The sequence below is a fragment of the Populus trichocarpa genome, chromosome 14, assembly GCF_000002775.5.
Source record: "Populus trichocarpa isolate Nisqually-1 chromosome 14, P.trichocarpa_v4.1, whole genome shotgun sequence".
In the NCBI taxonomy this organism is placed as follows: Eukaryota; Viridiplantae; Streptophyta; class Magnoliopsida; order Malpighiales; family Salicaceae; genus Populus; species Populus trichocarpa.
The window spans coordinates 5,298,094-5,534,728 of record NC_037298.2 but is presented as its reverse complement, the minus strand read 5'-3'; the positions used below and the strand labels follow the sequence as shown (position 1 = coordinate 5,534,728).

General features: G+C 34.4%; 27 protein-coding genes, 3 long non-coding RNA genes, 1 other non-coding gene and 3 pseudogenes across 55 annotated transcripts; 20 read left to right on the top strand and 14 right to left on the bottom strand.

The window, feature by feature from the left end:
* The first annotated feature begins 3,975 nt into the window (after window positions 1-3,975).
* Window positions 3,976-6,949, top strand: LOC7496976 (cytochrome P450 86A8). The gene is made up of 2 exons (XM_002320766.4): window positions 3,976-4,700; window positions 4,783-6,949. The coding sequence occupies exon 2, from the start codon at window positions 4,785-4,787 to the stop codon at window positions 6,480-6,482; it is 1,698 nt and encodes a 565-aa protein (XP_002320802.1). The 5' UTR covers window positions 3,976-4,700; window positions 4,783-4,784; the 3' UTR covers window positions 6,483-6,949.
* A 1,260-nt stretch (window positions 6,950-8,209) lies between these two features.
* On the bottom strand, window positions 8,210-14,997 carry LOC7496975 (ascorbate transporter, chloroplastic). The gene is made up of 11 exons (XM_024585685.2): window positions 14,740-14,997; window positions 13,054-13,562; window positions 12,645-12,752; window positions 12,287-12,442; window positions 11,717-11,932; window positions 11,055-11,264; window positions 10,685-10,822; window positions 10,024-10,125; window positions 9,115-9,180; window positions 8,786-8,870; window positions 8,210-8,669 (listed from the first exon to the last, which is right to left on the bottom strand). The coding sequence occupies exons 1-11, from the start codon at window positions 14,792-14,794 to the stop codon at window positions 8,572-8,574; spliced, it is 1,743 nt and encodes a 580-aa protein (XP_024441453.1). The 5' UTR covers window positions 14,795-14,997; the 3' UTR covers window positions 8,210-8,571.
* A 1,193-nt stretch (window positions 14,998-16,190) lies between these two features.
* On the bottom strand, window positions 16,191-19,766 carry LOC7494089 (probable glycerol-3-phosphate acyltransferase 8). The gene is made up of 3 exons (XM_002320102.4): window positions 19,343-19,766; window positions 18,592-18,904; window positions 16,191-17,309 (listed from the first exon to the last, which is right to left on the bottom strand). The coding sequence occupies exons 1-3, from the start codon at window positions 19,651-19,653 to the stop codon at window positions 16,431-16,433; spliced, it is 1,503 nt and encodes a 500-aa protein (XP_002320138.1). The 5' UTR covers window positions 19,654-19,766; the 3' UTR covers window positions 16,191-16,430.
* A 15,181-nt stretch (window positions 19,767-34,947) lies between these two features.
* On the top strand, window positions 34,948-40,229 carry LOC7496974 (SKP1-like protein 21). 2 transcript variants are annotated; one of them, XM_024584715.2, is made up of 10 exons: window positions 34,948-35,256; window positions 35,401-35,580; window positions 36,141-36,365; window positions 36,585-36,776; window positions 36,858-36,968; window positions 37,084-37,162; window positions 38,027-38,130; window positions 38,216-38,397; window positions 39,037-39,170; window positions 39,817-40,229. In XM_024584715.2, exons 2-10 carry the CDS (start codon window positions 35,545-35,547, stop codon window positions 39,837-39,839), a joined length of 1,086 nt encoding a protein of 361 aa, XP_024440483.1. In that variant the 5' UTR covers window positions 34,948-35,256; window positions 35,401-35,544; the 3' UTR covers window positions 39,840-40,229. The 2 variants fall into 2 exon arrangements, with proteins under 2 accessions (XP_024440483.1, XP_024440484.1); XM_024584716.2 differs by having other exon boundaries at window positions 34,950-35,256; window positions 39,823-40,229.
* A 565-nt stretch (window positions 40,230-40,794) lies between these two features.
* Window positions 40,795-48,920, bottom strand: LOC18105227 (signal peptide peptidase-like 4). 4 transcript variants are annotated; one of them, XM_006375283.3, is made up of 14 exons: window positions 48,654-48,917; window positions 47,839-47,997; window positions 47,608-47,719; window positions 46,970-47,089; window positions 46,632-46,783; window positions 46,336-46,518; window positions 45,430-45,464; window positions 44,279-44,441; window positions 43,666-43,719; window positions 43,305-43,397; window positions 43,070-43,212; window positions 42,542-42,612; window positions 41,751-41,834; window positions 40,795-41,149 (listed from the first exon to the last, which is right to left on the bottom strand). In XM_006375283.3, exons 1-14 carry the CDS (start codon window positions 48,786-48,788, stop codon window positions 41,034-41,036), a joined length of 1,620 nt encoding a protein of 539 aa, XP_006375345.1. In that variant the 5' UTR covers window positions 48,789-48,917; the 3' UTR covers window positions 40,795-41,033. The 4 variants fall into 4 exon arrangements, with proteins under 4 accessions (XP_006375345.1, XP_024440480.1, XP_024440481.1 ...); XM_024584712.2 differs by having other exon boundaries at window positions 46,632-46,788; window positions 46,978-47,089; window positions 48,654-48,916; XM_024584713.2 differs by lacking the exon at window positions 42,542-42,612 and having other exon boundaries at window positions 48,654-48,919.
* A 6,330-nt stretch (window positions 48,921-55,250) lies between these two features.
* On the bottom strand, window positions 55,251-57,972 carry LOC7496970 (uncharacterized). 3 transcript variants are annotated; one of them, XR_002977759.2, is made up of 4 exons: window positions 57,545-57,972; window positions 57,158-57,337; window positions 56,235-56,674; window positions 55,251-56,144 (listed from the first exon to the last, which is right to left on the bottom strand). It is a non-coding gene; the product is annotated as an uncharacterized LOC7496970 (long non-coding RNA). The 3 variants fall into 3 exon arrangements; XR_002977760.2 differs by having other exon boundaries at window positions 55,251-56,664; window positions 57,545-57,969; XR_002977758.2 differs by having other exon boundaries at window positions 55,251-56,674; window positions 57,545-57,968.
* A 1,292-nt stretch (window positions 57,973-59,264) lies between these two features.
* LOC7494088 (U-box domain-containing protein 33) lies at window positions 59,265-66,890 on the bottom strand. Of its 3 annotated transcripts, none has more exons than XM_024585016.2 (9): window positions 66,222-66,890; window positions 65,992-66,113; window positions 65,594-65,715; window positions 65,374-65,478; window positions 64,589-65,048; window positions 64,284-64,421; window positions 63,400-63,948; window positions 60,119-60,880; window positions 59,265-59,657 (listed from the first exon to the last, which is right to left on the bottom strand). In XM_024585016.2, exons 1-9 carry the CDS (start codon window positions 66,496-66,498, stop codon window positions 59,646-59,648), a joined length of 2,547 nt encoding a protein of 848 aa, XP_024440784.1. In that variant the 5' UTR covers window positions 66,499-66,890; the 3' UTR covers window positions 59,265-59,645. The 3 variants fall into 3 exon arrangements, with proteins under 3 accessions (XP_024440784.1, XP_024440783.1, XP_024440782.1); XM_024585015.2 differs by having other exon boundaries at window positions 59,265-59,652; window positions 64,625-65,048; window positions 66,222-66,889; XM_024585014.2 differs by having other exon boundaries at window positions 59,265-59,652; window positions 66,222-66,888.
* Window positions 66,891-80,251: 13,361 nt separating this feature from the next.
* Window positions 80,252-84,890, top strand: LOC7494087 (putative recombination initiation defects 3). Its single transcript, XM_024584998.2, has 11 exons — window positions 80,252-80,454; window positions 81,114-81,267; window positions 82,128-82,281; window positions 82,435-82,569; window positions 82,959-83,011; window positions 83,122-83,316; window positions 83,538-83,606; window positions 83,701-83,750; window positions 84,077-84,230; window positions 84,496-84,577; window positions 84,660-84,890. The coding sequence occupies exons 1-11, from the start codon at window positions 80,390-80,392 to the stop codon at window positions 84,764-84,766; spliced, it is 1,218 nt and encodes a 405-aa protein (XP_024440766.1). The 5' UTR covers window positions 80,252-80,389; the 3' UTR covers window positions 84,767-84,890.
* A 1,857-nt stretch (window positions 84,891-86,747) lies between these two features.
* On the top strand, window positions 86,748-87,974 carry LOC127904299 (uncharacterized). The gene is made up of 2 exons (XR_008057318.1): window positions 86,748-86,968; window positions 87,188-87,974. It is a non-coding gene; the product is annotated as an uncharacterized LOC127904299 (long non-coding RNA).
* Window positions 87,975-93,892: 5,918 nt separating this feature from the next.
* Window positions 93,893-100,193, top strand: LOC7494086 (uncharacterized). 2 transcript variants are annotated; one of them, XM_024584918.2, is made up of 8 exons: window positions 93,893-94,231; window positions 94,538-95,074; window positions 95,926-96,148; window positions 96,502-96,560; window positions 96,692-98,318; window positions 98,407-98,561; window positions 98,644-98,830; window positions 98,932-100,193. In XM_024584918.2, exons 3-8 carry the CDS (start codon window positions 95,998-96,000, stop codon window positions 99,510-99,512), a joined length of 2,760 nt encoding a protein of 919 aa, XP_024440686.1. In that variant the 5' UTR covers window positions 93,893-94,231; window positions 94,538-95,074; window positions 95,926-95,997; the 3' UTR covers window positions 99,513-100,193. The 2 variants fall into 2 exon arrangements, with proteins under 2 accessions (XP_024440686.1, XP_002320799.1); XM_002320763.4 differs by having other exon boundaries at window positions 93,893-95,074.
* Window positions 100,194-109,994: 9,801 nt separating this feature from the next.
* Window positions 109,995-125,030, top strand: LOC18105225 (mediator of RNA polymerase II transcription subunit 12). Its single transcript, XM_024585266.2, has 13 exons — window positions 109,995-110,188; window positions 111,511-111,695; window positions 112,338-112,397; window positions 112,642-112,750; window positions 113,095-113,163; window positions 113,311-113,364; window positions 113,516-113,623; window positions 114,727-114,876; window positions 114,965-115,312; window positions 115,442-117,846; window positions 119,213-121,801; window positions 122,491-122,818; window positions 124,159-125,030. The coding sequence occupies exons 2-13, from the start codon at window positions 111,568-111,570 to the stop codon at window positions 124,606-124,608; spliced, it is 6,798 nt and encodes a 2,265-aa protein (XP_024441034.1). The 5' UTR covers window positions 109,995-110,188; window positions 111,511-111,567; the 3' UTR covers window positions 124,609-125,030.
* Window positions 125,031-130,974: 5,944 nt separating this feature from the next.
* On the bottom strand, window positions 130,975-134,199 carry LOC7496968 (rop guanine nucleotide exchange factor 3). Of its 3 annotated transcripts, XM_024585271.2 has the most exons (9): window positions 133,839-134,199; window positions 133,474-133,617; window positions 133,020-133,387; window positions 132,809-132,925; window positions 132,546-132,700; window positions 132,389-132,463; window positions 131,998-132,291; window positions 131,465-131,809; window positions 130,975-131,377 (listed from the first exon to the last, which is right to left on the bottom strand). In XM_024585271.2, exons 3-9 carry the CDS (start codon window positions 133,348-133,350, stop codon window positions 131,264-131,266), a joined length of 1,431 nt encoding a protein of 476 aa, XP_024441039.1. In that variant the 5' UTR covers window positions 133,351-133,387; window positions 133,474-133,617; window positions 133,839-134,199; the 3' UTR covers window positions 130,975-131,263. The 3 variants fall into 3 exon arrangements, with proteins under 3 accessions (XP_024441039.1, XP_024441040.1, XP_024441038.1); XM_024585272.2 differs by lacking the exon at window positions 133,474-133,617; XM_024585270.2 differs by lacking the exon at window positions 133,839-134,199 and having other exon boundaries at window positions 133,474-133,779.
* Window positions 134,200-137,440: 3,241 nt separating this feature from the next.
* On the bottom strand, window positions 137,441-139,374 carry LOC18105223 (elicitor-responsive protein 3). The gene is made up of 5 exons (XM_024584385.1): window positions 139,127-139,374; window positions 138,903-138,968; window positions 138,670-138,808; window positions 138,077-138,212; window positions 137,441-137,981 (listed from the first exon to the last, which is right to left on the bottom strand). Exons 1-5 carry the CDS (start codon window positions 139,278-139,280, stop codon window positions 137,826-137,828), a joined length of 651 nt encoding a protein of 216 aa, XP_024440153.1. The 5' UTR covers window positions 139,281-139,374; the 3' UTR covers window positions 137,441-137,825.
* A 128-nt stretch (window positions 139,375-139,502) lies between these two features.
* On the top strand, window positions 139,503-140,819 carry LOC18105222 (gibberellin 20-oxidase-like protein; annotated as a pseudogene).
* Window positions 140,820-142,331: 1,512 nt separating this feature from the next.
* LOC7494081 (transcription factor EGL1) lies at window positions 142,332-146,874 on the bottom strand. The gene is made up of 8 exons (XM_002320095.4): window positions 146,537-146,874; window positions 145,839-146,090; window positions 145,636-145,732; window positions 145,474-145,488; window positions 144,925-144,981; window positions 143,890-144,795; window positions 142,946-143,368; window positions 142,332-142,678 (listed from the first exon to the last, which is right to left on the bottom strand). Exons 1-8 carry the CDS (start codon window positions 146,659-146,661, stop codon window positions 142,604-142,606), a joined length of 1,950 nt encoding a protein of 649 aa, XP_002320131.1. The 5' UTR covers window positions 146,662-146,874; the 3' UTR covers window positions 142,332-142,603.
* A 13,488-nt stretch (window positions 146,875-160,362) lies between these two features.
* LOC7494080 (beta-amylase 2, chloroplastic) lies at window positions 160,363-165,310 on the top strand. The gene is made up of 9 exons (XM_002320758.4): window positions 160,363-160,968; window positions 161,174-161,251; window positions 161,361-161,564; window positions 162,052-162,246; window positions 162,692-162,856; window positions 163,140-163,400; window positions 163,518-163,736; window positions 164,045-164,264; window positions 164,870-165,310. The coding sequence occupies exons 1-9, from the start codon at window positions 160,723-160,725 to the stop codon at window positions 164,899-164,901; spliced, it is 1,620 nt and encodes a 539-aa protein (XP_002320794.2). The 5' UTR covers window positions 160,363-160,722; the 3' UTR covers window positions 164,902-165,310.
* A 300-nt stretch (window positions 165,311-165,610) lies between these two features.
* Window positions 165,611-172,788, top strand: LOC7496966 (beta-amylase 7-like). Its single transcript, XM_052446715.1, is given in 12 exon segments — window positions 165,611-166,087; window positions 166,559-166,777; window positions 166,780-167,183; window positions 167,403-167,690; window positions 168,051-168,134; window positions 168,354-168,557; window positions 169,375-169,569; window positions 169,953-170,117; window positions 170,732-170,992; window positions 171,230-171,448; window positions 171,640-171,859; window positions 172,472-172,788. Coding segments are annotated over 11 exon segments (2,097 nt in total). The 5' UTR covers window positions 165,611-166,087; window positions 166,559-166,749; the 3' UTR covers window positions 172,501-172,788.
* A 251-nt stretch (window positions 172,789-173,039) lies between these two features.
* LOC7494079 (uncharacterized) lies at window positions 173,040-177,058 on the bottom strand. 4 transcript variants are annotated; one of them, XM_024585542.2, is made up of 6 exons: window positions 176,731-177,050; window positions 175,648-176,297; window positions 175,047-175,115; window positions 174,588-174,716; window positions 173,883-174,018; window positions 173,040-173,454 (listed from the first exon to the last, which is right to left on the bottom strand). In XM_024585542.2, exons 2-6 carry the CDS (start codon window positions 176,289-176,291, stop codon window positions 173,131-173,133), a joined length of 1,302 nt encoding a protein of 433 aa, XP_024441310.1. In that variant the 5' UTR covers window positions 176,292-176,297; window positions 176,731-177,050; the 3' UTR covers window positions 173,040-173,130. The 4 variants fall into 4 exon arrangements, with proteins under 4 accessions (XP_024441310.1, XP_024441309.1, XP_002320130.1 ...); XM_024585541.2 differs by having other exon boundaries at window positions 175,057-175,115; window positions 175,587-176,297; window positions 176,731-177,043; XM_024585543.2 differs by having other exon boundaries at window positions 173,311-173,775; window positions 175,057-175,115; window positions 175,587-176,297; window positions 176,731-177,058.
* On the top strand, window positions 174,017-174,832 carry LOC112324148 (uncharacterized). The gene is made up of 2 exons (XR_002977850.2): window positions 174,017-174,367; window positions 174,463-174,832. It is a non-coding gene; the product is annotated as an uncharacterized LOC112324148 (long non-coding RNA).
* A 78-nt stretch (window positions 177,059-177,136) lies between the features above and the next one.
* On the top strand, window positions 177,137-179,558 carry LOC7494078 (uncharacterized). 2 transcript variants are annotated; one of them, XM_024585544.2, is made up of 3 exons: window positions 177,148-177,301; window positions 177,632-177,690; window positions 179,006-179,558. In XM_024585544.2, exon 3 carries the CDS (start codon window positions 179,030-179,032, stop codon window positions 179,462-179,464), a length of 435 nt encoding a protein of 144 aa, XP_024441312.1. In that variant the 5' UTR covers window positions 177,148-177,301; window positions 177,632-177,690; window positions 179,006-179,029; the 3' UTR covers window positions 179,465-179,558. The 2 variants fall into 2 exon arrangements, with proteins under 2 accessions (XP_002320792.2, XP_024441312.1); XM_002320756.4 differs by lacking the exon at window positions 177,632-177,690 and having other exon boundaries at window positions 177,137-177,301.
* A 3,435-nt stretch (window positions 179,559-182,993) lies between these two features.
* Window positions 182,994-187,183, top strand: LOC18105221 (tRNA-splicing endonuclease subunit Sen2-1-like; annotated as a pseudogene).
* A 1,589-nt stretch (window positions 187,184-188,772) lies between these two features.
* LOC7464929 (acyl-CoA hydrolase 2) lies at window positions 188,773-196,171 on the top strand. The gene is made up of 17 exons (XM_002320755.4): window positions 188,773-189,306; window positions 189,393-189,485; window positions 189,594-189,661; window positions 189,773-189,854; window positions 190,011-190,057; window positions 190,206-190,331; window positions 190,717-190,794; window positions 191,110-191,197; window positions 192,089-192,201; window positions 193,864-193,926; window positions 193,998-194,053; window positions 194,236-194,340; window positions 194,487-194,543; window positions 194,795-194,896; window positions 195,449-195,497; window positions 195,565-195,633; window positions 195,805-196,171. The coding sequence occupies exons 1-17, from the start codon at window positions 189,291-189,293 to the stop codon at window positions 195,892-195,894; spliced, it is 1,302 nt and encodes a 433-aa protein (XP_002320791.2). The 5' UTR covers window positions 188,773-189,290; the 3' UTR covers window positions 195,895-196,171.
* A 716-nt stretch (window positions 196,172-196,887) lies between these two features.
* On the top strand, window positions 196,888-199,151 carry LOC7496965 (F-box/kelch-repeat protein SKIP4). Of its 2 annotated transcripts, none has more exons than XM_024585858.2 (3): window positions 196,888-197,080; window positions 197,681-198,153; window positions 198,450-199,151. In XM_024585858.2, exons 2-3 carry the CDS (start codon window positions 197,714-197,716, stop codon window positions 199,051-199,053), a joined length of 1,044 nt encoding a protein of 347 aa, XP_024441626.1. In that variant the 5' UTR covers window positions 196,888-197,080; window positions 197,681-197,713; the 3' UTR covers window positions 199,054-199,151. The 2 variants fall into 2 exon arrangements, with proteins under 2 accessions (XP_024441626.1, XP_002320790.1); XM_002320754.4 differs by having other exon boundaries at window positions 196,888-197,183.
* A 179-nt stretch (window positions 199,152-199,330) lies between these two features.
* Window positions 199,331-201,342, bottom strand: LOC7464928 (uncharacterized). 2 transcript variants are annotated; one of them, XM_024585859.2, is made up of 2 exons: window positions 200,881-201,342; window positions 199,331-199,872 (listed from the first exon to the last, which is right to left on the bottom strand). In XM_024585859.2, the coding sequence occupies exons 1-2, from the start codon at window positions 201,140-201,142 to the stop codon at window positions 199,856-199,858; spliced, it is 279 nt and encodes a 92-aa protein (XP_024441627.1). In that variant the 5' UTR covers window positions 201,143-201,342; the 3' UTR covers window positions 199,331-199,855. The 2 variants fall into 2 exon arrangements, with proteins under 2 accessions (XP_024441627.1, XP_002320129.1); XM_002320093.4 differs by having other exon boundaries at window positions 199,331-199,845.
* Window positions 201,343-203,803: 2,461 nt separating this feature from the next.
* LOC112324044 (uncharacterized) lies at window positions 203,804-205,353 on the bottom strand. Its single transcript, XM_024584583.1, has 3 exons — window positions 205,025-205,353; window positions 204,762-204,839; window positions 203,804-204,219 (listed from the first exon to the last, which is right to left on the bottom strand). Exons 1-3 carry the CDS (start codon window positions 205,193-205,195, stop codon window positions 204,148-204,150), a joined length of 321 nt encoding a protein of 106 aa, XP_024440351.1. The 5' UTR covers window positions 205,196-205,353; the 3' UTR covers window positions 203,804-204,147.
* A 1,187-nt stretch (window positions 205,354-206,540) lies between these two features.
* On the top strand, window positions 206,541-206,614 carry TRNAV-CAC (transfer RNA valine (anticodon CAC)). Its single transcript has one exon. It is a non-coding gene; the product is annotated as a tRNA-Val (tRNA).
* Window positions 206,615-206,835: 221 nt separating this feature from the next.
* LOC7496964 (riboflavin biosynthesis protein PYRD, chloroplastic) lies at window positions 206,836-208,741 on the top strand. The gene is made up of 3 exons (XM_002320753.4): window positions 206,836-207,321; window positions 207,956-208,254; window positions 208,459-208,741. The coding sequence occupies exons 1-3, from the start codon at window positions 207,118-207,120 to the stop codon at window positions 208,553-208,555; spliced, it is 600 nt and encodes a 199-aa protein (XP_002320789.1). The 5' UTR covers window positions 206,836-207,117; the 3' UTR covers window positions 208,556-208,741.
* A 231-nt stretch (window positions 208,742-208,972) lies between these two features.
* On the bottom strand, window positions 208,973-211,942 carry LOC7496963 (UPF0187 protein At3g61320, chloroplastic). Its single transcript, XM_002320092.4, has 4 exons — window positions 211,138-211,942; window positions 210,708-210,875; window positions 210,198-210,404; window positions 208,973-209,458 (listed from the first exon to the last, which is right to left on the bottom strand). The coding sequence occupies exons 1-4, from the start codon at window positions 211,834-211,836 to the stop codon at window positions 209,270-209,272; spliced, it is 1,263 nt and encodes a 420-aa protein (XP_002320128.2). The 5' UTR covers window positions 211,837-211,942; the 3' UTR covers window positions 208,973-209,269.
* Window positions 211,943-213,909: 1,967 nt separating this feature from the next.
* On the bottom strand, window positions 213,910-216,416 carry LOC7464927 (uncharacterized). Its single transcript, XM_002320091.4, has 2 exons — window positions 216,165-216,416; window positions 213,910-214,246 (listed from the first exon to the last, which is right to left on the bottom strand). Exons 1-2 carry the CDS (start codon window positions 216,291-216,293, stop codon window positions 214,175-214,177), a joined length of 201 nt encoding a protein of 66 aa, XP_002320127.2. The 5' UTR covers window positions 216,294-216,416; the 3' UTR covers window positions 213,910-214,174.
* A 937-nt stretch (window positions 216,417-217,353) lies between these two features.
* LOC7464926 (kiwellin-1) lies at window positions 217,354-218,129 on the top strand. Its single transcript, XM_002320752.4, has one exon. The coding sequence runs from the start codon at window positions 217,433-217,435 to the stop codon at window positions 217,997-217,999; it is 567 nt and encodes a 188-aa protein (XP_002320788.2). The 5' UTR covers window positions 217,354-217,432; the 3' UTR covers window positions 218,000-218,129.
* A 2,074-nt stretch (window positions 218,130-220,203) lies between these two features.
* LOC18105220 (vegetative cell wall protein gp1) lies at window positions 220,204-222,385 on the top strand. 8 transcript variants are annotated; one of them, XM_052446753.1, is made up of 4 exons: window positions 220,204-220,366; window positions 220,433-220,830; window positions 221,349-221,403; window positions 221,783-222,385. In XM_052446753.1, exons 1-4 carry the CDS (start codon window positions 220,204-220,206, stop codon window positions 222,187-222,189), a joined length of 1,023 nt encoding a protein of 340 aa, XP_052302713.1. In that variant the 3' UTR covers window positions 222,190-222,385. The 8 variants fall into 8 exon arrangements, with proteins under 8 accessions (XP_052302713.1, XP_052302714.1, XP_052302712.1 ...); XM_052446754.1 differs by having other exon boundaries at window positions 220,204-220,378; window positions 220,457-220,830; XM_052446752.1 differs by having other exon boundaries at window positions 220,204-220,390.
* A 1,085-nt stretch (window positions 222,386-223,470) lies between these two features.
* On the top strand, window positions 223,471-225,197 carry LOC18105219 (scopoletin glucosyltransferase-like; annotated as a pseudogene).
* A 50-nt stretch (window positions 225,198-225,247) lies between these two features.
* LOC7464924 (serine/threonine-protein kinase BSK3) lies at window positions 225,248-230,653 on the bottom strand. The gene is made up of 10 exons (XM_002320090.4): window positions 229,840-230,653; window positions 229,530-229,750; window positions 228,839-228,974; window positions 228,496-228,629; window positions 228,302-228,407; window positions 227,540-227,625; window positions 227,103-227,291; window positions 226,564-226,716; window positions 226,197-226,310; window positions 225,248-225,996 (listed from the first exon to the last, which is right to left on the bottom strand). Exons 1-10 carry the CDS (start codon window positions 229,919-229,921, stop codon window positions 225,742-225,744), a joined length of 1,476 nt encoding a protein of 491 aa, XP_002320126.1. The 5' UTR covers window positions 229,922-230,653; the 3' UTR covers window positions 225,248-225,741.
* Window positions 230,654-231,010: 357 nt separating this feature from the next.
* Window positions 231,011-232,051, top strand: LOC7464923 (SMY2 homolog 2). The gene is made up of 3 exons (XM_002320750.4): window positions 231,011-231,452; window positions 231,537-231,598; window positions 231,706-232,051. The coding sequence occupies exons 1-3, from the start codon at window positions 231,395-231,397 to the stop codon at window positions 231,832-231,834; spliced, it is 249 nt and encodes an 82-aa protein (XP_002320786.1). The 5' UTR covers window positions 231,011-231,394; the 3' UTR covers window positions 231,835-232,051.
* Window positions 232,052-236,635: the final 4,584 nt, after the last annotated feature.

The window sequence follows — 236,635 nt, the reverse complement described above, 5'->3', positions numbered from 1 at the left end:
TTAATGCCGATGTAGATCACCTAATTCTCCACCATATGCTTAATTCAACCCGGCATCGGTCTACAGCTCTGAAGACTTGACCCAGGTCCTGAAATTACTCTTTCTGCCAAATTTACAAAATTTTGTTCTAGGTTTAAGACTTTGAAGGGTTTTCTTTTACGTTAAGCAATTTCATCTGCTCGCTCATATTTTCTTTGAAATGTGTTGCATGTAGCTTTTCATTTTCAGCTCAACAACTCGATTTATAATCTATCAAAAAAAAAAAAAACATAATTTATAAGCATATTGGCCAATCAATTTCGTAAGGTGTGGGTGAATGCAGTCAACAATTGAAAGGGACAAATGTACTACTACTACATTTGTCTGAAATATGGGAAAACATTTGGATAGTAATTACAGTAATTTGACATAAGATGAATGATCATGCGCATACAACATCGATTAAGATCTGCTTCCTGCTTCTAAATATTCATCCATGAATGTTCTCTTATCTCATTCACCATTGCGATATCGGTAACTGATATTCAGAGATTTTAAAACGAACTAGGGCAATTACTTCTGGGAGTTCATTTACCAAGGTTATGGTCTAGCCAGCCAGGCCGGTGTTGATAGTAAGAATATAGTAGTTAGACAAAGCCTGACGACGGCTTCCTTAATTTGAAGAACCGAGTTATTTTCTGCGCAGCTAGCAAACGAAGAGACCTTCTAGTTTGGTTGTGGACAAGGTACTAAGGTAGGTCAGCTACTTAATTATCATCAACTATTTATGTCTTTCACCTGTAAGAATACGGTATATGCATGCTTGGTCTTTATTGTTGCGCAAATCATTAATGCGAGCGACTGAGCGGGGACGATTTCGAGCCTAGCGAAATGATATAAACCCTAAAGGTGTCGAAGGATGTACAGAAGCGAAGTTCCGGCGGGGTCCGGGGAAAGGAAATAATTAGATAGCATTAACCCAAAATATCTACCAGAATTGAACTGAAGTTTAGTGATTTAGCTAGCACACTCGCGCGAAAAGGGAGCACCAAGTTCCAATTTACACGTTTAGGCACAAGACACTAATCAATATCAATAGTAAAATATTATTTAATCCTAGAATTAGCTTGAGAATCTATAAACTAGCCTGTTGACTGTTGCTGGCCATAGTCTTAGAAAAAACCAATATACAGTGAGGGTTTAGAGGAAAAGAAAACACAGTTGGTGTTTTGTAAAGAAACAACGATCAGCACGAGTCAGGAGACTAATTCATAGGTGTTTGAGCATGAAAGATCAAGTTATAACTTCATTAAAAACCCAGTAACTAAAAAACAATTCACGAAGAGATTAAAGAATGGACTAACTTGCGTACAGGAATCAAGAATGACCCCAGAATTCAACCTTTGCACCTAAGTTAGCAACCTATATATCTATGCATCTCCCATGCAGTCTCTATCAAACAACAACGATATTAAATCAGTATGCGTCTGAATGCTTTTATATTCTTGGTAACCTACTGCATTTCCACGATGGACACTGGAACAAGAACTTGCTTGTGTTTTGGCTAGTTGGAGAATATCTAGGGAATGGCTTAAAACAGGTGGAGCATTTTATGACACGTGCACCTAACTCTCATATTTTAAGGTTCAGCAGATGCATCGTCTGCAGTGCGAAAAAAATGTCAAGCCACCCGGATGATCCAATTCCAACATCAAGTCATATTTATTGATCAAAAGTCAACTTCCATCCGATCGATCACCTTATCTGTGGGCTCTGTGAGTTGTGTTCTTTCATAACGGTATAATCTCCCAGCTACAAGAAATTAATCACAAAATCTAATTAAGAAGAGTAAGGCTAAATATATATGCAAAACGTGGCGTGTTTCAGTTGAATATTTAATTAGTGCTCGAAAACACTTGGGATTGAGTGGTGCTCCTGTATGCAATTCTTTAATATGGTAAGTATTATAATTATCTAGCTCTTGAATTCTTCTTCGAAATTAATTTCCTTTTGGTGCTGAATCACAGGAGACATTAAATATTTTCATTAATATTCACAAGGGACACCTCCTATCAACCAGCAGTAAGGCGTGAACCAACATTTGGTACCCTTCCCACACATTCATGCCCATCTATCTATTCTCGAGCTTCTATATATAGTTTTTGTAACAGGTGAATTATCAGAACACCAGAGGATAGGTCAACTTTTTTCTTCTTTTTTATAGTATATTGATCTTGATGACTTCAGCCCCTTCTTCATGGTGTATAATTAAGCAAAACTGGGACAATATTTCTTTTAAAACCTTCATTTAATTAATTTCCAATCAATAAAAAAGAAATTTAAGGAATTGAACCACTCAAGACAATCAGGAAATTATTTCAATCATTTTATAATTAAAGGAGATGGCCAATTATTTGCAAGTTGATAAGTTCTTACATAAAAGAATAATGTGGTACAAAAAAGACCACCTATTAAAAAGAAAGAAAAAAAAATAGTTCTCCCTAGAGAAGGAGATGTAAAATGACCAAGGAGCCATAATAAGAAAAATACATCAATTTGATGAAAAATGAGCCAAAATAGAATGACCATTTAAAAATTCAAATCTTGAAGAGATATGTTTGGCTAGAGAAATGTGACCGCAAGCATGAGAAGAAAAATGATTAAGAATCATTATGTTTGGAAAAAAAATTGTTGAAAATAAGCATATGGAAACGATAAAGGTAGATATTCATCATTTTTTTCTAAAAAGATTAAGGATTAAACAACGCAAGTAATCAAGAAATTATTTTGATAATCTAATCAAATGAGACTTATCATCATACTCTATTCTAAGTTTTTTCTCATTTGACATGGAATTAGAATTTAAATATAACCATTCTTCATTATTTAATTTAAAACATGGGACGCTCAACCTCACATATTATCTAATAACAAAATTAATGACATTTATTTGAACTTGAACTATCATCAGATTATAAGGTCGAGACAACTTAATAGAAAGTAAACTAAAATAAATCATGAAATTTAATTTATAATCAATTCAATATTAAATGATGAAATCAAGGGAGTCAATTAAGAAAAAGAAAAAAAAACTCAATTCAACCAGATTAACCAATCAAACTCGTGACCCATGTCATAAGAGTGGAATAATCCAATAGAAAATAAATATAATCCTATATGATAAAACTAGAAAAAAAGGCATTGATTGAAAAAATTCAAAGAAAAAAATACTACATTTCACTAAATAATGCTTTATAAGAATATTGTTTTTCATTTCAAAAGCGCTTTCGAAAAAAATAAAAAAATTTATTTTTTTTTGTTTCAAAATATTTTTTTTGTTTTTTCAGTACTAATATAAAAATAATTTTTTTTTAAAAAATATATATTATTTTAATTTATTTCTAAATAAAAAATATTTTTAAAATCAACCGCTACCACACCACACCTAATAATACCACTTAATAAAGTCATATCAAAATCCCTTAATTTTTTTTTTAATTTTTCATTTTCAAAAACCATTTGCATTGAACTCATAGAAGAACAAAGCACACTGGTAATGCCACCTGCCTAGTTCAGGTGATCAGTAGATTTGACTTTTATCGATGCTTTTGCAGTTGCAAGGATATCCACCACAAAGGCAGGCACTTCGGGGCACACCTTTTTTTATCATAAGAAGCATTAATATACCGGCAGTAGGGTCAAAACCGTGTGAAGAATCACATAATATATATATATATTTTTTATCGGCTCATATACCGACAGAAAGAAAGAAAAAGAAACAATAGACGAGGATTAGGAAGGGAAAGAAAAGAAAATTCATCAAGAAAAAAAGAAAGTATCGAAGCTATAAATTAAGTACAATATTCAATATCACGTTATAAATTGTTGGCCGGGGTTGCTCACCGAACCCTAACCAGAAGCCCACATGACAAACCCATTTTCATTTAAGACTCCTTATAAAGATAGCAGGAATTATTATTGTAAAACCACCGAAGTAGTTTTCCGATGATCGTCTTATCAAAATATACAACAAGCCATGCATGCTTCTTTTAAGGACCGAGACTAATATTTGCTACACATATTTCGTGTGATCCCCTTTATTTTATTTTTATACATGATTTCACTCATCACTGTTCCTGCGTCTCTTCTTTTAGTTCCTCAACCAATCTCATTAACTTCTCTTCATTCAATGCTTGAATTATTGACGACCCGGGCGCCCCTCCCCTTGCCTGCAAAATTAGGTGGCGTGTAGAGAGTTTATTTGACATAGATGGAGAAGTCATCTTGATCAGGGAATGCTAGAGTGGTTTCCTCATTCCTGTGGGAAATTAAGTGATCATCGTGGCTTAATTTCTTTTTATCTTTCAAAGCCTCAACGACCTCTCGGGGCATTTATGGCTCTGCATACGCATTAGATTGTTCAAGAGAGAGATGGTGCAATATTCCAAGAAACCAGTCTGGCCTTAATAATTGCTTTCAATTCATTTCACCTATAAATCCCCTCTCTGTCTCTCTCCACTCTGTACCACCCTCACTTCCTTCTCTTGTTTATAACTCTCCCGACCCCTCCTCTCCTTCTCTTCCTAATTATACAATCGCCCATTTCTTTCACCGGCCCATACTTAAGTTTGCTTTCATCATGCACAATATTGCTATGTAATCTTGGTTTTTCTTTGTATCAAGATTTCTCACATTTCAACTCCAGTCTTGTTATTCTTAAGGTAAGTTTCTTCTTAGTAATACCCTAGCTTGAACAGTAACAGGTTCTTGCCTGAGCTTGTTCTTTTATCTTTCAATATACAGTCATGGATATGTCTACAGCTCTACTTCTTTTTGCTGCTGTAACTACTTATCTACTGTGGTTAACATTCATCTCGCGGTCACTAAAGGGCCCACGTGTGTATCCCTTACTGGGCAGTCTTCCTGGCTTGATCGAGAATTGTGACCGCTTGCATGACTGGATCTACGACAACCTCCGCGCGTGTGGTGGTACGTACCAGACCTGCATCTGTGCAATTCCCTTTTTAGCCAAGAAGCAAGGCCTCGTGACTGTCACGTGCGACCCGAGAAATATAGAGCACCTCTTGAAGACCCGGTTCGACAATTACCCAAAGGGACCCACATGGCAAGCTGTGTTCCATGACCTTCTTGGTGAAGGGATCTTCAACTCTGACGGTGACACGTGGCTGTTCCAGCGTAAGACTGCCGCACTGGAGTTCACCACCAGGACTCTTCGCCAAGCCATGGCTCGGTGGGTGAGTAGAGCCATCAAGTTGAGGTTCTGCCCAGTCCTTGAAACAGCTCAGCTCAAAGGCGAGCAGGTTGATCTCCAAGACTTGTTACTTCGGCTCACGTTTGACAACATTTGTGGTTTGGCTTTTGGCAAGGACCCGCAGACGTGCGCACCAGGGCTTCCTGAAAACAGCTTTGCTTCAGCTTTCGACCGAGCCACTGAAGCATCACTTCAGAGATTCATTTTGCCAGAAGTTTTGTGGAAGCTGAAAAAATGGCTTCGACTTGGCTTGGAAGTCAGCTTGAACAGAAGCTTAACCCAGCTTGACGATTACCTGACCAACGTTATTGATGCACGTAAGAAAGAGTTATTGAATCAACAAAAAGATCGTAACATTCCACATGATGATTTGCTGTCAAGATTCATGAAGAAGAAGGAATCCTACTCAGACACTTTCCTTCAACACGTAGCACTCAATTTTATCCTTGCTGGACGTGACACGTCATCAGTGGCGTTGAGCTGGTTCTTTTGGCTCCTCACCCAAAATCCATCGGTGGAGGAGAAAATCTTGCATGAAATTTGCACGGTCCTGATCAAGACACGTGGTGATGACGTGACAAAATGGGTTGACGAGCCGTTAGGGTTCGAAGAAGTAGACAGTTTGATATATCTAAAAGCAGCTTTATCAGAAACCCTAAGGCTTTACCCTTCGGTGCCTCAGGACTCAAAGCATGTAGTTGCCGACGATGTGTTGCCGGATGGTACATTTGTGCCGGCGGGATCTTCGGTCACCTATTCTATATATGCATCTGGGAGGATGAAGACCACATGGGGCGAAGATTGCTTGGAATTCAAGCCAGAGCGGTGGTTGTCTTCTGATGGGGAAAAATTCATCATGCATGATTCATACAAGTTTGTGGCATTCAATGCAGGCCCTAGAATCTGTTTAGGGAAAGACCTGGCTTATCTTCAGATGAAATCGGTGGCGGCGGCGGTGCTGTTACGCCACCGTCTCTCAGTTGTTCAGGGTCACAAGGTGGAGCAAAAGATGTCACTAACATTGTTCATGAAACACGGGCTTAAAGTTAATGTGCATAAGAGGGATCTGGAGGGTACCGCGGCAAGAATAATAAAGAAGGGTAAAGAAGGAGAGTCACGCCAGTTGCTGCATGGGAATAATGAGGCAATTGCCGTTAGATATAACGGTGGTGGGTGTAACGGCGCTAGTGAGAGTGCTGCTGGGAAGGGAGCGGTGGTTGGGGTTGTTTAAAGGATTTGGTGGATTTGGAGATGTGTATTTAAGAAGGTGAAGGTACTCCATGTGAAGCAAGAGAGACAAATTAAAGGGCATATATATATTGCTTTCATTTTCATCAGGTGGGCCATTTCTGAGTAATGTTTCTCACAGGACGCAAGAGGGTAGAGCTTCTCCTAGCTATCTATATATACAATATTGTTAATGGCATGATCATCATCGACTTTATTATTTATAGCTTCAAATTAATTTAGCTTTCATAAAAGAGAGAGAATAGGGAGTGGGTATTTTTAACCCATCCGTACGTACTTGAATTTTTACAAGTAGTTAGAGCAAACCTTTGATTTGCAAATTTTTATAATTAAGATTCTTTATGTTCTTGTTTGTAATTCATGTGTATTTCTACTTCATTTTATTTATTTATTTTAATGGTCTTTTTGTAAGTGCTAAAGGTTATGAAAATGATTACTTAGTTGTGCTCATAGTGATGGAAATGCTTCATTATTAATTAGCTCAATTAATGAGCTGCCTGCTTGTTCATTCTCTTTTTCAATATTATTACGTGATCGATATATACCAGCTGGTGCGTGATAATTGATGTTAAATTAATTTATTTGTATTAATTCTGCGATTAGTAGCTTTCATGGTGCTCGTGCTTTGCATCCCTTCACTATTCTGAAGTGGCTGCATCTTTAACCCCACATTTGATCATGCCTTTTCAATTCTGAACTTATATTAAGACAGCAATTTTTGGATTACTGGCTGAATAATATATATTATGGCAATATTTATGAATCTTGAGGGTGGGTGTAGTATAACTGGTTAAATTTTGAATTTGTTTTTAAAAAATTATTAATTTAAATATTATAAATTTAAAAATCATAAAAAAAAACTTTGATAGTTATTAACTCGTAATATTAAAAAAGGATTAGTATAAGTTAGCAAAAATATTTACAATTAATAATAATAAAAAAAAAGAGCTAAGCAGTCTCGGGTGCCAAACTTTTATCCACCGCTTCGTAATCAGCACCCAAAACACTAATTAATTATATATTTTGTCCATAAAGAAAATAGAGACCGGAATCAATCAATCAAACCAGTCAGTGTAAGGTGCTCAGAAGCTATCAATTGGAAAGATTCTGCAAAACATGGAAGAGAATGTATGGGAGTATGATTCTCTAGCTAATATTCCATGGATCATAATATATGTAACAGGGAAACTTTCTATCTTCCCTTCTTTCAGAAAATCTTACGTCCTACTTCAGGAGTTTGTTAACGGTCCAAGCTGAGCCAATTCCCAAGGAATTGAAAGGTTCCTTCAACTGGGATCCTGTGTAACAAGAAGCACGCCTGACAATACCAAATAGCAAATACACATCATAAGCGCTTTACTCTGTCAGTAGCGGTAAGCAACCCAGACATGGAAATTAGGCGCATTGGACGCAAATAGCACGGCGTACAGGCTACTGCTACACCATTAGCTCCATATTATTAGCTCGGCTTCGGCTCTACAAGTCTCTTTTTGGAGAAATTGCTGGTGGACTATTAGCCATATATAGGCCCGGCTACAATTAATAACAACGAAGAACCTCATCAATATGTTAGTTTTGGCATTAATTACTCGAAATTATTTCACAGTTCGTATTGTCAATTTTGTTCGGGACTTGGGAGTACTGCTCTCTGATTCTCTTACAAATTAAGTTGAGATTTATATTGAATTTTCTTAAGCGGATGACAAGCGATTGGAGCATGGTATAGGTAGGTATATGAGCAAAAATTGCCCATCCTCTACATCAGAACCTTGTAAACATGTATTAATTCGAAGGAAAGGAGAGGAGAGGAGAGGACATTTTTCTTGACAAGGAAAGAAAAGGAAATCAACCTATGAAAAGGTTTATAAACCAACCCCAAAACATGTCTGCAGCATATTAAGGGCCTCAGAGATGGTAGGAAAACTTCGATGCGGCATCCTAGCCTTTAATTATTCATCAGGACTTTTATCCTCGCACGTGTGCTACATATGTCCTTTTTCGGTGCTCCCGTCGCTTTATACTTTGGCCTCCTTAGTCATGTAGATGGCATCTTTCCCCATTCTTATATTATTCTAGTCAAGAATTTTCTCTCCAGTTGAAAAAAGGTTCCAGACTACTGTGCCTATGATATAAAGCGCGACGGCCACCTTAAACACATCATCCCAAGATCCTGCAGAAACAGAGATTGAGAAGTAAGCAACAAAATTTGAAACAAAATTAAGGAAATGAAAATCCCCACAACAGATGAAAAGTTAAAGAGTTAACTTGCTTGTAGTAGTGTTTTACCTCTTTGGAGTATGTATCCAGTTGCAGCAGTACCAAAGACACCTGCAAGCACTCCTGCAGTATTTGATAGTCCTAACAGAACTCCCTGTAATTGAAATTTTATTAGCTTACTTTTTACTGCTTTCTTTAAGTTTGTAGACAACTTCTACATAGATTAAGACAGTGATTTTCTGGTTACTGAAGTGTGAAAAAAGAAAAAACAGAATAGGCCATCAGAAAACAAGTTCAATCCTTTCGTCAATGAACAAATACCAATGGGGCCAAAGCATTTAGAAAATCACAATTAAAGGCATTAACATCTACTCATACAAAAGATTGCAATGACTCACAGCATAACGGGGGCCAATATCTTGGTGATTGGAATAGAGACCAGACTGTGAGAAAGCGTCAGACCCCTGTCATCAACAAAGTATACCAAGGTGAGTTTATCCAAGATTTCTACAAAATAAGAGATCATCCTAATTTTATAATTTCCACCTGCTTGCAGACACATATGGACCAATGAATTCTATTTTCTGCCCTTAATTCGTTTATTTTCTGCATTTTCATCTCATTTCAAAAAAAATAAAATGCAGGGGTGTTTGTCCTCCCTCATGGTGGTATTTCTTGGCCTATGAAGTTCGTTTGTGCTCATGCATACAGATTAATTTTTCTCTCTTTTGATTTTCCCACTTAATTTGGTGTCTGTGGAGATGCTTATGGGTTTGCCTTTCAGAAATGAAAAGGAAAGAACAAATGGAAGAGGAAGAAGACCAGAAAGCGGGAAGAGAAGAGTGAAGATATCTATAATGGCAAGAAACCCATATCCAGCTTTAAAACACCGCATAAAAGGAGGTGAACTAGTCTTTCCTTTAGGTGTTCAGACTTCTTGTAACACATCCTCATTCTACATTAAACTTAATGCTCAATTAGAACCTATATCCTTCCATTAAATCAGAGGAAAGGCCACGTGAAAAACCAGTTCAGGACAGTATCAAGTCATGCAAGCAGGGTGAATCTTCAAATTCAATTAGTTGGAATTGGATTCAACTTAACATAGCACTTCAAATTCAAATACTTCGATAGCACATGATAGGATTCACAGACAATTCTTCATTAATTCTTTAAAAACAGTTAGTAGAAACCACCTTTTTTACGCTATATTGGATTGGAAGGTCTTAATATCCATGTTATAGTCAGCAAAACAAATATTAGAAGATGAATGAAACTGGTGAAGGTGGCATTGCTCTAGAACAAACCTGACTGCATGCCATGCAGAGAACAGCCATAGCAGGAGTCCTGACGTGGCTGAGCTGTGTAAGGAAGAAGGCTGGGCCTAAAAACCCAATTGATTGCATGATCTGTAATGTTGAAAAATTTTGGAGCAACCATAACTTGACTTAATGAAAACCTGGTAGCAGAAATTATTGCAAAAAAAGAGGAGTGCAGCACTACCGCTTTGAGCTTATTAAATCTAATCAAATTATTTACTTCATCTGATGAGAAATACAGAAGAATCCCATATAGATACTTCTAGTTCAGTTGTGTGCCTAAAGATCCAATTCTAATTGCATGCTCTTATATTTAATCCATATAGTAAGTAAATTTATTTGTCAATGAGAACCATCCATATGGTTAAAGCCGTGGCATTAGTATGGCCTCTCCGTACTACCATTAAGGCAAAATGGCAAAAGCCACTTGGACAACACTAATGCAGTTTGGATGTATGTGACATATCAGTGCATAGACCTACTGCTCCTTTTCTCATCGGAAAACACACAGAACACCAATGTTCTTAGAAATTAGAATCATCCTCACCATAATAGGATTATTAGTCACTGCCAATAGCAAATATCTAAGTGATTACAGCCTGATAGTACCTAAACACAATTAAGAATAAGAGCAATATTTAGTCCTTGCCTTCCGAACTGTTGTGATAGATAGACCTCTGCTCACAAGTGTGTCGGCAATCCATCCTCCTATATTTGCAAAAACAGCCATGGTCAACCATGGCAAGACACATAATAGGCCTGATTCAGTGAGATTAAACTTCAAAACCTGACAAAACAATCATAAATGGAAAGAAGATATAAAAAAGTTTATTCATGATTCTAAATAATACATATCAACAGAAGGAAAAGGGTACTGATATCTAACTGTAGGAAACGGATTTTTTTCCTGTTGGGATGCAGGTGACTTGGTTATTACAAATTTATACTGTTCAGATAGTGGATTAGCTGAAATCACACATCTATAAATTAGTTCAGCAATCTTGCAGTGGATCAATTACCTGATTGTAGTATGTAGGCATCCACGTTAAGAGAATAAAGGTCCCCCAATTATGACAGAAGTGAGAAATGATGAGAGCCCAAACAGGCGCTTTTGATAATATTAACTTCCAAGGAATGACTGAAACAGGTTCCTTTGCTACATTGCCACCCAAGATAAGCTTCTTTTCCTGCGGACTAAGCTCTGGATCTTCCTTCGGTGAGCTATATGCCTGGAGAAAAATTAATAAAAGCAGCTTAAAGTTTTCAAAGTTCAGTTCCATGCAGTGCCACTGCTATAAGAAGTTCTACATACAACCATTGTTTTCATATTTCAATATGTGCTATCACCAGTCAAGCCCCCTCTCATAAAGTTTCAGGTTGCATACTATCACCAGTGAAATGATTATAAATATGGGGTAGCAGAAATAGATGGTTTCTTATTCCATTTCATAGAATCAACATCACATCATAAGGCGGTAATGGGTTATTTTGGCCTAATGTGAAAGACCATTCAGTCAAGTCAGACAAAATTGTTCTACTGGATATTGCACCACCATAAAGTGTAAGCATATAATTGTCAGTTAGTGTCGTTAATTCTTCATATTTTGTCTAGTGACTTCTATGAACCATACATAGAATTAGAATTTACTGAAAAAAACAGCTTAAAGAAGCATATACTTGCCTTTTTTATCCATAATGCAAACCAGATACTTCCAAGGGAGCCAAATGAGTAGAAGACAGATGCCCACCCAAATTTATGGATTAGCATGGGAGAGACAGCCAATCCTGTGACAGAGCCAAGATACATCCCACTATATACTAGGGCAAGTGATCTGCTTCTCTCAGACACCGGAATCCACTTGGAAAGAATGTTATTCATGGCAGGCATAGCGACACCCTGTACAACAAAGCAAATGATAAGATGAAAATCCTGTATCTGCTTGCCAAAAAGCTAACATCACCCTTTTGAATGCAAATGAGTTGATTCAAAGCAAATCAAATTAAGAGATAAAATTCCCATTTCCTTTTCTTTTTTAAGAACCAAAAAATAATTAACAGATAAAGTATCACACGATATTAGCTTAAGACAATATAGCAATCACAGAGAAGGAAAGCGGTGAAAACATGATTGAAATTTCATAATGGATACCGAGATTAAAATCATTCATCTAATTGAGTTTTTCTTCTTTTTGCAGTATCAAAATGCTTATAAATATTAGAATTATGTCGAAAAAAATACAAATAAACCAACCTCTCCAATCCCCATGAAAGCACGCGTGATCAGCAAAAAAGGAAGCCCAATTCTTGCCGCAATAGGCGTCAGTATTGTAGCTATCGACCACCAAACCACTCCAAAACCCAAAACTACCTTTCCACCAATTCTATCTGCCCATATGCCTCCAACAATCTATGTGCCACAAAAATGAAGTGTTAAGGTTAGATAATGAACTGGGAGAATTTTTTTCCAGTTTCTGGTTCTTGAGATGGGAAAACATAAGTATACTTTGAAACAAGTGCAGATCAATTATAACCACGAGTGCATGCTAATGCAATAAAAACATAGTCATTTTTCATGTATCTCTTACATAGTCTTGTTCTCCAGAGCATACCTGAGTCAGTAGATAGCCCCAGAAAAATGAGGACTGAATTAAACCAACCGTGGCACTGTTCCAGTTGAACTCTTGTGACATGGGAAGTATGGCAATGCTCATGTTAACCTACAATTAGCATTTTAATAAAGTAGCACGTTCAGATGACAGGTTCAAAGTACAATAAATAACTTGTATAGCTCAACTAAGTGTCAATTCAAAAGTAGTTCAGTAATACTGTGAATTGCTCAGGGCAGCTTGAGGCACCTTGCTACTAAAATGAATGTTAAGCTACTTGAAAATTAAAGTACCTAACTTCCTGAAGGTTTTATCTCTGACACACGGAATATGAAACATGTTTACTTGATCAAGAAACTTTAGACCTCTGTGACATGAAAAAAAGAAAGGAAAACCTAAAAGAAGTGCTCACTCGGTCCATGTTGCATAGGAGAAATGCCGTAAAACAGAGTAGTACAATCACCCATCTCTTTGGAACCTGTTCCCACCAAGAAGATGCTAAAACAACCTCACTTGACCCCTCTGCTGCCTTCATGGAGTCCACAGCTGCCGGTTCTGTTATGTCATACTCCTCGGATTTATAATAAGTACGGGTTCTAATCGCCTTGACATGATTGAAATGCTGGCATTTCCCCTTGTTTGGTCGAAGCCAACTGCCTAGTGAGGGATCCGCAGAGAGACAACACTTGCATCTTCCTCTTCTTTGCTGGGGATAAGTGGCTAATGGTTTCAAAATTTTTTCATCTAAATGACCAGCAACTTGAAGAAATGAGGAGCATGAGGATCCAGAAGTGAAACCATTAGCCATTTGGCAATGTAAGCTTTCGTAGAAGATGCTGCCCTGTGCATACCGTGCAGAAGCAATGCCTGATCGCTCTCCCCTATGACGTGAAATGGCTCTTCCTGTTGGGCAAACTTTGCCTGACAATATCAGAAACTCAATGAAACTGGTTCCCCTTGAAAACCATATCGATGCAGATAGAATTTAAAAGAATTTTGATCAAGCAGCATTTAACATAAAGTTTCAGCTATATGCACAGTTTAACGTTGAAGAAAACAAAAGCAGCAGATGGGGCCATAAGGTAAAGGAAAAATGGGCAACTAACCAACTCAGCAAGCACTAAATAGTTTGAATCAATTGTTTATCTAAGCATATGAGTTATAATTCAATTGGCATGCTATATTCTCAATTCCTTGCTAGACTCAAGTTCAAGTATTCCTCAAAAGAAAATGAAAAAAACAAATAAAAATCTAAAATTGTTCTTCTAAAACAATGAGGCCCCGCAAGAATCCATCACACAGCGCATATCATATTGGACCCGCCATTATAGTTGATGTGTCACAATCTGATCGGTCCTGTCAGGGTACCGGACCTAATCTGATGCGGCGAGTTTTCCAAAGCTACTAATGAATAAATAAACAGAATCAATTTAAACTTGACCAATAAATGCTGCTTTAATTATAAAATAATTCAGAAAATATGTTTCGAAAGCTGTTAGATAGAAGTCACTACACAAAGCCAAGACAATCTTTAATTTCTAATTTTCATTATCTTAAATAAACTAAACAAGCTTGTAACCAAAAACAAATCGATTAAACTAGCTGAGACAGAGTTGCATGCACAAAAAATTCTGAAAAAAGGAAATGTTGCATTGATAAGTATTCTAAAAACTTCACATAATTTAGTTGTAAATCCAAACATATAGACAAAATTCATCACTGATCAATAATAAATATGCAGAAAAAAATCAATAACTAATTGCATGCAACTGGATTTCAAGCTGATTACACATGCACACATGTAAATATATTACGTAGAGATTTCTTTCAATAATTTTACACAGCCTTCTCCGCTTCAAATTAGAATTCAAATCCCCAAAAAAAAATTCAGTTACATAATTCTAAATCAGTAAAATAAAGGCATCACATTTCATAGCAGGAAATTAAAGCTTGCAAAAATATACTAAAAAAATGCAGTTCCAAACTCCTCACGCGACAAACACAAAAAAAATTGAACAGATAAAAGTGAAGATAAGTTCAAAAAATGAAAAATAAACTGACAGAGGTTTAAGTTAAGAAAGAAAGAAAGAAAGCCCACCTGAGCCTATAAAAGAACCGAAATTGCGGTTCGAAATGAAGCCACCGATAGCCATTGCTCAAAAACCTTTAACTAACTGGCAGGAGCTAGCAGAGAACTATAGCATTCGAGAGCACAAAGATGGAAGATGGAAGGTTGAATTTCGAAATAAGACACCGTATTTTAGTTTCTTCTTGCCAAGCTCTGGTCTTTTAGTCCAGAGAGGATAACGAGATTGAAGATTTTCTCGACGGTTATTTATTTATTTATTTTTCAAAAGCGGGAAAAATCTCAGTGGTGTATATGCACGGAAATGAGGGTGGAGAGATTGACACGTGTCATGTCATCCTCGTGAAGGAGAGGTTCCCAATAGAAACTGCCAGAATTATTTAGATACCCCTCCACGCAAGTGGAAATGGATGCGGATTTTTCTGGCTAGAGTTTGTAAATAAGGGATGGTAGTATGGTGATTTTGGAATGTTAAATGGAAAAATATGAACTACTTTAAAATATATTAAATGATATTTTTTATTTTTTAAATTTTATTTTTAATATTAACATATTAAATCAATATAAAACATTTAAAAATAATTTTTTATAAAAAAATCAATTTTTAATAAAAATAATTTCCAACTGAAAAAAAATCAAGAAATGCGTGTGGGCCGCTATTTCTCCATCGCAAAAGTTCCTCTCGGATCACCGGAAAAGTTACCAAAAAATGGAGAAGATGGTGTTTTTATTATTGGAAATTAGGGAATGGAAATGATTTACAAGGACGTGGTATTTTATAATTTTGACACGTGGAAAATATTTAAATTATGGTGATGTGACGAGGGGAATCTTCGCTAAGGCATCAGATTTAACAAATTCTCAACCACACTATATATTATAAAAGAACTATTTCTTCCAAATTATTTTCATATTTTATAGGCTGCCTTTTTTTAACATCTTTTTCTTGCATTAGAAAATGAATTCCCAAGGGCCAGCTGTCCTCCGGCGCGATCATCTTTTTGGAACGGTGCTCGACTAGTTGTGGTTGACGGAGCTCCAGTGGACTCTGTTTGAATTGTGGCCCATATATCATTCAGGTTTCATTCTCTTTTGGGCTCCTTCAAAACTGACCTTAGTGTTTTTGTTCCGTGACAAAATCATTATAACTAATTATTATGAGTGAAGTAATGTAGATTTTTTATTAACAGTTTTTTAAGTGACCATAAGTAATTTACCAATATATTTATATTATGTATTTTGTTTTTATTATTTATTTCAAAAACATGTGTTGATTTATCAACGATTTATTTGGAAAATAATTACTTGCTTAAATAACCAGGTGTTATGTATGAGAGAGCTATGAGATTCATCGATAATAAATATTTTAAGTATATTATTTTATATATTATAACTTTCTGAAATAGAACACCGAAATGAGACGATGCATGTCAAAGATTTTCGTACCAGTAAAAAACCCGGAATAACATTCAAAACGATAATAATATTAATATCAGTATTTGACCAATAAGCAATTCTTGACAACCTAAATTCTTCAATTTTAAACTTCGAAATAGATACACGTTCAAAACAACTTTATATCGCATGACACAACAACCTAAATTCTTCCTCAAACAATGACTTGAAAACACCAGATCACTAAGAGCCCTCCAATCAACTCCTCCATTAACCAGAGTTCCCTTGTTAAATCACGAACCAGCCTTTTATTTTTTGGCATTGTGCATTGACTCGACCTTACCATCATTCCCACCAAGCAACAGGTACTTGTCCTTCCTGGTCAACCCAGTGTTCTCGAATCCTAACACTTCACCCAACACTTTCTGCACATAGTTTGCCACCTCGATCGAAGATTTGCCACCAGCCTTGACCGTCATTTCCTCTGGCAAGCGATCAAGGAATGTCACTTCGTAAGTTGGCCTCGGGTTCATGAAGAAAAAATAAGGATCCCAGAACTTGACACCACGCACGGTCGTGCCATAAAACATGTTTTGTTTACAATTGACTGCCACGGGCACAATCCTATCACTCAACTCTGCAAACAATGCACTAAATCGCAGCAAGAACTCCTCACGACAAGTGGTTCCCTCCGGACACACCACTAGATCACCCTTTTGAAGTATGGATGATATTCTTGCAGCATCAGCCGCGCGATCACGAGTCAAAGCGATGGCTGGGATTGGTGAAAGAAACCTCGAGAGACGGCTTACGCTGTACGTAACACACGAGACTTTGCGTCCAAGTGCTATGGCTATGACAATTGGATCCAGGGCTGTACGGTGATTGCAAACATAGAGATTTCCTGGGGTCCCAGGTGATGGGGCAGGAGGTGGGGTCCCACGAATGACCAGGTGAATGCCAAGCATTTCGTATGTGTACCGTACGATGCGTTCTGGGAGTGGGAGGTTGAAGTAGACGCGAATGATGGAGAGGATGAATCCAAACGGCAACCAAATGTAAGTGATCAAGGCATTGAGTGGGTCTGGACGTTGAACAAGACGGCCATCATGGAAGATGATACGATTTTTGAGGCGATCCCGCGGTAGTGGAGTCGCTGATTTGCTGCGATGCACCATGTAGCCCTCCTGTTTATCACAAGTTAGGAAGCACCAGATGGAAACACTCATTTCCTGAATATATATATATCACTTGTGTGTGTTTCGTAAATATGTGTTAGAAACCAAATAGCAGCAATAACGATAATATATATTGAGATATCATTACTATTAAAAACATATTTTAGTTATAGTTCGATGTAAATTTCATATCGCTATATTTACATGAACGGATTGAAATTATAGCCGATAGCTTAAAATTTATCTATTTCCCAGGTAGTTTGTACTTATTCATTGCTTCTGGCTCTCCCTGCACTCTCCTATGAGACAAGAAAGAGTGAGGCTTTAAATTTCAATTCTACTCGTAATTGAAAGAGAAAAAAATTATCACCGATACCCTTTAAAAAAAATACCATATCGGATTTTATACGAACTTTAAGATTGGGCCAGCAGCAAAGAGCAAGAACAAACTGCTCAGAAAACAGAACCAATTGTAGGGTCTAGAGGCGATTGAAGATGGGCCCACTAAATATCAAGCCCAAATACTCTTCAACTATATCAGCGGCTGTTGGCCCGATTTTAATAAGAAAGCTAAATGCTTGTAGTGGACCACCTAATCGTTTAGCTGGCTGCCGTACGTCGGCAGGTAGGTGGATTGTTAAGATTGCGGGTCCCGTGAATTTAAGACTTCAGCCAGCCCTTGGCAAATCTTATCACTTGTTTTTATTTATTTTTAAGACCACCTTTACCTTTTTACTCCCGACATTTAGCTCAAGGAGACAATTGACTTTGCCATTGTTTCCTGATTTACCTAGCCATTTACCACTTACATCTTTATCAAAGAAACAAGATTCTAAAATGGCAGCAAAAGAAATTACAAATAACACAAACATGTATGAATGATTTTAATACAGCAAATAGCAAGCCATGCTTTAATAAAAATGAAAAAGATTGTAACATCATCTCATTAGAAACACCTACAGGCACACCAATCTACTCTGTCATGCTTCGCACAAGTGCGATACCATCATGAGAGAGATGCTTAATGATAATTAGGCCTTGCTTGCATAGTTTGGTTACTTGCCAGATAAATACTAGGATGATTATGACAATTGACCTTCTTCTATATCATGTGATTAGTTTATTGGCAAAAAGGTCAACATGTTTTTTACTTTTTTATACGACGAATGCAGAAATGTTTTAGTGATTACATATGAACAATTAAGTGGATAAAGTTCCCTGCGCCATGTATTCGACTTGCAAAATTATGGTATTATTAAATTTGGAGAGGTAAGATAATTAAAGCACAAACCTTGCAAAGGGACATGAAATCATGATCAGTCTTGCGGTCACCAATACCAAGATCCGGTGCTTCCTCTCCAAACTCCTTTAAAACAGCCAATTCTTTCCACTTGCCCACCAGAACACCAGGCTTCTTAACAAATCCTGTAGCCCTCTTGGTCTTCGGGTTCACTTCAATCTCCGTGCCCAAAACCTTATCTCCACCGAGAAAATCCTTCACAAAAGGCTCAACCATTATAGTTGGATTTGCTGTCACCACCACCTTTCTCTTGCACCTATCAAACACCTCAAAACTCTCCGATCTAACATCTGCAGCATAAAACCTACCACGACAATAAACTCAGTTAATTAGCATTAATGATAAAACTACTCCCAAAACCCAAATATTGTTAATCTAAACATAATTTCATTAAAAGCTGACTCGACCCGCAAGAAAATGCGAAGTCTATTCAGATGAATAGCAAGGGAAGGTTATTAAGCCAGGATCAAAGGGAGTTATTATTGTACGGGAACACCACTGACCACAGAATTTATATAGCCGTTGACTAGTTTGTTGACCTTTGTATTTTTCTTCACCAAAAAGGCTTCAAAATCCATGTCAAGCTCACTTGATTTTTTTTTATCAGTAAAATTGTTAAAAAAAAGTATGAATAAAGTATATATTGAGATTAAGTGACTCCAGAAGCAGTAAAAAGAAGTATTGAACAGCAATTAGCTAATTCAATTAAAGCCAGATATTAAGCAATTTAAATTTCAATTACCTAGGCAATACAGCGCGTGAAACAAGTTCAATATCACGGATCTTGAGCCCAGACATAGAAATGAAGATTAACATTTGTATCCCCAAGGCTTCAGATATGAAGAGGTAAGACACGATGACGATAGGCAGTGAAAGAAGTAAAACAAGACCACGAAAGAGGCTTCCAGCTTCAACAGCAACAATCATAAAGTATGGAAACGAGCTACTCGACACAAGGAGTGTGCCATCAAGATCCGCTGCTATAGATTGGTGCGTCGTGCCGTTACAGGCCGTTATCGGCGGAAATTTTTTTGCGGGTTTCGTTGGCGACATGGTAACTGTTCGCTCTAAACTCAAGTGTTTTCAAGCACCTCGCTCTCTCTCTCAGCGTAACTTCTCCTCTCCTTTCCTCTCTTTTTGCAGAGTCATGAAGCTGCAGTAGGAGAGGGAAGTCCCGTTTTAAATGGGAGCGTTGGCGTGTGAAATTACAAAACTAGGCCTGGAGGAGTTTTTCCTTTATAACGTGTTTTCTGGTACAGCTGCATTTATTCGTTGTGCTTGTGAAAAATTAAAAAACTGTGTGGTGATATGATAGTACCGCTACGTGTTTTTAAAATATCTCTATATTACATCACTAGCATGTCTAAAATAGTAAAATGTCTAAAATTTTCATTCCACATCCTTTAATTTTTAAATTTTTTTAATTATTATTAATATAAATATCCGGATTAGTATACGTACATTCTAACTAATTTTATAATTTTAAAATTAATAATTATATAAGTTTTTAATGACTATCATATTAGCAACCACAATTAATTTTTAACTTTTAATCTACGCTCTTTGATGTTTTTTTTTTCTTAGAATATAATGTTGAAGGATATATTTCAATAAAAAAATTAAATTATATTTTATTAATGTCTCAAAATATAAGAGATAAATTTATTTTATTAAAAAAAAAAAATATAAAATAAATTTATTTTTATAATAGTCTTGAAATAAATTTTTACATTTTCAGATGTAGTATAAGTCCCTACCATCTTCATTTTTTCTTTATCAAAACAGTGACCAAGTGTTACGTTATTAAATTTATGAAAAGGATCGCTTTTAAGGACACGAAAAAAATAAATTGATGGATATTTTCGTGTACAGCTCCCCGGATTCTTTTTTAAAACCCCGATTTGAATATTTTCGTTTATTGACAGGGCAGTTGCAGCTACCAGCGGCCGTGGAAAATAGCTTCAAGTGGCAGAGAAGTTTCACCTTGACTTTAAGGAGGTGTGATTTACTTCTCCATTGTTTCAAAAATAAATAAACAAATAGTAGTGCTATTTTTTTACTTTCCATTCTGCTCTCTTTTTTTAATTCAAGTCTGACAGAAGCGAGAAAGATGTTTTTTTGGCAAATGTTGGTGGCCTATTTTTCTCTTTCAAGGTTTTTTATAGTGAAGTTTATTGGATCATGAATATATTGAACCAATTATTGAAAAAAAAGTATACAAGAAGAGTAATTTTCTTGTTTGATTTTGTTTTGCTCAGGTGTCTGACTTTTTATTTTATTTACTTGAGTTATTTATTTTTTATTTTATTTTATTTTTTATTAATATGGGTGTCCGGCTCATTTTGCACGTACCTCGACTAATTTTACGGGTTCTGAAGTTAACGGCCATATAAACCTCCAGTAACTATCATATTAGTAACTATAAAACTCGAACTGAAAGAATAAGAAAAACAAAACTTTTAGTCTTAAATTCTTGATACTGTACTAACTACTAATAGATGGTTATTAATCTTTTATTTTATATTATTTATAACAGGGCATTCCATCATCCAAGACTGTTAAATGCCTCTAGATCATGAAAAAACGTGTGGGCGTGTGTATATATAACGATGAAAATTTCAAAAAGAAAACAAAGCAAGAAAACAATGGAAACATTAAAATTTCAATGAATTCTCAAAAATTTCTCGTTTCGAAAACATTTTTCATCCCTCGTCTAATTTTATGATAAACAATTAAAAAATTATAATATTTCCTTAGCACGAGGTTTAGTGGCATTCTTGAACCACTTTGAGTTAACATACAATTCACCAACTTCTGACCCATTATTTTATACTCAGCCTCGAATGACCTGAGAACGCATGTGTCTTGTAATACTAGTTAATTTTAAGGATCGAATTGAACATTATTTTTAAATGAGAAAAATAAATAAAACGCAAGCAATGTCACTTACTCGTTTTTAGCATGAAGAAAATTTTTAATTTATTATATTTTAGCGGCCAGTTCTTATTGCTAATAACAAATTATATATATTTTATAAGAGATTCTTACAAATACAGTTAATTCATCTAGAATATAAGAGGAGAAAAATTAAAGACATGTAAAACTATTTTTTTTTTCAAACTACTATACAACTAAAAAGCAACGTAAAATGATCAAGTCACTGTCTAAAAAAAAATTGATTCAATTTTAAAAAAAAATGATAGAAATCAATATTTAAATAAAAACACTTAATAAAATGAATAGAAAAAAAAACAAAAATAAAGAAATCAGGCCAAACTCTTGTTTTAATAAAAAAAGCTTAAGCCAACCCGGGCCACACTCCTAGTCTTAATATACACTCCTAGTCTTAATATAAAAGCTTAGGCCAACTTTGAGAAATGTAACTCAATTGGTTAGATTCTAGATTTGCTTTCTATAGGTCATCAATTCGAGTCTCATGGATCTTAGGGTCACTGAAGGCTTATATGGTCGTTAACTTCAGGGCTCGTGGGACTAGTCGAGGTGCGCGCAAACAAGCTTGAACACTCACGTTAATAAAATAAAATAAAAAGCTTAAGCCCACACTTGTTTTTTTTTTTTCGGAGCAAATGAAGTGGTCACTGGCTGGTCTTTTTTCTATTATTTTAAGTGGTTGAAAAATCAAGATCCATGTTTTTTAGATTTTAAAACCTAATTTTCAGTTTTTTTTTATCTTAAAACACCCCTAAAATATAATATAAACCTGAAAAAAACATAACAACCCTTACACCCTAAAATCACTCTATAAAATAAAAGATCAACTAAATAAAAAAAACCTCGATTTATTTTTCCCTCCATGTCTAAAAAAGAAAAACATTTCCACCACCTTCTCTCGGAAAAAGAAACCCATGATATAAAGATCCTTGTTTTACTGACCATAAGGGTAACCAAACAACAACTTTTTTTTTTCATTAAGTTTTTCTATCTGTTCTCAAATCTAGAAACAGAAACAAAAACTTATGAACTAAAACCAAAATTCTAAAATTTTAGAGATTAACCATTCATTTTTTTATGTTTTTGTAGATTTAGAATTTTATCTCATAGGATTGGTCATTACAAACCAGTTGAGCTAAAAATAACACAGTTTGACTATGTGACATATTTATAACCCGACATGATTAAACTATGTTATTTCATCGCAAAAAAAAACTTGCTTTTAAATCAATTCGTTAATTTTTTAAATTTTGTTTCCTAATTACCCAATTTATCCCAAAACATGTTAGATTTATGTATAGCACTTATCTCCATTACCCCGTGCATCAATGCAAACACTATCTTATGATCATATGCCTCCAATCACGGATAACCTTTTTTTCAACAGTACAGAATGGCAAACAGCAAAAGTAAGCACTATTAATTATTTCTTCAATAACAGGGCGGGCCTGGCGGCGCTATGCAAACAAAACTTGCACGCCATCGCCATATCTTGTTTTTGATTACCAGCAGCAGAAGAAAAAACTCCCTTCTGTTGCGCAAATTGACTTTCGAGTCCAAACGCGATTTTATGCACCCATAAAAAAATAAAACAAAAACGTAAAACTGGGTTTGCTTCAAATTACCCCATGAATGATCCACAGCAGCTAGAATTAGTGAAAAAATGTGCTCGATGACGATGAGGGAGGGTCCAAACTCCCAAGTGCATGTGTCGATTTGTTGAATATACAGTAGGAAATCCGTGGTACGTGGAATTTTGGATTCGCATAGAGCTGTACTGTTAACGATTGAATAATGTTTGCAATGTTTTTCAGAGAAGAGTGAGGCTGTGACATGCTGCATCCGTGCTTAGGCACATGAAGCATTTATATTTCTTCTATTTTCTACTCATTTAAGACGTCCAAGTTGTTTGCCTATCTCGTGCGTTCCACTACCATGCACATGGTTTGATAAAAAAGCTTGATTGCTTCTAGCTATAACTTCCCTGGCATGCATAAAAAATGGAAGAGAAGAGGCTACCACAAAAACTAAAGGCTTTGACTTAATAACACAGCTACAAAAAGTATTGATAAAATAGAATAGTCTGTACTTTTCACAATCTCAAAACACAGTATATATAAAGAAGCTAAGAATGGAAAATATGATATTAGTTAAAAATTGTCCAGCTAACAAAATAAATAAAATAATATATAGATTGATGTAAGCTTTTTTTTAGGGTAAATTTCTCTTTGAGAATTTTTAAAGACCCGTTCCTCAAATAAACTAAATGTTGATTTTAAATTTAAAATAATTGTTTTATACATTAAAAAAAAAACAAACATTTTTATCTATCAAATTAACAGCTTGAAATTTTCTCTCTTCTATTCTTACGAGAATTGAATCCCATGCTAGAAAACTACTGAACTAGTCAACTCCCCTCCCCTCGCCACTCCTCAACCCCGGTGGCTCGACAATTATTCTAGTGGTAAAAACTAAAAAGTACATGTTTCGACCCATTCAACTGCACGCCGGTTTTTAAATGCCACATGGGAGAAGTTAATTCGTGACATTGACCTTTTAATTCATGACATGTCGATGAACATTACATTCAGTAACTGACTGCCATGGAAAAACTCTGTCAATCAAACACGAAACATTGTGGACCTCAAGTGGTCCACGGTGTTTTTTTATTATTATTATTCATTGGGATTTGTTTAATTTATCCTTCTTCTTCTTCTCTTCTTTTAACTAAGCATTTATCTGGGATGCATTTTGTGGTTTGTTGCGGTTTAGTATTTGGAGATGCGAATAAATTCGTGTTTTAAAAAATTTAATTATTTTTTATTAAAAATTAATATTTTTTATATTTTAAATTATTTTAATATGTTAATCTCAAAAATAATTTTAAAAAAATAAAAAAATATTATTTTAATGTATTTCAGCATGAAAAACAACCACAACCACACTCTCAAACAATCAATTACTATGTTGGAAAAAAGAGTTGTCAGCTCAGTTTTTACTTGGTTTGGAAAATCAGCTAGGAAAAAAAACTGTTTTTTTAGTTATTTAAAAGTGATCAAGGGTAAAATCTTTTTTTATAAATTATAAGGCCAAAATAGGAAGAAAAAAACTATTATTGTAGAAGTAGAAAAGGACTCCTTTTCTACTTGAAACCATGTCTCGTCACACCATTCCATCGATTGTTAGTTTCTTACTGGTGGCCTAACTTCAACTAAGTTTGGTGATATTGTTTAGATTAAATATAATCAAGAAAGATGGCTTTAAAACTCAGCTTTGAGTTGTAAAGTCCAATCAGTTAAACCTCTTAAGTAATACGAAAACAACCATATCAGAAAAAATAGTTTTGCCATATTTCTTTTTTTATTATGACAAATGAGCCCATATTCTCTCCAATTCATAAAGATTTTTTCTCTCACGTTACCGTATGATGGTTTGGTTTTTCAACTCAGTCTTGTTGAGTTGACAAGCCGAGATTAATGTTCCAACTCAATCATGTTCAATTAACAGGCCAGGATTAATGTTAAAAACTCGTCTAATAATATTCGCCAGAATTCACATGTGACCAGGATTAACGGTTAGATATTCCCAAAGCAAGTTTCATAGCTACAGTTACCTAGCTATATCTAAAGCCAGTGCATTCATGACTCTCTTTTTTCAACGGCCCCTCTCATATTCAAAACATTTATGATCTCTCATAAGAGCAAACTCAGCAGCACATTTGCTTCTGCTGATGCCCAGTTTGAGCAAACTCAGCAGCACATTTGCATCTGCTGATGCCCAGTTTATTTTTACGGGTGGAAAACGTTTTTGTAAAAAAAAAATTCAAGTGTTTTTTTCTGTGTTTTTGTTGAAGAAAGAGAGGCTTTCAGAGTTGAAGCAGCATTCGAGAGAGGTCTAGCATGCAGTACACTGGCTGTCTCAGTATTAATTACTGCAACTGAAAAATAAATGCGGGGCGTAATTAAAACTAAGGTCGTTGAGTGTTGTCATAAGCAAGACAAGTTGCCTACTAGCAATTTTTTCCCATTAATTATAGATGGAGTGGTTGGAGTCTTGAAGGTTTTAACAGTATCATGTGTTTTTATTGGCCGACACGCTTCAATGGTGTGGACAAATGTCGCCTCCATGGACTCAGGGCCTTAATTTTTGAGATTTGTTTGTCTACTAGCTAGAAATCCTTGCTGTTACTATTTCAATCACTTGGATGCCCTGCGTTATCGAGATAAAATAATTTTGACAGTTTAATTATTCATACATGATCAGTTATTTAATAATTTTATATAAATTAAAAATGATTAACTCAGATTTTATATAATGTTTATAGCATTTTTTTCAACTTGGTGTTGGTGTTTGAATTTTTTTTATTGATTGAAATTAAATTTAGAAAAAAATTATCCTGAAATTAAAATAAAAAAGTAATAGAGAATTTAAAGGATATATTATATATTTATTTTTTCAATCCATATATATCGAGTTTAAATTCTTAATTAATAACATTTTTTAAAGAAATACTATTACTTAATTTATGATTTTATTAGGATCGATAAACGCCTTAATTGAAAAGTAACAGGGGTTCAAATAATATATAATTCAACTTCTCTACTATCTTAAATTAAAAAAAAAAACTTGAAGGTTCTTTATGTAAATTAATATACTTTAAGAGATTTTTTTTCCCTCACTAAAAAGTATTCAACATTCATCTTAAATTGAAGTTAATTTATGGTATTAATTTACAACTAGTTTGATAACAAAATGATTTATAATAAACTTACGTTAAAAAATCATAATTCAAAATTCTTCGTCATTAAACTTTGTTTATTTTTTTTCCAACTTGATATCAATATTTTTATTTCTTTTGCATTTTATCTGTATTTGGTAATAATTAATTAATGACACGTTTTATGTTACAATATTGGAATACATGACAAAACATTACTGATTAAAATTTATATAGAAGTAAGATGCGTGTCTTAACTGTAAAAAATAATTAGAGATGTTTATGTTTTACTAGCTACTTGATATGTTTTATATATAGATGATATTGATTAAGTGGTGGAACTAAGGTTTGACATGGAGTGTTTTGCTTCTTTTGTAATTCCAGGAAAAGAAAATGCCTGGTGAACACGGTGTGATGGGATGGATACCTTCGGCATGCTTAGGTACCGTAATGCACCGAATTCTGTTTTTAGATGTTTTTTAAGAGGTTTTTTCCTTTGAAAAATATTACATTGATAAAAAAATTTAGTGTGTATAAAAAAATAAAAAATTATTTTAATACACTTTCAAGCAAAACACAATTTTAAAAAACATCATGAACCACAAAAGCATCATTCAAAATTCTTTTGCATATCAAACACACACTTATAACTTTGATTTTTTTACACTCATAAGGTTGGTTTGTTTTGTATAAAATATTTTACAAATAAAAAATAGTTTACATGTAAAAAAATTTTTCATAAAATATTTTACATGCAAAATGTTTTTTAGTTGTGAAGGTGGTCAGATAGTGGTGATGGTAGCGGTGATGATGGCGAAATGACAGTGGTGACGAGGTGGTCATGATGATGGTGAAAAACGAGGCGTGAAAGGAGGAGGAGGTGGTGGTGGTCATGACGGTGGTGGAGAAGGAGGTGGTGATAATAGTGGTGAGGTAACAATAGTAAAAGAAGTGATGGTAGTGAAGTGACCATGGTGACGGTGAAAAGATAAGTGATGAAGGAGAAAAAAGGAGTGAAGATGAGATGGTTGTGGCAGTAATGAATGTGGGGGCAATGAAAGAAGAAATTGTTGATGTTGGTTAAAATAGTTGGACAATATTGTAAATAGATTATTATTTGTAAAATATTTTATGAAACTTTACGAGTTGAAAATATTTTTTTAGTAAATCAACTAAGTTTAAAGGTTGATAATAAAATATTTTACAAAAAAACAAACATGAAAAAATAATTTTTAAAAATATATATTAGAAAATATGAAAAATATTTTTTTATAAAATATTTTACACAAAATAAGCAATTTCTCAGTAGGATTATATAGGGACATATAGTCCTCTTAATAGAAGACTTAAAAGTCACAAGTAAAAATCCCAAAGTATTTTCTGCTTAAAATATCAATACGAATGGTAATTACACAGATTTAATGGGTATTTTGCATTACCCAACCTAATTGGATCAGATTTTTATCTGATTTGATTATAATTAATGTGGATCATCATTATTATTTTTGTATTTTTTTTTGTTAATATAATGATTACTATAAACCCTACAAAACATTAATTATTCCATATTTACTTTTTTTCTAACTAAATTTTAATATTTCTTCATATGTATAATTATTACCAGTATTGTAAGAATCATAGCAAAATCAATCTAAATTTTTAACTTTACTTTATAATTAAAGTTTACTCTATAACTGTAGAGACATAGTAATGATTATTATTAATTGAAAATATGTAGAGGTAGAAGTGTATTAATGTCCCTCGAGATTCCACGTAATAAATGGCATATTAGGTTAGTTGATGTGTGTGTGTATCGAGATAAGCGGTCCAGGTCATTTAAAAAATAATAAGCATACTAGTCAATGTCATTATAATGATTTCTAAACATGAAAGAGATATCAAAAGATTCATATACAATACCTTACCGATCACCAATAATTTCCTAATCAGTACATATTACTAAATTACATTTATATTAATTTATCAAAAATTGATTTTGTGAGGCATTATAAGAAAAAAGATTAAATAGATAATGAAAAAATAAAAAACATTGGGTAAAGTCAAGTACTAAATAAGTATACGAAGACTCTAGTTTTTTTTGCGTTTGAAAATTGCTTTCTGAAAATGTTTATTTTTAATTTTTAATTTTTTTTAATGATTTTTTATTATTTTTAAGTCAAGGATAAATTTTTAAAAATAAAAAATATTATTTTAATATATTAAAAAAAAACATTTTTTAAAAAAATAATTATCATAATCTCAAACATTTTCAATAAAAGACCCTTTACAATTTACCCTATCCAACCTAAACTAGACACGGGTTGAATACAAAAAATAATTATAGATATATCGAATCGGGTGCGGGTATGTGAAAAAACCAGCCCTGACCCGACACCACCCATCATCATCCCTAACTTAGCCAAGTAACTAACAGCTCTCTCATATAAAGTTGAGCATGAAGTGAGATTTAGGAGTTCAGCTTACCCCTTGCTTCTTAGAAAAGAGCAAGGTTGAGCAATATAATGCATTTCTGATGACGACAGAGGTTAACTTGGAACTTACAAACAAGGTTCTTGAAAACATTTCCTAGTTAAAGCTTTACCAGTTAAGGCATATCTCAAGAAAAAAAAATAAAAAAAAATACAGAGTGTAGTGACGATTAATGCATGCAATGTGTATTAGCTTGTGAATTCCACAGCTAGCATGGTTTGATTTTGACAGTCACGATTATACCAGCAGCTATCATCGGCGCCGTTTCTCTTAATTAATAGTAGCCTTTTTGGATAGGAATTTATTACGGCAGATAGAAATTCAGGACGGAAACTTGTAGACGTTGACTTCGAATTACATCAGAACATCATTTTCACCTATCAAAATACAGAATATATATATTGATACCAGATCCTCATCTAGCGGCTCCACCTCTTACCCAGTTTTATTGCGGAAGCTAAAATTCTAGGCCCAGAAAATGTAATCAACTACTCCCAGACCGTTTCTTGTACAATGCTATATGTGCTAAGAATTTGATCCAACATGGCCTAGTTCAAAAAACAACCATAAACAATCCAAACGAGAAGGGAAAGGTATATGCTTTTCAAACGATGAATGAATCTGCTATCTATATATGCTATCATTTTGGGTACCAATTCAATTACAAGAAAGAAATTTTATCATGATACACTTGTGGGTACGATTACGGATGGTTTACTTATACGCAGAACTTTTTCTCTCGATTAACTCAATTAAAAATACCATGGTAGTTTTAAAAAAATGGCGGAAAGGATACAATGAAGAGTCCAACTAGCTTTAGGAGAACAAATCTCCTTGTAGGTGGGTTGTGCAACAAGCTTGAGACCTTGACACGTAGTTTTCTACAATATTAAATGGAGAAATTAAGAGCTGTAAATGCAAAGGAAATCTTATTAGTTAGGCAGATGCAACGCCCACCAACCTCGCCAGTGATGCTCGTATTGATCATGTTTGCTGGGGCTGGTGTTCAAACAACGACTGCTTGTAACATGAGGATTTGACGATTATGTATCAACTGTTTTAATCAATACTTGAAGATTTCTGTACTCTTTGGGATTGCATGTTGAGAATTCTGTGTTATTGCTGCTGAGAATCTAGTGTTTCCAAAATGACCACTGATTATCCCTGTTCTATAAAGGGATCTTTCCTTAAAAAAAAAACAAAGAATGGGACGAATTAGCAGAGGGGGACTCGATAAAGCAAAGGAGATTGGAAGGGACAAAAAAAAAAAAAAAATTGGATGAGGAAAGCTTCATGGATTAGAAGAAATTATGTTCTTATTCTCCCATTTTCCGATGATGGTAAAGGAGACCAATTCAAAAGTATCTATTTTGTCGTCCAGAACGTTTGCTTTTAAAGTCTTTTGTTAAGAGGATTGTTCCAAGGATAATATGATAAAATTATAGAGTTTGGTCATCTGGAACAGGAGGGAGGTAGAAGACTCTAGTTTTTCTCCTTTGAAAGTGGAAGTGCTTGCTCTACTAGTGAGGTGAATGCATTGAGGAAAACGAAGGGCTAGAAGAATCAACAAGAAGATAAGAAGTGAGTGAATGAACCACGAATAATAGGCTTCGGGAAAGATGACATGTGTTGGCGACTGAGGTTGCTCTTTTCTTCATTGGCTGACGCGTGTACGATGATATTTCTCCTCAACAAAACGACACAGTACAGATAAGTGAAGAAATCAAGAGAAGATCGAGAAAACGACCACGTTTTAAATTGAAAATTAGGTCAAAGATCATAACAGTCCATGAATCACAACCAACGCCTAGCGTATCTCTAATTTAAATTCAAAGCCCTAGCTATGTGAATAAATAAGGAAGGAGAATTGGTTGAGGAGGTGGGAAAATGCTCCTAAGCAAATCACGTGATCCAGGAAGCCCGGGTTACCTCGAATCTACCTAGGAATTTAGTTTAGAAAATTATTCTTTCATTTGGCTCTAAGTTTCTTTAATTTTTTTTTTAATTTAAACTTTGAGAATTCAGTAAAAGTGAGTCATTTATTGTTAGGACTTTCATCATTTCACTTATGGTTCTAGTTGGTTTCATTATAACTTGGTATCGAAGTGGCATTCCTTGGAAAAAAAAATATGGTGAAGGCACTCTAGTTTACGTGGATGAGTAAAAAAACTAAAAAATTAATTAAATTAAGAAAATAAAAAAAAATAACTAAAAAAACCAAACCGTGAAAAAAAATCGATTAAACCGATTAAAATTTTAAAAAAAATCGATCGGTTTGGTTTCGGTTTTATAAGCCTGAAACCAAAAAAACTGAACCGAATCCAAACCGAAAAAACCCCGGAAAAAAACCGAGTTAAACTGAAAAAATCGAGCCAAACCGGAGAAAACCGAGCCAAACTGGTTTGAACCGGTTTTTGTTCTAAAAAACCGAACCGAACCAAAACCGTTTGGTTTAAACTGATTTCGGTTTCGGTTTTTTTTAGAAAAAAAAATTCGGTTTAATTACTTATTTTTTGATAAAAATTGAACCGAACAAAAAATGATCACCCCTGTAATTTCACAAATGATAAAAACAACAATAATAAAAAAAGCAATAACAAGACACACAACAGCATGATCAACAATATATTTTGGGAGATATAGACCAACAATTGAGAATCATGTTAACAAGGATAAACCAATTATTTAAGGCTTGGGAAAGAAGGCCAGTGAATTTACCAGCTACTTCCTCTACAGAGTCGGTCAATAGTAACCAGGGGCAGAAGATGGTCCCACGGGAGGAACACCAGCTTGTTCAACTCAAATACACTCGACTGGAATTTCCACGATTCAATGGTGATAGCCTAATTGGCTGGGTTTACAAGGCAAATCAATTTTTTATTTTCCATAATACCGAACAACAATATAAGAGACGAGATTAAATTTGGGGTTAGAATGCTGAATCCCTAGAATTTAGTGGTTGCCTATGGACTGGCCGTAATGTAAGAGGATAAATTGGATATTATAGAGAGATTATGGAGATCTCGCCCGACAAGAACTCAGGTGAGAAATCTATCTCAATCTTTGCCTAGGATTTATACTAAATCTTTTTATACCCATACAGAAACTTACCGAGACCTAAATTAAGAAGAAAAAAGATAAAGGGCTTCGTTTTAAGTATAATGAAAAGTGGACCCCAGACCACAAATGTTGTGGACCGAGGATATATTTGATCAAATAAGTTGAAGATTAGACCGAGGAAAGAATTTCTAATATTGCCGGAGATCTTATTGACTCGGGAGACCATAAAACCCTAAAACTATGAAGGTGAAAATATATGGTCAAGTAGAAGGGTTACTTGATGAGATCCATGGTTCTTAACTATTTTCTAAGCTAAATGTATGGTCGGGTTTTTATAGATAAGGATGAAGGAGAGTCCAACTAGCTATTTTTTAATTGAAAAGAAATTCAATTAAAAAAATAAAAAAGCCCCAACGCGGGTTTAGGGCAGCCCACCTACTTGGATCTACTTTTTTATAAGAAAACGTTTTGACGAAGGTGGCCGCTCCTTCAGTTAAAAAAATAGGCGACGGGTCACCAAAGATTTAACAAAAGAGGACCTTGACAAAGTCCTTGGACTCCTCCCGGCCTGAAGTTGACACCATTGGGCCTAGAAAAGAATAAGGAACGGATTAGACTTGGCCCATAACGTTAACGGAAAAGGACCTTGAAATAGAAATGGACCCAATTATCATACTGCCCATTTTTTAATATATGTGTGTGTGATCCTGGTGACCTTGAACCAGTAGTGGCTAAGAAATTGTTTCAAGCTTATCGAGTTCCGTCACCAAATTTAAGCCCATGCATATAATCGCTGTGATATCATAGTCGTTTTATTTTAAAATTTAATTTTTTTTTATTTTAAATTAATTTTTTTATGTTTTTTTTTTAATGTGTGATATTAAGAATAATTTTTTTTTAAAAAAAAATTTATTTTAATATATTTTTAAATGAAAAACTCTTTAAATCGCAACCATTACTATATTCTCAAACATAACCTTAAAGGAGCTAAAAAATTAAGCTTGTTTGGTATATTTTTTAAGTATTTTTTATTTAAAAATGTATTAAAATAATATTTTTATTTTTAAAAATTTATTTTTAATATTAACATATCAAAACAATTTACAAATAAAAAAAATCTAAAATAAAAAAATTATTATTTTTTGTTAAAATCACTTTCAAACCTCAGAAACAGTCCTGGAGCAAGTAAATAGTAGAGGCCCGTTCATCCAGCAGGTGTTTAATTATCATCTTCTATTTATTTTCGATTTTTTACCTAGCTTGTTATTTCGAATTACATAAATATTTCGTCAGCTGTTAATTTTATAATCAATCCCATTTATCATCAAATTCAAAATCAATGCAGTACAAGTTTATATATCCTTATATATATATTTTTTAGAATACCAGGATTTCTTTTTAGCTTATACTATATTTTTTTTTGCCAACTCTATGCAGCAAAACGAGTCAATTTTTTTTAATATAAAAAAGTATTCAGACAATGATAACCCGAATGAATTCGAGTTAACTTGACTAATTTATAATCTGGGATTGAGAAAATTTTAACTGACTTGATATGAATTTAAAAAAGTGGAAAGAGAAGATAAGGGCAGGAGAAAAAAAAAATCAATTACTGCTAAACCACCATGACTTGAGCAATATGTGCTGCCTAGAGGGTGTTTGGCTTGGAGGTGTGATGATTTTTTTTCAAATGTACAATACATTTTAAGCACAAACCACACCTTCAAAAGCTATAAAAACATGTTTTTTTACTTAAAAAAAGCACAAGCTACCTCTCATCTCTGTCTCCACTTGACGTTTCTAGTGACACGATAATTGAGAAATTTTGGTCACCGAACAACATTGCACATATTGTTTGAAGGGCACAAAAGATGTCTATTCATTGGCGCATGCTTCGTCCATGTCAACAACTTTATCTTTTTTTATTTTATCTATAAAAATACTAATTTTCTCTAATTTCAAATAAAATATAACAAAAAAGCATGAGAAAAAAAATAGTAAAATACCCTTTGACTCAACCTTTAATTTTTTTGATTTTAAAGACAGTGAAGTAATTATACTACATGTAAAAAATGAAATTACACAAGAGCCATCTTAGCCTTTAATTCTTTTTTGCCTTGAAATAGTATCCATGTAATTCAGCTGTGTAAAATATATATATATATATATATATAAAACTGTCCTTAATCAATATGCAAATAACCTACGAGTCCTATGAAAAATACCATTATATCCCTGCAAGCAGGCCAAAAACTTTGTACATAGAAAAGCAGAGATAAAAACAAACTATGCAAGTACACCATGAACTGTCTTACGATCTGTATTAAATAATTGAGTTTCTTTAATTTTTTTTATAATTATATAAAATGCTAGGACGATCTAATTTTATAATTCAATTAGTTATAGATTAATAAATATTTTAATATATTATTACTTTGCATGGTGATCTTGTCAAAAATGCCATGTTAATTATATAATTATTTTTAATCATATAACTCTTGTCGAAGTTAAATTGTAATCATAACGAAATCAAATATTCATGAAATATGATTATTAACCTAAATTCTAAAACTCATATAAAAAAATAAAAATCACAATATAAGCTTTTTAACTGATTTAAATGAAAAAAAATATACTGTGAGAAATTTAATAATCTGAGAGTTTCACCGATATTCTATTTTATTTATTTTTTATGCAAACACATAATACGAAGTGACCTATCCTATTTCATAACCCTCACAATAACACAACCTTCGCAGTTAATAATTAAATCTTTTATTTACATAACTATATATACGTGTCAAAAATAAATCTCTCATCCCATAATTCTTAATAAATTGCGATTGTTTTACTATATATATATATATATATAGATATATATATATATATATATATATATAGAGAGAGAGAGAGAGAGAGAGAGAGAGAGAGAGAGAGATTTTATTTCAAAGTAAATCATGCCCGTGACTTCAATTTTCAATAATCATAGTATTTTTTTTTTGTGAAAGAATAAATGTTTTTTTCAATTTCAAGCAAAATCAGCTATCCTCACCATCTCCCGAGCTCAACTGCATTACTTGTATGATTTATTTATTTTTTAAAATTTACCCAAAAATTATTTATTTTTTCATAAAATACCAATCCTAAAAACGGGTTAACGTGTGTGCGGCGACGTTTTACCGGACACGAACGCTTAGACGGCGACGCGGCGCGCAACTTTCACTCAGATAAATCGCAAAGTTTCGCAGTCACAATCTTAATTTTCTCTTAACTAATCTCTCTCTCTCCATCTCTCTGTCTCAAAACCTAAAAATTAAAATTCATTCACTCTCCCTCCCTCCCTCCCTCCCTCCCTCCCTCCCGCACGCACTATTATCATTTCCGATTTCGCCGCCAACTGCCAAATCTCTCCTCCCCCTCTCCCATCCCCCTCTCAGGTACATTAATTTACATGCACATGCATATAAACTAACCGTTAGCTTATTATTCTTTAATTTAGGGTTTGGTTTTATGTTGCTGCATTTTATTTTAACTGTCTTTGGAGATTGAGAACTGATAGGTTAAATTTTTTCTCTTTGAAGCTTTCTTTCTCCCTCTCCAATTTGATGGAGGACCTGGAGTCTTGGATGTTTTTATAGATTTTTAGAAACTCTTAAACGCAGCGTTTTATAGTCGTCCCCGCACTGCGAGCCAAGGAGATACGTCTTTTGGATATTGTTTGTCAAATGTCAGAAGTTGATATGGCTGTTATTAAACCTGAGGTTTGTTTCCTTTTGCTTTTCTTATTATTTTTAATTTCTTAAAAGAATTTCAACATTCTAATTAAATCTCTGCTTTTATTAGTTTTATCTGCACTTGTTTTCTGCCATTTTATGGAGAAAATATCTGTTTTTTTATGTGCAATTATCTCTTCCCGCTAGGACGGCATATGGTTTGCTTTGAGTTGATTGGTTAGCAGTCGTGGAATGTAGGCCTTAACTGTCCATGTAGATGTAAATTGTATGTTCTCTTTTGGCAGCAACATATTCTTGGAATGATGGTAGTAAATTTTGCATGATCAATGCTGAATTGGTGAATACCGACTCATTTCATTGATTTTTTAAGCTTTTGCAACTAATATTATTCAAGTTAGAAACAAGAGAGTTAAAGCATTGTGTATTTTCTAACCCCTTTCTATAACAGAAGATTTTATATTGTTGATCCGTGATCTCTTGTTTATTTGAGCTTCTTCTTGAAGTCCCTGTTTTATTGTGGGGCTCTATTCTGTGTTATAATGAGGAATTATTCAAAAGACTCAAACCATGCTGCTATCTGTTGTCAGATGATGAAATCATATATCTGGATACAGACCACGGATGGTGCAATTCAGCAAGTGGAACAAGAAGTTGCCATGTTTTGCCCTATGATATGTCAGGAAGTAATACAAAAGGGAATGGGATCCTCTAAGAATTGTGCTATATCTCTACCTCAACGTGTCACTCCTGCCATGCTTAGCCTAATTCTTGATTACTGTAGATTTCATCAAGTTGCTGGCCGCTCTAACAAGGTTTCTTCACATTTCTGGCATCTCATATGCTGTTTGTTGGCTTTACATTTGTTTCTTGCTCTCAGTAGTTGATGTCAGAAGTACATGTTAAATGGGAAAACTTTAACCGATCATTTACATGTCCAGGGAGCTGCTAGTTCATAAAAAGTTGTAGAAGATGAAATAGCATAGGTGTAGCACAACTTACCCTAGTCTTTTGTGTTTTTTTTGTGTGTGTAGGAACGCAAGTCTTTTGATGAGAAGTTTGTTCGAATGGACACAAAGAGGCTTTGTGAGTTGACTTCTGCTGCTGACAGCCTCCAATTAAAGCCTTTGGTTGATCTTACTAGTCGCGCCCTTGCTCGAATCATTGAAGGGAAAACCCCTGAGGAGATACGTGAGATATTTCATTTGCCTGATGATCTAACAGAGGTGTCTGGTACTTGTGAGAACTGTGTGTAGCATGACTTTTTCATACACGCTGTGATTTTAACTTTGGTCCCACTGATTTAGGAAGAGAAGCTAGAGCCTTTGAAGAACACAACTGATGATCCACGGATCCGACTTTTAAATCGGTTGTATGCAAAGAAGAGGAAAGAACTAAAAGAGAGAGAGAAACTAAAGGTTTTCTTTTCTGTCCAAACTTTGTCCTTCGAGTATTGATACTTTCATCAGTCTTAATCCTAATCAAACTGCTAGTTGTGGATTGTGATTGGGTTGGGCCTTCCATTTGTTGCAGGATGTTGATGCTGAAGAGGAGCATGTGGATGACCGCTCAGTTGATGACCTCTTGTCTTTTATCAATGGAGGAGATGGAGGTATGCTCAAGTGTTGTTCAACTGTAACTTGTCATTCTCCTGATTCCTAAACCATTTTCTATCTTCATGATGTAAATGCTGAGGTTTGATAATATAATCCCAAACCTGCCAGTGAATATGACAATGCCATATCATAGAGTATAAAAACTAGGAAATATCTGTTTGTAGTTTGTACAGCATTACTTGAAAAGAAAATAAGTAGAATGGATGTTTCAATCTAGAAATTTGTTCTTTCAACTCCTATTTGGAATAGAATGAGTAGAGACTTCTAGGTTCAAGAGAATCAGGGCAAGAAATTTTATGTTCTCTAATGATTGTTTCATTTTTGTTAGTGGTGTCTGATTTGGATGATAACAAATGCGAAGAGGAGTGTGAGAGCTTGGCAGGACTTAAGTAATAAAGATATATGTATTGGTACACCTTGATAGAAATGCACGCGGCTCCTTATTGAACATTTGAGTTTTATGGGATTGGCATTGCTGTAATTTTCATGGTTGATCATATTCTTAAAGGGACCTGGACTTGATTCTTCATCTGTGTTATTCATATAATTTCTAGTTATTTCTGGATTTTTTGTTGCACAGTATTGGTGTATGAAATTGTACTTTTGTTAAAGATTCAGTATAATCTACCTGATAGTGCAAATAATTTAGTGTCTACCAAGCATATATAAAAGCATTTCAAGTTTCAAACGACGAATTGCTGTTGTAAATTTCTTGGTGTGCTTAGATGATCAGAACAATACCTTTGACGCAGTATTGTATGTCTGTTTTTAGTGACTTTTAGTCTTTATATATATATATATATATATCTATTTCATATGCTCTTGAAGGCCTAACCGGGGGCAAGAAATTTTCTTCTCAGATTCTAAAGGGATTAAGACTTCCAAGAATAAAAAGAAGCACAGAAAAAGAAAAGATCTGCAAAAGTGTGCCCCTTCAAATGAAGCCATTGAAACGCCTAAAAAGGTTGGGCCACCTTGTTCCCATCCCTTATCTTTTAAAGTATGGGGTTCAGCAATAGTCAAGCTTCTTTTTTGTCACAATTTCTCAGGAGTCAAACGCTGCTAGTTCTCTATGCCATAATGCTGAGGTGGATCACGAATTACAGTCCAGTCTTAGTGAGAAATTAAAGTTACAAGATGCGGCAGGTGAAATTTTTGCACCTACAGTGGAGTTTGATGATGTTGATATTGATGATGAGATAGATCCAGCTTTAAAAGAAGAAATTGATAGGTGAGCATGGACATGGATTATTAATGTATTCTATAAACTGTATGCTCACACACACACACACACGTGATGTGATATATATATTTAATAAACTGGATTATTAAAAGAAGAAATTGTGTGTGGATATATATATTTAATCTTGAAACAGGGTACCCTTTTCCTATTTTGGTAAATAATGTTTGCTAGTTTTTCCTTTTTTCCACATTTTCTACACTTGACCAATTGTGATGTGAAGTTAAAAGATTACCTACTTGTTTGTGTGGTCTGCGCACTGACCATTTCCAGCAGTATTTGTTCGTGCCTTCAATAGCATTGTTTAAAAGTAAGATGGTGTGATTCATATTTGGTCAATGAGAACTTACCATGGCAATTATTTGGGCATTCAAATTATTTGTATGTATTATATTTTGAAGCTTCTGGATTGCATATTGCAGCCTTTAAGTCTTTTGAATATTCCACATGATGTTACTGGTTGAGCTTTCACATATGGTCATTTCCTGTTGATAATACTGTGGATTGGAAAGAATATTACACCCTTCTTTGCACTCTCCTCCATACCATGGTCTTGACCTAATTTTGTTGCATTCGACATGAATATTAGTACTTTCTGGTTTGGTATTCCATAATATCTTTTTTCCCCAGGGAGGTTGAAGATTTTGCTCGAATACTAAATTCAGATTGGCCTGAAAGGATGCAGGAGCTTCTATCTTTGGGTCAAGAGAGGAGACTGACACATTTATCTGTTAATGGCAATGGTGCCTTGAAAGGACATGCAAGTATGCCCTCTTTTCCCTTGTGACTTAAAGTTTCTCTTGCATGTGGTGATTTTGTTCTCTGGAATGTCCTATTCTTTGTGTGTTGGTAGTTGCCTACTTTAATGCTAGCATTTGGTTTCATCCTCTTCCTGTAATTTGATTTGCGGGATCGGAGATTCAATTGTTAATCAATGGTATTCCCCAAACTGTATTCCATGTGAATTTCCACTCCCACCCACTACATGCATGATTTGGACCATTTTGTGTTTGCTATATTCCTTAAGAATCTTGTCATTTTAGTCTGCATGATTGGAAAATTGGAAATTCTTGTCTTGACTTGGTTGTTTTATCCAGTGACATTTTTCAAGTCTTGCAACAATGTGATTCTTGAAATCTTAATTCACTTGACTTTGTACTTTTAGTGGGCACCATGAGTTTGTCATGTGAAATCAGAAAAACCAATATGTTTGAGCAGATGTCTGGAACCTAAGGTTTCAGTTGAATAATGATCTCCCATAGTTTGTGAATGGATAGATAGGATAAAGCATTATCTGTTAAAATGTTTATTAAACAATGGCAGCAGCATTACTTGAAACTTAATCCATTATAGCCACCATGATCATCATGTTCCTCGGTGACTAATTAAATGATTTGTTTGGATGGGGAGGACCAGATCCTGGGCAGAAATGAATATTCCAGTATGGATTCTCTCTCGGACGGCCGATGGCTGGAACAATTTTGACCAGATCCTAATGCAGGTAGCATTGACGGCAACAAAAAGAGGATTGCATTGTCATTGATGTGAATTCACATGTAAGTTTTTTTCTATTTATTTTTTTATTCTTTTTCTCATAAAAGGAAAAATAGAAAGAATTGCCTGTGCTTTTTAGGAGGCAATTTGATTGTAGGGGCAACATTTGTACTTTAAGAGAAGGAATAAAAATGCAAAAGCTGTTCCATGAGCCAGCTCTGCTCAATTGTTATTATCTGGTGTGGGGTGGTTGTGCTGTCTGTTAATGGAAAGAAACTGCCTGTGATGTTATTTGTCAAGGAATATTGATCATCTTTCCCAGCTGAGAATCGTCTTCTCTCTCTCTCACTCCTGAACTTGAAGAGATATTTATACCTGTTCAATGATTTGGCAGAAATTCCTCTGCTCAGAATGACATTTTTGATGGTTGTAATTGCCTTGGGCTTTTTCGTGGTGTGCATAGATGATAGACCATAGAGCACAGGTTGATGTGCGCTATGGAGCCTTCGGAAAGTTTTTTTAGCATATTTGTAGAAATAGCAACCACAACGTGGGATAGGGGAAAGGAATGGAAGATACAGATGATAGCAATTTCTGGTCATGACTTGCATCTTTGAACTTTTTAATTCTGGAACACTCATATTAACCGGTAAATGCTGAATCGAGTGTCCTAGTGGAAATCATGCTGAAATAAAAAGGAATGATTCTGGATGCTGTTCAAATCGCAAGACTTGCATGTTCTTACGCCGGGGGTGAGTTTACGCCTCACCAAGTTGTGCTACTCAGGGGGGATAGAGTCCATGCTCGAATAATCGACTCCCAGAGCGGCTTCTTGTGATGAAATTAAGACTATACGATAACATAAATAAGAAGACATGTTGGACTAAGCAGAAGTTTAAGAGCGTTGGGAACTAAAGTAGTTCGATTATGCAATATTGGCACGAGATCAGCTGCTAATCCGAGCGAAGATAAAGATCCTTCGCAATCAGTCAAGCTAATTTTACTCTCACTTCGGTTCCCAGGCGGTTAATGGCTAAAAACATTACAAGCTCTCCTAAAACTTGTACAGGTAACATTTACGAGCTCCTTGTGTATACTATACTAAAACCAGAACAGCTAGACATGGTTGTATTTTATTGTTGAGAGCCAGGGGGTTGAAATTGGATGTGCGGGCAGTGCCTTTCAGGTTCTCCCATTGTCCATAATGTTTTGAGATCACCTCGTCGCCTTCCCAGCGTCAGAAACGTACCTGCATCCATGATTAAAGAATTAATCTCATGCGAATTATGTAGACAAACAAGAATGACCACTCAAGGAGGCCATTTCTGTAATTCTCCTATACGAAACAGGCCAATGCTTGATTTGTTCTTCTTATTTTTTTTGGTGATCTAGACCATTTAAGCATTTTGCTCCATGTTATCCCTTGAACTTCAAATACTCATTCTTGATTGATAAATGTCAATGCTTGATTTAGTCAAGGAGGGGATGAGTTTTGAGCAAATGCTTTGATGGTCTCAAGCACCCTGTACCATGGAGATGGTATTTGGGCTGCTCAGAGTCCTCCAGTTTCAGCTGGCAATTGCCTAGGGTCCTTCAACTTCAGCTGGCCTAAATACATTTTCAAACCAGGGTGGTGCACTTTTGCATGCAAAGGAAATGCTTACGTGGCCCAAGTGAAAGCTTGCAAGCAATTGCCACTATTGTTTGCCAAGAGTAATATGGGTAATTTCTGGACCTCCACTTGGAGCGGGGTGCTGTAGAAACTTATTTTAAACTATAAACCTCTCCACTAAAGGGGAATTACCCATGGGCTTCACCCAATGGTTGTGTTGCTGCTGCTTAGTACTTACCAAGGGTGAATGGAACAATGTAAAGCAAAGCTGGCTGGCCATGCCCATCCATCATGTTCAAAGCCAAGTATGTTATTAGGAGACCTGCACATTAACAAATTGTGGATAGTGATGATGGCGGTCATTAATTACAAAAACATAAAACACCCACAAAGTCAGTCACAAAGCAACATTCATTTTTTATATACTGCTTCAGAGAAACTTGTTTCCTATAAACCATGCTTAGTTTCAAACTATATGATCCATCCTAGGAGAATTTACTCCAACAAATTCTTAACAGGATATTGACCTTGATCTCTTGCTGTAGCCTTAAATCTCTGGTAGTATATAGTGCAGAAATATATGAACATCTTGTCCTTTTTATTTAAGGTTGCCAAACTATATCACACTTCTTGAAACCCCTTTGAAACATGAAAACTGTTTGCAACTGCCTCTATATGTTTCATCATCGCATGATGCAGCTCTTATTAAGCAGCGGTGATGATCCAAGTTTAATGTGTGCAACACATGAATGAGTGTGTATCAGCTATGTAAATTTTATGTTGTCTTTCTTTATCTCCTCCTCACAAGGAGAGTTCAACGCATGCTATAATTTCCTAAAATCCTTTTGCACAGGTGGTCAAATATACTTGTATATGGCTCATATATGCATCCCATTGATAATTTCTATCAGTTGCTTTTAACTACCAGCTTTCCATGCTTGAATAACACATAATGAACTAAAATGTTAAAAGTTATCTTATGAACCACAGTGATGTGTCCAGGTCCATCCACTTTAGCTTTTGGCATACCTAAACCATAAGCAGTCATTGCCCACAAGAAGTATCCGGCTCGAAGATTCTTCTTTGCAAGCCAATCATATCTGCAAAATGACCAGCACTACTCAACTTACAAGCAGTTAAAACATCATATCAAATCCCAGTCTGTCAAAACATATCAAAGTAAAAACATCCATAAGTATTATGACGAGAATAGGCCTTATATAGTTCATGGGCCAAGCATCATAGCCCATTCCACTTTCATCTGGTCAAAATATGGTTTGTTTGACAATAATTTCATGGCCTTACAACTTAAGAGGGAAAAAGAGAGAGAGAAAGGGGCAATTTCCAATTAAAGAATGAGTGTTTCTACATAATCATGGCTATACCATTCTGAAATCTTATCAATTTCAGGCCTGCTACAGGTAACCACAAAGGCAGGACAAGAAGGAAGCTGACAGCAATGATAGTCACTTCTGGAGAAATGGAATACTTGCATTTTCAAGGGAATTAAGGGACATTGTCATCAGCTGAGTTAGTTATATGGATTAAGATTCAAACCTCAATGAAAAAGCTACAAGCAATCCTGGTAAGATGATGTCACCAAACCCAATTATGCTATAGCCACCCCAAGGATCAAACATCCGTGGGATTTTCAGTAGCATTGGTATACCATCCTCTCCACTCTTATCACCACGAGCTACCTGTAAGAAGAGGAAAGACGTGAAGATTTGCATTTTCTATTAATATATACATTCATTACCAGGATCATTCAGCAGGCCTCAACACAACTTACCACTATCATCACACTCTCCTTGAACCACCATTTGGAAACAAAAACCCAGAAGATGTCATACAAAAAGGCACAACTTAGAAGAACTGTTCCCACCTGACCATTATTATTATTTTTTAAACCAAAAGAAAAGAAACTGCATCAGCATATTGAATAATGAATCATAGTAGTTAAAATGCATTTGTTCACCACTATTTATCAAGTACATCAAAAGCATGTTTCTGGAGATGAGAACAACAAATAACAATATGACAGGAAAAGACCCAAACCTAGATGACATTAAAAGGCTATCAATGAAAACAAATAAGGTAGCACTAGAACTGTGCAGTGGGAAAACAAACTAATAGAATGACTTTTTGATCACCTTGAGATTGGGCACACGAACAATCTGAAGAACAGTAATGATCAGAACAATACCCTGATGATGCAAGAAAAAAGGAGAAATATCAGTTGGCCTGTTCCAATCAATTTGCAATGATATGGAGAAGGTGAAAAGGAAAAGATAAAACAAATTAGAACCTTAGACATTTGAAGGTACAAAGACAAATAAACTAATTCTATTGCAAATACTTCCATAATAATGGAAGCGTTACATCTTTAACTAACTCATGTTAGTGCTTCACTAGTAAAATTTGATATTCAGTTACAAATTCTATACATGCTTCCGAATGTTACCATTAAACCATATTATTGCTAGTACTGTAATCAAGTTTGTACAATTTAGACATGAAATTAAAGATATTGCCCATTCACCTTTTCACTTATTTGTGCTCGCTATTAGTAGAGAGATTATTGGCTTGATGATGGTGGTATCTATTTAAGGGAGGGGAAACAAACATTATGCTTTCCATATAGGATAGCAATTTAAAACCATAGGCAGCCTAGTGGTTGTGTTCTATGGCATGGAACTTCACAAACTATGTATGCATGAAGAGAACTGCAGCAAGATGAATGGGAGTGAAAAAAAATTGTCTTACAAGGATATCTTGACCAATCCAAGCAAAGGAGACACGGCGGAAAACTGCCCAAACAACAGCAAATGCTATGCAGAAAGGAGAGACTGCCAAAGTCAGATATGAGACAGCTCCAAAGAAGGGAACTTTAATAAATGATTCTCCAGCAGGTTGAAACCATCTGAAACTATAATTGTTAGCTGTCAGTTATATGTTCCACGGGAACTTTGAAAAAACAAAGGAATTTAACAAATGTAGTAAAAGACAAGAATGGAAGAGTCAAGTTAAAAAAGACAAGAATGGAAGAGTAACTAACAAAAAAATACAAGTAATGTTGCTGAAAGAGGATAACATAATTCTTATACTGTAGGTACTGGAAAAAAAAAATCCCAAAGTCATTTGTTTGGCCACATTTAGTGTTGCATAAAGCAATTGCCACATTTTTTTAAAAAATAAATCCATGATTATAGATGGTCCTCAGACTAAATTTATCAAGAAACAGTAAACACCGTGGCAAGTTAAAAAAGACAAGAATGGAAGAGTAACTAACAAAAAAATACAAGTAATGTTGCTGAAAGAGGATAACATAATTCTTATACTGTACGTACTGGAAAAAAAAATCCCAAAGTCATTTGTTTGGCCACATTTAGTGTTGCATAAAGCAATTGCCACATTTTTTAAAAAAATAAATCCATGATTATAGATGGTCCTCAGACTAAATTTATCAAGAAACAGTAAACACCGTGGCAAGTTAAAAAAGACAAGAATCAAGTTAACACTGAAGGGCTGTCACACAGATAATCATTTTTCTAGAACCAACATGCATAACTATTAGGGGCACAGTAAAATAAGCTCTTAAGAAAATAGTCCAAGATCTGGAAAGATCAAGACTGGCTGAGTTCTTTTAATTTTTCTTTTCATATACAGTTCCAATAGTAAATAATTAAGAGACAAGCCCATAGTAATGAATGATAAGAATACTAGGGTGCGGGTGCTCAGCTAACAAGACAAAATCCCAATAGAGTGCCAACATAATCAGGTAGTAGAGGAAAATAAAAAAATGTTTGAAGAAGTCATGCTTCTTGTCCTTTTATTCTTATCACACGGATAAAAATTCCAACACAAAACAATTACGTTGAGAATTAAAATGCAGAAAGGGAAAAGAATACACATACCATGATAATAAAGCAACCAAGCAAGTTTGCAAGCCCTATAAGCATGAAGAGATTTCAAGGTTCAACATTCACAGTAAAAAAAACTTCAGAATGATGCAATCTGAATCAACAAATTCAAGCAAAGCTTGAAAGATTTATGGAAACTTAGGCACTGAGACTTGCCCCACGTTTCACCAATAAATTGTCTATTTGATGATTGAGAAAGAAATAAGACAAACATCATGGAAAATAATTTTTCATGGCATATCAGGCAAGGTTCCCCTTTGATAAAAATTGAATTGCTTTCCATCAGTTTGAAATAACTGAACCATATAGATTGGTTTCATTAACACAATTGGACATTTTCAACTAATTAATTCCTACAATTTGATGCCTCACAAATCAGAAATCCTAGAGACCTTTGATCAAATTTGCTTCTCTGACAACACTATACATCATCCGACAACGCAAGTTCCAAAGAACTAATGCCTTTAAAAATGTATAGTGTAGAATATAGTACATTACAGGCTTGAACAATGAAAAAACAAAATAAAGAATGAAAAGAGACCTTTGCAACCAGTTTACACCTATCTTTCAGTGACAATCATAAACTGAAATGTGAAACCAGTAAAAAAATAATCATGATAGCAAGCTAGTGTAATGACAAAATTTGATTAGACCTCAATAAGATCTCAGAATAAAATGCAGATTTAAAAAGGAGAGTAGATAGATCTAGAAAAGGGTGATTGGAACTTCTAGAAAAACCTGAAACTTTTAAGCAAGTTAGAAATAGGGGATAACACCAAGTAAAATCAAGAATCCTTGCATACAAGTTTACATATGGATGCCTATGTGTCTAAAAAAATAAATAAAGATGGCAGGTACATCGATAAAAAAGAATTAAGAATCAAAATGTAGCTGACCCACCTCCACTCCCCCAATGCAGAACAGAACCACCAGAACCTCAATAAACCAGTATGACATAAGCTTGTAAAGCATAATCAAGAAACATGAAGCAATCACGACAAAGAGAACTGCAGATGCTGTGTTGATGTTAACAATACCACTAGAGCGAACACCATCCATATCTATAAATTCATCCGAACCATCCTGCAAGCACAATGTCAATTGCTTATCACTTGAAAAAACCAGGGATCTAAACCACCAAGGATTATGCTTGACAGGAATTGCAAAAATTTATCTGTCTAGATGCCCAAAATGACCTTTAATAGCTTATCCTGCTCTATAGCAGCTTCTCTAGCACTCCACGCGGACCAGTAGGAAGCACATAAAATGGTGCCAACAGCCATGAGCCATAAGAACACTTCTGCAACATCTACCACTGGACGTCGTGGAGAGTATAACTGCACTTTAACTGAGGAAGGGAACATATGGAAGTGCAAACAAATGAATGCCCCATTCAAACAAAAGCCAAGTTTGCATATTAAGGTTTAATAACGATGCAACTGATTTCATGTACAATTGCATCTGAAGAAATGAAAAGGCATATCCAACTGTCCTACTGATACAAGGGAATGAATGAATATTGAGAAATGCAAACCTGTGGAGCTGCTCGTCAAATATTTTTCCAAGCTTGCACCAGCATCTTGTGGGAGCATGACAGCAGCAATGCCAATCTTTACATCAGTTTCATTGACTTCACAAACCATCTTGAAGAGTTCTACAGAAGAAAGTTCCAAGAGTAAATCATGAAACCAAAAATGCAAGCATGACCAGTATTGACTTTTGTTCGTAAAGAAGCCATAACTATTTTAAGTTCAACAATTTACTTAGGTGGCACTCGCATGTTCTAAAAATATTTGTTTTACGTTTTTGAATAAAAAAAGGATTTTGTTGTAGAGACATTTTCGATTGAATAAGAATACAAGTGGTTTTTCTCCTGAGAGTTTTAGTTTTACAGAGTCAAAGCAGCAGAAAATAAATGCATTTTGGAAGTAGCACAAATGAACAAATAACACGAATAACAGCAATTATGAGATTATAGATGCCTGTTGAGAGAGAGAGATCAGTGACACTTGTATACATCAACATAAACAGAACATGAAGAGCTAGACAGATCAGTTATTTTAGTGTTGAGCTCCAAGAGATCTAATGCATGGCAGCATGTGGGCACGCAAGTCAATCGAGAGGGTTTTGAATTGATACAAACAAGACGGACAAAATGTCACAAGCAAATACCTGTCCGGTTGTTTATGATAAGAATAGCTGAAGCACCAGCATCTTCAGCAACATTTGCCTTCGCTGTGAAGCTACAGTTACCTCGGTAAGCCAAGATCACCTCCCCTGAAAGCTACCCGGCAGCGAGAAAGTCCAAATTATAAGAAAATGAATAAATGAACACTATTTTGAACAACTAATTAAAATTTGAGCAAGATAAACTCTACAAATAGATCAGAAGTTAAAAAAAACCTTATTTCTGGGTTTGCTGCAACAATCAGGAGGGTCAGCCAGAGCAAGTGTAGATAAATTCGCATGTTTTTCCTTAGATTCCAAAGTGAGGCCAAAACGAGCACCAACACCAACATACTCAATGTCTTCTACGTCATTAATATAAGTTGGTACTTTGACCTATAAAATAAAATTCAATAACAGGTAAAATCAAACGACATTTACAAATGCAAGTAATCATTTTTAATTTCTCATTCACTATTGAATGAGTAAAAGAAAAACTGAATGGAAATTAATTCTTTTTAGATAACAAACGATTCCATCAATTAAAAGAAAAGATTATACAGAAGCGGTTAGGAGCATAAGCCATCCTCAAACGAGCAGAACAAAACTCTGATAAATGTAAAATTAATTTTTTATTTTCAAATTATTTTTGGAACAATTATTTCGTAATATTCAAACAGAAAAAAATGGGAATCATATAAAGCGAATATCCTCTCAAAGTCTACAACTACTATTCATTTTTTGAAAAATCAATTGAACGATCAACTGCGCACAACTTTCCCTCCTTTGCTAAGCAACCAAACATAAATCATCATAACAATAAAAAATATAAATTATAAACACTTCAGTCAATCCAAACGAAACTAATGCAGTTACCACCACTTCGCATCAAAATTGAACTAACAATTCATCGCAAAAATCAGCTGCCTAAAAGTTAACAATTTGCTTCATTTTCCTCTCCTCCAATTTTCTCACCATCCAAACAGAATCAACAGAGAGGATTTGAAGATAAAAATTAAAGTGAAGTAAGGAATTTTTCCTCAAAGCTTTACCAGAACGAAATTATTTTCACAGCCAGGCCGCTTTGGAGCGACGTCGTCCTGGTGCACTATATCACTAGCTGATCCAAAACAAAAGCTTGAAGCTAAAACAACTATAAATACATACTTATTTTTACAAATATTCATTTCAAACTAAATAATTTGAAGCTTCTTTTTAGGGTTTCAGCAGAAAGAGAGAGAGAGGAGGAGGAAATGTGAAAATGGAGAGAAAGCATGTGTTGTACTTGTCGTTTTAGGAGGGAGACATGATAAAAACGCCGTGTGGCAACCGTTATCGAACTGGTTTACCTATTGTTTTTTCTTTTTGTTGGTAGGTCAGATTAAACGCGTTGCCTAGACCGTGTCAATCACTGCCCTGAAATTTCATAATAACAGGTTTCATTTTTATTTTTTTTATTTTTTCTGTCAAAAACACATTTAAGTGTTTGTTTAGTTCGGGAGGGAGCCTATTGTAAGCAAATTTATTAAACCCGGCATGTAAACCGGTATGAATGATTTAACATGAGTTAATTAAATATAATTTTATTTTATTTTTTAAGAAATTTAAATAATTTTTCTTCTTATTTTTTTTAAATTAAATTATATTTTAATCAAGTTGATCATGTAACATATTAATTTACCATGTAGTTAAATTCTAATAAGTCAATTCTTATCCTAGTTTTTTTTAATCAGGTCAACTCGCTAAATTATAGTTAAAAAAATAATTAATATATGTGATTGAAAATGAATTTATATTAAAAATAAGTATGTTGTGTGTGTGTGTGTGTATATATGAAATAATAAAGATTAATTGGCTATGAAATATATATTTTACTTGTTAAAATATATATTAAATAATTTTAACAAAAAAATTAAAATTAAAAATTAAAAATAGAGATATTTAACTATTGTTTTCACTTCACTCGAATCTATTTATTATCACTAACAAATTCATCCTATAATGATCGTGGTATCAAACAATGATTATCCTCTTAACCTTTGTTCACTATTATTAAATTCACACTCCTGATTGGATGAAAGGATGCACAAATAAGATTTAATCCCAGAAATAAGCTTACAGGAGCTTGATGTGAACTCATGACTTATAAGGAAGAAATGGAAGGCTTTTTGTTTTTGTTTTTGTTTTTTTCTCTAAAATTAATAGCTTTTGTTAAAAACGTCACAACAAGACATTGACCTAACACACTGGTGGTTTTGCCAACTTACCGAAAGTCGTTGATAAAGCAAAGCGCGTGGGACTGTATTTAATCTTCAATCAAAGATTACCGGCGACTGTCTACAGAGGTTAAAACGTACGTATATGCCGTACATATAGGACGGCGGGATTAAATTATTGCCTTCCTTTTATTCTTCTGTGACCGAGTCCATCTAAGCCGGTAAACGTGGCAAATAAATATTGCATTGTAAATATGAAGAAAATGTTTTTTCTTTGTATCATTTGAAGTGTACCAATATTATCTGGACACGTATTATGGTCACCGGATCTGAAAGTACTGTCAGTACAAAGACTTTTCGTTAGGCATACGGCACTAGAACTAAGAAAGTGGGTCCCTCACATGAATAACATGTCTGGTCGCTGGTCAGCTCTTCGTTCACACGTGCACCATCGGTGTTGGTGGAATCACACGTGGGCTTTATTAATTTTTGTGGACCCAGCAGGGCGGGCCTGTATTTTGGAGAATTTATTAGGTGATAATGGAATGGGCTTTAAGCCCACTTAGCTTGCATGGATAAAATAATGGTATCTTTACCCCCACCATTTTCCCCTAAGGAACCACCAAAAGGCAAAATACATCAAAGTTTAAACCAACAGTCTCACTCAAACAAACACAAACTGATGCAATAGTTGCACTCTCCGTCCTCAATCAATCATGTATACTCATGTGAGGTTTTTGTATGATTTTTTTCATTCATCATAGTTTTAAAAACTTCATGTTAGAGAAAACAAATTTTATGAGTTATTTTTGCTTTAATAGGTGTAGAGAAGATGAGTGAAGCCGAGTTACCTTGAATGATTGAAGTTTGATTATATTTTCTTGAGTTAAGAAATATGAATCCTTTTTATTTAGAAAGATTCTGAATTGATTAAGGTTTTTTTTTAATGAAAAATATATAAAATTAAGAAGGGTATAATATAAAAATTAAAAGTTATTAGTTTAGGTATTTGATAGAGACTTATGATCAACCAAAGAACTATATTTAATATAAGTAGTTTTTAACCCAGATTTTATAGGTAAAAAAAGCATATTTGGTGTAGTTTATAATAGTAAAGCATGTACAACAACATCGCTTAACAATGATTTTAAGGTTTACATAAAAAAAGAATTAATGGGTTAAAACAATATAATTGAATATATTTTACAACCCAAAAAGCAAAATGAAATTCCAAATTTTCTAGAAAGAGTTATGATCATTTTAGTAGACAATTTGCGATTGACAGATTATTGTAATTATTTACTAAATGTATAGGTTTTAAGTTGAGATTTTGGATTTTGGTTGTTTAAACATGAGATGATCTTCATACACTATTATTTTTTAAACAAAATAAATATTATATGAATTATATTTTTTAGAAGCAGATAAAAAACTTAATATGTTTAATTTGATTTGCTTATATGTAATGTCTTTAAATGAAATTTTTGTAAGAATATATTATAAAGTGATTTACAAAAGAAAGTGTTTTGAAATTGATATGCAAATGGTTCTGTAATGACTCTTAGGTGGCTATATACAAATCAAATAATGATCTCTCATGAGTGGATTGTCGACATTATAACTACCTCCAATATCCCGCCAATGGTTTATAATAATTACTGGCGAGGCTCCTTGGCAACAGGCTACAATAATTGATTAGGAATAGTCGATTAGTGTGGATTTCTAAGGTCACTCTATCACAAGACGTTCATTGTTCTTCAGTCGTACATGCTAAGCATTTCCTACTGGGCATGGCAAAGATGGGTGGGCAGGGGAAACATATAAAACAAGTTGCACAAATGGTTCCACCCAGCAATCAAACTAAAGCTCCAGATCTCCTACTCTATGTTCGAGATGGAGAAATCTCATAGCACCAGGTGCTAAGCCATGAGAGAGCAGAGACTTAACATAAGTAGAGGATTACTGATGGGAGCCAGAAATATAAGTGGATTATCATTTGTCTTGCAATTCTATGTGAATTTATCCACTTAGACGCAGAACTTATTTTTCTTTCAGCATCAAAAGGCATGCCAAGTCATGATTGTGAAACAGCATGATGAATATTTTTGTTAAAAAACAAAAGAAAAGGCACAAAGGAAATTTAATTAATCTTTACTTCCAGAAAACAAGCCAACTGGAATCCAAGGACTATTGCTTACAATACATGAGCAGTCCCAAACAGCATTACAGGAACAAATTGCAAAACTTAATAGCAGTCTAAAACCAACAAATCGAAGACCAGTGCTGGAAAAAGAAAGCAGCAAAAGCAATGCCGATTAGAATTTCAAAAACAGAATTACAGAAGAGAATAGCAATTTCAAAGAAAGCTGCGGTTACATAGTTTCAGGTAGAATTGCATCATAACTAACACAAGTATCAGCATTATAGAATGATAGAATGCATCAATGTCAACATTAGCAGCAGCAACAACATTGTAATAAAAGAGAGACCAACGAGACGACACTTCGAAGATGTGGGCACCCCAACTCAAAACAGAGGGCAGTGCAACCTCAGAGATAGACAAAACTATAAATTTATAACAGCAAGAATCTAGAACTTAAAACTGACCAATGAATCCCCACAATCACCCTAGTATCACAGGTGCATCAGCAACGAACAGTTTGCCCTGATAACTCGGGCCAGAAGAAACACAAGGAGCTTAAACTACATGATGATTTTTCTAAACTTTTAGAGTGACATGCTCCTGATTTTAATAAACTACCACATCAGTAATGTAAGAGTAGCCGTATTATGAATGCCGATGATATGATTAACTAATTATCAAACCAGGAAAAAATCGAGCTAAGTTCTATATTTATCTTTCTGAGAAAGAACATCTAATAACATTTTGTTCTGTAATTACAGGTTCACGCTGCATTAGGAGATGATAATTCAAGAAGTTCTTCGTTTTTCTCCCAATTCTTAAACATTCTATCCCCCCCTTCTTAAAATCCCACTTAACCTTCTTTCGACGTTTCCTTTTCATTCCCACAAGCAGTTCTTGAGTAAAATTACTTTTCTTGAGCTCAAGGCAATCTGAAAGCCGATTTTTCTTAGATGATTTTAACCGAAACCTATCAGAAAACCTTTCGTTTTGAAATGCCTTTTCGATGTCATTCTCTACTGAGTTTTCTTGTAGATAATATGGAGAGCTTTTCCAAAATTCTGTAAATCTGACATCTTTGCGAACCAGAAATTTTTGTTGTACTACCTCTTGTTTCTTGGAATCTATTTCAAAAAGAATATTTGGCAGGTCTGATAAGACGATATCATCATCTGGGTAAAGAATGAAGGGCTTTTGGTTCTGGGGTAACCTGCCTAAATGGAAAGGCCCGCCGTAACCACGGCCACGCCAGGACATTGAGCGGTGGAGTTTTGGGAAACTCTTGAGTAAGGGGATGGAAAGCGTGGATGCTAAGGAATTAGGGTTTTAGGGTTTCTTTTCTTTTATGGGGATTTCAGAAAATTTTTCGTCGCCTTTTTTTTTTCTTATATAAGGTCAATGAAAGGTTAAAAAGGCTGTAAATATCAGTTAGGCCCAATATCAACGTCAAAAGGCCTGAAGAGATAAAAAAAATCAAAATATGGAATTTCTTGCATTTAAAAAAGAGAGTAAATTATGATTTAGACTACTATGAAATATGAATATGATTTTTATATATTAATTTAAGTTGTTTTTTTTAATCAAATAAAACTTATAAGTATGTTTAATTAGAAATAATTTTTGACATTGATTATAACATCGAGCCAAGATTCTAATTTAATTAACTTTTTATTATTTTTTAACTTTTATGAATTATAATTAATTTATTCCACATTCCAAGTTAAAAAAATGATTTGATTCATTACCTTATTCTAAAAAACTCGGGGTGTCATCTCTAACAGTGAAGGAGGTGGCGGCTGCTTCTTCCTTTTCTTTTGCATTTTGTACTCTCTTTTTTTAAAAAAAAATTTATGGTTTTTTTTTTATCATTTTGAATTTTTTTATAAGTTTTTTTTTTGTTTTTTTAGTTTTGAATAAGCATTCTTAAAATTTATTTTGTACTAAATTTTACAAATATATATTTATATTATTGTATAATTAAGTAAGAAATAGTTAAAAAAACAAAGTTATTAAATCTAATAGAATCCATTACCCGAGTCGTGGATTTAACAGATTAAGTTGTAAAGCCCGAGTAAATTCAATATGTTGTCATTTTAATATTAATAAAGGGATTATCTTGAATATTTTCTTAAGAAATTAAACCATGTTTTTTACTAGTCGTCTGGGTTATGTTTGGACTCGCCAGGTTGAATGGAACATGTTAGAGCAACTCACACATGATTTAATTTTAAATTTTGGTTAGCCAAGGAATTGAGTTAGAAGATTTCAGGGTTGACATGTTAGGTTGAGTTTAATAATAATATCAAATAGTTCTATGTGACTTATATATTTTTTTTATGTTAAAAAAATGATTTGAGCTGATGTGTATTGTAAACTAGTTTTTTTTATAAAATATATTTTTTAACCTAAAGTAAAAATTAACTTTTGAATTATAATTCAAAATCAAAAGTGATAATTAAAAGCTTTTAAATAAATTATGAAATCCAGTTAAATCAATTTATATGTTTGAAATTCTTTTTCGGTTATTGATTTGAATTCCAAATGAAATTCATATCTTAAAAAATAGATAAAAATAAAATAAAATAAGGAGACCCTCTGATTTATTATAGTAATTCCAAATAAAAAATACTCTTCCAAAAATACCTATATTTCTTTAATTCCTCTCAAAAACTCTACAACTTCTTTTTACTGTCTCTTTCTTTTCTTCAACAAAAACTTTGATTTTTTTGGTCAAGAAAATTGTATTCATCATATTATTGTCCCGTGGGGTCTTCCCAGTTTGTCTGTTAAGTGATGGTGAAGATGATGGGAAAAAAAAAAAGACAGAGAAGTGAAGCCGTGGAAATAAAAGACAATTTCTTTAATGGTGTTGCTTTGGTGTCAAGATAACAAAGATATATATATATATATATATGAAAATGGTGAATAGCTTATTTAAAAGTAGATGAAATAGTTTTATTGTTTGAAAACTATATGAAAATTGGTATGAGAATATCTTTATTACTAAAAATAATAATATAATGTTGTCATTAATAATAATTATTTGTTTATAATGTTTTCTATGTCATGCATGCTAATATTGTCTATTGTATTTATCATATCATGCATCATAATTTATCATAAAATAATTTATGTGGATTCTATTTTTACATTAACAAAAAAAATTGTAACAAAAAAATAATTTTTGAATTAAAAGCAAAACATTAAGATAACTAATTCAATTCAATTCAACAAGTTATAATTAAATTCAATTTCATGATTTAATTAGTATTTTATTCAAAACATAAAAATTGATAATATTAATTGAATTTAATTTAATATGTGATTTAATTTTAAATAGACACTAAAAATTACATGCTAGTCCCTTGCAACTAAGAATTGACAGTCTAGCATGGAAAAGACTCTCTCAAGAGATGAAACTATATTCAATGCCGCTATGGTCTTAGCTGAATAAAATAATGAAAAACGCTGCTGCAGCCACTCTTGAATTGCAGAACGAAGAGAACGATTAGGGATGAGATCAAGATTTTCAAGCTCTATCTCTAGCCATCCTATCGAAGTCTCTGCTTCATAGGTAAATCCATCTGCTGCAACCTGAGTATCTTGCATGACTTCCTGCAAACACTAGCAGATAAAATTGTTACTGCAAACATTGTGGGATTTAATCAGGAGAACAACATAGTATATGAGAACAAAATACACTTCAGAAAAAAACAACTGTTGACAATTGAAAAGAGATGAGAATAGCATTCAATTTAAGAAAGCAATGGAATTACCTGCAAATGGGACAATTGAAATGCAGCGGAGGCTGTTGGGGTTCTCAGGAATCAAATCTTTACATTTCTTTTGGATATTTCTTTTAATTGCTTTCAATTTTTATGCAATAAACTACAGTTTCTTGTTGTGAATGCTGGGAGATTGACAGTCAGCATTTCGACACTTGAAAAGACAGTTAAGTTGTTTGGGTGTCAGTAACTTGGAAGTACATTCACTCTGATAAATTAGCACCCAGGACTGCATTACATCCATGCACTCCCGGTGCTATTAGAACAGGTTAACATGATACTTGTAAAACATACCCTGTGTTTACGAGGTGCCCCTTGCAGACAAGCAAAAATTTGACAGGAAAGAGGTGCACACTGTTGGCATATTTGTCCTTTCTGAACTAGAGATTCATCATTCCCCTGCAATTTTGAGGTAGCTTTGTGAGCGATTTCAGATCACTGCATAATAGAATTTGGAAAAAACAAGAACTGGAATCTCTGGTGAAAGACCTAACAAGCCCAGACCAAATGTGAATTATGGCCCCTTTTCAGCCTCTAAACCAATTCTTCTGTGAACTTCTTATCTCTAATAGTGTGACCATTCTGATTCTCTGCGTAGTCTCCCAATGGTTTCATCAATGGTCTACTCAGCTTAAAAATACATGGCATAGTTCATATGACGGAACCCATTGAGGCAGCATGCCTGAAAATAAAAACTTAGCTCTACAAAGAGCAGCAGCCAAAATCCATAGTCATTCGGATATCACAAAATTTTATCCATTGACATCTGAGTTTGATGAAGTACGATAGTGTAGTTATGGATTGTACTCTGAATAATATCTGTCAGCATCTGCACCCATAACAAGCTTCTTGATAGCGTGCTGGGACAAGAGTTCCACGATCCCCTTTCCAATATCCTCCTCCTCAATGTATAGCTTTTCTGCATGAACCTTCAAAATAAAGTCACGAATGCCTCTATGCATCAGGTTTGAAAGATCATTCTTAATGTGAACAGTTCTTGTTTGCAGTTTTTAGGAAACATTGACAGCATTTTGAAAGATACACTTGGAAGGGAATTTTAGGGAAGAAATTTTTGAATTCAGGCTGTCTTAGGGAGATACTAAAATTTAGTTTTATGTACTTCAACGAGTAAGGTCAAACAAAGATCTCATAATGTCACAAGCAAAGAAAAATTATGTCATTTCTGACAATGCAATAGGCATTGGTGAGCAGTGACAATCAGTATCTACAATGAAATTACATGGAAAATGAATAGTTTTTCACTACTAGAGACAAAAGCAAATGATCCAAAACCAAGCCCAATTCAGAAAATGACCATCCTAAATGGTAGCATCCACAAAATATTCGAATAGGAATTCAAATTCAACAGCCTGGAAACTTAAAAAGGAAGAGTTATTAAAGAACACACATACCGCTGCATGGTGACAAATGAGAAGGTAATCGTCCAGGATCCTGTGCATAATCTTCCTTTCAAGTTCTTGGAACTCCCTCAGTTCATGCTGTTCAAGTCTGTTAGCTGGAAAATTCCCACCAAATGCATCCCAGACACATAATAAATAAACAAGTGGCAAAGGGGTTGATTTTATCCAAGTCTGCAAGCGAAAGCCATGCTTTAAAATCCAACAAAATTTAAATCCTCAAACACATTATCAAAAACCCTAAACCAAAATCAGAATGATCAAAATCCGATGGTTAGCATCAAAATAATCACTCTTCACCAGAAAAATGTTCTGAACATATTAATATATTGGGTGTATGTACTAATTCATGCACAAAACAATACTAATATATGTACTTACTCAAGGGTATCACTTCAGCAGGCTGGTGAACACGAAGAAGGCAAATTCTCTTGCTAGAAAAATTCTGTGATGCCCTGCCCATTTCAAAGCCAACCTGCTTTCTCCAACATCCTTTCCAACCGCAACATGAACTGTATCATCAATCACGAGTGATATTGATTCCTCTGTAGTCTCAGCATCGCTTGTTGTCATTAAACTCTCACCCAAATAATCACTATAGTCTGAAATTGCAGGAACAGAGTTATTCTAGCTGATATTCAAGTCAGGGCAGCTCCGAGTAATATTAGTTATTTACAAAGAGACAATTTCAAAGCAATTTCCTAGCCAATCTAAAGTAAACTGCAACTTCTTATAAAAGGAATTGCCTGTCTTCAACCATACAATTACCAAGTAATGATACAGAAATAAATCATTATCTTCAAACTTCATTAGGCGACAACGCCAGCCCTTCGTGCGTCCTGTCAAACAATCCATTATTAACTTTCAATATTATGCAATATCAGAAATAAAGTCATTTTCGTCTCAAACTTTTTTTCAATTAATCTTTAATGATTAATTTCTTATAATTTTTTAGAGAATGATTTCAATAAAAGATAACTAATGTGTAAAACAAGAAGTTGCATGGCCAATTTCAAATTCACACAAAAAATTTATTTTTATCCACCTCCTTTCCTTTTCTTTTTTTTCTCTATAGTTTCTTTTTATTTTATTTTTTTAATTTTAGTTTAGAAGTTCATTTTGTTCATCTTGAGTCCATGTATTTAAAAAAAAAGGGCAAACTCGCCAGAAAACGACAAAGAAAAGATAAAGTCATTAATTGATCATATTTAGTTGGTTATATTTAAATAACAAAGAATATCGATTTTAGTGTCAACAAGTTCTATTATACAAGAAAAGTTCTACCCACATGGTTTTATTTGCTTTTAAAACCAAGATGGATTCTTGTTTAAAAAACCATGTTTGCAATTTAAAGGCATGTTTTTGTTAAAACCATTAAGAGAAGTATTAATAAGAAAATAGAGTTTAGATTGGAAAAATATATTTTTTCTTCGTTAAAATTTTATTTTGATAAAATATTAATTATTATTTGAGCTAAAAAATATAAACATCTAATTAAATAAGAAGAATTAAATAGTTGCAAGATAAAATATGTTAATTTAAATATAATTATTGATTTATTTTATTGAGCACATGCATTGAATTATTTATTTATTTTATTAAATACAAGCATTAAATTTTCATTTCATACTTCAAATACTTTCTTAATGTTAAAAAAAATAACATTGCCCGCAAGCATTGAATTATCATTTCACACTTCAAATACTTCTTGATGTTAAAAAAAATTAACATTGCCTAATCCGACTCCCGGCGAATGGCGGTGAGGTGACTAATTGTTGATTACTAATCTTCTATATGTAACAGTTTTGCAGAGCAAAAGCTTTCAAAAGTTGCATGCAAGACATTGATTGTTTACGCCGTTGGAAGATCAAGACAACTTTTTTCTTATTCTTCTGCTTGAAGAATTAAAGTTCAGCAATTTATCTGCTAATGATAAATGTCTGGAGACTGCCTCAGATTAAAGGAAGTCGAGGTTTCTGATTGAGATCCAGGCAGGTATCCCTAGTCATTTGATTGTAAACAAAGAATGTAACCTGGGATTATTTCATAATGAGCGGTCATCGGGTTCAACTTAGCAATTCATCCAAGCTGAGCAAACAAATAAAAGCAATAATAAAATATATAAAAGTACAAAATCAATAACATAATGTGACGTAAGCATTCGGTTGTCTTCTATACACCAGGATGACTGTAGTATGCCCAAGTCGAACAAAAACAAGATTCGAAAGAAAGGTAAAAAGAAATGTAATGAAATTTCTATTACCTCTCAAGAAACAACTATACAATCTATTGTGCTAAGAACTTGTTTACTGCTGCTACAGCTGCCCCTGAATTGCCGAGCGAAGTGCACGGTTAGGGATAAGATCACAGTGTGCCAGCTTAAAGTTGGTCATGGGTGAAGTATCATGTCCGCTGTCTAGCCATCCTTTCAAGGCCTCTGCTTCATAAGTAAAACCATCGGCTGCTACATGTGGATCTCGCATTACTTCCTGCACTTTAAGAAAGCCATCATTTTACTACATGGCAATGACAAGCCACAGAAATAGGTTTGCAGCACACAGAGGTCTATAGATGAAAATAGATTGCACAGGTGGCCTACAACATACATACATGATACAATGGCGCCTGTGCGTAAACACAGAAATGAGAGCTATTTAAACCAGAAAAATTACTCTATGATGGAGTTGAAAATAATCACAAACTTAAATATTGAATTCCTTTTCCTTTTGCAAGCTGCTGGTGAAGCAAAGGAAACTGAGAGCAAATCATGGAAGAATACAAGGCTAGAATAATATATGTATCAGAAGGTTGCATCTAATTATTGTATTGTAGGAGATGAAAAGTGGACTGGGATGCTTAAGAAGTCCTAATATAAACGACAAACTAATACAAATCCAGTTAGTATAGATAAGTCACTCTAAGACATGAGAAAGTATGAGAAATAGATGTACTTACTTGGAAAATGGGGCATGTAAAATATGAAGGAGGTTGGAAATGCTCTTCCGAACCAAGCTGGGAAAAAGATGACGTTCCACATGAAGCCTTCATTGGCTCGAGTACCCTCCATACCTCTGATGCAAGATCTGGCCGGTTCTTTCGGTTCATCTCACAACACCTTAGTGCCATGTGAGCCAACATTTCAGCTTGCACAAACGGCCAATCTCCCGCCAAAGGATCCAAGAGGGTTTTCAAGGTTCCTTTATCTAATGCATACCGCACCTCCTTTGTTATACCCAAGGCCTGCCTTGCAGTCAACAATCTCAACAAAATAATTCCAAATGAATAAACATCTGACTTTGGAGAAAGCTCTCCAGTGGAAACAAATTCAGGATCCATATACACAAAAGTTCCTTTGGGATCAGTTCTGCATATTGTTGTGTTGTTGCTAGAACCTTCCTTGTGATCCAGTAAACGACAGATTCCAAAGTCACTTAGTTTAGTGACAAAATTTTCATCAAGGAGGATGTTAGCAGGCTTAAGGTCCCCGTGCACTATGCTGTGTGGTTTACTAGAGTGAAGAAAGATGAGGACAGAGCATAATTCAGTGGCGATGCGTATTCTAGTTTGCCAAGACAAAGGCGGAGAGTTGTCCTTGCAGCTCAGTCGGTCTTCGAGGCTTCCATTGGGAAGATACTCGTAAATAAGAGTCCACGCTTCTGGACATGCTCCAACAAGAGTGATAAGATTTGGATGTCTCATCTTGCTCAAAACATTAACCTGATATAAAACCACAGAGGTCATGCAGTGCAGAAAGTTATAAATAAAAGCACAGCTGCAGAAACTTTGTAGATTTACCAAAAAAATATAGGGCGTGGGATATCGACGGCAGCACAAGGGAGAATTTACTGTAGATTATAATAAAAAAATGATATTTTTGCCCTTCCTCACATTAAGTCAGAAAACTAAGTTCAGGTGTAAAATAATCTTATTCATGTGTTCCATTTGTAATTCTCATTTTTAGTGGGGATACAAACATATTTTTATCTTTTTTCTGAAGAGTTAAAAACATTCACTACCCTTAAAAGAAAACACTCAGATATTTGGTTGTCGGGGCTTTTTCGAGATTTCATGTTTTTTTACACAATTTAATTACTACCTTACCCTTTATATCAGAACTAATTAAGCCTTGCTTTAAGGGCATTTGCGTATTTTCATCATTCTTAATTTTTACCCTTGGCTCTTTTGTAAGTCTTTATTTTTTTTTACAATTGCATCATTCAATCTAGAATTTTTATTTTTGAATTTTTTAAATTTGGTCTTGTTTTTTTTCTTGCCTTTTTTGTAGACTTTCGATTGTTTTCAATTTTATCCTTCAATCAAGATTTTCAATTTGTTGATTTTTTTATCGATTTAGTTCTTATTTTTTTGCTTGTTTTTCCTTTTAATTGTTTTGTGAAATTTATTTTTATTTTCAATTTAGCCCTTCAATCCAAAACTATCCACCCTTATTTTTTTTTCTTTCAAATTTTATCCTTATTCTTTTATTTTTTATTTTCTTGTGATTGTTTTTTTTTCAATCTCGTCCTTTAACATTTAATTTTTTAAAATTTTGGAATTATAGTTTTTCTAGATTTGGTGCCTCCAATCAAACGATTTGGGTCACAGGTTTTATAAGCTAACATAGGTTACCATATTTTTTTAGGCTTTTTTCTTTATCAGTCTCATTACTCAATGTTGGTTTTTTAAAAAATAGGCCTCATGGTTTTCTTCGTTTTTCCTTTTATAAAGTTATGTCGATCTCATGACCTAACTTGTGGGTTTGACAGGTTAACCTAGATAGTTCGCCCCTTTTTTTTTGCCTTTTAATAACTAATTTTTTCTTTTGAACCCTTTTGTGTTATTGATTTTTTTTTTATTTTATCTTTCAATATCTAATTTATTGAGAATTGATCTTCATTGTTTTTTCATATCTAGTGCTTCCGATCAAATGGCCCGAGGCACAGGTTTTATAAGCTAACAAGGGTTGGCATCGTTTTTTTTACTTATTTTTGTCCCATATCATAATTCGATATTGGTTTTTAAAAAAATTGGGTTTTGTTATTTTCTTTGTTTTCCTTTCGTTGTAGGATTATCCTGATCTCATGACTTGACTCGTGACTTTGGCGACCTAACTCGGGTGGGCTCAAGTCTCTTTTTTTCTTATAATTGCTATTTTTCTAATCCTTTCCATCTCATGATTCAACATTCAACATTGGTTTTTTTTATAAAACAAAATAGATTTCATTATTTTCTTCATTTTACTTTTTGTTAGGTTATCCCGATCTCATAACCTAACCCGTAGGTTAGACGGGTTGGCCCGAGCAACCTAAAGTTTATAATTGCTATTACTTTTCCTTTTGTATGTTTTGAGTTTTTTTTTTCAATTTAATCCTTCAACATTTGGTTAGTTAAAAATCAAGCTTCAAGGTTTTTCCAAGTTTATTGCTTCTAGTCAAATGACTCGAGTCACAGGCTTAATGGGTTAACACAGGTTAACATCCTCTCTTTTTTTGCTTATTTTCTTTTTCATTTTCATCGTTCAACATTGTTTTTTTTTCTCTTCTTTAAAACACTCTTTTCTCGGCTGAACATTTTTTTCTTTGATTTATTTTTTAATCCAACCCAGGGCAGAGGCTTACATAGCTAATAATTATACTAGAGATGTGAGAAGTATAACAAAAATCCTTGAAATCATTTTTTATCTAGTAAAACCAAATCTGTTGAACTATATATAACTGCTCAGCAGCAGATGGCCCAACTAATATTGACTGAAGTTATCCACATGGCAAAATGAACCGAAGCAATTGACCAATTATACAAATACAATGGGTAGATCAGTTACACTAGCATACTTGTTAACAAGATACTAACTAGTTTAGAAATTGCTAGCACAGCAGAACTATTTCCAACAAAAGTGACAATTGCATTGTGGTCCTAATATCGATGGCAATTGCATTGTGGTCCTACTATCGATGGCAATTGCATTGTGGTCATGCATGATCACAATGCCAGATGCACTCTAAATCTATTACCAAACCCAACAGAGCATAGCAGCTGGGTTGGAGAGGGGGGGGCACAGGGAGTGAGAGGAGCCATCTACAATTCCACTCCAAGTCCCCAGCACCAGAAAACCATACTAAATAACAGTACTATTGTTGATAAATTAGCATAAAATCAACGCCACATCATGCCCTGTGGCTATAAGATATACAGAGACTAACAGTTTGGAAAAAAATAAATTAAAACATGAATCTTACCTCCTGTTGAAATTCAGCAGGACCTTGCATGCTATTAGAGTCCAGCATCTTGACAGCCACCTGGGTTTGGCGCAAGACGCCTTTATAAATGTTACCATACCCCCCTTCCCCAATCTTACGGGATGGATCAAAGTGGTGAGTTGCCTCCTCAATTTCTGAGAAAGAGAAGTCAGAGAAGAACCGAGGCATGTGCGTGCTTGAGGCCTCTGTTTGATTTCTCCTCAGCTCCTCGGCTTCTTTCAGTGCATAGTCACGGCCCTTATGCAAATGATCCCGTTCTTTCTTGTAATTTTGCAAAAGTCCCACAGCAGAGATGATTTTCTGCTCCAACTCCTTTACCATCTCATCAGACTCTTCAATTTGCTTCTCCAGCAGTGATTTGTGATCCTGGGCAATGCAAAGTTCTCCCATGACTTCATCCTGTTCTTTATTTATCTTTTCAAGTTCTTTATTTATCTTTTCAAGTTCTTCCTTTTCTTTTGCTAATTCTTCCTCAACTACTGTTCTTCGTTTTGACTCCTCTGTATACAAGCTTTCTGATGCTTTGGCCTGTGAATAAGAATCATGATTGGTTATTCACATGTGTTCATACAAAACATGCTTGAAACTTTTATTTCAAGCAGCCCGGTGACGAATTACAGAGAAACTAATGGGAAATGGTGTCATGAAACGGTGCAGTTTATCCTGTCCGCTTATCATCAAAATATTGGTAAACATTTTGGACTATACAGCACAAACCATAAAGTTTATTAACTTTTCTACTACAGTTTATTCAACTTGGAGGAATTAACATCCATGTATTTTCATGATAATTCACATATAAAATGAAATCATCTTCCTTTAAGAGGATGGGGCGAAAAGGTAGTTTGTGAACGAAAGTATACCTTGCGTATGGCCTCAACAACATCCCTTTCTTCTTTTGCACACCTGACCGCCTCTTCAGATGCTTCAAACCTTGAATTTTCGGCCTCAGCCATTGCTTGTTCAAGTTGATCATACAGAGGATCCTCTATACTTCCATCCTGCAGGAATCCATCAATCACTGAGTATTCAAAAAATTGAAGAAAAAGAAGAAAAACATGGAAACTCTTTCAGACATTGCATCAACTTAGGTGGCTAGTGCTACACTTGGAATTTGGACATCTTGCATGATTTAAAATGTGCATTTTCATTAAATGAATGCAAGTACCAGTACACTGGGAGGAGATGACTGGAAAAGATCCACCTTCTGATGAGGCACTGTGCTTAACTCTGACCCAATCTCACTCCCTTCAATTCCTAAAAGTGGAATCAAAGCAACATTGGCCATTCCACTGGAAGAACGTGATGAGAGAACTGAATTTTGGGAAGTACTCCTTGATAACGCATCATATTGATCAGAACTCCCGTCTGCATCTGACCTCGATGGAGTTGAAGGCCCTCCATCTGGTGAAGTCGGAGTTGTTAATCTCCCCCCAGGTCCATTAACATTCAGAGATCTTACCTTTCGGAATAAATCTTGAGCTGGATTGGTGAGTTTTACATGATGGTGCTGTCCAAACAAAATAGACTGTGATCTCATAATATTTGATTGTCCAGCTTCAGTATTTGGACTTTTTTGCTGTGATGAAGGTCTAACATCTGTATCAGTTCCATCCAGAGCACCTTTCCTGTCTTTGACAAGAACATGCATTATGGCCAAGATCATCACAACTAAGAAATTGTTCCAATCTATTAACACTTTTTACAAGAATGCTTCAGCTGTTAGAACTTAGAAGAGTCCAAACAAACAAAAAACATCAGTATTAGTTTGTGGCCATGAATATGTGGTCAATGGTCCAAAGAGCCAAGAAGAAATTTAAGAAGGTTCTCTGTTTGTTTTTCACTAAATAGAAGCTTCTTCATTTAAAATTATTGTATTCCATTTTCACATCCCAATTACTAGATACAGAACAAATTACTTAGGAACCAAGATTGCAAGCAATTGAACAATACCGTGTTTGGATAAGGTGCCCCTTGCAAATAAACCATATGTGACAAGAAGCAGGTGCTTGAAGGCAAACAGAGACGGCCTTCTTAGACTTGATGTCCATCATATTCCTGCAACAGTGAAGCATCAAGTTAAGCAATCCCACAAGTTCTACACATACAACCGGAACAGATAATCACTCTCTTTAGGAACTGAGTGATTTGTAATGGTTCTTGAGGGCTTTACTTGGAATAGCGCTTGTCTGCTGCTGCTCCCATAACAAGCTTCCTGATCCCATGCTGAGAAATGAGTTCTAAAATTCCCTTCTCAATAGACTCCATTTCAACATATAGTTTCTCAGCCCGCACCTAAAAAATGCATGTAGAAAAAAAATTATGAATTCGAAAAAGAAATCATGCCAAACTCAATATTGTGTGAGTATGTGCCACAAAGTCTTTAGTTTTTCACCAAAGAGGACATGAGCTAAAATATTTCCAAGTTTATTAAATAAAACTCTTCAAAACTCTCCTTCTTCTTCTTCTTCTTCGTATTTAGAACATAGATTTCCGCAGTTTAGATACACGCTTTAAAAGTAATCCAATAACATAACATATGTAAAAGAAGAAACAGAAAAGAAGTTTTACCCCCATTTTTCGACAGAGAAAAAGGTACTCGCCTAACATCTTAAGCATCTCTTGCCTTTCAATTTCCCAGTATGCCCTCACTTCCTGTTCTTTCAGCTTACTGGCCGGAAATTTGGTACCCACTGCAATAAAAAAAAACAAATATTATCCAATAATTAATGAAAAACAAAAACCAAATTCACAAAAGTTAACACACCAAATTCTTTTTCTTTTCATCTTTGTGAACTTACTGAAAGGAATCATTTGCGCCGGTTGGTGAACATGAATAATACAAATTCTTTTGCCTCCTGATTTCTGTAAAGCCCAAAATAACATCGATTTACATTCTTTCACAGATTTTCCTACAGCAACAAAGATCTTCTCTTCAATCACTTCAATCACTCTTGCTACCGTTTCTTCCACAACCTCTCTACCACTTGCCATCTTTCCTGGCATTCTAAATTCAACCAACCTCAATGGACTCGCTTGTTGCGTTTTCGCAACAGGCACATGACCCACCATAGCCATATTTACAAATTAATCGTCAAGAAACAGAAAAAAATCAAATCATTTCTCCTTTCTCTCTCTAAAACTTACTCCAATATCTTCTCTCTCTGAAACTGAAACAAAGAGCTCTCTTTCTCTCTCTAAGAAAACAAAACAAACTGAATTCAACTCCAAGACTCTCTCTCTCTAAGACTCCAATTCTCTCCCTTTTCGCGCTTAAAATGGCAGAATTTGACCAAAAAATTCGAAGTTGAGTTGAAACCTAACTTTGAGCAAGGAAATAGAGAGGGGAAACAACAGTGAGTTGGTTTCGAGGAGTCATTGCTAGCTCTGATTAGGCTTGAAAAGGAAATGCTTGTCTCCAGTGATGATGATTTTATTAAAAAGGCAAAAAACAAATAGAGACTCCAAATTTTCACTCCAAATAAAATTATTTTAAGCAAAGTTGTAGTAACCGTAATATAATGCGCGCCGCTGTCCCGTGGATATGCGTACCCGTTTATTTTAGCGGTGAAAACCACGTTTTATTTTTTTAATTTTTTTTGTTATTAATTATTTTATGTTTTGAAATTATTTTGATGTGATAATATTAATAATAAATTTTTAAAAAATAAAAAATATATATTATTTAAAAAAATACTCTTAAAACCAACGTTACCGTAATATCAAACCGTAACTAATTGCTTGCTTCGAGAGGAAGGCTCTGAATTAGCTGGCGGGGTCCATTGCAATATGAGAATGGGGTCCATTACATGAGAGAGGATGCGGTGAGGAGACACACACGTGATTAGCGTGGGTCCTTTCCCTTGGTAGCTTGTCTACGGTAGTATCGTTTATATAATTTGACTGCTTGAGCTACTCTTTTACGGTGTTTTTTTTTTAAATGCAGTTTAGAAAGTGTGGTTGTGATTTATTTTAAAATATTTTTTATTTTAAAATATATTAAAATAATATTTTTTATTTTTAAAAAATTATTTATGATATTAGCGTATTAAAATAATTTAAAAACACCATAAATATATTAATTTAAAAAAATAAAATAAAATATTTTTAAAATTTTAAAATACAAAAAGCCTTCAAATTCTTACTTTGTCAGTTGACCTGGCTAAATATCTTGCTTTCGATGATGGAATCAAATTCCTTTTTGCATTTCAACTTATTTTGTATTCATTTACGTGGATTGGATAAAGGAAAGAAACGAGGAGTCATTTTTAACGTGTACAAAAAAAATTATGATCATTTTGAATTTAATAATTAATATATAACTATTAGAACATAAATTGAAGAATTTTAAAAGGATTTGAATCCGATGATGTTCCCATCAAAATAAAGAACTTCCATTTGTGCTAGTAATTATATATAATTGATTATATTTTTTTATATATAAAAAAAAAAAAACAGCTCTAAGATATGTCTAGTGAGTATCTAGGTATAAATTTTAAAATTTGAGATATGAGATTTTCGATGTGAAAGATAAATTAATAATAATGACCATTCCAAGTTACAAATATGCGTACTTCTTTTGTGTATTTGAGATGAAAAATACGGGATGTGTTTGGATACAGAAGATATCTTCGTTTTTTTAGAAATTACATACGTTATTGTGAGTTGAATCAAATTTTTATTAAACCTAAAAAATATATTTAGGGGATGAAATTTTTTTTGATATTATTAGTAAATTTAAAATAACGAATCATTTTTAAAAACTCTCAACTTAACCTCTTGTTCAGCCCAGATTTCAAGTTAAATTATATAAAAGTTATCTTGAAGTGACTCAATCGACTTGATAAATTCAAAAACAACCCGGATGATCGTTAAAAAACTTGGTTTGGCTTTAAAAATATTAAAGATAATATATCTTTCTTTTAATATTAAAGCAATGCCATATTAGATTGACATGAGTTTTTTTACTAAAACCAGCAAACCTATAACTTGAATCATGGACTACAATGGATTTAACAACTTTTTTTAACTATTTTTTCCTTAATGATATGATAACAAAAACATATGTGTGCAAAATTAAGCACCAATAAAATATCGGAATGTTTATTTAAGACTACAATGATTATATAAAAAGTAAACCGAAATAAATTGCGATTATCAATTCAAAATCAACTGAATATTAAAAGTCAAAATTGATATAAGAAAGGCAAAGGGGATTAAATTGAAGAAAAAATGAATCAGTTACTTTTAAAAGCAAACTTTTTTGAACAAGCACTTGGGGGATTTTTTTTGTATTTTCATTATGGTTTTTTAGTTACATTTAAGTCGAGTGATGGATAATTTAATATTTTAATAAATATAAAAATATTATTTAAAAATTAAAAGTGACTGGAGCTTGCAACACTCGTGCAAGCACGAGAGGGGTAATGTGGCATCCAAATAGTGGCTTTCGAAACAACATTTGAGCTATCTCAGCTGCCTCACCATACCTAAGTGGCACGTGTGGCCAACAGATGTATGGTTTGGTATCAGCGGTCTTTTTTCTCTGTCTTTTTTATTATCCTCGATTTATGTGCCTCTCTCTAATTTTTCAAAATAACTATTCAATTTGTTTTCCATTCATATCTGATATACTTTTTTTATTGTTATTTTTTTAAAATGAAATAATATATATTTATTTTTAATTTCATCATCCTTCAAGTTTTTTATTTGTCAAAATTAGTCTTTTTTTTTAATTGTTATTTGTTTTATTTGAGGTAGTTCTTAAAATTGAATTCTTCTTACATTTTATCCTCCTTCAATTTTTTTTTCTTTTAGATTTGATACTTGTTCTTTTAATTGTTATTATTTTTACTATGACAATTTTTTAAATTAATATTTTTTTATTTCATCCTTTAACATTAAATTTGTTAAGAATTAAGTTTTTTTTATTGAGCTCAAATTTAAAATTTTACTGGTTACAAGTGTAAAAGATCATTTAAGGTTTAAGAGATTATCTAAGGTTTGCCAGGCAAAATTTTTTAAATTTATATTTTTTTCATTTTATTGTTTAACATTGAATTGACTGAGATTTTAACTTCTTAATTAAGCATTGGTTTAGGATTTAATGGGTTACAAGTTTAGGAGATTAACTTAGGTTTGAGAGACTAGCCTGAGTTTGGTTATTGTTTTTTCTTTTTCTTTTTTTAACATTGTATTTTTTTAAATTTTATTCTTTAACATTTATTTAATTGTAGATGAGGCTCAATTATTTTTTAAAATTTTTCTATAGGGTTTTTCACTACTTTTGAAAATGACCTAGGTTATTCCAGTTCTTTTTTATTTGTCATTATTTGTTAGATTTAGCCTTTCAACTAAATTTTATTTTTCAATTCAATTAAATTATTTGATTAAACATACACATAAGATGCTTATTTCATGATTTTTTTGTTTTGTTTTCCTAATTACTGCTTTGACGTTGTATACAACCTCTTTTGGTGTCGTCAAGTAGTGTTTCTCAGTGGCGTTAAAACCTTCTTGATGAATTCTTTATGATGGTGGGCTAGTGCACACGATAGAATGATGATGAGTTTTCAACAAACTTTTATTTCCTCTTCTCCCGGTGATGATATTAACATCTTATTTTTTATAGTTAATTATTGCTATTTTTTATTCACTCTATTTACTATCATTGTCTTTTTTAAAATCATACAATTAAGTTAACCGAGATATTAATGACCATGGGTACAAAATTGGGATAATCCCACAAAAAGAAAAGTAAGAAAAAAAAACATGAAAATCAATTCCTAATAAATTAAATATAAAACGATGAGATTGAATTTTTTTTTAATAAAAAACCTAACAAATAGTTAGATGAGTGATACATGTGAATAAAAAAAACAATTCAATAAAAACCTAACAAATAGTTAGATAACATTAAGAAGTAAGGTTTTCAATAACAAAACACTGTGGAATGAGATTTGGAGAGAAAAAAAAGGAGTAATCCAAAAAGGAAGCAAAACAAAACGAGGAGTAATAGTAAAAAGTAGATAAAATTTAATATAAAAACGAGATTACTTGTCCGTGCGTTGCCGCGGACTTATAAAACAAATGCACTTGATAGTGTTATAATTGTGAACTAGCGCTAGATAAGTAATAGAAATTAAAGGTATGATGGAGCAAATATTTCATGACGGAAAAAAAAGTTGTGTTGATGATCAAAAACTTAAAGACTAAACAAAATGATTTGTAGCAATCTACAGTGTTTTGTGAGGAAAGATACAGTGCTTTCACCACATGATTTAACTTTTCAGTTAATAAAAAGCAAAAAAAAAACAAAGCTAAATTCTCTACCAACTTAATATTAAAAAAAAACCAACAAAGATAATTTTGGAAGGAAAAAAACCCATGAGAAAAAATATTGCAACAATTGACAATGTTTTGTGAGGAAAACTATAGCGCTTTTCCCAATAAAATAAACTAAAAAACTATTTAGAGAAATATTGTAGCAATCCACAGTGTTTTGTGAGAAAAACTACAACGCTTTCCTCATATGATTTAGCTTTATTGTAATTATAATTCTTAACCAACTCAATATTAAAAAAAAATCGACAAAGATAATTTTGGAAAAAATCATAAAAAAATCACATGGGAAAACACTGCAACAATTCACAGTGTTTTAAAGAAAAAAAATAACAAAGCTAAATTCTTAATCAGCTCAATATTAAAAAAAAATCAACATAGATAATTTTAGAAAAAAAATAACAAAACAAACACCAAAAAAGGGGAAAAAATCATGTTGGAAACACTGTAGCAATTCACAGTGTTTTGTGATGAAAGCTACAGTGCTTCCCCACATGATTTAGCCTTATTTGTAATGACTTGTAATTGTAATTCACAAACAACTCAATATTAAAAAAATAAAAATAAAAAAAATTATTTGAAAAAAATTATAACAAAAAAAACTATGCGGAGAGACACTGTAGCAATCCACAATGTTTTATGAGCAAAGCTACAATACTTTCCCCACATGATTAAACTTTATTACAAAGTTAAATTTTAACCAACTCAATATTTAAAAAAATAAAATCGACGAAAATGATTTTGGGAAAAAATATTACAAAAAAAGAAAACACAAAAGAAACTGGAAAAAAACCATGTGAGGAAAAACTGTATCAATCCATAGTGTTTTTTGAGGAAAAACTTGTATTTACTTGTAATTACAATTTTTAACCAGCTTAATATTTAAAAAATAAAATTGACAAAGATAATTTTAGGGAAAAACATAACGAAAACAGAAAAAAACCATGTGGGAAAAAACAATGTAGCAACCAACAGTAATTTTCGAGGAAAGTTAAAGTGTTTTCCTCACATATTGTAACTGTAATTTTTAACCAGCTCAATATTAAAAAATAAAATAAAATAAGATAATTTCGGAGAAAATCATAAAAAAAAACCATGCAGAGAAACATTGTAGCAATAAACAATGTTTTAAAGAAAAAAATTACAAAACTAAATTCTCAATCAGCTCCATATTAAAAAAAATCAAAAAATATAATTTTGAAAAATAAAGAAATAAAATAGAAAAACTATATGGAAAAATATCGCAGCAATCCACAGTATTTTCAAGAAAAAAATTACAAAGCAAAAATTTTAACCAGGTCAATATTTAAAAAGTAAAATCAACAAAAATAATTTTGAAAAAAACAAAAGAAAAAATAAATGAAAAAAAAATCAGGAAAGTTGAAAAAAAAAATTTTGAAAAAATTTTGAAAAAAAAAAGGAAAAGTAAGCAAAAAAAAAAAAGAAGAGAAGAATCACTGTGGATTACTGTTGTAATCCACAGTGAAATGTGTGTGGGGGAACAGTGATTCCCCCACACCATTTAGAGTATGTTTTAATAAATTAAAGTCAAGCGTTGAGTATGGATGATAATAATTTCACACGTGTCAGATTTTTCCATGTCTATATTCTACCCGTTACTCATCGGTTAAGTTTAGATGCCCATAAATTATTAATTGGATTTTAAGTATCCATATAAATATTAATCATCCAATTATTATTTATTATTTAATAAATATATATATATAAATACCGATCGGGTCAATTATTTATTTATTATTATTATTATTATTATTTTCACATGATTAAAATAAAACTAAGTTGTTTAATCAATCGGAGCTATTATCTAAGTTATAGAATTTTTTTAAAGAAAAACATGTCCGCAACATCTATATATCAATTTTTTTTAAAATAAAAATAGACGTGATCCCGAATATAGCGTGAGCCACGTCTGGTTTAGTTCTAACCTGGATAAAATTTACACTCTAATTATCATACCGGAGTATCATATGTACAAATTGCTATGCATTGATATACTATCTCTTTATTTCAAGTTGTGCATAATTTTCACATCTTTTAAGAAACAGCCAAATAAATAACAACAAGACTCGGTTTTCACATTCTAAAATATAATAAAAAATATACTTTCTCATTTCATTGCTGTGCATGATGTGAAATAAACGTACACGTTTCATTTTCTTTTGTTTTTTTTTTCTTTTTACAAGGATCTAATTTACTCGAAAGTCAAGAATTAGTGTGTTGGAGCATCTTTGCATGTGGTTTTTTTTTCCACGGTCAACATTTTGAGTGGAAGGTTTAAACCTGGGACATTTTCGTTGACGTGCCACATAGGATAAAACCAACAGAGTTATGATAAGCATGTGAGGGCGTCCTCATCGTAACATTTATAAAAAAAATATTTTTAAAAAAAATTAATATTTTTTATTTTAAATTAATATTTTTTTGTATTTTAATTTATTTTAATGGGTTAATATTAAAAATAATTTTTTTTAAATAAAAAAAATATTAATTTAATATATTTTTAAATAAAAAATAACTCCAACTTCCTTTTCAATACCACATGTATGGATTGTAGGGGGCCACTTTTCTCGGAAGAATATTCTGTCAGCCAGCTTCAGATCCTTCTCTGGAGAACAGCGACAGATGCCATTGTCAAACAACGTCGCATCACAGAAGCTACCGCGAAGTTCATCCGCGTGGCTTGGGCGTTTGGCTACGCGGCAGCTGCTGTTTTTTTTTTTCAAACTCAGTAATATAGTGTTTAGTTATAAATAATGGTTGTGTTTTGACGTATGGGACCGCAAAAATTGAGGTATAACCGTAGTTTCAGCTGAAGCACATGCTTCTTCCTGCTGTGCTGTGTCTTTATACAGTGGAAAGCAAACTCTTCACTGTTCACGTGAACAGTGGAGTCATTCTCCACTGTTCTGGCCGGTCCGGATCCAGTTTAAAGCTAAATATATTAAACCGAGTCCAACCCAGTAAAAAAAATTAATTTTTATTTTTTAATTGTGTTTTATTCAAAAAATTAGAAGGCAATCCCAATTTTATTCTTGCCGGGTCTGACCTAGTTAAAAAAAAATTAAATTTAAATTTAATTTTTAATTGTGTTTTATTAAAAAAATTAGAAGTAGATCGCTTAATGACGTAGCATTTGCAGAATTTGATCCCAACCTCAATTTTGTTCTTGATGATATATTATCTGATGTTGTTGCGCGCTTAAGAAATCATGAAAAATATAGTCCTTGTTGGATAGATTTCGTACGTTATGAAATTGCACATAGTTTAATGGAACAATAAAAAATATTTGATATCAATATTATTTATTTCATGATGTAATAACAGTAGTTAAATGTACAATATTTAAATTAAAAACCATCAATATTAATAAATATTTTTTAATTATTTTATAACCTCAATTTAAAAGGCATTTTTTAACCAAACACATTAAACTACTTTTTGTTTAACCTCAATTTCAACCACAATTTTAAAACATATATTTTTCCAAACCAATTTCAACTAAAAATACTTTTATAAAACAACTTTTATATTATCGGTGAAGCTTTTATAAAAGTGTATCTTATTGTATAATTTTTTAAAAAAAAAATATTAAAAAAATAATTTTTAATATTAATATATTAAAATATCCAAAATCATTAAAAAAATAAATTTTAAACAAAAAAATTATTTTTTTTTGGGCAAACACGCTATCATCTGTATTGCCAAATAAGTTCTTAATATGTATTATGGTACAATGTATTTTTTTGAATATTTTTTTATATTATCAATGAAAATCATAACCATTATATTTAATAACTTCTCAATATAAATATATTATTAAAAAAAATCTAAAGTAAGAAGATGCCACACTCCGTGTTCTAGATTATAAGAACATGTTTGGAAGTGTGGTTGTACTTGCTTTTCAAAGTGTTTTTTATTAAAAAATATTTCAAAATAATTTTTGATATCAATGCGTCAAAATGATCTAAAAATATTAATTTGAAGTCAAAAAAAATTTAAACTTTTTTAATATTTTTCAAAAATATTTTTAAAATACAAAAATAAACCATACTTTTTTTTTTTTACTGTATCTTCTTATTGGACGAGACTCTTACAAGTTAAAACTCCCGAACGCATATGGTTTTTTTTCTCTCTCTAAAAAATAAGACGGACACCCGTGATTTGCTGTTAATATAAGAATGCAAGAGAAGCAGGGCTTAATAACTTGAAACTTAGTTAGAGTCAGACTTCGAGTCATAAGTTTTTCAAATTTTAACAACTATACAGATTATAGCTGATGAATAATCAGATTATCACCATAACAGGTAAAGGAACTATTGAACATCGTGTGTTTATATGTAATCTCAATTCAACACTGAAATGTTCTCCATTAATTACACGTACGAAATCGCAATTAAAAGCTGGGTCGGGTTACAAGTATAATTCCACGGGCTAATGTCCGTTACACCCCCTCCATCCCTCTCTCGCCACTTTCTTTTATAATAATAAAGGATATTTGAAAATATGGTGTAAATTGTATTTTTTGAAATTTATTTTTTTTTTAAATAATTTTTTATATTTTTATATTGTTTTGATGTGTTAATATTAAAAATAATTTTTTTAAAATATTTTTAAACAAAAAGATATTATAAATTATCACCATTCCTACAATCCTAACCACACTCAAAAGATTTGCACGGTTGCACAGCTATAAGATGTTCAGCTACCAAGCCAATAAAAATCAAGGCACGCCCACCTTGCCAGCCGCGTTAATTTAATTTCACGCCAATCATCCCATCACTGTCCTTGATTTGTCGTGCTTTAAAGAAGAATAATTCAATTAAATACAGCGGGTCCGTAATAAATTCTTCTGACAATCTATCGTGGACCTCGTAATACTGTAATGTTAGGGGGTGTCTTTTGTTTTTTGGTTAGAATAGTTTCTTTTTTAAAAAAATATTAAAATAAATGTTTTTTTATTTTAATATATCAAAACTATAAAAAAATATTAATTTAATATTTTTTAAATAAAAAATCTTCTACAAACAAAAGGAAAAGATATTCCAAGTATCCAATAATGACTAAGGTTTCATTGTTAGTCAATATGGTTTTTCGTAAGAAAACCTGCAGGTCTGACTACTATTTCTTACTCGCTCTTGGGCAAACGATAAGCTAGATTGTTTCTTAAGCCAAATCAACTGCGTTATCAACAACAGGGCCTAAAATTCGCATGCATGTGAAAAATAACTTTGAAATTGTCAAAGAAACACTCCGATCTTGAATATTATGCTTTATGTGAGATACAATGATATTTTTATAATATTAACGCCAGCTTTCAAAAGACTCCGATCCTCTCAAGGTGTATATGCTGACATTTATTTGGTTAGTAGAAAGAAAAAAGTAATGCCACTCAAATTCTTACTCGGATACCATGTTAATTAATTTGCTGTAAAGATTTAAATTGATAATTAGGTGAAATTTCAATAATTATTTTATTCCAACTCTTTATAACATAATTCCTGAGTTTCTCAAAACATGAAGTATCATGCACGTGTTGGTAAAGGAAAAGTGGAGAAAGAATAGAAACAAAATGAAAGGAATAGAGGGTGTTTGGCAGTGTGGTTGCGGGTGCTTTTCAAATAACTTTTCTTGCCAAAATGCATGCCAATAATGTTTTTTCATTTTTAAAAAATCATTTTTGACATCAGCACATCAAAACGATCCAAAACGTACAAATCATATTAAATTTTAATTAAAAAAAATTCAAATTTTTTGGGAACGCGGGTTGAACCGCGTTCCCAAACGCTTCCATTAGAAAACATGAGGCGTGTTATAGACGTTGTAATTGAGAATATTTCTTCAATAAAAAACTATCCCTCTGGGATTCAATAGTTTCCTCCTCTAAAATAGAAGGAAGAAGAAACAACAAGGCAAAACAGAAATAGAAATTCCAGCAACCTAAAATGAATTATATTATCTTCTTCAAAAAGTGCATGTGTTATATATAGGTCTAAAATCTGTAACATCCATGAAGAAATTAAAGAGTGCAACTAGCTTTTAAATTATAGTTGTTAGGAAAATAGGTGTTAGAGAAAATAAATAGTTGTTGGAAAAAAAATATAGCTGTTAGGAAAATAAATTGTAGGAGCTTCAAAAACTATGGTTTCAGCTTAACGGCCAAAAAATAAATTATTATCGAAAATAAAAAGCTCAGAAAATATAGGTTTTGCCTTGCGCGCAGGGGAGGAACGAAGGTTTTCCTCTTGCTTAGCTCAACCTAGTGCGCGCGAGCCTACCACCCTTTATAATTGGTTACCAACACATATCATAGTTCACTATATAAACACTAAAAAAAAATCTTGTTTTTTCAACATGAGATTGAAAACTTATTAGGTTTAAATACTTCAATTTAAGAAAATGTTGTCTTTCCACTGTGGGATAGAAATCTTTGGGATAACTTCTTAAATAATATTAATTATATTATTTACAACCATCCCCCACATATTTCAAAAGATTTTTGGTGTAAGAATATACTTACTGGATTTCTATCTATTGAGTGTAATGTATCTAACCTGATATCTTTTGGACTATGAACTATATCATAGAAAGAATGAGATTTAACTTACAGAATTATTGGTGAAGCTTTTAATTCCTATAAACCAAAAATTCTTATTGTAAGTTATGCATCTCACTAATCACATTATAATTCCATAATTTCTTGTTGTTTGACTCGGTTTCATCTTTAAGATTGTTGGTAAAGAAACAATGGAGGAAGAATATAAACAAAATGAAGGGAACAAATAGAAAACCTTAGGTGTGTTACATACACTGTTTTTAAGAATATTTCTTCAACAAAAGACTATCTCTTAGGATTCAACGGATTCCTTCTCTAGAACTGAGGGAAAAAGAAACAACAAGGCAAGGTAGAATAAGAAAGTACTGCAACCTAAAATGAATTATATTATCTTCTTCAAGAAGTGCAGGTGTTTGTATATAGACCTACAATCTATAACATCTATCGAGAAATTAAATGGAGAATTAAAGAGCGCATCCGGCCTTTAAAATATATATAGTTGTTAAAGAAAAAAAATAGTTGTTAGAGAAAATAAATAACTGTTAGGAAAATAAATTGCAGTAGCTTCAAAAAATATGATTTCAGTTTAAAGGCAAAAAAAACAAATTATTATTGGAGAAAAAAAGCACAGAAAATATAGGTGTAGAAAATAAAGATTTTTCTCTAACTTAACACAACCTTACGTGTGCAAGCCTACCATCCTTTCTAGTTGGTTGGTAACTTATATAATTGTTCACTATATAAACACTAAAAAAAATATAATTTTTCAAATATGAAATTGAAAGTCTATTAATTTTAAATACTTCAACTTAGAAAGAAGAAAATATAGTCTTTTCAATGTAAAATAGAAATGTTTTGGAATAATTTCTTAAATAATATTAAATTATATTATTTGCAACAGAATGTATGACCAACCCAATCTATGGTTTAAAGTCAATTATTATATCTTTTTTTTTTTAGTTTAACGTGGGTGTCCGGGCCAGTTTGCACGCACCTCGACTAATCCCACGGGCCCTGAAGTTAATGACCATGCAAGTTTCCAGTGGTCATCATATGAGCATCCACATGGCTCGAACCTGAGACCACAGAGAAAGCAAACCTCTTGATCCCAATTATTATATCTTTTAACTTTGAGATGATAGTATATGTTTACATGTCTTTTTCATGTGTGATAATTTATTTAAAGCAAAAGAAATTCGAACCGCCGATTTTAAATCAATGGTTTCATGTGTACCAAACATACGAATACATCATTTTCCAAAGAATATATATAGACTATACGGAAAAGAAAATGTTAAGAGGCATGGAGTCCCATTGGGCTGCATCACAAGAAATTAATATCATGTTAACGTTGCATAGAAAATGTGTGCCTGGCTTTTATTTATTAATGCAGCGATATCAGATTGTTTCTTCTACGTACGACCTTATGTACTGATCATAGAACATTTTATCAACATGCCAGTAAAATAAGTGTTAGATTAGGAATATATCTTACTAGAGCACTGATGTTCATCATGTGATCCCACAAATGTTAGTTAGGAACACAACCAAGTCAACGCAGGGTATAATTCTTTAAAAATAGTCTGAGCAAAAACTTTGGTTTTAGGTAACAAATAAGTTGAAAATATTTGTTGTGAATAATAAAAAAAAAGAATATTATATGATCCCGTGCTGATACTGCAAGAGTCGAATTCCGGTTAGGTTAGGGAATATTATTTTAATTACTGACTGCTAGATAGATGGAAGAAGTTTTAGCATAAATAATTATTTTAATTATTGACTGCTAAGATTTTCTTCATTTTGTTCCACGGTCTAATTTTCATCAAGTTTTAGGTCAAATCTCCAAAAACGACGATGTGCCCCTGAAAATAATCTTTGGTCCAACTTTCATCAAATCTTTCAAACTGAAAGCTTTGATTCCAACCTTTGGTCTTGAATCCTGAGATCCTTCCTTCCTTTTTCTGTTTCTTTTTTAATTTAATAGATGAAGCAAATTCACTAGTTAAACACCCTCGAAATCTAGGGAACCCTTCATTTGAAGGGGAGCACACCACTAAAAAATCCTGCGCTGCATTTAATTCCTAATTATTATGATTGAGAAAAGAACCCAGAAATTCATTAAAAAAAAAAGAGGAATGAATCTTTGAATAGTTTTGCTTTATATACGTGGGGATCTTGAGGAATCTTTTTGTTCTTTTTTTCCAGTTCATGAGCTAAAGAGATAAGAAAAAAGTTGCTTGAATTCAAAGGAAGAGAGAAAGTCATCAATTCACGTGATTTTCAACCAATAAAAATATTAGTTTTGGTATTTATAGGTTTTATTCGATAATAAATATTTAATGATTGTTTTTTTAAGTCTCAATATTTTTTTAAAAAAATATATCAAGATCGATAAAGAAAAATCATAGCCGATTTAATCTTGTGTTTTCAAATGTTTTTTGATTTTTTTTATGTTGATAGATTTTTTTTTTTTAATGTTTTAGAAATGTTATATTTAGATGGTTTTATGCTAAAAAAATGATTTGACTCGTAATGTAACATTGTGTTAAGAGGGGGTTAGGTGCTCTAATTAAATGGTAGTTTATAAATTTTTTATTTTAAATTAATTTTTTTAATTTTTAAATTTTTTTATTATGTTGATGTAAAATATAAATTTTTATAAAAAATATTATTTAATATATTATTTTAAAAAAATACTTTAAAAAATAAAATGTATTACTATATCAAACACAAGAGGCTTAGTGACAGGGTTGAAAGGAAAAGAAAGTTCGAAGCCTTGCTTTATCCATGGCCCACGATTGAGGAACTTCAAGCCCGACCCAACTAGTAATACAGGGGCAAAGACGCAAGCCTCTTTCCCGCCATGCCTAACATATAAACCTTGTCAATTCACATTTCAAAAATCTCTCCACTCAGAACCGATCTCTGTCTCTCTCGATTGTTCATTTGAATTTAAAAATCAATTTCTCGCTTAACCGCCAAACCTGGTTTCAATCAATCAAATTGGGGTCCCATTTCTCCTCATTGAGATCTCAAAATCACTAACACGATCAAATGAAGTTGAAGATCAACAAAGCTTGCGATCTCAGCTCCATTTCGGTACTTCCTCCGCAATCAAGGTTCGATTTTACTATTACGACTCGCTTCTGTTTGGATTCTAAGAAAATTCACTAAGACTAAAGAAATTGAGTTTCTGTTTTTGTTTAGCTTAGCTTTCGAGATTTCAAAAATTGAACAACAAAAACAACGGTGTGACTTTTTTTTTTTCTCACATAGATTTTCCTCTGTTTTCTCAGTCGCCAAGCAGAATGAATCGCGTGTTTAATTTCGTTTTCCAATCCAATATTTCCTCTCATTTAAAATGATCTGAAGGAGATGAACTGATTTTGATTTCTTTGTGAGATTTGCTTGGATGCTGAGAATTGTTTTTTTTTTAAAACGAGAGAGATGAAATAACTAAATAAATAAAAAACAGCCGCTTACTTTAGCTTTGTCTGTTCATTTTATTTTTTTCGGAGAGTGAAACTAAAATATTCACTATTTTGCTTCTTCGCTCATGTGTTTAGCCTTTTGTCTGATCTTAAAGACTTAAATTAACTGTTTCTAAGAAAAACTGGAGAATATGAGAATATATGTTTATGTCATGTTAAGATTTTCGTTGTCAGTTAATTAGGCGATTTTTTAATAAGATATGAGAGAAGGTATTTAAAGATGTCTTCATTGTTTTGAGAATTCTGTCCTGCTTAATTGTCCTGATTGTTCTTTTTATGATATGAAGGAGATCGAGCTCTATACCAGCTGGACCACAACAAGCATCACAGCTTCGATCACAACAATCACAACAGTCATTTTCACAGGGATTTTCATCTCAGCATGGCATATTTTCTCAGATCTCTCAGACTTCTCTTGATGAAGCTCTGACAATTGATCAGGTTGATTCTCATTTTGATTCGACTTTATTTGTGTTAATGAGAAAATGGAGCATTATAAGAGAACAGTGAATTGGAATTCTGTGGTAAATTGTTCTCTAGAAATTCAAATATTTGTCGCCCTACATTTTATAGTTTTTTCACTATTAAGCTCGATTGAGTTGAGGTTCTTGGTTAAGGAATTGGATAAGGTGTAATTTCAAATCATTTTATTTTCATATCTGCTTTGAGAGAAGGCGAGCCTGAATTGTGGAAGCTTTTGGAGTTCCAGATTGTGAATCTTAAGTGAAAGTGATTAGGTCAATCAAGCAGATTTCTCACTGTTCTTTTGTGACAACATGTAAACAATTATAATTTACCATCGTACAGTAAAAGATTACGGAGGGGATTAGCTGTCAAACTGACCTTCATTTTATTTCTGATAGATATGGAAATTATAAGCTGTGAAGATCTAGTTCCTTTAGCTGTTTTGTTGTTCTATTGCTCAATGACTATGCTTACACCTAGACTCACTCTTGTCGTAAGGGCTCTTCCATCTGCTATTCACTTCTATTGTACATATTATGTCTAAATTAGAGGGGCGAGAACCCCCTTCAAAGTGTGTGTTTTGCCACTTTCAAAACGTTTTTGATTCCTTTACAGGGAATAGTTGCCTCGTCTGGACCCCTTTGTAGCTCCCTTGCCAAACCTTCATGAATAGAATGGTGTCTCATGTAATGGTTTTGGACTGTGATGGAATTAATTGAGCAAAATTAAACGAAACAATTTTCTATGAGCTCTTTGTTTATTGTATATAAAATACAACTGAATATGAATTCATCATTCCACTATTTTCCTTTGCTTTTTCTTCATTTTCTATGCAGAGATTCAGTTCTCAGGAGCAAGAGAACTCTGTGAAGAAGCCGTCTTGCTTACCAGTAATTAGCTATAAACGTGAAGAGAGTCAATTGCCAGTCTCTAGATCTTCTTGCAATCTAGTGCGCAAATGGAGTGCTGCTCGTGTTCCAGATCATAAATGTAAGTTTCATATGGAGTGAAATAAATTATCTGGAAAGTCTAGCAGTTTAGCTCTCCTGTTCAAGATCTATATGTGGATCAATTAAGTTTATATTCTTGCATGTGTGAATTCTTCTTTCTGTGGAGTGCTAAATTCTTTGTTTAACTAAACAGGTCAGATAAATGAAGAACTTCAGCACCGGATCGGAATGATGGAAACTTCTTTAACCAAGTTTGGAATGATCTTGGATTCTGTTCAGAGCGATGTCATGCAAGTAAAGAAAGGAATAAAAGAAGCATCACTGGAGAGTGAGTGATAAAAACTTTTAACACGTTGGAAATTAGGAGCTTGTGAGAAAAAATGTTTGTGAAATCGTTCCTTAGGATTGTGGTAAATTGTTCCGTGTCCTGCCCTTTAAGTTGAATAGAGGATTGTATTTTATTTATTATTTTATTAAATAACTGATATTGATATATATATTTCCCATAGGGTATGTACTTGAATCTTAACAGATTTAATTATCCTCATTTGTTCTGTTTGCTTCCAGCCTTGTCTTGTCAGGAAGGATTTGGATTAGAACTAAGATATTTAGTGACTGTTCATCCTATAATTAACCGTGAATTTAATCCCATTGCATGCAATGTAAGTTTTTTTATCATAATTTGTTGAAGTCATTTTGTCTTCTCAATTTCACCAGCGGAAGGCATGCGTCAGAAGTTGATTGTCCTCGACACTTCGCTGCAGCTAATGGTAACACTGTAACAGTACACTTATGATGACTCTTTTGACTTAGATCAGCATAGTTGTTTTAGTGCCAATGACTCAGCACTTTTAAACACTACCGAGATATTTTAAACCAGAATAAGGGACAAGAAGATGTCAAATTCAGCCTTGAGGGGAGCCTGAAATCTGTATCAGAACAACTAAGCAAGGATAGATATCAAGATAAGCTGCAGCAGATTTTCTCGGCACTTTCTACCTTACCAAAGCAGACGGAAACATTTCTGTACAAACTACAGAATGAGCTGTGCACAACCTTCAAAAAAGAAATCCAGGCATGTATAATGTCGCAGCGGCAAAGCTAGAATACCTGATAGAATTTGTAATGTAACATTGAGTTGCATTCTACTTCCTTGCTTAATAAAAATAATATTGAAGTGCCCGGTCTTCTTAGAAATGCTTGATTAATCACTTAATCCCTACTTTAAGTACTCAATTATGCCTCTCGGCTTTTGCTTGTTAATACCTTTTCGCCCTGTCATTTCTATACTTGCAGCAGATGGCTTGCAGCCTGAAGACCCCCCTCAACCAAAAATGTCCATCAATCACTGTACTTTCTCCAAAGGTGCTTTACTCTTCTAAGAAAATTCGGGGTATCTTATCCGAGAAATTAACTTTTGCATGCATAATTTATCATAAACATCTATCCAAATTTGCAGGTTACTAGCCATCATGTTACTCCACAGAGAAAGCCAGAGCCAGTGAAGAAGTATGCAAAGATCTAGTTTTCCTATATCCAACTTGGTTTTCTCCTACTGATTCTCTCGTTTTATATGCTTGTTGATTCCATTTTCCGTGCATAAGAAACTTAAATCCTCTGTGAAAGAGAGAAAAGACAAGTGCATGGCAGTTCCATACCATGTTATTGGCATCCTTTGCTTGGATTGATTAAATGCCTTGGTTTTGTACTGTCTAGTTGTTCTTTTGTTTTTCCGTATCGCCTAGTTGATCTACTTTGGTTGTTCAATTCTTAAACTTAATTGAAATAATCATTGTATCAAACTAAGAGCCCTGAATGATTTTTCTCGATTCCAGTCCGACTTTGCTTCCAAAGGTTGCTGGGCAAGCAGAAACAGTTCCGATGGTGGAAATGGGAGGTTGGAAGTCTGTAAAGGTGAAACAACACACATTTACACAAGCGGCATCCCTCAGGGAGCAGAAACGCACCAGAGTTTCTTCAGATCAACAGGTAGTTCTTCGTGTGCAAATGTTTTTGGTCTTCCCAGTGTTGCTAAGCAAACACAGGTTTTTAGTTGGGATGTGGTGTATGTTGGCTCTTCCTGGTTGATTGGTGTGGTAAAAGTAGTTGCAGCAAAGTTATATCCCTTAAAAAGTAAACAACACGTGAATGACCTCTGCTGTATGGGTTTCATGGGAAATCTTCTGCTTACTGATTCAAAGAAAATTCTCACGTAATATTCTTGGTCAATTTAAAATGTTGATCCATATTGCAGGAAGAACAAAGTAGAGTTATTATCGATTCAGATGAGGAGATTGATGGAGGTTTTTCTTGCTTGCTCGATGTTAAAGAAACAGGTATTTCGAGGAAGAAAATCTTCAGAACCATTATTCGATCTGCTAACGTCGCTCTAAATGCTACCTGTTTTCCCTGTTCAAGGCATCAGAAACCCCATAATCGGTGAATCAAAGGAAGACACTGCAAGGATTTTGCGGAAAGCTAGGAGGCAAAAGAGAAAATACTGTAATCCTATCATTATTAATTGAAGGTACCCTTGCGCTTTAGTATTTGCTTCATTCTTTTTTCTTTTGAAATATTCTATGTACACACTCGTCCAATTGTTGCTGATCTTAAGTTTCATTATTAATTAAAACCCTCGCTGTTCTTTAAGGTCTCTGCCAGGTTGAGGTATTGAAACAAGAATAGAAAGTGCACTAGCCTAAAAGGGAATGCCAATTTTGTAGATGTACTAGATGAATGACTATGAGTCTATGACGTGTGAAAATATTTTTACTTTTTAGTCATAATTCAAGAGTTGTTTTTTATAGATAATTTTTAATTAAATGTATGTTTAGTAAAAAGATATTTTTTTTTTTAAAAGAGATGCTTTAAATTGGATGTACAGGTCAAAATTTAAGCTGACTTTTGATCAAATAAAATCTAAACTTAATTTTATAACAAATTTTTTGGTTAAATTAAAAATAGTTTCTAACCAAACTTATTTATAATTTTTATAAAATTTAAGAACTAAATTAAATCAAAATCTAAATCTCAGCGTGGCTTGTATGTTGGTGATGCATAGAAGTTTTAGCAAGAAGTCTTTTATAAAAGGTGCTTGAGATTGAGATTGAGATTGACATTGACGGTCGGTGTTTTTAAAAATAGTTTTTTTAAACCCTAAACCATTAACATATTAAAATTATAAAAAATATATTTTTTTAAAAAATAAAACAAATACATTTTTAAAAATCCCGTCTCCCAACGACTTTGTTGCATGTGCATTTTATTAGTGGCAGGTGCAACATTAACCAGGAAAAAAAATAAATTCAACTTCCTGTCCTGTGAGGAGAAAAAACCCATATGCTTCCAATAACTTGGCCAAGAAGAGGAAAATAATGCACTATTGCACTGTGTAGGATTATGGATCAAAACTTTGTGAGCAAAGACTAGGGATTTGAGTTATATCATTGCAATCATAATAGGAAAAAGAATTAATAACCAAATTGGATGGGGAAAAAAGAGAGGATAAAACGAACAAAGAATGAAGAAATGAAGAGTAGAGGTTGGCATGCTTATAATTGGGCTTGGATGTTATTTCGTGGCTTGGCAATTCAATGTCCACGGACTACAGCACAGGCTGCTGCTAGATGCTGCAAGGCCTGGGCCCTTTAAGCTTTGATACAATCCGGAGTAAAGAAGATGGAAGCTTGTGTTTAATAAAAATAGATATGAAAAGGTGAATGACTGTCTATAAGACTTATCCTCAATAATAAACAGAACTATTTTAACAGAAAAAACTCTTAAATAATAAACTAAAAGATAAATATAAAAGTTTGACAAAAAAATAAATTGTTTTTTAACGAAGCATACTCTTTATTTTTTAAAGAATTTATAGGTTTTAGCATTTTATTTATTATTAACAAATTCTTTTTTTATTAAAAAGATAGATGTACATGACTTTATCTTAATAATTGTTGTAGTTTTCTCTCCTTCCAAAACAATTTCAATCATATCTTATGTGAAACCTATTTAATTTTACATAAAAAAATATAACTTTTATTTATTTATAGAGTTTGTATAAGAATACAATACTTATTCCTGTATTATAGTGCTCATACAAGAATAGGGTTTGATTTATTTTTTAAATTTAAAATTTAAAATAGTATTTAAAATTATTCCTCTCAATTGTTTTTAAGAAAATCATGGATGACTAGAAGTACTTAAACTATGTTATTCTTACAAATAAATTTTGAAGTAAAAAAAAATATTTTGCTAGAAGGAATGATTGAAGTACGGATTGTTATCTTGACAGATCTCCTGACCACTTTAAAACTAACACGTGCCCAGACCACTAACCTTTTTTTGGGTTTTAGAAGCAATAATTGCTATCTAAGAAATAAAGAAGAACAAATAAGAAAAGGATTTGATCCCCAAACGCACTAAGCTGCTAAAACCGCCTTTTCTTTAACGGTCCTTTTTCACTGTGAAGGCAGCACCATTGACAGGTCATCAGATACGATTCTTCGAAGGGCTGCCTAAAAGGGCAGCTCCCGTGGAATAAAATAAGGTGGGGAGCATGCTTTACATATTTCTAATCTCTCAAGGAAATATTAGATTTTATGGAGCAATTCCTTCGTTTCCCTCAAAGACCACGGCTAACTTGTCCTATTAGGGAATCGAGACATTAGAAACGTCTATAGTTTAGCAAATCTCATTTTTCAATGATGGCGATGTACTCCTAATTACGGGTAAGCATCTAGCGAAGCACCAGGCCGGAAACTAATATTGCTACTATGAATATGATAAAGACAAGAAAGTCATCTCTTTGTATCTGTAGATTCATTTTTTTCTCTTTCCCCACTGGTCCCATTTCAAGTATCCTTGCAATTTAATCTAAATTATTTTAAATAGCACCAAAATAACTATTTCTTTTCCATCTGTTTGTTTTTGTATTCGTTTTGATGCAGAATAAGGAACTCGGCAGTGTTGTTCCTTTCTTATAATATATCACGAAGGAATTCAATTGTTGAGTCATTCAAATTGTCATGATTCCGCTGATCCTAATTTGGCCAACGAATAATCATATCATATATATCTACATAGTAAAGCAGGTTTCTCCCCATAAATTCGATTACTTTCTCGAGTATAATACGACTTAGTAGAGCTTTTTTGCATTCTTTTTCCAGGATTGAGGCTTCGTCGGGATTCCTTTTGAGACACTGTTCGTTCAAGAGAGAGAGGAGCATCCAATGCTTGAAGAGTGTAGATGGAGGGGGAAAGGCCAAGATCCCAGCATGGGACAAAATCAGCCCACCCACTTTGCTCAGTTAGAGTCTCAACGAAGTTAACCTGCCACAGTCTGATAAGTGGCTCTGGTGAGGCTTAATCTCAGAATTAGCTGGATGATTGTTGCAATTGGCCTAACCAAGAAACAAACAACCAACTTCAAGGAGGAAAGGAAGAAGGTGTAATGGCTACAAATCATCTCCTAGGTAAACATCACTTACCCACCTTAAAATAAACTCCAAATCGTCAGTGGATCTGTCCTTTGTTGATTTTATAGTATTAGTACCAGCCTCGGCTGTCCAGCTAGATTGGGTTAGATAGTTAATATCATCTGTTGAGACCTTACGTGGCAACCACCAATCCATTGACTGTGTCTATAAAACCCAGCTTTATGTTCATTAAATTAATGTATTTCACGACCTAATAAATCTGACGCTTCGGTCTCAACTACCTAGTGGCAAAAATTGGGCTAGGTTGGTTTTGTTTGTTAGGGAAACAAGTTATAGCTTGATCGATGGCGTTTTTTTTTTTTCTGGTTAACCTGTTTTTTAATTTGCTTTTCATGTAAAAAAAATATATTAATTTAATATTTTTAATAGTTTTGCTAAAACACTCTATACCATATTACTAAATTTATGCAACAGAACAAATAAACAAAGAAGAAATTGTAAAATTTATCTTTATGTAATAGGATGAGTCTCCAATGTATCCTTATATCATTGATTAAATCAATTTTATTATTATTATTATTATTATTATTATTATTATAAAATAGCTGAATTTTCAATTTATCCATAGACAATGAATAAATTTTCAATATATCTTTATATTAACTTCTTTTCTCTTTAAATTAATAAATTCACTAATACACATGATTATTTTATTGAAAAGGGAATCCAGAGGAGAAGGATGGGAGTCATCGGAGAGAAAGCTAGAAAAAAAAAAGGAAGGAGCGGGAGGTTTTGGTTTTTTTAAAAAAAATAAAAAAAAAGATAAAGGTTTAGTCTCATGTGAATTTTATTTTTTAAATTCTTTTGTTCGTCATGTTCCATATGAATGTTTATAGAGCTTAGAATTACTTTTTAATATAATATTAAAATAAATACGTGATTTTTTCAATTAATCTGAATGAAGAAATAATCAAATGATAAATTGGAGGTCATTTTATAAGAACAAGATTCATCCGATTACGAATATAAAACACCATAAAAACTCAGAGAAATTAAATCATTTTCCCTATATTATTGTCAATGGTTGTTAAATATTTGGCACCTGTGTTTTTCATCTTGAGCCACGTGTTGATCCTTCATGCGCGCGCCCCCCCCCCCCCCCAATGAGTCTCCTTTCCCTTTAATAATCTTGAATATCTTTAAGGACAAGAAAGGAAAAAGCTGAGCTGCCTTGGTACCAACATGCAAAAAAACCGCAACTCTCTCCCTCTGAAGGGGGCACTCTGTCAAATTAGTTAAAATGGAACAGCGAGGGTGCAACGACGATAACAAAAAACATGTTCTCCTTCCCTCTCTCTAGGTTAGTTAAATAGTAACACGAGGCGAGGTTTAGACCATCAGAATTACATTAGCCAATCCCTACATGACACCATCCTACCAAATTACCAATTTTATGGGCAATTGATTAACTCTGAATTATACTAGATAGGTGCCATGCTCGTGCTAGGCTGTTTTTTATTTTTTGTAATATAGAAAAAACGATATTAAAGTGTGCTAATGTATTTTAAAGAAGAAAACAAATAAGCAACTCGAGTTATAGATACTATTGAATTCAACAAGATTATTTTATTTAATTATATAATAGAAAAAACAACAAAAGTAAATAGACTAAATTTTAAAAGAAAAGATGATAGCGATGACGTGAAGAAAAAAAATATTTGTAAAAGTAAAAAAAAAATTATAGAGTTGAATTTCAAGATAACTCAATGTTATTGAATAAAATTTTAATAAATAAATAAATAATAATAATAAAAACAAAACACTTGTTAACCCAAGTAAAGTCCTCAAACATCGCTAGTTGAATAATGTAAATGTGATAACTTAATAGAAAATAAAACAAAAAAAATAACGAAGCTTAAATTTTTTTTTAAAAAAAAACCAAGTTTTGAAGTACCAAACTAAAAATAAATGATATAAAAAAATGACCCCCAAAAAATATATGAGTTAACCAACCAAAAAGATATAAAAAAAAATAAGTGAAAAAAAAATGATGATAGCATGTGTTAACATTTTAAACCCATGACATGAGTCACTAAACCTGGAGCACTCCATTTTAAAAAATCATGAAGTCTAATTCTCAACAAATTAAATGTCGGATGATGTAATTAAAAACAAATATCAATTATACAAAGTGATCCAAAACAAAAAAAAAATAGAAATTAAGAGAATGATGACCAAGTTTGAAACAAAATGAGACTTTGGTCATAAGACCGAGATAACTCCATAGAGAGCAAATCAAAACAAATTATGAAGCTCAATTCTCTATCATCATTGTCAGATCCGGTGTTGAATGATAAAATTTGTAAAAGTTTTAATTAAAACAAATGACATAAAAATAAGTTAAGTCAATATGGGTTAACCCGTTAAGCACTATTTTTAGATTATGAGACCATGATAATCTGATAAAAAGCAAATTAAAACAAATCATGAACCTTAATTCCCAATGAAACACAATGTTAAATGATGAATTCGGGGGGGTCACAAACTCATAACCTGAGTCATGAGACGAGGATAACACAATAAAAAAAAAATTCAATGTTGAAGGACCCATGACTCGGGTTATAAGACCAAGACAACCTCTTAGAAAAAAATAAAAAAAACATCGTGATTTAACAGTGATTAAAATGACAGAACCAATGATCTTAATTACGAGACCAATGTATCCCTATAAAAAAAACAAATAAAAATATATTATGAAATTTAATTCTCAACAAAATCAATATTGAATAATGAGATTAAAAAATAATTAATTAAAAATAAGACACAAAAAATAACCTTAGTCCACTCGGGTGACCATTTAAGCACTATTCCCGAGTCATGAGGTCAAAATAACATAATAGAAAGCAAATAAAATAAATTATGAAGTTTAATTCCTAATCAATTCAAATATTAAAGAATAAAATTAAAAAAATAAATATTAATTAAAAAAATAAATCAACTAAGTTAATCTGATATACGACAATGTTAGAGGAGGGGTACAGGAAGATAGTTCATAGTTAATAATTAATTAATTGTCATGCCTGTGGTCCACCCATCTGATCTTTGATTTGTTACCTTCTAAAAAATAAAAATAATAAAAAATCTAATGACTCCAACGGATTCATCTCCATTCAAACACAATTTGGCAACTTGTTTAGCAAATGCAATGATCATGGACTCCCCACTGACTGTCCTAATTATTGGTTTATCAAGCGGATTTAGGTTCAATTGTAAATTTTACTTTTTGAATCGAAATATCTTCTTCACACCCCCCCCCCCCCCCTTTCTTTTCTTTTTTCTTTTTTTTCTTGCCGTCAGTCCCCGCTGTCTCGTATGGGCCTTCAACGTGTCAATGCTATAGTTGGTAAATTGTGGGCCCAACTGATATAATTTAGTAGGGCCCTAGCTGAACTGTATTTCTAGGCCCAACTGCTCCCTCCCCATTCACCACGGACAAAAAACACAACAATGGTATCCTCCGAGGCACTCCGCCATTCTTCCTCCATGCAACCCCCAGCAAGCACCTTCTTGTTTTGTTCGACTGTAAAATCCGAAGTCACTTTTTGGTTGATAGAATTATTTCTTTCTTCTCTCTTCTATATATTTTTTTTACAATACCGATCAGGTTAGTTAATTCTAGAGTCAGCAAACCTGGATCGAGATCAATTTTTTTCCTGGTCTGAGATTTAGAAATACAATTAATGTTCAACTTAAAATATTAAGAAAAAAAATTCTTTATTTCACAGTATTTCTTTATATTTAGAATTAAAACTAGAAAATAGATAATTGCTCACGGATTTAATTAAAAAATTTTAAACATAAAAAATATCTAGATTTTATTAATGTGTTTTTAGTGGGGAAAAAAACTAAAACTATATAGGAGTTGACTTAATATGATATAGTTGACTTAACAAGTTTAAAAACAATCTGGATAATCGATAAAAATATAATTTGACTATAAAAAATAAGATGAAATTGTTTTTAAGTATTGAAACGATATCATATTAGATCGATTTGAATCAACTAAGATTAACCTATCAAATCTGTTACTCGGGTCATGAAATCCTAATAAGCCTATAGAAAGTAAATAAAAAAAATTCAACTCAATTCTCAATCAACATAATGTTGAGAGGTGAAATTAAAAATAAAATTCAATTAAAAAAATAAACTAAGTCGACTCAAGTTAATCTTCCAAACCTGGGGTCATGAGATCGAGATAACCATATAAAAAGAAAATCATAATAAATTATGAAACTCAATTCACAATCAGTTCAATGTTGAATGATATAATTAAGAAGAAAAAAAAAGACACTAAAAACCACCAAAGTTAACCAAAGAAACTCGTGATATAGATCATGAAACCAAGATAACCTCATAAAACGCAAACTAAAACAAATTATGAAGTTTAATTTCTAGTCAATCAACTACAAAAAATAAAATTGAAAAAAAAATAAAGTAAAAAACAATAAAAGAACCAATTGCAAAATAACTAAAATACCCTTTATCTGCTTAAAAGGTGATTTGGTCTTACAATTGTGTTTAAAAAAATGAGACAGACAAAAGAAACCCCCACAACCAATTAAATTCTTTATTAACTAAAAGTGTAATATAATAATTTAACTGTACACAATAAATTAAAAAGATATAAATACCCTTTCGTAGCAAACAAACTAATTCTTTATTCCAAAGGCATCAATAAAATTAAACTATGCAAGGAAAATAAAAATTTCTCTCTTGTTCCTAGTTAATTTTAAAATGTCAAAATAGTCTCATTACAAAGACAGCCTTACCTCCAATCATTAGCCTACACTTTTTTTTTTAGAAGTAAAATGATAAATTTACTATTTTCTTGGGCAACAAACTATGCCTAAGTGACACTTGAATTCACCACCTCTTAAGTTTTTTTTTCCTTTAATAATAATACAGAAAACAAACTATCCGGTCAACAACTCAAAACTAGATTATAAAACTGATAGAGAATGATCCGAAGTAGGTATTGTTTTTTTTTTTTATTATATATATATATAAAAGAGAGTAAAGGTGTGTTGCAGCCAGGCACTAATTTTTGACAAGGGAAGGCATGGAACAGGTCTCACTGTACCAAACTGCCAGGCCACAAGGTTATAAAAGGGAGGTGGAATAGAATCATTTTGGATTGGATTTCTCCACCATCTCTTTCCTTTTCCAGCCAGCATTCTCATTGGGAGCTCGTAAACGTGACAGATACACAACCGTGTGTTCTGTTCTAGAGTTTATTCATCATCCTAATTAAAAATTAACCAAATCCCAACGCGGGAATAGAGAATGTAAGGTGATCTCCTATGCACATTCGAATTCAAAATAAAACAATCATTGCCTTCATAAATAGTTGACAAAACAAAGTTATCCATTTGTGTAAGCAACAAGCATCGATTTCAATCCTAGCAGCCTTGCTATCATTCCTGCTTTCTAATTAGCTGTGAGATGTGTAACAAATACGACTTTCAAGAGCGCGGTAGTTTTGGTTTCTAGTAATGTTTCAAAAGTGTATTTTATTTAAAAATATTAAATTGATGGTTTATAATGATTTTAATGTACTAATATTAAAAATAAAAAATATTATTTTAATATAAAAATATCTTTAAAATACACACTACACACACAGAGTACATTGCCTCGAGAAAAAAAAAGGGAACGTGTTATCTGGGATCGTTTCCAAAAGAAAGTGAATGCAGCATTAATATTCAAGGACATTGTTAGTTTCACCGACAGTTTTACCCATCAATATATAGATGAAAACAAATTATGTCTCAAATCTAAACATCAACGTTGAATTCAATGATTTAGATTAGGTGGAAGAAATAAAATTACAAAGAGTTATGATGTTTCTATTTTTCTTATATATTAAGTTATGATTATTGAATTTAAATTTGAAGATCTAGACTCAATGAACATGTTAAATAATATTCTCTGAAAAATATGGAATTTCCCAATCCAATTTTTTTTATGAGTATCCAAGAAAGGATTTCCCAATATAATATACTGATTTAAAAGGGAAAAAATTATTGTTTTTTTCAGCAATACATCATCGTTCTCACTACCGTTGAGATACGTTTTTAGGAAAAATATACCTTGCTCCCTCCTTTTCTTTTCTTTCCTCCATTATTTATATATGCCCCTCCATTCTCATTTTTCCCAACATCCATGCCATACCACTCTCTCTCTCTCTCTCTCTCTAAAACCAAAAAGTAAACACAAGACAGCCTCTCCCCAACATTTTCTCTTTTACCTTGTCAAGTGCCAAGAGAGAGAGAGACACAAAAGGTGTATTCTATAGAGAGAGGAGAAAGGGAAAGATTGTGACTTTGATGATTGCTGAGTGTGGAGGGAGTAGCAGCGCAGCAGAGAAAAATGGGGAGGGAGACAATAGCAAAAGCATTTCTCGAATACAAATCTCTCTCCTTCTCTCTGGGCCCATCAGTATCAATCCCAAACCAAACCGTCACTTATTCTCCTCCTCCTTGTACCAAAAACATTGTAAAGCTTTCAACTTTTCTCTCTCACACCTCCACCTCCACTTTTTCTCGGTCTTTATTGCCTGCCCATATGACACAAAATTTTTATTTCCCACTCAAATTATAATGGGTCGGTGGATGCTTGGCAAGAATTTTATACCCCTCTCTTTTTAGTTGTCAAAAGATAGATACCCACTCAGGAGAGAGAAAAAAAAAGTCCTGTTTTTTTACCATTGCATGTAATAGAAATTTAGAAGAAAAATATTTTTCTGGGTTCTTTTTGTTTTTCTTGATCTGGGTTTTCTTTGTTTATTGGTGAATTGGACAGGATTGACTGGCTGCTTTGACGTTTCGATAGAATTCGAGGAGTTTTTATTTGGGTGTTGATGAAAAGATTGGCTTGGTGGTTTTGACTGTGGATTGGAGAGAATAAAGGCTCGATTTTGGTGTTTCAAGGATTGGAGATATATGACATTCAAAGAGATAATCATGGAGCTTTTTGATCAGTTAATGCATAATTGGCTGTTGTCGAGCTGAGTTTTTTATATACTTCAAGGCAAGCTTGCTTGGAGTTGATCAATTTTGTTGAGTGAAATTTTGAAGGTGAATTCTTGAGCTGTGATTCACTTTGTAAGCTTTTTATGTAACTGGTCCTTTCGTTCAAGGAAAGATCAAAGTTTGAGACCTCAGGCGCTGGTTAGGGAATTGAGTGCCTTGCCATGCAAAGAAAGTCTGGACAAGCTTAAACTTGACTCTTCTAGGAAGCTCCTTTGAGTTGTTGAAATTGGAATTTTTACTGTCCTCTGACTGTGTGTACTGTACCTGGCTGCATATCGTTGTTCTTCTTGGCTTAATCGAACCTGAGGTAATTGTTCTATGTAGTCCATTTCTTTGTCTTGCCAAAATTTATATACACATTATACCAGATGTGAACTTCGCTATATATTTTTAATATCACTTTTGATGATCATAAAGATTAAAATAAAGAAAGTTTAATACTCTGGACTAAAGTTTTGCTTCTCTCTGAGTGACAATCATGCCTTTTAAGATTACTGCTAGGATTCTATGCCAAAGGTACCTGATGAACATGTTTTGAGGGTTAGCTGAATTTCTGTTTCAGAATGTTTGTAGCATGTATGGCCTTATGTTTGCCGATAAAATGTGTCTTTATCTTTATCTCGTTTTATTTGCTCCTTGGTTACTTGTTTATTTTTTAGCTATGTATTCTTGTCTGAAAATGAGAATGTAGTTCAACGCTGAAGAGGCTGGAACGAGAAGCTATTTCGTAGTCTCCCCAATGTTTTATCGAAACTTTTGTTACTAGGTGTTTCAGGCTTATTGAAGTCATCTTTCCGGGCATGGTTTTCTAGGTTTTCACAAGCTTCGAGGAATAGTGTTTTAAAACTTTCCGCCTCTTTTCTACTGGTTCACCTGTCAAAAATGTTTTTTTGCCTTCACCTATTTTCTGATGATGTCATTATAGAAACCATCGCTGCTGCAATCTATCACTAACCGGTGGATTTAGAGAGCAATCATCATCACATGTGCAGTATTATAGATGCATAATGTTATACCATACTTACTACCACTTCGATCCTTGATATGAGCAATCATCATCATATGAGCTTTTGAATTGAAAACAAGTCTGGTTAATACTCTTCAACTGGTGTTTCTTTTTTTTTTTTTTTTTCTCATCCACTTCCTCAAATAAATCAGATACCATAGCACTGCCTGCGAGAAAATCTGGATCAACAAAGCATAATACAGTCAAAGAACTAGCCACTCATTATGGCAAAAAAATCACAGAGACGCCCTGTGCGATATGAAAGAGACCAATCGGGCTGCATGTGGGGTTTAATGAGTATGTTTGACTTCCGCCATGGTCGATCAACGCAGAAGCTGATTTCAGATAGGAGGCGTGGGACCAGACATGCTGTTGGTAAGAAACTTTCTTTGAAATGCAGATCAATCTGAATAGATAGCGCATATGTGGCTGCACATAGGCACACATGCACACATCCACGGAATCTTTTTTGTGTGGAAGGGATGGGTTAGTGCATGCAACATGCATGTGCTTTTCTTCCATTGTTAATAAATCCCTTAGATGGAAGTGAATTTGAGAAGTGTCAAGGCAGTGGTTGTGTTTATAAGGAATTTTAATGATTGTCTTCTTGTTAAACGTTTTAAGCTGATTGTACTTTTGCCTTACAATGGTCATTGGTTAAAGATAGATTTCTAGTATTCTTGCTTTAAGCTTATGAAACATATCAGTGAATCTCTTTTCTTCTGCAGTTACTGGAACTCCTAAGAAAAAGCCTGACAATCTTAGTGAAAACTGCCAAGGCATAATTGTAAGTGTTGTCAGCTTATGCATCCAAACTCAATTTGTCTTCCAAAATTTTCTTGATATTTGCAATGAACGCCTGTTGTGATGAGTAAGCTACCTGTAAATTACTTATTTTTCCTATTTTAAATATATCAGGATGGTGAAGAGAGCAGAAAAGCAACAAGTGATACCAATAAGCTGAGTGTGAAAAAGCTCATGGAAGAAGAGATGTTCAGTGAGCTAGACACAAAGAATGAAATAAACAATCCTGAGGTAGAACCAAAACAGTCAAATTCAGAAAATGGAAACCACAGAACGAAGAACCACAAGAGAAAAAAAAGTCGCACAAAAAGTTGTGATATACACTTGGAGGATCTTAATGTTGCTGAAAGCTTGGAATCTGAACAGCATTGCCTTCATAATTTAGAGAAGCAATCTACGAAAAGTCTTGATATAGGTGAAATAATGGAGGATTTCTGCCATCAGATCCATCAGAAAAGCATAGATTATGTGGAGCATGACCAACATGATGAAGTTCAACATCAGCCAAACCAAAAGAATCCTGACTTCGAAGAGAAATTGAGTGAGGTAATAAAACTCATAAATGAGAAACTTATTGACAGGAAACATGTCACTGAAGATGGGGACCTCCACCCATCCAAAGAACTGAGGGATGCACTTCAGATTCTAACTTCTGATGAGGAATTGTTTCTAAAACTCTTACAAGGTCCAAAGTCCATAATGGTGAAGCATGTTCAAAACTTGTGGAATGCTCAGGTTGAGAAAGATGGCGACTCCAAGTTACTTGCCGTATCTAACTTGTTAGAACAGGGGCTTCATGGCTTCAGACATTCTGGCGAGGCTATCCATGGTAAACAACGCAAATTTTTCAGAAAAAAGACCAAATCTCTGGAAAAGAACCCATCAAAGGAAAATAAGGCATCTCAAGCTTCAAATAGAATTGTAATATTAAAGCCTGGCCCGACAAGCTTGCTACTACCTGAAAATGAAAGCAGTATTGGATCATCACCAGAATCTCAATTCATCATCAGAAACAAGGGACCAATTGAGAGATCTGCTTCTCACTTTTCTCTGACTGAAATTAAAAGAAAGTTGAAAAATGCAATGGGAAAGGAAAAGCAGGAAACCTCTACTGATGGGACTTCAAAGAGATTTTTTAACAAACATGCTGTGGGAAATAGTGAAAAAGGATTCAAGGAGAACCTTGGAAGGAATTCTCCAAGTAAAGACCACTTCTTTATTGAAAAAATTGCTAGACCTCCCATGGGTGGCAAAATGAGAGAGAAGACTTGCAAGTTGAAAGAATCTGAAATAAGTGTGGAAGATGAAGCTGTTATTTATCCCAAGCAAAGGCCATCTAACATCTACATCGAGGCCAAGAAACATCTCTCTGAGATGCTGAGCACTGGCCAGGGGGATGTGGATTTTTCAAGCGGGCCTGTGCCAAAAACCCTTGGCAGGATTCTCTCCCTTCCCGAGTACAATTTTTCGCCGCTTGGTAGTCCAGGAAGGGATTGGGAGCAAGGCTTTCTGACAGCACAGATGAGATTTTCTGCCAGTGAAAAATTTCAGAAACATGAAACCATTGTCAGCCATTTAGGTCGAACAGCATTAAACTCAGAGCCTCTGTCATCTGTTTCCAATGACAGCATCTGGGATAAAAAACAAGCTTCTTCAAACCCAAATGCAAGTGCCTCAAATGAACTTCATGATAAAGAAGAGAAAACCTTTTGCTCTATCAGAGATGAGATGCCTTCTGAAGGTAGTTTTTTTTTATCATAGGATGTAGATAGATTAATCACCATGCTGATAATTTTTTCTAATATAGGCCTTCTCAAAATTTTATGCAGGTGAAGTGGAGGTTGTAAAAAAAACTGCAATTGAAGAAGAGAGCAATATCTTAGATACTCTTTCTGAACCAAGCAGCTCGCCTCTTGATGAACACCAAAATGGTGATATGTCTGACGTTTGTGATAAAAAAGAATATTCAGAATGCTTGGAACATGTAATTTTACTGGTTGCCTGTCCTTTTCAGTTCATCACATATCTTTAACATTTTATTCTAATAATTCTACTGTGCTTTTCAGGAATCATTTGAAGAAAACCAACCTCTATCTTCTCCATTAACATCTCCATCCACCACTTCAAACACCAAAAAACTTAGTTGTCTAGAGGTTACATCTGAGATACGAGAACGGCCCAGTCCTATATCTGTTCTTGAGCCACTTTTCCCAGAGGAGGAGATCACCCCAGCAAGCAGCAGACTTGAACCTGGTAGGTCTTCATAAAGAAAGTTTAGTGACTTTCAGTATTTGTTTAGGAATTCACATCACATGGTTCTCAAGCTAATTTTAGTTCATTCTCTTATCTATCAGTTGAACTGCCAGTGCAACCCTTGAGAATTCAATTTGAAGAACATGAACCTTCAGCTGCAGATCGAAACATCCCTCTGAAAGCTTCTGTAGATGACAAGGAATCGGTATTTGAGTATGTAAAAGCAGTGCTTCAAGCATCTGGCATGAAGTGGGATGAATTTTATATGAGGTCACATTCTTCAGAACAGCTTCTTGACCCATCAATATTTTTTGAGGTAGAATTCTTTTCCAACCAGCTTTGTTGTGACAAGAAGCTTCTCTTTGATTCTGCTAACGAAGCTCTTGTGGAGGTATATGAGCGGTATTTTGGTTGCTTCCCTGGGTTATCATTTGTAAAATCTACCATCCGGCCTGCCCCAGACATGAAAAATAGCATTTATGAGGTTTGGGAAGGAGTCTCTTGGCATCTCCTCCCATTGCCAATGCCTCATACTTTGGATCAGCTTGTTAAGAAAGATATGGCAAAAACTGGAACATGGATGGACCTTCGATGTGATATTGAAACTATCCTTGTTGAAATTGGTGAGGCCATTTTTGAAGATTTGATGGAAGAAGCCATTTTCGGAGATCTGATGGAATAAAATTTATCCATCCGTGTAAATGAAAATTCAGAGTGTGGAAATCATTTGATTCCAGCTGAGTTGAAGGAAAGTGTGAGCAAGTGTGGAGTCGTAGAAGACAGTTTTCTATTCGTTTATTGACCGATCTTGTGTCTAGGCGGGAATGCAAGCAACCTTTTGTATGACTTGACATGGCACTTCTTTTACTTTGCCATGAAATCATGTACACAACAGTACAGTTTGGAAGCTCTACTAAACACAGCATCAAATGAATGAACAAGGATCTGCACTACTTCAAGGGTAAAAATCACGAGCCCGATGTGCAAGCGCTTCTTGCTACGGTATGAAGACAACTTGATTTCCATGGCAGTTTTTGCGACCATGACCACCAGATCAGTGCCCTGCATTCGGCGAGAATAGTAGCGATCAACATTGTAGAATTTGTACATATCGTGCCTTGTGTGTTAATAAATTAGGTTGTGTGCATTTTTTCTTTTCTTGCTCTCATTTCATTCATTCTTCTGTTGAGTCTGTGTTACATGTATTTCCTTTTATATTTACAAAGCTGGGGTTGGATTGTGACTGTTTTAGCGGGTAGGGGATGTGATGACACTGAATTGTGTACGCAAATAACAAGCTGTGACTGTTGTGCTTTGAGTCACAAATAATCAATAGAGTTCACATACTTGATCTACTAGATAATTGTGTTTTAGTTCAGGATTATCCTATGCTTGGCGTCCAAGTATAATATTTTAAAGAGAGATGGCTTTTTCTTCTTTATTCATTAAAAGAAGCAACCATATCATTCCTTAGCATGTCACCATGATTCCCAAATCTTATGAAGCATGTATTTTAATCATCCATTCGTGAATCCCATGTTTGATGATTCCTCCTCCGTTCTTCTCTTGGCCTATATCTGTAACGTGACTGGCAGGTCACGTCACTTGACTCTGCACTCGACCTCGCTGAGTAGGATCCCGGAGAGGAATTTCTTCTGTTAAAGAGCCTCCAGATAAAGCAAAAGGAGAAGAGAGATTGTAAAATGTTTCTCGAGCTAGCCCTATATACCTTAATTAAGAATATTCCTGGTTGGATTTGAGGGAAGCAACCCGTATTTAGATTGATGTGTTCCTAAGAAATTTCTTTCTCGTTACCTCCTCTAAATTTCATACCGAAGATTATAAACTTGAATCAAGCCTCCAGTGATACCCATTGAAGCGTTAGATTTAATTAACAAATACGCATCACCATGTACACGAGAAGGCTGGGCTACAAGTTCCATGAGGCCTAAAAAACATTCAAAAACCTCTAGGCAACTTCGGGGCCTAATCAAGACAGCCAATCGAGACTTCTCAACAACAATCTGTCATGGGCCACTAGGCCCACTACTATAATCCAATTAGATGACCTTGATCATTGACAAGGATCATTGACAAGTTGAACAACAACTTGTTGGCATTCAGGGGTTTTTGTTTCCTGATAAAAAGTTCGTAACAGTATTTAGATCCATATAAACCCAATTAGCAAATAATTCTTCAGGACATTCAACCATGGAGTTTGAATTTTATTGCATGGTACAAGCACTTGTCGGTTCCTGTGTGCATGTGTCTTGGAGTATAACAAGAGATTATGGAATCAACTGCATCTAAAATTAAAGAGAAAAGGAAAGAAAAGAATAACAGCAAACAACAGAAACAATATCAGAGCTACGTAACAAAATGTAAGGTTAATTAAATCTTGATGTGACAAGTAACATTTCCTTAATATAAGTATGCGTTTAGCCCACCTTACCTCCAAGTCCTGCCACGTCATGATATAGATATCTTCACTTGATTGTGGCTTGTCCTACACCGAACCAATTTTTTTTCAATATAAAAAAATGTTAAGATGACACAATTGTTCTTAAAAAAACCAGTCATTGACTGAATAATGTTTAATAAGTTTGAGTAATTTAAATAATATAAATAAAAAATATATTAATAATCAAAAAATAAAAAAATAGAACATAAAAAGACAAAAAAACTCATTTGACACCAATAAAAAAATATGACAAGGCTCTTTCAACGTTACTCCAAAAGATGAAATTTGGTGATGAAACAATGCCGTCTAAAGAGTACGGGTGGCTCGATATCGTATGCCTTGCAAGTATCAATAACTTTTTTTAATAAAATTTATATTATTCAAAAGATCAAATCGTTTCTGTCAACTTGTTTATCATTAAAAAAATAAATCAATATAGAAAAATAAAAAAAATCCTTGATGTAAGTTTTCACGGTTCTTACATGGAAGGTACTATACCTTTAAAACATTTAAAAAACATTGCCGGAAGGTGAAAGGGAGCTAGTAAGAGAGCTCAATTATCAACAGTACTTAGAACAGTCTGCCCATTTTGACAAAAAGAAAAAAAGTAAACACCCGCATGGAAAGTGCATGCCCATAGGTTTATCCCCACTCAAATGATGATCAAGCCACTCTTCACTTTCCTTTATGCTCATTTAATTTGTGAAAAATAGATCCGTTCCCTTTTTCATGTTCAATCGATTTACAAGTGATGATCCCTCTGATCATGTATTCTTGCCCAGAATCTTAGATTAAATAATCTTTTACAGAGTAAAAACATATAGAATTGATTGATTGAAGTTGTTGCATGCTCCTAGTTCCAAACCAATTAGCCTGTATGGTAAGTAATTACAGAAGGAGATCTGTTTACCAGCAAGCATGGATGCAATGTATCAACATGTTGATTTTCTCACCAAAATTGGATCCTTCAACTTGACAACAGCCCAGCAGCCTATACATTGATCTTTTTCCAAGATAGGTTTTGATCCCTTTTTTTTCTATCCTCCAAGGGATTGTTGCATATAATGAAGTGTTTGCTTTAAGCAACAGATTCATAATCATGTGAACAAGATGCGACGATGCCTAAAACCGTCCAAAAGCGTTGGTGCATACTGCATAATCAAGAGGGGAGGGTGGGCAGAGGGAGATTTGGGCAGAGCTAATTCAGTCTTGTTTTTTCATTTTAAAAGAATTTTTTTATTTATTTTAAATTTATATTTTTTGGTGTTTTCAGTTCATTTTAATGCACTAATATCAAAAATAATTTTTAAAAAATAAAAAAATATATTATTTGAATGCATTTTCGAGTTAGAAGCATTTTAAAAAGCAATCGCAAACATGCTCCTATACAATCTTTCCTATTATGTATGACAACATATTCTTTCTCAAAAATCTAGCAGCCTTATTTGAGACCCGACTAACCCATTTTCTAGCTTGGGTTGGGTCTAAAAACATCAACAGTTAATGGATCTAATTAGAAATTGGTTGACATGGATAACTCACCCAAACTATATTCAAGGTTTTGTATCGAGTTGAGTCCCAAATCTAGATCTAATAAGTATACCAATTATTGCTTCAGTGTGTATGGATGCATTAAAAGCTATTATCCAGGCTTACATAAGTTTTAACAAGATGAGATTCGCTTATTCATAAAACCAAGGAAGGTGAAATTCCTTGCTTTGTCATTATGCGAACTGACCAAATTACCTCTCGTCATCATGTCCCCAGCCATTACGCATACAAAACCGTATACCGACTACACTGTCGCAATATAACAGCACATGCCAGCGATAATAAACACAATTTATTGATGCCATTCAATGCTTCAACTTGGCAACGACTTCCCGTTTTTTCCTTCTTTTTCCGGTTCTCACCTTATTAGCTGTGTTCCTGCACATTGAAATTAAATTCATCCTTTGGTTCTCACCCTCTGATTAAGATTTAAATTTCTTAAAGAAGAAACGTCTACCTTTAACCATCAAACCCAGATTATTTATTTATTTATGTTTACCTGGGATTTCGTTAATCATCCTCCACTTTTTAAGCGCGGTCACTTGCAAGTTGCAATCCAATTCATAATCCCGGATTGCCGCTATTTCTTTCTGTGTTCAAAAATTATTTTTGAAAATCTTTTATTTTTTAGTTTTTGCTTTAAATTAGTTTTTTTTTTGTGATTTTAGATTGTTTTGATTAGCTGATGTTAAAATAAAATCTTAAACAGTATAAAATATTAATTTGATGTATTTCTAAGCAAAAAACACTTTAAAAAGCAGTCGTTACCATAATATCAAACATTATTTTACTTGCTGATCTCAAATTTTTACCACAAAACCACTTACTATATATGGTTGCAATCTCAATATCTTGTTCACCCAGGTTAGAAAAATGCCCCTTGTTCACCCAGGTCAATGCCCCTTTGAACTTCGGGCTTCTTACAAGCAGCTTATAATCCAGATGATGGTAATCAAAGAAGTACAAACGATTGATATTGCTAGTTAACTAGCTACCAGTAAATGTCCACAAGTACTCCACCTATGAGAATGGATTATTCTACTTGCTGCTTCGTTGTCAACAGAAACAGTATGGAAAATAAAATTTTACTGAAGGCTGATCCTATCCTCAAAAACACAGGTATCTTGTCGGACAGATGTGTTTAGAAGTATAGTAATGGTGGTGATTCAAAATGTTTTTTTTGTTTAGAAATACATTAAAAAAAAAATTAATATCAGCACATCAAAACGATCCAAAAACATTAAAAAAATCATTTTAAAAAAATCAAATTTTAAAGATATGCAGTGCAACCTTAATCAGCTTATCAGGTTTGGAAGTGGGCTGATCTGTTTTCACCATACTATCGAGTCTTTGGCACTTCCTTTTATTGGAATTTAATAGAAAAGAACATACACGGGTGTAGGAGACGTATCGGATGACTCACTGCACTGGCAGCTATGGCACTGGCAAACAATTTGAATGAAATTACTCGCCAACGCTGACTACATAGACGCCACCTTTATTTGAAGATGCACGGAGGAAACCGGGGATCGTGGCAAGTTTAATATTAGAGTAGCATCTCCAATTCAACATTTTTCAGGTCTCCATATCGGAGGGTTTCAATGTTAATTCACGTGCTCCAAAATCCAATATATTTAAAAATACGATTGTTCGTGGTTGCATCATGAGTGAATCAAAGGTTATTGTTCAAAAATTTCTATTCTCCACAATATAGAAATTATCTCACGATGAATGCCTTCTAGTGTCTTTAAAAGGTTCTTTTTTGAGAGGCTTGTGGACACTTTGATAATAAAATTAATAATTTTTATAAGAGAAATAAATAATAAATATAGTAAAAAATATTAAATTTCAAAAACAAAAATGTTTATTCTTATTTTGATGTGATAAATATTATAATACTCAAAAAAACTTATCTATTTAGAATATGAGTTTTGAACTCTTATCTGAATGGTTTAAGGGCTATTTATATTCTTCAGATCCAATAATTATCTCTTTCTTAGAAGGATAAAGGCATTTAACTTAGTCATTTAATAGGGTATAAATATTCATGTCATTATTATTAATATGAGACAAATTTTCATGATATAATCTTTCATGATAATCCTTCCATGGTGGTCTATTAAAAGAATTCTTCTCATCCTTAAATGATCTCCGAAGATAAAAATAAATCTTTGATAGTTGGTGTTTGTTAAGGGTCTTTCTTGGTACTTGAATTCAGCACTTAACCAAGTCCATGTCAAAATGGGTTCTCCCCGGGATTAGTCATCTTGGCACTTAGACTTGGTATTTAGCAGAGTCAACGCCAAGTTAAGAGGCCGTTTGTTTGCGTGGTTGCTTCTATGTTTGAAACAGCCACAACAAATATCATGTTTGGTTATGTAAAAAACACAATTTAATTGTGGTGGGGCCCATGATAATTCACGTTTTGCACGCGATTTTGGCGAAGCAGCTCCTGGCTGCTTTTCGAATTTCAACGTTTACGTGCACAGTGCAATTCACTTGCACTGTGCACGCCAATAGTGCAATTAACTTGCACTGTTCGCATGAACAATTTTTTTTTTGGTGTGTTTAATTTTTGTACATTTTTAAAAAAAAAAACTAGTTTAGAGTGAATTAAATTTACTCGCATTGTCATGTAAACAATATTTTTTTCCTGAAAAACTAGTGTAGAGTGAATTAAATTCACTCGCACTGTAATATCAAATCAATTTTATTCCTGATAATATTTTATCTAATTTTATTACACGCTTAAAAAATTATGAAAACTGTAATTCTTGTCGGATGAATTTTGTACGTAATGAAATTGTAGATGGTTTAGTGGAATAATAAAAAATATTTTATATAAAGTATTATTTATTTCATGAAGTAATAGCAATAGTTAAATCTACAAAATTTAAATTAAAAACCATTAATATTAATATATATTTTTAAAAATTATTTTATAACCTCAATTTCAAAAGCATTTTTAACCAAACACATTAAACTATTTTTTCTTCAATCTCAATTTTAACCACAGTTTTAACCAAACACCTATTTTTTCAAACCAACCTCAACTAAAAGTATTTTTTATAAAATAATTTTTTTCAAACTACAACCACAACAATTACCGCAATACCAAACATACTCTAAATCCGTTGTACACTCAAGGACAACTCCTCTTGATACTTGAGCTCAATACTCGGCCAAGTTGGGTCCATCCGGAGCACATCCCATTTGCGCATTGGTTGGCAATCGTGGCCAAATCCATGCCAAGTCGAACTCGCCCTAACCGTCTTCTTCCATGGAGGGGTTTAGCCCTAACAAACTCCCAGGTCCGTCACCAATCGAGAAATGCTTTTACTTGGATATTAATTTCTTTTTAAAGCATGGACTTACTCCCTGGTTCGTCACTAATCGAGAAATCCTTTTGGATATTAATTTCTTTATAAAGCATGGAAGAGGGACCATTTCTGTAGGTGTCCATGGTTGACTAAATTCGGAAAGCTGACGTCAGAGTAGCTGAGGATTAAAAACAAAAAAGGAAAAGAAACAGAAAAAACTTCCATTTTCCCCTATTCTTAATTTCTTATTCCTATCCTACCCTGGGGAAATTTGCCTTTTCTAAGATGGATCCCATACGTTCAAAATCTAATCCTCGATTCCATTCCCCACCTATCTCCCCAGGTCTCACGCGTGCACATGAAAGGGCGTTGGTGTTGGCTGGTGGTCCCTTATAGTATCATGACAAACAACATATTTACCCCCCAACTTGCTCTCAATTCTCAATTGGATCCCCTATCTACTGGGCATTTTCTTGTTAGATCTGTCCTAGAATTTCTTGGATTTAAAATCATAAAAAAATGAGCATCTATTTGTACGAAAACGATGCTGTTTTTGTCATAAATCTAGACTAGTTTTGAACCATCATTCAATAACTATTTACAAGGTTGTTACTTGTAAGGTTAAAAATCATTAATAGGAGAGACTTATCGGGTGTTTGAGAGTGCAGTATTGATTTTTTTTATAGTATTTTTCACTCAGAAATATATCAAAATAATATTTTTTATTTAAAAAAATTATTTTTTACATTAATACATTAAATGATATGAAAATACTAAAACATTTTAATTTATAATAATAAAAAAAAAATTTAAAATATTTTTTAAACACAAAAACAAATCGGTCCTTCATTGTCCAAATTTAAAATCGTACCTCGTACGTGTCTAAAGATTTACAAAATTATTTAAAAGTATTTTACGAAGATGTTTATCATTCCCATCGATTAAAACTTGAGATCAAAGATCTTTGTTGGCTCTTGCATGCACCAGGAGAGCTGGCTAATTTAATATTCAATCAAAGCTCAAAAGCACGATTTCTAAAGTTGGAGATGATAATCTTCTCAAAACCAATTCAAAGACTTTTGACTGTTTTTGTGTATTTGGGGGATTTAATATGTTGTCGGCCATTCAGACCTAATCATGTATATTAAACGAGAAGATTTGGGAAGGGTTATCACGAGATGTCACGTGGTCTATTTTCCCACTAGTATAGGGTTAGTGATAAAAAAAATTTAAATATAAAAAAATATAGAAAATATTTTAAGTATTTTTGGAACTCAACATGCGCTAACAGCTTTTGAAATAAAAGATAGAAAAGATAACACTCTTCGTGATCCTTTGAACATCTCGAGTGTAATCCATGGTGCAAATACTCTATGTATACAATACCAACAGAGTGATTTTTCTATGCATCTTAAAGTATTGTATAATATTACGTGTCAATCTAGAATCAATAATGCAATGTCCTTTCAATATAGTTTTTAAACTAACAGTGTTATGTCGTGGATTAAATATTTTTTTTAAAAATAAATATGTAGGTTTTTTCAATATATTTTGTAACAAAAAAATCATAATTATAATAAAAAATTATGCATTTATTTAATTAAATAATGAACAATTTATGCCAATAAATTCCAAAAAACAAAGTTGTTGACAATAGTTAAAGACTAAATTAGAAAAATTAAATTATAGACATAGATCAAGATATTTAATCTTATAACATCGACATTTGCCCGATTGTATTTGAAGACTTTGTTTATTGGAATCAAGTTTTTATTTAATCAAATGATAATAAAAATAGACAAACACATGAAAGCGATCGGATAAAATCAATGGAAAAAAAATATTATGCAAAGTTACACATGTCAAAAAAAATATTACTATTTAATGTGAAAATAGTAAACTAAATAGTATTTAACAAGAGACCAATAAAAAAAATGAGAAATAGATGTGGATATAGATATATGATCTCGAAAAATGGGGCATAGACTCGATTATATTTAATAATTTTATTTCTTGAAATCAATATTTTATTTAATAAAATGATAATAAAAAACACATGTAGAGAAAAGTGATCTAATAAAATCAAAGAAAAAAATAAGTAGGGTTGCACAAAAATAATATCTTCCAATATTAGAAAAACAAAATGTTGAAATCTTTTTTGTAAACTAAGTAAAAATTAAACCATAGTATATTAAAAAACATCATAAAAATGGTTAAAATTGAAAAGAAAAACAACCAATAAAAATTAAACATTAAATGATAAAATCAGAAGAAAAAAAAAGGACAAAAAAAACTCGGCCCATACACGCGGACGAAGAAAAAGCCTAGGCATTTGGGTTTTCCAGCCTAGGCTCGCGCCCCTATAGTGAGTTTTATTTTCCTTTTCTTTTTCAAGGGGCAAATAACTTATGGCCCGCCCTATATTTCTTTAAAAAAATAAGCAAGCAACATGTCGTGTGTTGGTCTAGTTTTAGGCAATCAAAGGTCGCCCAAAATTCAGTCCATGGTTTTTTTTTATTATTAAGAAACTCGATTTTCAACCACTTTTTGACTCAAAACACCTATAGAACATCTTAATAAACCCACCAATAACCTCAAATAACCAAAAAAACTGTTTAAAAACCTAAAATAACTTGAAATCAAAAAACATTTTGAGCTCGAATCTACCATCTCAAGCAATGGAAAAGGCAAATAACACCTATCTGGAACTTTCTTTATTGAATGAAACATGTTGGCATCAAAAACATCTTTTTTCATGGTCGAAATTAATATCAACCAAGACTTTCTTTTTTTCCAATCAGAATTCAAGCATTCTCTCTCTTATTTTTCAAATCAGGAACCGAAAAATAAGGAAAATAAGTCTTGTGCCATAATTAAGAAAATTTATATATTAAGAGATTGAGAAGTTGTGTAAAAAGTGCGGACGCCATCAGGGTGCTAGTTCATAACCACAAATGCCAACACCTTTTCGAATAAAAAATAAAAAAGTTCAATGCAAAATTACTAAAACACCCCTCATTAATCTGGAAATAACGAATAAATCAATGTGAAAGTACCAAAACACCCCTCATTAATATGGAATATAACGAATAAATCAATGTGAAAATACCAAAACACCCTTCAATGCATAACTAACCTCTTGTATTTTCTAAAGGTACATGTGTATTTTTCCTGTAGCTTGGGAAGTGAAAACCCTAAAATGTTCTTGGTCAACAACTCAATCTATTTCATGACCTTTAGGGGTAAAGAAGTATTTTTACTATTTAAAAGTATGTGAAATGTCAAAAAACCTTTTGATCAACAACTTTAATTTCTGGTTATATTAATGGTATAATAGTTTTTTTATTGTACAATTAAAATTTAAAAAACCAACATCAACCCGTTTAATTTTTTAATTACCAATAAATATATTAAAAGACCAAAATATCCTTATATCAAATGCTTCTATTTTTTTCAATAAAAGGGCATAAGGGTAATATTACCTGGATAAAAATACCCCTACTTCAAGCCTTCGTAAATAAAAAAATCCACTGTGCAAGTCACAGTAATAGTAATTTTCCATGTGATTTAGAATTTTCTATAATATAATATAATCGATAATAATAATAACATCCATCACATTTTTCACCGCTTGAAAGCCTTCAACACAGTCCCAATTATCTGCTGGCATTCCCTCTCAACTCCCAGGCTCTTCCCTTCAAAAATTCCTCCACATAAACACAAAACACCAAAGTCCCAAGGCTAAACACGTAAAACAACAACAAAAAATCATTTTTTAACACCATTGATATAATTATTATTATTTTTTATGGTCGCTTCGGTTTCTATTGTTCGAAGTTCGAACACAGGAAACAAGTAACATCATCATCATCGTCATCATCGTCTTCGTCTCCAAAATAAACAAGAAATAGCTAAAGAGTCAAACCCTCTTCTTTCTCTCTCTGTCCACCGTAAAAATATTAAAAAGCAGCCCACTCCTCCCTCCCTCTTTCTCTCTCTCTCTTCGAATCTTAAATTTCTTTCAAGGTAAGATTTCCCCCCCCTCTCTCTTCCTTCCCCCTCCCCTCTCTCTTAATCGCGCTATATCGCAATCTATTCACTTTTTGCTTCAATTACGAATTTGCCATCAAAACCCTAGCTTCCTCAATAGCTTGCTTATCGTGTTCGAGCTCAATGAATCAGAGTTCGGTGTAAACCCTAGTTTTGATTCTTGTGGATATGGTGATTTTGTGTGTGAATTGTTGATTTAGATTGATTAAAGGTATTTGTTTTTATGGTAATTTAGATTGGATTTATGGTTGTTATATTGGGTTTTGGATTCATATTGTGTGTGGTTTGGGGTTTTAGTAGCTTGAGGTTGCTGGGTTTAGAGGGAAAGATTGAATTTTGAGTTATTGGTGACATTTTGTAAGCTTAGGTTTTGTAGATCAGAGTAAATTTGATTAGTTTTGTGGTGTTGTTTTACAACTAACATTGCAAGTTTGGTTATTTTGATTAAGATTTTGGATCAGAGCAAGTAACACATACTTGGGTTATGTATTTCAAGTTGAAAAGTCCGTTACTTGATGTCCATGTTCAACCTTTTGTTCTTGATATTTGATATTAGAAACCCTAGATATGCTTGTTCCAGGACCACTGGATGGGGCAGGAAAGAGGGGGTCTTGGACTGGTTCAAACTAGCTACTAGAAGAGATGGTTGCCAATCCAAAATGCTGACTTAGGTTTTGAAATTTTTACCTTAGGATTTGTTTGTGTACTTGTTTATTGGAAAATGAAAAGGATTATTCTAGTTTATATACCTAATATTTGATTATCAGCAATTTAGAGTTCCGAATCTTTATTTTCCCTCCAAAACACCATTTGTAGTTCTGTCTCAAATTTGCATCGATTTCATGATAAACAAAACTAGCAAGTGAAGAAAGCGAGTGTTTTTTTTTTTTAACCTTATGTGTCTAGGATATGCTGCTGTGGCTGTTCATGGCAACATTTTTCTGTACATTATCATGTTACTGGATTCATTTAAAGCCCAACGGTATATATTTTTTCTTTCTTTGTATTTTTTTTTCTCGTTTCCATTGTGCTCAACTGGTTAGTTTTGTCTGCTATGAAAAATAATTGGCTTCATAGCCACAGGAAATCATGCTCATCATCTAAGAGATTGGTGATTGCAAAAAACAGCCTTTTCAATTCAAATTATATGGTTGTTGATGGAATTTTATCAATTAAGTTGTAGATTTCATGCTTGTGGTCATACAGCTGGGTTTGTTTTTTCATTTCTTTGAATCTGTATCTTCTGTGTTGTTTTGGTTTTCTACGTTATTTAATATGTTTTTCTCAATGTGGTTTAGCTATGAGCTTGTAGTAGTTCGATGTTGGGAGCAGTATGCAGATGGTAGTTTGGAGAAATGCAAAGGTATCATGATGCCAGCTGCACCAGTGCAGTTAACAATAGCTCCATTGGAGGAGCATCTGCTAGAGATAGCACCCGAACTGATTCATCGTCATTGGCATCCAACTTCTCTATAAACCCTAGGTAAATTGGTTTTCAATATTTTTTGCCTTTCATGAACTGTTGATAATAAATCAGTGTCTCCTGGCTCTGAACAGTCACATTTTCTAGTTTCATGCACAATACAATGTCAACATGCCTTTGGTCTGTGATAAGCTTTCAAGTGTTGCCTGCTGATCATTTTCAGAACAAGGTTGTTGAATCTCCTGTGTGTGTTCACTTTCTTACAATAATCATTTGGGGTCTGGTGAGAATGCAAGGAATTTTGTTTGTTGGATATTGATTGCCTGGATATCCTGGTACACCTACACACATATGTATGAATTTCTATATCGAAATTGCTTCTTAGTTCATAACACATCTGCACATCTCTGTGCTTTGTACTAGCCTCACAAAGAAAGGGCTAGGTACTCAACTATTTTCATTATTACATCAGTCACTGCCTAGCTCTCTTGTTTTATTTCAGCTGCATGTTAACTGTTAGATATTGAGATTTTTCTTGTGTTCCTTGTTCCTGCTGTCAGTATGATGATCTTTCCTTTTCTTTTCAAATAGATACAATTCGCAGCAGTTTTCTTCAAAGAGTTGCATAATTTTTAACATTCTGAAGGGCAAATTTGCTGTTCATGATTGTATAAACTCAAACTGGTGTTCTGTACTGTGTAGGCGACTTCCTCCACTGATACCGTACAAGTTGAAGTGTGATAAAGAACCGTTGAATTCCCGGTAATTTCATCAATAGCATCACTTACAGCACACACAACAAAAAAAGGAAAATAAAAGCTTTGGCACCAATTTCCATTTAGTTAGTTATATCTCTTCATTTGTTTGGAATAATTTCAGTGAAGAATTTAATAGACTTTCATTATGATTTGGGATGCTTGCTGTTTAAAATTTTCTTCCTAGTTCCATCTTTATTTGCTGGTTATGGTTCTTATCCATTGTATAATCATCTCTTTCTAAATCTTAGACTTGGTCCCCCTGACTTTCATCCCCAAACACCAAATTGCCTCGAGGAGACTCTCACTAATAAATATGTTGCGTCTGGATATAAGGAGGCAGTTGTTGAAGGACTTGAGGTATTTTTTCATTCATTAATGCTTTGTCACATGCAACATTATAAATGTGGACAACTTGCTGCATTTTAGTGGTTGTTTGTCTTGAACATTGCCCCAGGGAAAAAGAACATAAATGCCTTTTCAAGCTTATGATGTTATCTCTGCTCACACCATCTCAACCTCAAACTTGCTAGAGGAAATTATATTTAATGGATCCCTTTATATTTAGTTGCTTAAGTGATTTGAATTCTGAGAATTGGGTTGTTAATATGTACTTGTCAAAATTAGGTCTTGATATTTGCATGCAAATATTTACAAGCCTTGATATCGACAATCGATTTATTTTTTATTTTGTGAGTTCTCAGGAAGGCAGAGAAATCTCACATACTCAGGCTCACAATTTTACCAGTCCTGTTGTCAAAAAATGCAAAGAGGTTAATCACTTCTATTTGGAAGCTATGATTTTTTTTTTAAATATCTGCTGGAAGCTATGATGTTTGTTTCATTTTTTGTTCACATATGAAAAGCTACTCTCATGAAGGTGATTAGCAGTTACTAATAGTGGAACTTTACTCTTTCAGGCTATTAGAAAATGTCTGAGGGCCATTAATGAGTCTCGCGCCCAAAAGCGCAAGGTATGCCCTTTCCCTTTCTAATTATATGTCGTATTTATGACAGTTTTTTTCTGATGTGAATGCTTCGTATATGTTGATCCCGCGTGTATTTGAAACTGTGTTCTTTTACAATTTCATCATCAAGTCTGAACATCTATGCTCATCATGACAGGCTGGTCAAGTTTATGGTGTGCCTCTTTCTGGTTCATTATTAACTAAGCCCGGTGTATTTCCTGAACAAAGACCTTGTGTTGAAGACTTCAAGAAGAAATGGATTGAGGTATAATATGGTTTCCAAGTTTCTCTAAAAGAAAATGCGCCTGCTATGATGAACGGATAGTATCTCACCTCTATTTTTCAATCCTGTTTGCTAGAGTTATTTTAATACCTGGTTGTAAAATGCAATATCACAAATCTGCCTGGTCAATGGACCTATTTTTTAACTTCCTTAAAGCCCATGTGGATGCCTAGAGGAACTGTGATGCATGTCATTCCTAAACCTACTTGGTTGTGATATGCATTGAATTGTGGGAGGGAGCGGGTGCTCTTAAGTAAAGCCCATGTGGATGTCTAGTGGAACTGTGATGCATGTCATTCCTAAACCTACTTGGTTGTGATACACATTGAATTGTGGGAAGGAGGAGGGGTGCTCTCAAGTTTAAATTTTGAGAAAAAAAACTGGCTACATTTTATCTTGGCAGGTACAAAAAACTATGTACCTGTAACATGCTTGTCCTTTCTAACTAGATATGCTTAAAGTTGTGACCATAAAGTTGTTTTTTATATATGGAAGATAGCGCATCATGAGTCAAGTGAGGGACAAGGTTGAAATATTGTTATAAAATTTCCATGTAGCATTCTCTGACATACTTTTTTCTGTATAACAGCGCATGGTGGTTGTGATGATTTGTCATATATTTTATTACTTATAATTGGAATAAGCTATAGTAATTGGATGCAGCATATGAAGTCTACAATTAAAACATAGTATATGGTTGTCAAAGTTGCCGAGGGAGATTTTATGTGCATTGGTAAAATTGTCTACATATGAACATGGAGCACCTTTTTATATTTCCATGCCCATCTTTTCTATTGATTCAACTATAATTTTTAGTAGCACTCAATTGTCTCTAACTGATATGTACTGCTCAGTTGTATTCATGAAAAACATTTTAGATATCAAATAGAATTTTGGAGCTCTGTATGCTGGTGTTACTGAAATAAATTGAGAAGAGCATCATATGAGCAAATATTTATGCATGTAACCTTGGAAACTGCCTATTGTGTTTCCTATCATCACATGTTTGAAAATTTCAGCTGATAAACAGTCCTACTCTCTTATTGGCTTCCTTGTAACACTTTTTTCTTTGTTCCTTGTACCAGGGTTTATCACAGCCCCATAAAAGATTGCGTTCTTTGGCCGATCATGTGCCACATGGATATAGGAAGAAATCACTTTTGGAAGTTCTTATCAGGAACAATGTACCATTATTACGAGCCACTTGGTTTATTAAAGTAACTTATCTTAATCAGGTAGAGCTGCTTGAACACTAGCACTAGCACACAGAGGTACTTGCTTATTTCACTATTTTCAATAGCAGATTATGGCCATCTTTTGTAGGTGCGACCAAGTTCTACCAGCATTTCTTCTGGGACATTTGACAAAAATCAGGTGTCCCGTACAGAGCTCTGGACAAAAGATGTTGTTGATTACTTGCAGTCCCTCCTGGATGAATATTTATCTAGAAACAATCCTCATTCTGCTCCACACAGCAGAGATAGATCACAACAAATGCTTTATACTGGCTCAGCTCAGCACAGAAGTGATCCAGCACCAGCTATCATTGATGGTGAGGAGCCTTCCCTACATTTTAAGTGGTGGTACGTGGCTCGGCTCTTGCACTGGCACCATGCAGAAGGGCTGCTTCTTCCTTCAGTAATCATTGATTGGGTTCTTAGTCATCTACAGGTATAAGCTTAACCATTTACTTATTGTACTTCTTCCAAGGTACAAGATAAACTTTATGCTCCTCATGTTAAGATTGCAAGTACTCAATTGGGTTTCATGGCTTTTGGTGGGTTTTGTATGCTAGTGCAGGAAAAGGACTTGCTTGAGATTTTGCAGTTGCTGCTGCCAATCATATATGGTGTTTTAGAAACTGTTGTTCTTTCTCAATCATATGTGCGCACTCTTGTGGGGATTGCAGTTCGTTTCATTCACGAACCTTCTCCAGGAGGTTCAGACCTGGAAGATAATTCTCGGCGGGCCTATACAACTTCTGCTCTAATTGAGATGCTTCGGTATTTGATATTAGCTGTACCGGATACATTTGTCTCTCTGGATTGTTTTCCTTTACCTCCAATTGTAGTGTCTTATGCAGTAAATGAAGGGGCATTTGTATCAAAGGCATCTGAGGATGCAAGAAAGACAACAGATAATTCAGCTGAAGTTGCTGATGTTTTCAGAAGTAAAGGGCTCGATGCTCAATATCAATCTTTGTCCTTTGATCGGGTTGTTTCATTCATTCAGAAGCGTGCAGATAACCTTGCGAAGGCTGCTAGCTCTGGCTATCCAGTTCATAGTGTGGCTAAAGCTGTACAAGCTTTGGATAAAGCTCTTTCACTGGGAGACATCAGAGAGGCTTATAGTTATCTTTTTGAAAATTTTTGTGAGAGAGCTGTTGATGAAGGCTGGATAGAAGAAGTCAGTCCATGTCTAAGATTGTCTTTGAAGTGGCTGAGGGGTGTGAGCTTGTCACTTGTTCGCTCTGTATTTTTGCTTTGTGAGTGGGCGACATGTGATTATAGGGATTTTCGGAGTGCCCCACCTCGTGAACTGAAATTTACAGGCAGAAAGGATTTTTCTCAGGTTTATATTGTGAGTCGGCTTTTGAAGTTAAAGATACAAGATCTGCAAAGTCCATCTGGATGGAAGAATGAGAAATCCCCTCGAGTCAATAGCCTCGCAAAAGTTTCCAATGAGCCTAATTATTTTGGCAGTATCCCTAGGGGAAATGGACATGGGATTAAAAGCATCTCCAAAACAGTGAATAGAAAAGGTACTAATACATCAGATATATTTGAAAGTCCAGGTCCTTTACATGATATCATAGTGTGTTGGATTGATCAACATGAAGTGTGCAACGGGGAGGGTTTGAAGCGTCTTCATCTGCTCACTGCGGAACTTATACGTTCTGGGATTTTTTCCCCCCAGGCTTATGTGAGGCAGTTGATAATTAGTGGAATAACAGATACAAGTGGTCCTGCACCTGATCTTCACAGACGAAAGAGACACTACCGAGTCTTGAAACATTTACCTGGGCCCTTCGTCCATGATGTTTTGGAAGAGGCAAGGGTTGCTGAAGGTTCAGAACTTTTGGAGGCAATGCGTGTTTATTCAAATGAACGTCGCCTTCTCCTTCGCAGACTTCTTTGTGAGCAATATCAAAATTCAGATAAATCAAATATATCATTGAAGAAGCTCAAGCATCATCCACCCGTTGCTGGAAAGGATGGTGCTTCCCCATCTTCCTTTGAGCAGTGGAAAAATATCTATCCCCAGCCTTCTTCGAAAGTGAAAACTGAAATGGACGTTGAAAATCTAAAGGATTCCATATCAGCACTGTTGCAACTCCCAACATGCTCTACATCTTCAGAGACAGGATTGGATGAATCTCAAGGGAGTGTTAAGAGGCCTGCTGAGTCAATAGGCAGCAAAATGGATATAGTAGAAACACCTGGCTGCGAAGACTGTAGAAAGGCAAAGAGACAAAAGTTAAGTGAGGAAAGGAACTCATGCCTTCAAGGGCAATCTCCAATATCAGATGATGAAGATACCTGGTGGGTACGGAGGGGGGCTAAATCCTCAGATTCCTCTAAGGCTGATCAACCACCAAAGTCATCCAAGCAGGTCTCTAAAGGGAGGCAAAAGGTTGTGCGTAAAATGCAAAGCCTGGCTCATTTAGCTGCAGCTAGGATTGAGGGTAGCCAGGGAGCTTCTACAAGTCATGTTTGTGATAATAAGGTAAGCTGCCCTCACCACAGAACAGGAATAGAAGGTGATAATCTCAAGTCAATGGATGGAATCGGAACAATGCGTGGTGGAGATATTGTTTCAATTGGTAAATCCTTAAAGCAACTGCGTCCTGTAGAGAAGAGGACAATCACAGTTTGGTTGATAACTGTTGTTAGGCAGCTTGTTGAGGAGACTGAAAAGAATGCAGCCAAGGTCAGCCAATTTAATAGATCTTTTGTTAATGTTGATGATAGGAGCTCCATCAGATGGAAGCTTGGTGAGGATGAGCTGTCTGCTATATTGTATTTGATGGATGTTTGCAGCGATTTAGTTTCCTCAGCAAAGTTACTGCTGTGGTTGTTGCCAAAGGTCCTTAGCAACCCTAATTCTACTATCCAGAGTGGGAGAAATATTATGATGCCGCCACGAAATGTGGAAAACCATGCTTGTGAAGTGGGTGAGGCATTTTTGTTATCTTCTCTCCGAAGGTGAGACTTGCAAAATTTACTAGTTACAGAGTTCCAGTTTGTTGTACGCTGCTTCTTGATATTCATAAAGTGCTTATTGCTTAATAATCTTTACAAAATACATTGCAGATGTATCTGTTTAATTGCTTAATAATCTCGATAAAATACATTCTAGTTTTTGTTAGAGTAATTCCTTTTTTGTTCTTTGGATTCTAGAAGTGGTTTAACATTGGTTCCTTGTTTCTAAAACCAATATACTAGTTTTTGACAATTTTTTTTAATTTGACAAAGCTTTACTCTATTCTTACTCTTTAATTTCTTGCTAGATATGCTTTACACAAAACTATGATGTTGGTTTTAGAAGTAGAAGAAATAAAGTTCAACAGCATAAAACCTCAGGGGCTCATAAATAAATTTCAAATCAAAATACTTAATAGCATGGCGATACATTTATACAAAACTTCTACCCCAAGCACATGCAATGGAGCCATAGACAGTCAAGTGAAATCCAATACACGAAATAATTTGATCTATGGGCAGCATCGTTGTGGTAAAGGCCGTAATGCCAGAGGAATCATTACCGCAAGGCATAGAGGGGGAGGTCATAAACGTCTATACTGTAAAATCGATTTTCGACATAATGAAAAATACATATATGGTAGAATCGTAACCATAGAATACGACCCTAATCGACTGTTTTATTACTGTTTAGCTATTGCTGATTTGCTTAAAAGATATTGTTCCTACTACTTTGTGTATGTTGTCTACTGGTTTTGCTTGAATGCCAGTAAGATCTTTAACATTCTTCTCTTTATCTTTATACCTGCCAATCTACATTCATTTGCTATTTGTTGCAAGAATGTTATTTTAGGATCCTTGTATTTTTTTTCCATGTCACGCTACTCCTTTCTTATCTCTGCAGTTGAAATTTGAGCTTATAGCTTATTCATCTTTTATACTAGTGTTGTACTGTTTAAAGGATGCTATGGCCAAACTCTTTTACTGGAATAAAGACTTTCGGAGTTCTCCAATGATTTTTTCCTTTACTTCAATTATTGTTTTACTTTGCTCTACTTTTATGTTGTATTGTACCAGCATCCTGCACATGCTTGTTGAACCATCTTTATATTCTTGTAAAAAGAGTACTGTCTGCATATGCATGTTCCCTCCTTTATTAGCTTTTCTCCTTGTACTGGCTTGTAAATTGATGGTTCCTGCACACTTCCGTGAAGCAATTCTTATTTTGTTGTTTCTTTTTGTTATTTAGTTGGATGTCTTATTTTCCATTTGTCTATTATTCTGTTCCATCTTTCTAATAAAATTTTGTCCTTGTCTAAAAAAGAATTAACTTACTAGTTTTTTTGTTCATCACATTCAATTTTTTCAGGTACGAGAACATAATTATTGCAACAGATCTTATTCCTGAAGTCTTGTCAGCCACAATGCGCCGTGTTGCGACACTACTGGCATCTAATGAAAGAATTTCAGGTTCAGCAGCCTTAATTTATTCCCGGCATCTTTTGAAGAAATACAGCAATATGCCAAGTGTTTTAGAATGGGAGAAGAGTTTCAAGACAACATGTGATAAGAGGCTTTTTTCTGAACTTGAATCTGGACGATCACTGGATGCAGAGTTTGGATATCCACTTGGAGTTCCAGCAGGTGTTGATCTTGATGATTTTTTTCGTCAGAAGATAAGTGGCAGTCGATTATCCAGAGTGGGTATGAGCATGAGAGATGTAGTCCAAAGGAATATTGATGATGCTTTTCACTACTTTGGCAAAGAGAGAAAACTCTTAGGTGCTGGTACTGCAAAAAGTCCTGGCATGGAAAAATCTGATTATGCATATCAGATAGCTCAACAAATAATTATGGGACTAATGGACTGCATGAGGCAGACTGGTGGTGCTGCTCAAGAAGGTGACCCGTCTTTGGTGTCTTCTGCTGTTTCTGCCATAGTCAATAATGTTGGACCAACCATAGCAAAAATGCCTGATTTTTCTCTAGGCAGTAATTATTCAAATGCTTCCGCTGCGCCAGGTTCGCTAATCCTTGCTAGGCGCATTTTGCGCATCCACATAAATTGCCTGTGTCTACTCAAGGAAGCTCTTGGGGAGCGTCAGAGCCGGGTTTTCGAGGTAGCTCTTGCAACAGAAGCCTCCTCTGCTCTTGCTACAGCCTTTTCTCCTGGAAAGGCTTCTCGAAGCCCGTTTCAAATGTCTCCTGAATCCCATGATTCCAGCGGGAATATCTCTAGTGAGATCCTGAACAACTCTGCAAAAGCAACTGGAAGAGGAACAAAAAGTGCTGCTGCTATTTCTGCACTTCTTGTTGGAGCTATTATCCACGGTGTCACTACCCTGGAGAGAATGGTGACTGTCTTACGATTAAAGGAAGGGTTGGATGTAATTCAGTTTATAAGAAGTATGAAATCCAATTCAAATGGTAATGCTCGATCATTTGTTGTTTTTAAGATGGATAACTCGATCGAAGTTTATGTGCATTGGTTTAGGCTACTTGTTGGGAACTGCAGAACTGTATCTGGTGGTCTGATTGTTGAGCTCTTGGGTGAACCATCTTTAGTTGCTCTTTCAAGGATGCAGCGATTGCTCCCTCTTAGCTTGGTTTTTCCACCTGCCTATTCTATATTTGCCTTTGTTATTTGGAGACCATTCTTTGCAACTCGTGAAGACATCCATCAATTGAATGACTCTTTGACAATGGCCATTGGTGATGCCATAAAGCACCTGCCTTTTCGGGATGTGTGTTTAAGAGACAGTCAAGGTTTATATGATCTTATAGCTGCAGATTCCATTGATGCGGAGTTTGCTGCCATGCTAGAGTTAAATAATTTGGACGTGCGTTTCAAGTCCAAGGCCTTTGTTCCACTGCGAGGAAGGCTTTTTTTAAATGCTATTATTGACTGTAAATTGCCACTCTCTTTAATCACACTGGATGATGGCAATCGTGTTTCTGGACATGGTGGATCTAAGGTTCAACATGCTGAGAATGAAACAAAGCTTCTAGATAAGCTTGTGAATGTATTGGATGCACTGCAGCCTGCAAAATTCCATTGGCAGTGGGTTGAACTCAGGTTGCTTTTGAATGAACAAGCCCTGATTGAAAAACTTGAGGCCCATGATATGTCCCTAGCAGATGCAATCCGCTCTTCCTCTCCTGATCCTGAAAAGGCAGCTGCTTCTGAAAATGAAAACAATTTCATTGAAATCATTCTTACAAGGTTATTGGTCAGACCTGATGCTGTGCCACTTTTCTCAGAGCTGGTTCATCTTTTTGGGACGTCTCTAGAGGATTCGATGCTATTGCAGGTTAAATGGTTCTTGGGAGGCCACAATGTTCTTTTCGGACGGAAAACCATCAGACAACGGCTTATTAATATTGCCGAGAGTAAAGGTCTTTCAACTAAAGCTCACTTTTGGAAACCTTGGGGCTGGTCCAGTAATGGTTTTGATCCTGTGATGGACAGAGGAGATAAGAAGAAGTTCGAGGTTCCCTCTCTTGAAGAAGGAGAGGTTGTTGAAGAGGGCTCGGAGACAAAAAGGTCTGGAAAAGGGTCCTTTCCAATATTCGAGTATGAAGGCTCTAGTCTCTTCCAGCAAAATGTGACCGAAAGGGCTCTTGTTGAACTAGTTCTTCCCTGCATAGATCAAGGTTCTGATGACTCACGCAATACATTCGCAACAGATTTGATCAAGCAATTGAATAATATTGAGCAGCAAATAAATTCAGTCACTCATGGTACAAGTAAGCAAACAGGAACAACATCTTCTGGACTGGAAGGTCCTGCAAATAAAAGTAACAATCGTAAAGGTATAAGAGGTGGGAGTCCTGGATTAGTGAGACGAGCTGCAGCAACTGCAGATTCTACTCTTCCCTCCCCTGCTGCCCTGCGAGCTTCTATGTCACTGCGGTTGCAGTTATTGTTAAGGTTGCTTCCAACCATATGCACAGATGGGTAAGAATACAGATATTTTCTATTTCTTTTAACTTGCATATCTTTCTTGTTACTTTATCATTAAGACATTATTATCTGTGCATTTTCAATTTATTTTTCTTGTCAATTGTTCTTTTACTCTGTTCTCTCATAAGTGGTTCTAGATATCCCGTCTATTTGTTGTTTGATGAAAGAATTGTTTGAGCATATTCTTAGTACCGCGCATAGCTAGAGGTCAACTTCTCTGTGAAGTTGACATCCAAAGCTGCCCCCTTTTGCTCAGCTGGCTCACACACAGTTTTATTGGTTTCTTTCACATTTATGTAAGGATGATGGAAGTATTGTATAATCCAAATGTTAAGGTGGGATGATACACCAGTGTGTTTTTAGGGCTATGACAAATTTTATGCCAGATGAAGTTGAGATTATTGAACATGTATCGTTATGTCTGTGCATATTTGTCTTTGTTTATGGAGCATCAAGCAGACACGTGCTTTCTTTGTATTGGTACCCATGAGAATGATTTCACCACGTGTTGTGTCATTCCTTTCATCTCTTTCCCACATGCCAAATTTCAGACACGTTCAATGAAATAATTCCTTGATGATAAATTGACTGTGGTAATGATTATTCATAGATTTCTATGCAAGTGTAGTAAACTGCCAAAACAGAATCTCAATTGTCTTATTTCCATTTCCTGGACTTGTCAGGGAGCCATCTGGGCGGAACATGAGGCAAATGCTTGCCTCTGTCATACTTCGTCTTCTTGGTAGTAGGGTTGTGCATGAAGATGCAGAGCTATCTTTCTATCCCTTGCAAAGCTTCCAATCCAAGAGGGAACTGGAGTTGCAATTGGAAGCTGCTTCTGCAGATTTATCTGGTGGAAGTCTCTTTGATCGGTTACTGTTGATCCTGCATGGGTTGTTAAGCAGCTCTTGGCCGAGCTGGCTGAAGTCAAGATCTGCTTCCAGCTCCAAGGCGGTCAATGAATTCAAGGACTTTGCTGGATTTGATCGTGAGTTGGTGGAGAGTTTGCAGGTTTGTTTTCTGAAACCTGTGTTATAATTGGTTGCTTTGGTGGTGTCAATTATGGCTTTTAATGGAAGTAGCTACTCATAAATGTCTATTTGTGACTAAACCCCCATGTGATTTTGGATGAACTATTGAATTTGATTGGATATCTAGTTGGCATTTATTTTCTTATATTCCCAGCCATAAAAAGATGACCTGGAAAATTTCAATTATAGAGGGAATCCAAATCGGTATCTTGATACTGGTGAAATCTATTCAGGCAGAAAGGTGGTCTATCACCCAAGTAGAGTACCTGGCTCTCACTTTATTCCATCTTTGTTTAAAAATCCTGTTTTCAGCTGCACAAACCCATGACCTATCTTTACATTAGTGGGAGAACTACTGCTAGAGTACAAGGTCTTCCAGTTAACCTGTGAAATTTAACTTGATCGTCAAGTTTCATGTAGGGTTTAAAGGAGCAATCTAATTGACCAACATGAACTCATCTCATATACCTACCAAAACCGAAGGAGGAAAAAGCAAAACACACTTGCTAGCCACTAAGAAGATCCTATTATGTACTTTTTCTTAGTTATTTCAAGTGATTACAAATGCACAATCAAATTGGACAATAGTAAAGGTGTTCGATTCTGCATTTATAGGAGGTTGAGATGCCCTTTGATTCGAGAATCCCATAAAAGTATTGATGCAATATCTTGCATCTGTTAATGATATATACTGATATCTTCATTTACTCATTAAGGATTTCCATCATTTATTGGGGCTGGGTCTAAAAAATGTTGGAATGGGTGAGAACCTTTATTTTTGTTCTTTTCTCCAGAATCTTCAACCAAATTCTATTTCATTCTGCTCTCACTATCTTCAACCCACAAACTGAACCAAGTATCTGTCCCAAATTGGTCGGGGTAGTTTACGTAGACCCACAATCTCTTTTTATTTGTTTTGGGCTAAATTCAGAGGTTCTTAATACTGGATAATTTCCATCCACTTCAGCTCACATCGTTTGGTCTATCTTTTCTCTTCATCCTTGCAAAATACTTTAATTTTACCACTGTTTCTAGTTACCTACTTGTTAAAGAAAAAAAGAAACAAATAAAGGATCATTGTTTCTCACCAGTATATCCATGTTAATGTTGGATTTGGCCTAAACATCTCATGATTTCTTGAAATCAAATAAAAAGAATTGAAAATAACTCAATGGTTGTTTTGTTTTTTGTCTATGGGTTATATGAAGATGTCAAGTAGAAGGGTATATAACCCAACACCCCTCTCCTTTTTTTATTCTCATCATTCTGGAAGATATGTGGTCATTCTACTTGTCTCATAAATATTTTCTGTGATTGCAGAATGATTTAGATCGTATGCAGCTTCCTGGCAAAATTCAATTGCGTATCCAATCTGCAATGCCAATTCTCTTACCTTCTGTCCGATGTCTCATCTCTTGCCAGCCACCACCTGTTCCCACAGCTGCTGTTGCTTCACTTCAACCCAGCATTGCAATTTCAGGGTTTTACAATGGAAGCAATGCTCAGAAAAATCCAGCTCCTTTGGCACGTTCTGCCAATAACATATCAACAAAGTCTAAGCCGCTGCCACTGCAACAGGATGGTGATATGGAGATTGATCCATGGACATTGTTGGAAGATGGTACTGGGTCAGGCCCATCTTCAAGCAACATTTCTGTGATTGGCAGCATTGACCATGCTAATCTTCGAGCTTCCAGCTGGCTTAAAGGGGCTGTTAGGGTGAGGCGGACGGACCTCACCTACATTGGGGCTGTGGATGATGACAGCTGATGTTAACTTCATTCTTGATTTTGGTCTTGGAGTGCGCAATCCCCAGGTAATTTAATGCTTTCACTAATCACACAGAATCGACATCAAGATTCCACCTCATTCCTGCCTTTTATGGCAAAGGGAGCAGTTGGGAGGGGTAATTTTAGTTTTTTTTTTTTTTTTTTTTTTTTTTTTGGGGGGGGGGGGGGGGGGCATGAGGTGCTTGTGGAAATAGTGAAAGTGTTGATGCTCCTGCACAGGCTGCTCCATCAGGTCTCAGGATCGCACAACTACTAACCTTTTGATCATCCACAATCTGGACTGTGTTCTCCAGGTGCAGTTCAGAGGATTGTTGTATATATAGAGATAATTGTTTTTACTTTGCCAATTGATCAGGGTAAATTACCCTCAAGAATGACCCGTAGCTTTTCGTATGCGTCAAACTATTGTTGCACCTCCCTCTCTCTTCCCTGTTGTTTATGCATGAGTACCTGTATATTGTGGCATGTGCTTGATTACTACATTTGCATGCTCTGTGCTGTATAGTATATTATTTACTGAGTTATTAAAAGACTGCAGCTCATTTTTTGAAACCAGTTTTTATTTGCTGTTGATGTCCACCATGCATGTCGGGTCAGGAGGTTTCTGGATCAGGCTTTGGATTCTTATGCATAATTCACCTTTTTTTTTTTTATCTGATTGAGATCAGGACGATTGCTCTCTAAATTTAAAATAGAATCTAAAATAGGATTTATATGTATTTGCCTTTTACCTCAATGAGATGGATAGTTTTGTTGTTCTGTTGCTGATGATTATACCAATGTTTTTTTTTTTTTTATGTGCTGGAGAATCAGTTCTTCCGTTGTAGGGATGTATTTTTTTTTCCACATGTGTGACTGGACTATTCGTGACCAACTGGTGTTATGTTCTGCTGTTCCATTTATACGTAGGACTTCTGGATTCTGTGTCTTCTCTATTGTGTAGCAGGACAGTTTACTGCCATGTATTCATTCCCTCTTGCGTAGCGCACATAACTTGGAGCCTGTGTTTTTCATGTTTATGTTGGAGCTTGTAATGCTTGCTATTCATGTGTCAGGTGGTTATTTATTGGATTTTTTTGTTTCTTCTCCACAACCATGGTCCAACTATTTGTGTCATGCTCCCTTAAATTGTTGATCTCCCAGGGAAGTGCTTTAACAATTTCTCCAAAAGTTGTGTTGGTTTTTAGGTTTCCTAAAAACACGAACGAGATTGTATTTGCTCTGAAGGTTAATTGATCAAATTCATCCATCTTTTATTTTTGCCCGCCGTTGTACGGCCAGACCGACTACTGGCGTGGATGATTATGTCGCGGAGTTTATCTCTTTGTTCACAGGGCGATTCTTTCATCAGTTTTTTAGACTTGCATTTTACCAAGCTTTCTTGAACAGGGTGTTACTAGATAGATACTTAGATAGGTGGTTTGAGCTGTGACATGGATCAGGATAAATCTTTTTAATGTACAAAAAATATCGAGGTGAGTTAACTGGGGTTAATTCAATTATATGATTGAAATTTACTGTCATGAATCCATTCCCCCTCGCGGAGCACAGAAACCTTGGACTTGGAGCCCATGTTTTACACGTTATGTTGGAGCTTGTAATGCTTGTTATTCATGTGTTAAGTGGTTATATTATCGCATTTTTATGTTTTCTTCTCCGCAGCATCCATGGTCCCCCGATTTGTGGGTGCTATTAAAGAAGTTTGTTGGTTCTTAAAAACACGAACTATATTGTATTTGCTTCGAAGGTTAATCGATCAAATTCGTCGATTTCTTTTTCTCCTCCCCCCTGCTGTTGCACGGCGAGACCGATGACTGGTGTGAATTATCTCTTCGTTCAGAGTGCGATTCTTTCATTATTTTTCAGTCTTGAATTTTACCCAAGTTTACTTGAATAGAGCGTTATGGTATTTCTACTCATTCAGATCGTTCTCGTTGTCTTTTGGGCATCCAAGTTGAGATTTATACAGCCATCCTTGTTAGTGTGTCCCAGCATCTAACATTAGCATATTATTCTTAGAGTATCGCTATCGAATTGAAAAACATTTCGCGGCTTTTTCTGCGACACTACCATGATGGAGCAAGACGACCTCGCCTCGCCTGCCTAAATGGGGAAAAAGTATCGAAACTTCTTTCTTTTCCTTTTGTTAATTATGCCAGATTATCTTCTATTTATTTGTTTTCTTGGCAGCTTTAATGGAAGAAAAAGGAAATGTCCCCTTCCCTGCTTTTTACGAACGCAGTTTTTCGTCGTTGCTTTGCAGATTTTTAGCAACTTGGCTTAAAGAAGAACACCCTCCCTGACAGCTTATTGTGGACTTGAAGGGTCCATATGACCCCGCACGCTTTCCTCTTATGAGGCCCAAGTTACCAGATATTCACCATCTCTGGCCCGCACATTCTCATTTGCCTGAGACGACTGCTGCTGTTAGGCTTCCTTCCTTACATCAAGGTGATTCTTTCTACGATGTCCTCAAGTCTTGAGAAGATTTATACTTTTAGTAAGTGAATGTTGAAAATTGTCGTCCTAAATACTTGTCTTATATTCATGGGATTTTAATAGCATGTTAAGTATGTTTCGTTATTTTAATTTATTTTTTTGGACCCATGTCTCCTAAGTAAAAAGTAAAGGGATTCTTTCTTGTCCTCTTCTTTTATATTGGAATCTGAGAACAAACTCTCTATCATTTGCCCATCTCTGTTTTTTTGTTTTTTCTTCTTCTTGAAACTGCAATATTACACTTACTTTCAGCGATTTACTAAATAATAAATTGATAGATTATCTATATTTATTCTAGAGAAAAATAAGATAGAAAGATAGACTTTTATTTTTATTTTTATTAATAATGAGTGAAACTTCATAGCCGGATATTGAGAAGAAATTTATATGAATGTTATCAAAATCAAATTGGATTAACGAATCAAATAACCTAAATGAGTTGATGGTTTTTTCATTAAATAACTGACTCGTGTGAACCGAACTAAAATCTCGCTCCTCCCAAACCTTTATGGCGCATGAAATAACACGTCATAATCTTGGTCCTATACTAGCACATCCATGTGCTGCCACTATCCCACTATCCCACTATTCTAGTTATTGTTTTAGCCTTTTCTGGTTCACCCACTTTCAAGGTCATTAATTTTCGAACCCCAATTAAAATTTTAACATATTATTGAGTTTTATGACAAAATATGTGTTATTTTGAATGATTTTGCGTATTTAGTTTTGGGGGTGTGTGTGTGCCATTAATTTTGTGTTTGAATGTTTTGAATTTTTTGTGTGTTTAATTTTTTAGTATGATGTGTTTTGTGTATGAATTTATATCGTGAATGTGTGTTTCAATAGGAGTGTTATCGTATAAAAGAAAAAAATATAAAAATAATTATATCTATTGTGACTTTGTTTTTTTTAAAAAAATTGTTTAGTTAAACATCAACATAAATTGGTGAGTTGGGCAATATCTTTTTAGTTCACTTTTTCATCGTGCAATAAACCGTTATTTTACTGGCAAGGTCACTCTCGAAGTGACAACATATGATTTTAAAATATATAAAAAAACCATCATGTTTTTCTTATCATCTTTATGTTTTTTTTATATAATTTTTTAATATTATGACATATTATCCATTGTTGTTGTGAGTGGACTCGGTTTGGTCAACTTGACTTTGCATAGGCCTTGAGTAATGCCCTTAAAGCTTATTTTGCACACAGTCAAAAGAGTGGGGCCAAATCTATATTTTCACCATCCATACGGGTCTAATACATGTTTTAAAATTATAAACTGAAAAATCTCCTTTTTAGGTATTAACATCAAAACTTTTCATAAATCGATGAAATTTTCTTTTTAGGGATTAACGTAGAATTTCTTCATAAATCAGCAAAATCTTCTTTTTAGGGATCAACATCAAAATATTTCTTTCATCAACAAAATCTCTTTTTTAGGGATTAACATCAAAATATTTTATAAATTGGCAAAATCTTGTTTTAGGGATTAATGTCTTTTTTTTCTTTTCTAAATCGACAAAATCGCCTATGTCTATGGATTAACATCAAATGCTTTCTTTTTTGACAATCAATAACATGTGTGGAATAAGATTAGAAGAAAACACATAGTAAAAGTAGCTTTATGTTTGAAAGGATATGATAAAGGTGACACCGATCTTTTCTTAGGCATAATTAACACAATACCTAAACCTCTTAGACCGATGTCAATTTTAAAATTTATAGTTTTCTTTAATTAGTACGTGACAACTTTATTATTTTTATTTTCTTGTTTAATTTCAAAGAGTCTTGTATTCATCGTGGTGTGACAATGCTGTCAACGTCTTTCCTTAAAACAATGCTTTAAGATTTTTACAATATCCTTTCTGGCCTTTTAGTTTGACAATTATGCGTTTTAGCCCAAAACTTCATTTTCTTCGGTTTTTAAGAGGGAGAAGGATGAGAGAGAGGGTTGACTGAAAATGACACGGAAAGACGAAACATTCGTTGACGAGATTCCATTAACAAAACAAAAGTCAATTTTGATTTCAAAGTCTTTCTCTTAACGAGGGGAATGCCATTTTTAATGGTTCAAGCGTGCTGGGCCACCTAGGCCAGGCTCGTTCACCAACCTTTTTTATTGTCTTGTAAAAAACAGTTCATTCAACTACTTTCTTGCAAGCCCCAATATTTTTTTATCTTATTGTTAAATAAAAAAAAAATTCTTAAAAATATTATTAAACCCATTCCAGTTCATAAATCGAGTCGTGAGTTTAGTATGTTAACTCAGGTTGATCCAGGATATCTTCATGTCAACATTGAAAAACAAAAGATTTCATCTTGGTTTTTTTAAGTGAAACTAGGTTTTACTTGTTGTCCAAGTTACTTGGAGTAATTGAAAACACAATTTAGATAAATAGTCAAGTTAAAAGGTTTTAAAGTAGACATGCTAAATTAAAGCTAATAACATTTTCAAAAAATTCCCTTACCAACACGAAAGTATTTTATTATTCTTATGACTTTAGATACAATCACTTTAAAATTATTAGAATGTCTTTTTTTACTTAAAACTTGCTTTTTCAATAATTATATAATATTGTCTATAAAATAAATATTATGGTAAACAAATAATTTAAACTTGTAATTTTTTTAAAAAACCTTCATAACCAATTTTTTATAATTTTTAAAGTATACATTAAATTTTAAGTTTTCTTATTTTTTTGCTGGTAAAAAAGACGTTAATGACGTTTATGCAATGTTTTTTTTTTTTGCCACGTAAAAGAAACTTCTGTTCTAACTTCTAACTAACTAGCTAGTTAAATTTCCTATGAGTCACGCAAGAGGGAGGGATGGTGGTTGCTGGTCACTACTTAACGCGCGAAAGAGTGAGTTGTTAACTTATTATTATACGACAGATGAGCTGAGTAGGAGTCTTGGAGAGAGAAGAATAACGGAGTCGTTAGATGCGCCTATACGTGTGGCCAGCGACTGCGTTGATAGTCCCTTTCTTTGTTACCCGTTTAGCATTGTATAACAGTATTTTTTTTTTATATATATATAGTTTTAATATAACTTTTTTTTTATATTTTTGAATTGTTCTGAAAAATAAATTGTTCTGAAGCATCGATATTTTTAAATTAGTTTACCAACTTCAAAGTTTTGGGTTCATCAATTTCTTTGAATCCAGTTTTGGGCTCATCAATTTCTTTAAACCTTAAGCTGGTTCTTGATCTTCAATACCAAATTCTCTGAGTGCGTGTTAAGAAAAAAAAAAATTCAAGAATCCACCAGAATTCTATGCTTCTTTCTTGATAATTCTTTTATTTTTCTTTTAAATATATATCTTTCTTGATGAAGTTCTGTGTGGAATGTGAAGGATTATTCAGGTACAATGGATAATGAGAAGGGAGAGAGTAGTGGTGGTGATAATGCTGGAGCTAATGATGGCACAAGGAAGAAACTGTCTCAAGATGGAGCTGAAGCACTAAAGGAGTGCCTGGAGGAAAACAAAGGGGACCATAACAAATGCAAATCCAAGATTGATGCTTTGGAATCTTCTTCTGCTCCAAGAAAACGACCCTTGCTACCTTTAATACTCAAGAGTGATTCATTGACTGATGTTCAAAACAGGGTAGTAGTGGTAACCCACTAAAAATCATTAGCATGGCTTTTTTTGGAATCTTTTGTTGATATCACTAATGAAAAGTATGAGAGTTGCCTGAATTGCTGACTAGTGACCGCTATTGTATAGATGATGAGGCAACAATTTGGGTTTGATTGCTCCTGCTTTCCTTATCCTCTGTTGTTCTACTTTATCAATTGATGTTTGAAAAAAGTTCTTTTCTTTCTAGTTCAATTTTGTATGTGGGGAAAGAACTGTGGATTGAAACTGAATCGGGCGATAACAAAAATTCTTGAGGAAATTAGCTTAACTGGATGCAGAATGTACAAATCTTGCTCAAAAGATCTCTTCACCTATGCAGAAGATATTTCCTACGTAAGAACTACTACCTTCAACCTGTTACACGCGAAAGTAAATGAAATTTCCTAGATTCCTCACAAGGCTTATGCATTACAGAAAGTAGGACAGTGATCCGAGAGAGAGCACCTTGATTAAGATATGTTATCTATCACTGATGTTTGAACTCTGGTTCCTATTGTTCTTGGTTCCTATCTACGAAAAGAACATCTTCGATCCAAGCAACAATGTTGAATGCTAAGCCTTCTAAAACTCTTGAGTAGCTCTCTAGAATTGCTTGTCCCACATCCTGCAATATTTATCTTTCCATTTACCCCTGTTGAATAAATAAATAAATTTGATATTTTGCAGTGAGATTAATGATCGCGCAACTTGCCTGATTGTACTGGATTTTGCAAGTGTCCAAGGATGTCTGTGAAAGTTCGGGGTATCTCTGCTTCAGGCAAAATAGCAAGGTCTCGGCCCTTTCTGCTAGAATATGATTTTTATCTGTTCGATCAATGTCAGACATGAGATCTTTCACCATGTTCCAAGAGGATTTTGAATGGCTTAGGCATGCTTTGCGTCTCCATGTGTACATTGAAGCTTCAACTCGGTCTGCAAGCTGAAGTGCTTCATGTTCTGATGCTAAGTTGAGACAGTCAAGAAGATGTCCTGGGGAGAATTTGTCCGCTGTATACAGGTAGCGGTAAATTGTGTCCCCCAGGCTCGCTCTTCCGCTCTGAAAGAAAAAACATTTTGATATAACATACTGTCAATATCAAGAAACTCGATAGGACATGTCTTTGCTATTCTATAAAATTTCATAGTGCTTTTAGAAAATAGAACCTAGTTATCATTACTCCCAGGCTTTAGAAATTTAGAATCACTACATTTTTGTGAAGTAATTTAAACAGCAAGGAGGCTAACCTTGGGAAGAGATGCTATGTATGTCTCTGGAATTTCCATCTCAGCAAGAATGCTACTGTTAATGGCCATGGAAGCTTTGTGAATTTGATATGCACAGTCACGTTTGTGTCGCAAGTGCTTCCTCGACTTCTCAGAGAGGCCACCAGAGGGAACACATGGGACTGGCACCCACCATTTCTCTTCTTTACGCTGGACAATAACTCTCCGAAACGAGCCTGAAAGAGTTGAATTTGATGACATGCTTCCTTGTTCTGCATACCAAAACTCTGTATCTTGGAAACTATCCAGTACTTCCTGTCAAATAAAACCCAAGTTATAACGAACTTGTATATATGACACTGTAATGAAAACAGAGATGTTCTAATTTCTTGCAAATGAATGCTTTCCTTACCATGAGCATTGCGTCAAGCTTTCTTAATGCCGGAAGGTTGATATGAATATCTAATCTTGGTCTACTTTCCATCACCTGAAAGATCAATCAATCATGTTAGAAATAGGAGAATTCAAAAGCCTGTTTGAAATTTGGTTGATAGCTAACAAAACTTCACCTCAAGAACTGTTCCGTCTTGTAAATTCTGAGACTTGGGGATAAATTCTACTATGTAATCACATACAGAAAGAAGACAATCCATTTCTCTCTTCCACATCGATTTCTTCTCAGGTTTCAATGGCTCTAATCTCAAATTTTGCCCAAACACAGTTGCTGAAGAAAGTATCAAAGATAAGCAATGACAGAGAACTGGATAACAGGAAGAAAGAACATTATTTTTTTTTAAAATAAATCAAGTTGATGTGTATGTATTATGCATACCATAGAGATTTGTTATGGCGTTTGATATAGTAACAGCTGTGCAGACACCTTTGCCACTTCCTGACATGTCTTCACCAAGCAAAAGCTTTGAAAATCTTTCTTTCATCATCTCAAGTTCTGCCAAAATTATGCAAAAATTGTGTTACCATCTTACTCATCACATGAACATTTTTTTCAGCAAAAAGGCACAAATTATCTTATGTAACCCCACCCAAGTCAACAGATTCTTGATCATCCAACTTGTCATCCGCAACTTGCTTCTGTTGCTTCATTTCTAGTCTTCTAAGCATAGCCTGATGTTGTGCTCCAGATTTGGTTACTGGCCAATGAGAAGGAGAAGGTTCACTTGAATAGCTGTTATCATCTATGGGATCAGAAAAGGCTGAGGTCTCTGAATAAGTCCTGCCGAACATGAATGAATCACCACTCATTGTTGAGTACACTGGAGTTTCCACGGCTGGGTGATCATTTTGATCCAAGGAAGAAGGTGAAGGTTGATAACCGGGATCCGAAACTTCGTCAAAACTCGACGAATTATCCATTTAAAGATTAAGACTTGTGGCCTACTTGATCAGAAATCTGCAAGATAATCATGAAAGTGTAAGAAATTTGGTTAGTGGGCTCTAGATCTTAGGACTTCTTTTCATTAACAAAACAAAACTCACCGGTGGGGTATCTAGGAATGCTCAGCTCAAATCCCATACTTTCACCCGGGATTTGGCTTAAAATGCAGAATTTATGTTTGAGAGAAGAAGAAAAAAGGATCACAAAGAAAAAAAGAAAAGAAAAGGAACTGTTCTCCTTTCTTGCTACAAAAAGCAAAAGGGCTTAGTCACAAGTCGTTATTGTTATCAGAAAATGTAATAATGCACTGAATTTTCTGCAAGACTTGTAACTAAAGGCAGTCTTTGATAGATTTCGTTTTTTTTTTTCCTTAGAATTGAACCAACAGAAATTTGAAAATTCGAAGACAACGGCAGGTATGTTATAAAAGCAACGGTCTAATGACATTCTTTTCCTTTAAACTTACCTTTAATAGGGCAGATTTGAATTTTGTAACAGTTGACGACACTCGCTAGCTAGTAAGCTGAATATTGTTGATGACCGTTTGAAACAGTTCCCTCCTTCCTATGATTCTCTTCTCTTGATTCCCCGTAGCCTTTTCTTTCCAAAAGAAACACTATCTTTAGACAAGCACTCATGACCCTATAATCATGCATAAAAGATGAAAAAAACAAAAATACCGGCCGTTTGATTGTTGTGTTTGTTGATATGAGATCAAGAAAGACGGGGAGTTGCAGAAATGACTGTGTTTTTCTCAAAGAAAGAATCAAGAAAGGATAGAAAAAGCAGAGGCTGTTGGTCTTGTTGTTGAAGGGATCATATGATAGAACATGCAAAGTACATCTTAGTTGGACATGAACATTTATGGGTTTGTGGTGTGTAATAATAGGGCTGCTGAATACAAAATGAATTATAAAATTGTTTAAGAGAATCTCAACGAATAATTTTGGGTTATTTTAATGGGGGAGTCTGCCATCTTGAGATGTAGGAAATGCCAGGATGAATTATGATTTGATTAATTCACATTATGATGCTTGCTATTATGGACATAATTCGTCAATGAAGACCCTTTTTTAGAATGCAATTAAGACCATTTGTTGGGCAATCAAAGTATATATCATTTCCTTTTATAAGAATTCCATTAAACTACATGTCCAGTGATTAAGTATGCCAACCAAACTCCTTCTAGACAAAAAAACAAAGAAGGTATGCCACCAAATTCGTAGTTCATTGCGAAATGAAATTTTAAACTCTTTCCTTTTGTTTATCTTGATGGAAATGGGAAATAGTTGTTTTTTTTTTTTTATCTTGGGAGAGGGGCCTCCACAATATACCATTGGATTATATTATGAGGCGTAGCTGAAAGCTAATTATTAGTGATAGAATATGATGTTTGTCCTGCAATAATCTTTTATGTGTGTGACAAACAAATTGTGTGCTACACATAAAATTATCGATATCCATGAAAAATATGAGAGAAAAGGGTAGAGAAGTGAGAGAAGAAATATGTAGAGAAAAAAAGAAAAACAGGTCAGTCGCAGGCCAGGTCAGACACATGCAAATCCATAGAGAAAGAACTTTGCATATAGCATTAGTTTCTTGTATAACAAGATCTAGGATGTTTCTCACATTTTATATGTGCTCCCGAGGATCTGTAAGCCCCTCGTAGTTGTCTAGACTGGCTTTTGCTGAAACATAGTCTCTAGAGAGTCGAGTGTGTGAGATTATGCGACAAAGTGGAGATTCTTCGACTAAGATATGTTTAGGAGATTCTAGAGTTATAGATCTCGTCATATGCCTATGCTTTTTTCTAGTATGTGAGGGAGACTTAGATGAGGATCAATAGTGATTAGATCATTTAGAGCATCTCGTGTGATAACGATGTGTGTAACTCATTTTAGGTGTAGCAGTGCGAGCATTACTTGCATGCATGTCATTCTACCTTGTTTCTTTAAGGAATTGGAATTGTATTTATGCATTTGGTACATATATATAATAATTTGTTGTTATGCAGGAGAAAAGATGCAAAGATGTATTTACATTGTTGCAACAACATCATTGAGCATATGTACTTGATGGAAAAGATGTTAAAGACCTAAAGGAACTGAAGTCCCTGTGATGAGGAGATTAGTTACTCTCCCCTAAACTGGAGTCTCGTCAGCTATAGAAAGAGTTGTTGGTGAAAGTTGAAAGGAAATGAACTGGTTTTTTATTTAGGTTTTCTATAAACAACGCCACTAATGAAGTTAAAGAAAAACTTTAACACATAAATGGACTTTCTCTAGTTGAGTTATGTGCCTAAGTTGTTTCTTTTAAAAAAATCCCTTGTAGAATGAGAAACTCTCCAATATTTAAGTTAGTATATGTATGTATAGGAAAAGATAATGTATAGAAAAGAAAAGTAAAAATATCATAGCGTGTGAATTTGGGTGTGGCTTTAGAAAAAATTGCTCCCTGGTTAATGAAACAGGTGTATTTATTCATAAATTTTTTTTATGGAAAAGAAAATCACATTATTGGCCAACCAAAGTGGCTCAGCTGTTGGTGTGAGTTGCCATGAGTTCTAGTAAGTGATTGGAAAAGAAGTTAGCCTGTTTTGGAGTGTGGTTGTTTTTTAAAATGTTTTTTATGCTGAAATCCATTAAAACGGTGTTTTTTTATTTTAAAAAAATTATTTTTGAAATCAGCGCATCAAAACGATTCAAAACATATAAAAAAAATTAAATTTTAATAAAAAAAAATTAATTTTTTTTTAAACACAAGTTAGCCTGTGTTTTTGGCTACTTGATATATTTATTTTTATTGGCACAGATGTCTGGTAGGTGTAGCAAAAAGATAGCTATTGGTAATAGAATAGAACGTTTATCCTGCAATAGTTTTATACGTGCGAGATAGAGAAATTATGTACGCTACACATGAAATTACTACTGCCGAGGAAAAAAGTGAGAGAAAAAGACAGAGAAGAGGAAAAAAGAAGAATGGATTGGTGGGCGGCCAATTGGCCTAGTAGCCTAAAGGGGCGGCCAGGCCTCGCTACCAATCATTTTGGTAGTTAAAGGGGCTACCAGCAGGGCTGTCTAGGCCTACAACAACTCAACGTTTTTTTTTGTTTTTTTTTTTAATTTGAAAAATGATTTTTATTTTGTTTAGTTTTGTACCATCATGTTCCGACATTTTTTTCCTTAATTTTGTCAATATAAACCATTTTTCAAATGTGGAGAGTGAGAGAAAAAAATCAAATGATCATGCAAGACAATTCGTTCATTTAATTAAAAAAGAAAAGAAAAGGAGAAGGGAAGGGAAGAAGAAGAAAGGACAACTTGTTCTTTCATCATTTTATTAGGTGGTAAGGATTATAAATCTGCATGTGAGCTAGAAGCTAGAAGCCATGAGATGCTGGCAGAGTCTCCATCACCTAAAATCCATGTTTAATATTTCCCCACCACCATTTTTGGCTACATAAAAATTTAATATCCAAACCCTAAATTCTATATTTCTTTTGGTTGATGAACGTTAATTTAAACCTACAACATGCCTCATCCTCACACTCGAGAATCTCTCTTTGTTTCTCCACGTTGGTAGGACCAGAAAGTCAAATTGGAAATGAAACTTGGCAGCACTTTCATCATCAATTCAATAGCCAATTTAAAACCTGGGAATTATTAGTACACAAATAACTGAACTTTATTTCTTAAGAAAAAAAAAACATAGAAGAAGAAGAACATGCAACTCTTGGTTGAATACGTTAGAATAGTTGTTAGCTTGGTCGGGGGTTAGCTTAGAAGACATGTGGAATACATGTAGAAACCCATTTCCTCAAAACATTATTTAGATGAAACACAGAAATCCTCGGATGGGTCTTGACTCCTGAGACAGACGTGCATACCATTTCGCAAATGTGTTGCATGTTCTTTTAATTTGGCCCATGAATGTGTCATGGGGATTGCAAAGAAATATATTCACAATATTATCAGGTCAAATATTTCTTTATTAAGCAAACGCACGAACTCACTTTTAAGATGCAAAACAAGTAGCCTACCTGTCCATACGAAATTACCAGGAAAAAAATAAGAAAAAAGAAGAAAGGGATCCTAAGCAAATCTGACCAATGTCCATTCAGCTGTTGGACAGACGCAAGCTCCAGTCTTGGGTCCTGTTGCTCATTGTCACCAATATAACGACTAACAGAAACTAACTATTCAAAAGATTTTGAGCTGGCCACATATGTAACATGGGGAGAGAACCCTGAAACCTGACGTTGCTCGCTTATAAATCAATATATGGCTGCTACAATGAAGAACAGAATCTGATAATTTTCTAAATGAATTTCAAGCAGGGAAACATTTCCCAAATTGATAACCAAAATATGATCCAAATCCCACAGGTTAAATTCATCTTACTCATTTCGCAACCAAGTTATTCCTAGGACTACAATTCAGGATTATGATCCATCTTATTCCTCCTCTGTCTTATTTTTAGTACTCCTCTGACTATGATGAGGCCACAACTTCCACCATGAGAATTTCCAGAGATTTATAATGGATCTGCATATCAGTTGTCTTGGTTCATTCACCTGTGCAAGGAATGTCCTCTCTGGGAGCACTTCTGTCTGCAAAAAACGGTGATTTTACGTAATTTCAGTGATCTAATCCACTAATGCCTACAATAGAAACTAAAGGATGTCAAATAACAATGTTTGCTTACGTTGGCAATGAATTTGAGTCCAATCTTTATCTCTCCTTTGTAGGTGTCATCTTCAAGCAACACATTATATGGAGCTGGCATCATTTCTAGAATTCCTCTGTTAATCCCCTCATCTATTATTCCTCCAAGGTAAATTCTAAATCACAGATAACACGTAAATTAAAAAAAAATCAAAATAAAATCATAAGAAGACAAACTGGTCAGTGGACTGAGACAAGTCTCTGCAATATCACTACACCCACGAGAAAATATTATTTGATGAAATTCCTCGTTGCCATTACTTTTGGCGGCTAGAAAACCACCCTGGCATAGTTTCCGCTACAAATCTTATCTATCTTTCCCACTCACAATTTATGCAGATATTCACTGTCAAGCTTCAAAGGAGGAAAAGCATACATATGATAGTTGATTTAGCCATTTACGAATGATATTGTTCCATGTGGAATTAGAAGTTGTTAGGTTCGTTATGTGTCTTCTTTGCGTTACATGATCCCCTAAAGGGCAAGGAGCGTGAAATTTTTTAGATAAAACAAAATCATGCAATATTAAGCTTCTAGAAAAAAATAAGGGCAAGAATGACTTCTAGACGTTACATGGTTTCACCGACAAATCCACCATCAGTGAAGAATTCCTGGTCCATGATTCTGAATTTTAGATGGGTCAACTGTTTCCAATCAGTTAATGGGAAGTCAAACCTGAATTTCTCATTCCACCATGTTTTTTCATCTTTGCCTGAGTCATGAAACTGAGTTACTAAGGTACTTGAACAAACTAGCCGTAGGAGCTCAAGATATCAACCTAGTAAATTGAAAGGCAGGGTGTGAACCTGATGATGCTTTGCTTTTGTGCACGTGAGATCCACATTGTATGATGACATGATAGACTGGTGGACCTGTAACCAAGGCGAAACTGAAATGTTAATGGGCTCAAATCAGGTCAAAATGAAAGAAGGCATATGCAAAAAACTTCAACGGGTGCGGCGGCATACAGAACCACAAGCAAACATCACACTTTATGTGGTCTATATATAGATCGGAGAGGGAGAGTTACCGATGAGATTTGTGTGCTTCATGCCTTTAGCATGAACAAGAAGTACTTCAAGGATTCCTCTCTTCATCTGTGTACTGGTACTCCCTTTGTGAGTGTTGGTGTGAGATTGCATCTGTATGTGCTTGTCCAATATAGAGAAACCGTGTGCTTTCATATATAAGAAGATGCTCCTGCTGCTGCATTTGGTGCAAGAATTAGTAACAGTGGCAGTTTCAAAGCTCTTTTAATGCAACATATGCATTAAATTAATTAAGTTACGTAGTTCACTAATAAGAAGGAATTCAATGTAAATAAGTAACCAAAGCTGTTTTAAATGAATCCCAGAATCAATGGGCCTCGAAGCAATGAAATATTGAGTTACAAAGATTTCTATACGATGACTGTTATGATGAACAGCACTTTGTAGCATGGGAGCAGAGTGAAACTATAGCCTAACATGGTTCAAACTTTACATCTGTGGTCTAACATTGAACTTCCAGAGGTCTTCTTACCCATCATACGGTTTAATTAACTTCAAAGTTCGATTGCATGCTCTTCAACTTAACCAAATTTATATTTTGTGTGATAGGTAACAAGTAGATTTTTAAGTTTTGTTCTACGAGAAGACTAGCACCATGAATTAAACAATTAGGGTGTATAAAAAACAGCCACTTAACTGTCATCCCTTGACAATTATGAACCATGTGATGCATATGGTGTGAGATTGATGAATTGGAAATAACGTGTAGACAATCATAGAATGCGAAACACTCTTTATCAGCAGCCTATTAATCTCTTTCCCTAAACACAACTCACCAAGATCAGTTCAAGCGGGCAAAGGACAGGACTAAAACACTAACATCGATCCTTAGCCCCCACACTGTAACTCAGCATTTCTCCTGAAGCAATCAATACCTTCCCTATACTTCCCATTCTTAACAAAAATTGAAGCCATCGCACTCCACAACACAACATCATCTTTATGTTCTACTTGATCAAATAATGTAAGAGCAACGCCATCAGAAGCTAATTAAATAAAACCCAAGTAAAACAGTCAAGACCTGAACTTCAAGCTCGAAACCACATTGAATCACAAAACCAAGAGATAACCTTATTTTGTTTTTACAACTAAATAAACATAAAGTACCAATTACACCAACTAAAGTCACTAAATTTGGCCTGGGAGAGGGTTTTGACAAGAAGTGCTGTGAATCAGAATTCAGGAATTGCCATGGTTATCTGAGGATTGTAAACTACACACCTCCGAAAGTTTGGTAGACGAGGTTGAGGGACTTGGAATACATACAGACATGAGCTGTGTGACCATTGTATACCAAGATGAAGTTGGTGGACTGCAGGTGAAATCTAAGGAAGGGAAATTGATGGATACAAGTCCATGTGAGCAAACTTTGGTGGTAAACATGTACATATATAGGAGATATGCCGCCAGCTTGGAGCAACGACAAATTAAGATCATCAGAACACCGAATCATTTTTGAAGAAACCAGTTAACCGTCTTTATCTATCCTTTTCTTGGTGTTTTGAGGATGAGAAGGTAATCTTGGCACCAAGTGAAGTAGTAGGAGAAGGAAACGTGAGGATCTATGAGCCATTTGTTTGTTCGGATTATTTGGAGTTTATAGAGAGCAGCGAGAGAGGGAAGTTTGAGAAGGTTGGCTTCACTGTTAAGCATTTTGCTCGTATTACTCTCTGAAAGTCATGGCTGGAAAATCCAATTTCAAATTTTTCCCCGTGTATTTGGTCATATTGTTTGTAATCTTCATTCTTTAAAAAGTTAAGCTATTAAAGTTCGTGGTTTATGTCAGAAATCTCTAGAAATTGCATTTCTTAACTCTTAAGCTCTAAGTTAATGAATGGTTTGTCTTGAAGGATTTCGAGTTAAAGGGGAAGAGGAAAACTAAACAAGGATTAGTCGGGTTTGAGAGCATTGACCTGAGGTTGTACAGTTGGAGTTTCAACTTCCAAATTATGTGTTTGTGTATTATATAATTCTTGTATTTACGTGCCTATGAATAAATGGAGATATAATAAAAGCCAACTCCAAAAGAATCTATAATTTTTCTTTGTTTTAATGGATTTGTTCTTGCCAGGTCATCAGGATATCCAACTTATGCCTTCAAGATCAATTAGTTGAGAAATAACTGGCAGGATTGCCTTAAATTCCATACAAATTTGGGCATCTAACATCACAATGTTTCTTTATGACATCAACAGATTAGTGTCAGAAGAGACAATGCAATTGGTCATTCTAAACCCAAACCCCACTCTGATCTTTCTATAAATGAGTGACCGAATATGCTTTTCTTCACCCTTGAAATCATGACCTTCCTCTCCAAGCAAGAGAGTGTACATTGCATCATATTTTAATACAGGCATATTGTTATAGTTTATGGATCTTTTATAGGTTAATTACATCCTGTTTTAAAGAATATCTAAGATATTTTCAATTTTAGCTTACTTAAGAATTCTAATTATAGCATTAGTCGAAGGTTTTATGTGCTTGTCCCCCTTGTACAGTAATATATTTCAAATCATTACTAAATGTTATAGAATAATACAAATTTTATTTTGAGACTTAACCTAACAGTTTAAGTTATTGGGTTAAGATAGTTCTTTGACATGATATCAAAGATTTGATGACTAAGCGGTCACAAGTTCGAATCTCACCATACCTATTTATTTGATAAAAATTAAGTACAAGGTAGTATAGACCTGTGCAAGTTTCAAGTTCAAAGGACTTTCACTTGAGGTGGTATATTAGATAATAATATAAATCATATCTTGAGATCTCACATAACAGCTTAAGCTATTGGGTTGAGATAGTTCTTTGACATGGTATCAGAGCCTTAATAACCAAGTTGTTACGAGTTCGAATCTCACCATCCTCATTTATTTGATAAAAATTAAGCACAAGGTAATATGAGTTCGTGAAAGTTTCAAGCTCAAAGAGTTTTTACTTGAGAAAGTATGTTAGAGAATAATATTAATTATATCTTGAAACCTCACCTAAACAATTTAAGCTATTAGATTGAGATGAATTTTTGATACTAAGATGTGAAAGGGTTAAAGATTTTTTTGATACTTAACGAGATTTCTTTGAGTGTGATTTGGGGTAAGAATCACTCGGATTTGGCAGGCTTTTCAAATTCTTTAGGACTTGTGATGGACCTAAAGAAACAAGCAGCAGCTCACAAAAAGAAGGGTATCTTTCAAAACAGCACTTGATTGAAAAGAGATTCAAAATGGTAGATAAATTACATTGAGGGACCATCACTCCTATCAAGTCACAAGTTGAGCTAATTAGCTAGCACTGCAGTTGAACATTTAATAATGGAGAAAAAGTTAAGAAGGACATTGAAGTTATGCAATTACGAGTTCATGCAGTTACTGCTACATGTTACATGAGAATCTAAGAACTAATCTCTACTGAATGGAGAAATCTTTCAAGTGCCGGTTGATAAGTTGATAAATGACGACTCAAGTCTTGCCGACAGTTTTCCGAAGTGCTTGTTTGATCATCCCTTCTGGTGAAACTGGCGCTGCCCCTCTAAACTGAAACCAAGTTTACAAGAATTGAGCATTTTGCCGACCAAAAAAAGGGCATTAGTGTAAGTATTTGGAAACAACTTCAATGACAATGACTTCTTCTAAAGGCTATATAATTCTTATAAAGGTAATAATATAATTTCAGCTTTTAATACATATTAGTCTCATCAGAAGTCATTGCACCTCTAATTTCTTACCTTCGGATTTCTAATGCATCTGAAAAACAAAAGATATGTAGAAAAGGCAGTAACAGGGTTGATCTTCTGCACAAACCTTAGATTTCAGGGTCAACGTGAAAATGCCATCAAGAGTGGATGAATGAACCGAAAGCACATCCAACTGCCGTTTGTTGGCTTCATCCAAGATATCGAGCAACATGTACTCCCTGTAAGGACATCTCATCTCGATGAGAATCTCCTTCTCTTTCATGCATACTTTCAAATCTACGGGCATGCCATCCTTGGGAGCAACCTCATCAAGCTCTAGTTCAGCTTCATCAATGTCACGGGCCTTCCTCTTGTTTATCCAAGGCTTCTTGATGCCGTGATTATCTGATGTCCGGTCTACCATGCCCATGTAACTCCTGGATCTGGCCTCATAATCTGTCGAGCCTGTGCAAGATTCCAGTTCTGCTACTCTTGACTCAAGCTGTCTCGGGTAATTAATGGTGTCGCTGAGGATTGATGCTTTGTCAATCTGTACAAGTATGATCAAGTTTTTTAATGTACAGCATCATTAGAAATTCAAGGATCAGAAATGAACTTCTCAGAAATAATATTATCTCAGAGCCAGTTTACAAAATTTAGCAGAAAATTTGTTGAGGAGGAAAGATAGAGGTAAATGCTTTGAAGGCTTTTTACAAAAACTAGTAAAAAACCAGTAGAGCATACATCTAATTAGAGGTTGACGACTTGGAAATTCAAGGATCAGAATAATGAACTTCTCAGAAATAATATTATCTCAGAGCCAGTTAACAAAATTTAGCACAAAATTTGTTGAGGAGGAAAGATAGAGGTAAATGCTTTGAAGGCTATTTACAAAAACTAGTAAAAAACCAGTAAAGCATACATCTAGTTAGAGGTTGACGACTGTTTTCCACTTCTTCAAAAATGAATTAACATTTTTCACAGTAAGATAAGTCTGAAGAATTATGAAATCTCCGGTTACTATCAAAATCTCCATAATAACATGATTTCCAACAAAGGCAATGTAATTACCTCATTAATAGAAGCAACTATTGACTCGAGTGCTAGATATTTTTCATTCTCCTTTTGTTTTTCTGATTCAAAATGCAACTTGCATGTTTCACAGCCTTCCAAATTCTTGAGGCAATCTTTTCCTGCATTTTCCTTGTCAGACCTAATAGAGTGACCACCATGCATCAAAGGTGCTGCAAATAAAATCTTTTTCAACATCTTCTGTTGTATTCGTGGCTTATAGCCATCAGCTGCTCCTTTCTTCCAACCAACAAAACTGGATTTGTAATCACCACTTTGGAAACATGGATTTTCGATCAACTGACTTGAGCTTTTCAGAATAACAAATGCAGTTCTTCTGTAGTGCAAGTCATCATCAGCTCCAGGATCTAAGGAGCTCAATTTTGTGTGGTTTCCTTCTTGAAGTACTTTCAATTGCAGGTGGGATATGTCTTTTCCCTTGGAAGAGGGTACAACCTTTCCTTGCTTCACAAAAACCTCTGATATGCAATCACTTGAATTCATAGAATCTCTAACATCATCGCTGAATTCATCATCCATGGAATGCCAACTTTGAACTTGAGATGCTCCTTCCTTTAAATCTTCAAGCATGAAGGAGTCTTCAGTCACCAGATTGTGCTCATAGCCATTTGAGAAATCATCAGGAGAGTTCCTGTTGAATTCTTCACACACATTTCCATGTAAGTAGTTAATTCCCTCCTGCTCAGATTCTATATCTTCTGTTGGGGTGTACAGATTCTCCAAAGCCAATGTATCAACTATCTCATGGCTGATCCTGGTAGACATTGGGTCTTTATCATCATCCTTGTTATGAGCAGCAGAGAACGATTTATCAGAACAAACAGGCTTTGAGAAGTCTAATAAGGAGGCTTTGATATGCTGAATGAGACCGGGGTCTTCTGTGACCTTGAAATAAGTCAAAAAGAGAAGCAAGAGCACAATTAAGGCCTTTACAAACTGTTCCATTACATTTATGGTTTATACATATATTCTGAATTAGAAAGTCATTGATCTATTTTCAAGACAGGGAATTACCAGCTCAGTCACACCTAGCTCTATTACTCCCTCAAGATAGGGAAAACACACCACAGTCTGCAAAATTGAAGTCACAAGCCACGCGATGTCAGAGCAGAAAGATAACAGATGTGATTGGGCTATGGGTGTTGAACTTTTAAGCAGGTAAAATGATATTTTTTTAAAATCCCCGTTAAGGTAAATAGCTTTCTCCTTAATTTAGCATGAAAAGTAGTAAATGGATAGTAATATTGAAGAAGAGGGAAAAATTATTATATGCCAGCATGGTGCAACATTGCTTCTTTAAAGTTCAAGCTTCAGAAAACATATAGCAGGCTTGAGATTGGCATATCTTATGACTCAAATCTTATTTCAGTAACATGTAAAAAGAAAGCATAACAATGTGAAGTGGCCAGAGAGAAAAGGTCGATGCAGGGAGATGTACGTGTGAGTGTCTGCATAGCATTAGAATTTAGTATCTTCCATGCAAAGGCCAATGCAGGGGCATGCATGTGTAAGCGTGTCCATGGCATTCACATCATGCATTCATATACAAATAGACCTTCTTACCTGAATTGATGCGCTCTAAGGGCAGTGATGGTCCAGTCACAGAGAGAACATAACATAGAAAAACAGAAGTCAGATTTCCCTCATGGCATTTAAGATATCACGGCTATTAGATCAGTTGAAATTTGCTTTAAATGCGAAACAGAAGTTGACAAGGAAACCAACCTTTGCGAGTAAAGAGCGAGAGAATACTTTGCTATCTGCATATTGAGCATTGCACAACCAGATAGGCTGTTTATTAGCTAATGCTCTTCCTGGCAACCTGTCAACAATTTGAAAGAAGAATGACCATCTAAAAGCATTATTATATGACCACATTATCGAGAGAGAAAATAAGATCTGCGGATCAGTAGAAGGCAGATTAATACCCTTCACCAGGATTGAAAACAAAGGACATGCAAACCAAGTAATACCACTCTTCATCTGACAGGTCCTCTGGAGACAATGCAGGAGAAGACCTCGTAGCCTGCAGGCCGGTCTCACCTTCAAGGAGAGACTCGTAAAGTTCTCTCAATTGCTCACTTCTCTGTAAGCCTATTTTATCAGCTTTAAGCTCCATAGCTTCAACTTTCCTAGTCTTGATGTCTCCATTGTAGTACCCATCACCCCATTCCAGTACCCTAAAAGAACATGATTACATAGTATTTCTCAGCATAAGCACGGAGAGACATAAATGAAAAGCCATCTCAATTAACTTTTCAAGGCTGCATTGTGTTACCCAAATGAAAGGAAGAATCTTAAACTATCCTAGCATTATCTTTTTAACAGAAGAAAACTCTTACAGCCCTAATTTTCATACTGTATGATTACAACATCTACTGCAGCAGCAAAATCCTTAATCTTTTACTATGATTTTCTGCTGCAGTATGTGTTGTAAGGACTATCACCAGAAAGAAAAGTTTTTATCTTGGATATAGTATTTTCATCATTAAGTACACAGCATATGAGCACATCAGTGAAAACCCAGATACGGAAATTAAGAAATAATAAAAGAATTGCAACACCGAATCGTTGTAAGAAGAAAAGAAGTACTTTCGAAGTTTAAAGAGAAGTTCAACTAATGTACCCTTGTTGTCTAGTTGACTGTGACCAGAAAACTGCGTAACTCCACTGCACACTCCTTACAGCAACTGCGAGCTGTTTCCTCAAGTTATCTGGCACCACCTGCTGGCCTTGGACAACAGGAGCCATTGCCAAACAAATACAACTACACTCAACTTGCAGAAGTGAAACACTTCTTCCCTAACACACTAGTCAAGCAAGAAAGCGCTGGCTGCTAACTTTTTAAGCGGACCCCAGATGGTTATTTGCTTTCAATAATGTAAAAATAATGGAATTTGGAAACACCCCTAGTGGAAATTTGTCAAGCAATCATGGCCTTGTAACCAATCAGGCTTTGATTTTTATTTTTATTTTTGAATTTTTGTAGATATATGGCATGCACACCATTACCTCTGTCATGGGGCACCTTGGTTGGTGGCAGTGGCACAATTGTTTTTTATATCGTCCAGGAAGGACCATTAACTAATAAAAACTGATATGGACTTTCATTGGTTTTTTCCCAATTAAGAAGTAGTGGACATATATATTTTGTGCTTATATGGGTCATGACGATGCTGAAATTAATGAGCAATTAATGAGAAGAATCTATTGGACAAGGTAACTGATGTTTATTTAATCTGGAAAAGAATCTCCCTTGGCCTTCTTGTACTTTGATGCCTTATCATGGAATGGAAATGCCATTAGAACAATACCCCCCATGTAATAAAATAGTCTGTATTACGATTAGGAAAGGATTTCACTTTCATGCTCAACAATTTCTGAAGTTGCTGATTATCTTTCGAGCTCGAGACCATGCTAATTTAACAGAAAATTCTCTTTTTGGAACATTTGTTTCCATCAAATGGATGAATCCCATTGATGAATTTTATATATCTACCCCTTTAGATTCTTTAGTAAATTACTCAGATAATGGACTCATGTTATGCTGTGGGTTTTATAAAAAAAACTTGATGTAAAAAAATATTCAGGTTTTGTTAATATTTTTTTCTAGTATAAAAAAAAAATTAACCGTGAAAAAGAAAAAAATAAATCAATTAAGTTAACTTGTCAAACCCGCGATATAGACCATGAAAATATAACTATCTAATAAAAAAAAATTCAATGTTGAAGGACTGATGACTTGAGTCACAAGATCAAGATAACCTCATAGAAAAAAAATGAAAAAAAAACAACATGATTTAACATGAGTTAACCTATCAAAACCCACAATCCTTGTCTTAAGACCAAGATACCCCATAGAAACTAAATCAAAACATATTATAAAACTCAATTCTCAATCAATCAAATATTGAATTAAAAAATTAAAAAAAGAACACAAAAACGATCAAGTTAACTCGCTAAACATAATTTCTGAATCATTAGGTTGAGATAACCTAATAAAAAACAAACAAAAACAAATTATGAAACTCAATTCTCAATCAATCCAATATTAAATAATGATATTAGAGGAAAAAATTCAATTAAAAAAACGAGTCAACCATACTAACTGACCAAACTCATGACTTATGTCATTAGATTTTGACAACATAGTAAAAATAAATTTAATGTTGAATGATGAAATTATATAAAAAAAATTATTTGAAAAAAAAAATGAAAAAAAAAACTTGAGTTAACCCGTCAAACTCATGACTTGTGTTATGAGAGTGAGACGACCTGCAAATTTGTAAATTCAATGTTCAAAGATAAAGAAAAAAAAAACATTAACTGAAAAAAAATTTAAATAAAAAAATATAAAGTAATTTCTAATGAATAGTGTTTTGTGATGAGTGTCTTCGTAAAATCTTTTTCTTTTAGTTTTTTTATTTAATTTAATTTAATTTGTGAATTTTTTTTATATAGATAAAATTAACAATATTAAGTAATACTCTAAAATGCGTGGGGAAAGCAATAGTGCTTTCCCCACGCCACATGTTATTTTTTTTTTTGGCTTTTGTTTCCCTTTTTTTTTACATGTTTTTTTTTTTCTAAAACTGACTTCTTCTTCTTTCTTTTTTGTTTTTTTAATTATTTTTTGTTTTTTTTTCAAAATTATCTTTGCCAAATTTTTTAAATATTGAACTGGTTAAGAATTTAGTTATGTAGTTTTTTTCTTTAAAACATTGTGGATTGCTACAATATTTCCCTATATGTTTTTTTTCTTTCTTCTTATGATTTATTTCTTTTTTTTTCAAACTGATCTTTGTTGATTTTACTTTTTTCATATTGAGTTGGTTGAGAATTTAGCTTCGTAATTTTTTCAAAAATAACACTGTGTATTGCTACAGTGTTTCCTCCACATGGTTTTTGTTTTGCTGTAGTATTTCCTTACATGTTTTTTTTAATTATCTTTGCTGAATTTATTTTTTTAATATTGAGCTGGTTGAGAATTGAGCTTTAGCTTTCCTTATATGTTTTCTTTTTTCATTTTTTTTGTTTTTTTTCCAAAATTGTCTTCTTTTTTTTTTCAGAATTGTTTTTGTTGATTTTATTTTTTTACTATTGAGCTGGTTGAGAATTTAGTTTTTTAGTTTTTTTTCTATGAAACACTGTGGATTGCTACAGTGTTTCCCTACATCGTTTTTTTAATGATTTTTTTGTTTTTTTTAATTATCTTTATCGATTTTATTTTTTTTATATTGAGCTGCTTGAAATTTTAACTTTGTAGTTCTTTAAAACACTGTGGATTATTACAGTGTTTCCCCACATGATTTTTGCTTTGATACAGTGTTTCCCTACATGTTTTTTTATGTATTTTTTTCAAAAGTGTCTTTGTTGAATTTCTCATATTGAGCTGGTTGACAATTTAGTTTTGTAGTTTTTTTCTCTTTAAAACACTGTTGATTGCTACAATTTTTTTCCACATGATTTTTTTTGTTATGATTTTTTTTTAAAATTATCTTTATCGATTTAATTATTTTTAGTATTGAGCTGATTGAAAATTACAGCTTTAGAATTCCTCATGAAACACTATAGATTACTACAGTGTTTCCCTGTTTGATTTTTTTCCCTTTTGTTTTTTTGTGATATTTTTCAAAATTATCTTTGGTGATCTTATTTTTTTTAATATTGAGCTGGTTGAGAATTACAATTGTTTATTTTCTCACAAAACATTATAGATTGCTATAGTGTTTTCCTAAATGATTTTAATATTAAGCTGGTTGAGAATTTAGTTTTGTAGTTTTTTTCTTGAAAATATTGTGAATTATAACAATTTTTCTGCATATGATTTTTTTCATAAACCCACAATAATGTACAAGCCCGTGGCATCGCGCAGGAATTACACCTAGTTCATTGCTAAAAGTCGTATAAATCTATTATTTTCTCAACCATTCATATACAAATTAATATATTTAAAAGAGGTTTATTTATAATCTCTTATAGGATTCGAATACCAAGCTAGTAGTGATGTGGAAATCAAGAGCAAATCACTCCTTGATTCTTGGTCCCGGTAACCATAACTCGGCAAGTAGCGTCAAGAGTCAAGACAGGTTTCATCAGTAACGATAAGCCATGTTTCTGTCAAATATTATTTTAATGAACACGTGTTTAAGAGGGGTCTGCAAATCAATCCGGTGAAGCAAAGTCAAAAGAGGAGAGATACAAATTACCGACATTACATCATGTGAGACAAACTATATTTTAACCCCTATACATTTAGCAATGTTACACTTCAATCCGTTTAGTTTAAATCTTCCATTATTAATATGTAACTAAGGCTGCAATTTCAAGAAATTTAAGTAGCTAATTGAAACTCTACCTCCTTTTTAAAAATTTTATTAGATCGTTTTGATGTGCTGATATCATAAATAATTTTTTTAAAAAAATACTATTTTAATGTATTTTTAAACGAAAATCACTTTAAAAAGTAATCGTAGCCACAATACCAAATAAGTTTTAATTCGGCAGCAAAAAGACAAGGATAAAAATGGTAGGCAGGTAAAGATATTAAATTTCATTTTCAGTGAAGAAGACATTTTCCGATTCATATTTAAACCGGTCCGTTTATAACATTCTTTTCTCCCGTCGGTATAATCAAGCGAGTGGCAGAAAAGGCACGGGGAATTTTTTTTTTTTTAAAAAAAGAGAAAAAGAGAGTTCTTCTGGGTGTACGAACGTATTCAATTGCAAAGAGGCAAGGGCAATGGGTCCATTATTGGAGAGGGGCGAAGAGACCGGAAGAACGTGATCGATCATATTTTTGTTAGCTAAATCCCAAAAAAAAAATGAAAATTATTCTTTACTTGTCCTTTCCCTTGTTTGGACCCCAGCAACATTCTGTATCCCCAGCCCAATGACCCCTGAGGAATTTACTACGATTCACGTTTTTGATCACATGCAATCTTTGGCACAGCATCGGATGGGCCAGAGACTTGCTGTCTGCTGTCATTCGTACATTGAAAAATGTGGTGATGTCAGACCGAAAGCTCTGTTTCATAGTTGCGTATTGTTTATTATGACAGCAGATCGCATGTCTCGTGTCCAAAGTTCATGGAATATGAATGCACACCCACTTCCTGCTTTGTTTGCCCATTGGATTCCTGCCCTCTCATACCCTTCAATCAATTTTGGTAGGTCCCACCTTAATGTTTGTTTGTGTAGATTATTTTTTAGCCTTTATAGACTAGCCGATGGTCGCTCCGATTTTCATATTCTTTAAAACCTTCAAATGTTAGTCTTGACGTTTTCAGATCGTTGTGCATGACTACTATTAAGGACGTGATTTGTTTTACGGTAAAAACCTTGTTTTATAAAATTTTGATTTTTTTTTTGGTATTATTTAATTTCATATCTTCAAATGTTAATCTTGACGTTTTCAAAACGTTGCGTTTTTGTACTTTTATTATATAAACTTTAATCATCCTTTCATATTTTCTTTTTTTATGGCCATTTTCTTCCTTTTTAGCTAGGTCCTCTATTGTTTTTCATTTTGGACTTCAATCACTAAACTTTATTTTTTTTAATTTTATTATTGCAAGTTATGATGGCATAATTGTATGTATTATGTTCTGTATACTCTCACATACCCGCTGTGCTATGAAATATTCCTTTATTAGATTAAAAATTGATTTTAAAAAATTGATTTTAAGTTGTTTTTGAAAAACTAAGGATCAAAATTAAGTTTAAATAGTATTTCATATTTTTCAAGATTTTTACAATTCAAATCCAAGTTTTTTTTTCTTTTGTACCTAGATTTTAATAAATATGAGAGAAAATTATCGGAAAATAAAGATAAGAGAAAAAGCTCTTGAATGATTAAATTTTAACCATTAATCATGATATTGACATCTATATATTTATAAAAAAAATTCAATTCATGTGTTTTCTATTAAACTTTAATAGTGTATGAAAAAATAGACTATTACTTGACAAAAAGAAATTTATTTGATTTTGAATTTTTAATCCAATTAAAATATGTTTTACATTATAAATAAACTTGAAGCACAATAATGCGCATGCACCAGCTAGTTATAGATGCTAAGAAAATAACATCGCATGGCATGTCCAGAATCCAGATTGATCGGTCGAGTCTATCGGAATATTCTCCTGTACTGGTACATGAAGGCTACTTGAAGAAAGCAACACAGTTACTCAATGCCCCAAGGAAAAGAAATCTAGGAGATGGCACGAACTTGCCATAAAAGGACTTGCCATGGGTGCTACATTCTACCGATTGATTTGATTGGTCTGTGAAATAATAATTAAAAAAAACCATGTGCTATCTCTGAATCATGTCCATTAATCAACAAGTGCTCGGCTTTTTAATGGACAGAATTATCGACCATACCCTCCAGAATGAAAACGTGCGCACCTTTTCCTTCTCCTTTACAGGGAGAGGAGGAGAAGGGAATAGTTCCAGCTCATACCAAACTCCAAGCTGATATATAAAAACAATCACGCCAGACTAAATTAACAAAATATTAGCTAGGATGGAGAGAGTTTTCTTCACTCGAGAAATTAAGAATATTTTAGAGGAAGTAGCTGTTTTTTTTTCCTTATAAAAGCATCAAATTGCTGCATTAAATGTTTTTGAATAGTTTTAATATAATATTATTATCAATTTAAAAATATTTTTTAAAAATAATAATACCAATCACGATAATAAAAACATAAAAGTCCCACAATTTCATCTAAAGGAGAAACTAACAAGAACAGAGGTGGAATGGTTCGAAACACAACTCATGCTTCGCATTCCTTGCTTTAGGATAAGCTGAAAATCCCGTTGAATTTATCGGGTCCAGTTACACACCCTTGAAGCAGCTGGAGCACAGCCAATATCCGAGCGAGGTAACAATGTTATAAGCCAACATGATTCAGAACAGTTTGTTTTTACATTTAAAAAGTAGTTTTTTTAAAAATAATTTTATTCCTTTACTTTTAAATTAATATAAAAAATAAACACAGTAATATAATAACAGGTAGAAATTTAGTGATATCTTGGGCTGTGGACCCAATTGGCAGTCCACCTGCTTGTAAGCTGAATTTTGTCGAGTAGGAAATGCAATATATTGGAATTTAGCAATACATCCCCAGTGACCGATGACTGGAAATATAATATTCAGAAATTTCAAAGTCTTAACTCAGAAAGAAGTTCAAGGAAACTAGGTGGATGCTGATGGAGCACGAGGGGGAGAGCTCGTTTGTCTAAAATTATTCAGTTTAAAGGAAACCTCGAGCATGGGAGGCACAAACTCGTGGAACCTCAAGCTATGTCTGAGATGCTACTTTTTAGGACAGAGCAGCGTCTTTTATAGGAACAAAGTAATCATGTCTACAGCAGACAAAACCTGTTAATAAATAGTGAAATAGTAAGTGATGAAAAAGTTTTGGTAAAATAACTGTGAATTTTTTCTTTCAAATTATGCTATTTTTATTTTCCTGTTTTGAACCGTGTTATTTTTTATTAAAAAAAATTATTATGCGAAAAAACAAAAATTCTTAACACATGTTTTAACCCTCTAAATTGAATTTAATATAAAGGTCTCAATGAAATATTATATTTAAAATATTTTAAGTGATAATAATTAAATTCTAAATGGAATTTAATATCTAAAAATACTACAAAAATAAATAAAATAGCAACCCTTTTAATTTATAATTTCAAAGAGAAAAAAAATAATATTCAAATACTCATTCTAACTTTTTTTAAAAAAATCTTTAAAGAAATAATATGAAAATAATAAGAATAATATAAAAAAATGAATTGATTTTTTATCTTTTAAATTCAACATTTGGATTGATGTGACATTTGCCTAAAAATAAATTATTTTTTCCTTGTCGCCATACCTGTGGATTTGTTACCAACTTTATCGTAAATATTATCTTTATTGTTATTTGATTGAAAGTAGTCAAATCTACGTTGCTCAATAAAAAAAATTTATCAAGTATAGCATTATTTATCATTTACATTAAATCATCTAATAATAAATCAATTTTATTTTTACCAATTAAATTTAAAAGACCAACAGAAATTGCGACAAATACAAGTTTTGATCGACTACTCATATACAATATCATCATGTTCAAACCATTTTGAATGAAAGAATCTTTTATTGTTTTAAAACTACCATCACACATAATCAGTGCAATATAATATTGTTGTTCACTAATTTGACACCTTTAAGTTATTTCAACATCAATATCATTATAATTCCATTCAAGTCCATGACAAATGGTTTCTTTAATTTTTAGATATAACATATTTAAATTACCAGTTAACAACAAACAACTCTCATCATTGTATGTAATATTATTGTTCAATCAAATCCCTAAAATTTAATGTTAAAGAAAACTTAACAAAAATTAAACATAATTTATGATACATTATCAATTGATATTTTAAAGCTTAATAGCATTAAATCAAACAAAAATTCATAACAAATTAATAGAATTCAAAGAAAATATTAAATTCATCAACTTATCAACAACTCAATGAAACATGTAATCCGTTATAATTCAATCATATTTATGCTTTATTGCATGAACGTTTATGTGTATTTAACTATGTTATTAGCTGATTCCAACAATATACACAAAATCTCTAATTCGACAATTTAACCTAAATTAAACACAACACACAATTAATTGAAATAATTAATTCAACTTATTTTCATGTTCAACTATATCAAATAAATTGTAATTAATTGTATTCTTAACTAATTTATCATTAATTCAACAAACCCTAAATTTATTCTAAACAATTATTTGATTCCAACCAAACCGAATACAAATTAATATCAATGTAGTAAGTTTACCTTGTTTATAGGACTACAAGAAGGGCTGGGGTGGTGGCAGCAAAGAAAACAATGAATTTTCAACACAAAAAAATCAAATGATGCTTAGAGACTAGGATGAGTTTGATTTTTAGTTGTTTTAAGGGCAAAATATCAGGGATTAATGGGTTTTTTAAGAGAGAAGTGAAGGCGTAAATGGTTTTTTTCATGAGAGAGAGAAAGAGAGCACTTGTGTGTTTTATTGATATTCGATCTGTTTAAATCCTAATTGATGTCGCGCTTGTGAAGCGCTACATATAGTTGTTGCGTTTTAAAAGCGTGATATTTAGTATATTTCGTGCTTATGAAGTGCGACAATACTAAACTATTCTATTTCATTAATTTTTTTAAATGGTATTATTTCCCTAGAATTTTAAGTTTATTGTTCTAACTTGGTAAAAAAAAAAAAAAACCCCTAAAATAACTCTTGTCTAGAGCATTATTAGACCTGTCTGTTGAATGCTAGTGGGCCTATCATTGCCAAAGACAGAGAGCCTCTAAAGTCCGACCCATGCCGATAAATGGGTGAAAAATAAAATAAAATAAAAACTAAATCTCTATTGAAGTTACTATAACCCATGAGAGAGATCATTATAGATTACAAAAGTTATCCAAATGGTTCTTCGTTTTTCCTTCAGAATTTTACATTTTAATTCTTCACTTTTTTTTTAATATGATCCTTTAATATTGCAATAATTTAGGTTTGGAAATGACGAGTTGGTTTATCTATCTATTAATGAGGACCTCAAGATTCCAAGAAAATATTTATTGTTAAGTTGATGCTTGATTTTTATTATTTTTTTCATATTACCGTGTAGGATTTGTGAGTTTTTTTTAGTTGACATTATCACCGTTGGAAAAATTAATATTAATATTTTATTAAAAATCAAGTTATTTTACAATTATTATTCCTATATAAAGCTTTTAATGCTAAAAAAATTATAAGATGAATTGATCACTATTAAAAATATATCCAATTAGCAAATTGGGTATTCTAGCTTTTTTTAATACAAGTATTATTTTTAAATAAAGCTTTTGATGTTAAAAACAATCGTTTATACAAAGTGGTCAATATATAACATATATAGTTAGTAAGATTAGGTATAAAAAATTAAAAGGAATGGTGACAACGTGCAAGCAATCGGCTAGAACATATATTATTAAATCTTAAGATTTTTTACAAGATCTAATAGCATAGTTTTAAAACTTGACCCGGCCTGGCGGGTTGAGCCGAGACTTGGTTGATTCGAGACTGGAATTGGGCCGGGTTTATGAAAAATAGGGGTAGTTAAAAACTCTGCTGACCCGACGGGTTGACCCGGTGACCTGGTTGATCCGGCAAGATCCGGTAAAAAACCTAATTGCGCGCAACCCGTTGACAATTTTTTTATTTTTTACCAAAATGATATCGTTTTGATTTATAAAAAAATGGGGTTGACACGGGTGATTTGGTGACCCGATCAAAACCCGTGACCTGGACCTTGAGTGGGATTAACCACCGTGCCAGGTTTGAAAACACTGTTTAAGAAGTGGATTGCCCGCGTGCCCCTACGGGGTTTCTTGGCAATCACGAACTGATGAACTTTGAATCGCACAGCAAGAAAAAAAACGAAAAGGGAAGAACTTTCCTTGCATTCAAACTAAATCTAGCTGCACTAAAAGGAAATGAAGGCAGCGGCTAAGCAATAGTATTTCCGAGTGAAAATTAAGGAGTTTGTGAAGCTTGCATAATAAGTGCTTAAGCAGATACAAAGCTGCGTTAATTAAACATAGTTGATAAATCCAAATGAGCTGAATAAAGCAATGCTAGCAAGAGAGTCAGGTTGAATGTTGTCGAAGGAAGTTACTGAGATTTAGCATGATCTACAGAAGCCAACAGCTCAATAGATCAGATTAGTAGAGAAAACTCTCCATGCCATTAAACTAAAAGTAGAGGATAGAGGTAGAGTTGCCTCAGTAGAGAAAGTTTTCTTAGATGGAACTAATCCAAATCAGTGTAGAGTTTGTCTGAACATACAGAATTGGAAATAAGGGCAGCCCATAGAATATTCTTCTTGCAATATAAGAACTGAGAATTGCCGCAGTGATGATTAGAATCAGAAGCAAATATAAATGTAAGCATAGTTATCATGGATTAGTCCAAGTGGATACTTTGATCTGATTCCAATTAATTTAGCTTTTAAAGATAGTTTAGTAATTTTACTGTAAAATTAAAAAGTAAAAAATCCGAGATATCTTTATGAACTTTGAAATAACAATTTAATCCTATTGAAAAGATAATTTTACTTCTTCAACCAAGTTATAAGTTTTTTGTTGTTGAAACGATAATTTTACTGTGTGATTTCACGGGTAAAAGAAGAGAGAGTTCACAGTAAAAGTCTATAACAATTTTTTTTTTAATTAATAATAATTTTACTTCCAAACAACATCATTATGCTTCCACTTCCCATGTTTTTTCCCCTCTTGGTACCACTATAATAATGGGTTTTTTCCTAGGACTTCACACCCAGTTCTCTCCTAACCAACTTGTTTGATTTGGTGTTGCTCCACCTCTTTTCTCCCTCTTTTCTCCTTCTTATAATTTGGTTGGGATGTTACCGAATGAGTTCCTGATTCTGCTCTGGTTTAGTTATCTTGGTTTTTCCAATTTTCAATGTCCTTTTTAGCTTTCATTTTGTCAGTTTTTTTTCTGATATTGACGAGGACTTTCATGGCTAGCTAGGGGGTTTGCATGCTGTATTTTTATTTTTGTGTCTATTTCTCGAAATTGGGTTGGCATTGATTTGTGGGGGAGTATATAAGCTTTGTTTTATAATAGATTCTCTTACGAAATATTGCCAGTGTCTTTGTGTTTTAATAATTAATCATATCATGTAGTTTAGTGGTCTGATCTTATGTGCGTATAGTTTTTAGCTTTGATTGTGCATGATCTGCTCGATATGTTTATATATATATATAAAAGGCATGTTGTGTTTCATTTGTGTTGTTGCTGTCATAGTCTTGTTTTATTAGTTTTGGGGTTGCCAATTCCACTGCTATGTGTGATGAGCTTCTTCGGCTTCAGATGGGATCCTTTTCATTGATTTTATATGGGACATTTCTTAGGAGATTCCACAGGCAACTGTGTCTTGATCTGTGTCAATGTAGCGACCTAAAACATTAGTGGAATGTGTCTTGAGATTCATATTCTGTAGATCTGTGCTCTTTGTTTTCTGCCCTCCTGGAGATGAGCAATACCTACCTGCTGTTTGCCTCCCTTATCTTCCTAATTTCATCTCTGCAAGACCTGGAGTTGTGCAGCCGGTTATAATTCAGCTCGCAAATCACTTAAAGGCAGGTTGTAGATTGTTTCCACTTTGATGACATATACGGAAGATAAAACCATAAAAACACAGGTTTCTGGCTCCTCAAAATCCATAATTAATTTTTTAAGGTAAATAACTCATGAAATTCATCCATATCAGATGAGTATAATTTGGTGATCGAGCTTAAGCTGGTGGACAGTGAGAGCATATATTGGTTGATCATGGCGTGTATAAACTTGGAAGGAAAAACATGATTTGGCAGCTGACAATAATCAATCTCGAATCACAAAATGGATCCTTGTAAAAGGTATCGTCGTCACAAATCAGATTCAATATCATCATTGGACCTTGATGCATCCTGTAAAGGATCATGATGACCACCTTGTCGCTTCATCTTTTGCTTCCTTTTTGTCTCTAGATGTGAAGCAAGTTAAGCACACTCCCTTTTTACCTGTTCCAACTCTTCCTCTAATTCCTCGACTTGATATTTGACCAATGGGCATGTAATTTGTTAATTGTTTTTTCCATCTCTGAAATTCAAGTCATGATTTTCAATACTTCCACGTCAAAGAAAAAAAAGGTGATGGAAATCTACCCACTATTTTTTTCAAATTCATTGATTTGCTAATAGACCTATCTGGTCAAAAATAAAAGAAAATTTTTATTTTGCATGCTTTTTTATTTATCTTAAAAGTTAGTTTTAGCTGTACAGTAAATATTATTTTTAATCTTATAAATTCATAGTTAAAATATAATTCATCTATCTAAAATTTAATAGAAAAAAATTAAAGTAAATCATGATAATCTTTTTAGGATGTTATGAAATTATAACAACCATCCAAAAAATTAATTACTGTATGAGAAAAAAAAGGTTCAACTAAACAATTTAAAAAATATATATATATATATATATATATATATAAGAGAGCTTATTAATTAAAAATTAGTTTTAAGAACAAAATCAATTAAAATTTTAAAAAGTTCGGCAGGCAAGGCCAGCATGCCTAACCTAAAAGAAAAAGGTCCCACATATATATTTTTATGTTCGTAATGTGTTTGGTAGAACCATTTCTATCTCCTTTCTTAATTATTTTTTTATTACTTTATCTCTCCTCTCTTGAATCTTATGACCGAAATATAATGTTTTAATTTTTTTTAAAAATATTTTAAAAAATATTAATAAAATAATATGTTATTATTTTAATATTTTTTTAAATACAAAATGATTTATTTTAAAACACATCTTAATCATATGGGATTAAACTAATATCTTGTCGTTTTAATATTTTTTAAAAAAAACAATATGATATCTTGAATTTTTTTAGTCAAATAATATTTTTATTGGTTGTTCAGGCTGCTTTTAATTTGGATATGCCAAGTTAATTGAATTATATTGAGTTAATTCTTGTACAGTTTAATTTTTTTTCTACTAAAAAACATGTTAGCAATGCTTGGGCAAATTTGATCAAACCTGTAATGTAGCGCAACCAATGACTAGTTAATAATCCTTATTTTGGAAGGGTAGAGTAGAGAGATTTTATGGTATTAAGGAAGTAATTATTGATATTATATGAGTTATTATTTGAAGTTCATCTTAAAAAACAAATTAGATACAATTAAGAAAAAATAAAATTAATGATTAATATTTCTATATATCTTTACTTAGTATTTCCCTCCTTTATTTATATTTATCTATTTTTTTAAATAAATATTAAAAATTAATAAATAAAATATCACTAATTAGTCTAAGTATAACATCAAAATTTCATGGGAAGAGTTATGTTTTTCATATCTTTTCATGTGTTCAAGGGTAAAGTGCCCCGTGGAGGCGCTGGAGAAGGGTAATTTTGTCTTCCTAAAATGGTAACAGTGGGTTTTTGAACGAGAATACATTGGCAAAATGGGTGGGCCATCGTCTTTGCTAGGTTTAAGAACTTGATCTATGGCGGGCTTTGAGCCTTTAACAGAAAAAAGGGTAGAGCCCATGCCGACATTTTCTCATTTCTCGGTCCAGAAAAGGTACGGAATCTACACGCAGAACCCCAGAATAATATCGCCACGCAATAATTATCCAACACGTGTCACCCATAAATTATCGGAGGTAGTGTAGCGTTAGTGACTGTGATCGTAATAATTTTTTAAAGTATTTTTTTTTAAAATATATTAAAATAATATTTTTTTATTTTTAAAAATTTATTTTCAATTAAGTTTTTCGAAATAATTTAAAAATATTAAAGAGTAAAAAACAATTATAAAACACCTTTTGAACGGCGTTACCAAACCGCGCCGTACTCACCTCGAAAAGCGCAGAAAAGGAGTCTTGATTTTTAAAGCTCAGAGAAAATCGTATCTCTGGAGTTTGGATCCGTAAACCACCGGTCACGGGTTCTTTTCCCCGCCACTTCCTCTTTTTGGTTCCCGAGAAAACTGTTACTTACTAGAAAATGGAGTGAATAAAAAGAGAAAATCTATACTCAAATCTCACAAACTTTAGTCAGAGAGACGTAAAGAGAAATTATCGGTATTGAATATCTCAACGAAAATCACTCATTTCTACACTCTCAGCGAAGTCATCGGCTTCCATAAGAAGTTTCAATTCACACTAGTCGAGTTCTAATTCAGTTGCTCAAATCAAGATGGCCTTTAATGCGTGTGTGGCTTTGTCATTAACAAATAGTCAATTATTTTTAGTTTCTTCTATGCGAGTGTGTAGTGGATTTCGGAGCTCAGTGGCGTGCAATTTGCGGTGTCGTCGTTTGAAAGGCGATGCAGTGTCAATTGGTTCTCGGTTTAGAAATTTCGGGGTGGCGAGAGCTAAAGGGCAGAAAATTGAAGATCATTCTCTTCTTGATGATTCAATGGATAATACTGATGATGAGCAGGTAATAAACTTATATTTACGTGTATAGTAGAACGAGGTTATGTTGGTTATTCTTTTGAGCTATTGAATTTTTGAAGCAGTTGTAACTAAATTTGGATCAAATAACGTGCAACTAGTTTAGTAATGGAGTAAGGTTGTTCAATGGGCTTTCGAATCAATTTACATTCACCTGTAGTTGTTGGCCTATTCTCTGCATTTTTCCTTAGGTTGGAGATGTGCGTCCGAAGGTGCCGGAGCGGGATTTTACTGGCACTGCTTATGTTCCTGTTTATGTGATGCTGCCGGTAAGTGTGATTGTTTTGACACTGTTATTTCTTGTTTGTTGATTTCTTGATTTATTTCTTAAGTTTAAGGGAGTTTATTTGTTGTGTTTAATGATGCGGGAAATGGCAGCTAAGTGTCATTGACATGAATTGTGAGTTGGTTGATCCTGAAGATCTACTGAACCAGCTGAGGATCTTGAAATCAGCAAATGTTGATGGTGTTATGATTGATTGTTGGTGGGGGATAGTGGAGGCTCATGCTCCGCAGGTGTATAACTGGAGTGGTTACAGGAGGCTCTTTCAGATGGTGCGTGATCTTAAGCTTAAGTTGCAGGTGAGTATATATATGTATATGTATATGTATATATTCTGTGTTGCTATGATTGGTCTAACATAAGCTATGAATCAAGATCACGGATTCTGATGGTAAAAAATGAATTATTTGGGAAAGAACCTAAAGCCTGTACGGCGACTCACATCTTAAACTCCAATCTGTTATGTTCACCTCTCTCTACTTTCCAACCCCAAAAGTGCTCATTATCAGTCCACGTACAAGGTTAATTGTATCTATAATACATGCTTTGATACCCTTCAAGCCAACATCTGCAAGTTCTCAATGGAAACAAACTCTAACATTCAACATGTATATCCATTTAATAGTATGTTTGTTGGTCTTATGTCATTTTTGGAGAAAGATTTTATAAGCTTGGCATCGACCTACAACTATCATAATTTTCCAAATGGAATGTTTGGTGTTATAGTAATTCAAAAAAATTCTATGCCGATTATGCTACTATTTCTTTACTCTAATATGAGCTCAGGTTGTTATGTCATTTCATGAATGCGGAGGCAATGTTGGTGATGATGTCCATATTCCACTTCCACAATGGGTGACAGAAATTGGTGAAACCAATCCTGACATATATTTCACAGACAGAGAAGAAAGGCGCAATACTGAATGCCTCACTTGGGGAATTGATAAGGAGCGAGTTTTAAAACGTCGGACAGCTGTTGAGGTATTGAATCAAGGCATGCTTGTAATGTGATATCAAAAGTTTTTTCTTTCTTTTTTATCTCATCTAGGCCACATATAAGTTGAAATACAACAAATACATTTTCTGTTCTTTCCTGTTTAATTTGATGTTCTCTGAAAATGTATTGAAACATGAACTGCTCTAAAATGTGTAGCTAATTTTATTATGTTAAATTATGTTAAATGTATGTTTGTGTTTAGAAAAAGAATGCTTGTTTGGACACAATCTCTTTTCATCCAGCAGTATTCATGTTACGCAAAAGTCCCACCCAATATTTGTTTTATCTGTGGCCGAAGTTTGGAAGATCACATTATCAAAGATTCGAAACCTCTTTGACTAATAAGTGCTTTTGTCCATGTGCCCTTAGCTAGAAATTTAATATTGTATCTTAAATTTGAAGTTTCTACTGTTGATAAAAATAATGCAGGTTTACTTTGATTATATGAGGAGCTTTAGGGTGGAGTTTGATGAGTTCTTTCAGGATGGAATCATCTCTGAGATTGAAATTGGACTAGGTCCATGTGGGGAGCTACGGTATCCCTCATATCCTGCAAAACATGGCTGGACATATCCTGGCATTGGTGAATTCCAGGTATGTTTTGGTAACGGGTTAATAACTTGACCTTCACCTTGAAGAAGGCATATCACTTAGGGGTACCTTATCCTGATGGCTGTGAAATTGAGGTGTATTTGATTTACTGGTAAATAAGTTGGCTTCTCTTATTGTAGAGAGGCTTGGTAATCATTATGGAATAAAAATCACCTGTCCTCTTATGCATTCCATAGTTTGATCTTGTCCCTCTATCACCTTTTCATAGTTAACCTATTAAATTATGGTGTTTTTCCACAAAATGACCCAAGATGTGTCATTTCAGTGCTATGATAAGTACCTGATGAAGAGTCTGAGCAAAGCAGCAGAGGTGAGGGGGCACTCATTTTGGGGAAGAGGTCCAGAGAATGCAGGTTCTTACAACTCTGCACCGCATGAGATTGGGTTTTTCCGTGATGGAGGAGACTATGATAGTTACTATGGAAGATTCTTCCTCAATTGGTACTCTCAAGTTTTGATTGATCACGGAGATCGTGTTCTTGCTCTGGCTAATTTAGCCTTTGAAGGCACTGGCATTTCTGCAAAGGTGAGTTACCATTGCATGGAATCTTGTTCTTCTCTGGATAAACAAGTTTTCATTTCTTGGAATGATAGATAAATCCAATTAACATGTTCTATAATTTTTATACCAACTGACAAGCAGCTATCAGGAATTCATTGGTGGTACAAAACAGCTAGTCATGCTGCTGAATTGACTGCTGGATTCTACAACTCTTCAAATCGTGATGGCTATGCTCCAATTGCAGCAATGTTGAGGAAACATGGGGTAGCTCTCAATTTCACATGTTTTGAAATGCGCACAGTGGACCAGTTTGAGGGCTTTCCAGAGGCACTCGCAGATCCTGAGGGATTAGTTTGGCAGGTAAGCAAAGACATATCTGCTGTTTTATCTCCTAGCATATGATGTTTCAATTAGGGTATTAAAATATCTGTTGTGAGGGTAAAGGGATGTGTATGTTCAGTTGAATGTGGAGGGCAGATGGTGCTAAATTTTGACATGCAAAGGAGTCTATTTCACTGAAACTCCATGAGATTTGATTCCGCATTTTCTTTATCAGCAGCATCCTGGAAATAGGGTTGTGATTGAATCACGATAGTTTAAATCTCAAGAATTATTTTAGACCATATATCCTGTCATATTTAGATTGCTATCATCTTTTCAATTTCCAGGTGCTGAATGCCGCATGGGATGCTTGTATCCCACTTGCCAGTGAGAATGCTCTTCCTTGCTACGACAGAGAAGGTTATAACAAGATATTAGAAAATGCCAAGCCTCTGCATAATCCGGATGGGAGACATTTATCTGTCTTTACCTATCTCAGGCTTAGCCCTGTTCTCATGGAGAGACACAACTTTCAAGAGTTCGAACGATTTGTGAAGAGAATGCATGGTATGGTAGTGCTTCACTTTTCTCCTTCCGATTCCATCACATTTTCTTTCGGTTCCAATTCCTTTCCGTTCCTTTTTTTTTTTTTTGGATTTTCAGTTGTCTTGGATATCTAGTATAATGATGATAAGAAGAGTTTGTTAGCATGCATGATATATGATATTTAATCTTGAAGACAATGGGAAGCTCATCTATAATTTTATGCTTGGCTGGATAAATAGACTTTCACCTCTTCTAATGATTGTCATGGTCCAATAACTACTTGTCCATAGGAAGTTTTACTTGAACATTCATGTTTGTCTGTATGTGGTTGATAGGCACTCCACTAAACTTCGTCTCTACATTAGCCCTCAGTTGACAACATTTCTTTATTTCCGTTTCCTTCATACCAGCCAAACCGATAAGGCGATAAGGTCATGTAAACAAAGAATTGGCCAGTGCATTGTTGATATTTATTTTCTATTTAAATATAAAATTGTTCGAAGTTGTAAATTATAGGAAAGACTTGAGGGTACAGTGATTTCCATTGTTATTCATGCATTTAGAGTGTACAAATGCACTTTTTATCAGACATAGATGATTTTGATTCGTCTTACATCCAATTTCAGGAGAAGCAGATTCAGATTCAAATGCAATTTGAACAGAAATTACACTATAGCAGAGGAGATGGACGGGTTAAGTTGCGCCTAGGAGTGTTGTCACACCTCGATAGATTATACTTTTTACGTGTTTGTCCTATGTCCATAACATACTATGTAGTATGTATAATAGTGCAGTTCGATATAGATTATTAATTGTTCCAAGCATCCTCGTTTTCACACCGAACTGTACCAAGCATCTATGTGTGTCCGAACAAGCTCATCCTTTTATCAATTACCATGTTCCTGGAGGGTCTTCGCTATGTTTCTACTTTCGGCTCACAGAGAATCATCGAGCTGATTTCATCGGCAGAAGACGGTATCCATGCAGATGTATACAGTGGTTGTTTTATGTGATAATAGTTGTTTTTTAATATATTATATTAAAACAATTTTATTTTTAAAATTTTATTTTCGGTATCTAACATTAAAATAATATGAAAATAAAAATAAATAATTTTTTTTTTTAAATATTTTTAAAACGTAAAAAAAATGCTTTAATGGCATTATCCCGTAGCCAATAATATCATTTAAGACCAATTGTATCTGAACAATTTCAAGCACTTGATGGTCAGTGCGTGTGCTTAAATTTTTATTTTTTCAGACAAACACAAGCGGTTTGTAACCGTTTACCGCTAATGTAGGTCACGTGATTGGGCCTTTAAGGACGCACTAACATCTCGTGATTTCATTCAGCTTTCAGCATGCGCTACACGTGTTACTGTACCCTCTCTCTCTCTCTGGCATAACTACACACGCCCCATCCGTGTCATACCAACACACACACACACACGAAACACGCTCGAGCCTCTCCACACGCGCGAATCCCTAACCTCGCACGCAAACACACATTTCCACACGCGCCTCCTTACTCTCTCTCACACGCTCACCTCTACTCGCCGGGAAAACCTCGAATATCTCGCCTTATCGTGGAATTCTTTGTTCAATTAGGCTTTGGAGAGTAGCCGTGAAACGACACCGGTGATTCTCCGGTGGTCGGCGAAGTTAGGGTTTTGAGAGAGGCGGATGGATCTGTTGTTATGGAGAAGATATAAGGTGAGAAAGCTGGAAGAGTGAAATTTGATTGGAAATGGAGAAATAGAGGGGAATCTGAAGTGTTAGTATGCGCAAGGTGAAGTTCTTGTGTGAATCTTACGCGTGAAACGAGTGGAAAACTGTTATAAGAAGGTGATTAATGAGTTTGTTTTGTTTATTAATGTTTAAAAAGTGTTTATTTTAATTGAAGTTCTGTAGTTGATTTATAGTGAGACAACTAGCCTTCACTTCTTGTTTGGTTGCCAAGGAAAAGGTGGGAAAAGAGAAGAAATTAATTTTTTGATTATTTGGTTTTTTAATTTTATTGTTTCTTTTACTTTAGAAATAAAAATCTTTGTCAAAAAAAAATAAAAAATTGAAGAAATAAAATGAGAAAGCTGACATTTTGATGCCAAATGTAGTGGCAATGATAATGTAGCGGAGGCATTTGTCCTTTTGACTTGTAAGCAGTTTAAAACACTATAAACTAATAAAAGTTTCAATTCGACGGCTTAAATTGAAAAGGAGAGCTTTCTTTTTCTGTATTTGTCTTTTATTTTTACCTCTTATTTACTTTTTCTTGGTATAATTGTTTAGCTCTTAACGGTTTTTCATTGTTGCCAGGGAAGTCGAGAAAGAGGCTATCACATGCTCTCTTTTTTTCCAGTTTACAGTCTAAATTATTAAAAAAAAGGGTAGCTTTTCAGGTATCTGGATAATTGAGTGGAAATGATGGCCTGTGTTGTCTTAGAAGCATTGGACGACCAAGTCTTTGTAGCTTTAAGACATTTGATTGTGGAAGAGAGAGAAAGAGTATGGCAACAGATATTCAAAAATTAAGAGGACAAGTGAAGAAGATGATGATGAAGAAATGGGCATGGACGTTAAAGAGGAAGATGATGACAATAGAGGGAAGCTTATTGCTGCACAAATGATGGTAGGAATGGACGGAGGGATGACATCAAATAGTAGTAATAATCAGTTTCAACATCACCAGCAATTTCAAGAACATGTTAGCTCTCCAGGGGGAGGAACTCGAATGTCAAGGCCGCTAGAAGAAAAGGAGAGGACAAAGCTAAGAGAGCGGCATCGGAGGGCAATCACAGCGAGGATCTTGGCAGGATTAAGGAGGCATGGTAATTACAATCTTAGGGTTAGAGCTGATATAAATGATGTAATTGCTGCTTTGGCGAGGGAAGCTGGCTGGGTTGTTCTTCCAGATGGAACCACCTTTCCTTCAAGATCTCAGGTACTTATCTCTCAAGTACAAAGGCTTTGTTTGCTGAATTTATTTGATTCGTTAATTAAATGTTAGTGATAACTGGTAGAATGCACACTAAATTGTTATTACCCACTGGTTTGAAGAGTTATGGTTGATCAGAGTACCTCTTACATGTTCCTTGATTCTTACTGAAATGGGTCTTAGTAAAATCTAGAGGGAGTTGTTATCTTCTTTACTTTTTTGCAGGGCTCAAGGCCTGCAGGTGGCACTTCTGCTGCCGTAACATCATCATCTTCACATCTGGTGTCACAACCGACTCCACCTGGTTCCCTCGGAGGAGTCTCTCCTGGTCATCGGACCTCGGTTGAGTACAATTCATGCCGTATGAAAGGTGCTTTTATACCCAACCCCTCACCTTATGATCTATCTGCAAGCACTCAGTCACAAACCCCAGGAATGGTGGGAGAAGGAAGAGAACAAACAGAGAGTGATCCTCGTGTTGGTGGCTCCATGGACACTATAAATGACAAGCAGGTACTATGGAATTCTTTTGTACACTATATGTGCTGCAATATTGATCTATGGATATTCTAATAAATGTTGTTCTCAAGTTTAATGTTTGTAACCTCACAATTGACACTTTAAACATTGAAAAAAAATGCATGGTTGCTTGTTTACTCCATGTTTGTCTTGTACTTTACACATTAGACATAAATAAGCTGATAAGCTAACCGGCTCTTTGATTAGCAATGTGGAGCACAGTATTGCACATATGTAGAACTTGTTTTTAGTCAAAGAATGTAGAGTCCCAGTTAATTTTCTAACAAAGTTTGGTTCTTCTAGATTTAGTGTTTAATGTCACCCATTTTTCAACTTCTCTCTCTGGTTTTTTAGATTGTTGACATACCTCCAATTCCAAAGCTACCAGAGCAGGATTTTGCTGGCAGTCCATTCATACCGGTTTATGTGATGCTACCAGTGAGTTAATTTAATCCTACTTTTTGAGCGGTTGATTTTAGAGATGGTGTGTCCTATCCTTTTTTATTTATTATTATTTCCGTTCTGAGTTCAGCCTTTTTGTGAAGGATACTCTATTTTCATTGATATGTTGTTTCTCAATCTAACCCAAGTGCCAAATGTGAGATCTATGTAAGTTATAATCAAATTCATTTTTGTTCCATGATTTGTTGGTGTCAGTTGGGTGCCATAAATATGAAGTGTGAGCTGGTTGATCCAGATGGCCTATTGAAGCAGCTCAAGGTATTGAAATCTGCCAATGTTGATGGTGTTATGGTTTACTGCTGGTGGGGCATAGTAGAGGCTCACGCTCCTCAAGAGTACAACTGGAATGGTTACAAGAGGCTCTTCCAGATGGTGCATGAACTCAAGCTCAAGTTACAGGTGAGTGCTGTTTGAAACTTGTTATCCTGTATGGTAGCTTATGCTCTCCCGCATTCTGCGCATAGAATTAATGCTAATTGTTGGCTTTTCTTAGCAACCCCCTTTCTCTGGTACACCACTTCATAGATTGTTTATGATCATATCCATACATGTGGATGTTAGTGGCATGGGTACAGTGCCCTGAATTCTGCAATGTTATGAGATCTGATATTTTCTGAGTGTTTGGAAACCGAGCAAGTTGTTGCTGTTGATCATAATGTCAATGACATGAGCATGTGCAACTAAGCATGTTGATGGAACATAACTGCAAGATTGTTCACAGATCAAGGACCTACTATGAAGATCCTGATAGGAGCCAATCATTGAATGACAGAAGGATTTCTTTGGACTAATTAATGGGTGATGGCTGGGGAACTTATTATGAAGGGGTGGTCAAGTAGATGTCATGCATTTCAGGGGCTTACTGTCTGTGAAGGGAGAGGGTCGATTCATTTAGGTTTGTGATTGCAAATCCCCAGAGCTTGGGTGCTGATATTGGCCGAGGAGTTTTTTATTCCTTGATTGTTACAATAAAAACAGTAATTCTGAGTACAGCCAAATTTATGAACAGGATTTATTATGTTTTAAGAAGGGATGGTGTTTTCTCAGGGTGGATTTAACTTTTAAGATTCTAAAATTATTGAATTGTTTGTTATGAATCTATCTTCATCTAAACATACCGTAGCAACAAGTCCCTGATCGCTGTAGTTGTTTTTCTCAATACCTTTGAAAATTCCTTCTGATGAGAGTAAATTGTCTTACTGATTTTTTATCTCAGGTTGTGATGTCATTTCATGAATGTGGAGGCAATGTTGGTGATGATGTTTGTATTCCCCTGCCAAATTGGGTGGCAGAAATTGGACGCAGTAATCCTGACATTTTCTTCACCGATAGAGAAGGAAGGCACAACCCGGAATGTCTTTCATGGGGAATCGACAAAGAACGAGTGTTAAGAGGTCGTACTGCTATTGAGGTACATCCTGCTGTAGCTGTTAGGCTTTACTTAATTATAAGCCAGTGTATGCTCGACACTCAGAAGCTTTTCTGTCACTCTTTGCACATGAATGTCTGCTTCTGTAATAATCATTAAATTTTCTTAGAATACCAACATAAGCTAAATACAACAATAATTTATTCAATTAAAAAATGTTTTTGAAGTTGCTGTTTTGGTTATGGCTAACATTTGGAATATACATTATGCTAAATTCAAAACTGTATTTTATGCGTGTTCCTAACAGCAATGATCAGAATATAGGTCATTTGATTTGGTGCTTCCATGTAATTTGAGTATTTGAAATGGATTTTTTTTTAGGCTAGTAAATTTGGTGTTTTTATCTCTATGGTTAACTAATGTAGGTGTACTTTGACTACATGAGAAGCTTCCGAGCAGAATTTGATGAATTCTTTGTGGATGGTATCATCTCCATGGTTGAAGTTGGACTCGGTCCTTGTGGGGAGCTACGGTACCCTTCTTGTCCTGTGAAGCATGGCTGGAGATATCCTGGCATTGGTGAATTTCAGGTAATTTTTGAAGTTCATTATTTCAGTGATATTTTTTGAGCGATGTAAGCTTTCGTTATCCAAAATTGCTTGCTACAACTTTACAAGTTGCTTCCATACACACAAACTTGCCAATAGCTTCCAACATTTGCTCTCACAATACTTCTGGCCTTGAGAGTTACTGCTAGGGCAGTATGCTCCAGTAACCTTTTTTTTTAACACCAGGCAGCCTCTCTTCTTCTTCAAAAAAAAAATTAAATTAAATAAATAAATAGGAGTCAATTTGTGGTGACTTTCCAATTTTGCCTGGACACAATTTGATTTTTCTGGTTCCTATGCCTATCTTATCAAAGATACTATGGACAAGTGGAGTTAGACTTGAATATTTGGCAGAGTTTATTAGATTTTAAGAAACCAGTTATCTTGAAAATTTAGTTTGCAGTATGGCTCATTTCTCTTCTTTTTTTTTATATTTCATAACTAGGTAATTATAAAACAATTATTTTTCTAGGTAAATTGGTTGCTTCATGTTATGTGAACTGGGTACTCGATTCTTTCATTTATTTTCTCAATCTGTGATTGCCGATTTATCTTTTATTATCCCAGCATGGTTAAGAAAAGCTCTTTATTTGCAGTGTTATGATAAATATTTTCTGAAAAGCTTAAAGAAGACAGCGGAAGTAAGGGGACATCCATTCCGGGCTAGGGGACCAGATAATGCTGGCTCCTATAATTCCCAGCCACATGAAACTGGTTTCTTCTGTGATGGAGGGGAATATGATGGGTATTATGGCAGGTTCTTCCTTAATTGGTATGCTAGGATTTTAGTTGATCATGGTGATCGGGTACTTTCTTTGGCAAAGTTAGCTTTTGAAGGCACTCGAATTGCTGTGAAGGTGAGTCTGCTTTTCAGAAATTTCTTCTAATTTCAAGGATTGTTTATGAAAGTTTGCTACCTAGGCTTGTTTCTTTCCTTTCTCTGTTAATTGCCTAGGTCCTAATTTTAAGTTGATTTAAGATATTTGTTTATGTTGGCTTCAAAATGCATTTTAGAACTTTTGAAAACTACATCTGAAAGTTATTTGATAGTTATGCTTGATCCACTCTGTTTGCTACATTTTAATTTTGAGCAGCTATTAGGTATTCATTGGTGGTACAAGACATCCAGTCATGCTGCTGAATTAACTGCTGGGTTCTACAACCCATGCAATCATGATGGCTATGCTGCAATTGTTGCAATGCTAAAGAAGCACGGGGCTGTTTTAAACTTCTCGTGTTCTGAATTGTGGACAGTAGACCAGCAAGTGGACTTTGCAGAGGCACATGCAGATCCTGAGGGATTAGTATGGCAAGTAAGAAACTTCCTGTTGAGCTTCAACATTTCCTGAATTAAGTTTGTCATTTTTGGGAAAATAAGTCTTTTCTATAAAAGCCTGTTTTTTCACCTATATGAAAATTTTGGATAAACATCATGCTTCAGGTTCACCGGGTGCCTGGTCCTTGTTGAAAATTTATCTGTGAGCATTATAATTGTCTATCTCAGGTGCTGAATGCTGCATGGGATGTTGGCACACCAGTTGCTGGCGAGAACGCTCTTCCATGCTATGACAGGGTCACGTATAACAAGATTCTGGATAACGCCAAGCCATTGAGTGATCCGGATGGAAGACATTTTTTGTCTTTTACTTACCTTAGGCTCAGTCCACTTCTAATGGAGAGACAAGCCTACATGGAATTTGAACGCTTTGTTAAGAGAATGCATGGTAAAGTTCTAGAGCAATCTGCAATTATTTTTTAAATTCGAGTCTGTGCCATGCTATAAATTTTTATCCAATCACCCATGCTGATAAAAAGAAAAGATCCAGTTACCTAGTGTGAACATCATTTTGGTGGGCTGGGAACTAATAACTAAGGGAAAAGGGTGAAAATAGAGGGAGACAGATTTCTTTATCTAAAAGTTCTGGATGCTGCCCGAATCAGAGGGATAACAAATTTGGTGCTTCCAACATGAATTTCACAGGTTTAGGTAATCTGCACTGGTCTTCTGTTTCATAAACAGTGAGATTACTTCAAAAGGTTCTTCCAACAGTGCCCTGTGAAGAACAGACAAGCCATAGTTTGTCTCATTTACTGGCTAGCTATTAAAGCAAGAAAACTAGCATCATTTTCACACACGGTTTTGTAGCCGAATCTGTTAGATGTTGATAAGTAACTTGTCCTTCAAGGGCACAAATTTTAATGAAGGTCTATAAAGTTGCATCAAATTCAAAATAAAAGTGGTAGTGAGCCATTCGATTAGTTGGCTATTGATGATATATAATACTGATTGATAAATCATTGTAATTTGATCTGAATGTGTTTGATTTCCATGGCAGGGGATGCCGTTCTTGATCTCCAGGTATAGCAGGAGGAAGGGCATCCAGATGGAGTGGTATTTATTTTTCCCCACATAATAGATGGGGTTACCATAATGTAGATTAGTGTAGTATTTTTTTCATATAATATGCAGGGTAATAGTATTGAAATGGTTTAAACACCTCTGTAAATGACGTCACGAACTCAAAACAGTCAGGTTCGCTAGATTTGAGCTTCCTTTAATGCTTGCTTTTTTAACCTAGCTGAAAGCTTTTTTCAAAGGCTCGTGTGCAATTCAGAAATTTGAATTTATTAATTGAACAGCAATTCCCCTCCATTTTGATTTATTTCTTTCTCATTTTGTACTGGGCCTTCAATTTCTTCCTAAGTTCCTAAAAACCGTAGGCAAGGTGGAAAAAACTATCTACAAGGGAGCTTCGAAGAAACTGTTTGCTAAGCTCTGGCCACGCTTGAAGTTGACGGTGAGTTCCATATTCTTAAAAGAGCTCTCTTTCTTTCATTTTCCCTCCCTCCTATTTAATCTGATTTATCCATGCGTAAAGCTGGCAATTATACAGACCATTAAAATAACATCATAAGGCAAATCGAGCCTATTTGGTTGATAAATGAAAGAATGATATTTGCAGGTAATTTTACAAAAAGGGAGAAAAAATAGTGTCTATGTGGAAGACTTCTTGAACACCATTCGACCAGATTCATCCACATCAAAAAGACGCTCTATAAAGTTGTCCCAGCGTTCCCTCATTCTCTTAAATGACAACAGTGATGAACGTGCCCCACTTGAGCTGCCAGAACCCTCCCCCTTTTCCACTTCGGCAAATGTTCCATACGAAGATGAGTAGGCTGCCTGTGGGATTTCCAAAGCAACAGCTCTCCGAAGTGCTGCCTCATACTCTTCATTGTGCTCACGTGCAAGAGACTCCTGCCGCTGCATCCGCTGTTGTGCTGGAATTTCCATGATCCGATCTTTCTCCAGCATCAACTGACAAGGGAGATAGTGTTTCAGATATGTTGTAAATGTAGAAGTTAATTCTCAATCTTATAGCATCTAATTTAACCAAGCAAATATACACCACTTGACTGACACCGCCTTTATCATTTATAGTGGAGTTGCGGAGATGACAGGTCTCGGGATTTTATAAGAAAACTGCCACAAATTGGCCTCAACAAACATTCCAAAAGCTCCTATTTCAAGCTACCCAGGAGTTGTTTAAAAGCTGACTACCCTCCCTCAACTGGATAAACCAAGGTTTTCTTTCATTTTTTTCCTCTTTGAGAAGCTGGACAAGCAAGCTCTAAAAATCTGATTGATGAGTCAAACTAGATCAGTTATTTAAAAGCTGTCTCAGCCTTGGCCCAAACCCAGAACCACCAAGTCTTACTGCATGCCAAGAAAGAAGCTAGACTTACATCAAGAGCCCTTTGAGATTCCCTCTCCAACCAGATAATGGCATGATCAGAAGTCGCATTGCATGAAAGAACTAGGTGCTCAAAGCGCCCATCCACAGGGACTGCTGTTCTGACAACTGGTGGAAATCTTCCTATCCTGAAACCAAGTGTAAAGGTACTCTGATTACGATAAGATGGTAATCAATAATTCTGAAGCACATAAATTTTCTAAATAAACCTCCAGCAAATCGAAATCGAAAGGAGCTGGCACGGCACACCGACAATTGACAACTCTTTTGGGTCTTAAAATATTCAATGATAATTATCAGTTGCTCTTTGATCTGCTGCTCGTAACACGTGAATACAGATATCTAAAATGGAGGAGTGCATGTGCAGCCTTTAATGAATCTTGGATTCAGGATGCCTGCAGCATTGTTAATCTGCTTAGGCTTCGATGCAGAGCCTAATAAGTCTTTGATTGCCTATCAGTATTATAGGCCAAATTGGTAAGCATAACCCCTACAATACTTTCCTTGTACCTTCAATAAGACTCACTATTTCTATTTTCGCTCTTCCCCTCACCATTCCTCTTATTTCCCAGCATGTGATACCTTCTTTATATCCCCAAATCATCAAGAATTTCCTTCAGCAGAGGGCATAAAAACTCATGGCAAGCTGCTTCATTAGGTACAAGTAAAATTGCACCAAAAATACAGCTGAATTTACCTGAAGGGCTTTCTCTCGACAATATGGTATAGCCGTCCTGGTGCATATAGCCGTGTTGGATCCTTAAGCATCTTCTCCTCAAGAGTGCAAGTATCCTTCAAGCACATTAGGCATAACAGACAAGGCAAGCTGTCCAAAGTACAGAAACTCAGCTTAGTTAATATCTTGTCTAAACAAACTGCATTAGATACGTGATCATTATAACACGGACCAAATATGCAAGCATAAGAGTCCATCATTGACTATCCGAGGTTTCCTCAACTAGCCAAATGGAAAAACCTCTTTAAGTTTCTTTGCGCAACTGCGCTCTTTCTTTGTGAGTACAATATTGACTCATTTGAATATTTGTTTTTTTTTAAAAAAGGGCCTCAAATCTCAACATCTTATATATGCCACATTACCAGATGCAATAAAAGAAAAAAATATACAGCTAGTAATGAAAAGGTAAATAAGACATACTATCTTTTACCAGAAAATCGATTTGTAAACATCTTCCAGAACAGTGGTCGTCCGAGGTAAGAAATCATCCTGGTTCATTCAGTAACTCATATTAGAACAGAGAACATACTAATATTCCTTGTCACAGTGAAAGAGAAATTGAAATGCTAGAAGTCTAAGGTATCAAGCTCTTTGCTTGTTTCATCAAATCTAGAGCTCAGCAGCAGGTAACAATTGTAAGAAAACAGGCAAATTAAAATGCTAATCACTGTATCACATAATTGATATTTCTAAACAGCAGGGTTTCTAATTCTCAAAATGTATAAATTGAAAAATGCTTCTGTGGCCACTTTGAACAAATTTTATTCATTTTAGTAGAACCAAAAAATGCTGCAACCACCGTTCTTATTAAGACCACTCATCATATTTGTGGGTGTTTCCAATTGACCGATGCACCAAAATATTCAAATTTTAAACTTTACCGTAATCCATTTTGACCAAATTTTAAGCAACTTTGTTATTGTAATTTCAAACACAGCTGATAGCACAGGCAAGTCCTACCTGAAGCACGATAGAATTGATAACATCAGCATATCTCACAGCCAAATTCAGTGACACACACCTAGCAGGAGCCATGGCAAAGCATCTGATCCTCTTCCTCTCAATGTTCCCCAATCTATCCCGATTTTGGACAGCGTGCATTACTATCAGCGACACTATCCCTGCACCTAATGAATGTCCAGCAAAAGTCAACCTATAATCTGGATTCATCTCAACCAAATCCCTCAAAAGCTCACACTCTGTATCAAAAACCCACTTTGCTGCTTTCAATAGCCCATTATGCACATAACCACCATCAAACTTGGTCTGCCCCAATTTATTATCAAGTAAAACTGCATAGTCACTTTCCTTCGCCAAATTAAGCCCCCTAATAGCCAACACTACATCAGCATTATCATGATCAAGGTAAATCATGTAAGGAGCAGCACACCCCCCTGTATCTTCATAAGTTCTCTTTACAACTACCCAGTCAGGATTAATACCATAGCCTCCCGGCGGCGCCCAAAGTGGGTTTCGAAGATCATCTTCATAGACAGATAGGATTAGGCGACAAAGGCGAGGCACAGGCGCAAATTCTTCAGCTGTGGCTAAGCCCCAGTTCTCACTTTCATGACCAGCAGAGTATAGGCATTTTTTCCAAAGCCAACGAGCACAGCCAAGGCAGTACACGCATTCAAGGATTGGAACGCCACAGAGGATTGACATAGAGGCCTATGATTCAAGCATGATAATATATTCATCAAGAAACATGACTCAAATGAGACAGGCGCATCAATGAATTTGGGGAACTTAGATTTTGAGGAAAATCCAACTGGGATTTAGAAGATAATCAGATTATATTGTAAGGAATTAAATTTTATTGTTGAAGAATCAGCAATCAAAACAACAATATAAAGAAAAAAATACAAAAATACACAAACCCACTTAAAAGGAAAACCTTTTTTTTAAAAAAAAAGATGGGGGGGGGGGGGGGTTAAATACGGAGAATAAAACAAACTAACAAAGTATTGGTTGCTGTTAGTGTATCAGGAGTTGCGAAATTCAGAGTTGCTACTTTTGATTGGTAGGTTAGATTACAAAACAACGTTATATAATACAGCTGGTGCAGAGAGATGTAAGAGATTGCTCTTGTTGGATTGTGTACCTGCAAGTCAAACCCATTTCCCTTTTAGAGCTGGCTTTGCAAGAATCTACTCTGTTTAGTGCTTAGATTCCCAGTTTTCTTAATTATGTTTCATTGATCCCTCTGTCTTGCTGTTTGATTTTGACCCTACTACAACCAACCGCTGCCTCGTACAGCACTGACGGACGGTTTGCGAGGTTCCTGTCTTTGGCCCAGTTGATTGTTGGATACTTGGATATCTATCTCCTCACTCTTCCGGATGCGGCTGTCAATTTTACTCCGGATCTGATTTTAGATTGATTTAAATTGGTGAAAAATCTATGGATAGCTTGGATATGGGTAAAATTTAGAAATTAAATGGTTGGGTTTCGAGCATGGGATCTACCTCCTCATCCGAGAATCAATAATGACCTAAAAACTTTAGAAAATTACATTTATACCATTTCTTTATATAGGAAAATTTAGGTTTCTTCTCTTTCCATCTGCCTGGTTCATCTCTTCCTCTAACTCTCTTCTCCAGCCGGCAGCAGACCCGCCGGTGGTAGCAGCGGCAGCGGCGCCTGTCCTTCCTAGCTCCAGCAACTTATAGCTAGTAAGTAGCCTTTCATGAATCATCCTCGATATGGTTGTAATTTGTAAAATCTACTTCTTAAAGGAAACTGTGTGACCTATTTCTTAAAAGGACGTGAATTACTGATCTGAACTCTGAAGAGTGTAACTTGTTAGTAACATTATAAAGGGGCTTGAACATGTTTTTTTTTTATGTGTTCTCTGCTATCCCATGTCTCCCCTGGCTACTCTCTTTTTTATTGTTGTTGTTCGTATCTTTTCTTGGTTCCACTATTATTGTCTGCCTGCATTTTTTAGCTCATATTTTCCCTGTATGTCTGTTTTGCTTGTAATTTTTGTTTCATTTCTTAAGAGAGCTTTTCACCGTGGATTCATACAGTGTCGTGCGTCGCTCTTTTCCATTCTCTCTCGGTGAGTTTTACCTGCTGTGTTTGGTTTTTAAAAAGTAGTTTATAAAAATTATTTTTAAAAATTTTTGTTTTTGTCATTAAAAAAATTGATCAACGAAAAATATTTTTCAGTCAAAGAAAAATTTAGTTTGGTTTTCAGGAAAGTGTTTTCCTGAAAAATTTGGACGGAAAACACTTTCTGAAAATTGTGAAAAATTTAGAAATGTCATTATTTGCTGATTATATCAAATTTGATCCTCAAATTTTTTATTGATATATATAATTTATTTTGTATATTTATTTTTCAATTCTATCTCTTAAAATTTAATTTTTATATTAATTTTGGTCTTTATTTTTATAATTGCTATTTGTTTTTTCCTTATTATTTTTTATTGAAATTTTTTATCTATCAAATTTGATCCTTATTCTTTTGATTCTTACTTATTTTATTTGAAATAATTTATGAAATGTTAATTATTATTATTTTAATTTATTCACCTTTTATTTTTTTTATTTTTTTAGATTTGATCTCTATTATTTTGATTATTATTTATTTTATTTGAGATAATTTATGAAATTATATTTTTTTCAATTTCATTCTCATTCAACTTTTTAATTTGTAAGATTTGTTCCTCATTAATTTAATAAACTTGAGAAAAATAAAGCATTAATAAGTTATTTTTCAGCTTATTTTTAATGGCATAACCAAACACTGGAAAGTGTTTTCCAACTTATTTTCCATTACACTACCAAACATTGGAAAATACTTTCCTGAAATTCACTTTCTCGGAATTCACTTTCTTGAAATTTATTTTTTTCAGAATTTACTTTTCAAAAAAAATTACTTTCCAACAAACAAACGAGGTCTCAGTCACACCCATTTTGAATGGGCTGCAACTGGCGGGATGTTTGTATTGATTTAATGGTGTGGGACTTTTCTGCGCTGATGGGTCCCATGTTTCGTGTACTGTCATGAGTTGTCTATTCTGCCTTGAGATAGGCCGTTCAATTTGGGCGGGCTTCGATGCCTGCTTCAGTTTGCACAGCCATGGCCAGCTGCCAATCACTTTGGCTTTTAAAATTAATATTTTTTATTTGTTTTTATTTTTATTTTTTTATTGCTTTTCTTTGCATGTTTGTGAATGTCCAGTTAAGTGTTATCAACAAATTAGAAGAGTTGTTGTCTTCCTAAATTTACTTATCATTATTTTAGGATTATGAATTCTAGATGTTTGTGTAAATGATCAAAAGAAAAGAGAGATACTTTTATCTTAAAACCTAGCTCATGTTTCTTTCTTCACGACATCGTGCTTTCTCTTTAATTATATCAATTACAGGTTGAAGAGAGCTCTACTACGTTGATGGATAGAGAAGGAAGGATGATCTGTCTAAAAGACATAGTGCCTGCAGCTGAAAACAACATTAACACACAGTTTATAGTTTTGGACAAAGGCAAAAAAATATTGGAAGGGCAGAACAAGACCTGCTTGGCACTTGTGGCTGACGAGACTGCCTCAGTTCACTTCCAATTCTGGGGTGATGAGTGTGATGCATTCGAGCCAGGTGACATAATCCATTTGGCTAATGGCATCTTTTCTTACAACAGGAACAACAGTATTGTTTTGAGAGCTGGCAGGAGAGGAGCTATAAAGAAGGTGGGAGAATTCACCATGGTTTTTGTGGAGACCCCGAATATGAGTGAGATTACTTGGGTTCCAGACCCCAATCGTCCCAACAAGTATATGCAGGATTCTGTTATTTCCTCACATTCCCGTGTCTTTCCTCCATTACCTTGAAAGATTGTATATATATTAGAGGCAATATGAGTGAGATTACTTGGATTCCATACCCTGATTGTCTATTTTATAAAAGCTGAAGCTGATTGTAATACCCTCAAATTTTCTGGTTATTATGTCATGTGTGAAGCGTCGTAACGATCATTCTCTCGAGTCGGGAATGGTCGGAAATGAAAGAACAAGGAATTTTTATTTTTTGTCAGTAAAAAGAGAGAAATGAGAGTCGCCACCTAATATTTTGGTTACTAAAAAATCCATCTGGTCTTAGAGTTCGGGTAAGGGAATTGATTGCGTAAAGGGAAGATATTAGCACCCTTAATACGTCTTACGTGAGGTAAACTGCATTGTTTATTTGTCTGATATAAACTAAAATGTTGTGTTTTCTAATCATTGGTTTGTTTAAGATTTAAGAAAAGTTATTCCCGGTAAGAGAATTTTTATCTTATCAAGTAAAAAACCTAACATTTCTAATATCAATACAAAAATAAAAGAAACTATCTTTTTATTTAATATCAGTAATATGTTTTACGTATAAATTCAAAATCCTAGATACTAACAAAAACAAAATAATTTTTGGTATTTTTTTAAAATATAGACTTAGTTCTCGTGGCTTTAATAAACTGGTTATTAAATTTAAAAGTGCATACAAATACATATTTTTTTTACTTTTATATGTAAATACGATATGATTTTTTTAATATTGTTTTAGAGACTTAGCCGAATGCACATCCATAAAAACATATATTTTTTATTTTTTAAAATGAGAATTTTTTGAAATTTCAATGAAAAGTGGGTATTATAATATTAGATCAGTATCTTACAGTATAAATTCACAATCCTAATATGAAGTGAAAAAAATTTAAAAAAAAACATGCAAGGGGCTCATAAATAAATTCAAAATGACCCATGAATTTTTTTGATATTTTTTAGGGCCTGTTTGGCTGAATCTTAAGATAAAAGCAAGTTTAAAATTAAAAAAAAAAAAAAAGACATAAGAGTGTGTTTGGCAAACGCACTCTTAGCCTAAGGGTTGAGCTGATTGAGCCTCAAGCCCAAACTCGACTCAGCAAGTTGGGCCGATTAAAGGCTAAAACACCTTTTTTTTTTAGGGAATAAACAAATAACTATAATCATACAATCAACAATAAAAGCAAAGATAACCCGCACATTTTTTTTCCAATTTATAAAAAAGATAAAGTAGAGCACTTCAAAATAAAAAACAAAAATAACCCTAAAAAGAGATGAAAATATCTACTACTCTAAAAGAAAGACTAAAACATAAAATACCTAAAAGAATAGTTTTAAGACCCAGTCTGGTGGCCGGCCCGGTCCAAGGCCCGGGTTCCGGGTTTTGACCGGGTCAATTTTTTTTTTAATCAAAATGATGTTATTTTGGTAAAAAAAAATACAAGTTAACGGGTTTGCAACTGGGTCTTGACCGGGTCTTGCCGGGTCAACCCGCCGGGTTAGCTCGGTCACACCAGGTTTTTCCTTCTCTCATTTTTTCTTTAACCCGATCCGGTTCCAGCTCCGGGTCAGCCGAGTCCCTAAAAAGACACCATCCAATAGTCCACCAAAGGCAAAACAGCAAGGCTAAAAAGCAGAAAACATAAGCAATCAAACACCCAGTATTGAAACAAGGAGAAAAAATCATACGCAAGTTCCTAGTAGAGCTTAGAGGGATGGGGCCCTACTCTCTCTCCCACCCCATCTCAAGGCAGAAATAGACAACCCATGACAGTAGGACCCATCAACGCAAAAAGGACACACACCTGCAAATCAATACAAACATCTCCCACCCATTCTACCCAAAAACCCAGCCGCCAGTTGCAGCCCATTCAAAGTGGGTGCGAGTGTAGGGAAAACTCACCGAGAGTCGAGAGAGAATGGAAAAAAGCGATGCCGACACTGTATGAATCCACGGTGAAAAGCTCTCTTAGTCTACAAGAGAATGAAACACCTAGCACTCTTAGTTTTTTTTTAAGGCAAAACGGATCTGAAAAGAAATCAAAAGGGAAAGAAAGGTGGGTAAGGGTTGCCTTAGACCATACAAACAAAAATTTCAAGCAAAACAGACATGCGGGGGGAATTTGAGCTCAGAAAAGCAGACAATAATAGCGGAACCAAGAAAAGGGAAAGGAAGGGAAGAAAAGATGCAAACAGCAACAATAAAAGAGGGAGGAGCCAAGGGAGACAGGGGTAGTGGAGAACATATAAAAGAACTTAATAATGAAAAAGAAAAAATCATGCATATCAAAATTGAATGAACCAAGTGAAGAAGCAATTAAGAAAAACCTAAAAGGTATTTAAACCAAAAGGAACTATCCTTACTAAGAAGCAAAGCCATGAGAAAGGGGTAGGTTTCCTTCTATGCAGCACGTTCAAGATCTAAGCACTTGCCCTTAATGCATTGAGAATAGCTAGCCCTGAATAATTTATCTGGAAAACGATGCTAGTGATGAATGCAGAAGCTTGCATCATCTGTATTGATCTTTTCGCCTGTGATAATCATGTGAAATGGCTAACATATATTTTCAGTTAACATGTTCATATATCGACTAATTCTATGAATTCTAAAGTTAATGATCATGTAAGTCTCCAGTAATCCTGAGATTTGCGGGACTTGAACTAATGATCTTTAAGGAGCAAACTCATAACCTGACTAGTTAAGCAATATTCGTTGAGATTACATTGGTTGAGACTTGAGACTCTGTTAAATTATCTTTTTATGGAAATTTACATTACTCTTGATTACTAGACAAAGATAATGCTTTGGAGGAGACAAGGCTGAGATCCTTTAACTGTAAGGTATCCTGGACAAAATGTGCTATTGTGTGCTGGACTAGTACTTGGCCTCTTCTGTATTTTTGGGCCTTTGGTTTATGTTGTGAAAACAACATGGTTATCAGCTTTGGGTCAGGCTATAGATTCCTGCATGGATACCTGAAACTCGATCAGATTTATGAATTGAAAATCTATACTTGTCAGGTTTCAATCGGATATGAATAATAATTTTAAATTTGAGTATGGATAGTATTAAAACCTAATACGTGAGTATTCTATACTTTTCAGGTGGAAATCATTTTTTTTAAAATTTTAATTTTTTTTATATTTTCATATCGTTTTATACTGATTTTAAAAAATAAAAAAAATATCATTTTAATACATTTCTAAATAAAAAATATTTTGAACTATAATCCCTATTACAATCCAAATAAACCGTTATTCTATTAGGCATGTAGATTCTTTATACAAACCTAACTAAAAAAACAAGTTTAATAATTAAAAAAAATAAATAAAAAAAAGAAAAATAAAAAAAATATAATTCTCGAAACCACAAGTATCAAAAAATTTCTCAAAAAATTAAGCAATATTGAGATGCATTAATAATTCATCGGGGAAAAAAAGAAAAAAGTAAGCACAAAGAGTCCTATGAAATTAGGCCAACATGTCATTTTCAACCAGCTATCAGTTTCTTTTAATAGGTTTTAAAAATCGTTGTGAACATGTTCGAGGAATATTGCAATTTACAGTGTAAAAGGTGTGCATAGAAACTTACTATTATATGTGCTCTAGTCCTGAGGCAAATTGACCTTTTCTTTATCTTCTTCTTCTTTTTTTTGGTCATGAAAGGCAAATTGACAGCTTTTGATCAAATGGAAGAAGTAAATCTAGTTTTGATACGGTCAATCAGTCAGAAAATACCCTAAACTTGTTAACCATTTTACTGTTCAACGCTTATTTTTGTTATTGACAGTTAGTTCAGAGTAAAACAGTCCTTTGAAGTCTGAGACACTCTAAAAGCAGCCAAGCTTTCTCAATTTGACGAGCACTGAGAGAGAAAAGCCCTAAGGTTTCCTTGGCTGCAACGATTCCTTTTTTTTTCCCCTCTCTCATGGTGGATTTTCTGGGAAATTGTTCTGTTTGGTAAGTGAGAAAATCCACAAACCTTATTCCCTTTGTGTCCCTTGGTTCTTAAAGCTTATTTATCTGTCTGATTTGTTCAGATTTTTAAAGTGTAATTCTTTGAAAAATGGGGCCAAGATGGAAAGGAAAAGGAGCAGAAGCTAAAGCACTAGCAGATCCTATGTCAGAAATAGTCTCACGGCTTCAATCTTCTCTTCTTCAGTCAAATGCTCGTGCGTCGCTCTCAGGTTGTAGTGTGCTTCTTGCAGTGGAAACAGAACAGACTGAACTTCTCACTCGTGCATGTTTTGGCAAACCCATAATTACCGCTGAAAAAGATAAGCAATGGTTTCAGTTGGGTTTGGAGGAAGCGTTTTATTTGTGTTATTCTTTAAAATGTTTAAAGATTGCTGGTGAAGATAATTTTGTTAAAAATGATTTAGATTTGTGTGCTGCATATGAAATTGAAAAAGGAAAATTTCCCGGATTTTTATAAGGCTTATTCCCATTTTCGTATGAAAAATTGGGTTCTCAGGCCAGGATTACAGTACGGTGTGGATTTCGTTGCTTACCGGCATCATCCATCTTTGGTACATTCAGAATATGCTGTGATTGTTTTGTCAGAAGGGGATGTTGGGAGATTGAGGGTGTGGTCTGATTTCCACTGCACTATCAGACTTTGTGGAAGTGTTGCGAGAACATTGTTAGTTTTGAATGTTGACAAAAATTGTCACGGTGCTATTGCTCCATCTTTTTTTGGAGAGATGCTCTATTGAGGAGTGCACAATCACGAGATGGAGTCCAGAACAAAGCCGTGATGATCAGAAAGCCTCAGAAAATGGAACGAAGTAAGATGTGTTTCCAATTATCTGGTTTACTTTTGTCAGTCTTGTTTTCTTCATAAACTATTGGAGTCTCTGGGTTGAATGTGCAAAGTATATTGGTTTGAACTGCTTTTATAATGCTTGTGATTGCTGGTGTAATTTATGATTATCTTATGCTCTGTTTTCATGCTTGGGAACATGCAAGTTTTGATCACTGAGCTGGTCTTCCTATCGTGATGGCCTAAGCAATTTGTAAGTGTCTTCTGTCTAGTTTGACTAGGTGTAAAGCCAATCTTTTGGCTTTATCATTCATTAGATGTTTTAAGACAAGAAGAGGGCATCTAATGAGAAAGCCAAAGTGTTGGGTTTTAGACCTGGTATTATCTTATGTGGTGGATTTGAGATGCAATTGTGCGAGCGTCTATAAGTTAGCTAGTTGTACCGAGTATAAAAGCAAACTCTTTGCTTTATAATTCATTAGATGTCTAAGTGGAAATTAGACCATTTAGTAACATTCAATGCGAAAGCCAAAAGTTTGTTTTTATACTTGGTTCAACTAGCTCATGTGGTGTATCCAAGTTACATGGAAACATGTATTATAGAGGATAATCATGATCAGATATAATGATAAGCCATGCTCAAAGTGAAGCTTGACTTTTGCCAATGACTAGGCTTGGCAGAAGTTTCCAAATAAACCCAACACCTGGAACAAGTTTTTGTGTATTTTTCCCCTGAAAATATGAAATATACTCTTTGGCTAGAAACTTGCATCCATTTTATAACCAACCTAATTTTTTTTGCTAGTTGTTTTCAATCTTTAATATACTATTTCTATTACTGGTTGTTAAGATGCCTCCATGCGAGGAAAAGTGATTGGGACTAAGAGAGGAAATCTATATAATCTTATACCATGCCAAAATTTGACAAGATGGGTTCAAGGCAGATTATTGGCTCCTCTCTTTCTTTTAACAATGAGGTTTTATCTATTGATCAAAAGTTTAACTTTGTGATTTTGTTACTGTTGTGGAAAGTTGAGCTGATTTTTAGTACAATTGATCTATTAAATGAGACTCATCATATGGCAGGTCTTTTCCCGTTATTTATATGGCTAAATATCACATGTTATTTCAAGGGATACAACTTACAATTGTAATTTACAAGTTGTTAGTTTCTTGTGTTACATGTAATATTGGAGTTATAAAATATCAAGACACACCATATGATGGGTCTCATTTAGTAGATCAAGTGCACTAAAATTAACTTGATTTGAAGTTTGCGGGGTTGGATTTTCAATTTTTTTGAGAATCTTAAACGACAGCAAATTTTTCTTTCATGCTTTTTTATTCTGGATCAGCACCATCTGTGTTTCCAAACTGGCATGGCATGGAAATTACAGCAATATTTCATGTCATATTTCACCATCTAATGAATTATTGGTAGTAATTTTTTTGAAAGCTAAAATCGTTGAAAAGAACTTACCTAATTTTAACATAATTTTAATGATACCATAGCACTGTTTTTCCAGCAATATTTCATCTTGATTTTTCACTTAAAAGTAGTAAAATGATGATTTCCTAAGAAAGGCACGCAATGAGTGTTGCATGTCATATTTGCTACATGTCAAAAACTGCAATTGCATTCCAAAAGCATGGTTGTCATGGAAAATATAATTTTACCCGCTCAAAGCCTAAATTCCAAGAACTTCTGCATTTGATGTCTGGCTTCTTGCTATCACATACAAACATCTGTGGGTTTAGGTTTGGGTGCATGGAAATAGACCATGCAATGCATCGTTATAACACACAAACATCTGTGGGTTTAGGTTTGGGTACATGGAAATAGACCTAGCCATATGCATTGCACTATTATTGGTTACACCAATGCTATGGACTAACAATTATTGCACTATTGTTGGTAGGTGATAGAAATTGTTATTTGTGGCATTGATATCTGTTCTGGTGAAGCTTGCTTGCCCTTCTGTTGCCACAGTTTATTGTTAGCATGTGTTTGCAACTTACAATATATATTTTGATGAACTAGTTGTAGAGTAATGCGCTGTTTTTGTTTCTAGCTTTAGGTGATTGCACCAAACATAGACTGAACAAAAGGGACATACAGTGGTGGAGAAATTGGTTCCAGTTCCTTTTGATACATGTAACCAGTGTTGTATTTTGCTCACTTTTCAACTTGGTTTTGGTATTGTGTTTTGTAATTATTACTTGCTGCTGGTGTTTTGAATTATCTAATCATTTTTTTTCCTCGAACTTCCCATATCTTTTTGTTGGAAGCTAGAAAAAACTACCATTTGTATGGCATTCTATTTTTATTTTTTTTGCAAAAAAAAAAAAAAACCCTCAATTTGCGTAACTGTTCCTATGTCTTTTGATTATTGATGTATGTTTGGCATTTTTAATATCTTAGAAGAGCATAGAGAAAGGTTTATGAGGATTCCATGGGAGGCTACTGATTTTTGCTCCCCATGAGAAGAGCATCATGCAACTTCTAACTGAGCTTTGAATGTCGTAAAGAGAAAGATTGGCAGTCATTGCAGACCCAAGAGAATGCTTTTTTTTTATCTGTTTTTTCACAAGATAAGGTAATTGGCTGTCGTGTGATTTTTATATGGCTTGTGTGTTTTGACTTTTAGCATTGCCTTTGTTTGTGCTGTTAAAATGAAGCCGGGAAGGAAAGTAATGTAAATCTTGCTTCTTTTACTTTCTTCTAAGTTCCTGTTTCTATGAGGTTTTGTAACAAATTCTTGGGCTTATTTTCCAGCATCCAGGGCAGAAGGAGGTGGAGCAAAGAAGAAATTGATTGTGCCCTTGAATCTCTTAAGAGTTCTGGGGTGACTGAGAAATGCTTTACTCTTCCTGTTCTCTTTTGATATTGGTTAGTGTCCAAGTTATTTTACAATCTGGACCAAGATGGCGTTTAGAAACGCGGTCAACCCGTGTTTCTAAAAAATTAAATTTTTTTTTTATGTTTTGAATCGTTTTGATGCGCTGATGTCAAAAATAATTTTTTTAAAATAAAAAAATATTATTTTGATCCATTTTATTATAAAAAAATATTTCAAAAAACAATTATTCTCTCAAACAGCCTCAAGTCTTTTCTGAAACTGCTGGGCTTTTTGTCAGATCCTATAGCAATTATAATATATACACCATCTCGCTGTTCCTGATCTCGAGTTGTTGTTTTTCACCGTTTCCTGTTATCAGCTTCAAAATATTTGTCGTTGTTACATTGAAACCGTTTGGGAATGCGGTGCAAACCGTATTTTCAAAAAATTTAATTTTTTTTTTTGCTAAAATTTAATATGTTTTGGATCGTTTTGATGTGCTGATGTCAAAAATGATTTTTAAAAAATAAAAAAAATATCATTAACATGTATTTCAGCATGAAAAGTTATTTGAAAAGCAATCGTAAACACAATGTCAAACATACCTGCCAGTTGTCATCTTAAGATTCTTAAAGTTGACTGCTGACTTCTCTGCAACTGAATATAATTGCATCTCTGTCTCTAATTTTCTGCTCCTGGTCAGATTCAGATATTAGGGCCTGTTTGTTTCTGTGTTTTAAAAGCGTTTTTGATAAAATTTAAATTTTTTTTATTTTTTTATTAATTTCAAATTAATATGTTTTTAGTGTTTTCAAATCATTTTGATGTGCTGATGTCAAAAATGATTTTTAAAAAATAAAAAAACATTATTGGCATGCATTTTGGCACGAAAAGCTATTTGAAAAGCAACCGCAACCACACTGCCAAATAATATCAGTAGACCTGGCATGGCATGAAGTACATGTTCATACCTGGTAGATATTCCAATTTCTGGGGCTTGCAAGGGTCAAGTAGAAGTTCATATTTGTGTTTATTTTTACCAGATTCAAAAAGCTAACCTTTTCTCTTGACATTTTGAGCAAGGTAAAGTGATTTTCCTACTCTTTTAACCAGATTACCTTCACTTGCAAAGAATTTCTTAGTGATGATGACTGGACTTTACTTTTCAGTTTGCTGACACCTTGTTGATTTTGTTATTGGTGAAATTTTTCTGGTTGAAACATCCTATTTTCTCCTCTGAAGCTGTCCTCCTGGTAGGGATGAAATTAAAAGGCATTTTTATTTTGATAAATTATTTAATATAAAATAAATAGTAATAAAAAATTATGGATTAAATATAAAGGGAGAACAGATTGAATAACCCCTCCAAGTTTTTTAAGAATCAGGCGTGCAAGTTGAGGAGAGCGAAAAGAAAAGGGAAAAAGGAAACAGTTCCAGAGGTTTGTTTTATCATGAAGGGACGATTTAAATAATCCTCATGAAAGGAGGTGTTTAGTTAATGAATGGTTCTGGATGCATAGACATTTAATATTTTTTTAATAACATTATTATTTTTTAATTTACCAAATCTCCTAAATTATTATAGCAAAAAAAAATCATAATAAAAAGATGAAAATGCTTTTGGACGCCTGCTTAATTTTTTTTTTAATTTTAAAGCTAATAAAGTTATTTTATTATATTTTAAAAAAATAAAGAGTTAGTGATTTTTTTCTTTTGAAAGTAATCAAATTATATTTTAGTATAAAAAAAGTACGATGAAACTGATTTGTCCATTTATATAATGAATTGTGTGGAAAAGACCAGAAGGCCACTGGTTTTTTAATTGGGCAAAATAGCCTACATGGTTAATTGAAATTATCATACTGTGAACACCTCTTATTAAGTTTCCTTTTTTAATTAGTAAAATGAAACACGTGTTTTCTTTCACGGTTCTTTAGATCAAAACTCGGGCGGGCCCCCTTTTATCTCCCAAATTTGTCGCCTCTGGTTGGCCATTGAATACAAACCAACCGGGAAAGTTCAAAGAAAGTCCCGACTATTACCTGCAAGTGTATGACTGCTATCCGGCCCTCTCTGTCTATCTATTTTCTGGAGTATAAAAAGTGCACAATAATTCAATACATTGAAAAGCACTCTATCTACGCCCTGCCACCCCGCTCTCCCTTCATCAATCTTAAAACTTTACCGCACTGAAAGATCGGATCAAGCTCCATAATCGCACGTTTCTGTTCCAATTCTCACCATTTCACACTTCTCTATGGACATCGAATCAGGTAAATTCTATTCAAACCCCTAATTTCTGTTTGGTTGCTGAGAAAATGCGGGAAAAACGAAAGAACTTTGTGAGATTTTTTTGCAGCTACGGAGTTCTTAGGAGGTGTTCCTCTGCTACAGAGGTTGCCTAGCTCGTCTCTCAAGAAAATCGCGGAGCTCGTTATTGTTAAACGCTATGGTAATTTTTACTTCTTTAAGAGAATTTAACTCTCTCTCTCTCTTTGTGTTTTATCTTGTGTTTATTTTTTTAAAAGAAATTTTTCATTTTGAATGATTTGTGCTGTAGAGGAAGGACAGTATATTATTCGTCAGGGAGAAGTTGGGGAAGGAATCTATTTTATATGGAAAGGGGAGGTCGGTTTGCTTTACAACTAATCATAAGCAGTTATTATTGTTAATTTTCTGTTTTTCTTTCTTTCTATTTTTTAGCCACTTTGGTTGATCGTTGGAATTTCTGATTTAAAGGCACAAGTCTGTGGAACAGTAAATGAAGAGGAAGAGGGTCGTCCTGAGTTTCAATTGCAGCGATATGATTACTTTGGTGATGGTGAGAAGATGATTTTCTTGGTTGCAATCTTAGCCTTTTGTTGTTGCGATACAATCTTTTTTTTGTTTTTTATTTCTACTAGTCAAATAACAATTTATGATCTTTAATAGTGAATCTAATAGGCCTGGAAGAGTGAAATTAACTTGTTATTTGCAGGTTTGTCTGCGTCTGTTCAGCAGGCAGATGTAATTGCTTTGACTGAGGTAGCTGCAAGGTGCAACTGTATTTGTTTTCTCACTTTCTCTTCTCTGATATACAACCCCAGCTGCTCAAACTTCTATCTTGCTAAACTTAAAACGGGACTTAACTGAAATTGACAGTGGGCATTTAATCTGGGGTCTGTTTTGACAGCTAATTTGCTTAGTGCTACCTCATGATCAATGCACTTTGCTCCGACCAAAATCTATATGGAATGCAGACAAGACACTCGACTCCTGCCCCCTTGTGGAGAGCATATTGCATTTGGAGTCAATAGAAGTATGTTCTTCCTGCACCTTGAGGTGTTTTCGATTTAGGAATTGACTTTTGTTATCTTATCAGAGAACGCAGAAGGAGAATTTTTGTGCTTCCTGGTATTTAAATGTTTATGTGTCTGAATTTGATATATGTTATGATGGCTAGTTCACCTCTTAAGTGAGCCAAAATGAGGTGAAACTAGAAGCTTTTAACTTCTATTCAATGGACACACAGAAACAATGGAAAATTGAAGTTGTGCTCTAACAGTATAATTTTCCTCTCTATGAGAATTATGGTTAATGATTACAACATTCTACTCTGCTTTGAGTGTTCTAGAGTTCCTTGTGATAGGTTAGTGAAGGAATTGGTATAAATCTAGACTAAGATTTTGTTGTGTGTTTTGAAGGTGAATATATTCCAGGGCATTACTCTGCCAGATGCCCCACGATTTGGAAAGGTCTTTGGAGGACAGTTTGTTGGACAGGTATGAAATGCGTTGTGGTGAGGACACACAATCCACATCATGCTTTCATTGTTTAACAAGTACTGTTTTGATCCACTTTTATGCGATAAAAAAATGGACTTGACTCCTTCGATTTATCTCTTTTGGTTTTTATCAATTCAACTTTCAATTATCCTGTATAAACCAGCATTCTTACTTTTGCATTCTTGATTTTAAGCTAATATAAAGCTGACTCTTTTGTTTTACTCCCTGTTTCAATGGTACATTAAGTGCTCTAATTTGAGGACAGAAACGTAACTATCTTTTCTCATTATTACACTGTGATGTTATGTGCAGGCATTGGCTGCAGCATCAAAAACAGTTGATTGCTTTAAACTTGTTCATAGCTTGCATGCTTATTTTCTTCTTATTGGGGATCTTGACAGTAAGTATAACCTGGGATGCCTAATCTGTGAATATAAATTCATGCACTTTTGATTCTGTTACCCTTAGTTTTGTCATGCTCAGAGGTTACCTCTATTCAAACTTCATGATTCATGTAACAATTGCAATATCTCCTAGGAGATGCAACCACTAATTTTCATACTCTGTTATCCTTTCGTGTTTGGTAGGCAAATATGTGTGTTCTCTCTACTAATAGATGCTGCAAGAAATGAGTGAAACTTCACTTACATCCAGCCTCTACTCTAAGTTATCAACAAGCTCTGCAAGAAACAGCAAAACAACCTTGTTCTCTAGAGTCTAAGACAAATTAATCCTATCAAAGACCTTCAACTAAAGACAAATTAATCCTATCAAAGACCTTCAAATTACTTACTTTCTTCTTGTTTGGAAAAGAAGAAGATTAGTATAAATAAGAAATAAAGTAGAGGTTAAGTTTATAGTTCAATTGAAATTTTTCATAACATTTGATAGTCAGGTACCAACAATGCCTATGTTTGCTTCAATAATGCCTTTCCCTTCTTGTTCAATCTTTTTTTTTCCTATCAAGTTTTAGATCATCTTGTCTTACCTTCTCAGTCCATCATCTTTAAGAGAGACTTTTATCAGGTCTATTTAGTGATATGTTTGGTCATTATATATGTAATCATTTTGCACTTCCTGACACAAGCTCAGTAAGGGATTATACTCTTCTCAGTCAATTATTCCTGAAGAGGGAATCCTTGCCATATGTTTCTTATAAAAAGAAAATAAATGGGTTGCATAAATAGATCTCCTTTTTCAAACATGTTTATCTGGGCTTATTATCCTGCTAGTGGAGCATAACAGCTAAAGTGATATTTCACATGGTGTATGTTTGCATATACTCTTGTAGTGCCAATTATATACCAAGTTCAACGAATACGCGATGGGAAAAGCTTTGCTACCCGAAAAGTTGATGCAATACAAAAAGGAAATATCGTATTCACATTGATGGCTTCATTTCAGGTAATGCTGCTGCCTTGTTTTGTATTTAATCTGTATTCCGACAAATCTTTACAGTGAGATGGATTTGGAAACAGTCATCGGTTCTGTGGCCATTATGTGGATTGTTAGGTTGTTACTCTGTTAAATTTTATACTACCATTAGGTTTGCGTTTGAAGGGAAGAAATGCAACTATACTAGAAATTGGTGGATAAAATATTGAAAAATACCAGATAGCTAAATTAGCACCCATTTATGTTCTTTTAGACTTTTCAACGTCAATTGAATTTTCTATTGAGTGCAGTAAGCTTTTCAAGCTAGCTGAAATCATCCCCTTTGTAAACGTGCTTGAAATCACAAATGGTTAGAAAAGACAACTGGGTTGAAGATGCTAAACTTTGACCTTGAATCCTTGATACTAGTTGGTTATCAATAAAAACACACGATGAAGATTTAAGCACCATTACTCCCGTTCATCCATAAGAAATAAAATAGAATTAGATGTACACTGTGTGTTAAATAATCAGCAGTCCACAACCACACCGTTACTTATCTAGCAGCCATTTTCTTAGCTGAGCATGCAGCTCTTCCCTAAGTCTGTTGTTATGGAGATGTGGCAGAACCGCTGGATTTTGTGAATGGGGCCAGAGGAAATCTTTAGTTTCTAGCAGGGTTATTAGTTAGATGCCCCACCATGGGGGAGGTTTTAAATGAATGCTAGCATCCTGAGGGAAACTTCTTATGCTACGTGGTTATGGCCCTGTGGCACCGTAGTGATTGTAAACCTAGAGATTAATGCTTAAGGTTCTGAAATGGAAATGTAGCAGATTTTGAATAATGAACCTCCCCTGATGGGGAAAGAACATGAAATAGACCTTTATTCAGTGTTCTACAATGTTATGATTGAAGCTTTTTGAGATTGGTAATTGGATTAGTACATTAGGTTTGTAAGAGAGGTGATCAATCAGTGGCAGAGAAACTAAACTGCTGTAGGGATATATACCTGAACAGGGAAACTAGGATCTAAAGTTAAATAACTGTCATTGTGTGGTATAACTTGAGGGATTCCAAGTAAATAATGTGTAACTACTGTTGATCCCAATGTGTTTCTCTATTTCATCGTATTAGGAACTTCCAGAAATCTCTTTGATGGTGTCACCATGTATTTAAAGCTGCTATTGGCTTTGTGTTTGCTTCTTGGTCTTACGATACCAATCTCCAGCTCAGTTCTTTAATTGTCTGCCTCTACCATACAATGCTTGCGCAGAGGTTGCACAGAACAGGTGCTATTTAAATCTTGAACTTAGATGTTCAGGACAGTAAACCCTCCCCTGAGAAAGTCAATCATCATTAAGGCCAGTTTGTCTTTTGAAAATCAAATGCAGGTTCCAATGCCACTTTGTTTTCTGGCCATAAAAAAAAATTGACTTAAAGAATGTCTTTTGTGTCTATGATGACATTGATTTATGTAAGAATTATTCAAGCAAATATTTAATTATCAATCAATACCTGATGCAGTTTTTTGCTTAAAGACATTGCCTTTTCCCCTCAATTTATGCCTCTTCTACAAAACTTTCAATAAAATTTCAAACGTCCTCAATTATGTACTTAAGTTATATTTTTGGTGGATTTCTTTTGCTATTAATCAAGAATAAAACTGGTATTGGGTTAATTTAATTTTACAGAAAGAAGAACACGGGTTTGTCCACCAGCTAGCACAGATGCCAGCTGTGCCTGAACCAGAGCTGGTAAGCGGAACGAGCTTGTATGTTTTTATACATTCCATTACTGCTTTGGATATTGAATCCTCATATTGCAGCTTTTGTCAATGGAAGAGCTGCGTGAGAAACGTCTAACTGATCCTCTTCTTCCAAGGTATGAATGCAACTTCAGTTATGGGTGGTCAATGCTTTCTCCTGTAACCTTTTTGCATTTCTGCTGGATTACAGCGTTTGGTGCAACTTGGTTCACTTGTAAAAGGTTTTTATTTTATTTTAATTTAAGCAGTTAACTCTTTGAGCCTGGAACCAGAGTTAATAATTGCATTGCATGTTCAGGAGCTATCGCAACAAGGTTGCTGCAAAAGAATTTGTCCCTTGGCCAATGGAAATAAGGTTTTGTGAGCCCAACACTAACACTAATCAGACAAAATCTCCTCCAAGGTAGGGCTGGTTTATTATGTTGCTAATCTGATCTTTCGATAAGGACCTATATATGTTTGTCTTGTGTTGGAATATGAACCCTTTGATGTCCTTGTGGCTTGTATGCCTTTACTCTATTGGAGGCCAATCTAATGAAATATTTGCAGCCTGAAGTACTGGCTTAGAGCAAAAGGGAAACTTTCAGATGATCAGGCATTGCATAGGTAAGCAACTTCTGTTGGACTTGACTCAATTCTATGAAAGCTTCTCCCCAAATTAGTTGAGATTGGCTGCATGAATAATTTTCCTCAAACTGACTTCTTTTCTATAACTAACAATATTAAAATTTAAAAGGATAGAAACCTCCCAAGTACTTTAATCTGTCGGGTCTCATATGAATGGAAGTGCATCGCACCAGTGGTGCACAAGCAATATCATTCTTGAATTTTAATGTTATCGAATTGTTCTTTTACAGATGTGTAGTGGCATATGCTTCTGATCTCATATTTCTTCAAGTTAGTGTGAATCCCCACCGTGCTAGGGGTTTGAAGCCGTCTGCAGTTAGTCTAGATCACACGTAAGTATCTGCATCTTATAACAGTAAACTTATTTATTGAACACGCTGTGCAAGATATATGTTAGTTTGAAAGAGGGTTGCACCACTTTCATTTGGACGGATGATATTTTGGGTGAACCTTTTGTCATTTTTGCCATATTATCATCTAATTTAATCTACTGAGAATAACCAGTTTATATCCTCCCCCCTTGTATGGTTTGAGATAATTGAAGTTCAAGATCTACAAGTTAGGGTGAATAATGGTTTTAAGATGGATCCTCTCCATTTGGCTCAGGTTATTTATTTCTCCCAGGCCTGTTTTGAATAATTTGAATTAGAACAATAGCTAGGGTCACTATAGCAAGCACTAGTTTTCTTAAATAGCTCTTCTATAGTTGGCATGCTCTTGTGAATCAACAGCATCTGTGAAATGATGCTTATCATTGACTAGGGAACTCCTTTTATGTATTTAGATTAAACGTGTATATCTCTTGAACCCATATCACCGTAGAAGAGCCTTTCTTCCGCTTTGGCTTCAATTAATCATTTCATTGGCTTTTTTCCAAATTTCAGGATGTGGTTCCATAGGCCTTTTAGAGCTGATGAGTGGTTATTATTTGCGGTAAGTGTCAGATTGCATTTCTCACTTTTGGATATGTCAGAAATCTTAACACATCATTGACTATCAGATTGTGAGCCCTGCTGCCTATAATGCTCGAGGCTTTGTAGTTGGTGAAATGTTCAATAGAAAAGGAGAGGTAAATTAACTCTACTATATATAATCATTTATTTCTATGATGGTGCAACCATGTTTTATTATTATTATTATTATTATTATTCTGCTGCTTTTTTTCTCTTTAACAAGTAGAGTTGTCATTGATAGACAAGAGAAAACTCCGAACTGAATTTATTCATGTATTGATGGACAGCACATTGTGTCAGTAACTCAAGAAGGGCTTCTTAGAACATTCGCAACAACAAATTCAGCCAGAAATCCAACCACTGCCTCGAAGCTTTAGTTTGGGAATTGCTGTCAAGTCGTCGGTCGTGAAACTATCGTCGTATCAAATAAGGGTTCCAAGATTTTTGTTCATCTTCTTTTATGCTAAGAAGCGCTTTCGCTCGCAGTTGTGATGACTCTGTGTTGATCAATGCCGCTTCTTCTCCGGGGAGTACTTATTTATGAAAAAACAAAATGTAAACAGGTCCATTCGTAAGGAAATATTATAACTTTTAGCGTTTCGATTTCTCTGATCAATAATAAAAATACGTAATCAAATGTAAAGCATTTGGATAGCTGCTTGGCACCTTTGCAAGTTGCTTAACAATTCTTTGAAGAGGGGAAAAAAAAAAAAACTTAAAAAAGAAATCAGAGAAAGAGTCCTTCACTTCTCAAATCACAGAAATCTAAAACACTTTAAAAAGAGAAGTCCTGAGCCGAGCTCCGAGTCGGCCGGTGTACTATCAATTCAACCATTTTATTTTGATCTGATGATCAAAATATTTTTTAAAATGGTCTGTGTTTGATTTTGTGTTAAAAATTATTTTTTTAAATTTCTTAATTTTTTAAATCATTTTATTTTACTGGTATTAAAAATAAAAAATATTTTGAAAAAAATCCTATTATCGAAATTCAATTGGGATTGTGAATGGATGATTTTCAGTTTTTTTTTAAAAAAGGAAGGAAATTGAGGAAGCAAAATTTGAATGGAAAAGGACAAAATAAGCTTTAGAGAAACTTGAGATCAAATATTTACATTTCAAATAGAAACTCCAGCAAGCAAACAGCTCTAAATGATGAATTGGTTAATTTATTATTCAAAGAAAACAAGAACGATAATAATAATAAAATAATTAAAAAAAAAGTAGAAACATAATTATTTTAAGAAAAATGATTGGATTTATTGTAAAAACGATAAATTTAAAATAGTTAAAATGTGGATATTTTAAATTGACATAATATCAATGATCACCTTTTTTTTATTCTTAATAAAATCCAAAGACTGTCAATGATGGATTTGGCATCGATGCTGCATTTCAACTAGAGAATGCATGAAAAAGACAAAAAACAATGGACAGATCCTCTGGTGGGTTCTTGTGAAGGTTTTACAAATCGGACGCCACAAACTTGATTGCTTCACATGTTATTCCAGTTTTATCCCCCAGAGAAGAATTTAATTACAAAACGCTACCACAGGGCTAGAGGTGCACACAACCCCTTTGTTTCTATTATTTATATCTTGGAAAGTGAAATTAAAATGTTGATTGTTTCCAAAAAGAAATCTGCAATCAAATTGCTACAGGACAGGTAAGTCCCAAATTATATTCTCTAATTACTCTTTTAATTTCCCCGCATTGATTTTTTTATCATTATTAGCAGCTTAGAATTATTTTATTCGACGAAAAATGGTTCGTCTCAATCGAATTAGGGCTTCGAGTTGATTAAATTTTCTTTTCTTTTCTTCTTAATTCGTTATCCCTCAAACTGCTCACACGCCAGATTCTAATTTAGTTATTTTTAGTAATGTTAAATTAGCGATCTGCTTACTAGATTGATCTAAGAAAAGAAAACATTTTTAGATTCTCTTACAATTTCCTCAAGAGAAAGAGAAGAAATGCTGAGCTCTATAGATTAGATTAATATCACAACCTGTTTTTTTAGCAACTAAATAACAATCTTGGAGATTAGACGTTGGAAACCTGCGAAAGCAAGTTCGCTTGTTCATGGATGGGTTGTTTTTGGATTGATCAAGGCAATGCAAGTTGGGGGCTTGATGGGTTTCTTTCTTTTTTACTTTGTTGTAGGAGTCGAGCTAACTGTTGTGGGATCCGGTTGGAATGGAAGAGAATCAAATGTCGCTGATATGTGGGCTTCCAGATGACATAGCTCTTTCTTGCTTGGCGAGAGTGCCCCGGAAGTACCATGCGGTATTAAAGTGTGTTTCCAAGAGATGGAGAGAATTCGTGTGCAGTGATGAGCTCTATGATTATCGTAGAATGCATAGTTTAAGTGAGACTTGGATATATGCTTTATGTTGTGACAAGTATGGGAAGATATGGTTTTATGTAGTGGACCCTAATGAATCACAGAGGCGTTGGAAGTGTGTTCCAGGTCTTCCAGCTCGTGCTTTGAATAAAATGGGTATGGGATTTGAAGTTTTAGGAAAAAAGGTTTACTTGTTGGGTGGTGGTGGTTGGTTGGAAGCTACTAATGAAGCCTTCTGCTATGATGTTTCAAGGAATTCATGGACTCAAGTTGCTTCCTTGTCGACTGCTAGGTACACAATTCCTTCCACTTGTGTTCTCGTGCATAGTTGTCTGCGCAAGTGATGCTGAACTTAAATCCTGCCTTTAAATTACCTTTGCAAGTGCTCCTCATTTACTGTGAATTGCTTTTTGGAAATGCTATAGTAACTCAAACGAAAGGAAATTTAGTGTCAAGTCGCTTGTGGAGTCTGCATCTCGAAATTGTAGATCATATATGCATGTAGATCGGGCCAGTGGACTAGAGTTCCTCTTTTTGTATCATGATTCTAACTCTTATGTTGATTGGAAAGCTCTTGTATTCATTCAGGTACGATTCTGCTTGTCAAGTTTATGATGGGAAAATATATGCCATTGGTGGGTTAGCATCAACAAGCAATGATCCATATTCTTGGGACATTTTTTATCCCCGTACAAATAGCTGGGAATTTCATTCCAATGACTGCGCTGTTCCTGAAGTTGAAGATTGCGTAGTCTTGGATGGGAAGATTTATATCCGCTGCCAAGCTTCTGCTTCTACCATGTCTTCTCCTTTCTATGCAGTCGTTTACGAACCTTCAAGTGGCATGTGGCAGCGTGCAGATGCTGATATGGTGTCAGGCTGGCAAGGTCCAGCGATTGTTGTGGACGGCACACTTTATGTGTTGGATCAGAGTTCAGGGACCAAGCTGATGATGTGGCAGAAGGATAAAAGGGAATGGGTGGTAGTTAAGAGGCTGTCAACACTGCTTACAAAACCACCTTGCCAACTGGCAGCGATTGGGAAGAAGTTATTTATCGTAGGAAGGGGACTCAGCACGGTTGTGTTGGATACCAGCCAAACTGGAAGTGTGGAGGGAGCTATGGTTGGTACATCCATACCTGGACTAATCACTGCTGATAAAGTGCTCAATTGTAAATGTCAAACACTTTGAATTCGTGGCACTTGATGTCATTTATTGCTGTTGTGCGATCATGTGATTACGATGACCTTGCAGCAATGTTATGGATTCGACATTATGGGGCTTTTAAATTCTGTTGAAAATGCCCATAATTACTTTGGTTTACAGACAAACCATATACAGATCCTGCAAGAATGCAGTCGATCCACCATTTAGCCGACTGGCAAATCAATTGGCTGAGGATTGCATTCCTGTTCCAAACACAGCCTAAATGAGGTTTATAGAAAAGCGAGAACCTAACTAGCACAGATGGCAAAACAACAGCTTCTCCCATCATAATTAAATAATTAATGTATCAAAGTCAATGCAAGATGTCTTGCTAGAAACTATCACAACCTATAGTACACGTTAAAATTGATGCTTTTGGGTAATTACAGTACAAAGGATGCTCCTAAATCCTAGGATTGCAAGGCAAAGGTGGTTAGTATAAGCCCTTCCTTTCCAAAGCAGGATTCATGGATCCATTGTACAAATCGAAGACAATCGTCGGCAACCCAAGTCATTCACCTTGAAACTAACACCAAATGCTAAAATTACAGCGAACTCAGCTAGTCCGCTTCTTTTTAAACGCCGGATGTATGCTTCCATTGTAGGAATATAGTTTGTCAATCTTAGAAATACAATCTTCCATCCTCTTTAAAACTACAGGCATAGCAGAGACATTGCTGGAAATTTTCTCTTTCAACAAATGTGTTTTCTCGGCAGTCTTTCGGTCCTCTTCTGTTAGTAATGCTGCTCTACTGGATGTGTCCTGTCCTCCTGAATCTGCATAATGTTATGATATGGTCAATGCTGCAATCACAATAAAAAAACACAAATTTAGAACAAGATAGGGGCCTCTGAAGCCTTGAATGCAAACATCACCATTGAAAAGAACAAGAAAATTTGAAAAATACTACTCCGCTCTTTAGGATGAAAAAAAACTGCAATCAAACAATTACGCCATTGAATTTTGGAAGAGCAAACATAAATGCAGTAAGCTTCGAATTATTTGTCATTTCCTATCGTGCTAGTCTTACATTCTATACTTATCACACTAACAAACCAAAGATGCGAATATCTAACAACCTCTAATGCCATAGAAATCAGTAGAAAACCACAAACTTCATCTTCATTTCTGTTCTAATCACCACTGCCATGTCACCACTGCATACAAAGCATGCAATCCTGCTATTTACACCGCACAACTACACATGCCGAATACCAATCCTGCCACTAACCACTCAATCAATGTCTGCCTTCCTAGCTTCGTTTCGTTATCTTTCCAATTCACATAGAATCCCTCTAAAAGTAATTTCCTTTTGATTGGAAGCAAAAGGAAAGAACTGAAAGAACCACGGTAGTGGATTATTCGATACAGTTCAGCACAGCTTGTAGATAGCACATCCATCAGCCTAATACGTACCTAAAACTAAAATAATTCATTAACCTTAAGTACTGCAGCATACATTCACTTACTTAAAAACTCGTTAAGTCATCAGCAAATAATTATATGACAATCACAAAATAATAATTCCATGAAGCTTGTAAAAGGCGCATCAGCTAAGTCCATAACTAAAATTAAGTTGCGGTTGAAGATCTAATCTTTTAGGTACTAATACTAAGTAACACTACAATTAAGGTAACCCAACAAGTCATTGACACTTTTAATCAACAAATTTTGCAATTAAGTTAAAAATCAAAAGAAACAACACCTAAATCACAAAAAAATTTAGTGCCCAAAAAAAGACACGCAATTTTCACTTTACTTAACCCAGATCACATTTAAAACCCTAAAAGAGAACACAATAGCTAACCAACCTGGGTTAAGTTCACCGGAGGATCCAGGATCCGACCCTGAATCGAAATGCCGTAAAACGGGTCGTTGCGAGGAAAGAAGCGAAGCGACAGTAGTTTTGAGTTGATCCGGTAAAGTGGTTCTGTATTCCAGAATCTTCTTTGCCATTTGCTTCACTTCTGTCTCCAGCTTTTCCAATTTCTCCACCTCCTCCTCTTCTTCTTCGAATCTGGATTCCCATTTTTCAGGGCTCCGAATGATTTCGGTCGGATTGTTAGACGACATGTTTGGATCTGTAAATGTAGAGTAGAGAAGAAGAGCGGAGGGTTTTGGAGGGTATTTTTTGGGGTTTTGAAATTTGAAAACAAAATTGTTTTAGCTTCTCTATTATTAGTATTTTTTATTATTGTTGTTGTTTGTAGAGTATAATTTCCGATGGGAGAAACAGAGGTCTACACTGACAGAGACTGCACCGCACCACCTGTTCTGTGTAGTGGCGTTTACTGCTGTGATATTAATTATTTTTTAAAATATATTTTATTAAGAAATATATTAAAATAATATTTTTAATTTTAAAAAAAATATTTTTAATATCATTATATTAAAACGATGTAGAAATATAAATAAAAAATTATTTTTAAATAAAAAACTCAAATTTTATTTAAACTCCATGCAAACGCATAAAATCAATTGGCTTGTTTCTTCTTGCTAGTACGAGTTTTAGAGCGTGTTTGGCAGTGTGGTTACGGGTGCTTTTTAAATAACTTTTCGTGCTAAAATGCATGCCAATGATATTTTTTCATTTTTTAAAAATTATTTTTGACATTAGCACATCAAAACGATCCAAAACATACAAACTATATTAAATTTTAATAAAAAACAAAAAAAAAATTCAAATTTTTTGAGAACACAGCCGCAGCCGCGTTCCCAAACGAGCCCTTAGTAATTTTATACGTGACTTGTGTTTACTGCTACAAGTATTTTTATTAAACTAGTTTTATAAATTAACTTGAGATTTAGCTAACTTATCCAAGTCATTGGCTAACTCTAGAAAAAAATTTCATTCTAAAATTGATTCAATTTTATTTAGGTAAACCTTATAAAAAATCTATTGATATTTTTTAAAAATATATTCAAACAATATCATTTTAAATTTTTAAAAAAATTAAATTAATCCACTCAACTTGATCTCGATCGGTTTTAATTGTTATGACTGCATCCAATGAAGTATCTTTTCAAGCTTCACTGTTTAAGAAAATAAAACATCAGATAAAATAAAATAAAGAAAATAATCATTGGAAATGAGAATGAGAGTTTCGAGTAAAAAATAATAGTGATCCCATATTAATAAATAATGATGAATTTTACAAACTGTTTGACACTTTAAAAGGTTTGACACTTTAAAAGGTGTATTTTTCAAATTATTATCTTATATTATATTTGATGATGTTTAAAAATTTAATATGCTCGGAAGAGGGTTTTTGAATGTTTGGTTAGAGAATAAATACTTATCCATGTAAATATTCTCTTTTCCAAAGTTTATGAAATTAATGATTAGTGATAGAATATCTAACGCCTACAAAATAATTATTTTTTGTGAGATTTAAGAACTTTCAATAACTTTTGACAAGGGATTGCAATAAATAAATTTTACAACCCTTATAAAAGAACAATAGTGTTTGTTCTTATTTGTGTATGATAAATGCTTTGAAAATAAAAGTATGAATACTTAGAGAATATAAAAAAAATATAAACCTTTTATGTGAGTGGTTCAGAAAATATATATAGCTTCTAAACTTTGTAATGTTGCTTGGATAAGGGGTTGAAATGTTATTTTTTTATGGTAGTATTAACGAAAGATAAATATCATATACACAATATCAACAAGGGATATATATTTCTTACTCGACATTAATGTTAATGGAAATATGGTAGGTCATTATGAGATTTTTATACATCTAGAGGTGTAGGGAGATGATTATTTTTTATTTTAAACATTGTATGTTAAAAGACATAAAAATAAACAAACAAATTCTCGTGACTTGATATGAAGATTATTAGTTCTATATGCATTTAGACCTGGAATGATTTCACAGTCAGGGATGATGAGTCTGATAGCTTGCTAAACTCACATGTACTTAAGTTCAGTTCGTAGTTGAACTCGATAATATTGGGCTTTGAAGCAAGTCAAGCCTATGTTACATGGGCTTGACATTTTGTCAAACGTGAATATATTGGATTATTACTTTATTACACACACACACATACACAGGTTGTGTTTATTTGTTTCAATTTTTCAATTTATTTTTTAAATAAAAAACATGTTAAGAAGCATAAAAAAAACTAAGACAAATGGGTCCTTGATATATTAATCTTATATCAATATGACATCATTATCTTTTTTTAATGTTTAGTTTTTACATTTCGCAATGTAATTTTATTAAAGTGAAATATTATTTTACTGAAGTGAATAAAATAGTAGTAGTTTGATGAATAATACTATTTTATAAACAAAATTAACCAAAAAATGCTTTGTATTCTCCACCATTATCACTTCTTATTACATTTATTTTATTGTTAAGTTGATTTTTAACTTTATTCTTGCAATGTTTAAATATTTCAAAAGCCTCATCTTTGCTTATAAGCAAATATGTATAACAATATTTTGTCTTCATTTATAAAAATAATATAATGTTTTTTTTTTTCACATCTAGTTTGCATAAGCTTTAAATCAATGATATTCATGTGAATTAAGTCGAGAGTTTCACTACTTATTTAATTATTTTAAACGAAGGTTTCGTGAGTTTTGATTCTACACAAATCTCAAACTTATAATTTTTCTCAAAAATCATACTTGATAATAATTCAAGAACAATTAATATTTATATATAATTATAATTCACATGCCCTAACATGCCATGTATCACATCACAAGACTCAAACAAATAAGAAGAAGAGACAATCTTATTAATACTCTCATAATTGATTACAATATTCATTGTAGAGAGGCCATCACTAAGATACAATTTCTTATAAACATACCACTTTTAAAGAGAGAAAAATTGTCACTCTTAAAGATTATTATAAAACTATTTTTGCTTAAAAATGAGTTACACAATGAGTTTTTTTCTAATTTCAGTAACATGAAGTTTATTGTTAAAGGCGAGAAGCTTTCTAGAAGTCATTTTCAGAATGACCTTGCTCACTCCTAATACCTTGAAAGTTGATGAGTTCTTCATGTATAAGTTTTCACCTTCCACTTATTTGAAAGTAGAGACATCATCTTCTCATCACACACAAATATCTTGTTGCATAAATATCAACCCATCACTGCTCAGGATTGCTGACTTCAGAAAAACCAGCTGATAAATTCATAAATTTTTATTAATTATGATTAATGTTAATAATTAATGAATGTTCATTAATAAATTTTAATAAATGTTTATATTTCATGAAAATCAAATACATTCATTCTTATCATATCATAATTAAAGTATTAATTCATGTAATAAAATATTAATGGAATAAAAATTATTAATCAAACAAGAATTTAATAACAAAGATTTTTTCATTAATCAAACCCAAGTCTAAACTCATCAGCTTACAAGTTCATTGATCAATCTATAAAAATATTTTGGATTTAAAACTTTTGCTATCCAGATATTTTTTAAGAATAATTTTTTATTCATCTTGAATTGATTTTTAAAGCATATTAATATTCATGTTAAAGTAATTATGTTGAGTTACAAAATCCAAATTTAAACCCAAAACACAGTGTTCCTCACATTTAATTTAACCTTAAAAGTACTCTGCTTTATAAAACCAAATCCAAGAAAGAATTGTGCAAATAAATAAAGCTAAAATAAAAAAGTTATTTTTCATTATCAAATATAACTCTCCATACCAGCGAGGCCTTTCGATGCATGTCTAGTCTCTCCCCCTCACGCCGGTTTGCATCTCCTTGCAATTTCTGGCAAAGAGCCTAGAAAGTAAATGGTTAGCCAGCTTATTAGTCCAGATATGAACGAGCATTTGGCATAAATAACTCTAAGAATACAAAATAGTAGGACTCCTTTGCTTTTGAAAACATAGAATCGAGGGAATGTTTAGGCGTGTGTGGAGGGATGTGAGTGAAAAAACCAGTGTTTGCTTGCCTCTAGTTCTTACCTTGTGTGGAAGGTTGACTGTATGAGGATTTTCTTCTGAAATGCCATGAACAACAACCTTGAATGTTGCCTTCTTCCTTCTGAACATGAACTGTCCTGGATCCAAATCAGAGCCGACTCCTGTATACTTTTTTCTTAAAAAAAAAACAAATCCCTTCTTGTGATAGAGCATGGTTGCAGAGTTGGGTTTATGTAGGACTGTGACAACGTCTGCAATTATTCTTGAAGATTACATTATTAAGATTTTCAGATTCTTGTAGATATTGTCAGTGTCACAGAATATGTTTTCTTCCTTAATCTTCTTGATTGTGCGCAGACCAATCTATTATAGAAGGAAAGAATCAAATTTCACAAGCAATTACACCTCCAGCTCCTATAAATATGAAATAGCTTTCCATGTCAGATCAATACATAATCTGGGATTGCATCGATCGGATACTGTTTGAAAATATTCAACCTTCTGATTGTGTATTCATTGCTCAGTCTCCAGTTGCATGCACAGACCTCCTGTTAACGAATATAGATAATGATAGGTATTTTTTTTTAATTAAAACTCTTTATTAAGTGACGTGTTGTTATTCAATTCGTGTTTTATCGATTTTTATTACTATATTAAATATAATACAACCAACATTTCATGATTTGAAATTATTTCCTAAAAAACAGTACTGATGGTGCAGGGTTTTTTTTTTTTTTTTATATATATATATAATCTATCTGGGCCACGGCCGAAACAAAGTGAGCCCAAAAGGGAGACAAAAGAGCAGAATGCAGAAGCCCAATGCATAAATATTTTCACCCATACAACAATCCTCCCCGCATTTATGTATACATGCATGCGGAGAAGGAAACGGGGCTAGAAATAAAAAAAATTAAATTTTTTTAATTTTTTTTTTAAAACATAAAATAAATAGGATCATCAAATTTGATATGTACAAAATAAAAAAAAAAGAATTGTATTATTTGATTTGCGTGGAACTGTTACAATATAGTGAATAAAATATGATAATAAATCAAATTATAATAATAAAATATTTGCTTTTCTTTTTAGTTTTCTCTAATATGTTATTTGATTTATTAGTTGATTCTAATTGCTTCATAACATTCTTTATATTATAATTTTAAATATGATCCAATACAAGTTGTGGAAACAACCTAGGATTTCTAAGCATATCACATATGGATCTGATTAATCTCTATGGAAAAAACTATGCTCAAATGGGTTAAAATTAATGGAAATTTTTTTTTTTAAAAAAATATTATTTCTCCAAAATTTGATCAATCTTAAAAATCCATCAATTATTAGTTATTAATGTATATTATTTATTTACGACATGTTAATTCTACCATCAAGCAGGCAGTTGAAGCGGTGCCTCAGATCCTTGATCAGATGCCGGGGTGTGTTTGAAAATTATTGTCTATGGACAGCTCGATGGCCGAGGCCGTGTAACATAGAGGTCCCCGGATATACTTAGTTTTATATAATTTTAAACTTCTTACGAATCATTCATCAAATTGTCTGGGTGGTGTAGTTGGTTATCACGCTAGTCTCACACACTAGAGGTCCCCGGTTCGAACCCGGGCTCAGACATCTTTTTCCTTATCTAGAGCCTGAGTCCCCCTTGGTTCGAACCTGGTCTCCGACATCTTTTCTTTTCACCAACCCCTCACTAAACGACTTGGTATGCTGGATGCTGGTAGTATTTTAGACTTTTAGTTTAAGATCAGTATGATAATGTTAAAATTAAATTTAAAAAAATATATATATTATTTTAATATAAAGTTTTTTTAAAATATTCTGCAAAGATCAAAACAGTCACTTACTACGCTGTCCACCTTGTCGTTTTTTCAGAGAGTAGCAGGGCTCACCCATGAAAACAAAAACCTGCTTCAATGCATGCACTCTCCGAGTCCTAGATTTCTGTCCAAAAATGCAGGCTCAGAAACTGACACTCCCATTCAATATTCTCACACCACTCAATTTCTCACGTTCTCCTCATATTCTCCCTTCTTTGCCACCACTACAGTACCCCTCCTCGAATCTTGCTTTCAGAGTCAATCCAAAATCTGGGTTTTTTCAGTTCAGTCAAAAGGATGTCCATATCACAAATTGGTTCTGGAAAACATGGAGGCGTGGTTATGATCAGTTGTGGAGCGAAAGAAGGTGACAGTGGTGATAAAGATGATGGGTTTTATATGAGGAGGTGCGTGGAGTTAGCAAGGAAGGCAATTGGATGTACTAGTCCTAGTCCTATGGTGGGTTGTGTTATTGTTAAAGCTGGCCAGCCTCATGCTGAGGTAACGAAACCCACCTTTCTTTTTTCCTCTTTTCCTCTTTACAAGGATTTCCCATTGCAAGGGAAATTTAACTTTTCATATTGAAGTTTGAGTCTTGTAAATGCTTTATCTTGTTACTTAAAGAAAAAGATTGGATTTGTTTAAGAAAATTGAAGGAATTGGTTAGCCTTTCGAGCCAAATTGGTGAATTAGGATTAGTTGAGTTTATTGTATTGTTAATTTTTGCCTTAGGTGGAGTTTAAAGTTTGGTACTCTAGCTTCAATTCTGTTTTTAAATCTCTGGAGTTGTGCATTGCTTCTGGGAAGAAATGATGAACTTGTGCCTCAAAATTTGACCCTTTTTTTTTCCAATCTTGAAGTGATGCCAAATGTTCCTTACGACTCACCTCTTTTGTTTGTTAAGTGGATATTGATGCCTTCTAGTTTGGAATATGTTTCGCTCTCTTGAAGCAGATATTTATAATTCAAAAGTAAAAGAAACACTTCTGAAATTTCACTACAAGATGTCTTAAAGTGCATTCTACTTTTGGGTTGTTAGCTCAAGCAACTAGTATGCTTTTATCTTATTCTCGTGCTGTGCTGTTCAACTTGGCGTGTTTGTTTAACAAACTACTTGCAAATAATTTGATTTCAGGTCTTTGCCCTCAGAGATGCCGGGGATGTAGCTGAGAATGCAACAGCTTATGTGAGCTTGGAACCATGTAATCACTATGGGAGAACTCCACCATGCAGTGAAGTCATGGTAAAAGCCAAATTGAAGGAGGTTGTTATTGGGATGATTGATCCAAACCCAATTGTGGCTACAAGAGGTGTGCAAAGATTGAGAGATGCAGGAATTGATGTAGTTGTTGGTGTAGAAGAAGAATTGTGCAAGAGGCTCATTGAGGCCTTCATCCATAAAATGTTGACAGGGAAGCCCTTTGTTACGCTTAGGTAATACTTACTCCAGTCTATAATTTCAAAGCAGAAAGCAAATCAATCATTGGACATGTTTATTGAGCTTTTTGAATTGGTTTGCTTGGATAGTTCATATTTAGCCTTTTTTTCCTTCCCCAATGATCCAGTTTCTTAGTAACTTAGTTGGGCAATGCCATTGTCAAAGTGATCTGACTAATAAGGCCTCCCTCTAACCCGCAGATACTCCCTCTCAATCAATGGCCATCCCTTAAATCAACTTGGGGAAGGAGTCACTGACTCCGGTGGATACCACTCTCAACAAATGGCATGCCCCTGAACTGACAGTTTGATCTTCCGCATCTTTGTGCGAGCGAAGACTACTGTTATCCTTGAAGCTGCATTTCAAATTGACAATAAAGAACGACATTTCCAGAAGAAAATGTGATCGCCACACAATCAAATTCAAACGTTATTTAATCATTTATCTGAAACTGAAAAGGTATTTGAAAGATCTCTTCGCCAAGGGAACCTGTTGAATATAGCATCGAGAGGTAATCGAGGGGTAAAAGATGAAAAGACGATAGAGCAAGCATGAACAGCGAAAACAGGATACTGAACCCTGTACGTTCTCAAACGATACCACTTATTTCCACGTTTACATCTCAGTTCTCTAGAAAACAGATTCCCAGGAACCATCTGTGGGCGGTCAACAACTAGGTGCCTCTATTTGATGCTTTCTGGGTCACAACTGCCATTTATGCAAGTGCTATTGGTAATTCCAGTTAGTTTCTTTCAAGCCAAATCATTTGGAAGAAACTACAAACGGTTATTGAGTACACAACAGGCGTATTTACTGCAACATTGATCTATATACTGAAACATATACTTGCTATGAGATTCCTTGTGGGGGGAAATGCATCCTACGTGTATATTTTACTGCTGGAGCTCAATTATGATACGAGATTTACATACAAGGGGGAGCGGCAAGCTCTGTAAGATCTTGGAAGTTCACTGTCTTGTTCCTTGATCAAATTTGAGAATATTCTTTACTCTATTCCATCTGCTTAGGAGTTGGCCAACCGTTTGTTGAGTGCTCACAGGAATGGCTCTTTCTTTTTGCAACAAGGCGAGCTTGAATCTCCTTTTCAGTTGCAATTGCTTCCCAAATGTTGCTCTGAACTACATTGCATAGCTCATCAAGGGCTAACATTGGAAATGGCTCCTCAATAAGAACACCAACCTGTGTAAATAATGACTCTAAGTTACAAATTTATAAAATAAGGAATAAACAGAAAATGATCTAAAGCTGTTGAAATTTGCACAAGTTGGAAAAAGCAGGTTATTTGACATCTCTCCAACAATGTGTTAGGAACTATTGAGCACACATAATCGAATATGAAACATGTGCAATGCACACAATCACAAAGACATGCAACTAATTGCTAATAAAAAAAGAGGAAAGCAGGTGCGAGAACTTCACTCCCCCTTTGTTCGTCTAAAACAGTCAAAAAAGCTTAGGACTCGAGAGTCTATTTTGGCACATACAAACTTTTGAACCATATGTTGGACACCACTTCATTGTTGTTTGTAGTTCATATGTAAAAATATTGACATGATCCATCATCTTCATTATGGTAACCCCACTCCTTTATACCAAAAACCACCATCATTTTGCATGTTAAGAAAGGCATGTTTTCGCTTCCCATTGAAAGCGGAAGAAAATTTGATCTAGAAATAACGTATGTTCGAATAATTGACTCATAAATCATCAAAATGCAAGAGCCGTGGAAGGTAACTAGTGTGTGAAAACATTTTAAGTTTTAAGTTAAGTCAAGCGGTATTCCTTTCAAACTTGAAGGGAAAAGGCTTTGTGTAGGTTTTGTGGGTGGCAACTAGTCCATTGTTTAGTGCCTACTAGTTAGATGCATAATACAGCAAGAATCACATATAGAATTCATAATAAAGAAAGAGAAGCATACTTCTTCTATGCAGAACAAGGAAGCAGCACTGATAAAAGTGGAAGGGACTACAATCCAGTGGCAATCATCCCAAAGTATAATAGGAAGAGTCAAATGCCAGAGGACCAGAAATCTTGATGTTAGGCGAGTGTATGAGAGTGGAATGGGGATGCCCATGAGTTGTTCACATACACCAATTCCTTCATGGAAACAAGAAATTTTGGACTCCTGCACCATTATGAAGATACAACTGATTAAAGAATGGTATTGGTAATTATGATGGGAAATTGAGTAAAAGCTTGGGGGATACAAATTTTGGAAAATAAAGAAACCAGTTTAAGCCTGATTAATTTTCAGCAATTTTCCCATTTCAAATTTAACCAACTGTATTATATATCATGTGGCAATAAAGAAAAGAAAACTTCAAATATAACAGAGATAGCTCTAGGACAACTTGTGGAAATTCCTCCAGATAGATTAAAAAGTTAAAAATAAAAATCAAGTAATCAATTTATCAAAGAGGACAAGTACCAGTAAATTTCTCATTGATTCATCTAAGTTCAGCAATTGAAGGCATTGAGAAATGAACTCAATAATGCAGCGAGGCCGATGCCGAGATTTGAGAACTATTGCTAGATCACCTGCTTCGAGCAGATTTTGGAGGTCTTGGCCAATATTTGAACCGTAAGTAACATGGCACTGCAAATAACAATATGTCATGATCGAACTGTTTTGAGTTTCAAATTACACCATTTCACCAACTTTATTCAAATAAAAAATTTAGTGAACATCATGAGAAAGCTTCCCTTTAGCGGTTATTTGAAATTCTAACATGTATAATGTAACTAAAGTGAATGACCCTAAACATTAAATCATAATCATGGACCTCCTCAAGATTAGATTGCTTCAACTTTTCATTCATCCATTAAGACGGGCGGGGGACCAAGAGTAAGAAACTGACCTTAAGTGCTATGGGGAATGCCATAATATACCGCAAGAGCTCACTTTTAAGGGCAGAATTACTGGAACCATCAACCCCAGAAATAACCTGCCTAGCAAAATCATTAGTCCCAGAAATCACCTTAGTCCAGGCCGTCTTCCCATCTTCAAACCTCGAATAAGATGCTTCAGTCCTAAACACCAACAACAGTGCTAATGCAGGAGCTGTCAACTGATAAGGCAGTGAAGAGGTTCTTAAAACAGGGAAAAAACCTGGCAAGAAATGCATTTCCACAGCAGAATTATAACTTGCTACAACCACAGCAACCGAGGTAAAGGCAATAACTGGAGGGACCAATGACAAAACCACCCGCGAAGATAAACTTGAAAGTAAATGCCTTACGTGGCGAAAAGAACTTCGATGTTCAACCCATTTTTCATGGTTGTACAAAGATCTCTTTTTTCGCATTCCTCTCTCTTTTACTCTATCAGCCCAGTCAGGGATAGCTCGTAGAAGAGAGGTTATGGTTATAGCTTTAGAGGGTTTTTTTGGTGGGGTTTGGGAGTTAAAGGAAAGGGTCTTGAAGGCAGGAGTGCTGGCCTTTAGGGGTTTGGAGGGGAAGGTAGTTAGGGGTAGTTTGAGGGGAGTTTTGGGGGTAAATCTGGAAGAAAGCGAGATGTTGGTGAGTGGAGGTTTGAGAGGGTTTGAGGGTTGTGACATTGGTGAGGGTTAGGGTTTGTTGGGAGAGGAAAAGAGGAGAGCTGGACATGTTCAGTGGACTTCTAAGTGAGAGCATGAAGGGTGTAGTTAAAAGGCAGAAGAGGATGGGTAGTTGGAACGGTTGTTTGTGAAGGAGGATTTTACACCTGTTCAAATTTCTAATTGGTTAAAAACTTAAAGGGTAAACTTCGTTTTACCCCTATAGATCCAACAATATTCCACTTCTATTCCAATAGTTTTAAATTTTCCAAACTACTCCCTACCTTTCAAGAAGTTTCAATTTTGCCCTTTACTACTAAATAACTAAAAAAACGAATCTTTTTCTTTCGTTTTTTTTTTAAATATATTTTATCTTTATTTTTCTTCTCCAATGCCCACAAATGTCAGAAATAAGTAAAGAATATTTGTAACTTTGCCATTTATCATACGATGAAGCCGTCTGCTTGCATGATGCACAGGGAATGCTAATGCTTGTGACATGGCATGCATGGTTTTGTTTTTCCTCGGGGCCGAATTGTGTTGGAGCATCAGCAAGATGGTAAATTAGGTGTTTTTTTCCTTCTTCCTATTAAATAATTCCCACTTTTTATGAACAAAAGCTAAAATAAAAGGTATTTTTAAAAACATTTTTCTATTGGAATAATGTTTTTATGGTTTTAACCCTTGTATTAAAAAAATTAACATTATTTGTTGAGGACATTAAAATATTTTCATAAGATACATTAATCATTAGCAAATTAATCAAGAACAAATAAATCTCTTTTCATTTTAATTGTACAGTTAAACGATTAAAATATCACTAAAATAAAAACATTTAAAACTGAAGTTAAAGGGTAATATTTTATTTTCACAATGTTTTTTTATATAATTATCATGTAAAATGAGGGTCGATTTGATATTTGACTAGATAAAAAAAATAATAAAAAATAAAACACACAATCAAAATATTCTTAGATGCAAAAAATATACAAATAGCCTCAAATAGTTTTTTCATGTATAAAAGTTAATTTGATATTTAACTAAATAAAAACAATAATATAAAAGCAGAACACAAAGTGAAAAACCCAAAATAATCTTCGAAGCAAAAAAAATAAAAATAAAATTAGTCTCGAAGGTTTTTTTTTTTATCTGTCAGGATAAATTGAAAGTTGCAACTTTCAGTTTTAACTCACACTCTGAACTTTTTTCCTCTCATCTGGGGAGAATTGGATTTTTCGGACCATTTTCCACTAGCAACCCAGCCTGTTCAGTCCATCAAGTGACTGCCAAAAAGAGTAAAAAGTCTGGTGAAGAAGGAAAAGATAAATTCAAGAAAGCCTATGGCATTCATATGGCCCCTCCAGAGCACACTTTCTACATTCACCAGTGAAGATTGTAGATTTTGATGTCTTGTTTGGTGAGCATTATTAGAATGTCACAAGGATTCATTCCAGTTTTGTTTTCCTGGCATCAGAGATGAACAGCATTCCTTCCAGTTTTGCATAATTTTCGTAACACCAGCGGTAGTATCAATGACTTGGCTTGTTAGAGATTAATTATATCTTCAGATTTTCAAGTTTTATACCACAATATCTAATTTCCTTGCCTTTTGTGCTCTCACCACTTTCTCTTCTAGTATATGCTCCGAAAGTGTACCAGAGAAAAGAAGAATACGAGGAAAAAAAAACCACCACCACGAGCCATCATCATTTTTGTTCGGAGAAAGAACAAAACGAGAACACAAGCCAGGGACTCTGGTTCCAGTCCCTCCCGGGAAAAGAGTCTGGGGTAACGAAAAAAGGCAATCCTGTATTGATAATCATTGACCACCCATTTTATGGATAGCCAGGTTCACCATCAAGCCACTCTCACAGAGTGGTGGTTCCCAGGCATGAACACTGAACAGCCGAGTATATGCTCTATTTTTCTGCCTTTAATCCGATATCAAAAAAATTGGTCACCAGAAGACCATGAGGACCAACCTCAAGATCATCCAAAAACTTTTGGCCACTTTTAAATGTTCAGCCACAATGATATTCCAAAATCTAAATTTGAACCATCCAAGCAGGGAGAATAGCGTGTCTTAAGAAAGAGTGAAAAGGCAAAAGATGGACATCAGTGTCCACTTAAATTATGTGGCTACAGAAAGCATCTTAAGTAGTGAGTTTGGCAAAAACTGTACAGATATAAAGAAGTTTCTGGCAAAGCTAAAAAGGAGCCTGGTCTCATGATACCTCTATTTGACAATGGCCATAAGAAACTTAGCCTAGAACAATCATGGTGCCATGCAAAATTGTGTCCTGTATCCTTGTTAATGCTCTTTAGCACTGCTAGAGCTCACCTTCTCCATTTGACTACCTCAGGACTCTTTCCCTGATCCAAAGATGAACTCTTTCACAGAACTTTGTGCTGATAATATGGCCCTTTTGATCTGCCATTGCAGAAGGATATCAATATTAAAAAACACCAAAAATGTTAGAACATTCAAGAAAATAAAACACTATAATAAGGCAGGCAGATAGTTGACATCACATGAAAATTACCTTGAGCAAAAGTTTGCTACCTTATCACAAGCACGAGACAAAGAAACAACAGTGCAAAACTCACAATTCATACTCATAATGCCATATCCACAAACAAAGTATATTGCACAACAAGACTCATAATTCTTACTCCTAATGTTACATTCACAAACAAAATGAATAGAAGGTGGACAGAAATTAAAACCCGTACTAAAAGAATTCGGAGAAGAGAACAAGTGGTGAAACAATTCAGAGAAAAGATGGAAAAATAGAGAAAGCAAGGCAGACAACTTCAATTGACGTGACAATAATTTACAAGTGAAACAAAATGTTCCCTTACAGGCAAAAGGTAATCTAAACTAAGAAGGCAGCTAAACCTGCTACCTTAAATGAGAGAAACTTAAAAGAGATGGCATCTACAGCATTAGCATTGTTCATCTTCGCACAACTTCCCATCTGAAGAACACATGTTATGGAATTCTCTATCCAATCACAATATTCTATCTAAAGATTCTCATGTCCAAGGTTCCTTATAAACAGTTAAGAAAGCAATGTTTTCTTTAGGAGTTGGGAGTTTGTATCCAAGGTTCCTTATAAACTGTCAAGAACTCCCAACTTCAAGGTGAATTTAAAGTGAGAACTCCAAATAAACTATCATAGTTGAGGAGTTGCGTCTCATGTCCAAGGTTCCTTATAAACTGTCAAGAACTTCTTATATAAACTGTTGAGCAATCTGGGGATGATGCTTGTTTATAAACCTCTCAGTGGGGATTATTATTCAACCTGATGAAGAGCCATGACGATCTCTTTGAAAACCAAATCAAAGATAGGTTTTTGGTGAAGTTTATATGCCTCGGACCTATCTAGTGGTGCAGGGACCACGTTATGTTTTCTTGCAGATATTGCCTCTGCATTTTGCTATAGTTTTTTACTGCAGATTGTTGCCACATTTTGATGGGTTTTTTTTTGGCTGCTATTGTTGCCACCTTATTTCGGAGATTTCTCCCTCGATTATTGCTATCCAGTTTTGGTTAGAACCAGTTGTTGCTGCAGGTTTTAGACCGCTGTTGTTGCTGCCTATGTTTGACTATATTAGGTTTTGGTACTTGAGTTCTTCAACTCACTTAATAAGTTGGGCATAGAAGATATCCACACACCAAGATATCCACACACCAACTTGAGGGGGAGTGTTGGAAAGGATTGTCATTTAATTCGCGACAATATACAAGACGGTTCAGTTGTAACCAAACATGTCACCTCATCAAACATGCTTGCGGATGCCTTCACCAAGCCATTTGGAAAAGAAACTTTCTCAACTATGATATGCCAGTTGGGAGTTCTCGACATTCACTCTCGGTCAATATTTAGAAAGACTAAATTGTTTTGAATTAGGATATCTCTGTGGGGGAGGTGTGTAAGATTTTGGATTAAGACTCTAGTCATAATATTGAAAGACTACACATCTCGTTGTAGCCTACCATAATTATTTTCATTGGGATGATCTCTGTGGGGGAGGTGTGCAAAATTTAATTAAGACTCTTGCTCTTATAGCATGTAAAATTAAGGATGGAGGTAAAGAAAAAAAAACACTAAGGATTTAATACAATCGTCAATTTTGTGATAAAAACATGAAGAAATTTCCATGAACAGTTTCAATATTTAAAACTCTAAAGAACCCACGAATTAAATCCCCAAATAAACCCTCCACGATCCCTTATCAACCATTTGGTTACAGATGATAAATCAAGAAAGAATCAAACATTTCTTATCAAGAAACGACAAAAACAAAACAAGAACGAAAAGGAATAAAAAAAAGTAGAGACTTACGGGTTCAACAGCATTGGGTTGAGGACCATAGTCAGCAGTTAAGAGGAAATAAGAAGCAACAGCAGTGGCTACCATTGTTGTCCTCCTCACTATCTTGTCTGTTCGAGGATTCATCGCCTTGTATATCATAAGTATATTACTACTTGCTGCTTTGATTTTAGATTATCTTACCGAACAAAGAAGTTCATAAATTCAATGAAAGAGTACCTGCCTGCCTGGATTTTGTTTTGTTTTGTTTTTTTCCCTCAAGACGATAGCGCAAAAGTCAAAACACTGCGCTTGAACTTTCTAGGATGTTTTCATGAAGGCTCAAATCGGCCCAATTACAGTAGAGGCCAGCCCATTTTTGTTTTTCAAATTGGGCCTTTTATTTTCAACTCGGAAAGTAAGAGGGCTTGCTAGTTAATCAATTTTTTTTACAAGGGTGTCATGTATAAACCCGACACGCTGATGGCCTGATTTAGGTTACAATTTCGACAGTTTATCTGGATTGATTAAAATACTATTTCTTTAATTTTTTTAATAAATAAAACATTGTAGTTTAAAATAAAAAAATCAAATTAGATTCTGCTAATCAAATTTTAATTTGACTTTTCTTTTATATCCCGGTCAGGAGCTAGCATACCAAGTTAACATCTAGTTTTAGATGAAAAATTAGGGTTTAAAAATCCAAATTTTATATTCAGTTTATGAAATTTTTGTAGATGTAGCACCAAAAACTTGAGCACGCTAGGAAACAAGTTACTAACCAAACCCTGCTACCATTCCCGAATTGTGAAGTGCTATCACCTCATCTCTGTTCACTGCTAAATTTGTCAATGGAGAACATCTCTACTATAAATTTGTTAAATTCCAGATGCATTTCTGTTTCAGCGCTCAACACCCTTGTCCTATCTCCAGCAGCCTCGGGAATGGGCCAGAGCTATGTTAAGCGGATGGATTTTGCTTCCATTGTAATGGCCTAATTTGATTTTGAAAAGAAGAGGAGCAGAAACTCACTGTAATACACATTGTACAAGCTAACAATCTTCTGTTTCTGCATTCCGCACAAGCTAAATTGTCACTGTCATTGGGCTTCTCTACACAAAGGAATCAACAATAGATACAAAATTATGGCTCGTATGTATGCCGTGATAAGAAGGGCATTCTGACCGTTTCACATTTCATAAAAAGCTACTAAATTGTCCTAGTTTGTCGTTATATAAGGGTTGGCAGAGATTCAAACTCTTCAGACCAAATCATCGCTGAACAGAAGGAGCAAATAGAAGATGAAGAATCAAGTTTGCTCAACTGCTCTCCTTTTCTGCTTTCTTTTTCTTGTTACATTTTGTTTAACCATTCAGGCTCAGACTTGCAAGCCCAGTGGGAGCATAGAAGGGAGAAAGCCTCCTCCAAACCAATGCAATCAAGAGAATGACTCTGATTGTTGTGCAGATGGCAAGTTTTACCCCATTTTCAAGTGTTCACCGCGAGTGACCAGCAGCACAAAAGCAACCTTGACATTGAACAGCTTTCAGAAGGGTGGAGATGGTGGTGCGCCATCAGAATGCGACAACCAATACCACTCGGATGACACACCTGTGGTGGCGCTTTCAACTGGATGGTATAACAACGGGAATAGATGCTTAAACTCCATAAATATCCATGGGAATGGAAAGAGTGTCAAGGCCATGGTAGTGGATGAGTGTGACTCTACAATGGGATGTGATTCTGACCATGATTACCAGCCTCCTTGTGCTAACAACATTGTTGATGCCTCGAAAGCAGTTTGGAAAGCATTAGGAGTGCCTGAAAGCGACTGGGGAGAAATGGATATTTACTGGTCTGATGCTTGATTCACTATTTACAGTTTTCTCATGTAATTTGTTGTGGCATCAGGTTGATCCAGGCCTTATAATACAATGTAACCATTATATACCAAGTTTAAATTTCGTATGAACTAGAAACAAAACTCTGAGTTTTTAATCTATAAATCTATCAGTTAAATTATGATTACGTGCCTTTAATATTGGACAAAATCCAAAAAACTCAGTATGTTCCTAAAGAACTGCGAGGTTTAGTCAGAGAATAAACTAACTATTATATAAAGATGACAGTTATTCAAATCCAACATGTGATGAATATTCAACTGCTAATTCTTTACCGTAGAATTCAATTATAGTATTTGATTTGAATTTAATTCAATTCTCAATATTTTAATCTTATTTTTTTAAAATGTTTTTTTTTAAGAATTAGATAAATATTTTTAAAAAATTAATTTTAACATTAAATTTCCCCACTTTAAAATTATAAATCAGAAATGTTTATTTTTAATTTACTTTTATAGCAGTCCATTTGGAACTCAATTTTTTAACACTAAAAAAGATTTTAAATATAAAATTTCATAAAAACTTTTGAATTGAATTAATTAAGAGTTTTCTAAATACTCATTTAACCTTTGGTTTTATTTTGATTTATAACTGGCTTTTTCCAATATAACTAAGAAGAAAAGGGATAAACTTGTCATTTTCTTTTGTGGCTAAACCCACTATTTCCAAACACACAAGAAGAAAAATCAATATAATCAATTGAGCTCAATTGAATATATTTTTAAAAATTGAAAATAATTAAATACTCTTTTTATTGTATAATTAATTATTATCAACTTCACTCTCGTTTTTATCAATATCTCATCATCCTCTTTATTGAATAATCCCTTTATAATTTAAACAATTATATTTAATTAACTAAAATAAAAAAATATAAGTGTTCAATCAATCAAATTAATAATAAAAAAGCTCTCATAAGGAATTCATGTAATCTATATGCACTGCACTTACCTCTAAACTTGAGATTCTGTAGGCATCGTATTATCATCTAGAATTCATTTGGTTACCTCCGGCTATAGTATTAAAACCCGGCCAGACCTGGCAGGTCAATTGCAAAATCCAGAACTGAAACCGGGCCAGATTGAAGAAAAAACAGGAGAAGAAAAAAATCTGGTGTGACCCGGCTGACCTGGTAGATTGACCCGGCGACTTGGCAATACCTGGTCAAAAATCCTGTTGCAACCCGTTGACTTTTGTTTTTCTTTTTTACTAAAACAACATCGTTTTGATTTTTTTTAAAAAAAAATTTGACCTGAACGACCCAATAATCCGATAAAAACTAGGAACTCAGACTTTGGACCAGACCGGATCTAAAAACCATGCCTCCCACTACAAACTCCGAAATTATTAATAAAAAATAAATGGGGAAATTGCTGGAGCAGTATATGAACTTCTTCAGTTTTATCAATCCAGTACATGGATTTTATTTTTTTTCAAATACGTTTTCCAACATTTTAAATCCTACCATAGAAATCATGTATAAAATGCAAGGATGGGTGGATGAATGGATTCATAGGGGAAAAAACAGTTGAATTTGACCTTGATAACTAATTCAAATTTTGAAATGTAGTAAACAAAAACAAGAAAATAAAAATGTTATCTAATAAATTAGTTTTTATGTTGTTTTTTTTTGAAAATATATTAAAATAATATTTTTTTATTTTTAAAATTTATTTTTGATATTATTATATATATAAATAAATAAATATAAACAAATAATTTTAAAAAATAATTTTTTAAAAAGCACGACAAGCAGTGACTAATAAATTTTGGCATTTAACCCTTTCAGCAACCTGAAAAGAATTTATTTTTGTTTTTATTTTTTAAAATAATTTTTAATTTCAAGAAAAATGAAACAGATTAATTAAAAAAACAAAAAAAATGTTTTTTTTTAAATGACAATGATTATCGTTTTTTTTTTCCTTAAAAAAAAAAAAGAATCCAAACAAGCAAGCTTTTCAAGTTATGTTTGACCAGTTCAGATTGAAGCCACGTAAACGTGTCAGTGTCTCTCAACCATGTCTTGGCTTGTCAGACCACAACCTACAACCAAACATTTCTCTCAGTTAGTTCAGTAGTCAGCAAAGCAATCATCTAATCTTTATTAGTTCAAACTCAGAATTAATTCCAAAATCAACTCGCAGAACACACTGCAATACTGCATCAAATCAATGGAAGAACCACAACCAGTCCATGACCATGACCAGGACCCACCAATCCCCCAAAACCCACCCGTTCAAAACACAGATCCGAACCCAAACCCAGACCCACCTATCACTGCCCCATCTGAACCACCAGCCGAACCAGCACCAGCAACAGCACCAGCACCAGCACCTGCACCTGCACCTGCACCAGCACCTGCACCTGCACCTGCACCTGCACCAGCACCAGCACCAGCACCAGCACCAGCACCTGCACCTGCACCTGCACCTGCACCAGCACCAGCACCTGCACCAGCACCTGCACCTGCACCTGCACCTGCACCTGCACCTGCACCTGCACCTGCACCAGCACCAGCACCTGAACCTGCACCAGCACCAGCACCAGCACCGCCAACGCCTCCACCAGCAGCACCAGCACCGCCACCGCCTCCAGCAGCACCAGCACCGCCACCGCCTCCAGCAGCACCAGCACCGCCACCGCCTCCAGCAGCACCAATACCGCCACCACAACCACCACCTCCTTCTGTCCCTTCTGAAAGCAAGAAGAGACCACTTGACAATTGTGGTCCAGTTCAAGAATGCAGCTACTTCAAGATGCGTGCTGTTGTCAAAGATATCAGACCCCATGTTCTTGAGGTACATTTTTAGACACCCATCATTAAATTTTAAGTCTTGGGTTTTAATTTAGGCTTGAATTCATTTTGTTCTTTTGTTATTAAACTTTTCTTTTTGGTAATTTTGGTTCGTGGGATCTGATCATGCTTTTCATTTTTAAGTTCCATTGTGTTTTTAATTTGTCATTCTCATAAAAGTTCATAATTTACTGTTGAAGTATGACCTTGAAATATAATTTTCACTGCTTGCAAGCCCTCGGTGGAGTGTACTTGAAATAATTCCTTGTATTTGCCTGCTTGGTCAGATTTTGAGTCCTGTTCTATTAATTTTGTTTGAGATTACGAAAACCTTGTCTGAGAGTGTTAAGTGACACAGAATACAGCAGTGAATGGTTTCTTTGTATCATTTGGAGAGTTACAGTGAATTGCAGTTGGTGACTACATGTCTCCATTTGTTAGTGCATCGATCATTAAGTTAATTATGCATGAAATGTTGATGTTAAGATGGGATGGGTTTAAACTTCTTCTGTTTTGTTGAAGATGCTTGGAACAGTGGACTTCCGGAGTTGCAAGGGAGCTGAGGAACTTCAAGAAAGTAAGTTCGTCAATTTGCCCTTTTGTATCATCGAATGTATGCATCGTTGACCTTGTACAATAGTTGAATGAAAATGTGATCTTTTTTTCACTCACCAATTTACCTCATGTGGAATGATTGCTAATAGTTGTATAAGACTTGGAATTTACATGCTGTATTTAAGTCTGTCATGTTGTTGTTCACCGATGCTTCGCAATGACAACATTTGCAGTCTTTTCTATCTGAAACTCTCTCTTAAGCTTCTCTGCATTTCTTATGGAAAGAGTCATTTTAGCATGATTTGATGGAAAATTGGTAAGGTTTTGATCCTATTAGGACGTTTAGCGTCTCTTGTGTGCTAGTCAGAAAACAATTAGATTAATCATTTGCAATAATCCAGATCGCTCTTTGATGGTAGATGTAGCAATTTGCATGTTGGCTCATAAGACATGTTTTCGACCTTGTAACTTGTGCTTCTCAGAGCTGAAGCTGCTTATGGAATTATACAAGCAGATGACAGCAGAAAAGGCCACTATAACCAAGTGGAAAATTACACCAAATTCCAATGAAAGTGGGGTGGGACTAAAGCCCCAGGAGCAGCTCCAAGAGACAGCAGATCAGTCCCAGCCAGGCCAGGTTTTTGCAAAACCATCTGAAAAGCAGCAAGCTGAACACAGTGAGAATCAAGGGACGCATATTGTTGGAGGATCAGCTTTTGGCTGGAACTTTATCACCTTTCCTGGCAGCAAGCCAATCTACTATGGAAGAACAAAGGAATTATTCCGAGCTGCTCGAGTGACTTTGTAGGCTAGTCCTCCCCACTCACCCTAACTGTTAAGTTCAAAGGAAAGTATGTATCAATAAGAATACGTGGAGCCTCACCCATGATCATAAGGGGATGCTGTGAATGATTTAGAAGTTGTGATGCGTATAACTTTTGTTGGAATGGCTGCACAATTGTAGGTTTTACAAGAAATATGATGAAATCTCCATATTGGATTCACATGCTTGTTTTAGTCATTTTCTGGCATAGGCTCTATTTGCTTCGGCAAGATGAAAATTGTACACAAGTGCCTTGCCTGGTTGCTGAACGGAGTAGTGCTCATCCAATGCATTTTGGATGATTTAGGTATGGTTTGTGGTTAAGATAGTGGTTGGTATTTCAAGTTTTTTTTTTTGGTTTAAAAATATATTAAAATAATATTTTTTGTTTTTAATTTATTTTTGAGTTTAGCATATTAAAACAATTTAAAAATATAATTTGGAGTAAAAAAAATTTCAAAAACATTTTTTAAAGGAAAAACAAATACACTCTAGTTTAATTATTTCATTAAAGCAGTTCAATTTTCAACTCTGTTTTAGGTTCTTAAAACCAAATAAATTGTAAAAGAAGTGATGTTTTCACTTATTTTTTCACTGATTTTTAACTACATAAAGCATATGAGTTCCATTTTTGTTGTTCATTGTTCCAACAAAATATAGATATATTTTGAATAGGATTTTCAAGAATGTGATAGTAATTGTTTTTTAAAATATTTTTTATTTGAAAATATATTAAAATAATATTATTTTTATATATTATTTTTTATATTAATATATTAGAACAATCTAAAAATATAAAAATTAAAATTTTAAAAAATACTATTTAAAATGCAATCCTGAACAACCCTTAGTTATTTGCATTCCAAACAGCCGTTATCCTTAGCTGGACCAAGGTCATCTCTCTCTTCGCAATCTAGGTCTATCTCTTTGATATATCATATGATTTATGGTATGAGATGAGCTTTATGCTAACTATGATTGAGGGGTAAATTATAAATTAGTCCCTCTAGTTTTAAGAAATAAATGAAATAATCATACTAGTTTTAAAAACTAATTAATTAGTCCTTTTGTTCATTTCATGATCTTTTCCATTTTTTTTCTTTTTAACAAATAGAGAAAGGAAAAAAGTTAACATTGGTCAATGAACTAATTATTTTTTTAAAATTAGAAGAACTATTTAATTTATTTTACTAAACTAAAGAGGCTATTTATGGGGGTATTTAGAAGTGTGGTCCAACCCATGCTTTTTAAAAATCTTGATCTTTTTACTTGAATGTTAAAAATAAATTTTAAAATTAAAAAAGTTATTATTTTAACAGAATACTAGCTCGATGAGTTTTTAAGTCTATACTTCCATCGGGAGCTTCCCATCATCCATGGATAGCCAAAAAAAACCACCAGCTTCACATTTTCCTGTTGCCATTTATGGCTCAAGGTCATACAATTCCAATCATAGACATGGCCAAACTCTTCTCTATACAAGGAGGCTTAAGGACAAGCATAATCACAACTCCGGTCAACGCAACTCATGTCTCCAAGCTGTTAGAGAGAACCAAGAAAGTTGATATTCTAACAATCAAATTCCCTTGTGTGGAGGTTGGATTGCCTTAAGGATGTGAATCTTTAGACATAGCTGAATCTTCTGAAATGAAGCAGAAATTCTTCAAGGCCACAGGCCCACAGCCATGCTTGCTGACCCTCTTGAACGGCTCCTGAACAGGTACAGTCCCACTTGCTTAGTTTCAGACTGGTTCTTCCCATGGTCAACTGATGTTGCATCTAATTGTGGAATTCCAAGATTTGTTTTCCATGGAACACGTTTCTTCTCTTCATGTGCTATAGAATGTGGGAGATTGTATGAACCTCACAAGATGGTATCATCTGACACAGATCCTTTTTGTCATCCCAAGTTCTCCAAGCGAGATCAAATTGACAAGACAACAACAGCCAGATTATGTTAAACGAGAAACTCATGATTTATCAAAGATGTATATAGATATGAAAGAATCAGAGATCAAGAGCAATGGAGTTCTCGTCAACAGCTTCTATGAGCTTGAGTCAGGTTATGCTGATCATTACAGGAAGGTTTTAGGAAGAAAGGCATGGCATATAGGCCCCTTTTGGTTTTGGAACTGTGACACTCAGAACAAGGCAAAGAGAGGTAAAGAAGCCTCCATCGATGAACATGAGTGTTTGAAATGACTCAGTTCAAAGAAAACAAATTCAGTTGTTTATGTATGCTTTGGAAGTATAGCCAACTTTGCTGCTTCACAACTTCTGTAACAACAGGTCTTGCAGTGTCCGGGCAGCAATTCATTTGGGTAGTGAAGAAGAATATAGAAGAAGACAAGGAAGATTGGTTGCCTGAGGGATATGAGAAAAGAATAGAAGGTAGGGGCCTAATCATAAGAAGATGGACACCACAACTTTTGATTCTTGAACAAGAAGCAGGAGGATTCGTGATTCACTGTGGATGGAATTCCACACTCGAAGCAATAATTGCTGGAGTTCCAATGGTAACATGGCCTGTTTCTGCGGAGCAGTTTTATAATGAAAAGTTGGTGACTGGGACATTAAACATTGGAGTTAGGGTTGGTGTCCAGAAGGGGGCTGCATTGGTTGGTGATCGTGTGAAGAAAGATGCCATAGAGAAGGTCATCATGTAAGATAAAGAAGCAGAGGAATTGAGAAGCAGAGCAACGAAGCTAGGAGAAATGGCAAAGAGAGCTGTTGGAGAAGGTGGGTCTTCTCATTCTGATTTCAACGCTTTCAATGAAGAATTGAAGAGCACGAATTCCATTTAACCCTCAAGAACCCCTGTTGTAGACCAAAACTAAAATCTGTTTCTTCTGTCCATCTCACTCTTGTCTCTTGTATCTTATCCATAGCCATCCCTAAAGCTCACGTCAGATGAGATACTCCCCAGAAGTGGATGCGAACTTCCAGAGTTCATGCTTAGCAAACCAATGTCTACTTCTTTCTGTGAAGTTTCAAGATGTGAAACACAATATGAAGTAAGAAATGGCAATGGGAGAAACAGATATTTTAATGCCTCAAACAATCAAACATCATTTAGCAAGAAATTGCCAGGGACTGGATGTATCTTTACACAAATTACAATCTTGTCAGTGTTTTTTTCCATCTCATTAACTTCTTTTCTCCTCAAAATAAATAACTTTTTTCCCCTGTTTATAATGGAAGTGGCAGGACAAATTTTGGAATCATACTACTTACATAATGGAGCAAACCACACAAAGAATGAAAGAACTTGCATACCTACAAGAAAGAAACGCCAGGGCCTACCCAAAAAACATATTTTGAGACACCTCAACTCCAAGATATCGTCATAAAAAATTCATCCGAAAAAAGAGTTGCTTTCTTTGACAGCAATATGGAGTTGACTAAAGCTTTCACTGCCCTGATGTCCATGGAAGTAAGGATCCCACAATCAATGCCACATGGTTATCTTCATAAAAATAACACCACAATAAGATAGGGTTGAGGAGATTCATCAGCCACCAGAAAGCATTTTACATTTCACTTTTGTCCAGAGTCCTGATTCTTCTTGGCTTCAATATTTGTACCCTCCTTGAGTGCTGCATGTGCTTCATTTTCCATTCCAAGTGTAGCAAGAGCAACAGCCTGAAGATAAGATGCCACGTGCCATACAGGGGAAATGACTTGGGCTTGCATTGCATCACTTAGACCTTCCTGAGGCATGTCACTCATGAGATAGGACAGACTCCGCCGTGCAAAAACAGTTGGCGAAACCATAGTTCCCACATCAATGAACTGCAAGTCATAGAAGAAACTCCATCAAATAAAATATGTAGACTTGCCGTTAAAACAAGTGGAAAAAAAAATCTAAAATCATGTAGCTTGGTATGATAAGGAAATTGTATTATTAAACGAGAAGAGCATAAAATAATGTAAAAGTAATTCCTGACATAATTCTTGAACAAAAACTGACAACTTTGAAACGAGGAGAAAACCTGAGTGTAACACTCAATTGCAACTCTAAAGTCCTTCTGCTTGAAAGAAGCATCACCCTTTTTCTTTGTATTTAATGTTTCCTGCATTTCGTCTGTCCACATCTGGAATGAGAGCTGCAGCATAATGTAGGAAAAATATTCGAGTTACAATCTTATCTGGGTTCTTGAAATGTCAGAGAACATGCAAGCAGAATGAACCAGTGAGCAATTGCAATTTATACGAGAGAGAAAATAGCAGAATACTTCGGTAATGAATAATTGCTTGAAATGTGAGTATAACAAGAATCAATAAGCCTGGAGTGAAAAGTGTACGGTAAATGATATGCTTAAACATCTGCTATTTGAGCTTTCATAGGAAATAGAGAACCTCATTTGCCACTCCTTGATCATCTTTATATCCAATATTGTCTAAGATCTCATGTATGGCTGTCAGGTCCTTTCTTAAGCATGCCTCGCCGAATGGTGACAAAGGTGAGGATGAAGCACTATGCGGGATTCCCATCAAGATATGAGAAGCAACCTGCACAGGGAAGGAAAAGGAAACATAAAAACTAATTAATACTTGCTTCAACTTTCAAGTTTGGTTACAAGCAGTCCCTGATGGTTTAAGCGTATGGACAAATCAACAGAAGAACATAATACAAATTCCACTGCCATTTAGGGAATTCATATATTTATAGTCATCCACAACCAAATTTTCATTTTTTACAGCAAGTTTTCTTTCTAGAAATCAGTCCAAAGAAAATTACCCTCTAAAATTCCTAACAAGTCTTCATCCAACAGAAGGCTCTAGACTCAAAAAGTTTTCACTACATGATGAAATTACAACATAGGCAATCTGCAGGCACCCAAACAAGGAGTTGACGAGAAGTATAGAAGATATGACTGATAAATGAATAAACATACATCAGTTTCCTTCTGAAGAGGAGTCAAAGCAGCAACTAAGAATTTCAGACTTGGTCGTTCTCGGAGTTCATACTGCAAACATCGAGAAGCCAAGCGTACTAACTCAGTCCCGTCATCATTGGAAAACTGTCCTTCCAAGCAAGAATCTGTCAACATCTGAAGATTTCTATCCCGTATCAAGTCAAGGGCCTGGAACAATTTACTTTGAGGTTAGATTCACATGGACAAGCTTCTGTAACAAGAATTTGTAAGCATTTTGAGGTTAGATTCACATGGACAAGCTTCTGTAACAAGAATTTGTAAGCATGGGAGGAAAATACATAGTTTTTTCTTTTCTCTTCGTTACAAGGATTAATTGTAGGTGGACCCATAAATTCAATCAACAGATCCATATGATGGCTAGCTAGTAAATTTAATTTTGAATGATAAGCACTTACATGGCTTGGGGGGATATGCTTTCCACTGAGGTGGTCAAGCAAAAGAGTGCCAAAGCTATATATCACACTCTCTGGAGTTACTCTCCCTGAAAAAAAGACAAGGGATATAAGCAAAGTCTTGGATTAACTTATAATCCGAGGAGTAAATAATACTAATGCCCAACCCATTGCAGGGCATCATACAAGAACACAATCAAACAGTCATGTGGACCTAAAATTAGCACAACTACAAGACATTATGCAGAAAAGTACAACTGAGTCCAAATTCTCTAGTCTGGGAATGCAGGTAGCATTAATAGATATCACCACAATCTCATCATACTCTATACATTCCAAGAAAAGCATGCCTGCGAAGGAATTCATCAGGAGACCGCACATCTCTCAAAACTTTAATAAACTGCACTATCCTGGATAATATTATATGAGCGTCAATATGTAGATCTAAATTCTGAAAACCTTTTTTGGCAGGTCAGAAGAACAGTAATGTAATGCATCATAATTGTTTTTCAGCATGAACACATTAAACATTCCAAACAAAAGTATATGGGAACTACTGATTTGTGGTGCTTCAAGAATCTTGATATATAACACCTAAAGCAGGTCAGTCGGCAAGGCCTTTCACAGGTGGTAATGTAAAGTGGTCGCAACATTAAATTTAATTACATAAATCTATCAGCTGGTCGTGGATCTCCTGATTTCAATTTCAGGAAATCACAAAATCAAAGCAGCTAATATATGGTATTGTTAACAAGAATTACATACCAGTTCTCAAATACTCTGGAGGAGTAAAAGCTAGATTCGTACTATAACTTTTTCCATCCCTGCTGTTTTTCATGAGGCCAAAGCTTGATAGTTTTGGATTACCATCCTGCATAATTCTAACATGTAAACAAAGAATGCAGCTAGAATCCAACAAGGAAAAGGTTTCGGAGAAATGGAGAAAGAGAAGTACCTACCTCATCAAACAAAATTCTATAGGCATTAAGGTCATGGTAAAGGGCACGCCCTTTACTTGTGCAGTATTCTAGAGCTTCTGCAAGATGTAGAACAACTCTTAATCTCATCGCCCATTTTATAGGTTGTGTTTCCCCTGATTCAAGAGAGAATTGAATTGTTTAAATCCCATATAATCAAACTTGTAGAAAGACTGTCATTCAGTTTTTACAATAGAAACAAAATTGGTGCTATTATACCATATTAAAGATGGAAATTTCAATCAAATGCCCAAAAATATGATCACAAATATGCAACCAAAATTGTAGCCTGAATCCTTGTCCATGGATTGGAAATAAGCCTTACAATGGAAAAGGTGTTTAGCAAGTGTCTCATTGGGCATAAATTCTGCTACAAGCAGCCTCTCATCACCTTCACAACAGCAACCAAGCAAATTTACCAATCTATTGTTCCGTAGCTGGCCAACAGATCTTGCTTCCTCCTATTAATGTAACAGAAAATTGTCTTCAAGTTAAGACCACGGTAAACTCAAACCATGGTATTTCTTCAAGCAAGTCTTTATGAACTCAATGGGGATACATAAGCAGATTTTGAAATTGCACATTAGATATACAAGGTTTGTTTCATGAATAGATGACCTCAAATTGAACAAAGATACGGCAGAAGTTGGCTTATTGCTGACTGAAGGAAGGATGTAAAGTAAAGGGTAAGCATCATGCACCAAAACAAATGGGAATTCCTTGCAGAGAAAGAGAAGGGCGGGGGTCGATCCTAGTCATACTAATCCCCATTGAAGGTAGTCCATGCTTCTTAGTATAATTCAAAACCATGGTACTATACTGAATGAAAGCAAAACAATCATTGAGGATGAACACCAGACAACATAAATTTGTAACAGCTGCTCGAACAAAGTGTATGTGTAGACAGATTTGATGCCAATTTGTTAATGTTTTATAAAAGGGCACACTACAAACTGAAATCAAAACTGCAAACATATAATTCAAGTAAATCAGCAGATGGGATAGAAGTTAGGCACCAAAAATTGTCGAGCATCAGGCCAAGCCATTCTATTGAATCGTTTAACAGCAATCCTTCTCTGATTTTCCAGCTTCCCTTTGTAAACAACGTTAGGAGCCTTCTCCCCATGCTCAGACACGATATTTTCTACTGCAAAACCAGATGTTGCATTTTTCAGCTGCTCAAATGTGAATTCCCGGAATGTAGGCAAGTCATTAACCTCACTCTTCTCTTCATTTCCTAGAACAAGACAAAAACCAAGACACAACAATTATGACCCATCAAAATATAAACTTCCTTTTCCGAAAAACACAAAGTTTTTGACCCACCAACACTGGGAACTTCAACAACAGCTGCCTTGAACTGTGAATCTAAGCAACAAGGAGTAAGCTTAGTGCACTGACTCCCCATCTCTCAATAATCACAAATCAAAGCTTCTTACAAATATGGTCCCCTCACCAACTCTCTCTATATCTCCCTCAAAAACCAAAACTTTAATTTACTGCCCCTTTCAATACAATCCTGCTATAAACAAGTAACACAACCAACCCAGTAGCTAAAACTAAACCCAGATCATAAAATAACCAAACTTAACAGATCTAATCAAATATTAGTACAGAAAGATTCAAACTTTTCAAGTCAATCAACCACAACAGAAACCCACTTAAGCTATATAACTGCAAGAGCTTAACAGCAACTCGAACTATATATATTCGCACACCCTTTTTTGTTTTAGTTACAAATCAAAGCTCAAAGATTCAAGATTTCTAGTAAAGAAATATATTAATAAACCCAAATAAAAAAAAGGGGGGTTTGATAGAAACAAGATCAAATGGGCCAAAGATTTGATGAACAACCAAAGAAAGATAAAAACTGACGAATTTAGATTTTTTGAAACCAGGATCAGATCAGATCAAATTCGTATAATGTCGTATGAAAATATGGCTAGTATTTGTTCGAGTAACTTATAAAAATATAAGTCAATTATAACCGACAAGGATAGAATCTTGCATATTATTTTAATAAATATTTTCATGTAGCAGACAAGTGACTATTATTATTATTGGAACAAAATAATTAGTTTTTGCAAGCTGTTTTTGTGACTTTTTTTTTGGGGGTGGAGATTGGACTAGAAAGAACTGGTCTTTGTTCAAAGAATGGAACAGTTTCCAGAGGTCCAAAAGAAAACATGTCATCATTTCTCTTGCTCCCTCCCGCCGTAATCATTTCCATTTTTGCCACCTTAATTATGATTTGTTGGGCTAACAGCGCCGTTTCACTCCTTTGACTGCACCTTTTTACACCCTTTTTTTTTTCTTATCAAGGACAGGCACGAGGCGAGCATCTGTTCCTATGAAGGAGTTAATGACCATTTTAATCAAACCTGATTCAATCTGGCAAGTTGACAAGAAAACTAGAGGGCTCAAGGCCCGGTTCCTGTTTTAGTGTTGAAAATCTACCATCTTGTCTAAATCTTTAAACTTATCAATGGCTATGAAGCTTTAAGATTCATCAAGATCGTTCTGTGTTGCTGTAACCTATCCTACGAATTTGAAAACAGGGGTGGTGATCTTAGACAGACCCCATGGATGCCTTACTCTGAGAAAAAAAAAAAAAATACTTGCGGGGTGGGGTCGGTTCGGTTTAACTTCACCAGCAAAGAAATCGGTTCGATTTGTTCTGTTTGCAGAAGATAAATGGAATTATGGAAGTCGGCTGGGACCAAAAATCGAAATAAATAAAGTTTTAAGGGGAGAGAAATATGACCATATTAAACACGAAGGACTAAAGAGTAAAACAAAACCAACTTTCGTTTCGCCGATTAAATCAAAACTTTATAGTTCTAGGGTTAGGGTTTATCTTTCCCTCGGCGTTCCGTACAAAATGTCGAAGAAGAACGATTTGGCTCGTAGAAAGAGGCAACACGAATTCGAGCTTAAACGTAAATTTTCCTTTCCGTTCTCTCAATCTCTCCATTTATATATCTTTTTGCTTCTTATTGATTCCTTTTTTTTGGTAATATTAGGAGAGAAAGAACTGAAAGAAAAGCAAAAGAAGAAGCTTCAAGCAAAGAAAAACAAGATGAAAGTAAGCTTATTTCTTTTTTGTTTATGTAATTTCTTTGCTTATAATTAACATATTTGAATTAGAATTACGGTTTTTAGTTTAATTTTTGGGGGTATTTTTGTGTTTAGGTTGATGGTAAAGACAAGAAAAACAAGAAAGGTGGAAGTGGGTTTCAAGTAGGGAAAAGAAAGGTGAAGACCAAATTGAGCGCATTGGCGAAAGCTAAAGCTGATCAAGCAATGGAACTTGATAAATGAGGTTCATGTTTATATCTTCTTTTTTTCTTTTCTTTTTCTTATGTTGAAATGCTAGTGAATTGTAGTAGTATATTGGGTGCTGAATTTGCAGCTTCGTCTTTTGTAATTCAGATATAGGGAACTTTATGTTTCGTGTTATTTTTACGAAATCTCGTGTTTGTTTTGATAAATTTGCATCTCGAAGATAAGCAAGGCAAATTTTGGATTTTTCACAGTATATTGTTGTTATGCACTTGTGACTATACCATAGGTTAAGAGGGTGTTGAGCAATATATGTTATGAGGTGAAAATTGTTAATTCTTTCCTTGCCATTCACCCATGATATTTTGCTTTAAGAGGAGGGATAGTATGCTTCCGACTAATTGAATGAAAATTTTGACTATAGAATTAGATTTTAAGATAGGTGGATTAAGTTATTAGATTGTTTCTGATCTTTATGTCTGAATGCAAGTGAGGAATCCTAAAAGCTCAGATTCTGAGGCTTTTACTTATTTGTTTGAAACTGTATGGTTGGTATGAGGATTGGTGCATTGTTGCTATCACTGGTTTTGCATATCCTGTCATCGGAATTAGAATGGTATTATTTTAATCATTCTTTCTCAAGAGAGTCTGTGTCAATCCGCTGCCTCAGATAAATAAGGTGCACAGGGATTGTATGAAAACTTTTAACGATTTTCCTCTGTGCAAAGTCAATCATGGAAGCTAAATATAGATTTATCTTTCTAGCAAGAGTTTCTGTCAGAACTTTTGCTGTGATGTGTGATACAGCTAACAAGAATCGGTATGAGTTCTGTGAGATAGTTAGCACTGACTTTTGGTAAATTGGTTAGTTAATGTATTTTGAAGCTCCTAACTGACAAACAAAGTTTGAGAGCCTGATAAATAGAAGGGAAGTGGCATCAGTCTTAGCTGCTGCAACCATAGTTTATTGAGCAAAAAGATTGGGAGTTTTTGTGGGCGGAAGTCTAATGTGCTTATGCTTTTCCTGTGGGTATGTCCCTATTGATTGACTTGTTTTCATGGTTTCTTATTCAATGAAACGTTTTTATTGAAAATCTCTTCATCAGGGAGGATCTTTGTATCATAGAGGACCTGCATAGTATTATAGAGTTTGTGCTTGTCTAGCAAACATTTTTGTTTCTCTGGTTTCAATGAGCTTATGAGTTTTTCATGGTTCAAAGAAGTAATGCCATTGTGTTCCCCATTGTTCTGAATGGAGATTAGAAGGGATAAACGAAGCAGCGGCAGACCCTGGCATGGAGCTGACTGGCATGATGAACTTGCCAGGGCTCGCTTCCTTTGAAGGTTGTCCTCCTTCGAACCCCTCGGGGCTCTTGTGTATGTGAGAATATACTTAGCATAGGGTTACGGCCCATGTCGGCCTCCAGTCGACCAAAAGAAAGAAGACAGCAGCATCACGGCTCTTTCAGGCTGTTTTTAGTAAATGCTTGAAATATCGTACAGTACATGAAATCTTTATAATCAAGCATTCCCTTCGGCTTTCCGCAGCCTTATCATCCCTCACCGCGTGCCTCTTGAAGAAGCATAGAGCACGCATGACCTTCTGCTCTTCTGGAAGAATTCGAACCCATAAGATATCATACACCCTGACTTCCTTTTTTTTTTTATCCTGAACAAATACACCCTGACATCGTGCAAGAACTGCATGGGGATTGAATTGATACTGAGCCTATTCTTTGAACAATCAAGTACCAGCTGCAATTAATCTTCATTGATGGCGCATGCTGCTAGCTTTCATGAGTTCCTGAGCCATAAATCATAAAAGGTGTGGCGCTCCCGTACCCGGGCCGGGCCGGACCGGTCTATAAAGTTGTACAGTTCAAACCCTAGGCCTGAGAAGACGAGAAAAAGAGAGAGGAAGATTCCTTTGTATCTGTGATCAAAACAGTCGTTTTCGTATGTGTGGTTGTCATTTTCACGGGTTCATCCACTTCAGAACAACGTTAGATGCCTGTGGTTTACATTTATGCAAATGGTAGATTTTATAGCTGGGGACCGTTACATGTCAAAATCCGAAACTCTAATAAACGACTTCACTTATCCACACGAGAAAGTCTTTGATATTTTTTTTTTTTTTTTTTGAGAAGAAGATATGATTCTCTCCTGTTTTTTTCCAGAAAAACGGAATAAATTCGGATAAAAATCTAGTTTTTCTCTTTCTGATTCATATATTTTAATTTTACTTTTACACTTAAAAAGGCAGACCCACCCAGAATCCTTTATTTTAACATCAATGTTCCTCCTCGTCCATTGTATTTAATAATTGTTGATGGTTCGAACAGTGACTTCACAGCTTATTCTAGGAAAAGGAAAAAGGCAAGGATAGGCAAAGGAACAAATAGAGTTTCGTGGTCAAAACAACACTTGTTTTATTCTTAGAAACGCAGTTACATTTCAACAAATATAGGTTGAGGGTTGATCCACCAACCAACATAATCTTTGCTTTTCAACTCCTGCATCCTTTTCTCTTTTCCCCCCTCGTATTCACTGTCCACTTTAAGATATTGGATGTCGATGAACGGCATTTTCCTTTTTTCCGATTCACTGATGTCCCTTTTTATTGCAGTAATAATCATCTTCAATTTACATCACCGGCCTCCCCTTTTCAGTGACTGTAACTCCACCAGGTTTGAAATCTTGTGCATGTTCCCATTGCCTTGCGTTTCATGAGTGAAAATTATTTGCAAACAAGGCTGGCCAGGTCAAACATCGGTGCAGTATGTGTCTGGATGCTCGACATGGAGGCCTACAGTAGAATAGCTCTCAGCTTTTTGCAATTGCAGGGTGGATTTTGCTGGTGGAAGTCTTGGTACTCGGTCAATTTCTACTATATTAATGTTTCAGCTAAATTTTTCATTGAATCCCTTTTGATGGAACCTGTTTTCAGGCAGCGATGTGTATACTTTGATAGTGATAATTATCTCGGCATCTTTTACTCTACTCCTGAACCTAAAGGTCAAAATACTCATCAGCACCAAAAGCCATCTCTCATTGCTCAACTAATTTTCGGCAAGTAGGAAAGATTATGTCACAAGAGACTCTAGATTTGGTCATCTATCCCATGTAAACCATTTTTTTCCTTTGGATGTAGGGATAATCCAAGAGTGTATTCTAATGTAAGCATGGAAGCAATCATAATCAATTAGCTGATTCTATGGAAGTAATCATAATCAATTAGCTGATTAAGTACTATCTAGAGATCTTGGGAGAGAAGGTCAAACTCAAGACTGATATAAAAAACCCATCTTGGTAGGCCAGTGATCACCAGAGACTCTCTGCCGCTAGCCCCTTGCAGTCCCACTTCATTCCAAGTTGGAAGCATGTTGGGCGGTCATAACTTTTATCAAGAGTCCATTTTATGTGAGGTCAACATCAATAAAAGCATTGGTTTTGAATCTTTTGATGATGAAAAATTGATGTGTTCAAAGGGTAAAACCACAACTATGAACTATATCCATAATCTCCTTGTCAAGGTTTTTTTTTTTCCTTGCAACTATTTCCACAATCTTCCTGTCAAGGTTTTTTTTTCTTGATCAACCAATCATTCACAATATTTTCTTCCCATAATTGCATGGCTCCTCAATATATCCTCGTGATTCTGCAATTTCTTGTTGGCCTAAATGAAAACCCTTTACTTCTTCTATACAACCCAATACATTTTCACTGTGAGAATTTTGAAGAGAACAATTCCATGATATGAAGCACACGATTTTAGAGAAATTCTTATTTCTATATAAAATGTTGGATTCCATAAAATAAAATAAAACCCATCTAAGAGTTCGTGACAACGGGATTCAGATTTTTACTGTTTTTATTTCTAGCATTAAATAGTTTTATTTATTTGATAAATTAGAATTTAAAATATGAAAAAGACGTTAATTTCCAAACGAGATCCAGATGCTATCTATAATCTGATAACTCGTATTCATCTTAATTCAATAGTTTAAATTATTAAGTGAAGTCACAATATATTATTTATATAGTTTTTTAATATCCCGTCAGGTAAAAAAAAATTAAACTTGAACTATAATTATTTAATCATCTATTATATCAAATAATATTCTCAATTTAATAATTTAATTATATGTAATTTTAAAATATAATTTATATAATTTTTTAATATATATAAAAAAAGAACAAGGTAGTCTCTGCTTGGCTTCGTTCTCAAGTACCAAAAAAAGAAAATAAATCCCACGGCCTCGTACCTTAATCTATTAAAATAAATCCCACAGCCTCGTACCTTAATCTATTAAAATAAATCCCACAGCCTCGTACCTTAATCTATTAAAATTATTTCAATATAATATAAGCTCTCTCTTGTTTGCATTCTGCATGGAAAAGAATGCAAGCATTTTAGTAATCTGTCGGGTGCAAAATTATCTTGGTTTTTTTTATCAAGTCAACCTTGACCTGTCAACAAATATATATATATATATATATATATATATATATATATATATATATTAACCGGAAAAAAGAATTATTTAGGAAATCTAGGAGAACTTGCTCGAAAACTGTTCTTGACAAAAGCCTAGCCCCGTAGCTATTATGGTTATAGAATCAACCTATTTTAATCTCAAATTCCATTTTTTAAGTTTCAAGATTACACCTTTTCATAATTTAATTTAAGTAAAACAAAAACTCATCCAAAAATAATATATATATATATATATATATATAACTTTAATATATTAAAACAATTCAAAAACATTAAAAAAATTATTTTTTTTATAAAATTTCAATTGCGCCGCTGTTTGAAATAAGCTTTTAATATAATTTT

Bases quoted from the DNA above. Each gene is read 5' to 3' on its own strand.
- LOC18105223 (XM_024584385.1), bottom strand. From the start codon at position 139,280: ATGAAAGCACACGGTTTCTCTATATTGGACAAGCACATACAGATGCAA. The intron at 138,969-139,126 runs GTAACTCTCCCT...CCTTGGTTACAG, and splicing joins GAAGCACACAAATCTCATCG to GTCCACCAGTCTATCATGTC. The intron at 138,213-138,669 runs GTAACGTCTAGA...TCTGTGATTTAG, and splicing joins GGATTTGTCGGTGAAACCAT to AATTTACCTTGGAGGAATAA.
- LOC7494080 (XM_002320758.4), top strand. From the start codon at position 160,723: ATGGCCTTTAATGCGTGTGTGGCTTTGTCATTAACAAATAGTCAATTA. The intron at 161,252-161,360 runs GTAAGTGTGATT...GGGAAATGGCAG, and splicing joins CTGTTTATGTGATGCTGCCG to CTAAGTGTCATTGACATGAA. The intron at 163,737-164,044 runs GTAAGCAAAGAC...TTCAATTTCCAG, and splicing joins CTGAGGGATTAGTTTGGCAG to GTGCTGAATGCCGCATGGGA.
- LOC7496974 (XM_024584715.2), top strand. From the start codon at position 35,545: ATGTCAGAAGTTGATATGGCTGTTATTAAACCTGAG. The intron at 38,131-38,215 runs GTTGGGCCACCT...ACAATTTCTCAG, and splicing joins CCATTGAAACGCCTAAAAAG to GAGTCAAACGCTGCTAGTTC. The intron at 39,171-39,816 runs GTATGCCCTCTT...TTGGATGGGGAG, and splicing joins TGCCTTGAAAGGACATGCAA to GACCAGATCCTGGGCAGAAA.
- LOC18105227 (XM_006375283.3), bottom strand. From the start codon at position 48,788: ATGAATATTTGTAAAAATAAGTATGTATTTATAGTTGTTTTAGCTTCA. The intron at 47,998-48,653 runs GTAAAGCTTTGA...TTTATTTTATAG, and splicing joins GTGAAAATAATTTCGTTCTG to GTCAAAGTACCAACTTATAT. The intron at 47,090-47,607 runs GTATTTGCTTGT...TTTCTTCTGTAG, and splicing joins TATCATAAACAACCGGACAG to AACTCTTCAAGATGGTTTGT.
- LOC7494079 (XM_024585541.2), bottom strand. From the start codon at position 176,291: ATGTCAATCCTCTGTGGCGTTCCAATCCTTGAATGCGTGTACTGCCTT. The intron at 174,717-175,056 runs GTAAAAGATAGT...TACTTTGGACAG, and splicing joins GTTTACAAATCGATTTTCTG to CTTGCCTTGTCTGTTATGCC. The intron at 174,019-174,587 runs GTAAATTCAGCT...ACTTGGTTTCAG, and splicing joins GTCGAGAGAAAGCCCTTCAG to GATAGGAAGATTTCCACCAG.
- LOC7496965 (XM_024585858.2), top strand. From the start codon at position 197,714: ATGGAAGAGAATCAAATGTCGCTGATATGTGGGCTTCCAGATGACATA. The intron at 198,154-198,449 runs GTACACAATTCC...GTATTCATTCAG, and splicing joins GCTTCCTTGTCGACTGCTAG to GTACGATTCTGCTTGTCAAG.
- LOC7464924 (XM_002320090.4), bottom strand. From the start codon at position 229,921: ATGGGGAGTCAGTGCACTAAGCTTACTCCTTGTTGCTTAGATTCACAG. The intron at 228,630-228,838 runs GTAAGGCTTATT...CTCTTGAATCAG, and splicing joins TGCTAAACACCTTTTCCATT to GGGAAACACAACCTATAAAA. The intron at 226,311-226,563 runs GTTCTCTATTTC...ATTATGCTGCAG, and splicing joins ATCAAGGAGTGGCAAATGAG to CTCTCATTCCAGATGTGGAC.
- LOC112324044 (XM_024584583.1), bottom strand. From the start codon at position 205,195: ATGCTCTATCACAAGAAGGGATTTGTTTTTTTTTTAAGAAAAAAGTAT. The intron at 204,840-205,024 runs GTAAGAACTAGA...TTTACTTTCTAG, and splicing joins CAGTCAACCTTCCACACAAG to GCTCTTTGCCAGAAATTGCA. The intron at 204,220-204,761 runs GTATGGAGAGTT...TGAATTTATCAG, and splicing joins TGCATCGAAAGGCCTCGCTG to CTGGTTTTTCTGAAGTCAGC.
- LOC7496975 (XM_024585685.2), bottom strand. From the start codon at position 14,794: ATGGCTATCGGTGGCTTCATTTCGAACCGCAATTTCGGTTCTTTTATA. The intron at 13,563-14,739 runs GTGGGCTTTCTT...TGATATTGTCAG, and splicing joins CGGTTCTTTTATAGGCTCAG to GCAAAGTTTGCCCAACAGGA. The intron at 11,265-11,716 runs GCAAGTATATGC...ATTTTTCTCCAG, and splicing joins TTGCATTATGGATAAAAAAG to GCATATAGCTCACCGAAGGA.
- LOC7464923 (XM_002320750.4), top strand. From the start codon at position 231,395: ATGTCGAAGAAGAACGATTTGGCTCGTAGAAAGAGGCAACACGAATTC. The intron at 231,453-231,536 runs GTAAATTTTCCT...TGGTAATATTAG, and splicing joins ACACGAATTCGAGCTTAAAC to GAGAGAAAGAACTGAAAGAA. The intron at 231,599-231,705 runs GTAAGCTTATTT...TTTTGTGTTTAG, and splicing joins CAAAGAAAAACAAGATGAAA to GTTGATGGTAAAGACAAGAA.
- LOC7464926 (XM_002320752.4), top strand. From the start codon at position 217,433: ATGAAGAATCAAGTTTGCTCAACTGCTCTCCTTTTCTGCTTTCTTTTT.
- LOC7494087 (XM_024584998.2), top strand. From the start codon at position 80,390: ATGAAGTTGAAGATCAACAAAGCTTGCGATCTCAGCTCCATTTCGGTA. The intron at 83,607-83,700 runs GTGCTTTACTCT...CCAAATTTGCAG, and splicing joins TCACTGTACTTTCTCCAAAG to GTTACTAGCCATCATGTTAC. The intron at 83,751-84,076 runs GTATGCAAAGAT...TCTCGATTCCAG, and splicing joins AAGCCAGAGCCAGTGAAGAA to TCCGACTTTGCTTCCAAAGG.
- LOC18105225 (XM_024585266.2), top strand. From the start codon at position 111,568: ATGCAAAGGTATCATGATGCCAGCTGCACCAGTGCAGTTAACAATAGC. The intron at 113,164-113,310 runs GTTAATCACTTC...TTACTCTTTCAG, and splicing joins TTGTCAAAAAATGCAAAGAG to GCTATTAGAAAATGTCTGAG. The intron at 114,877-114,964 runs GTAGAGCTGCTT...CATCTTTTGTAG, and splicing joins AAGTAACTTATCTTAATCAG to GTGCGACCAAGTTCTACCAG.
- LOC7464929 (XM_002320755.4), top strand. The intron at 191,198-192,088 runs GTAAGTATAACC...ATACTCTTGTAG, and splicing joins TCTTATTGGGGATCTTGACA to TGCCAATTATATACCAAGTT. The intron at 193,927-193,997 runs GTAAGCGGAACG...CTCATATTGCAG, and splicing joins CTGTGCCTGAACCAGAGCTG to CTTTTGTCAATGGAAGAGCT.
- LOC7494089 (XM_002320102.4), bottom strand. From the start codon at position 19,653: ATGTCGCCAACGAAACCCGCAAAAAAATTTCCGCCGATAACGGCCTGT. The intron at 18,905-19,342 runs GTAATTGAAATT...TTGTCGTGGTAG, and splicing joins TCACGCGCTGTATTGCCTAG to GTTTTATGCTGCAGATGTTA. The intron at 17,310-18,591 runs GTTTGTGCTTTA...TGTGATAAACAG, and splicing joins ATTTCATGTCCCTTTGCAAG to GAGGGCTACATGGTGCATCG.
- LOC7494081 (XM_002320095.4), bottom strand. From the start codon at position 146,661: ATGGCTCCTGTTGTCCAAGGCCAGCAGGTGGTGCCAGATAACTTGAGG. The intron at 143,369-143,889 runs GTAATTACATTG...ATACTTGTACAG, and splicing joins TAGTTGCTTCTATTAATGAG to ATTGACAAAGCATCAATCCT. The intron at 142,679-142,945 runs GTTTGTGCAGAA...ACTTGGTTTCAG, and splicing joins CGTTGACCCTGAAATCTAAG to TTTAGAGGGGCAGCGCCAGT.
- LOC7464928 (XM_002320093.4), bottom strand. From the start codon at position 201,142: ATGTCGTCTAACAATCCGACCGAAATCATTCGGAGCCCTGAAAAATGG. The intron at 199,846-200,880 runs GTTGGTTAGCTA...AACATTATGCAG, and splicing joins CTCCGGTGAACTTAACCCAG to ATTCAGGAGGACAGGACACA.
- LOC7494088 (XM_024585014.2), bottom strand. From the start codon at position 66,498: ATGGCTATGGTGGGTCATGTGCCTGTTGCGAAAACGCAACAAGCGAGT. The intron at 63,949-64,283 runs GTATACTTTCGT...TCTTATTCACAG, and splicing joins TTGTTGAGGCCATACGCAAG to GCCAAAGCATCAGAAAGCTT. The intron at 60,881-63,399 runs GTAAGATTCATG...GTTTTATATCAG, and splicing joins CTGCTGAATTTCAACAGGAG to GTTAATGTTTTGAGCAAGAT.
- LOC18105220 (XM_052446748.1), top strand. From the start codon at position 220,204: ATGGAAGAACCACAACCAGTCCATGACCATGACCAGGACCCACCAATC. The intron at 220,831-221,348 runs GTACATTTTTAG...GTTTTGTTGAAG, and splicing joins TCAGACCCCATGTTCTTGAG to ATGCTTGGAACAGTGGACTT. The intron at 221,404-221,782 runs GTAAGTTCGTCA...GCAATAATCCAG, and splicing joins AGCTGAGGAACTTCAAGAAA to ATCGCTCTTTGATGGTAGAT.
- LOC7496964 (XM_002320753.4), top strand. From the start codon at position 207,118: ATGTCCATATCACAAATTGGTTCTGGAAAACATGGAGGCGTGGTTATG. The intron at 207,322-207,955 runs GTAACGAAACCC...ATTTGATTTCAG, and splicing joins CTGGCCAGCCTCATGCTGAG to GTCTTTGCCCTCAGAGATGC. The intron at 208,255-208,458 runs GTAATACTTACT...TCTAACCCGCAG, and splicing joins AAGCCCTTTGTTACGCTTAG to ATACTCCCTCTCAATCAATG.
- LOC7464927 (XM_002320091.4), bottom strand. From the start codon at position 216,293: ATGATATACAAGGCGATGAATCCTCGAACAGACAAGATAGTGAGGAGG. The intron at 214,247-216,164 runs GTAAGTCTCTAC...CTGCAATGGCAG, and splicing joins AACCCAATGCTGTTGAACCC to ATCAAAAGGGCCATATTATC.
- LOC7494086 (XM_024584918.2), top strand. From the start codon at position 95,998: ATGGCAAAAAAATCACAGAGACGCCCTGTGCGATATGAAAGAGACCAA. The intron at 96,149-96,501 runs GTAAGAAACTTT...TTTCTTCTGCAG, and splicing joins TGGGACCAGACATGCTGTTG to TTACTGGAACTCCTAAGAAA. The intron at 98,319-98,406 runs GTAGTTTTTTTT...AATTTTATGCAG, and splicing joins AGATGAGATGCCTTCTGAAG to GTGAAGTGGAGGTTGTAAAA.
- LOC7496968 (XM_024585271.2), bottom strand. From the start codon at position 133,350: ATGGATAATTCGTCGAGTTTTGACGAAGTTTCGGATCCCGGTTATCAA. The intron at 132,701-132,808 runs GTATGCATAATA...TACTTTCTTCAG, and splicing joins CGCCATAACAAATCTCTATG to CAACTGTGTTTGGGCAAAAT. The intron at 131,378-131,464 runs GCAAGTTGCGCG...TAAATATTGCAG, and splicing joins GCAAAATCCAGTACAATCAG to GATGTGGGACAAGCAATTCT.
- LOC7496976 (XM_002320766.4), top strand. From the start codon at position 4,785: ATGGATATGTCTACAGCTCTACTTCTTTTTGCTGCTGTAACTACTTAT.
- LOC7496963 (XM_002320092.4), bottom strand. From the start codon at position 211,836: ATGTCACAACCCTCAAACCCTCTCAAACCTCCACTCACCAACATCTCG. The intron at 210,405-210,707 runs GTACTTGTCCTC...ATAATGGTGCAG, and splicing joins AATCAATGAGAAATTTACTG to GAGTCCAAAATTTCTTGTTT. The intron at 209,459-210,197 runs GTATGCTTCTCT...TTATTTACACAG, and splicing joins CCTTGTTCTGCATAGAAGAA to GTTGGTGTTCTTATTGAGGA.
- LOC7494078 (XM_002320756.4), top strand. From the start codon at position 179,030: ATGGATAGAGAAGGAAGGATGATCTGTCTAAAAGACATAGTGCCTGCA.